At 40.5% G+C, this 288358-nt stretch overlaps 3 protein-coding genes and 1 non-coding gene across 10 annotated transcripts; 3 read left to right on the top strand and 1 right to left on the bottom strand.

Annotated features, from left to right (window-relative positions):
• Positions 1–93670: 93670 nt before the first annotated feature.
• On the top strand, positions 93671–196956 carry RAB3GAP2 (RAB3 GTPase activating non-catalytic protein subunit 2). 4 transcript variants are annotated; one of them, XM_060396324.1, is made up of 36 exons: positions 93671–93887; positions 96746–96801; positions 115788–115849; positions 134710–134833; positions 135684–135765; positions 137822–137869; positions 137958–138033; positions 138354–138455; positions 142745–142844; positions 145325–145423; positions 150616–150764; positions 151890–151969; positions 152090–152179; positions 153800–153939; positions 155681–155897; positions 156437–156580; positions 157006–157088; positions 157444–157508; positions 161333–161423; positions 163655–163782; positions 165630–165843; positions 166165–166262; positions 174899–175004; positions 175606–175766; positions 176790–177018; positions 178332–178505; positions 178606–178712; positions 181160–181226; positions 184780–184850; positions 187351–187386; positions 188577–188651; positions 188958–189176; positions 192504–192593; positions 192790–193011; positions 193629–193787; positions 193983–196956. In XM_060396324.1, exons 4-36 carry the CDS (start codon positions 134794–134796, stop codon positions 194136–194138), a joined length of 3918 nt encoding a protein of 1305 aa, XP_060252307.1. In that variant the 5' UTR covers positions 93671–93887; positions 96746–96801; positions 115788–115849; positions 134710–134793; the 3' UTR covers positions 194139–196956. The 4 variants fall into 4 exon arrangements, with proteins under 4 accessions (XP_060252307.1, XP_042113022.1, XP_027832079.1 ...); XM_042257088.1 differs by lacking the exon at positions 96746–96801 and having other exon boundaries at positions 178332–178445; XM_027976278.2 differs by lacking the exon at positions 96746–96801.
• LOC114117367 (small nucleolar RNA SNORA36 family) lies at positions 147834–147965 on the top strand. The gene has a single exon (XR_003591070.1). It is a non-coding gene; the product is annotated as a small nucleolar RNA SNORA36 family (small nucleolar RNA).
• Positions 196957–197184: 228 nt separating the features above from the next.
• IARS2 (isoleucyl-tRNA synthetase 2, mitochondrial) lies at positions 197185–245394 on the bottom strand. Its single transcript, XM_027976279.3, has 23 exons — positions 244999–245394; positions 243145–243267; positions 238436–238595; positions 237352–237500; positions 237218–237267; positions 237027–237136; positions 236618–236708; positions 236156–236271; positions 231697–231866; positions 230661–230751; positions 229070–229221; positions 226559–226719; positions 216119–216221; positions 215388–215481; positions 209756–209864; positions 208683–208785; positions 206932–207057; positions 206189–206320; positions 205263–205369; positions 203990–204135; positions 202673–202863; positions 198851–198995; positions 197185–197694 (listed from the first exon to the last, which is right to left on the bottom strand). Exons 1-23 carry the CDS (start codon positions 245263–245265, stop codon positions 197552–197554), a joined length of 3039 nt encoding a protein of 1012 aa, XP_027832080.1. The 5' UTR covers positions 245266–245394; the 3' UTR covers positions 197185–197551.
• A 3218-nt stretch (positions 245395–248612) lies between these two features.
• Positions 248613–273204, top strand: BPNT1 (3'(2'), 5'-bisphosphate nucleotidase 1). 4 transcript variants are annotated; one of them, XM_042257089.2, is made up of 11 exons: positions 248613–248753; positions 251212–251339; positions 254608–254735; positions 258287–258391; positions 259094–259201; positions 260603–260651; positions 263401–263492; positions 264501–264545; positions 267792–267989; positions 270695–270800; positions 272563–273204. In XM_042257089.2, exons 3-11 carry the CDS (start codon positions 254616–254618, stop codon positions 272709–272711), a joined length of 972 nt encoding a protein of 323 aa, XP_042113023.1. In that variant the 5' UTR covers positions 248613–248753; positions 251212–251339; positions 254608–254615; the 3' UTR covers positions 272712–273204. The 4 variants fall into 4 exon arrangements, with proteins under 4 accessions (XP_042113023.1, XP_012042446.1, XP_060252309.1 ...); XM_012187056.4 differs by lacking the exon at positions 251212–251339; XM_060396326.1 differs by lacking the exon at positions 264501–264545.
• Positions 273205–288358: the final 15154 nt, after the last annotated feature.

The raw sequence follows: 288358 nt of genomic DNA, 5'->3' as shown, positions 1-288358 counted from the left end.
TGCATTGCCGTGGACGTCTGACGGCCAGAGCTTGACCGCTGTGATCTAAGGACTGGCAGGACTCGAGGAGGCATGTTTTGGCTCACGTTTTGCAATGTTGTGCTGTGTGTCTCAGTTCCCATTTATATTTTACTCTATGAGACAGATTTAAGCTAGAAGAGCGACTGACCCAAAGCCTTCTAGATTTGGACCACTGCTTTTTGGGATGCCCTCTGTATCTTTGAACACATTTCCTTGAAAGAACTAAACCTAGATCTCCGTGGTCTTTCCAAAAGGAGAAAGATTTCTTTACTTTCAAATCATGAGGGATCAATGCTTTGCTCAGGGAAAGCAAAGGAAAATATGTAACATTAAATCGAGTGGTATAGGGTGCTTGGGCAAGATTTCTGCCGTATATCCCTGGCCTCTGTCTTGAACTGCCACAATAGACACCATTACTGCCCTTAATTATAACATGCGTAAATTAATGAATCCTGCAAACATGAAGCATTGAGCCTTCTCACTTCCCTGCCTGAACAAAATGTGAATTTCTTCATGAAATTATCAAGATATCACTTAAGATCAGTGTTAATTATAATTAATTTGCTATGAAGTAATTTGGTAGACAAAATTATCCCTTCTTCCTACAACTTTTATTAAAATAAAATTCTATAAATGCATTGCAACCTGTCAGTAGAAAGATGTCACTTGTTTTATATTGGGATTGCTCAGATGGTCAGTCATGTCTGACTCTTTGTGACCCCATGGACAGTAGCCTGTTAGGCTCCCCTGTCATGGGATTTCCCAGGCAAGAACACTGGAGTGGGTTGCCATTTCCTTCTCCAGGGGATCTTCCCATCCCAGGAATCAAACCTGCATCTCTTACATCTCTTGCATTGGCAGGCAGATTCTTTACCACTGGGAAGCGCCACTAGGAGCCCTACATTGGAATTCAGTTCAGTTCAGTTGCTCAGTCGTGTCCGACTCTGTGACCCCATGAACCGCAGCACGCTAGGCCTCCCTGTCCATCACCAGCTCCCAGAGTCCACCCAAACTCATGTCCATTGAGTCGGTGATGCCATCCAACCATTTCATACTCTGTCGTCCCCTTCTTCTCCTGCCCTCAATCTTTTCAAGCATCAGGATCTTTTCAAATGAGTCACTTCTTTGCATCAGGTGGCCAAAGTATTGGAGTTTCAGCTTCAACATCAGTCCTTCCAATGAACACCCAGGACTGATCTTTAGGATGGACTGGCTGGATCTCCTTGCAGTCCAAGGGACTCTCAAGAGTCTTCTCCAACACCACAGTTCAAAAGCATCAATTCTTCGGTGCTCAGCTTTCTTTATAGTCCAACTCTCATGTCCATACATGACCACTGAAAAACCATAGCCTTGACTAGATGGACATTGGGATTATCAATTTCCAAATGATTGGAATAAAATAGAATGTGTACAAAAATCTGCTGAGTATAATTTGGCCTTTCTAATTATGGAAAAGATACTTAAGTGTTATCATAAAAATTCCTTGAAATGAGGGTGGGGTTAAAGGGATATTTGGAAAGTGCCCTTGATTTCAGGTTGTTTTAATGCTGTAGGTAAAGAATAAAGGTTAAATATCTAGAAATAAAATACATCAACCTCTTTATGAAGGCAACTATATGACAGCTCCAAGACATTCTCTCTCAAATACCTCTGAGATGCCTAATGATCAAAAAAAAAAAAAAAGATAATGACCATCGCCACCTAGAACTAGTACTACTCAATAACTATGCAACATCTTTGTATGGTGACATATTGTAACGAGACTTCTGGTGGTGATCCGTTGAAATATACAGAAATATTGAATCGCTATCTTGTGGAACAGGAACTAGCATAGTGTAGTAGGTCAATTATACTTCAAAACAAACTCAAATAAAAAGAGATCAGATTTGTGGTTATCTGCAGGAGGTAGGGAACTTGGATGAAGGTGATCAAAAGATAAATACTAGGGATGTAATATATCAATACAACCTGATAAACATAATTAACACTGCCATATATTATATATGAAAGTTAAGAGAGTAAATCTTGAGAATTCTCATCACAAGAAAAAAATTTTTAATAATTTGATCTATATGAGATGATAAACATTGTAATAATCACTTCATGATGTGTGTAAATCAGATCATTATGCTACCTACACAGATATCTATTACTCAATAAAACTAAAAGAAATATATTTTTAAAATAAAAATAGGACTCACAATCATGCTACCGCACCTCGGAGATATTTCTGTTAATCATAAAGCTGGTGAAATTCAATTTACAAAAGCAATCAGTGGTCCATGTTTACTTTGCTGCTAAAAGCCTAGCAAACATGTTGATCTGAATGAAGACGGTGAAAGTGAAATTTGTGTCTGCCTCTTTGCAACTCCACGGACTGTATAGTCCATGGAATTCTCCAGGCAACAATAATGGAGTGGGTTGCCATTCCCTTCTCCAGGGGATCTTCTCATCCAGGGATCAAATCCAAGTCTCTCATATTGCAGGCAGATTCTTTACCATCTAAGCCACCAGGGAAGCCCAAAAGAAAATAGGAAGATACTTTATGATTTTTCTGAGTGCTGCCTCCAAGTTTGAAATGGCAAAGTTGGGGCTAATCAGAAAATCAGGCAGAAAAATCTAGGGGTAGACTGGGATGGTGGGACATGGTTAGTGAAGTCCTGGGGCAGTTTATCAGGACAGTAGCCCATTTTATACAGTCTACACTGTAGCTCCCTTATGGTTTTTACACATGTAGTAAAGATCTATTAGAATCCTCAAGACTTCTAGATTGTGGGCACCCGAGGACAAGAATTTTGTTCCTGGTTCACTGCAACATCTCCAGAATCTAGTGAAGTTATCAGGCACACAGATATACTCCAAAAGTTATTACATGGAAGCAAGAGAAGGAAGAAAGGGAGGGAGGGAGAATAGAAAGCTGCTTACATCCAACAGCAAGATTCCAACACCTCTTGGGAAGACACTTGGTCTACAATGCTTTCTCATAATTAGAAAGAAGTACAAACCTTTTTCCGGGGAAACAGTTTTGAAACAAACCTCTTCTATTATATCTACACTGTGGTATATCTAACAAGTGGTGTGGTGCTAGTTACATACCCCACTACCTGTTATAAACTTGTCTATATTTGAAAACTATGCTTATGTAGTCTTCTTTTAGAATTTTAAAATCACCCTCCCCTGTACTTATCCTGCGGTAATCATAAGTTTGTTTTCTATATCTGTGAATTTGTCTTCTATGTCTGATTTTCTGTTTTGTAAATAAGTTCATTTGTATCTTTTTTTATACCTACATTCTTTTGATGACCCCTGTCCTATGCCATATTATCCTCCTGGGATTCTTAGATCTAATTAAAATATATTTAGTAGGGAAGGACATTCCAACCTGATCCCTGATCCCCTTTGGGGATATTCTTTCAGGAATAAACTGAAACCTCCCAGGCTTCTTGCCACGCACCCCCTCAACTCCATCTGCAACCTAGTTTCAAGGAAAGAAATCCAAGAACCCAATCAAGCATTGTGCCATTCATCTCAGAGACCAAATAAAGACCTTTGCAGTAAATATGTGTGCAACCAGCTCTTTGTGACTCCATGGGCTATAGCCCATCAGGTTCCTCTGTCCATGGGTTTTCCCAGGCAAGAATACTGGAGTGGGTTGCCATTTCCTTCTCCAGGGGATCTTCCCAACCCAGGAACTGAACCCGCTTCTCCTCTATCTTCTGCACTGGCAGACAGCTTCTTTACCACTGTGCCACCTGCGAAGCCTCCTGGGAAGCAGTGAATGTAAAGATCTCTATAATGAAAATGAGGTAAATGAACCTATACAGTAATACTGCCAGGGCTACTATTTCAAAAGAAGTAGGGTAAAAATTGTGTTCAAGGTCAATGAAAAAGTAAAACTAGTTCTCTCCATGGTTGGGTATGATTGCTTTTGGGTTATTTAAGATGAATTAGCCATGCGGATTCACTGGGGATTCCCAGGTGGCGCAGTAGTAAACAATCTGCCTGCCAATGCAAGAGATGCAAGAGACACAGGTTTAATCCCTGGGTCAGAAAGACCCCCTGGAGTAGGAAATGGCAACCTGTTCTAGTATTCCTGCCTGGGAAAATCCCATGGACAGAGGAGCCTGGCGGGCTACAGCCCATGGGGTTGCAAAGAGTCAGACATGACTGAGCATGCCACATAGCCATGGTTATTACCACTGGAAAGAAACTGGGGTGGTGTCAGCTCACAAATGAGCCAGCCTGGTGTATAGGCTAAGCGGCTGCAGTCTCGTCCCACTCTTTGCAACCCCACGGACTGTAACCCACCAGGCTCCTCTGTCCATGGGATTCTCCAGGCAAGAATAGTGGATGGGTTGCCAAGGCCTCCTCCAGGGAATCTTCCTGACCCAGGGATTGAACCTGAGTCTCTTATGTCTCCGGCACTGGCAGGCGGGTTCTTTACCACTAGCACCACCTAAAAAGCCCAGAGCCAGACTGGAGCCCCCACCTACTTCTCTATCCAAGTTGAGCTGAGATGAAGGTTGAGTTCAGCAACCCCCACCCCCTGCCTTCAGAGCAAGCAGAAGCCGACAGGGAAGATTTCACTGACTCTGACTAGAGCCCCAGGTGGCTGAGTGAGTGTAAGACAAGAAGGATTGGGGCTGGACCTCCCTGAATCTGTGAGGAAGTATAGCATCCCCACAAGAAGAAAAGGGCCTTAAAGAGAATATTCCTCATGTGGGAAGAACACAGGGATAATTAGAGAGGAAATGAAAGACCGCTCAGTGAGGCTCAGCACTGTCCTCAGCTCACCCTGTCTCATCCAACCCTATATGTGTATAGAGGAGGCAGTTAGCCAAGGAAACCCACACCTTCTGACCCTACACCCCTTAAAATATTGAGGCAGTGGTTCAATGCTTCGTTCACAATTCACCATGTGAGTTTGGTTTGGGGAGGATGAAAAGGATAATGCTGAGGGCTTCTATTTGACCATCCCCTGAAGATTGCAAACCCCTACTTGCCTTAACATCTCTCAGGTGGAGAGTTAGTTGATTGGTGAGTCTGCTTAAAGGTCAGGCAGGGTTCACGGGTAAGCTTTCTCCAGGGAAGAAAGGAAGAGGCACTCCCTGCAAGACAGAAAGGAAACATGCCCAGAAACTCTTTTCGACAAACTCTCTTGCTATGCACTTTACAAACAAGGAATGGACAAGACAGGATAACTAACCCTCCTTGCATCTTAGGACTTAGCTCCTTAACTCTTAGTGTTCAAGGAAAGAAGTTTGGATGGGCACATGGGATAGATTCAAAATAGCCACAAGGGCTTTCAATTTCTCACATCAGAAGACAGAGGATTTTCCCATTCTTTACATCTGGACTGGACTTGAGACCAGCTTGACCTATAGAAAGTGGGAAAAATGATATTCTGCCAGTTTGAGCCAAGGCCTCCAGAGACCTCAGCTTCAAATCATCCTCTCCCCAATTAGATACCATGTGAACAAGCCCACAGTAACCTCCTTGAAGGTGAGAACCATGCGGAAAGAGGGGTCTTGGGCATGCTCACACCACATGGAGCAGAGAAGAGTCACCTGGTTTGAAAGCATGTCTGGAAATTCTTAGATATGAGTGTGGCAGAGTTTAATTGCCTTCCCCCTTGAAAATGGGTTGGCCTTTTAATGACTCACTTTTAATGATTATGATGCAGTGAAAGTAACTCTGAATGACTTCTGAGATTAGGTTAGAAAAAACAATACAACATCCATGGGCCTCTCTCTCTTGCGAAACACATCATGGGAGCCCTGAACTGACGAGTGAGAAGTTTGACTACCTGGAAGCCACCACATGAAGAAAACACACGGTGGGGTCACGTAGAAACAAAGCAAGATGCTCCAGGAGCTGCCACTGTTTGAGTCTGATCAGCATCAATCAGCAGACATGTGAACCCCCAGACTTCCAGCCACTCCAGGTTGGTGCCAGGTAGAGCAGAAATGAGCTGGTCCTGCCATGCTCTACTGAAATTGCAGATTTATAAGCAGAATAAAGGTTTCTCCAATGGCTCAGCAGGTAAGAATCCACCAGTAATGCAGGAGATGTGAGTTTGATCCCTGGGTTGGGAAGATCCCTTAGAGAAGGAAATGGCACCCCACTCCAGGATTCTTGCCTGGGAAATCCCATGGACAGAGGAGCCTGGAGGGCTGCAGTCTTTGGGGTCACAAAGAGTCAGATATGACTGAGTGACTAAGTGCATGCATGGAAGCAGAATAAATGTTAATTTAAACTACTAAGTTTGGGGCTGAATTGTTAGGTAACAGTATACAACAGATAGACTATTGCATCTTCTTATTCTGACCTGTCATAATTTAGTGAGTTCTGGTGAGCAGGTATGCTTAAGCTTTAGCAGCATGGATCAATGAGGAGGAAGCAACTGAAAACAAGAAACTAGAATGAAGAGGGATGAAGGCTGGATATACCTACTTCAGCTGCAGAGGCAGCTGAGGAGTCCAACATGTGATGCTTAAAAGCCAGGGGAACTCAAGTGAAGCAGCGAGGAGAGAGGACAATCCAGCCTGTGTGAGTCCATATTTTCAGGCAGGTGGGCAGAGCCCACATACATGGTAGCCATCCACTCCTGGGGCCTTAAGAGGGCTAAAGACATTGGGAAAGTAATTCTCCATCCCAGAGGAAGACCTTTCCTTTCTATCTCATGACCCAGTTGAAGAGATCAAGTGTGGACAAAAAACTGTTGCCTGCCATTGCTTACCAACAAAGAATGCTGCTTAATATTCCTGTTAACAAGGAACGTTACCCACCATTAAGCCATTAGCCACCACAGCCACTCTTGACAGCGTGTCCTGAGCGGAAGCTGGGATGGAAAAAAAAGAAGATACAGGCTCTCAATAGTTAAGATGCGTATTAAAGGAATCATTTCAATAAGCCCAGACTCCTGCATCTTCCCAAGTAGAGAAAAGCACAAAAAATCATCAACTTAAATGTCTGGTTTTTTTGTGTGATTAACAGTAATCTTTTGTTGTTTGACTACATGGCTTTTGGTTTTGTGGTTTTTTTTTTTTTTTTTTCTTCCAACAAAAGTTCCTATGTATTCTGGCTCCTCCTTTACCTCTTTGGGACAGTTCCTCAGAACTACCTGAGAGGCTGCCTTCTCGGGCTATCATCCCCAGTAAGGTCCCCAAATAAAACGTAACTAGCAAATTGCAGGTTTTCTTTTTTTCTTTTTCTTTTTTTTAGTCAACAAAAGTAACACACATGAAACCCTGAGAGGGATAATTAAGTGCTCGATTACTCGGACTACGTGTTCAGAGAACAGAAAGTTCCAGTGTGTTGAAAATGAAAATTACCTTCATACAACACTATTCATATTAATTCACCTCCACCTTAGGTACAAAGAGCTGCATTGAAGATGGGTCATAAATGCATTCTCTGGCTAGAAAATAATTCGTTTCTGTTTCCTAGAAATGAATGAAAAGGATTTGTGAAAATAAACCACCACTCTTGAGAAAGGGAAAGGCAAGACTCTGTAGCAGTTTGAAAATGTGACATTGAAATTTCCCAAGCAGCCCCAAATCATCATCTCCCTCCCAGTAGTGGTTCTTGGAAATCCATTGTAGAACTCATTTTCCTCCATGGAGTATTCACTTGAGCATCAGCATCATATTTTGAGTGTAAGTTACATTGAACCTCAAGCCCTGAGCGAATCCTGTGCTCTGATTTGAGGCAGGAGGTAAATGGGTTCCAGGCTAGACATTTGCAGCTAGATTTCTGTTCATATTTCTAGAGGCAGAGGATAGATGGGCCCCAGGTTAGACACTGATGTCCAGCCTCCTATTTATCCTTCAAGATAGAAATAACAACAGCAACAAGGTGAGTAGCTGGATTTTGTCTCCTGTGGCCGCTTTAAAACAATAGTAATGGCAGGCGCAGAGACGGGCTAAGCCCTGCTGGCGTAAAGGATCAGGAGGTCACAACTTCCCTCTCCTTGGGGCCAGGAAGATTTCAACTGCACATGCGCAGAAAGGCTCCTCGGGGGTCAAAGGGAGGGGATGCCAGGCCATAATAAGTTGTGCTAACTCCACCAGTGGCCTTTGCCCTGAAATTCACCTTGGATAAAGGATGCACACCGGAGAAGGCAATGGCACCCCACTCCAGTACTCTTGCCTGGGAAATCCCATGGACGGAGGAGCCTGGTAGGCTGCAGTCCATGGGGCTGCTAAGAGTCGCACACGACTGAGCGACTTCACTTTCACTTTTCACTTTCACGAGTTGGAGAAGGAAATGGCAACCCACTCCAGTGTTCTTGCCTGGAGAATCCCAGGGACAGAGGAGCCTGGTGGGCTGCCGTCTATGGGGCCGCACAGAGCCGCACAGGACTGAAACGACTTAGCAGCAGCAGCACCAGAGGATACACACTCGCATGAGGGAGAACTCTGGGGCAGATCAGCCCTGGGATCAGAGCAAGGCGATTGGCCAGAGGAAAACAAAGACCTGGAATACTTTAGCCCTTACTCCCTCTCTGAGCTCAAGCACATGTCTATCCACATGTACTCCGCTTTTCTAATAAACCCCTTGCTTTCCTCTCTGCCTTCCATCTCCCTGTCGGAATATTTTTTTCAAGGTAGACAGGGTCTGGGGCCCAGACTCTAGCCACTGGCCCTCATGGTCTGGTGGTTAGGACTTGTCACTCTTGCTGCTGTGACTGGTGTTTGATCACAAGTCAGGGTACTAAGATCTCACTTCAAACTGCTGTTCACTGCAAGCTATCACTCTTACTGCCTGTCCGAAATCATGCTCAGCATGAATGGAAAAGAATCAATGGAACTGAAGCCATAGATGCTGAACACTGGTTAGGAGGTGAAGGGTAGTTTTATCTTGTGTCTATGACTGTCTGAAATAATCTTATATTCTATTCTCACTGTGGGATGTTACTACAGATTTTCTACCCATTTGCCAAGAAGAGTACAGAGAAAGAGAGGAGTGTCAGAGAGCTGTATTCAAAATAATTATCTGTTACTCTTGGTAACTTAGACTTGCAGTAAATTAAATTAGAGGAAACTATGGTCCTTTTTGATTTTCAGATGGTTGAATCTTTTAAAAAGTGGACTTAGTTTATTTTTGGATTTTATGGTTCAAATATTTCTCTGAAGGTCAGTAGGCCTTGGGAAGGTTTATATCCCATATTTAGATTTCTAAAGCTATGTTTTAAATAAGAATAGTTGGGATTTATCCAGAATTTGAACTAAAAATAAGAATTGTGAGAAAAGTAGGATTTTAACAGCCAACCCAATCATTTGCATGTCCCCATTCAAGGCCATCCTTAGAGATCCTCTTACTTCATGGCCACATGTCATAGACCCTTCGAGCATCCTCTTACCATTTGCTTGTTTTTTTCTTCAAAGTCTTCACCCTATGCTTGCCCTTTGGACTTGACAAAAGAATTTGGCTGACCGAATGTATACACTGGGATTTTTGCAGTTCCAAGTAATAGAATATTCAACTCAAATTGGCCTAATTCAAAAGAGAAACGTATTGTCTCATGCAATTAGAAATTTCAGAATTTCAGGTACACCATGGTGCAGGGGCTCAAGTGATATCTCCAGGACCCATTTTTTTTCTCTGTGCCATGACTCAACTAACTCTACTTTGATTCCATTCTCAGGAAGGCGCTCCCTGTATGAACCCCCAAGTGGCTACTACATGTTCTGGGAATAAGTTCCTTCAAGGTCCAAATCTGGTAGAAAAGAGTGGGGAATATTTGACTCAGAATTCTCTAGAAAAGTCCAGAGAAACACACTGACTAGATTAGGCTTGGTATTATGCCAAGAAAATATGTTACAGCCATTGGCTGAGACTTCAATCCCCAGAGCAAGGGCCTACTCTAGGCCACAGGAATGAAAGGGAGCAAGAGTGGACCTCAAAATAAAAATAGGGGCCATTGATGGCAGCAAAAGGACTGGATACCAGGGAGGCAAACAGCAAATGTCCATCCACCCAGCTTGGGGCATTAACTCTTTCTAGGTTCCATATATACACAATCTGCGGTACCAAGTCACTTCAGTCATATCTGACTCTTTGCAATCCCGTGGAGCTATAGCCTGCCAGGCTCCTCTGTTCATGGAAGTCTCCAGGCAAGAATACTGGAGTGGGTTGCCATGCCCTCCTCAAGGGGATCTTCCCAACCCAGGAATGAAATGCAGGTCTCCTGCACTGCAGGTGGATTCTTTACCATTTGAACCATCAGGGAAACCCAGGAATACTGGAGTGGGTAGCTTATCCCTTCTCCAGGGGATTTTCCCAACATGGGAATTGAACTGGGGTCTCCTGTATTGCAGGTGGTTTCTTTACCAGCTGAGCTAATACTCCTGCCATATTGAGCTCTCCATACTCAATTGGCCATGCTCTTTCCACTTTGTGTCATCCCATATGCTGGGATATGTGATAAGAAGTCGAGTCTATTGTCTGCCTGCCATGAAAGAGTGTAAGTGAACTTACTCCAGGTACGTGATTGAGGGCTTTGGACCCTGTCCAGTGAAACACCCTAACAATACCAGGATTGCTACAGACCCGCTGAAATGAGCATTGCTGGTTCCAATGCATATTGATCATATAAACTCAAGAACTTCTAATTTTAAAACTTATCCTGCTGTAGGAAGAATGATGATACAACGTCTGTAGCAGGAGATGGGAAGTTCTCTGAGGCACTTAACATGGTGGCCAATAACACTTGGGAGTGCTTTTTCTCTACTGTCTTAAAAACATATCTCAAAGTTTATCCTCCAACTAAGTAATCCTTTTGAAATTACTTGGCACCTGACAAGGTCTATTCAACCTAGAGAAAAATACGTATTCAAATTACAGATAAAGTCGTCACCTACCATAGCAATAAACCAAGGATGTTACAGCCAACAAATCGTCAGCCACTGCAGCCTCCTCTAAAGGTGCACCCTGAGGGGATTCGGGGTGGAGAAAAGCAGGATACTGTCTAAGACAGTTAAGGTGCACATCAAAGGAATGAATTTAGTGAGCCTAGACATGGGGCTTCACAGGTGGCCCTAGTGGTAAAGAATCTGCCTGCCAATGCAGGAGACGTGGGTTCGATCCCTGGGTTGGAAAGATCCCCTGGAGGAGGAAATAGCACCTGACTCCGGTGTTCTTGCCTGAAGAATTCCATGAACAGAGGAGTCTGAGTGGATACAGTCCATGGGGTCACAAAGGGTCAAGATATGACTGAGCACACACACACAGACTCTTCCATCTTCCCAGACACAGAAAAGCATGCTAGATTCATTAACTTGAGATGTCTGGCTGGCTGTGAGTAACAGTAATCTTTTGATGTTCCAGTCACCTAGTTGCAAAAACTCCTATAGATCCTGGCTCCTCCCTTATCTCTTCAGAGCAGTCCCTCAGAGCTATCTAAGAGGCTGTCTTTCAGGCTAAAGTCCTCAGTTTTGTCCACAAATAAAGCTCAACATTCAGAAAATGAAGATCATGGCATCCGGTCCCATCACTCCATGGGAAATAGATGAGGAAACAGTGGAAACAGTGTCAGACTTTTATTTTGGGGGCTCCAAAATCACTGCAGATGGTGACTGCAGCCATGAAATTAAAAGATGCTTACTCCTTGGAAGAAAAGTTATGACCAACCTAGATAGCATATTCAAAAGCAGAGACATTACTTTGCCGACTAAGGTCCGTCTAGTCAAGGCTATGGTTTTTCCTGTGGTCATGTATGGATGTGAGAGTTGGACTGTGAAGAAGGCTGAGCACAGAAGAATTGATGCTTTTGAACTGTGGTGTTGGAGAAGACTCTTGAGAGTCCCTTGGACAGCAAGGAGATCCAACCAATCCATTCTGAAGGAGATCAGCCCTGGGATTTCTTTGGAAGGAATGATGCTAAAGCTGAAACTCCAGTACTTTGGCCACCTCATGCGAAGAGTTGACTCATTGGAAAAGACTCTGATGCTGGGAGGGACTGGGGACAGGAGGAGAAGGGGACGACAGAGGATGAGATGACTGGATGGCATCACTGACTTGATGGACGTGAGTCTGAGTGAACTCCAGGAGTTGGTGATGGGAGGCCTGGTGTGCTGCGATTCATGGGGTTGCAAAGAGTCGGACACGACTGAGCGACTGAACTGAACTGAACTGAAGATATAATTCTTAACTTTTAGGTTGTGCATTTTTTCCCAGTCAACAAAATTATCTGAAGAACTGTGAGTTAAGTAATAAAGAAATAGGCTTATTTTGTTAATTTTTTTTTAGCATATAAACAGAGCTAAAAGGAGAATTTCAAACAGGGCATATTTTATTCAACATATATTTAGCAAGAGGCTGGGAAGTGCCCAGCTGGGTATACACCATTGAAATGATAGAGGTAAGATCCTTGCCCCCAAGGCACAAATAATCTAGTGAAAAACAGTCTTGTGAACAGTATACACATTTAACACTCACATTAACACACACATTACTAGATGCCCCCAAGCGTGCCAGGAACCCTGACTGAGAACCACTGCACCCTCCTCTTGGCTCTGCCAACATTCCCACCTGGAAAAGAGGTGATCAGCGTTAGACTGTATAGCATCCCTGGGCCTGCTTGGCATCTTCCAGCAGATGACTCTTCCTTATTTCTTCACCTCCCCTTAAATCCTGCTGCATCAAGACCATCCTGGCAGTTTCTCTTGCTTTCCTTATTGTTGGGAAAGGCCAGTGAACTGGAGAGAGGCTCACTGGAATAATTTAAAGGCAACTCCTCACTTCCAGAAGCAATACTCCAGTTACATAAGATAGCATCAGGCCACCCAGCCTTCAGCTTGTGCCTGAGGCGGGTATAGGCTAGTGATGGTTTCGGCTAAAATAGCCACTGAAGCAGTAGTGGCCATAACCACCCCAAAATTGTTGTGAATTATGGGCTTCATTCTAAATTGAGGGATGAGGCTGTGTGTGGGAGAGGAACTGGTTAGATCAGTTGGTCAGCAGCAGGAAAACTGGTAAAAAGTAACACTTATTTGATCTGTAATAAAAATATCATGATTATTTACATTTTTTTGAAGTCAAGTATGGAGATTTTATCTACTTTCTCCACCTGCCTCCAGCCTCTCAGTTATTTCTTAAAAAAAAAAAAAAAAATTATTGGAGTGTAGTTGATCGGTGGCTCAGCAGTAAAGAATCTGCCAGCCAATGCAGGAGACGTGGGTTTGATCCCTGGCTTGGAAAGAAATGGTAACCCACTACAGTATTTTAACCTGGAGGATTTCATGGATAGAGGAGCCTGGCTGGCTACAGGACCAGGAGGTTGAAGAGTTCGACACAACTTAGGGACTAGACAACAACATAGTTGATTTACAATGTTGTGTTAATTTCAGATACAGTAAAGTGAATCTGTTACACATATACATGCATTCATTCTTTTTAAAATTCTTCTCCTATGTAGGTCATTACAGAATATTGAACCTCAGTCTTTTCAATAAGCACCTTCACCATGGAATTCAGAGAAACACAAATCAGTAATACATTTGAGTCCTAAAAATGAAATAAGCAGAAGTGAGACTTCTGTGGAAAGAAACAGCATGCAGTAAGATCTAGAACTCCCAAACAAGCTTTGTTCATTCAAATCCCCAAAGAAATTGTGTTCAAAATTAAGATCATACTTGCCAGATTTCTAGGTGTGACTATTGAAATATCCTGATTTAGCCAGGGCTAAAGATTGAATAGAAGCTAAAGCTGGAAAAAGAATAGAAACAAATCCAAGAAACAGCGTCCTTTTTATATCCGCCCTGTGAAAGTTGCTTTTATTAGTTTAATTAAGCTCCTGGATTAATTCAGGTAAGCCCTTCCTGATCCACCCCTTGCTCAGGCAGGAAATCCAGCACGAGCCTAAGCTGAGTTCATTCCAGGACTCAGGCAAGTTGAGGCGTGTTACAAGGACTGGCAGGGGTGAGGGGTTGGATCTACCTAAATGAGGTGTGGAGGGACCTTCTGGGAAATGACTCCTTTTCAGGAAAGAGACTTTTAAGGCAAACAAATTTGATACCGGCTTCCCTGATGGCTCAGACAGTAAAGAATCTGCCTGCAATGTGGGAGACCCGAGTTTGATCCCTAGGTCAGGAAGATCCCCTGGAGAAGGGAATGGCAACCCAGTCCAGTATTCTTGCCTGGAGAATCCCATGAACAGAGGAGCCTGGTGGGCTACAGTCCATGGAGTCTGCAAAGAGTCGGACATGACTAAACGACTAACACTCACTTTCAGAGGTACAGAATGGAAGCGGTAAATGAACAAAAGGGGTGAGGTGGGGGATCTCGTTGAGGCTGAGGGAGCCCCAAACTCTTTCGGTGTTTGAGGCATCTGAACTATTACAACATTAATTAATACCAATACTGGGTTATAAAGAACAGTCACATTTTACTAGTTTACATATAACATGTACATGTCAGATATTAATGTTGTTAACACCAAAATAAAAACACATTGCAGATATTCGCAAGGTAATTACAGGATTTCTAAGTCAAGCATTTCTAATTCGTCATTCAGTACAGGTGGACTGACCCAGATAGACACACAGGAGAAAGGCTTGTGGCGAGTGCTCCTGTTTCTCTTCCGGGGATGCCTCTCTGAGGTGGCATGAAAGACCTATGGCTTCATCCCCGTGACTGTCCTGCGGGTGGCTCTATCCATCCCTCAGTCTGTGCTCCTGATCAGTCCTCACTGCCGCGGCAGAATTGTATGCCTGGGGGCGGTGGGTGGGGGCAGGGGGTGGGGATGGTTGCAGGAAAAGGACAGTCGAAACCACAAGAGCTCTTTATCCGTAAGCTCTGAGAGACGCTGAGTTTGCAAACCTGCTGGTGCCAACACTTCTTCAGCAACTTTGGCTTCTTTGGCAACCACTGGAGCTGGCTCAGACTTTATCGCCTGGACTGGACGTCAGCGGATTTGGCTTGGGTGTTCCTAGGGCATCACAGCAGTGGAAGTGCCTTCACCTGACACCAGCAGTGGCCGCATCTTCTGGGCATATTGACCACTAAGCTGTCAGTTTCAGCCCTGGTTACAAGAGAGCTCACCAATGGCAAGAAAATTGCAGAAGCCATGGGATAACGAGAAGCGTCATATTTCATCGATTAATCCATCCCTGGAGAAGGCGATGGCACCCCACTCCAGCACTCTTGCCTGGAAAATCCCGTGGACGGAGGAGCCTGGTAGGCTGCAGTCCATGGGGTCGCTAAGAGTCAGACACAACTGAGCGACTTCACTTTCACTTTCACGCATTGGGGAAGGCAATGACAACCCACTCCAGTGTTCTTGCCTGGAGAATCCCAGGGACTGGGGAGCCTGGTGGGCTGCCGTCTATGGGGTCGCACAGAGTCGGACACGACTGAAGCGACTTAGCAGCAGTCCTTTCATTTGGGGGCCAGTCTTACCTCAGAGAGCATACTTTCTATTTCTCTGTGGTGAATTTCATAGGACAGTCTTCATAGGAAGTCTCTCCCTGTAACTGGGTGGGTAAATCTATTTAATCCTCAGGTTTGGTATCTAGAGGGCTTCCTTAGTAGCTCAGATGGTAAAGTATCTGCCTGCAATGCAGGAGATCCAGGTTCAATCCCTGGGTTGGGAAGGTCCCCTGGAGGAGGCAACCCACTTCAATATTCTTGCCTGGAGAATTCCATGGACAGAGAAGCCTGTCTGGTTACAGTCCATGGTGTTGTAAAGAGTTGGACACAACTAAGCAACTAACGCACACACTTAGTATCTAGAAGCCCACTTGTCCACAGACAGAAGGTTCAGTCTCCACTATAAGCTTAATTGGGATTTTTTTTTAAGTTATAACTTTGACTGTAAATGCTGGCTCTTTTGTCTTATTTCTGGATTGGCTCAGAATTCTGGAAAGAGAAATGCTATTTGTTGAGCTTCTTAAATACTCACAGGAACCATCATCACCAACATCATCATCACACTATGTTCTCAGGGCTTATATATTATTTGCCCCTAATAGACATATAAATGTACATATGACGAATGAATGCATGAGAAAATATGTGTAACACTCACCCTGCAAGAACAGCAGAAATATCTGACCGGAATTGAAAGGGTGCATAATGGGAAGAAGGCGCATCTAGAGAAAAACTGTTTGGTTGTTACCGTGACTCCATTTTTTTCCCTAAGGCTGGTATACCCCAGCAAGCAAAGTTTGCTCATTTACTGATTTGTACTTTCAAGAAACACATTTTGAGCATTTAACATGTACCAGGCACTCAGGAAAAGAATCCCCACCTTTTAGGCAGTCATACGCTAGTTGGGTAGACAGACCTGGGTGTGAGTAACTGGAATTTAATATGTAAATGAGTTACTAACAACAGAAACCAATTACTATAGAGCATTAAGGTGGTGACGATGAGTTCCGATTGTCAAGAAAGTTAGGAAAGTTTCAAAAGACAAAGGACCAAAGGATATCAGCTAAAGTTTATGGATTCACAGTCTGGAAAAGACAGGTAGGTTTGAAACATGGAACAAACCATCAGTGACCTCGCAGTTCTTCTGGAAGCTAGCAGATGGAAAAGACTCCACTCCAATGAATGACAATTCGTTCATTCAGAGCATTAGCTGAGGGACTACTATATGTAAAGAACTGGCCCTGGGCCTGTGCAGACCCAAGCATGGCGGAAAAGAGTTATATGTGAAGGGGAATCATAGAACTTCTCTGGTTTCAGCACCAAGCTCTCACTCCCAGACTCTGTGCTTGGCAGAAGCTTCCTTCCAACAGAGTCCTGTTTCATAATAACTATGAAAGTGAAAGTGTTAGTCAGTCAGGCATGTCCAACTCTTTGAGGCCCCATGGACTGTAGCCTGCCAGGATTCTCTGTCCATGGAATTCTCCATGCAAGAATACTGCAGTGGGTAGCCATTCGGACTATAACCTTTAAAAATTATGAATCACTATATCATACCCCTGTAACTTATATAATATTACTGTACATCAACTATACCTTAATTTAAAAAATAAACGAATAAAGCGACTGTATTTCTGAGGAGAGGAGCCACTTTCTGTGAGCTGGGGGTTGCCTATTTTTCTAAGGGGAATGGAAGTTTCCAAAATCTGGCATATGGAAATGGGAAGATCCAGGGCCAGAAAGAAAAGACTCAGAAGGCAGAGAATCGTTTACCTTTGATGGATTTGGGGACCATGAAGCAATGGCTCAGCAGAGGGGGAGATGCCTGAGGTCTTTCCTCCAACACGGGAAGGAGAAAGTTGGCGTCCACCATGACAAGTGAGGTCAAAGACTGTGCAGGCTTTGGCCAGTGCCTCTGAGAAGAGGCATATCTATCAGTGATACTAGTTTCACATTTCTCTGCATTGCATTTTCCTTCTGTGATGTTCAGGCCCTCAGTAAAGTTGTGTTGTTACAGTCTGGCCTTGGGTTGTCTAAAACCTAAGGTAAGGATCTGTGTAAAGTTGTTTTGAGGGAATAGACTTTTCTTATCCTTAGTTCAGCTTCATCAGAGCAGCAGCATTGATTGAAGGAATGTAGAAAGTTCTAGAAATTCAGAAAGTGACCAGCAGGAAAGCGAATGGTGGTCCAAGGCAGAATGGAGTTCACCAGTCTGGAGTCCTGCAAAGCAGAGGCATAGGTGTGGCATGACCGAGTGGGAAACCACATGAGACCTTTCCCACCCACCTCCTTCTGAGCACACGAAAGGGGAAGGAACCATGCGGCTGGGAAGGGCTAGATGCTCACTGATACTGTTGCCACCTCCTGAACACACAGACTGCATCTCCTAGGTCCCTTGAAGTGGTCAAAGTGGCATGATTGGAACAAACATGGGGGCACAAACAGGGAAAGGGCAGGGTATAGGGGCACCGACAGGGAAAGGGCAGGGTGAGATGAACTGGGAGATTGGGATTAACATACATACAATATCGATACTATGTATAAAATAGGTAACTAATGAGAACATACTGTATAGCACAGGGAACTCTACTCAGGGCTCTATGGTGACCTAAATGGGAAGGGAATCCAAAAAAGAGGGGATACATGTGTACATGTGACTGATTCACTTTGCTGTACAGCAGAAAATAACACAACATTGTAAAGCAACTATATGCCAAAAAAAAAAAAAGAGCATAGGCCACTTTCAGGCCTGGACCCTAAAAGTCTCCATGATACCCTCTCTTGGTCTTTCCTTGCTTGCTGGTCAGCTCTGCTCAGATACTATACAGAGGACTCCAAGAGGGCTATGCGTGTGTGCCTGCTAAGCCAACTCAGTCATGCCCAACTCTATGTGACCCTATGGCCTGTATCCCTCCAGGCTCAACTCTCCATGGGATTGTCCAGGCAAAAATACTGCAGTGGGTTGCCATGCCTTCTTCCAGGGGATCTTCCCAACCCAGGGATCGAACCCACGTCTCTTACGTCTTCTACATTGGCAGGCGGGTTCTTTACCACTAGCATCACCTGGGAAGCCCCCATAGAGGGCCATAGAGGGCAGCAAACTCAAAAGACAGAGGAGCCTGAATGCCTGAGTCATCACTTGGAGGAGAGCTGCCAGACTTGCTTTGGGAGTTGTGATGTGAGCAAAGGATAAACATTTACTGCGTAAACCACTGAGATTTTGAGCTTCTTTTGCTACTGCAGCTAACATTAATTACTCTAATACAAAATAAAGGGATGTCTGAAGTCCTATTGTTAAACAGATGAGGGCCTTTGAACCGTCTGAGGTCTGGGTTACAAGAATACAAAATCAGACATAGATCTTTCTCCCAAAGCACTAGCAATTCACTAAGAAGCTTAGAGAAAAAGTGACAATAGAAAGATAAACAGGAACCTAATAAATGACTGCATTTTCCTGTTGTAGACATTCGCGATGAGGCACTGAGCCAGGAGGAAATGTTTAAGCGACGATTCTATAGTATTGTTCCTCTGTCAGTATTGCCAAGGGTTGAGTCCTTGTTTCACAAGCGGTGAAGTCATTGCAACCCTACCCATTTTTTTATCTGAGTCTCTCACCGGTTTTTGTTTATAACTTTTATTTCTACACTTGATCTTAGCCAAAAGGCCAAGAAGCAATGTTTATAACCTTTATTTCTGCATTACCATGGTTTTATTTTTTACTTCCCCGTGGCTATTGGAAAAGAAAACAAATTAAACTAAGTCAGTTCTTATTGAGCCAAAACTTTGCTAACACAATGTTCTTTAAGTATATATAACTTCAAACCAAAATATGACTAAAACTTCCCCCCAAAAAAGTTTATTTGGCACCCCTGGAGGAATAGCTATTCACCTGGGACGTATAGACTTTCTTTGTTTCTTTTAATCCTCTTTTCCCATTTCCTTGGAACTGGATAAAGCATCAAATCAGAGGTTCGCAATGGCTATTCTTTCTCTTTTGGACAACAAGCAAATCGGAGTGGAAGGAAATATCCAGCTAGGTGAAATGGGTCTGTGACTTTCCCTCTCAATTTTTTAAAATTCAAAAGTAACTTAAAATATACGCTGCACCATGGATAAACCTTAAAAACATTAAACTATGTGAAAGAAGCAAGACACAGAAGACCACATATTGGGTAATTCCATTTATATGAAATAACCAGGCAAATCCATAGAGACAGTAAGCAGATTAGTGGTTGCCTAGGGACTGGTGTGAGATGGGGGTAGGGGAATGAGTGCCACTTAATGGGTACAGGGTTGCCTTTTGGGATGATGAAAAAGTTCTGGAACTAGATTATAGTGGTGGTTGTACAACATCGTGAATGCATGAAATACTACTGATCATACACTTTAAAATGGTTAAAAGGATGTTAAGTGAATTTGACTCAATTTTTAAAATATTCTGACTTTCAAAGGTAACTTACTATTATCTGTTGCCTTTCTTGCCACACATATTCTTGTTCTGTCTCCTACTCATCCTTCCTAAAGCTATAGCATTAATAACGGCAGAAATTAAATGCAGCTCACTGCAACCAGACTGGCAAAAACACAAAACTCAGCTTTAGGACAATTGACTGTCTGCTGAATCAATGGAAAATCTGAAAGGGGAAATCGTATGATCTTCAGTCAAGCCTCAGGGGAGTCTGTGCTTTCACTTGGAGCAGACATAGAACTGTAAGTCCCTGGATGGGAGATTAAAGACTAAAGAAATGCATCTGGATCTTTTCAACTCACCTCCCCTAAATGCATATTGGTGTTATATACAGGTCGGACCATTTAAAAAAAAAAAATCTTACCTCCCAGAACTGGGATAAGCCACTTGGATAGTGAAGAAGGATAATGACTGGAGGGCAGAAAAGGAGCTGGGGTTGGATTGAGGTTGTCACATTGATCCATAAAAAGCCACCCAGTCACTGTCATTGACTTTGTGCCAAGCAGGTAGGTAGAAAGACATGAGGCTTGAAAACAATGGACTGAAAGTCACTTGCTTTAAATTCCTGCCCTCTCTTTCTGCCTTGGCCACGCTTTCAGCTGGGATGCCTTTCTGGGAGAAAAAGGGCAAGGCTGTCACTTCATAAAAAAGTACATACCCTCATCTCAGGCTCCAGTCTGTTCTTTGAGATGGTTTCCAGGCATCTCAGGATATAAAGTTAGCAAGATGTCAGTAGACACTCCCTGGTCCAGCACGACGGAAAGCAAACACCATTTGGCGTTTTGATTACTGACTCCTACATACTAGCCCTGCTTTAGAGAAGATTTGAAGAGAATCAAGAGAGGTGACTGCCAGCCCCTAAGGCAGAGGTGTAAGGCTGGAGCTGGCTTGGCTTATAAGAGTTATATGCTAAATTTTCAAGAATTTTTCAAGCCAGTCCTTAAATGAAACCATTATTTTTTAAAAATTATATTACAAATGTTATTAGAGCTGAAAGAGATGTCAGTTTAATGGTTATAATTTGTATAAAGGTGATAAATACTACATCAACAGTAGACTGCATAACAGATGTTATGATGATAGATTTCTTGGGTAAGGATTTAGCAAATTGGGCTACAGCACTGTTCATCACGTCATGACTGAACTGCAATCATAAGTTGACTATGGATGTATGATTTCGACAAAATCAGCAAAAGCCTTTAGTAAGGGTTAGTGACTATGTGGAATTTACGATAAAGCATGCTGTATATTTTATTATTATCTGTAAATTGTACCCCACACTCCTTTTATATTGATAAAATTCATAATAAACTCATAAACTACTTTTTTTTGGCAGCCTGTCATTAAATATTACCAGCACACCTCTTCTTAAGGTCAATAACCACAGGAGACGTGTAGCAAGCTATTTTCCCACCTGTGAAAAAAAAGAAAGGAAAGGAAGGAAGAAAGAAAGAATGGAGGCTGGGAGACAGGGATGGTTCTAGGCTAGCCTATCTCTCACATTTTAAATTTAAAATAGTGAAGAAAAATCTACATAAGAAAAAAAAAAAAAAAAGCCCATACAGGGCTCTCTCCTTATACATGTAGAGCAGGATGCCTCTGACCTTGTACAATCTGAGAAGTACTCCAAGGCTTAGAGCCCAGAAAAATTGACTCCTTTGGCTTTCCAGAGTCTGAGTCTTGAAACTCACAGGATTTGAGGATCCTTCCTTTGGGTAAGCCTGTCTCCTGGAGCTTTCTTTTGCCTCCAATCTCACTCATTAGCACTTTAGCCCATGTGTGTGTATAAATAACTAGATATGACCTTGAAAAGCACTGTACTTCTTCGCAGGGAAATGAGACAAAATTAAAAACTCAGATGTGGGAAGAGAGTTGGGAAACACCAAGACTTTGGACCTGCCTTGACAGTATCGGCCATGAAGCGAGGATATCAGGCAGCGTCTGGCAAGGGTGCCAACGGCCCTGTGGGTGAGCTCAGGGCGTCTCAGAGGATGGAAATGCTCCAGGGATCACGTCACGTGTGGACCAGCCTCATGCAGATCATGGGACTGAGCCTGCACATCAGACCCCTCAAAAAATAAAGAGGCTAGAATGAACCCTAATGCAAACTGTGGACTCTGGGTGATAATGGCGTGTCAATATCAGATCCCCCATTGAAACAAATGGACCACTCTGGTGGGGAATGTTGAGGGTGAGGAGACTGTATATGTAGAGGGGAGCAGAAGGAATATGGGAATCCTGTGTATTTTCTGTTCAATTTTGCTGAAAAATCAAATATACTTAAAAAGAGAGTTTTACTTGGTAGTTCTGGTTCTCAAGTGTGTACCCAGATATCTTCTTTCACTGCCACTCACAGTCTTCCAGGGCCTCATACTGTGATCGTAACATACAATCCTTGGAAAGATTTAACTACAGGTGGTGCTGGTGGTTTAGTCACTAAGTCGTGTCCGACTGTTTTGCAACCCCATGGACTGTAGTCTGCCAGGCTCCACTGTTGATGGGATTCTCCAGGCAAGAATACTAGAGTCAGTTGCCATTTCCTTCTTGAGGGGATCTTCCCAACCCGGGGATGGAATTCACATCTCCAGCATTGCAGGTGGATTCTTTACTTCTGAGCCAACCTGGAAGTCCAACTTAACAAATAAACAGGTATAAACGTGTGGATTTATAAAGTGGTGGCATGGTGAGAGAAAGCATCTCTCCCTCCAACCAAATTCAGAACTAATAAACACTCATGTTTTGCTCTTTCAAGGCCATTTCTCTTTCGCCCTTCAGACAAAACATTGCGACAAACAAATATTGTGGTTTTCAAATCTGTATCACAATCTCTTTTCAGATATATATTTTATTTTGTTTATAGAGACCACCCTGGTTTTCAAAATATTTCTCTGAATGTCTTCAAAGGTTTATTTGATTTTACTTCCTATCCCTCCCCCTCTTTTCAAAGTGTATACTCGAATTGCTCTTCAATACTATCATCAGACCTTTGAAGTTTGTTTACTGGCAGTCCAAGGGGCTCCCTTCCTTGTATGTTTCTGGAAAGGTCAGAGAATCAGAAGACACTGAGTTGTACTCAGGTGTGAAACAGACCCTAAAACTGATGTGATAGCAGCCTAGCTGCTCTTCCCTCCCTCCATCTCTCCCTGCATGCAGATGTTTTAGTAAACGGAAAAGTTGCATATTTTTAAAAGGGGTGAGGAATGACTCACCATGTACACATAGGGCAGGGTTGGCTCCTGGTGGTGACTATAAACGTCAGATCTGTGCCATATCATAGCTGGTCCAGTTGATTCACACCTGCCCTACCCTGGGTCTCACTCACCTCCTGTTCTGCCAGCCACAAGAAGAGGAACTAAAAAGCCTCTTGATGAAAGTAAAAGAGGAGAGTGAAAAAGTTGGCTTAAAGCTCAACATTCAGAAAACGAAGATCATGGCATCCTGTCCCATCACTCCATGGGAAATAGATGGAGAAACAGTGGAAACAGTGTCAGACTCTATTTTGGGGGGCTCTAAAATCACTGCAGATGGTGACTGCAGCCATGAAATTAAAAGATGCTTACTCCTTGGGAGAAAGGTTATGACCAACCTAGATAGCATATTCAAAAGCAGAGACATTACTTTGCCGACTAAGGTCTGTCTAGTCGAGGCTATGGTTTTTCCTGTGGTCATATATGGATGTGAGAGTTGGACTGTGAAGAAGGCTGAGTGCCGAAGAATTGATGCTTTTGAACTGTGGTGTTGGAGAAGATTCTTGAGAGTCCCTTGGACTGCAAGCAGATCCAACCAGTTCATTCTGAAGGAGATCAACCCTGGGATTTCTTTGGAGGGAATGATGCTAAAGCTGAAACTCCAGTACTTTGGCCACCTCATGTGAAGAGTTGACTCATTGGAAAAGACCCTGATGCTGGGAGGGATTGGGGACAGGAGGAGAAGGGGATGACAGAGGATGAGATGGCTGGATGGCATCACGGACTCGATGGACGTCTGAGTGAACTCCAGGAGTTGGTGATGGACAGGGAGGCTTGGCGTGCTGCGATTCATGGGGTCACAAAGAGTCGGACACGACTGAGCGACTGAACTGAATTGAACTGAACTGAACTGATAGGTCCTGCTTCATTCAAAGCTCTGGGCCAGCTTCTGGCAGTCCAAATGATCCTTCTCCACCAGGACCCCAGTCATCAGCTGTCTCTTCACTTGCCTTGTTTGGGCTTTCCCAACCAACAATGCTGCCAAGTGGTCTAAGAAAAACATATTTTTGACTTGTTTTTCTTATGAAGTCTGAAAGTTCTTAGGAAGACAAGTTAAACCTCATTTCCATATTTTATGAACAGCTTTTACTGTAAGGAATCACAATTGACCAAACTGGGACTGTTAAGGAATTCGGAATGGGCAGCCACCATGCCAGGATCTTCTCTCACAAAGGCCATTGGTCCTCCAGCCAACATCCAGGGACACTTTCACTTTGTGATCAGAGATGGAAACAGAGGAAATCATTCATTGGCTTCCCAGATTGGCAGTACTTTTGCAAGTTGTCACCTTTGAGAAGTTACTGCTCTGGGGAATTCCCTGGTAGTCTAGTGGTTAGGACTCCAAGCTCTCACTGTCAAGAGCCTGGGTTGGATCCCTGGTCTGGTAGCTATGATCCCCCAAGCCACGTGGCTTGGCTGAAAAAAAGAGAGAGAAAGAGAAGTTACTGCTCCAGATTTCAGTCTAAGTATGAGTCTTGGAGGGTTTTTTTCTTTTACGTCCCCAACTCTAAGACAGACCCAGTGGATGACTCTGTCCTTCCTGGAGTCCACTCTCAAATGGATGATTTGTTTCATCCACTATAAAGTTGTTTCACCAACACTGTAAAGGAACCAATCTGGTATAAACAGAGCACCTGGACTCTGAGTTAAATTTTTTATCTGAGCCAAAGCTGACTATATTTTATAGGACAGCAGAGCAGATAGTGACTTGTGTGAACTATTCATAACTAGTAAGTAGAGGCCAAAAACATGATAAAATGATGATTTACCAGTGCATCTTCTGCTGTTTGACATGGCCAGCTGTCTCTGGGGGCCTTCCTGGGAATATCATCGCTATGGTTGCCAAAGAGAAGAACTGCATCAAGGAGATGACCAGCTCCTTGGCTCAGCTCCTCGGCTCAGCTCCTCTGGATCTGAAGACAGACTGACAAGATCCGGGAAGGAATGGTGTGTTCTGTAGGCTTGGGCTTGACATTGGATGTGTTGAAGCCATTTCTCAGCATAAGATCTCCTTTACTTAGCAGCTTGGAAAAACTGATTTATGGCTGTCAGGCAGAATTCACAGAAGTCACAAACCTAAGATGCATTTCCTTATGGCTAAACTCACCCTCAGCAAGTGGGTAAGAGGGCTGGGTGTGCTCCACAGCGATCCCTGATGAGTCATGGCTTCTGGGCTGTGGGGAGAGCCCGGCAGCAGAAGCTAAACCACAAGAGAGGAAACACCGAGGCTGGAGACTACACAGTCCGATTAGTGCCTGTGATGTGTGTTCTTTCCTGAGTACTGCCCTCCCAGTAACGCCTCCAGATGGCTAAAAAATAAAAGTAGCAGCTGCCAATTAATCCTACCTCCTATTCCCCTACTTTTGGAGAAGGAAATGGCAACCCACTCCAGCGTTCTTGCCTGGAGAATCCCAGGGACGGGGGAGCCTGGTGGGCTGCCGTCTACGGGGTCGCACAGAGTCGGACACGACTGAAGCGACTTAGCAGCAGCAGCATTCACCTACTTGGTGTCCATCCATTTGTTCTCTATGTCTGTGTTTCAATTTCTGCTTCACAGATAGGTTCATCTGTACCATTTTTCTAGATCCATATACAAGCCTTAATATGTGATATTTGTTTCTCTCTTTCTGACTTACTCCACTCTGTATGACAGACTCTAGTTTCATCCACAGCTCTGAAAATGACACATTTTTGTTTCTTTTTATGGCTGAGTAATAGTCCATGGATGAATTGGGCGTTTGGGACTGGCATATACACACTGCTGTGTATAAAATAGATAATTAATGAGAACTGACTGCATAGCACAGGGAACTCTACTCAGTGCTCTGTGTGACCTAAATGGAAAGGAAATCCAAAAAAGAGGAGATATATGTGTGTGTTTGTGTGTGTGTGTGTATATATATATATATCTGATTCACTTTGCTGTAAAACAGGAAAATAACATGACATTGTAAAGCAACTATAATCCAATGATTTTTTTTTTTTTTAAGTAGCAGCTCCTTGTTCTTCTCTGTAGTTTTCCTCTCTCTTCACTCAGAAAGGGCTGCAATTAGCTTGGAGCCCTTCCCTCATGGGAAGATTTGGCCATGGCCACCCCAGACCACCAACCGTCCTCCCGCCTGGAGAAAGTCGCTGGTGAAGAAGGGTCAGGAAGGAATATCTGCTTAGTCTCTTTGCAAGGCTGCTTGTCTTTGACCTTGTTTTCCAAACCAAAGCTCAGGACGTGTGGTCTGAAAAAAGGATCTTTGTGCTGTTCCCAGGGGCATGAGTCAGTCAGGAGAAGCACAGTTTAGAATACAGATGCTGGAGTCTCTGGCACACTTTGAGAATAGCGAGGGAGAATAGTAGTTTAGGAGTCAAATGGAAATGATTAAAAATTGTATCTGCTTGAAAACTGTGCGGTCTTAGACATATTATTGAGTTGGCCAAAAAGCTCATACCATCTTATGGAAAAACCAGAACAAACTTTTTGGCCAGCCAGTATTTTGCTAGGAAACAGCTTCCTCCTCCATAAAAGAGAATCATAATTCCTATCTCAGAGAGCTGTTCTGAATACAGAGATAATATATATGTAAGGGAGAAAGGGAAAAGCATCACTATAGATGTCACAATTGCTTTTCAGAAAACCAGGATTCTTTTGTTCTGGGCATCTTCATGGGTCGGCAGGCCTTTCTTAGTGAAAAAACAAGAATTTGGACTTGCTGGAAATAGGCCAGGAGGGATCCCCTGAGGAATGGGATGGAACCAGGGAAAGAAAATAGGATCTGGTAAGCTGGTGTGAGGCTAGAGGAGGAGGTTCTAAACTTAGGGGCTTGTAGGCTGGATAAATGAAGGTTCAAATCCTACCACTGTCACTAACTAACTTGGAACTTTGGGTCAGTTCTTTGCCTTATTTAGTTCAGTTTCCTGGGGAATTGGGATCAGCATATTGAGGTAAGAGAGAGTGAGCATCTGGGCTGGACACCTGGTATTTGTCAAGTGGAGTAAAATTGAATCTTTGTACCCACCCAGACACTCCAAGATCAAAGCTAGTGGCAGAAGCTGAGCTCTGCTGAAGCAAAGAGATAAAGTGCCCCCTCCTGAGGTCAAGGAAAACATCCCTGCCTGCATATATGCTGGAAGGCTACTTGAGGGTCAAAAAGGGAGGGGTCCCCACCCATATTAAGTCTGGACATGCACCCATAGGTCTCTGCGGTAGGATCCATCCTAGAAAAAAGCTGAGTTTGCATCCTGTGAAGGGTCCAGGGACCAGTCAGGTATGAAGAAACAAACAAGGTCATTGGCCAAGATACACAAAGACTCAGAAGGATTGTTCTATGTACGTGATTTGCACCACCGCTTCCCTGCTCTCCTCCTCACGCAGGACACTTGCATTCCTCCTGCACTCCAGGCTTGTCTGCCTAGCTTTTGACCTACTGTGCTCCTCACTCAAGGGGTCCACACTCCTTTTCAGGTGTGCGCCTCTGCCTTGCTTCTGTCTGAAATAAACAACCTGCTTCACTGTGCGTTCTCGCATACATTGTGCTGTGTCTCTTCATATTAGACTTTGGACCTGTTTTTACAGTTTTTGCTTCCTTGAAACATTCTTGCTTTTAAATGGGGAAAAGAGCCAGGGCCACTTGGCTTCTAACCCCTAGCCCTGGTGGTCTGGTGGCTAGGGTTCCTGGTTTGAATCTAGGCTCAGTTCAGTTCAGTTCAGTTCACTCACTCAGTTGTGTCCGACTCTTTGTGACCCCATGAACTGCAGCACGCCAGGCCTCCCTGTCCATCACCAACTCCTGGAGTTCACTCAGACTCACGTCCATCGAGTCAGCGATGCCATCCAGCCATCTGATCCTCTGTCGTCCCCTTCTCCTCCTGCCCCCAATCCCTCCCAGCATCAGAGTCTTTTCCAATGAGTCAACTCTTTACATGAGGTGGCCAAAGTACTGGAGTTTCAGCTTTAGCATCATTCCTTCCAAAGAAATCTTAGGGCAGATCTCCTTCAGAATGGACTGGTTGGATCTCCTTGCAGGAGAATCTAGGCTACCCACCTTCAATTTCTGGGCAGGGAACTAAGATCTCTCTTTAGGACTGCTCACTGCTCTCCCTCCGAGATCAATACATCCCTCCCAAAGCTAGACTGAGCATGAAATGAGATAATTATTTTGAAATATCTAGTACACAGTACCTACCATTGCTATGGATGTGAATGACATTGAGAATTTATGGTCTAGTTTCTACAGCGAGCAACCCTATGGCAAAAGCACATCTCCTGCCTGTTCAACTAAGAGTGGACATGGTCTTGGCCCAACCTTTCCAAAGTCCAATGTCAGATGGGAGAGAGTTGAGAGAGTTTAGGCTACGTCCCTGGGTTCCAGCAGCAGGTACCACAGTCTGCGCCCCAGCTGAAGACCAGGAATCACTTCCCCATCATGCTCTCTTTTTAATGTATTTTTAAAATTGGGGTCTAGTTGCTTTACCATGCTGTGTTGGTTTCTGTAGTACAACGAAGTGAATCAGCTATATGTATACAAATGGGTCCCTTAATGTATTTTTAGTTAATTAATGTTTATATTTATTTATTTCTTGACCACGCTGGGTCTTCATTGCTGTGCATAGGCTTTCTCTAGTTGCAGAGAGAGGGGGTTACTCTTTAGTTGCAGTGTGCGGGTTCCGTGGCTTCTCTCGTTGGGTAGCACAGGCTTTAGTTGCGGCTTGTGGGCTCCAGAGAGCAGGCTCAGTTGTTGTGGTGCATGGGCTTAGTTGTCCCATGGCATGTGGGATCTTCCTGGACCAGGGATTGAACTGGTGTCCCCTGCACTGCAAGGCAGATTCTTAACCACTGGGCCACCAGGGAAGCCCTGCCTCTTAATGTAGTTTTGATTCAGAAGAGCAGCATTTGCTTTCTTTGACTGGGATGACAAATGTAAACGGTTTTTCTTGCTACATTTATTGTTTTATTTATTATATTTATTTTACTTACAGTATGTATGTAAAATAAATTAATGTACATAAAAGAGTTTTGTAAACAAATAAGTTTGTCATGCAAAACTAAGCCATCAGGATTATTATTACCAGAAGAAAAGGGTTTAAAGCCTACAAGGCTAGATATTCCTTTTCTATATCAAGTAGTTTTCTTCAGATACATCATCTAAGCACTAAGCACTTTTAAAAATCCTCTGGAGTTCCACCAAGCTTCTCCAGGGCCACTGAAAATGAGTATCCCTTTTGCATGTGATGCGGATCTAGGGCAAAGGTCAAGTGGACCAGCCCTCTGCGTCCTAGATGGGATGGTACCTCCATCCCCGTGGCAGTGAGTGGATGGGGCTGGCACAGGGAGAAGAAGACAGGCAGTTCTCTGCTGCAAAGGTGCTTACTATGGAAAACATTTTGAGTAAAGTCCACAATATCCAGTCAGTTCCTTTTTGGTAACAAGTAATACAAAGTAAAGCTTACAAAAGTGTTCAGATAGAGACCTGACCTCATCTGAGAGTTAAGGCAAAGGCTTTTCTGAAGAAGTGATACTGCAGCACTTGATTAGGGTGTTCGTGTGCACGTGAGAGAGCCCAGTCCCACCAGGAAGAGGGAGAGCATGTGCAAAGGTACTGAGGCAGAAAGGAGCGTGGTGGTTGAGGGTCCAAAAGAGGGTCAGGATGTCTCAAGTCTAGTAAGAGGATGGGGAAAGTAGCCTGGGATCGAGGGGCAACTAAGAATGAATCTTCCAGGTTGTTTACATGGGTGAATGGTATAGATAAATCTTTCCTCTCACAATCAGGGGAACAACCATCTGTAATATATGAGAGAGAGGGACAGCAGACGTGAATATATGAACACCTTCATTAAGGGTGTGGATGGTTTATCAGCTACCTAAAACACTGTGCCTAAGTTAAGGACCAATGGACTGTTTGAGCTGGCTGATCTTGCCCTGTGACGGCCAGCTTGCAGACAGGTGGCAAGAGAGAGGCTGAGGCAGTGTGTGGTTCTGTGCAAATTCATTCCCACTAGTAGGAACAGGCTCAGAGTGAACCCTACTGATGATCTCACATAGAGGAGAGAACACATTATAGTCTAGACACCAACCAAACACGTATCGTAAGTGTTCCGTGCATCAGTGCACCTAGCACAGAACCCAACCTGCTTCTTGGGTAACTCCTCTGCTTCCAGAGGAGCGCCCATGTGTAGACTCTCTGGAGGAGGTGTTTCTACTTCTCAAAACCTGCTTATTTGTCCTGACCCCTTGGAGGAATGAAAGCATCAAGGTATTCGGAGCTGGCCACAGGCAGCCTGCCTCTAACACGAGAGCTCAAGAACGGAGTGGGGTCCTCCTGCTGAGCTGTCCTGGGGCTTGTGACCCATTCACCCTGGGATGGTACTTTCTGGCACATCTATACCCAGACATTCACTGTCCCTCCAAGATGGGACACCTCCGTAACAGTGCCAAATGAAAGTCCTCTCATTCAGGTAAAGAGAAGCAAGAGAAACTGTTACCAGTTCAAAACTCTTGGTGGTATTAGTAGCTCAGTCATGTCCAGCCCTTTGCGATCCCATGGACTATAGCCCACTAGGCTCCTCTACCCATAGGATCCTCCAGGTAAGAATACTGGAATAGGTAGCCATTCCATTCTCCAGGGGAATCTTCCTGACCCAGGGATCAAACCCTGGTCTCCTGCATTGTAGGCAGATTCTTTACTGTCTGAGCCGCCAGGGAAGCCCAATAAAAATTGATGAGTCCAGACAAGAAATGCAGGCCAGGCTTTATTGGGACTTGTGCTGAAGCTTAGGGAGCAAAAAGGAGTACAAAGTGTCCCTGCCCCCTCCCTGAAAGAGAAGGAGCTGGTTCCTTAGGTGGGGTGAGTGGTGAGGCAGAGTCATGGGTCAGGCAGAGGGGTGGCTTGGATGGTCTGCCTACCCATTTCCTTGGAGGGCACGTGTCCAGGGGGCACATGCAGTCCCCCATTTTTGCTCCCCACACCTCAAAAATGGCAGCTGGGGTTTTGGTCTTTTTGTGTCTGGTTGTTCATAATTTGCCTCAACTGCCCATGCATGCAATTATTTGTTGTTGTTCAGTTGCTAAGTTGTGTCCAACTCTTTGTGACCCCACGAACTGCAGCATGCCAGGCTTCCCTGTCCATCACTATCTCCCAGAATTTGCTCAAACTCATTTCCATTGAGTCAATGATGCCATCGAACCATCTCATCCTTGGTCTCCCTCTTTTCCTCTTGCCCTCAATCTTTCTCTGCATCAGGGTCTTTTCCAACGAGCTGGCTCTTCCTATCAGGTGGCCAAAGTATTAGAACTTCAGCATCAGTCCTTCAATGAATAATCAAGGTCAATTTCCTTTAGGATTGACTGGTTTGATCTCCTTGCTGTCCAAGGGACTCTCAAGAGTCTTTTCCAGCACCACAGTTCAAAAGCATCACTCCCTCAGGGGCACTATTTTTAGTCCCTTGTAGTTTGTGTTCTGCTGCTTGAGGAGACGTTTGTCCAGGTGCAAACACTGCTGCAAAGGGTCCCACATCCCAGGTTCCAGCCTGGCTCAAAATCAGTTTCTCCTCTTTCAGGTTCACATCGGAAACATTTGTTCTTAGCACTTGTCTGCTAAGAAACATCAGGAGCCTTCCAACTATCCTTCCCACCACCCCTACCACCTGTCTCCTCCTCCTCTTCACCTCATCCACCTCCTTCTCTTCTTTTTTCTCTTTCTTCTTCTTAACACTTCCCTATACCATTCCAATATTTCTCTAATGAATATACCATGTTATAGTAAACAGGGAAAAATAAAAGGGAAGAACTGAAAGGAAACTCGATCCTCAAATCACTAAGAAAGGTTGACCGGAGGGGTGAGTATCCTGGGCTCTGGCCCTGGACTTTTCACTCATAATCTCTACAGCCTTCAGCTCTCTCTAAGAGGGAATGCTTAAATCATTTCTAAATTCTATTTAAGCTTTAAGCTAATGGAACATGTGAATAAGTTGATTTTTTTAAAGGCAAAACAATCCTCAGGGACCAAAGGCATTCTCCAGTAACTTCATCATGGGCCAATAAAACAAGAAACTAGCCTTGAGCAAGGTTATTGGATTCAACCCCTGATTCCAGTTAGCTATGCTAAAAGGACTTAGCCCTTAGACCTCAATGCAATCTTGCCTTTGGGGCAGTGAACACACACACACACACACACACACACACACACACACACACGCACACACACACAGAGGAAATATAACACTGGAGAGATCCTTAAAAGAAGAATTTCTATTATCATTGATTTGCTAAAATGTTGTCAAAATTAAAGTCTCAAATTTGTTTATCCTCAGCTTTAGAAATGAATAGGATGATGGTGTCACCAAGCAGTTCCCTTGAGCTAGACTATTACTGGTTAATACTTTCTCCACTTCTGAGAATTCATGCATATTCTGCCCCCACTACAATGTCTTCTCATGAAAGTCTCTCAGTCATGTCTGGCTCTTTGTGACCCCATGGACTATACAGTCCATGGAATTCTCTAGGCCAGAATAGTGGAGTGGGTAGCCTTTCTCTTCTCTAGGGGATCTTCCCAAACCCAGAGATCGAACCTAGGTCTCCCGCCTCGCAGGCAGATTCTTTACCAGCTAAGCCACAAGGGAAGCCCAAGAATACCAGAATGGGTAGCCTGTCCCTTCTCCAGCAGATCTTCTCGACCCAGGAATCGAACCGGGGTCTCCTGCATTGCAGGCAGATTCTTTACTAACTGAGCTATCAGGGAATCAGGGAGAGCTCTGATGAATGTGTGTATGTGTGTGTGTGTTAGTCGCCGAGTTTCATGCCCAACTCTTTGGGACCCCATGGACTGTAGCCTGCTGGGCCCCTCTGTCCATGGGATTCTCCAGGCAAGAATACTTTAGTGGGTTGCCATGCCCTCCTCCAGGGGATCTTTCCAACCCAGGGATTGAACCCTGGTCTCCAGTATTGTGAGTAGATTCTTTACCATCTGAGCTACGTGGGAAGCCTGCTCTGATGAATGGATAGCATCAAACGCCCATATTTTTAGGAACAGATAATATTTAGGGGGCTCCCTTGACAAAAAATGCCTTCTTGTTTATCAGAGAGCCTAATGCTGGAGACCTGCTGGTAGGATCAAAATCAAATTTCACCTGAGTTTCTATGGGAGTTTTAACCTATGAGAAGAGGAATGAGGTTTCCTCCCATCTCTCCCTGTCTGTGGGTTGTCTGGGAGAGAGAATTTTCCCTCTAGCCTTCTTGAGTTCTTGCAGCTGAACTAATAATAAGTTCAACACAACACAGGACTTCCCTGGTGGCTCAGACAGTAAAGCGTCCAGCTACAATGTGGGAGACCTGGGTTTGATCCCTGGGTCAGGAAGATCCTCTGGAGAAGGAAATGGCAACCCACTCTAATACTCTTGCCTGGAAAATCCCATGGAGAGAGGAGCCTGGTAGGCTACAGTTCATGGGGTCGCAAAGAGTCAGTACACCACTGAGTAAACTTTCTTTTCTTTCAACACAACACAGATTGATGGAAGAAAATGAAACAATTTTTAAAAGATACTTATTTATTCATTTGGCTGCACCAGGTCTTAGCCGTGGCATGCGGGATCTTTAGTTGCTCGTGGTATGCACTCTTAGTTGGGGCACATGGGATCTAGTTTCCTGACCAGGGAGCAAACCTGGGCCCCCTGCATTGAGAGGGCAGAGTCTTAGCCACTAGACCATCAGGGAAGTCCTAGGAAACAAGTTTTAATTCATGTGCACAAAGGTCTCATAGAAATGCGACCGAAGTAGCTAAAGCTGGCGGTATTGATGCTCTTTAGACAATAAATTTGTGAGAATTGACAGGAGTAAGAAACTTGGGTTTGGGTCCTCAGTTAGTGAAGAATCTAAATGGAGTTTGGGCTTGGGATAGCAAATTAGGTAACAAAGGTTGCCTATAAGGGCTTCTGGGCTCAAATCTCCCGCCTCTGGTGATAAGTGTCCTACTTCCAGATGTAGACGGTGCACCTCTCACACGAGAGTTTTTCTTTCCTGTTTTCAGAGAGACAGGGAGAAGGGTCACAGTGTCTCTCTTGCATTGGTCATTTCAAAACTTTCTCATGATGGGTAGTTAACAAGAGAAGCAGAAGAGTACTGCTGAGAAATGAATAGCAGGAAAAAGTGAGGAACTGCAGGAACCGAAAGGCACTTACCTTCATTGCTGAGATCATCAGAGCTGCCAGATGACTCAGATTACTGAGGTTCAAGAACTGCTCCTGAGCTGCCACGGGGTCTTCCTGGGGAGGAGTTGAGCCCTGGCTGTAATCAGGGATGCTCTTCCTTGTCTGCTTGTACTTCATCATAGTACCTTCTCCCACCCCATGTTAACATGTCTCTCTGATCCTTAAAAACTGTACTTTCATTTATTCAACAAACGCTAGAGTCCAGGTTGAAAAAAAATAATCAGCATATCATTGAGGCACATTTTGGGGTGGCTTGCCCTGGACCTCAGCGGAATCCTGGTCGACCTTACCACCACTGCCTGTACATCTCCATCACTCATGGGGATTTGCTTTGCCTTGAGAAGCATGATCTATGGCTGCCTCGAGGGGGCTTGAATCCTAAATCACAAAAGTCGATGCCAAAAACTGACAAGTTGCAACCCAGTTGAGAAAGCCATTTGCATATTTGGGACATATGGTTCAATTATGTCATTTAAGCTCCATAGTAGTAGACTGCTGCTTATTAGCGCTCTCATTTTGGAGATCAGGAAACAAAGGCTGGTCCATGAGTTATATTAGGTCTGCATTGAATATTAATAGATCCCTTTAATGTCAGACTTAAAATAACTGGGAATAAGAGATCAAATAAAAATCAAAAGGCTAAAAAGAGAAAACAAGTCTGTCATGAGTCAGGAGAGTCTCAGCAGATTTCACAGTTCCCTGAAAGCCCTCGAACTTCACTGTCTAATCTGATCATGATGACCCACATGTGGCATTTAAATTTTAATTGTAATGATGTCCTCAGTCACATGAAGCGCAGTTCAAGTGTTTAATGGCCACACATAGCTAGTGGCTACCTTACAGATTTATATAGCATTTCCATTATCACAGAAGATTCCATTAAATAATACGACTCTAGAATGTATCCTCATGAATGAAGGGGTCTATTCTTAGAAGATGATGGTTTTTTAAAGGCTATTATCTGAGCAGTGCTAGTATGGAGTTCCAGGAGGACAGACGTAATCTGCTTTCTCCTGCTGATGGAACAAGATGCAGCAGACATCCTTTGTCTTTGAAGACAAAGCAGAGAGTCTTTTAAGAACCCACTCAGTTGCCCAGGAGGCAGAGATGCTTCAGCGGCCAACGGGTGAGGTCTTTGAGGGCCCAGGAGGCACAGACTCATCCTCTGAGCTCTCTCTTCCTCTACAGGAGGCTTGACGGACTAGAGGACTCAGGAGGCCCTGTCAAGCTGCTCACCTCAACATGCTTCTGTGATGATGGGACTTCCCTGGTGATCCAGTGGTTAAGACTTTATGCTTTCAATGTAAGGGTTTACCTCTGATCAGGGAACTAAGATCCTACATGCCACCTGTTGTGGCCAAAATATAAATAAATTCATAAAGTAAAATGTCTCTTCCCAAAAAACCCAATCCTTCCGTGATACAACTAGCCAGAGGTAGGTAAGATTCTAAAGCTTAGTTTTATGGGGAAGAGAGAGAAAATGCAGGATCAGAAATCTCACTTATGCCTCAAGCCTAAGTCAGATATCCCCCTATCGCCGCCAGAGCTGCACTGAGTGTTACTGCCTTTGGTTTGGTCCCTAATAAAAATTGCAATTTGATTTTTATTTGATATTCTTGTATATACTAATTCTTTGGGAAACCTGAAAGAAAGAGACTAGCAGGTAGGGCTGGGACGAGGTGACTGTGGGAGGCTAAACATTAACTACAATTAAAACCTCATCTCCCAATCAATAACACTTTATCCAGTTCTTTTCTTTAGCACATGCTGCCCATCCCCTTCTTTCTGAAAGTCTCCTTCCTTTGTTTCCATGACAGTATTCTGAGTTTCCTATTTCTTTGACTGTTCATTAAAAATACCTTTAATTTAGTCTTCTTTTTCAACTGTCCTAAATGCTCCTACACAATCACACCTCTATTTATGGTTTTGCCCACTTGCCATATATGAATACTCTGGATGTTCTACTTGCATCTCACATCTATTGAGCTCCACACACAGATACTGGTGACCTGCCAGATGTCACCATTCAGACGTCCACAGGCAACCCAAAGTTATTTCATCTTACACAGAACTCATCATTTCTCTTCCCGTTGCTAAACCTTTTTTCACCCAGTTTCAGCCAAGGCTAGCCATTGCTAGTGCTCTAATGCTACTCAACTTTACTGGTCAGCTTTAAACCAGGATTATGGTTCTGTTGGCCCTAGGCTCCCTCCAACAACCTGAGACACAGAACTTCGTGAAAACGATCTATAAGATATCAAAGGCTGTTTTTTTGTTTGGCTTTTGTTGGTTTTGTTTTGTTGTGGCTGCACCACACAGCTTTCAGAATCTTAGTTCCCTGACCAGGGACTGAACATAGGCTCTGGTAGCGAAAGCACAGAGTCCTAACCACTGAACTGCCAGGGAATTCCCTGCAAAGGTTTTTAAGGTAACGTTCAGTGCTAGTGGGAAAATAACGTGAGTCCGTTACATGCTTTTATGATGGGAGCATAAATTTATACATTCCTGAATAGCAATTCAGTAGTATATGTTGTTACTAATATCAAAACACCCCTTCAGAACACACTTGGGTTCCTGAAATAATATAGCGAGACCGAGACCTATCTGACCTGAAGAATCTTTGGCGTCTATACTTGCGTCACGGCACTTTCATCCATCATTCCTGATGGCTACTCCCTTGGGCTTCCCTGGTAGTTCCGGGGTTAAAGCGTCCGCCCACAATGCGGGAGACCCAGGTTCGATCCCTGGGTTGGGAAGATGCCCTGGAGAAGGAAATGGCAACCCACTCCAGTATTCTTGCCTAGAGAGTTCCATGGACGGAGGAGCCTGGTGGACTACAGTCCACGGGGTCACAAAGAGTCAGACACGACTGAGCGACTTCATTTCACTTCATGCCTTGAAACCAGCTTGTCGGAGTAATTTTTCATAAAAGTTTAAATGTCTTGAGCTCATCTTCTAACAATATCATCCATTATTCCCTCCAGAACCATTTGTCTTTGATAACAACTCACAGTTTATTATATCAGATTATCAGAGGTGATGACAGAAGGCAGCCTGCAAATACAGACATTCCCTCCAAGTTTGGAGGTGTTGGTGCTCAAGAATCTCATCTACTGCTAGTTTCTTCTCCTCGCAGGTACTCAGAGGCTAGATACAAGGCCTCAGCCAATCAGAGCTTGATGGAGCCTTCCAGACCCTCGCAATGAGATATATATATCCTAGGTAGAAAACAGAAACAGCAAAGAATTCCAACTCTGTCACAGCACATTCCCGCACAAAATCAACTGTAAAATTTTATAAATACCACCAGAAATGTACTTTCCAATGGACAGAAAGCTCTATTCAAGGAAATCAAAGAAATGTAAAGCAAATTAGTGAGTGAATTGAAGGCATAATGTGGTACGTTATTCCCCAGAGCTGAGTGTCTGAAGAAATGCAACATCTTTCCAACACGTGTTGAGAGTTTCCAAAAATTTATTCTCAATCCTTCTCAAATGAATGTGTACTAAATGCGTAAGTAGAGACAAGGGTAAAGATTTGTGGTCTAGGATGTTCAATGCAATATTATTCATAAAAAATAAATATAGTGGAAACTATAAATGCACTATAATTTATTTGTTGTGTATTATATTAGTTGACTAGTCATGTCTGACCCTCTCTGTGACCCCATGGACTGTAGCCTGCCACTCTCCTCTGTCCATGGAATTCTCCAGGCAACAATACTGGAGTGGGTTGCATTCCCTTCTCCAGGGGATCTTCCCAACCCAGGGATCAAACCTGGGTCTTCTGCATTGCAGGCAGATTCTTTACCATCTGAGCCACCATGGAAGCCCTGTTTATTATATGTGGGTAATAAATAAATTATAGTACTATGAATACTATGCCACCACTAAAATTATATTTTGAAATAATTTTAATATCATAGTAAAATGCTCATGATACAATACTGAATTTTTAAAAAGTACATGTGTGTACAAGTATAGCTCAATTTTAAATGTCTAAATATATATACATATGTGCATGGTAAAACAAGAGTTAAAACACACTAAGTGACAGAATTAGAGATTTTCCTACAATGTGTAGCTGTTCTCTTTAGAATAAGAAAAATATTAGGTAAGCAATCAGGCTGTCTTCACAGTATTATTTAATTCCTGGTGACAGATAAAAGAAATACATTTTATTTACAAGTTCTTTCCTCCATTTAGATTTGAGTACCTTGAAAGAACTTCCCTGGCAGTCCAATGGTTAAAGCTTCACACTCCCAAAGCAGAGGGCACAGGTTTGATCCCTGGTCAGGGAACCAAGACCCCATATGCCACATAGCATGGCAAAAAAAAAAAAAAACTTGGTTAGATTTACATCCCTTCAAAGTAAAGACTTGTCTACTATTTTTTTTGCTCCCTTTTATTTAATAGTACAGAGTTTTATGCACAGGAAGGCAGTCAGCCAGTAAGTTTAAGGAGAAATAGCTAATATGATCAGTTCAATGATCACTTCTAAACAGGGCCCATGGTCAATCTGTCAATAAAAAGACCAATAAGTTACAAGGTGAAATTCAACATCAGTGAAGATGTCAAAATTTCCACTGTAGAGGAATACCAAAAAAAATTAGGGTCAAGCATATCTGAGTTCCAACCCAAATTTCATCACTTAATAGCTGAGTAAATTTGGCTCAGTTACCTACATCTTTGAGCCCCAACTGGTCACCAATAATAATACAATTCCTCAAGGTAGTTATAAGAATTAAAGGAGGTTCAGTACCTGGCAAATTGTTGGTATTTTGTTTGCCCCCTCTTGAAGCATGCATCATTTCACCAAGAAATGAAAGTTATGAATAATTAAAATTGTCATCAGCATCCTCACCTCATTAAGTATCTTCTTTTGAAGAACTCAAAGGATTTAACATTAAATTTTAAATGGTATCTGTGTGGACTGAATCCACCCACATTTAGAAAACTAGAGGTTGAATCTTTTGTTCTTGCTGCCAGCAGCTACATTTTTCAGTATTTCCCTGAAATCCTTTTGTTGTTTCATCAAATCTGAGTGGGATGGGACACTCGTTTCCCCAGGGTCTGGGGTTGAGCATTATATATGAAAGTCACACCAAGATCGGGAGGAATGAATACTTTGTCTCAGGCCGTTTATTTTCAAATGCTTTTTGAGGCAGGAGAAGAAGTGGATGGGAGGAACTTTGAAAGAGCAACCAGCTTTATGAGACCAAAGGATGTCATTTTCATAATTTAATACTAGGAAGCAGAATCATCTTTGATGAAATAGTTATTTTGGCACTGGAGTATCTGCTATTTCCTTTGTGTTTGCCTCTCACCGTATAGGGACATTAACTACAGTGACTGTAATAGGGCCATGTGAAATTTTATTTTTCATGCAGTACCACTTCTCCTTGTGCTTTGACTAGTTGGTTAAGCAATAAATTTCAAAACATTTTTTCTTAGTCATCTACTTAAAAAGATATTCTTTCAAAAGACTTATCAAAACAATTCTATATTCTTCTATTTTGGTCTGTGAACCATAGGACTTTTATATTGCGCTTACTTTGAAGGAGGTGGCAATAATTATTAATAGCTGGGGCTATACGTGCATTAAGCAAACTAGTCATTTCAGTAAAGAGAACTGGATAGTAATAATGATGTGATGTGCTTGATTCAATCTTATTTAAGCTAAGGCTGTGTACAGCTGAGTGGTGTTTCTGCTTTGGCCCAGCTGCTTCATCCTTTCTGGAGCTCTTAGGAATTGTCCTCCGTTCTTCCCCATAGCACATCTGACACTTTCTGACCTGGGGGACTCATCTTCCGGTGTCGTATCTTTTTGTCTTTTCATACTATGAATAGAGTTCTCTGATCCTGGGAAAGATTGAGGGCAGGAAGAGAAGAGGGCAACAGAGGATGAGACGGTTGGATGGCATCACTGACACAATGGACTTGAGTTGAGCAAACTTTGGAAGATGGTGAAGGACAGAGAAGACTGATGTGCTGTAGTCCATGGGATTGCAAAGAGTCAGACACAACTTAGCAACTGAACAACAACAGATGGGGTTCTCCAAGGCAAGAAAAGTGGAGCGGTTTGCCATTCCCTCCCCCAATGGACCGCGTCTTAACAGAACTCTACACTATGACCCGTCCATCTTGGGTGGCCCTGCATGGCAAGTCTCTTAACTTTGTTGAAGTTATACAAGCCCCTTCGCCATGAGAAGGCTATGATCCAGGAAGGGGACCATTAAATGTGGTGGGATCCCATTCCACACCACGCTTTGGGAAATTTTTTGGTCATTATCATATAACTTGCCTTCCAGAATCCTTGCCTTATACTACAAAATTCTTATGGTGTGGTTTTTGTTCTCATGGACTCAAGATGGTGCCTCTATGTCCTCTAGACACTACACGATCATTCCAGGCAAGACGAAGAGATAAGGACAACACTGTAAGTCTGCCAGCTGGAAAACAATATATTTCCTAGAATTTCCACCCAGTAGAATGCAGCTTGCATGTCATTGGTCAGAATTATGTGACATGTTCATTATTAACTGCAAAGAAAGCCTAAGAAGTCATCCTCATGAAATGTTTTTCTTCTGCAAATGTATCAGATATCCCACCAGATTCATTCTTACCCCCCAGAGACATCTTCCTGGTGCCTCTTGCCCTCCTCCAATCTGACCTGTATCTGCTCTAATCTTAATACTCAGCCAGGAACCCGGGACACCTCCGTTTTCATCGTCCTAGGAACTTTCTTCCTCCTGCTCCTGAGTTAGATTCTATTGTTCTTGTAGGCTTAGTTCCTGCTTAAAAGTGAAAAGTGAAAGTGAAGTCTTTCAGTCGTGTCTGACTCTTTGCGACCCCGTGGACTATAGCCCACCAGGCTCCGCAGACCATGGGATTCTCCAGGCAAGAATGCTGGAGTGGGTTGCCATTTCCTTCTCCAGGGGATCTTCCCGACCCAGGAATCAAACCCACGTCTCCCGCATTGCAGGCAGACACTTTAACCTCTGAGCCACCAGGGAAGCCTTCCTGCTTATTCCTTTGTTTTAGCGGTGCACATCCTTCAGTAGTTTTTTGAAAAGGATCAAAAATATTTGAGATCTATTTACTTTGCCAACAAAGGTCCATCTAGTCAAGGCTATGGTTTTCCCAGTGGTCATGTATGGATGTGAGAGTTGGACTGTGAAGAAGGCTGAGCACCGAAGAATTGATGCTTTTGAACTGTGGTGTTGGAGAAGACTCTTGAGAGTCCCTTGGACTGCAAGGAGATCCAACCAGTCCATTCTAAAGGAGATCAGTCCTGTGGTGTTCTTTGGAAGGACTGATGCTGAAGCTGAAACTCCAGTACTTTGGCCACCTCATGCGAAGAGTTAACTCATTGGAAAAGACTCTGATGCTGGGAGGGACTGGGGGCATGAGGAAAAGGGGACGACAGAGGATGAGATGGCTGGATGTCATCACCGGCTTGATGGACGTGAGTTTGAGTGAACTCCAGGAGTTGGTGATGGTCAGGGAGGCCTGGTGTGCTGCAATTCATGGGGTCACAAAGAGTCAGACATGACTGAGTGACTGAACTGAACTGAACTGAACTGAAGATATTTGAAAATATATTTTCTCTCGTGTCACACTTGAATGCTAGCTTGGCTGAGTAGAAGCCTAGATTATCAATCAGATTTGGGGGCTGCTAGTTTCTTTTTTTCTTTCAATATTTTGGAGATGTCATTCAGCTGTCCTCTGTTGAGTTCTTAGATGTCTGCGCAGCACTGTGAAATCTCAGAATCTTCAGTCAGCTTCCTGGAGTCTCTCCAGCCATGTGTGCAGCTTCGTGTTTGGCTAAGAATCCAGGACGCTTTGCTGGTATCCGGGTCTCCTTCTCTGTACAGTTGCCTTCTCCCAAGTGCCTGACTCAAAAATGTCAACTGTCTTGTTGTCTGGGAGTCCCAGTTTCTGTCTTATCTCCTCTCTGACTTCATTTCTGTATGCCATCTTTACAGAAGGCCCCATGGAGAAAACCAAGGTGAGTGTGCTGGTTACATAATATGTTTACCTTTTCTTAAGAACCTTATCCCTGCAGCGTTCAATGCTGAATAACTGAAAAGTTGCTTCATATATTTTGCCCAGTTTTACGGTTGTTTGCTGTAGGAAGGTACATCTGTATCGGCTACTTCATTAAAGCTAGAACTAAAATCTGATTGACAGAATTTTTTATTTTTTAATTTTTGGCCATGCTGTAAGACTTGCGGGATCTTATTTCCCCACCCAGGGATCAAATCCAGGTCCTTGTCAATGAAAGCTCAGAGTCCTAACCACTGAATGGCTATGGAATGCCCTAAATTTTTTCACTTTTAACTTTTTTCTGTTTTTAGTGCACATACAACAGAATTTAATTCAACATCTTAAAAGGGACAATTTTTTATGGTGATACTGGTTCTGCCCCCCCACCAAGTATTTAGTGATCAGTATAGAAAAAAGTGGGGTGCTTCACTGGGAAACTGTATGGCATCTGTAAAAACTTAACAGTCTAAATGCTACTAAGGTTGATTTCTCACTATGAGATAAGGTGTGAGTGAAAGAAGATGTTTTTGCTCTGGATTGATCCGGGGAAGATTTGGATTTCTATTTTGACAGGCTGCTCAAAGTCTTCAAATATTAGCTTCAGAAAAATGAGCTCCCCATTCTTAGGAATGGAGAGAAGATTCTGCCAGAATAGATTCACATAGAGGAATTTCCTATTATAATTCCAATACATAGCTAAGTTAAACAATTCATTGGACCGGAAAAATTCAACAGATGATGCAAAACTGTGTTTAAGATAAAAGCAATTTAGGGACTTCCCTGGTAATTCAGAGGTTAAGACTCCTCACTCCAACGCAGGGGGCCCAGGTTCAATCCCTGGTCAGGGAACTAAGATCTGACATGTCGCAATTATGAGCCTGTATGCTGCAGCTGAAGAACCTGCATTTGCAACTAAAAAAAAAAAAAAGAAGAAGAAGAAGAAAAAAGATAGACCCCCATGCTGCAATGAAGAACTAGAGCAGGCAAATAAATTTTTAAAAAAGGAAAATAAAAGTGATTTATTCAAACTCTGGGCTTACCAGATGGCACTAGTGTAAAGAATCTGTCTGCCAATGCAGGAGATGTAAGAGACACGGGTAAAATCCCTGGGTCAGGAAGATCCCCTGGAGGAGTGCACAGCAACCCACTCCAGTGTTCCTGCCTGGAGCATCCCATGGACAGAGGAGCCTGGCGGGCTATGATTCATAGGGTCACAAAGAGTCAGACACAACTGAAGCGACGTAGCATGCACGCATGTATTCAAACTCCAGTATGTACTGTGGACAAAGACAGAAGCTGGGCTCCTCTTCACACAAGGCTTCATGACTCTTACATCTCTGATCTGGAAGGTTGTCAGCATATTCCTCATATCCCTACAGGTTCTGCTTTTGCCTTTCTCAGATGTTGAGAATTGAGCATCGATGGTCTCTCAACATGGGAATGTGGATTTTGGGGTCAGACTCACTAGTTCAGATTCAAGCTGCCTCTTACAAGTTGTGTGATCTTCAGGATGTTACCGTCTTTGAGGCTCAGTTTCTGGAATACAGCAGAAAGCACTGCTTCCTGAGACATTATCTGCCTCTGCCCTGCCAAGCTGTTGGCACTAAAGCCAACTTCCTAGGGCAAGTGCCTGGACCAAGAAAAGGGGTATGTTAAAGACTCCTTCCAGACTTCGCTGGTGGCTCAGGGGATAAAGAATCTGCATGCCAACACAGAAGACATGGCTTTGATCTCTGGGCCTAAAAGATCCCACATGCTGTACAGCAACTAAGATCGAGTGCAACAGCTATTGAGCCTGTGCTCCAGAGCCTGGGAACTGCAACTACTGAGCCCTCGAACTATATCTACTGAAGCCTGTGAGCCCTAGAGCTCGTGCTCTGCAGCAAGAAAAGCCACTGCAATGAGAAGCCTGCTCACTACAATTAGAGAGTAGTTCCCGCTCACCAAAACTAGAGAAAAGCCTGTGCAGCAATGAAGACCCAGCACACCCAAAAAATATATTAAATCAACAAATATATATACATATATATATTTTAAAGACACCTTCCTCTTAGGAAGAAGAGATAGGAACAAGCACGCGTTGCCCACCCCACCTGTGGAAGCAGCAAACCGCTGCACACCCTGTGAGTGTTGGCCACAGACAGCTCCTCGACCACTGTTTTTGTTCCTCAAGTGTGCCTTGCCTTTTCTTGCCCCCAGGGTTACACACAGCTCTTTTCTTCAATAGCAGTGTTCTTCCTTATCAAATCCTCACTGTGAGTCCCATCCCAAACTCATGTTTCCTGGTTAACTCTTACTCTTTTTATAAATCTCAAGCTAAACATCTCTTCCTCAGGGGAACCTTCCCTTCCCTAGACCAGGTTCACCTCGCCCTGCACTGGGTTCTCTGAAAATTCGTACTTCTCCTTACATAGGGGTCCCCAGTCAGATCAGTGGTGGCATTCGATTCCAAATAAAGTGCATGATAAATGTAATGCACTTGAATCATCCCAAAACCACCCCACTACCACCCCAGGTCTGTGGAAAAACTGTCTTCCACGAAATTGACATGTGCTATGTTATGTCCGACTCTTTGTGGCCCTGTGGACTGTAGTCTCCTCTGTCCATGGAATTTTCCAGGCAAGATTACTGGAGTGGGTTGCCACTTCCTCCTCCAGGGGATCTTCCTGACCCAGGGATCAAACCTGCGTTTTTTGCATCTCCTGCACTGGCAGGTGAGTTCTTTAGCACTAACACCACCTGGAAAGCCCTATAAAATTGATCCCTGGTGCCAAAAACATTGGAGACTGCTGCTCAATACATCGCAAATACAATAACAGGTGCCACAGATACAATTATTTATTTAATATCTGTTTCTCAGATAGATCATAAACTCCATGAGGGCAGGGATTATGTCAGGAATCTCTAGGACCTCACCTCAATCCATAGCCAGAGGCTCTATAAGATATTGTTGACTTGAGTTAGCATTAGTGGTGATGCACACACATATATCTGAAGTATGTTGGTGCTGGAGAAGTGGGAAGACTGGTTAGAAGCCCAGGATGGGGTCCAGCAGCAAGATATTTTGAAAACACACCTCTTTTCTATTAAAAATCCCACACATAGAGGGAGTTAGGTAACAGAGACAAGAATTCAGAGCTGAGTGGATAGGCAAGCACTCTGTCTATGAAGTTCTTTATGGAAACTTTGTTGAATAGAGAACAGAACAGAAATCAGTGTCACTGAGCAACCTAAGTTCACCTGCTTGGTACAAAAAGGTAGAAATGGAAAATGTTTGAATTCTGGCCATTGTCCAGTTTGGGGTGGACTCCGGGAGTTGGTGATGGACAGGGAGGCCTGGCGTGCTGCGGTTCATGGGGTCGCAAAGAGTCGGACACGACTGAGCAACTGAACTGAGTTGAGAAGTCATTTTATGGCTCAGTACTTTCCTTTCTTCTCTGGTGAAACACAAGAAAGAGATATAACCATTATATTGTCCTCTTTTTATACTGAGAGGGGTGGAAGTATATAGTTTAAGTGTGAAGGAACCAAACACAAGAACAAACTCCTTCTCAACAGGATCAAGAAGGGGACGATCAGTAACATTTGACTTGAAAATTTTAAATAATTTACCATTGTTGTTCTGAAAATTAGATGTAGGGGCTTTCTTGGCTCTCCAGTGGTTAAGACTCCATGCTTCCAATGCAGGGGGCACAGGTTTGATCCCTGGTGGTGGAAGTAAGGTCCCAAAGGTCATGTGGCATGGCCAGAAAAAAAAAAATTTAGATGTACATGATAGATAGAAAGATACAAATTTTGCTTTATTTCTCTCTTTAGGGTGTGTGTGTATGTGTGAAAAAGAGAAAAATAAAACATATAGAAAAATAATAACTGGCAAATCTATGTGAATGCTATATATGTGTATTTCTTTTGGCAATCTCACTTTTCTGCATATTTGAAATTTTTCAATTAAAAATATCATCATGATTAATAAAGCTTTGTATTTTCAAAATATTATACTTGGTCCATCCAGGGAGTTTGTAGAAGCTTCATTTCCCAACCCCCTGCACTTCCATCCCTAAGATTCTCTCTCCCTGTCCACTCAGAATGCATAAGAATCTTTGCTGTTGGGACCTGGCCAAACCCTCCCCTCACCACTGCTCCCAGACGCTTACTCCTTGGAAGAAAGGTTATGAGCAACCTAGACAGTATATTCAAAAGCAAAGACATTACTTTGCCGACTAAAGTCCATCTAGTCAAGGCTATGGTTTTTCCTGTGGTCATATATGGATGTGAGAGTTGGACTGTGAAGAAGGCTGAGTGCCAAAGAATTGATGCTTTTGAACTGTGGTGTTGGAGAAGACTCTTGAGAGTCCCCTGGACTGCAAGGAGATTCAACCATTCCATTCTGAAGATCAGCCCTGGGATTTCTTTGGAAGGAATGATGCTAAAGCTGAAACTCCAGTACTTTGGCCACCTCATGTGAAGAGTTGACTCATTGGAAAAGACTTTGATGCTGGGAGGGATTGGGGGCAGGAGAAGAAAGGGACGACCGAGGATGAGATGGCTGGATGGCATCACTGACTCGATGGACGTGAGTCTGAGTGGACTCTGGGAGTTGGTGATGGACAGGGAGGCCTGGCGTGCTGTGATTCATGGGGTTGCAAAGAATCCGACACAACTGAACGACTGAACTGAACTGAACTAAGAGCTACTGTTCTCGGGTTAGGGACCCTGGAGGCACAGACTAAAGCAGCTTATGTACCATCATTCTTCTCAAGAGTTTTGCACACTTGAAGTTTTAGATATAATTCTCTAATAGCTCAGTTGGTAAAGAATCTGCCTGCGGTGCAGGAGACCCTGGTTCGATTCCTGGGTAGGGAAGATCCCCTGGAGAAGGGATAGGCTACCCACTCCATTATTCTTTGGCTTCCCTTATGGCTCAGCTGGTAAAGAATCTGCCTGCAATGTGGGAGACCTGGATTTGATCCCTGGGTTGGGAAGATCCCCTGGAGAAGGGAAAGGCTACCCACTCATTCTGGCCTGGAGAATTCTGTGGACTACAGTCAATGGGGTCGCTACTGAGCCACTTTCACTTTCACTTCCTAAAAGTAGACGGTTGAACCAGGTAAGCCTCCCAAGGTCCTTTCAATTGTAAATGTGCTTGAATGTGAACCAGTAAGGGTGTAGAGTCTCCTGAGTAAGTTTTACAATGCTGTTTCTTTTCCCTTGTGATCTGACTACTCAGATTTTTGAAGCTGGCACACACTTTTGCTTTGCTTTCTTTTCTGTCTCCCGAAAGAGCTAAGATCCAGTGTCTGCCAGGCAAAGTTGCTAGAGGTGCATTCCTGGAAGCTCCCACCCCCAGGTGATGTCAGACCTCACGTGACCCAACCACCATGCAATGGGATGCATGACGTCATTTCAGGATGTGAGTCCTAATGCAGAGCTTGCTGCTGCTGCCACTGCTATGAATAACAAGCCATCACCGTAGGCAGAGTCAACTTTGCACAGGTCAGCGGTCAAGGCTGAGTAGACAATAGACTCATCTGAAGGTCACATTGCCCCCACCCTAATGAAGGGACCTTGGTGGCAGGTCACACAACATATTAAACATTCATGAAGCATTCAGTAATTGCACATCTGAAATGAAAGCAAGGTGGGTTTTCCCTGCCAAGATGTGGTATCTTGTGGTTCACATTTTGTTGAGTCAGGCACTTCAGTCGGTCAGGCTGGGGTTATGTGGGCAGATGTTGGGGTGAATCGTCACTATCCACTGGTGGAAAGAGACTGACTCTGAATATAAAACTCATGAGTAAACAGTATCAGGACAAGAAGCCTTTAGATGAGCATTAAAAGAAGACAAGGCATACTTTAAAGACACTTGTAATTCATAATTACCTCAAAATAATTATAGATGCAGAACTTGAAGGTGGAGGGAAAAGATGAATAGCCAATATCCATCTGAAAGATAGTTATAAATAGAACAATAGAAATAATGACAATATGTTTTGTGTGGAGACTTTAGGGGCATCTACCACAGACAGAGAGAAGTGTGTTAGTTGCTCAATCGTGTCGGATTCTTTGTGACCCCATGGACCGTAGCCCACCAGGCTCCTCTGTTCATGGGATCCTCCAGGCAAGAATACTGGAGTGGGTAGACATTCCCTTCTCTAGGGGATTTTCCCAACCCAGGGATCAAACCCACATCTCCTACATTGCAGGCAGCTTCTTTACCATCTGAGCCACCAGGGAAGCCCTCTACCAGAGAATATCATGTCAGTTCAAATAGTGAGTTTTATCTCTTCCCTGCAATTAACTCTGTTTCTTAAAACTAAATCTGGAGTCCAGAAAGTATGTGCTTCCCTACTTACTTAACAGTTGTGTTCACCCTCCTTGCTCCCCCAGTGGGCTGAGGCCTCCTTGGTCACTGCCTGCTGCTGCAGCCCTCATCTCCTAGCAACACCCAGCTCCCCACAGCTTGGGAAGTGGGGGATGTCAGAGGGAGCCTGGTGGGGGCAGAGATGAGACTGTGAGGAAGGCTCTTTTCTCCCAGGTCTGGAGTAAAGAATTGCTGCCTCATAATCATTAATATTACAGAAGAAGGGATTTGCTTTCCTTGGCATATTGAGGACTCAGCCCAAGGGTAGTAAATCATGTGCCAAGGAGGGCGGGACTGCATTTTGGTGCCAGAAGCAGAGAGTTCTGTTTGAGAGATGCCTAGTAATTCTTTCTCTACTTGCCCTAAGGACTGATGAAGAAATAGTTTAAATGTATTGTCTTTTTGGTACATAGTTAGACTGTTAGGATGTGCTTCAGTTGTTCTTTGGGAATAATGTCATTTCAGAGTCTGATAATATTTTAGGATCATGCGGCTCAAGTATCTGATCTTCTGTAACCTGGTAAGTTGAGGCCCTGGGAAGTTAGATGACTCACTTGGGCTCTCCCAGTAAGGAAGGGTGAAGTCGGGACTAGAGTACTACCACTCACGGCTCACCCTTATGCTCCTTCCAGAGTCAGTGCAGGGGTGCATCGGGCCATGACGGCTCACATCATGGTCAAGGTCATGGGTCACAAAACAGCTGGCTATTTTCAGGGATACGGCCCCTGTTGTAGACGGAGCAGAACTAACTGAAACACACGACCTGTGCTCTTGGCCACAGTAGCAACATGTCCTCCTTGGTTGAGCTAATCAGGACAGATACCGGTGAGGAAATAGCGAAAACAACAACGAATCATAACTCACCCACAAGTCTTGCATTGAAAGATGGACTCTGGGCTTATCCCTTTGTTTATGGTCAGAGGGAAGGTGATACCACGCTATGAAATTGTCTCTGTACTCAACAAAAGTTTTTGTTATGACAAAAATCTACCTCAAACTTTTTTTTTTAATTTTTAAAAATGTTTACTTTGATTGGACCATTTTTTAAAGTCTTGTTGAATTTGTTACAATATTGCTTCCATTGTTTATGTCATGGTGTTTTCCGCTTCGAGGCATGTGGGATCTTACCTCCTGGACCAGGGATCAAACCCACATCCCCTGCATTGGAAGGCAAAGTCTTAATTACTGGACCACCCCGAGAATTCCTTCAAGCTATTTCAAAATGACAACAAAAGGAACTGATCTCAGCTCTTGTCAGTTCAGTTCAGTCACACATGTAGCTCATGGAGCTAAGTATAATAATTAGGGTCACTCAAAGAACAAGAGAACCTGAAGAATCAGAATCAGGAATTGGGAGTCAGTCCTCCATTTGGCATTTATCTCTGGATCTGTGGTTAACTTTTGTATCTCTTCCTACAGCAGGTCTTCTCCGTTTAGTTAGAAAGTGGACCACAGTCATCTAACTTTATATCTTTCTGGCACCATAACCCCTGAGTCAAGACAGTTTCTCCAATTTCAAACTTGGGAATCCCAGGAAAGGACTCTGATAGGCTCAGCTGGGGGCTTCCCTGCTAGCTTAGCTGGTTGGGAAGTTCCCCTGGAGAAGGGATAGGCTACCCACTTCAGTATTCTTGGGCTTCCCTGGTGGTTCAGATGATAAAGAATCCACTGACAACACGGGAGACCTAGGTTCGATCCCTGGGTTGGGAAGATCCCCTGGAGGAGGGCATAACAACCCACTCCAATATTCTTGCCTGGAGAATCCCCATGGCTAGAGAAGCTTGGTGGGCTACAGACCATGGGGTCGCAAAGAGTCAGACACAACTGAGCGACTAAGCACAGCACAGGCCCAGCTAATGTCATGTCTTCCCCTGAATCATCACTGAGTTGGGAGAAACAGGAAATTATGATTAGCCAGACCTATGCTACAGGTTCATGTCTCAAAGTGGGGGAGGAAGAGGGAATAAGGAGTAATAGGAAAGCTTGCTTGTATAGCAGAAAGACCACAGCTACACCAGCTCCTTCCATTGCATCTTGATCTCTGTAGGTGCTGTCATTCAGCAAAACTGCCATTACTTCATGCCCCCCCTCCCTCTAGCCCACATGCACAGATATGAACTATTAATAAACTTGGATGATGACATTGGTGGTCCAGGGATATCTTGGCAAGTTAAACAGCCTTGTCAAAATCAATCTATATCAATGAACCCTGCAAGAACCTTCCAAGGACAGGAGGGCAAGAGACAGTGTATAGTAAGGTCCCTACATATGAATGAGTTCCATTCTGAGAGCAAGTTCATAAGTCCAATTTGTTCATAAGTCCAACAAAGTTAGCCTAGGTACCCAACTAACACAATTGGGTATATGGTACTGTACTGTAGTAGGTTTATAATACTTTTCACACAAATAATACATAAAATAGACACAAAAAATAAAGAAGACATTTTTAATCTTACAGTATAGTACTTTGAAAAATCCAGTAATACAGTACAACAGCTGACATACAAGGGCTGGCATCGAGTAAACAGGCAGGAAGAGTTACTGGTTGGAGGAGGGAAAAGAGGTTGAGAAGGTAGAGCTGAAAAATCGTCAGCAATAGGAGATGGAGGGCAAGCTGCAATTTCACTTACGCCTTATGGTGGAATGCACATTCACATCTTTGAAAGTTCACAACGTGAAGTTCATATGCAGGGGACTTACTGTCTAGTGATTAAGAGTGCTAGGAGAGAAAGCAAGTGGTCTGGGTTTTGTCACTAACCAACTCTGGGACCTTAGGCAAGTCCTTTCAACTCTCCGCCTGTTTATAAAATGGGAGAAGCTGGCCCAAGAGATCACCAAGTTTCATTCAGCCCTATGCTTCAGGCGCAACGCAGGTGCTGCTACAGAGCATATGTCACTGCCCCCTCTAGTGGCTAAAGTAGGAAAAGCCCACTTCCAGCTTCAAATGCGGAGACGGCAATGGCATCCCACTCCAGTACTCTTGCCTGGAAAATCCCATGGATGGAGGAGCCTGGTGGGCTGCAGTCCATGGGGTCGCTAAGAGCTGGACACAACTGAGCGACTGCCCTTTCACTTTTCACTTTCATGCATTGGAGAAGGAAATGGCAACCCACTCTAGTGTTCTTGCCTGGAGAATCCCAGGGACAGGGAAGCCTGGAGGGCTGCCGTCTATGGGGTCGCACAGAGTTGGACAAGACTGAAGCGACTTAGCAGCAGCAGTAGCAGCTTCAAATGAAGAGGGGAACAACTTTCTCCACCCAGCCTGACAAGCGCATTCCCTCGGAAGAAGTTTTAAAGGCCTACTTCTGGGAGCAGAAAGACACCATAGCTTTCTCAATAGAAGCCCTGGAGAAGTGCCAAGGGCAGCCTCGTTCCTGCCCAGAAATGTAGCAGAAACCCTGACATTGTGATTCTCCACGTCACTACGTGTGTCCAACCGAGGTGGTAGAAATAAGAAACTGACCACAGAGAAAAAAAAAAAATTGTAGAAGAGTGTAAACACCTCTGCAGACAGTAGAGGATGAGAGGGAGAGAGAAGTTAGTCTCGCGAACGCTATTGATCGAGATTGAAGTGCTTATTGAGCATCTATTGTTGTCCTAGGCACTGACTGATTAATAGCACTGAGGATAAGGGAATTCACAGTTTCAGTCCTCCCAAAGCTTATATTCTAATATAGGACCTACACAGTACATATGGATGGATACAAAAACAGTATCCATAAATATAAGGATAGTAAATGCCGGAAAGTGGAAATCTAAGGTGTTCTCTGAGCTCACAACAGGGGGCCCAGCCCTTGACTTTGGTATCAGAGAAGATCTCTCTAGGGAAGTTATCTTTAAGCTCAGTTTTAAGAGTGCTAACAGGGCTTCCCTGGTGGCTCAGTCGGTTAAGAATTTGCCCGCAATGCGGGAGACCTGGGTTCAATCCCCGGGTTGGGAAGATCCCCTGGAAAAGGGAATGACTACCCACTCTGGTATTCTGGCCTGGAGAATTCCATGAACAGAGGAGCCTGGTGGGCTACAGTCCATGGGGTTGCAAAGAGTTGGACATGACTGAGCAACTTTCACTTTCAACAGTGTGCTATTTTGATATACAAGTGTACATACATCTTATTATACATATATATTTATACATAAATATAGTTACTGTTGTTCAGTTGCTAAGTCGTGTCTGATTCTTTGTGACCTCATGAATTACAGCACGCCAGGCTTCCCTGTCCTTCACCATCTCCCCGAGTTTGCTTAAACTCATGTCCATTTAGTCAATGATGCCACCCAACCATCTCATCCTCAATCGTCCCCTTCTCATCTTTGCCCTCAATCTTTCCCAGCATCAGGGTCTTTTCAAATGAGTCGACGCCTCGCATCAGGTGGCCAAAGTATTAGAGCTTCAGCTTCAGCTGAATGTCCTTCAGCATCAGTCCTTCCTATGAATATTCAAGGTTGATTTCCTTTAGGATTTACTGGTTTCATCTGCTTGCTGTTCAAGGGACTCTCAAGAGTCTTCACCAGCACCACAGTTCAAAAGCATCCATTCTTCAGCACTTAGTCTTCTTTATAGTCCAACTCTCACATCCATGCATGACTGGAAAAAACATGGTTTTGACTATATGGACTTTTGCTGGCAAAGTGATGTCTGCATTTTAATATAATGTCTAGGTTTGTTATCGTTTTTCTTGCAAGGAGCAAGTTTCTCTTTCAACTTCACGGCTGCAGTTACTGTTTGCATTGATTTTGGAGCCCCCAAAAATGAAATCTGACACTGTTTCCACTTTTTCCCCTTCTATTTACCATGAAGTGATGGGACTGGATGCCATGATTTTAGTTTTTTAAATGTTGACTTTTAAGCCAGCTCTTTCACTCTCCTCTTTGACCTTCATCAAGAGGCTCTTTAGTTCCGCTTCACGTTCTACCATTAAAGTGGTATCATCTGCATATCTGAGGTTGTTGATATTTCTCCCAGCAATCCTGATTCCAGATTGAGCTTCATCCAGCCCAGCATTTCATATGATATACTCTGCATATAAGTTAAATAAGCAGGGTGACAACATACAGCCTTGACATACTCCTTTCCCAATTTTGAACCAGTCCATTGTTTCCTGTCCGGTTCTAAGTGTTGCTTCTTGTCCTGCATACAGGTCTCTCAGGAAGCACATAAGGTGGTCTGCTAGTCCCATCTCTTTAAGAATATTCCACAGTTTGTTGTGATCCACACAGTCAAAGGCTTTACTGTAGTCAAAAAAGCAGAAGGAGATGTTTTTTTGAAATTCCCTTGCTTTTTCTGTGATCCAGCCTATGTTGGCAATAAGGGTAGTAAATGCCAGAAAGTGCAAGCAGCCCCTCAGACTCTGCAGCCTCATCTGTTGAATTCATTCAGAATATAGTGTTTCAGACTTCGATATGGAGACAAGGGGCAGGAAGAAAGTTGGTGCTAAGTCAATGCCCTGCATAGAGTAGGTTCTTCTTTTTTTCTTAAGAAAGTCCTGCTTTTAAAAAAATTAATTAATTTATTTGGCTGCACCGGGTCTTAGTTGCAGCTCCCTGGATCTTCAGTCTTCATTGTGGCATGCAAGCCCTTCGTGTTGGCACGTGGGGTATTATTCCCCAACCAGGGATTGAACCCAGGGTCCCTGCTTAGGGAGTGCAGTGTCTTAGCCACTGGACTACCAAGGAAGCCCCCAGAGTAGGTTCTTAATGAGTGTTTAACGAAGGCTTTGTTGAATGGATGTGTGAACAAAGAGCTTAGTCTGCTGGTGTGTCCAACAACTAGGTGATGACAAGGGTGTCATGTCCATCAGAAACCTGAGAGGCTGATAGTGTTTTAAGACTCAAAAGAGGTCTTTAATTGCAAGCACAGTCACCTCCATTTTGTTGCTGTTGGCCATCCTCAATCCTCAGCATCGCAGGCTTCCTGTGTCCCACTGCTGAGACTCTTGGATAAAGTATGATTTTCCGTGATTCTAAAGATGAAGAAAAACCAACCTCAGTTCAGTGATAGGTGGTCTGAGGGCCACTGAACCAGGTGCCAAGATAGGATAGGAACTGAAATCACTTTCTCTCACAACTGAGACTTTATTTCATAGAGTCAACACATTTATCAAGGAGAATATATTGGGAATTAAATCATTTTCAACACACTAAAGGTCTTATTGGAAGGAAGACTAATGAGGGTTCCTTTTTCAAAATTAAGATATCCTAATGGTTTCTGTATGTGGACTTTCCCCACCAGGTTTTCTTAAACTGTGGTTAAACTTTAAGGCAGAAATTTGTGTCGGAAAACAAGTCTCAGTTTCTGAAAATAAAAACTTTTAAGACTCATCATCCTATACCAATAAGGATTCTTTCTTGCAAACAGTCCAAAACAACCCCAATTGCTCTAAAGAAAATGGGCATTGGTGAAAATGAGAGGTATGTTACACAGAATCACAGTAAGGCTGAAGAACCAGTTCGAGGTAATGAATCCAGAAAGAAGCCTGAAATCACGTTACAGAACGGGCTCCCGCAGCTTGACCCGCCACCTCCCACCCCCCGACCCCGCCCCGGCCCCCACACACACACACCGTGCCCCACATTGCAACTTGCAGCACTGAGAGTGCATTGGTGAGATTACCTTCAACACTAACTACCAGAGACCCCCAATTACAAGACTGTAAATAAGAGAAAGACAAGAAAGACCCCTCTTTATTGTTTTAAAGCCTGGAGCCTCAAGGCTGACAGGTAAACTCCGTTCCTTGGAGCCTCTTCTATGTGCATGTTCCCCCGTGCAGTCTCTGTTACTATGGTTACCTCGTGATTTGTGATCGCAGTTCCAGTTCAGCCATCCTGAGCCCCACTCTAGCCAACATAAAGAGGGAAGGGATGAAGTCCCAGCTCTCCTTTATTTTTTATTCGAAATCTTTTGCATTCCTATACACCAACAATGAAAGATCAGAAGGAAACAACGATATAGAGAGCAGTACAGAGGCTCCAGCTGTCCTTTAGAAAGAGGCATCCCGGAAGAAGCCAGAAGGAGCTCCCCTGTACTGTGCACTGGCCAGAACTAGTCAATCCCTGCCTCAGTGGAGCAGGGTGATATGGTCTTTATCCTGAGTGGCATGTGCTCACTTTAAAAAAAAAAGAGGTTTGGGGGAGACACTTACACTGTTGGTGGGAATGCAAACTAGTACAGCCACTATGGAGAACAATGTGGAGATTCCTTAAAAACTGGAAATAGAACTGCCACATGACCCAGCAATCCCACTGCTGGGCACACACACTGACAAAACCAGAAGTGAAAGAGACACGTGTACCCCAATATTCATTGCAGCACTGTTTACAATAGCTAGGACATGGAAGCAACCTAGATGTCCGTTGGCAAACGAATGGATAAGGAAGCTGTGGTACGTATACACAATGGAATGTTACTCAGCTATTTGAAAGAATGCATTTGAGTCAGCTCTGATGATGTGGATGAAAGTGGAGCCTATTATACAGAGTGAAGTAAGCCAGAAAGAGAAACACGAGTACAGTACCTTAGCATATACATATGGAATTTAGAACCAGGGTAACTATGACCCTATATGCAAGACAGCAAAAGAAACACAGTTGTAAAGAACAGACTTTTGGACTCTGTGGGAGAAGACAACAGTGGGACAATATGAGAGAATAGCATTAAAACATGTTTATTACCATATGTAAAATAGATGACCAGTGCAAGTTCGGTGCATGAACCAGGCACTCAAAGCTGGTGCTCTGGGACAACTCAGAGGGATGGGGTGGGGAGGGAGGTGAGAGGGAGTTCAGGATGGTGGGACACATGCCTACCCATGGCTGATTCATGTCGATGCATGGCAAACACCACCACAGTTTTGTAGAGTAATTAGCCTTCAATTATAATAATAAATAAGTTTTAAAAAATAAGAGGTTTGGGGGAGAAATACTGGGTATAAGATAGGCTCAAAGATGTATTGTACAACGTGGGGAATATAGCCAATATGTTATAATAACTATAAATGGAAAGCAAACTTTAAAAACCGTATAAAAATGAAAAAAAAATAGGGGACTTCCCCAGTGGTCCAGTGGTTAAGAATTCATCTTCTGGTGCAGGGGATGTGGGTTCAATTCCTAGTCCAGAAACTAAGATCCCACATGCCTCGGGGCAACTAAGTCCATGGGCCACAAGTAAGACCCAATGCAGACAAATAAATAAATGTAAAAAGCAAGAGATTAAAAAATGAAAAAACACACATGCATATGTTAAAAAAATTAAGAGGTTCTGTTACTAAGGATGAAAGGAAGAACAGAAACCTAGGGCGTCTGGCACACATAGCAGACACTAGACATGAGACACCATCATTTCCTCCACTGCCCCTGTCTGTTAACTGCCAGGAACTCAGGTTTTCTGCAGCCACTGTCACTGCAGGGAACAGCTGTGTCTGACGGGCAGGGCCAGGGTCGTGTGCCCACTCTCCACAATGAGAAGCAGGTCGGGGAATTGCATATCTGACCTAATTGGCCTCCAGAGTTAGGAAAAGACTCCACATTCCACAATATTCATAAAGTATGAGAATTCCCAAAGGAAAATGTTGATTTGAATCTTAGATAAGTTCTTAAACAACTATAATCCCAGACAATACTGATTTTGCTCCTTCTTATCCAGAGTCTCACTGTGAAGCCACATAAAAATATCACTGCTTTTGGCAATGATTTCTTGGACATAATACCAAAAGTATAGGCAACAAAATTTTTAAAATGGAAAAACTGGCTACATCAAAATTAAAAACATCTGTGCATCAGATGACACAGTCAACTGAGAGAAAAGGCAACTACAAAATGGAAGAAAATATTTGTCAATTATATATCTGATAAGGGGTTAATACCCAGAATATATAACTAACTCTTACAACTCAACAAACTGAAACCAAATAATCCAACTTAAAAGTGGCAAAAGAATGTGAAAAGACATGTGTCCAAAGATATACAATTCTCCAACAAGCACATGAAGAAGATACTCAACGTTACTAATCATTAGGGAAATGCAAATCAAAACTTAAACACATTAGGATAGTTACTATTTTTAAAAAGAAGAAGAAAGAAAACTGCAAGTGTTGGTGAGGATGTAGAGAAATTGAAGCCCTAGCACTGTTGGCAGGAAAGTAAAGTAATGCAGCTGCTAAAGAAAACAGTATTGAGGTGCCTTACAAAATTAAAAATAGAATTACCAGATGATGTAGCAATTCTATGTCTGGGTATATATGCAAATAATTGAAAGCAGTGTCTTGAAGAAATATTTGTACAACCAGGTTCATGACATTATTCAACACAACCAAAAGGTGGAAATAACCTGAGTGTCCAGTGACCGGTGAATGAATAAAGATGGTGTGGTATATCCTTTATTCAGCTTTCTAAAGGAAGAAAATTCTGACATGCTGCAACATGGGTAGACCTTGAGGACATTATGCTACGTGAAATAAATCAATCACAAAAGACAAATACTGTATGCTTCCACTTATGTGAGGTATTAACACCTAGTAGTAAATTTCATAGGGACGGAAAGTAGATGGTGGCTGCCAGAGGGTGGGCTTAAGGGAAAAGGGGAGTTTGTGTTTAGTGGGCATAACGTTTCAAGTTTTGCAAGATGAAGCACTGCAGAGACTGGGAGCACAACGATGCGGAGGTACTTAACACTACAGACAGGTGTATTTTAAAATGGTTACGATGGTGTATTTTATGTGTATTTTCAGTTCAGTTCAGTTCAGTCGCTCAGTCGTGTCCGACTCTTTGCCACCCCATGAATCGCAGCACGCCATCTTTTAAAAATGCTATTGTTTTCTTGATGTACACAGCAGTGGCCAAGGTTCTCAACCAGCCTGGCATTCATCTTGCCCAGAATGTGAAAATAGTTAGTAAGAAGAGACACATAATAAAAACTATGACACACAACCCAAATCATAGACGTCTTTGCTCTTGGATGAGAAAAGGAAGGAGCTTTTTTCCTTTAGCTTTAGGAATTTATCTATTCCTGTAGGTATCTATTCCTATTTCTTATAACCTTAAGAATTTAATCTTATTTATTCCCTATACCTGAGATACAGGGAATAAAATTTTCAACATAATTAAATTATAATTAGTATTCTGTGAAGAGTTTAATCTAGCCATTCTCTTTTATTTAGAAAAAGTTCTAGCATTCAAAAAAGGCAGATAAGTGGGTTAAGACGCACAATCCTCGGAAGAATTCAATATAGGGAATAAAAGCAAGTATAATTCAGTAGTCCCATTACTACTTGAAAGTATATAGCAGTAAGTGTAATTTGAATCATGTCTACAGAAACCTGTCATCTACTATATACATTATCTCATTTGAACCTCAAAATAATCCCACAAAAGAATTAAACAAGTATCACTGCTCCTATTTTAAATGTGAAAGCCAAGGCTTTTGGAGGACATATCTAGGGTTAAATAAAGCATTCTATGAAGGACAACAACTCAAACCCAGAAGGCAACAATCCATTTTCTTCAAACACATTATGATGCTTCCCTTAGCACTTAGAAAACAAACTGGTTAATACAGAAAACAGGCCAAAGATTCTATGCCCTTTAAATATATATACTGGCTTTATTTTCATTCCAGCTTTCAAGCTTTGCTCTTTCATGATATTTCTTTTATCACAATGGAAAAAAATGTCTTAAAGCTTTGTTTTGAATAAAAGCCAAATTTAAAGCTCTTAAAAAGAAATAATTTGAGAGTTTCTGTTTCCAGATATAAGGAGGACTAACATATCTGAGACTCTTTAAAGCATTTCAAAATGCTGGGTAAAATATAACAAACATTCTTCTCAGTCATAGCTGAGAGCACAAAAACAAAGGGAAAGCTTCAGGACCTGGAAATTTAAAAAAAAAAAACAAACCCAAAAACTGAAAAACACAGACGTAAGCTTGTAAATTAACGCACAGACTATGCTGGAGCAGTGGGCATTATCAGTGCTGGTAACCAGGGCAACTTTCATGCACATCTGGGAAATGATGATTATGCCTCAGGCTGGTTCAAAACAAGATCTGGAACTGAGAACGTGCTTCATAAAACTAAGATTCAAAAAGATCTGCCCCCTCAATGAAGCAGCAATTTAGACAAGCTTCCACCTTCTACCATAGATAGGAAAGGCACTTGTTTGAGTAGTCTTGGCTCTCTGTGAAAAATTCTTTCTGAGAATTAAACACCACCTCAAGCAGAGGAATTAGCACAAAAAAATGATTCCAACTTCCTGATACCCCACGACATGTGATCAGAGCAAACCGAACTCTGCCCTAGATGAGCATGCCTTCAACCCAAGTTGCTCATATAAGGCTCTGCTAAAGACGAGATATCAGCCCAACATTAAGAGACACACAAAGAATCAATTCTACATGAGAATCAAAACTAGACCCCCAAAACGTGTGATATTAGGATAATCTAAGAAAAAAACATAAAAGTACGTTTGAATTTATTAAAGATATAAAATAAGAAATGAAAACATAATAAAATGCAACTACACTAAAGGCTATGGTTTTTCCTGTGGTCATGTATGGATGTGAAAGTTGGAATGTGAAGAAAGCTGAGTGCCAAAGAATTGATGCTTTTGAACTGTGATGTTGGAGAAGACTCTTGAGAGTCCCTGGGATTGTGAGGAGATCCAACCAGTCTATTCTAAAGGACATCTGTCCTGGGTGTTCTTTGGAAGGACTGATGCTAAAGCTGAAACTCCAATACTTTGGCAACCTCATGCGAACAGTTGACTCATTGGAAAAGACTCTGATGCTGGGAGGGATTGGGGTCAGGAGAAGGGAACGACAGAGGATGAGATGGCTGGATGGCATCACCGACTCAATGCACACGAGTCTGAGTGAACTCTGGGAGTTGGTGATGGACAGGGAGGCCTAAAGTGCTGCAATTCATGGGGTTGCAAAGAGTTGGACACAACTGAGCGACTGAACTGAACTAAACTGAACGCTATTGAAAAAAGGAAAACTTTTAAAAGAAGTGAAATGAATCTCTAAAACTTAAAAACATAGTAATCAAAGTTTAAAATTACAAGAAATAGGTTAAATAATAAGCTGACATATTTAAAGAGAGAATTCAGTTCACACCACGTGTGCTTTTTTATCAGCCATTATTAAGGACGGTAAAATATTTCAAAAGGATGAGATCATGAAATATTATTTTTCTGAAAAATAAAATAACTTTTATACAAACATGAGCATTATCTTCAGAATAGATTCCTTGGAGGCAATGCTTTTTTTCCCCAAGGTGTAGGTATTGCTCTGTATGTTTATATAGTTCCTCTTTTTAAACGTCCTTTAAAAAATTAAAAATCTAGAGAAAAATTATCTTTGGGTATGCTGCCTTATTTTTTAATTTTTAAAACTTTTAATAAACTTTTCTTACTTTTTCCTGCTTTTCTCAGTTCACTTAATACCATCTCTCTTTGTGTCTTACGTGAAACCACTGACCAGTGATCCTGGGGCTGTAGTCTTAAATAAATTTGGCCCACGTATTAATTCAATTTAGTTCAAACTAGCAAACATTTACAAAGCCCACACCATGTTTTAGACCCTGAGCTATAAGCTAGAAAGCAAAGAGGAACTAAACAACCTCTTGATGAAGGTGAAAGAGGAGAGTGAAAAAGCTGGCTTAAAACTCAACATTCAAAAAACAAAGATAATGGAATTTGGTCCCATCACTTCATGGCAAATTGAAGGGGGAAAAGTGGAAACAGCATCAGATTTCATTTTCTTGGGCTCCAAAATCACCAAACAATGACTGCAGCCACAAAATTAAAAGATGCTTGCTCCTTGGAAGTAAAGCTATGATAAACCTAGACAGTGCATTAAAAACGCAGAGACATCATTTTGCCAACAAAGGTCCATCTAGTCAAAGCTATGGTTTTTCCAGTAGTCATGTACAGATGTGAGAGCTGGACCATAAAGAAAGCTGAGCACTGAAGAAATGATGCTTTCGAACTGTGGTGTTGAAGACTGTTGAGAGTCCCTTGGACAGCAAGGAGATCAAACTAGTCAATCCTAAAGGAAATCAACACAGAATATTCATTGGAAGGACTGGTGCTGAAGCTGAAACTCTAATATTTTGGCCACCTGATGTGAAGAGTTGACTCATTTGAAAAGATCCTGATGTTGGGAAAGATTGAGGGCAAGAGAAGAGGGCGACAGAGGATGAGATGGTTGGATGGCCTCACTAACTGAATGGATATGAATTAGAGCAAACTCAGGGAAATAGTGAAGGACAGGGAAGCCTGGTGTGCTGCAGTTCATGAGGTCACAAAGTTGGATACAAGTTAGCAACTGAACAACAGCAATAAGCTAGTTATACAAGAAACAGTCTACTTTCCAAGAGCTCGTTATTTATCAGTGGAAGCAAGGCTATGAACAAATAACTACCACAATGTGGTCAGCACTATAATAGAACTGTGTGCAAAACCAATGTTAGGCAACAATTCACTGTGCATGAGAGCTGACATGGAAAGGGGCAGAATCAGGGGAAGCTTTAGAATTGACACTAATTTGGGTTCTAAAGAAGTAGTGGGAATCCAGGAGGCTGACAGGAGAATGTGGGTGAACTGGAGACCGAAGTAACAACACGGACAAAGAGAAAAGTCTGATAGTGCACAGGACCGAGAAAACCCCAGTATTGATGTGCTTTGGGGAAGCACCGAGATGTAGAGGAAAGGAAGGGGAGGTGGGAGAGTCTGAGAGAGCTCGGGAAGGCTCTTGATTCCATGATCAAAATCTGGGAACTGGGATTTCACTGGTGGTCCAGTGGCTAAGACTCTGCCCTCCCAATGCAGGTGGCCTGGGTTTGATCCCTGGTCAGGAAACTAGATCCCACATGCCACGACTAAGAGTTCGCATGCCACAACTACACATCCTGCATGCCACAACTAAGACTCAGTATAGCCAAAAAAAAAAACAAAAAAGTTTGGAACTGATATTTTTTTGTACCCTACTGTGTGCCAGGCACACAGAAGAGCTTTTCATGTATTCTCTCATCTAAGAAGATTGAACTTCACTCATTGAGTACCAAAGAACATTCAGAAGGAAGGCAGTGACATCATTAAATGAGGAAGGAAAAATGACATAAATTCTTTTATATCTTTATGCTTCCTTTCAATGCTCAAAGTGGTACTAGCTGGGAAAAACTGACTGAATGGTGGAAATGCAAAACAGTGAATGTAGAAATAACCAAAGCTGAGGACTGTCCGAATTTACCCCACGCTTCACATTCTTTGAGGGCTCCCCGAGGAAGCTAACTATCATATACTCCCTTCTTTATTTGGATGAATACAGTAGAAGTTCCTGAAAATTTACAGACTAATTTGGAAATGCTGTAATTGGAGGTGGCTTAATCTGGAACCCAACCCAGAAAACCTTATCCATTAAACACTATAGCACCTCGTTTGACAAAGGGTACACTATCTGAGAATACAGGCCCCCCTGAGGGAAGCGATACTAAAGAATAATAAGAATCTCCATCATCATCACCATTATATCATTACATTAAATGTAGTATAATCTACATATGTACAAAGTATAGCATATAGTGTATAGATGTGTACTGTATACTAGCTATTCATGTCTTGTTTAACAATCTCTACACTGAACTCTAGTTCTAAAATGGGTCCATTATTCTGTCTCCATTTATTCAACTGTAAAAGGAGAGTATTGGGGACTTCTTCGGTGGTCCAGTGGTTAAGAATCCGCTTTCCAATACAGTGGATGAGGGTTTGATCTCTGGTCTGGGAGCTAAGATCTCTCATGCCATGGAGCAAGTAACCTGTGTGGCACAGCTACTGAAACCCACACACTCTAGGGCCTGTGCTCCACAACAAGAGAAGCCCCTGCACTGAGAAGCCCCGTGCACCACAGCTAGAGAGAAGCCAGCTCACCACCATGAAAGATCCTGCATGCTGCAACTAAGACCGGATGCGGCCAAATAAATAAATACTAAAAAAAAAAAAGAGAGAGAGAGAGAGAGAATACTGGACTAAATGGTCTCCAGATTTCCTTCCCGCTCTAAATTTCTATGATTCTACAGGTGTTTTCTCTAGAAAAAGGAATTATATTCAAGTTCTGTATTTTGTGTGAGAAAGTTACAAAGGATTACACTGTATTTATCAACATCACTTGACTTCACTGGTTTAATATCCGTTATTGAGTTACTTTACACTGAGCCATATACATTACACACCTCTTCAGAAGAAACATCTCAGGATATTTGATGAAGTAATTGTTGCTCTTAAAATTTTTGATTATTTACAATTACAGAGATATTAGCAGTTATACTGGGGAATATTAGCATTAACTACTATAATTGAGGCTTATACAACCTTCCTTTAGGCAAACCACTTATATGAAAATAGAATAAACTTGTGGTTAGGTAGTTGCTTTACAAAAATAATCTCATAGGATTTACTTCAAATAATGAAGTCCTCTAAATACAATCTTTGTAGTGGTCCTGTCACAAAAAGCCTATCTATTCATAAAAGACCAGGATGAAATATTCACTATAGATAATGCTTGTGCATGCGGATACATATTTACACACACATATGACAAAGGGCTTGTATCCAGAATAGGTAAGGAACCCTTAAAACTCAACAAGAAAATAACAAGTTGAAAATAGACAAAAGCCTTATGGAGACACTTCACAGAAGAAAATGCATGACAAGCTAGATAGCACATGAAAATATGCCCCAAATCACTAGTTATCAGGAAAAAATAAATCAAAACACAATGAGATACCACGAGAACCATGAAAATAGCTAAAATCAACATAACTGACAATACCAAGTGTTAGTGAGAATGTGGAAAAACCAGAGCTCTTATGCATTGTTCATAAGAGTGTAGATGGCACATTTATTCATAATGGTGATAAAATAGTTATCTTCTGATACAGCAATTCTAGTTCTAGGTATTTACCTGAGACCTAAAGTTAAATATCTATAAGAAGACTGGTGCATAGTTGTTTATAATGGCACCAAACTAGAAACAATCAGAAACAATCCAAAATTCGTGCAAGGTGAATGAATAAACAAATTCTGGTATAATTAAACAAATAACTAGTACTGCTAAACGAAAATAAGCAAATTTCTGATATCCACACAATAGGGACAAATCTCACAGAGATTTGGGTGAGTGAAAGAAGACATAGAGTCTATCTATCTCATTCAATTTATATGAACAGGGAAAATCACCATTTTATGAGAGAGGGGGCAAGGGCTGGGTTAGTGTAATCAGGTCTGACAGCAAAACAGCAGGAAGGAACTGATTCAGTTCAGTTCAGTTCAGTCGCTCAGTCATGTCCGACTCTTTGCGACCCCATGAATCGCAGCACACCAGGCCTCCCTGTTCATCACCATCTCCCAGAGTTCACTCAGACTCACGTCCATCGAGTCAGTGATGCCATCCAGCCATCTTATCCTCTGTCGTCCCCTTCTTCTCCTGCCCCCAATCCCTCCCAGCATCAAAGTCTTTTCCAATGAGTCAACTCTTCACATGAGGTGACCAAAGTACTGGAGTTTCAGCTTTAGCATCAGTCCTTCCAAAGAAATCCCAGGGCTGATCTCCTTCAGAATGGACTGGTCAGATCTCTTTGCAGTCCAAGGGACTCTCAAGAGTCTTCTCCAACACCACAGTTCAAAAGCATCAATTCTTTGGCATTCAGCCTTCTTCACAGTCCAACTCTCACATCCATACATGACCACTGGAAAAACCATAGCCTTGACCAGACGGACCTTAGTTGGCAAAGTAATGTCTCTGCTTTTGAATATGCTATCTAGGTTGGTCATAACTTTTCTTCCAAGGAGTAAGCGTCTTTTAATTTCATGGCTGCACTCACCATTGGCAGTGATTTTGGAGCCCAAAAAAATAAAGTCTGACACTGTTTCCACTGTTTCCCCATCTATTTCCCATGAAGTGATGGGACTGGATGCCATGATCTTCATTTTCTGAATGTTGAGCTTTAAGCCAACTTTTCCACTCTTCTCTTTCACTTTCATCAAGAGGCTTTTTAGTTCCTCTTCACTTTCTGCCATAAGGGTGGTGTCATCTGCATATCTGAGGTGATTGATATTTCTCTCAGCAATCTTGATTCCAGCTTGTGTTTCTTCCAGTCCAGAGTTTCTCATGATGTACTCTGCATAGAAGTTAAATAAGCAGGGTGACAATATACAGCCTTGACGTACTCCTTTTCCTATTTGGAACCAGTCTGTTGTTCCATGTCCAGTTCTAACTGTTGCTTCCTGACCTGCATACAGATTTCTCAACTGATTAAGGTGATAGAAATGTCCTACATATTGACTGGGGTCAAGGAAACATGGGTGTAGATGTTAAAATTCATCAAACTGTACACTTAAATTCTACACAATTTTAAATGTATGTAAGTTATATTTCAATAAAGATGGCTTTACAAGAACAAGAAATGATTTTACAAGAATGATGTTATCGATTACCAACAATTTTCTGTTAAAAGATTTTTGACAGTTTGTTATGTCATGACTCCTAAGTATCAGTTTCTTGTAGAAAACATGTTATTGTAAAACCAGTGGTTCTTTAATCGATAAAGATGTGATACATGTATATAATGGAGTATTACACAGTCATTAAAAACAATGAGGAATTCCATGGTGTTCCGGTGGTTAGGAATCCACACTTCCACTGCAGGAGGGCACAGGTTTGCTCCCTGGTCGGGGAACTAAGATCCCACATTCCATGAAGTGCAGCCAAAAAAGCAAAAAGAATAAAATAATGTCATTTGCAGCAACATAGATGGATCTGGAGCTTATCATACTAAGTGAAGTCAGACAAAGAGAAAGACAAGTATCATATGATATCCCTTGTATGCAGAATCTTTAAAAAATGATGCAAATATTTACAGAACAGAAACAGACATAAACAGAATGAATTTATGGTTACCAGGGGGAAGGTCAGTGCGGAGGGATAGATTGGGAGCTTGAGATTGACATGTACATAGTTATATTTAAAATAGATATCAGCAAGAATCTACTATAAAATAATAATAAATAAAGCCAGTGGTTCTTTTTTTTAAATATAAATTTATTTAATTGGAGGCTAATTACAATATTGTAGTGGTTTTTGCCATACATTGACATGAATCTGCCACAGGTGTACTTGTGTTCCCCATCCTGAACCCCCCTCCCACCTCTTTCCTTCTCCCATCCCTCTGGGTCATCCCAATGCACCAGCCCCGAGCACCCTGTATCATGCATTGAACCTGGACTGGCGATTCATTTCACATGATAATATACATGTTTCAATGCCATTCTCCCAAATCATCCTACCCACGCCTTCTCCCACAGAGTCTAAAAGACTGTTCTATACATCTGTGTCTCTTTTGCTGTCTCGCATACAGGGTTATCATTACCATCTTTCTAGATTCCATATATTATGCATTAGTATACTGTATTGGTGTGGTTTTTTTCTGGCTTACTTCACTCTGTATAATAGGCTTCAGTTTCATCCACCTCATTAAACTGATTCAAATGCATTCTTTTGAATGGCTGAGTAATACTCCATTGTGTATATGTACCACAGCTTTCTTATCCATTCATCTGCCGATGGACATCTAGGTTGCTTCCATGTCTTGGTTATTATAAACAGTGCTGAGATGAACATTGGGGTACACATGTCTCTTTCAATTCTGAACCAGTGGTTCTTGACAGAGGGTGACTGTATCCCCTCCCAGATGTCTGGCAATGTTTGGAGGTATATTTGGTTGTCACAAGTTGGGCAGTGGGGTGAAGGTAGCTGCTGGTGTCTGGTGTAGAAAGGCCAGGATACCGCTACAATGTATAGGATAGGACTGCCTCTATGCGGAGAATGATCAGGCCCCACATGTCAAAAGCACCCTGCTGTAAAACACTTCCCGAAATTATAGTCTGATGTGCACACAAACATTGGTGAACTTATTAGATTTACTCATTGAATGTGAACATCTATACAGTATCAACATTGTGCAGTATGGTGACCAAGGGGACAGCTTTGCAGTTGATGGTGCTAAAAATTCTTCATCCTACATGATAACGTCAAACCTTGAAGTATGGACTGCTAAAGGATGAAGTAATACAAATAATATTTGACTTTTTAAGAAGTCCATCTGAAGACATTTCAGGGACACAGGTACAACATAAAGAGAAGCTGTAAGTTTAATGAAATAGCAATGAGTCCCTTAATATTTGTGTGAAGAATCACCTTGACAATCTGTTTTAACAGGGAAGAGTTCTAATAAGTACTGAAATCAGACTTAGGGTATGATAAATACATATCTTTTCTTTCAAATGTCTTACACTATTAATGAGCTCATTTATTAAAACATCCTTAAAGTGTTCTTTTCATATTCATTACTAACTTTTGTTAAATACTTTATCTAGAGACCCATGCATGGTCAATAATGCTAAATAGTTAAGCTGTAACATATAAAACATTCAAAGAATTTCACTTACCAAGATATTAACGTGCATTAACCAGGACTCCATCCAGTACTGAAATATTTATTAATATGAGTGAATTATTTATTCCCTTGTTTTATTCATTGCTTAACATCTCAGGCCTTTTGATTTTCAAATTTCATTTCTTTAGGAAAAAAATCTCAGAATGGATCTTGCCATGTTTACAGAGCTTAATGTCGTAGCTTACAAAAAATACTATTCTCTGAAGGATGAGATTTTCAGCAAATGTGATTTAGCTAGAAAGGCTGCATATAGTACAGTGTTGTGCTCATAGACAGCATACAGTCAGTGTCTGAGGATGAGATGATGATGGGGGAAAAGGAGAGGAGGGACAAAATAGACAGATGGAAATAAAATGGGAATGGATATCAAAGGATTAATATTAATAGTATGTAGCTAAGCTAGTCCATAAAATGTAAGATGAGATTATGCTTTATGAAATAATTTAAAAAAATAAAATGTAGACAGCTCAGTGCCACAAATAAAATCTATATTGATTTGTATCATCATCACGGGTAGTAATTTTAAAAATTGACAATTATTATACTTATCAGAGCCAGAGTCTATATTCTGATTAAATGGAGCCCAGTAAACCATTTTCTTATCTCACCAGTAAAAGAGCATTTGTGTGAGACTCCAAGGGTTACACAGAGCATAAATTAAGTAATAAGTATTTCTTGTTTTTATTCCATTTCTATGTAAATCACCATTTAGTAAATATTTTGTGATAATGGCAAAACTATTTTGTAGCTACATTTTAAAAAGTGCTAGCTGCAAAGGAAATGACTGAACAATCTAAAAGTCATAGCATTGATTTTTTTTTGAATTCTGCAACAATAAATGATATTTTATTTTCCTGATTACAAATGATTATCCAACCTTTTGTCTTTTCAAACTCAATGTTTATTCAGTATAGTTTTTGAAATGGATTCAATGCTTCAGTTTGCTTTGACTTTTGACCTTTTAAAAAGCAGTGTTTATTGCCTCCTCACTTTTCTGCCACGTGCATGATGGTGCAATTGCTTAAATCTCTGTTAGTATCGACTAAAAACAGCCATCATAAATTTTCTGCTGACCATTTGTATTTCTAATTTAGTGAGTGTGCAGTATAATATATAATCCTTGGTGCTTGTCTCCCTAAGGATCATAGTTAATTTCAACCCTTTAAATAGCTGGTAGATACATCACAAAAGTGACTCTTTTCCCAATAAAATATAAATCACCTAACTGACTGGAAAGACAATCAAATATTTAGTTCTGTGTTCCTGATTTTCTGTTAGGAACAAAGAATTCTCCAGGGTTATCACAGAAAACTTGGAAATTTTTTTTCTTAACCTTTTAAGTTCAGAAAAGATTTGACAGAAGAGGGAGAACTTGATTATTAAGAAATATAAATAAATCATTAGTAATAAGCACAACTTGTGCCTTTTAATAAACTGACTAGCTTGACTGGGTTTACTAGCTTTACTTTTAATAAACTGACTAGCTTTATTAGGTTAACTACCATTAATAGGTCAGCATAAAGCTACCATCAATAAACTAAGTCATCTAAAATACTTAAGACAATGTCATAGAAAAGTGTGGGGCTATCTGTGTTTTTAAAAAAAGAAAATGTATTCATTGTTCTAAAAGTTGGGCTTTACCAGTGGCTCAGCAGTTAAGAATCTGCCTGCATTGCAGGAGCTGCAGGAGACATGGGTTCCATCCCTGGCTGGGGAAGATTCCCCGGAGGAGGGCATGGCAACCCACTCCAGTATTCTTGCCTGGAGAACCCATGGACAGAAAAGCCTGGTGGGGTCCACAGGGTCACAAAGAGTCAGACACAACTGAAGTGGCCTAGCATGCATGCACATTGAGAGAATTTCTCACTGTCAAATGTTCTAATTGCAGAAAATACTTGAGAATTCACTATCACATATCACTGATTCTAAGATATATTTTCCCACACTATAACAACTCTAAAATAGAACTTGTTGTTGCTGTTTAGTCACTAAATTGTGTTTGACTCTTTTGCAACCCCATGGACTGTAGTCTCAGACTCCTCTGTCCATGGGATTTCCCTGGCAAGAATACTGGAGTGGGTTGCCATTTCCTTCTCCAGGGGATCTTTTCGCACCCAGGGAATGAATCAGTGTCTTCTGCATTGCAGGTGGATTCTTTACCACTGACCCACCAGGGAAGCCAAAATAGAGACACATTTTACAAAAAAAAAAAAAAAAAAAGCTATATTATAGTTTAACTAACAATGCATTTAAATAATGATATATCTTTTAAGCAACAATATCTTAGATTCAATGAAATATAGCAAATGACAGGTAGACTCTGCACTAAATGGATTGCATTAATTAGGTCACATTAATGTACCCATATTACAGGTGATGAAATTGAATCTAGAGAGATTAGAATACTGTGGCTGCTTATAGCATTAAAAACAGTAGTACCTGAACTCAACCTTAAGATTTAGAAAAAGCTCTCACTTTAGCTAGACTACACCATCTTATACATTTGTATGAGGCTTGCAAGAGGAGCGAGAATTAAGAAATGTGCAGAAAAGTATCAGTTTTACATAAAAATAAGTGTCATGTGATTGTGAAAGCCTGTTTGAGATTAAAAAATAAAATAAAATAAAAGCTCTGCATTAAGAAAACACAGTAAGTTAAAAATCTGTATTTTTCAAATTAGCTTGATCACAGTCAATGATGTCCTGGTAACTATTTAACAACTGGTTTGGGAGGGCTTCCCTGCTAGCTCAGACCAGGGAAGAATCTTCCTGCGATGCAAGAGACTTGGGTTTGATCCCTGGGTGGGATTCCCCTGGAGAAGGAAATGGCATTCCACTCTAGTAATCTTGCCTGGAAAATCCCATGGACAGAGGAGCCTGGTGGGCTACAGACCATGGGCTTGCAAAGAGTTGGACACGACTAAGCAACTATCACTTTCGCTTGGGAGTGGTAGGAAAGTAAATCGTGGTAGTGTTTGCTGACTTCTATGGTATAAATAGTCTCACTACTATGGCAGATTTCCAGACACCAAAGTGGAAGCAATTGGTTTACGAATTTCTTAAAAAAAAAGTTAAGCAAGTCTGGCAAAGTAGTAGGAGACAGCTTGAGTATACCACTGCCAGTAAATGTTAACCAATCGTAAAGAAATTGTTACATCTCATGATTATCTTACAAAGTCTCATTTGCAATATTCATTCAAATTATCTTGGAAAGGAAGACTAAAAGCTGATAAAACTATCATAAAGTCATTGCTGCTAAGATGGCAGAGGAATAGGATGGGAGACCACTTTCTCCCCCACAAATTCATCAAAAGAACATTTGAATGCTGAATAAATTCCACAAAACAACTTCTGAATGCTGGCAGAGGACATCAGGCACCCAGAAAAGCAGCCCATTGTCTTCGAAGGAGGTAGGAAAAAAATACAAAAGATAAAAAGAGAGACAAAAGAGGTAGGGATGGAACTCCATCCCTACAAGGGAGTCTTTAAAAAGAGAGGTTTCCAGACACTAGGAAACATTTTCACTGCCCAGTCTGTGGCGAGCCTTGGAACCACAGAGGGCAACGTAACTGGGAGGAAAAATAAATAAATAATTAAACCCACAGATTACGTGCCCAATGGTAACTCCCCCAGCAGAGAAGCAGCACAGATGCCTGCATCCGCCACTAGCAAGTGGGAGCTAGGCAGGGAGGTGCAGGCTTCACTGCTTATAGTAAGGACTGGGCCAGAATGCCCCAAGGGCAATCTGAGGGAACTAACCTGGGCTAGCAAACTAGACTTGGGATAGCTACCACGTGAAAAACCCTAACCTAAGACACCGTCAGGCCCATTCACAGAACAAAGGACTGATTAGAGCTACGTGAAAAGCCCTAAGACACTGCCAGGCCCACGCACAGAACAAAGGACTGAGCAGAGCTAGCCAGCTGCAGACCGGCCCATTCCTCTCTTCAGTGACAGGCAGCCAGAGCCAGAAGGGGGCAGTTGCGGCCCCAGAGAGGCATCATCTACCAAACTGCAAGCAGGCTTCGCTGCTAACCAAGACTTCTTGGGATTCTGGACAGTCGACATCCGCCTGAGAAGGTGCACCAGTTGTACACCCAGAAAACCAAGCGGTAGGGATGGGGGAGGCGATAAGTCACAGTGACTTAAAGACTGGTCACCTGAGCTGCTCAGACATGGGAAGGGCACAAAACGCAGGCCCAACTGAGTCTGCACCTCTGAGGACTACCCGAGTACCTGAACCTGAGAGGCTTAGACCGGGGAGGTGCATGCAGCCCAGGGCTGGCCTCGGACGGTTCTCGGTGGAGCAACCTAGAGCCTGAGAAGTGTGGGCAGGGAGGGTACACGTGCCATGAGCAGGGGCAAAGCCAGTGTGGCCGAGAACCTGCGAGCACATGCCAGTGTTACTTGTTTGCAGCGTCCCTCCCTCCCCACAGCACGACTGAACAAGTGAGCCTAAAAGTGTCCACCACCGCCCCCCTTGTGTCAGGGCAGAAATTAGACACTGAAGAGACCAGCAAACAGAAGAAGCTAAAACAGAGGGAACCTCCTTGGACGTGACAGGTGCAATAGGTTAAAGCCCTGTAGTTAGTACTGACTACATAGGAAGGGGCCTATAGATCTTGAGAAATATAAGCCAGATCAAGGAACTATCTGAAAATGAACTGACCCCACACTGCCTGCAACAACACCAGAGAAAGTCCTAGATATATTTTTACTATCATTTTTTAATTAAATTTTTTGTTGTTGTTGTTTTCTTGTTTTTGTTTTTTTCTTTTTTTTTTTCCTTTTTTGCTTCTTCTTCTTTTCTTTAATATTGTATTTTTGAAAATCCAACCTCTACTCTAGATTTTTAATCTTTGCTTTTTGGTATTTTATATCAATTTTGTACCTTTAAGAACCCAATCTTCAGTACCCATTTTTACTTGGGAGTGAGATTGCTGGTTTGACTGCTCTCTCCCCCTTTGGACTCCCCTTTTTCTCCATCAAGTCACCTCTATCTCCTCCCTCCACCTTCTCTTCTCTATCCAACTCTGTGAATCTCTTTGTGTGTTCCAGACAGTGGAGAACACCTAGGGAACTGATTATTGGCTGGATCTGTCTCCCTCCTTTTGATTCCCCCCTTTATCCTCCTGGCCACCTCTGTCTCCTTCCTCCCTCTTCTCTTCTCTGTATAACTACGTGAACATCTCTGAGCAGTCCAGACTGTGAAGCACACATAAGGAAGTGATTACTAGCTAGCTTGCTCTCTCCTCTTTTGATTCCCCTCATCTCATCCTGGTCACCTCTGTCTCCTTCCTCCCTCGTCTCTTCTCCATGTAATTCTGTGAACCTCTCTGGGTGTCCCTCACTGTGGAGAAACTTTCCATCTTTAACCTAGGTGTTTTATCAACAGTGCTGTATAGATAGAGAAGTCTTGAGGCTACTGTAAAAGTAAGACTGAAAACCAGAAGCAGGAGGCTTAAGTCCAAATCCTGAGAACACCAGAGAACTCCTGACTCCAGGGAACATTAATCGACAGGAGCTCATTAAATGCCTCCATACCTACACTGAAACCAAGCACCACCCAAGGGCCAACAAGTTCCAGAGCAAGATATACCACGCAAATTCTCCAGCAACACAGGAACACAGCCCTAAGCTTCACTATACAGGCTGCCCAAAGTCACTCAAACCCATTGACATCTCATAACTCATTACTGGACACTTCATTGCACTCCAGAGAGAAGAAATCCAGCTCCACCCACCAGAACAGCAACACAAGCTTCCCTAACCAGGAAACCTTGACAAGCCACCCATACAACCCCACCCACAGCGAGGAAACTCTACAATAAAGAGAACTCCACAAACTGCCAGAATACCGAAAGGCCACCCCAAACACAGCAATATAAACAAGATGAAGAGACAGAGGAATACCCAGCAGGTAAAGGAACAGGATAAATGCCTACCAAACCAAACAAAAGATGAAGAGATAGGGAATCTACCTGATAAAGAATTCTGAATAATGATGGTGAAAATGATCCAAAATCTTGAAAACAAAATGGAATCGCAGATAAATAGCCTGAAGACAAGGATTGAGAAGATGCAAGAAAGGTTTAACAAGGACCTAGAAGAAATAAAAAAGAGTCAATATATAATGAACAATGCAATAAATGAGATCAAAAACACTCTGGAGGGAACAAATAGTAGAATAATGGAGGCAGAAGATAGGATTAGTGAGGTAGAAGGTAGAATGGTAGAAATAAATGAATCAGAGAGGAAAAAAAGGAAAATGAATTAAAAGAAATGAGGACAATCTCAGAGACCTCTGGGACAATGTTAAACACCCCAACATTCGAATCATAGGAGTCCCAGAAGAAGAAGACAAAAAGAAGGACCATGAGAAAATCCTTGAGGAGATAATAGTTGAAAATTTCCCTAAAATGGGGAAGGACATAATCACCTAAGTCCAAGAAACCCAGAGAGTCCCAAACAGGATAAACCTAAGGTGAAATACCCCAAGACACATATTAATCAAATTAACAAAGATCAAACACAAAGAACAAATATTAAAAGCAGCAAGGGAAAAACAACAAATAACACACAAGGGGATTCCCATAAGGATAACAGCTGATCTTTCATAGAAACTCTTCAGGCCAGGAGGGAATGGCAGGACATACTTAAAGTGATGAAAGAACCTACAGCCCAGATTACTGTACCCAGCAAGGATCTCATTCAAATATGAAGGAGAAATCAAAAGCTTTACAGACAAGCAAAAGCTGAGAGAATTCAGCACCACCAAACCAGCTCTCCAACAAATGCTAAAGGATCTTCTCTAGACAGGAAATACAAAAAGGGTGTACAAACTTGATCCCAAAACAACAAAGTAAATGGCAACGGGATCATACTTATCAATAATTAACTTACATATAAATGGGTTGAAAGCCCCAACCAAAAGACAAAGACTGGCTGAATGGATACAAAAACAAGACCCCTATATATGTTTTCTACAAGAGACCCACCTCAAAACAAGGGACACATACAGACTGAGAGTGAAGGGCTGGAAAAAGATATTCCATGCAAATAGAGACCAAAAGAAAGCAGGCATAGCAATACGCATATCAGATAAAATAGACTTTAAAACAAAGGCTGTGAAAAGAGACAAAGGACACTACATAATGATTGAAAGATCAATCCAAGAAGTAGATATAACAATTATAAACATATATGCACCCAACATAGGAGCACTGCAATATGTAAGACAAATGCTAACAAGTATGAAAGGGGAAATTAACAATAATACAATAATAGTGGGAGACTTTAATACCCCACTCATATCTATGGATGGATCAACTAAACATAAAATTAACAAGGAAACACGAACTTTAAATGATACAATAGACCAGTTAGACCTAATTGATATCTATAGGACATTTCACCCCAAAACAATGAATTTCACCTTTTTTTCAAGTGCACATAGAATCTTCTCCAGGATAGATCACATCCTGGGCCATAAATCTAGCCTTGGTAAATTCAAAAAAAATTGAAATCATTCCAAGCATCTTTTCTTACCACAATGCAGTAAGATTAGGTCTCAATTACAGGAGAAAAACTATTAAAAATTTCAACCTATGGAGGCTGAACAACACGCTGTTGAATAACCAACAAATCACAGAAGAAATCAAAAGGAAATCAAAATATGCATAGAAATGAATGAAAATGAAAACACAACAACCCAAAACCTGTTCAGTTCAGTTCAGTTCAGTCGCTCAGTTGTGTCCAACTCTTTGCGACCCCATGAATCACAGCACGCCAGGCCTCCCTGTCTATCACCAACTCCCGGAGTTCACTCAGACTCACATTCATCGAGTCAGTGATGCCATCCAGCCATCTCATCCTCTGTCATCCCCTTCTCCTAGGGCCCCCAATCCCTCCCAGCATCAGAGTCTTCTCTAGTGAGTCAACTCTTCGCATGAGGCAGCCAAAGTACTGGAGTTTCAGCTTTAGCATCATTCCTTCCAAAGAAATCCCAGGGCTGATCTCCTGTGGGACACTGTAAAAGCAGTGCTAACGAGAAGATTCATAGCAATACAGGCATACCTCAAGAAACAAGAAAAAAGTCAAATAAGTAACCTAACTCTGCACCTAAAGCAACAGAAAAGGATGAAATGAAGAACCCCAGGGTTAGTAGAAGGAAAGAAATCTTAAAAATTAGGGCAGAAGTAAATGCAAAAAATAATAATAATAAAAGAGACCATAGCAAAAATCAACAAAGCCAAAAACTGGTTCTTTGAGAGGATAAATAAAATTGAAAACCATTAGCCAGACTCATCAATAAACAAAGGAAGAAAAAGCAAATCAATAAATCTGAAATGAAAATGGAGAGATTACAACAGACAACACAGAAATACAAAGCATCATAAGAGACTACTATCAGCAACTATATGCCAATAAAATGGACAACTTGGAAGAAATGGACAAATTCTTAGAAAAGTACAACTCTCCAAAACTGAGCCAGGAATAAGTAGAAAATCTTGACAGACCCATCACAAGCATGGAAATTGAAACTGTAATCAGAAATCTTACAGCAAACAAAAGCCCAGGTCCAGACAGCTTCACAGCCAAATTCTACCAAAAATTTAGAGAAGAGCTAACACCTATCCTACTCAAACTCTTCCAGAAAATTGCAGAGGAAGGTAAACTTCCAAACTCATTCTATGAGGCCACCATCACCCTAATACCAAAACCTGACAAAGATGCCACAAGAAAAGAAAACTACAGGCCAATATCACTGATGAACATAGATGCAAAAATCCTTAACAAAATTCTAGCAATCAGAATCCAACAACACATTAAAAAGATCATACACCATGACCAAGTGGGCTTTATCCCAGGGATGCAAGGATTCTTCAATATCCTCAAATCAATCAATGTAATACACCACATTAACAAATTGAAAAATAAAAGCCATATGATTATCTCAATGCTGCTGCTGCTGCTGCTAAGTCGCTTCAGTCGTGTACAACTCTGTGCGACCTCATAGACAGCAGCCCACCAGGCTCCCCCGGCCCTGGGGTTCTCCAGGCAAGAACACTGGAGTGGGTTGCCATTTCCATCTCCAATGCGTGAAACTGAAAAGTGAAAGTGAAGTCACTCAGTCGTGTCTGACTCTTCGCAACCCCATGGACTGCAGCCTACCAGGCTCCTCTGTCCATGGGATTTTCCAGGCAGGAGTACTGGAGTGGGTTGCCACTGCCTTCACTGATTATCTCAATAGATGCAGAGAAAGCCTTTGACAAAATTCAACATCCATTTATGATAAAAAAAAAAACTCTCCAGAAAGCAGGAATAGAAGGAACATACCTCAACATAATAAAAGCTATATATGACAAACCCACAGCAAACATTACCCTCAATGGTGAAAAATGGAAAGCATTCCCCTGAAAGTCAGGAACAAGACAAGGGTACTCACTTTCACCACTACTATTCAACACAGTTTTCGCCACAGCAATCAGAGCAGAAAAAGAAATAAAAGGAATCCAAATTGGAAAAAAAGAAGTAAAACTCTCACTGTTTGCAGATGACATGATCCTCTACATAGAAAACCCTAAAGACTCCACCAGAAAATTACTAGAGCTAATCAATGAATATAGTAAAGTGGCAGGATATAAAATCAACACACAGAAATCCCTTGCATTCCTATACACTAATAATGAGAAAATAGAAAGAGAAATTAAGGAAACAATTCCATTCAGCATTACAACGAAAAGAATAAAATACTTAGGAATATATCTACCTAAAGAAACAAAAGACCTATATATAGAAAACTATAAAACACTGGTGAAAGAAATCAAAGAGTACATTAGTAGATGGAGAAATATACCATGTTCATGGATCAGAAGTATCAATATAGTAAAAATGAGTATACTATCCAAAGCAATCTATAGATTCAATGCAATCCCTATCAAGCTATCAACAGTATTTTTCACAGAGCTAGAACAAATAATTTCAAGATGTGTATGGAAATACAAAAAACCTCAAATAGCCAAAGCAATCTTGAGAAAGAAGAATGGAACTGGAGGAACCAGGCTGCCTGACTTCACGCTCTACTACAAAGCCACAGTCATCAAGACAGTATGGTACTGGCACAAAGACACAAATATAGATCAATGGAACAAAACAGAAAGCCCAGAGATAAATCCACACACCTATGGACACCTTATCTTTGAAAAAGGAGGCAGAAATATACAATGGAGAAAAGATAATCTCTTTAACAAGTGGTGCTGGGAAAACTGGTCAACCACTTGTAAAAGAATGAAACCAGAACACTTTCTAACACCATACACAAAAATAAACTCAAAATGGATTAAAGATCTAAATGTAAGACCAGAAACTATAAAACTCCTAGAGGAGAACATAAGCAAAACACTCTCTGACATAAATCACAGCAAGATCCTCTATGACCCACCTCCCAGAATATTGGAAATAAAAGCAAAAATAAACAAATGGGACCTAATTAAACTTAAAAGCTTCTGCACAACAAAGGAAACTATAAGCAAGGTGAAAATACAGCCTTCAGAATGGGGGAAAATAATAGCAAATGTAGCAACTGACAAACAACTAATCTCAAAAATATACAAGCAACTCATGCAGCTCAATTCCAGGAAAATAAATGACCCAGTCAAAAAATGGGCCAAAGAACTAAACAGACATTTCTCCAAAGAAGACATATGGATGGCCAACAAACACATGAAAAGATGCTCAACATCACTCATTATCAGAGAAATGCAAATCAAAACCACAATGAGGTACCATTTCATGCCAGTCAGAATGGCTGCAATCCAAAAGTCTACAAGCAATAAATGCTGGAGAGGGTGTGGAGAAATGGGAACCCTCTTACACTGTTGGTGGGAATGCAAACTAGTACAGCCACTATGGAGAACAGTGTGGAGAGTCCTTAAAAAACTACAAATAGAACTGCCTTATGACCCAGCAATCCCACTGCTGGGCATACACACCGAGGAAACCAGAATTGAAAGAGACATGTGTACCCCAATGTTTATCGCAGCACTGTTTATAATAGCCAGGACACGGAAGCAACCTAGATGTCCATCAGCAGATGAAAGGATAAGAAAGCTGTGGTACATATACACAATGGAATATTACTCAGCCATTCAAAAGAATACATTTCAATCAGTTCTAATGAGGTGGATGAAACTGGAGCCTATTATACAGAATGAAGTAAGCCAGAAAGAAAAACACCAATATAGTATACTAATGCATATATATGGAATTTAGAAAGATGGTAATGATAACCCTGTATGCGAGACAGCAAAAGAGACACAGATGTATAGAACAGTCTTTTGGACTCTGTGGGGGACGGGGAGGGTGGAATGATTTGGGATAAGGGCATTGAAACATGTATAATATCATATGTAAAATGAATCGCCAGTCCAGGTTTGATGCAAGATACAGGATGCTCGAGGCTGGTGCACTGGGATGACCCAGAGGGATGGTATGGGGAGGGAGGTTGGAGGGGGCTTCAGGATGGGGAACATGTGTACACCCATGGAGGATTCATGTTGATGTATGGCAAAACCAATACAATATTGTAAAGTAATTAGCCTCCAATTAAAATAAATAAATAAATTTATATTAAAAAATAAACAAAAAAAACCTATCATAAAGCAAGTATAAGAGTATGGCCAGTCTAGTTAAAAGAAGGATGTACAGAGGAATAATAAATCTGCAATAATAAGTCAGGATATTGTCTTCAAGTAAATACTGAACTTCTACAGGGAACCCAGCAGTTTTAAGCCATAGTCTATAAATAATGTGAAATGTGGCAGTCAACTTTCAAAGGTTTCTCTAAGAGAGGGAAAATAAAGCTTCAAAAGGAAAGTTAGAGATTATTCTAAATTTGGGAGTGACACAAACAACAGCAAAGACTGAAAAGAAAGCCAATTTTTTTTTTAAGTTTAACAAAAAAAATAAGGAGAAAATACATTTTAACTTCATAAAATGTGAATCAGTAAATTTTGAGAAAATAATTTAACACAATGAAATTGGAAAGATAAAAATTCAAAGATACCCAACTGTGATATGCAAGCAGCAACAGGAAAATATGTTGACAAGATGATGGGCAAAAATGCCAGAGCCTCTGATAGAAGACTTAGCCAGGATGGTAGAACTCAAATGCTATTACACAGCTTCTATGGAAGTACCCACAGACTTTTGCTGTTCTAGATTTTCTTGGTTAAACATTGTTTGAAATTTGTAGGGTATTGGTTGCTTTTGTAAAGCAGAAAATGATCCTGTTTGAAAAATAAATCTTACTTTAACAAACACTTAACATGGAGCACATTTCCCCACTAAAAAGTGTATTCAAGCAACTGTTGGAATTTGAGTCTCCTGAGCTCTGACCCTATAAATGGGCTTTCCTCGACAGAGTCCCCTGGTCCATGCTCTGAGGCCTTTCAGCACACCTTGGTGCACTTCAGAAAACAGCTCCTAATTAAACAGAAGTTGATAGGAAAAGGAACCAAAACAGGTTTAGAAGGATTACACCTCCTCCTTCATCTTGTCCTCCATGTCCTCAGTTCCATGCAGTAAAACTCAAAATGTCCTTTTTTTTTTCTTCCTAGTTAAAAACTACACTCATCCAACAGATGTATGTCAGGTCTCACCTTCTTGATATAGGTCTCCCAACAGCCTCCTGGCACAGCGACCTCTCCAGACAGAACCATGCTTGCCTGAACCACTTTCTTTCACTATATAATCATATGGGACCTCTTTTGATTTACCTGTTTAGACAGCAATGTCTATCTGTTCAACGGCCCTGCGGGCAGGCAGGATCTGCATTTCATGTCTTTTATCTCCACCCCCTGGCTATTGGACCATTCTTTCTTTTCTTTTTACCTCCCTTCCACAAATATCTATTAGCAAGCTGCCTGTTTGGTCAAGTACTTATCGCTAGACACTGGAGAAAAAACAAATTTGAATAAACTATTGTCTCTGAGTCTGAGTGAGAAACAAATTTGAATGAACCATGAGTCCTTTTTAAGATTTTTCCCCTCCTTACCTCTCCAACCTAACCTCAACAATTTTCTTTTAGCTCTAGACAGACTAAAAGAGTCAATCCTCTAAATACAATATGTCCTCCCATCTCCAGGGTACTGAGTTGTTTCCTGTGTCTAAGAATGCTTTGCCCACTCTTATTCTGTCCTTGCTCCAGTTTGTATCTGAAACAACACTGACTCAATCCTTCTGGTCTCAGACTAAATAGTATTTCTCCAGGAGCCCTCCCTGATTCCCAAAGTGGAGTACCCTTTTTATGGTCTCCCCTGTACTGTTCCCAACATTGCACTTTCAAAAAGGAGTTACGGTTGCCTGTTTATCTGTGCATATCACTGAAATCCGTTATCTATTAGTACAGATATGTGTTGCTGTTGTGTATTAGGTATGAGTCATGTGCATGTTCATGGTATTTTTGGTACCTAGCAGGTATTTTTTACAAGGTACTGAATGAATGAATGTACCAAAGCGGGTTGAAATTCCTGCCCTTGAGAACATCACCATCTAGTGGAAGAGTCTGTATCAGTTGCTCAGACTCTTTGTGACACTATGGACTATATAGCCTGCCAGGCTCCTCTGTCCATGGAATTCTCCAGGCAAGAATACTGCAGTGGATTGTCATTTCCTTCTCCAGAGATCTTCCTGACTCAGGGATTGAACCCAGGTCTCCTGCATTGCAGGCAGATTCTTTACCATCTGAGCCACTGGGGAAGCCACCAGTGGAGCAGACAGACATTCAAATAGATAAACCATATTACAAGCTGTTACATTTTATGACACAGGGGCTTTCCAGATGGCTCAGTGGTAAAGAATCTGCCTGTCAATGCAGGAGACACCCGAGACTCCAGTTCAATCCCTAGGTTGGGAAGATCCTCTGGAGGAGGGAATGGCAACCCACCCGTGTTCTTGTCTGCAAAATCCCATGACAGAGGAGCCTGGCTGGCCCCAGTCCATGGGATCACAGACACGCACACAAGCCCCTTACATACAAACCTTCAAGTTTCAAACTTTCAAAGATGTGAACATGCATTCCATCAGCATCAGGTGTGAGTGAACTTGCAGCTTGTTCTCCATCTCCTATTGCTGACAGTCCTTCAGCTTTACCATCTCCCACCTCCTCTCCCTCCTCGTCAGAACTCTTCTTGCCTGTTCACTCAGTGCCAGCCTCTGTATGCCAGCTGTTGTACTGTACTGTAAGATTTAAATTTTTTTTGTTTTTTATGTATTACTTGTGTGAAAAGTATTATAAACCTATTACAGTACTATAGAGTCAATTGTGTATTAGTTGCACACCTAGGGTTGGACTTATGAACAAATTGGACTTGCGAATGCACTCTTGGAGCTTGTTCCTATGTAGGGGATTTACTGTAAATACATAGACAAACAGGCTATGGGGTTCCAAAGGGATTGATTTTGCCTGTGAAGACAAATTCTTCACTAAGGAGGTGAAATTTGAGCTGAGTTTTGAAGGCTTTCAAGATGTACTAGAAGAGAAGAGGCTCGTAGCAGATGCTGAGTGATTTAACTCCTTTTGAATGTTCCAGCATAGCTCTGTACAGGTCTATATGGTCCTAGATGTTTCAGACCTTCCAGGTGACTTTTAGTGCAAGAAAGAAAAGACCAGAGTTTGACCATAAATGAAAGACCTGACTAATCAGGACAGAGGGAAGGACTGTATTTGGAAAAAGACTCTGTGTGTGTGTGTGTGTGTGTGTGTGTGTGTGTGTGCGCGCGCGCGCACGCATGCGTTTTAGTCGCTCAGTCGTATCCGACTCTTTGTGACCCCATGGACTATAGCCCGCCAGGCTCCTCTGTCCATGGAATTCTCCAGGCAAGAAAACTCAAGCGGGTTGCCATTTCCTTTTCCAGGGGATCTTTCCAATCCAAGGATCGAACCCAGGTCTTCTGCATTGCAGGCAGATTCCTAAATATCTAAGCCACTGGGGAAGCCTAGGGGAAAAAAAAAAAAAAAAGATTCAATAGTATCAAATATAAATCAAATCAGTGACTTCTGGCAAGACTATTAACACTGACTACATCTACTGGAAAGAAACTGTGTCAAGAAGAGTGAAATAGTCGATTGCCTGTGCCATTCAATGTAAGGAAAACAAAAGGCTTGAGAGAAGGGAATTCTTCATTGAACACATAAGGGAAAGTTCCGCAGTTGTGGAATCTTATAACCTGTGAAAGTTTTACCAACGATGAATAGAAAGCCAACATTCAACATGAATCTAGACTCTAGTGGAAATCATCAAGCATGCCATGTGCAGCTGGGCCAGATGAACATGTATGACGCCCAACCTATAAAACCTTCCCTCCACAGCCCTTAGAGTGAAAGCAAGATGTGAAAAGTGGTATCAATAAAGACCAAAGGGAGGCTTTTCTCACTTTTAGGCAAATGAAGAAATATTGATTAGCCCTTAATTTCTGGAGAAATTAGAGTAAGTTTAAAATGACTCAGGCTATCGCTCTGGACTCACCCCTGACCATGATGTCACAATTCACATACCAGAAACAGCTGCTTGTTTGTCTGCACACACAAATCATCACTACGCCAAAGCCTTTTGTGATGTCATTGCATTTACGTGGACTACTTTCTCCTATCTCCCTTCTACCATCATTAACCAGCTAAAATCTATTCTACTTTCAAGACCAAGCTTAAACATTACCTCCAAAAAGCCTTTTCTGAATCCCAAGCCTGTGGTATTTGCCCCCACTCTGTGCCCTTGTAATATTTTTGCCTGTTTTTGTCTTGGTAACCTACCAATTCTACCAGTAGAGGGTCTTACTTATATTTATGTTCATAGGGTCTCTAGCCATTCCTAGGACCAAATGGGCACCCAGAAAATGAATGAACAAATTAAAAGAATATATTACAGTGTTACTGGAAGATTTCTAACATGATTAGAGATGGGGCTTCTCGGATGGCTCAGACAGCAAAGAAAATCTGCCTGCCATGCAGGAGACCATGTTTGATCCCTGGGTTGGAAAGATCCCCTGAAGAACAGAATGGCTACCTACTCCACCACACTTGCCTGGAGATTTCCATGGACAGAGGAGCCTGGCTGGCAACAGTCCATGGGATTGCAAAGAGTTGGATACAACTGAGCGACTAACACTTTCACTTAACTTCTACTTTTTCATGATTAGACCTATGCCTCAGGAGGACAAGTCTGACAGCAATGTGCAGGATGATTAAAGTGTGAAGACATCAGAACCAGAAGCAAGAAGAACTGGGAGCTATAAAAAGAACTCAGGAAAGTGGTTATGTAGATCTAGATTAAGGAGATGGTAATGAGGACGGTAAGGAGGGGATCAATCTGGGAGGCCTTTGGAAGCTAAACCAATGGAGTCTTAACAAGGGAGATAAACCATATTTTTAGTTTTTCTGTTATTAAGTAACCCATCAACAGAAGAATAATACCATTAACAAAAAGAAAGGAGTCTAGAATAAGGGTGACTTTGAAGAAAGGACTAGAGGAGGGGAGAAAGACAGCAAGAAGCTAATAAAATATCCAGACATAAAATGATTAAAGGGGAAGAAAGCGGCCAGGAGGATGCAGCTTCATTGAAGCTAAGGTTTGGGAAAGCTTAAGGAAAGTGCGGTCCAGAGGAAGAATGCTGCAGTGAAGTCAAGAAAGATATCAGGGAATTTCCTGGCAGTTCAGTGGCTAGGACTCCATAATTCCACTGCAAGGGGCATGGGTTCAACCCCTCTAGGGGAACTAAGATCCTGCAAGCTGCATGGTGCAGCCAGAAAAAAAAAGAAGAAGAAGAAAGATGTGCCTCAGTTATCCTAGCTCACAAACCCCAAGGCAATGGCTTTTGGGATTTAGGGTCTCAGATTTAAATACAACGCCTTCCACCAGTTCCCCCTCCTCCTAACCTGCCCTTGATTTTCCATTATGAAAATTGATGGTTGAAACTTACCACTCAGGTACTCAACAACACTAGGAATATTCCTTTATTTCACAGAACCTTTTAAGAATCAGTTGTGCCAAAAGTAACATGAAATATTCAGTCATTTGGAGCATATTTTTATGTACAAATGAAACCAACATATTTAAATAATTAAACATGTCGTGTTAACTAGTTTAATCTCTTCTGAACGGTGCTAAGGAAAAAAAATCAGAGAAATAAAAATGCTTTTATTTCAACAACACAGATGGAAGAGACAAAGCTTCCTCCTTGAAAAAGTTCCTTTTTGTTACTTAGGTCATGCTGTGTTGGGATTAGGTGCAGCTACAGTAACAGAAAACCTAAAATAACAGTAACTAAAACATGGAAAGATTTATTTTCTTCTGTAAAAGAAGTCCCCATGTGGTAGTCCAAGCTTAGATGGCAGCTCCGGGCAGCAAAGAAGCCTGGAGCCTTGCCTCCATGCTCTGCCATAGTTTAAATCACCTCATGGTCTAAAATGGATGCTGCAGCTACAGCCATAACATCAAATTCCATGAAAGAAACAAAAAAAGGGGAAAGAAAGACCAGAGAGTTGTCCTTAGCTGCCTGTTCCTCTTTAACGAAACTTTCTGGAAATCCCTTCCAACAATTCCAACAATTTATGCTCCATCTCATTGGCCAGCACTTAGTTATTTGGATCCACCCAGTCAGTGAAAGTAAAAGTGTTAGTCTCTCAGTCATGTCCAACTCTGTGGGATCCCATAGACTGTAGCCCATCAGGCTCTTCTGTCCATGGGATTTCCTAGGCAAGAATAGTGGAGTGAATTGCCATTCCCTTCTTCAGGGGATCTTCTTGACTCAGGGATTGAACCCAGGTCTCCTGCATTACAGGCAGATTCTTTACCATCTATGCCCCAGAGAGACTGAGGAATGTGATTTGTTTTTAAATCTGAACACATAGCTTGCCCAGTAATATAGGGGTTCTTTTGTTAAGAAAAAGGGGGTACGGATAATAGGTAGCTAGTAATCTCTTCCATGTGTCTTCTCACTGTTTTAAATATTGTGACCTTCTTACCTAACATGTCTTAAATGCAGTAAGGTGAAGAAGAAGGAAACTTACATGTAGAATTAAACAATAGATAAACAAAACCAAAAATGAGCTTGTAGAGAACAGAGTGGTTGTTGCCAGAGGCAGGAGTGGGGGATGGGCAAAAAGCATGAAGGGAGTCAAAAGATAAAACTCCATTCATAAAATAAATCAAGGGGATGTATTGTACAGTATTGATGTAATGTACATCAAGGGGATGTAATGTACAGCATGGTGATTTAATAACACTGTAATAACAGTGTAACAATATTTCTAAGTTGCTGAAAGTAGAGCTTAGACGTTCCCAGTGCAAGAAAAAATTTGTAATTGTGTGTGGTGATGCAGGTTAACTACTTACTGAGATGATCATTTCACAATATATAAATATAGAATCATTATGTTTTACACCTGAAACTAATATAACATTATATATCAATTATATCTCAAAAAAGTTATCAATAACATACACACTCAAACTATGGGGTGTATAGTGCTTAAAAGCACTATAGCACTCAAAATTTTTAGCTATTTTTAATTTACCTTTCTTATGCTATTTAAGTAGATTTTGCCCTCATATAAAAATTGGAAAATATTGAAAACACCTATTTTATATTCAAAAAAACAAAAGTTTTTTTTCATAATTGATAAATGTCAGCAAAACAAACAAAAACATTTCTTTTTCCCTCAATAAAACATTTTCCCTTTATGTTGTTGCTAAGTTGTGTTTGACTCTTTGCAACCCCATGGACTGTAGCCTGCCAGGCTCCCCTGTCCATGGGTTTCTCCAGGCAAGCATACTGGAGTGGGTTTCCATTTCCTCCTCCAATTTTCCCTTTACCCAGAGTTAAAGATTGCCATAGCCAGCTTCTGTGGCTGCTGGAAAAATAACCTACTTCTGAAGAGAGGTTATAAATTTTCTTCCAAGGATAGAGTTTTGTTGATCCATAGGCTGATTACTTGTGACTTCCTATCTACTAAATGCCATCACTTTGTCTCAGCGTTCACTGCCCTTAAATTCTTCATTGAATTCAACATAGTAGATTCAACTGTTCATGAAATTTTCTTTTCCCTTCCTTGGCCTCTCTGACATGGTTCTACTATGCCTGGTCAATTTCTTTGACTCCTTCTTTTCAATCTCCTTTTCGAGAGCTTCTTCCTCCAGGCACTCCTAAAAGAGTAATGCTCTCATTTTCTTTCCAGGACCCAATCCTTCTCATATCCCATATGAAATCCAGTGACACTTTCACTCCCACCCTTCAATATAACGTTGTGTGAATGACCTCTCCAATCCCACATTTCTGTTTATAAAAAATGTGTGTTTTTTTAACCTAGATCTTTAACACTTTGATTTTAAGGAATCCAAGACTAAATTCATCCTATTCATGTTAGCACTCAAATGCATTCCTCTTCTTGCCTTCTTTTGTTTGCTAACATGACATTGCCATTGCCTTCTTGGTTCGCATCTTCGCTCCTCACTATCCATTTGTATCTAATAATTTGTAACGGATAGATACCACTATCCATTGGTATCTAATCACATACCAAAAATCCAGCTCCAAGGCATTCCATTGTCATTCAGTTCAGTTCAGTTCAGTCACTCAGTCTTTGCAACCCCATGAATTGCAGCACGCCAGGCCTCCCTGTCTATCACCAACTCCCGGAGTTCACTCAGACTCACATCCATCGAAGTCAGTGATGCCATCCAGCCATCTAATCCTCTGTCGTCCCCTTCTCCTCCTGCCCCCAATCCCTCCCAGCATCAGAGTCTTTTCCAATGAGTCAACTCTTCGCATGAGGTGGCCAAAGTACTGGAGTTTCAACTTTAGCATCATTCCTTCCAAAGAAATCCCAGGGCTGATCTCCTTCAGAATGGACTGGTTGGATCTCCTTGCAATCCAAGGGACTCTCAAGAGTCTTCTCCAACACCAGAGTTCAAAAGAATCAATTCTTCGGTGCTCAGCCTTCTTCACAGTCATTACTTCTCACTTATTATAGAATAATGTTATGCTGGGACTTCCCTGTTGGTCCAGTGGCTAAGATTCTATTCTCCCAATGCAAGGGGCTCAGGTTCAATCCCTGGTCAGGGAACTAGATCCCACATGCTGCAACTACTGATCCCTCATGCCATGACAGAGATCAAAGATTCCACGTGCCACAACTAAGACCTGGCACAGTCAACTACTTAAATAAAGTTGAAACTTTTAAAAGACAGAATAATGTGCTGTTATCTTGACGTGTTTCTCTGCTGTCAGTCATGCATCATACATACTATTGTCCATCATGTCATACCTCTTCAAAACAGTATCTTCAGTTGGCTATATCTTGCACACAGAATAAAGCTCAGATTCTATTTGGACTTTGCAGTTCTCTAAAATCCAGATCCAATCTGATTATCGCCTTTCATATTTCTTCCCCACTACTCCTTTTCCATAAGACAACCTAGCAATCAAAATGAATCTCCCCTTATTTCTCCCATGGTCCTTTATGACTACCCAAAGTCACCCATGGTACTCATTACACTCTGTTTTTTAGAGCTATCTGTGCTTGTCTGTTTCCCTGCTTAGGTGGTGAATCTCTGGAGGCTTGTTCTTATCACCCCCCTGTGCTCAAAGGAGCATCTTTAGTGGAATAAGATAGATGTTATCTTTTGTGGATGTTTATTGAATAAATATGAGTTGTATATAACCTCCACTTCTGCTCACAGAATTTGAACTTCAATTCAAGGATAACCCTCAGCACAGCTATGAGGTAAGCCTTCAGTGCTTCAAGATATCCCCTTTAAGGGACTTCCCTGGCAGTCCAGTAGTTAAGACTCTGAACTTCCACTGCAGGGAGCATGGGTAAGATCCCTGGTTGGGGATCCTGCATGCCACACGGCATAGCAAAATAAAATAAAATAAACTTGGGAATTCCTTGTTGGTCCAGTGGTTAGGACTCTGCACTTTCACTGCTGAGGATGTGAGTTCAATCCTTGGTCAAGGAACTATGATTCCACAAGCTGTGTCACCAAAATTTTTTTAATTTTTAAAAGGGATTTCCCTGATGGTCCAGTGGTTAAGGCTCCATGCTTCCACTGCAGGGGGCATGGTTTTGATCCCTGGTTGGGGAACTAAGGCTGTGAGGTGCAGCCACAAATTTAAATATATATAGCCTCTTTCTTTTACTTATAGATGCTCAGTGCACTCTCATTCACTTCTGCCTTCCTTAGACCCCTTACTGGGGTGCCCACATAGACCCCTCCTTTTGCGCAAGTTGAATGCCCAGATCTTTTCCTTCCCAGTTCCTTACCAAAACTTACACTTCCCTCAGATGCACTTCAGACTCCAATCTTCTCATTCTGTAAATCAAGAGACTAAGGCCCAGGAAGGCAAGATGAATTGCCCAAGTCCAAGTGACCTACTAGCAGGCCTAGCTGAGATGGAAACTAGTCTCTTGACTCTTAAGTCCATTGCTCGCTCATTCACACTTTGCTGCCCATCCTGTTTCTCAGCCCCTCCAGTCTCTGGCTGCTGTTAAAGATTGGCAAGGATTGGCCTCTGGTGCTCCGTGAGCATCTCTCTCTTTGCAACAGTCACCAGTGTTCTAACTCTCAGGAACAGATCCTGAGGGAGCTTGCATTCGTTCCCCTCTTGGCGATTGTTTGGTCAGTCTCTTCCTAGCTTCTGAACACAGAGACACTGTCTAGGCTGGGATCCAGAAAGCCTGCACATTTTCTGCAAAGTGCTTTCTCATGGCTGTGTGGTTACTGATCCTCACAGCATAACACAAACCTCCCACACTTCACAGAAACCATGGCAGCAGAACTCCAGAGGCATCACCCTGCAGTTTACAACTTCCTGGGGCGGAAGAGCTCCATTCACCAATAAGAGGTAATTTCTGTGAAGGGGATCCAGCATCCTTAAAAGCAGTCATGAATGAGTCTTTTCAGTACTACTTGGAAGGAAGTCAGGGACTTCACAATTGACACTAAGCAGTAATGCCATTCAATAGCAGCCACGCAAGAGATATATGAATGCCTCAGGGCAGAACAAAGACCAGCTGAATCAGCCAAGGGCAGTTATTTCTACAAAATGCATTTACCTGAATAGGATCTTGAAGGGTTTTCAAGGAATGACACTGTATCCTTTCCAAAAGTGTCATGTGTTCTTTGCTCATCTTGTAAAACTAAGAATCGAAATTTAAATTTTATTCTAGTTTGGTCTTGGTGTCATATTTTAGGATTTAATCACGAGGGCTAATCTGAAGAAGCGTTTTTTTTTTTTTCTTCCAGATGTAAGAAGGAAGCACTGAAAGTTTGCCTTTTCTGCAAGTTGATTTTAGAATTGTAGGTCTTTGATGTTGAAGGAACTTTGTAGTACATCTAAAGTAAAAGTGAAAGTCACTCAGTCATGTCTGACTCTTTGCAACCCATGGAATTCTCCAGGCCAGAATACTGGAGTTGGTAGCCTTTCCCTTCTCCAGGGGATCTTCCCAACCCAGGGATCGAACCCAGCTCTCCTGCATTGTGGGTGGATTCTTCACCAGCTGAGCTACAATGAAAGCCCAAGAATACTGGAGTGGGTAGCCTATCCCTTCTCCACCAGATCTTCCTGACCCAGGAATTGAACCAGGGTCTCCTGCATTGCAGGCAGATTCTTTTTTTTTTTTTTAAATTTTCATTTATTTTTATTTTTATTTTCTTTTTTAATTTTAAAATCTTTAATTCTTACATGCGTTCCCAAACATGACCCCCCCTCCCACCTCCCTCCCCACAACATCTCTCTGGGTCATCCCCATGCACCAGCCCCAAGCATGCTGCACCCTACGTCAGACATGGACTGGCGATTCAATTCTTACATGATAGTATACATGTTAGAATTCCCATTCTCCCAAATCATCCCACCCTCTCCCTCTCCCTCTGAGTCCAAAAGTCCATTATACACATCTGTGTCTTTTTTCCTGTCTTGCATACAGGGTCGTCATTGCCATCTTCCTAAATTCCATATATATGTGTTAGTATACTGTATTGGTGTTTTTCTTTCTGGCTTACTTCACTCTGTATAATTGGCTCCAGTTTCATCCTGCAGGCAGATTCTTTACCAACTAAGCTATGAGGGAAGCCTCAGTACATTTAAACCAACTATATATTTTAGACATTAAGAACTGGCCCCTCACCTGATAAAATTATCTACTCTATTTTGTGAAAGTTATTTTACTTTCAAAAGGGCATCTCAGAAAACTCTGAGAACTGTTCCACTAATTAAAAGTCAAACCACCATTATATATGTTTTTTGAGATGGATGGTTAGTTACATCAAATTGTTACGGGAACTACCAACTAAAACTGCCTGCCCTGGCCTGGCACCATAGTAATCACTGGCATGAGTTACCCATACAAAAGGAGGTCCTGGCTAGGAATAAGGATCTAACAAGCTACCATTAACCAGAAGAATTCAGGAAACGTCAAGAGGAGAGAAGAGACTCCAATCCATATGTCCCGCCACCCTCCCAGAAACCTGCTTGCTGGAATCCATCTTGGCTGAGTGACAGGCACACTACCAGGAAGGACCGTGAGTCAGAGTGATTGGCCAAAGACAACCTGAAACCAACCAGATTACCATAAAACCCAAGACTGTGAACCACATGGCAGAAGAGTTCTCCTGGGTTTTCTTACCCTGCAGCTCTCCACCAGGGCACCCCTTCCCAATACAGTCTCTTACTTTGTCAACACCTGTGTTTCCTCAGACAACTCACTTCCATGTGTCAGCCCATTCTCGGGCTCTGGAAGGGGTCCCTTTTCATGTAACAAAATGACGTCTTATTGATAGCTTACACAATCCAGTTCTAAGTGCCATGTGACCCCTTATGAGATCAAAAAGGAATGTCATCTTTTTCAGCTTTTATTTTTTAGAAAAATCATTTAAATGTGCTTAAAGGGTCTTCTCTTTGAGTAGCCATGTACAGATGAGAGTTGGACCATTAAGGCTGAGTGCCAAAGAATTGATGCTTTCCAACTGTGATGCTGGAGAAGACTCCTGAGAGTCCCTTGGACAGCAAGGAGATCAAACCAGTCAATCCTAAAGAAATCATCCCTGAATATTCATTGGAAGGACTGATGCTGAAGCTCCAAAACTTTGGCCACCTGATGCGAAGAGCTAACTCATTAGAAAAGATCTTGATGCTGGGAAAGGGCAGGAGGAGAAGGGGGCAACAGAGGATGAGATGGTTAGATAGCATCAACAACCCAATCGAGCTGAGCTTGAATAATCTCAGGGAGATAGTGAAGGACTGGGAAGCTTGGCAAGCTGTTGCCCATGGGGTTGCAGAGTCTGACACAACTTAGCAACTGCATAACAAAAGGGTCTTCTCAGATACACACACATATATTTCTTCATTTAAAAAAATTGAGATAAGACACATTCAGGATGGCACTGTGACTACCTACCTTGACAGTGTGTGGAAAAATATTTTTAAAAATATAAAGTGCTTTGTAAAAGAAGTGGGTTATTCTATTTACCTTATGAACATATTCCATTTCATTTATTCCTCCAGGAAATATTTATTGAGCACTATGTGCCAAGTCCTGGGAAGAGACACTGAATATAAAGGACACAAAATGACATCCCAACCTTCAGGAATTTACAAGGAAGTCTGTTCCTGAAACTGGCAACACCTCCATCCCAACAAAACAAAACAACAACTTGGTGAGGTTCCCTGTTATGCTATGAACTTACTTCTTTTCTTCCTAGCATCATGATAATTTCAGTAAAATAGTTGAGTAATTAATAGCTTACTATCCATGTCAACCATCAGAATTTTAAGCTCCATGGAACAAGTATTTCACCTCTTTTGGTCTCTGCTTTATACTGAAAGCCTTGCGTGCCTGACACAGAAGAGGAGCAATGTATTTGTTGAATGGACGGAGAAACGAATGAAAAAGCAAACGGATGTCGGAAAACAATAGAGTACAATACAGTATAATACGTACTGTATTAGGCGTGCATAGTGTGACGAGAATTTATATGAGGCGTTTAAAACTAGGCTTGACGGGGCTGACTTCCAGAAGAGAAATGATTTTTTCAAACTCAGATACTTGCATGATACCGTCCCCCACTGGCCTGGCAGTAGCCTAACAGGTATTATTCTCTACCAGGCCATCCAGAAGACCGGTTAAATGGCTCAAAGGCCAGCGTAGACAACGTTCAATGAGGTCACCTCTGGCTAAGAGCCAGAATGAATAAAAGGGTTCATCCCTGGTGCGGATGCAGAACCCGGACTGAAGCCGGATCCCGGCCTCCACCGCGACGTTATACCCCGCGGACGCTGCCGGTCAGGTGACTCGGCCTTCGCCCGCCAGGGCGCCTGGGTTGTCCCGCGCACGCGCAGTGCTCCGGGCGGCGGAACCGAGGGCGCTGACAGCTTCCGGTTTGGTTTCCCCGCCCCCTGCGTGGCTGAAGCTCTCCGGGCTCCGCGGTGGCGGCTGGAGCAGCGGCGGGGTGGCGGGGGGCAGGGCGTGGTGAGGTAAGGTGAATGCCCGAGCGTGGTTGCCGGAGCCATGGCCTGCTCCATTATCCAGTTCTGCTCCTTCCAGGACCTCCAAGCTGCGCGGGACTTCCTCTTCCCTCATCTGCGGGAGGAGACCCCCAGCGGCGCCGTGAGGAGGGACCCCAGTAAGTGCCCCCGCCGCGCCGCTCCCTTCCCCGCCTCCTCCCGTGGGACCTGCGCGGCGGGCTCGGGTCTCCCGCCCGCCCCGGCGCTCTTAGTTCCTCCCTCACCTCCCCTTTCCTCTCCGCGCGGATCCCCTGCCGTGCGTCCTGAAGCCGTGTCCGCCTGCCCCGACTGCGTCGGTGTTGTCTTCCTGTCGCCTAAGCCACTCCGCCCTCTGGCCAAACACTGCGTCTGGCTTGCTCTGCTCTCTGCCTAGCCCACTTCCCCACCCTCCAACTCCTACTTTTCTCTCTGAGTCTCTTCTCCGTCTCCCCCCCCCCCCCCCCCGCGCCCCCCCTCCGGCCGGGGTTCCCGGTTGCACACCACCTGCCCCGTGATCGCATCCTCCTCCCCACTCCTCGCCAGCTGTCAGCGCGCTAGCCTGGTTTCGCCTCAGCCCCCACGCTCCTCCGTGTTTGGGACTGTGTGGCCTTCTGCTGCTCCCCTTTCCGAAAGTGTCTGGCATCGCCCACTCTCTGCCTTCTTCCATCCCCTTTCTTCCCATTCAGGTTTAGAAAATAAGTGATTGACAAGTGAGGGACTCCTAAGGTGGTGAGTTGGAGGCTCCCAAATAAAGGAAAATAACCTGTCAGGGAGTGAGAAGCCACATCAGGAGTTAAAATCACAGCAGCTTGGCCATGAAAAGTTAATGAGATGAGAAGCCTTCTGTCTGTTATTATCATCAAACAGCGTGACTTGCCCACGTAGTGTAAAACCCCAAGTCTGTTTATTAGCTGCCGCAGAATTCCTTAGAATTTCCTACGTTTTACCTTTTAAAGGGGGTATGTATTGAGTGTCAGTTTTTTTATTTCCATTTTACTGCAAAGCCGTATGTCCAAAGTGCTGTTACTTTGTGCTATATTGGAATGGTGATGAAAAGCCCAGTAAATAAGTTTCTCTCCGTTTTTAAAATTTAGAAGGTATCAGATCACACCTATTTATGAATATTAGCTCTGTGCCGGTAGATAGTGCTGCCAATCAAGTGATACTGATGGTCTCTGTCCTCTAGGAGCAGTATAGTTTACTGGGACAAATAAGTTAACCCTTCCTGTACAGTGTGAACCATATATATACATATGGCACTAGGAGATACAGTCTTTAAAGTGGGGGTACTTAAGTCTACCTTTGAAGTGGCCCTTAGATGAATAGGGGAGAGGGAATAGCACCTGTAGAGGAAGGGAGGCCTGAAATGGTATGATATTTAGCTAAGAAAGGCTGAATGACTGAAGAGGACAGTGTGAGGAAAAGAGCCATAAAGGTAATAAGGAGCTTGATCATGAGAAGCCTTGTGAAAGGAGTCAGATGCATCTGAAGACGTTAAGCAAAGAAATGATGTGATAAAATTTGTCCTTAATGGAATCAGCAGAGTTCTTGCATACTTGTTAAGTGTGTTGGCAGCAGTATGGAGGAGAGATAGGAAGCAGGGAACTTCTTTCTGAGGATATTTCAATAACCCATGCAAAAGTGATGCAAGCATGGACTAAAGTAGCTTCAGCAGGACTTGAGATCAGCGGCTAGATAAGGAAGATATTAAGAAAGAATCTGCAGGACCTAGTGAAGATCTGGTGCTGGGGGTTGTAGCTGGTGAGTGAGAGGGAGGTGAGGTTGCCTTTGGCTTTTGACTTGGGCAAGGGTTTCTAATGAAAGGGAAAGAAGGAGATTGGTTTTGGATCTTTTACATCTTAAATGCTTCTAGTTTGTCCAGTTTCAAATGTATGCAGTGTCCAGTCGAACAGGTCTAAAACTTAATAAGGATTCCTGGCCTCGAGGTGTTAACTCAGGAGTTACCAGTAAAAAGTGTCAGTCCGTCTCAAGGGGCATGAATATAGTGAAATGAATGCAGGACTGAAGATGTAACCATAGAGGAGCGCTGAAGTTTAAGTCAAATAGAGGTGAATGGGAAGAAGACTTAACAGAAAGAGGAAGACTAGATGAAAGTAATGCCCCAGAAGTGAGAGAGAATCCGATGAAAGGGGGGAATGGTCAGTAGTTGTGAATGCAGCAGAGCTCAGCTAAGATAAGGATGGAAAAGCATTCATTGGCTTTGGGAGGATGGAGGTGACTAGGACCTTAGGACAGTTTCAGGGGAAGGTCGGGAGAGGAGTTAAAAAATTAATCTGCCTGTTCCGAGGAGCCAGGTTGTGAATGATGGTGGACATAGGACTGCAGATAAAGGATGCAGAGGAAAGACCACATTTCCTCTATCCCATTGCCATCCCCTTGTCCCGGCCACCATCTTTTCTCACGTGCTCAATGGAACTACTGGTCTTTTAACAGATGTCCTGCTTCTCTGGTTGGCTTTGGTCTTTTTCTTAATGTATGATAGTTTGTATCAGCTAATCCCAATCTCCCAATCCTTCCCGCTCCTAACCCCCTCCCCTGTGGCAACCACAAGTCTGTTCTGTGTCCTTAAGTCTGTTTTTCTTTTGTAGATACGTTCATTTGTGTTGTATTTTAGATTTCAAGTGTAAGTGATACATGGTATTTGTCTTTTTCTGACTTACTTTGTTTAGTATGATAATCTCTAGGTCCATCCATGTTGCTGCAAATGGCATATTTCATTCTTATTAATGGGTGAGTAATAGTCCGTTGTGTGTGTATATATACACACACACACCACATTTTCCTTATCAATTCATCTCTTGTGGACATTTAGATTGGTTTCATGTCTTGGCTATTGCGAATAGTGCTGCTGTGAACATAGGGGTGCATGTAGCTTTTTGAATTACAGTTTTGTCTGGGTATATGCTCAGGAGTGGGATTGCTGGTGGGTCGTAAGTCGGGTCTATTTTTAGTTGTTTTGTTTTTTTTTTTTTTTTAGGAACCTCCATACTGTTTTCCGTAGTGACTGAACCAACTTATATTCCCAGTAACAGTGTAAGAAGGTTCTCTTTTCTCCATACCCTCTCTAGACTTGTTAATTTGTAGGCTTGTTAATGGTTTCCTGTAGTTAGTTCCAAAAGCTGTCAAAGTGAACTTTTAAAGACAGTTTAATCGTAACAGTCTGCTCTGTATAACTGTCTGTGATTTCAGTTAAACTTAATATAAAATCCAAAGTTCTCACATGGCTTAAAGGAACTTAACGCCCCACTTCCTGCTGCTTCTTGTACCTCATACTCTTCTCCCCTTATTTCTTATGCTTCAGACACTTTTTTGTTGTTAAAGCTGTGATGTGCTTAGTCGCTTAGTCATGTCCGACTCTTTGTGACCCCTTGGACTGTAGCCTGGACACTTTTTTGTTGTTAAAGCTGTGATGTGCTTAGCCACTTAGTCATGTCCGACTCTTTGTGACCCCTTGGACTGTAGCCTGCCAGGCTCCTCTGTCCATGGGATTCTCCAGGCAAGAGAATCTCCACTACAGTGGGTTGCCATGCCCTCCTCCAGGGATGTTCCCAACCCAGGGATCGAACCCAAGTCTTCCTCATTGCAGGTGGATTCTTTACCGTCTAAGCCTCCAGGGAAATCCACCAAGCTCATTTGTACCTGAGACCATTGCCCTTGCTCTTGTCCCCACCTTGGATGTTCTCTGCAGATCCTTGCACGCCCAGTGCATCTCAGAGAGACCTTTTTGGAGTACGTAATCTAAAACAGCCATCACTGTTTCCTTTTTTCTCGTTTGTTACTTGCATTCCTTTCATCTTGTTTATTTTTATACCAAGTCTGTATTGTCCAGTATGGTCGTTTCTTGCCAGAACTGGCCGTTGAAATGTGGCAGTTGCTGCTGAGGAACAGAATTTTTAATTTTACTTAATTTTAATTAAATTTAAATAGTCAGATATGGCTGGTGGTTACCATGTTGTATGGCACAGTTATGAATGTTGAAATTTAGGCAGCTACAGATTGAATACTTGTGCAGGGTCACACAGTGAAGAGTAGCCATAGGCTATGAATTTGATCCAGGCGTTTGGGAATATAATCATACCCCAGACATCAGATTAATTTATAATATGCCTGTGAGTTTTTAAATATTTAATTTATTACCCTTTTAAATAAAATTCTTTGGTATATGTATGTTGGTATTATTGTGGCTACTAGCAATTCAAGTGGAAAATAAGTGGAGAAAGAACCTCTTAATCAGTGAACCCCTCTGCCAGATCTGTATTTTACAGTTAAAATGGTGCTTTAATTTAGAAACCAAAGTCTGAAAAATAGCTTGTCCTGTTGTAAATAGTTTACTTGGAATTCTTGGAATGACTGGTTTACAGATCTCAGTAATCACTCTGCCCATCTTCTACAAAACATCAGGCTTTGTGAAGAGTTCATCTTTAAGAAAATCTAAACCTTAATTTTTGTGAGGGTGAAAATTTGCATTGTAAAAACGAAGTTATGGTGGTATTTGGTTTTACTTTTCTTCACTTTGTTATTGTTGTAAATGATTATTGGGAAACAGAAATCATGTGATCATTTTATTTAGCTTATATAGTTTTGCTTTTAGAATGTATCTTTAAAAAAATATTTGATTTCGTTGGTTGCTGCATGATGGATCTTCTTTGCATCATGAAGGATCTTTCGTTGCAACACATGGATTCTCTAGATGTGACACTCAGGCTTAGTAGTTGGGGCACATGGGCTCAATTGCTCTGCTACATGTGGGATCTTAGTTCCCCAGTCAGAGATAGAACTTAAGTTTCTTGCTTTACAAGGTGGATTCTTAACCACTGGACCACCAGGGAAGCCTCAGGCTTATATAGCTTAATTTCTTATACCAGCTCATCTCTGGAGGGTATGTAAACACCCCCCTCCCGCAGAAAAAAAGAAAACTGAATTACTTGTCATGATTTGTCCTAGGCAGCTGATAATTTTGAAGGCTTGTCTGTTGGTTTAATGGTTTTGTTTGTTTGTTTCTTTTTTTAATGTGGATGGCTGCTGTTGACAAAGTGAGACCAAGTACTGGGAACCCTGAACTCAAAACTACACCTCTCTGTTTGAATTGTCAGAGAATAAATAACAGTATGACTTTATGTTACTTTGTATCATCAACTATAAAATGAGACTGTCGCCTGTTGCTTTAAAAGAGATCTTGAACCCTATTTCCCAGTCTTTACATAAATTAATACTAATAAATGTTAATAATTGTGCTCTTAGTCGCTCAGTTATGTCCGACTCTTTGCAACCCCATGGACTGTAGCCTGCCAGGCTCCTCTGTCCTTGGAATTCTCCAGGCAAGAGTACTATAGTGGGTTGCCATGCCCTCCTCCAGGGTATCTTCCCAATCCAAGGATCGTACCCAGGTCTCCCTCATTGCAAGCGATTAATAACTGGTTCTACTCAATCAGATGCTGTTTTAGACATAAAATTTGCTCTCATATTTTGAAATTTTGGAGATGGGCAATAGTATAGGTCCCCCCCTGGCCTACAGTGACATAATTTCCGGGGAGATTGGATTTCTGTACCAGAGTTTTCTGATATTTATAATTACTGAATTCGATTCCTGGGTTGGGAGGATCCCCTGGAGAAGGGAACAGCCACCCACTCCAGTATTCTGGGTGAATTCCATGGACAGAGGAACTTGGTGGTCTACAAACCATGGGGTTGCAGAGTCGTACAGGACTGAGTGACTTTCATTTCATTTTTTTAGGCAAAAAAAAAAAAAGGAGAGAAAGAAATACATGTGCAGATAGGGAGAATCAGACTATTTGGAGATAATTTACATGTTATAATATTGTGCATCTGTTAATTTACCTGGGCTTCCCTGGTGGCTCAGTTGGTGAAGAATCTGCCTGCAATGCGGGAGACCTGGGTTTGATCCCTGGGTTGGGAAGATCGTCTGGAGGAGAACATGGCAACCCACTCCAGTATTCTGGCCTGGAGCATCCTCATGGACAGAGGGGCCTGGCAAGCTGTAGTCCATGGGGTTGCAAAGAGTTGGGCACAACTGAGCAACTAAGCACTGCACAGCACATTAATCTACCTAATAGTTAATTTTCTGTTAACATTCTAATGAGGTAGAGCAGCCTCTACTTCCCTTCTTGTTCTTCTATCAGAAAGATAGAAGATAAAGCATAAGGAAATTACCTTGGAGTCATCAATTAAAGTTTGTATTTGTTCATTCACTAAGAAAGTATGCTTTTTAGGATAACCTAAAGTCATGGACTCAAATTGGAATATTATAAATGGTATAAAGTACCCATTTTTTTATGCTGAGTGAAATGCTTTCATTTGTTTGTGATCATAGTAGGGAGAGAAAAGTAATCTGAAAGTAGAATATTTATAAGAATTTCCGAAAATTTTTAGTTACTGCACTTCAGTAGCTGTTTAAGGTTGGAAGAGGGTCTTAGGAGATAAATTTCTGTCGATGACAAAACTAACACATGACTAGTTAATTCCTTTATTCAGCTGGTACTTATTGAGCAGCTACTATGTACAAAGTAGTCCTAAATGTAAATTAAATAGGTCGCTCTCCTCAAGGACCTTTGAGCCAATAAAGGAGATAAATATGTAAAAGAAGTGTTAGAGGTGCTGTGCTGTAATTTGGCATATGATAGTTGGAGAATGAAGCAGTGTTGGCTCATGCTATATAGTAGACTCAGAAAAGTCTTCATGAAGGAAGTGTTTTCACTATGTTTTAATGGTTTCACAGAGGTTCAGGTGGAGAGAAAATGGCCAGGCAAGGGATGTGAAACAGTATGGGGTTCAGAAAGATGCAGATAGTAAATTCTGGTGGAAAAGTGGGATATGGTAGGGTAAAGAGAGAGATTGGCAGAGGAATTTAGATTTTATTCAGTAGAAAGGAAATAAGAATACTTAGGAATTACAAGGAAGTTTGCTCAGGGTTATTAGGGAACAGGTAGTTTTAAATAGATTAGTTTCCAGATGCACCTAAGTAAATGCCTACTTTCCCACCCTACCTTCTGCTTTACTACACAAAGGCTTACTTCTCACACATTTTAAATATTATAGTAAGTTGCTTCCAAAGCATTTAAGCAGAAATTTGTGTTTAAGTCTCTGTTAACTCCACCTCCCATCCATCTCAACAAGAGATTTCCAAATAATATTTGCTATTTATGTTTAATAATTATTTCTCAAAGTTTGTAATAATGTATGTTTTTCAATTATCTGCTTCTAATAATAATTGTAATAAAACAAGTAAGATAACTTAATATTTAGAGCCTTAGATCCCAAGAAAATTTTTTTTGTCAATTCTTAACTCTTTTTGCAGAGAAACTTTTGGACTGATGATACATATCTGTATTACATTAAAATAGCATTCTGTGGAGGAAATAGAATGAAGATAAGAATTCAGTGAAAAAAAAAAGAACTTATAAAATTATTCTTAGAGACACTAATAGTTTTAAAATGGGTATTTGTGGGTATTATTTCCCAAAAGTATTTAGAATCCACTGAATAAATTTAAAAGGATGATATAAATACTATATTAAAATATCCATGTTTAGTATTTCAGAAATTACATTTTTGTCCAGGAGGTACATATTATTGAAAAATTCTTTTGGGGTATATATAATCAGAAAGCGTGAAGACATTCTGTGGAGCTGTTGTTCCCAGTTTTTTTTTTTTTTTTCTTTTTCATTATAACATGCATGAAAAATGAGACCTAGGCCCTGAATAGTGAAAACAATTTTGAAGAAGGAGGAAGAAGTTGGAGGACTTTACTTTTTTATTTTCAAAATGTATACAAAGCTATAGCAATCAAAAATGTGGTACTGGCATAAAGACAGAGTAATGGAATAATGGATTAGAGAGAGCTCAGAAATAAACCCTTGCATATATGATCAGGTGATTTTTGACAAGGGTGTCAAGACCACTCAAGGGGGAAAGGACAGTCTATTCAACAAATGGTGTTGGGAAAACTGCATATCCAAGTACAAAAGAATGAAGTTGGACACTTATCTTATACCACATTCAAAAATTAACAAAAAAAAGATTAAAGACCTAAATGTAAGACTTAACACTATAAAATTCATAGAGGAAAGCATCAGGGGAAAACTCATGACGTTGGATTTGGCAGTGGGTTTTTGGTTATAACACCAAAAATACAGGCAAAAAAGCAAAAATAGGTAAATGGGGCTGTATCAGACCATAAGACTTGTGAATTGAAAGATGCAGTCAACAAAGTGAAAATGCAGCCTACAGAATGGGAGAAAATATTTACAAATCATATATCTGATAAAGGGTTTATATTCAGAATAACTAATTTCTACAGCCTAGTAACAGCAAAATATAACAAGTAAAAACTGAGCAAAGACTTGAATAGATTTTTTACCAAAGATGTTATAGAAATGACCAGAAAGCATATGAAAGATACTCAGTATCACGAATCACGAGAAATGCAAATAAAAACCACAATAAGGCATCACCTCACACTCACTAGCTTGGCTTCTATTTAAAAACTCAAAACAGAATAACAAGTGTTGGCAAGGCTATGGAGAAACTGGAACTCTGTACACTGTTTCTAGGATTGTAAAATTGTGCAACTGCTATGGAAAACCGAATTTAAAAATCAAAAAAAATAGAATTACTGTATGATTGCGCAATCTCACTTAGGGGTGTATATCCAGAAGAACTGAAAATAGTATCTAGAAGAGATACTTGCACACCCATAATCATAGAGGGATAGTTCATAAAAGCCAAGGAGTGGGACCAACTGAAATGTCCATCGATGGTTGAGTGGAGTGAGGTATATATATGTATAAAGTGGAATATTATTTGGCCGTTGAAAAGAAGGAAATCATATCACATGTGACAACATGAATGACCTTGAGAACATTATGCTGTGTGTAGCCAGTCTGAAAAAAATAAATGCATGATGCCATTTATATGAGTTATCTAAAGCAGTTAAAGCCATGCAAACAGGAGGTAGAATGGTAGTTACTAGGAGCTAGGGAGAGGGAAAAAAGGAGTCTTGTTTAATGAGTATTACAGTCTCAAATTTGCAAGATGGAAAAGTTCTGAAGCTCTGTTTCATAACAATGTCAGTAAACACTACTGTGCACGTAAAAATGGTTATGATAGCTTTTATGTTGTGTGTTAACAGTAAAATAGATAAATTAGTATGATAATAAAGAAATAGGTCGTAAAAGGTAAAAGAAAGCTGTTCATGGTGAGAAGTGACCTGCTAGAAGTTTCAGCAGCCCCAGGCCCTACCAAGCTATCCTGAGAGCCGAGAGGATCAATGTCTTGGCTCATCTGTAATCCATTTGCAGTTCTGTGGGCATCTCTGCTATAGGCAGAGGGTAACCACTGATGTAAGGCAAAAGTATAGCATTTCAAGGTTTGATTTGCAGAGAGATGGATTTGGTGGCTCTGAAAAGGGTAGGTTTTGTAGTTCAGAGTTAGAGGTAGGTTTGAATTTGGGACATGGATTTGGAACATTTGGGAGATGTTCATACAGCTCTAGATCAGGGTCTTTAGAAGTAAAGACAGGACTAAGTCAGGAGCAGTGGTGATGGAATCTGAAACTTGAGAAACGTGGCAGTGGCAATCTGGGCAAGAAATTTGAACTGAGAAATAGGACAACCAGGTCAGTATTTGAGAGACAGTTCTTTGTTAGCAAAGAAGAGAATGAGTGGGAACGGTGGGTGAAAGTGGAAATAGAGTGACCAGTTGGGTGGCCTTTGTTCAGTTCAGTTCAGTCGTGTCCGACTCTTTGCGACCCCATGAATCGCAGCACGCCAGGCCTCCCTGTCCATCACCAACTCCCAGAGTTCACTCAGACTCACGTCCATCGAGTCAGTGATGCCATCCAGCCATCTCATCCTCTGTTGTCCCCTTTTCCTCCTGCCCCCAATCCCTCCCAGCATCAGAGTCTTTTCCAATGAGTCAGCTCTGCATGAGGTGGCCAAGTACTGGAGTTTCAGCTTTAGCATCATTCCAGTGTCTATCAAAAAGGGAGGTAATCTTCCTTAGATTGGTATTTTTCAGATGGAATCTAATGGTCTACACAGTGACAGTTCTGGATCTGTACGACAGTAAGTGTTTTTGTGTGACTACTGTGTTAATATCATTTGGGACTATCGAGACCCTAAATGAACTTTCCTGATGACAAAGAATTCTTGAAATTCTTAGGTGTCTGCCATACCATATTACTCCTTTGAAAAAAACAGTTCTTTGAACACAGATCATTGTTCTTTGTATCATGTGAGCCTAAGCCTTACATATAAACTCTTCAGAAGAGAGACTCTCAGGTCAAGAGAGATAATCACGTATTATTACATCGCCTCTATTTTTTTTTAAGTGTATAAAATCAGACATAAAATCTATCTTCTAGCTACTCATATCCCCCCTTCCAGATGTCAAAACTTTAGTCTTAAGCTTTTTAGTATAGTAGCCACTAACTTCATGTGGCTGTTTAAGTATAAATTAATAGAAACTAAGTAAAAATAACAGTCCAGTTTTTCAGTCATACTAATTACATTTCAGTGGCCACATGTACCTACCTGCTGCTAAGTCGCTTCAGTCGTGTCCAACTCTGTGCGACCCCATAGATGGCAGCCCACCAGGCTCCGCCGTCCCTGGGATTCTCCAGGCAAGAAAAAGTAAAAAGTGAAAGTGAAGTCGCTCAGTTGTGTCTGACTCTTCGCGACCCCATGGACTGCAGCCTACCAGACTCCTCTGTCCATGGGATTTTCCAGGCAAGAGTACTGGAGTGGGGTACCATTGCCTTCTCCAATGTACCTACCTAGTGGCTACCTAATGGACAGCACAAATACAGAACACCACCATCACTATGGAAAATTCTGTCATTATATAGTGCTGCCCTAGCGAGAATCTTCCAGACTTTCTGCTTAGACAGTAAACATACATGCTGTTGGGATGTTTTATTTCTCTATTTTGCATTTTATATTACAACCTCATTTTTGTAAAATGTACATTCTGGAACTTTTTTGGTTAATTTTTAATGTCAACTGTTGTGACAGTGTCAAAAAATGTCAATTTCTTTTTCAACCTGTGTATATAAGTGTAGCATTTTTTTTCTCTCATGTCTGTAGAGTTATTTCAGTGAAGACTACCAGGTTTTAAACATTCCCCTATCAATGAACATTTAGATTATTTCCAATATTTTTACTACAAGAAAATGTTCCAGTAAGCATCCTTGTACATGCTTTACCTAATATGTTTCTATTTCTGTATGTAAATTTCTGGGATTGGAATTGCTGGATAATAGAAATTCACATTTTAGTTGTTGAACACAGTCACATAGTTAGTCTAGAAATTGGTCAGCTTTATTCCTGTCCATGGTAAACAGAAATGCTCATTTGTACCCACACTTGTCATCTTCCTCTGTTATCAGTTTCTTTGATTTTTGCTCTTCCAATAAATGAAAAATGGATCTTAGGCGATGCTAATGTTATTATCAGATTTTATCTGTGTGTGTGTGTTTTTTTTTTTTTAAGCAACAAGTAATAGCAAGATTAAGCTGGTATTGGAAGAATTTACCTTAACTGTAAGGAAAGTTTTCTCACAAGGACAATCATATTAGAATTGAATAAGTAAGGAAGATACTGAATTGGCTTTAGAATTTGCAGAAATTAGCTTTGGTGAGCAGTATTTATATACCTTCACCCTCATTTACGTTCCCTGTTCAGTTCAGTCGCTCAGTCATGTCCGACTCTTTGCGACCCCATGCAGCACACCAGGCCTCCCTGTCCATCACCAACTACCAGAGTCTACCCAAACCCATGTCAATTGAGTCAGTGATGCCATCCAACCATCTCATCCTCTGTCGTCCCCTTCTCCTACGTTCCCTGATCTTTTATTATTTTATGCTGCTTTGGATATAATAAATTCGTAACACATGAAGTTGTAGGAAACAACTATAAAGGATATAGAAAGTCTATCTAATATACAAAATATATTGTTGCTCTTAGTAACTGCCTTTAAAAAATAAAATGAGTAGAAGAATAGGGCATATTAAATTTCTTCAAGTCTACAGTTTGTTTTTATTGTTTTTATTAGGATGGGTCTAAAGATTTCTTAGATTTGGAGCAAAAGCAGCATACTTGTGTTTTTTTAACTTTATTTAGAGCAAGAAAAGTGAAAGTGTTAGTTGCTCAGTTGTGTTACTGCTCTTCTCTCCATGGAATTCTCCGGCAAGAATACTGGAGTGCATAGCCATTCAGTTCTCTAGGGGATCTTCTTGACCCCAGAATCAAACCTGGGTCTCCTGCATTGCAGGCAGATTTTTTTTTTTTTTTTACCATCTGAGCCACCAGGGAAGCCCATTAGAGCAAGAGGATACACTCTGTTTCTGCTTAAAGATATTTTCAGTTCTGTCCTTTTTTGAAATGACTGTCAAAACATTCTCCTTGAGTGATAAAGAAGGCCACTTATTTGATAACAAGAGTCCTTAGAAATCTGGAACTGGAAGGGGCCTTACAGACCTAGTCTGATTTAATCATGGTGTTTTGAAAGAAACTCCTGTTTGTTGAAAATGGGATGGCTTCCTCATTTTAGACTGCTACCTATTTTTATGTGCTGAGAGGAATATGCTAATATAAAATTTATATTCCCATTTTCCATTTCTTTAGAAATAGAAAAAGATGAATAATTCTGAGGCACAGGAAATTAAGCAGCTTCTCTATTCTTTAGGCTTTTTTTTTTTTTTTTTTTTCCTTTGTATTGCTATGTGATGCTTTCTGTGGCTTGGCGAAGAAGAGCCAACTAAAATTGTTGAGCTTACGAATTATTTACAAGTTATAGGTTCTGGAGGTTGGTGCTCTTTATAGATACAAGTACATTTTCTTTTTCCTGTTTTAGAAGAATGGAAATGAATTTGCTTCAGTGCTAGTAAGATCTTTTCTTAGATCATAGAGATTAAATTTTCTTTTTCCTAACATTTAATGATTTCAGTTTCCCATTTAGTTTTCGATCTTGACATACTCATATTGAGGAAAGCAAATACTGTCAAATTAATTGCCCACTTATAGAATTCATTTTCCTTTTTAGCTTCAGGTTCTTTTTAAATGTGAAAGTATTACTCAGTTTATGAGGACAGACTGTTCAGAAGCAAATTGGAATAATGTATATTTTAAATTAAATAGAACTGTGAAAAGCAAAAGGTGAATTTCTCATTTAAGCTTTTGTTGGTAAAATAATTCATTCATTGGAAATATACCTTAAAAGACATCTATTATTTTTTGGTGCTTGAATTACAATGTTTTCTCCATAGTTTGAAGGTTTCAGTGACTATAAATGACTGATGATATCAAGTTTTTTTAATACCAGTATAATCTAATCTCTTCAGGGAAAAAATTCTCCCTAGAGGAAGTTGTAGTTACATTTTATGTTTTAAAGTCATTGGTTTTATTCATTTACCTGATAAGGATAAGAACAAGAGTTTATGTTCCCAGTTTTTCTAGACAGTTCAAAATAGTCCTCTTCAGTGATATGTATTAAAAAATGATAGAAAAGTCAAATTACTTGTCAATGAGGAGGTTGTTGCTTTTTATTACTAATACTTATAACTTCATTTTGTTCATGTTTATTTCTTTCTATATCATATAAGTTGATTGGAGATAAGCTTAGGAATTTCGTTTAAATAGAGAGCAAGTATAATTCAAGGTGTGGAATAACATGAATGAGGGGTAATTTTAGCAAATGAGGTAGTAATGACATAGTAGTTATGACTAACATAGTAATCTAAAGTGGCAAACTTCTTTTCATTGTTACTGTTTATTTTTATTTTATAAAATTTGTCTTTGGCGGCACTGGTCTTCCTTGCTGTGCAGGCGTCTCTCTAGCTGTGGTGAGCAGAGGCCACTCTCCAGGTGCAGCGCGCAGGCTCCTCATTGCAGCGGCTTCTCTTGTGGAGCTCGGCCTCTAGAGCACGAGGGCTTCAGTAGTTGCGGCTCCCCCGCTCTCAAACACAGGCTCAATAGTCGTATCTCATGTACTTGAAAGAGCCATTTTTTTCAGTAGGCAGTACTGGAAATGAGGTGGGAAAGCCCAGTTGAAACATGGACATTTGAAATATTTGGCTTAGAGCTGATGCTGCCCTGCTGTGCTATAGTTGTAAAATTACTGCTTTAGGAGCAACATCTGGCAGGTGAGCCATAGCACTAAAGTAACAAACCTAGGGAAGCAGTCTCATGATCTAATTTTAGATGTCTCCAATAGGCAGTATTTGCCATTTCTTAGCTGTTTTGAATATAACCTGTTTTATTCACTGTTGGCAAAAAGAATATTTGCATAATAGAATACAGACACATTTTGAGAATGATGTGGGTGTTCTTTTTTGCCTTCAAAATGATATGGTGTTTATTTGGGAACTCAGTGTTCTTTGTAATTATTTTTTCTAGCCTACCAAAAAGTCAGGTTTAAAGTGAATGCTTAATTGAATGAATGTATTGGTTTTTCTTTACTGATGCAAGATCTTTTTAAAGTAATGATACAAGTGTTGTTTTGAAATGTTGAAATATATGTTGTGTGTGTATGTGTGTATGTGTATCTATCAAATACAAAGATCCATTGATCCATATTAGGCCAACTATATTCAACAATATTTCTAGGGGATCTTTTTACATAGTCAAATTCTGCCATTTAGACTTGAATTAAAACAAAAATACTGTTTCAAAACTAAAGCTAAAGATTGTTAATTATTCTTCCTGACTAAAATGGAATAGAGAATTATCAAAATTTATCAATATATATTTATAATTTTACATAGAAAACTTATTTACAAAAGATAGTTTTGATTTGGAATATAAAGTCTTTGTATATAAGATAAAAATGAAATGTTTTTGTATTTCTGTGGAAATGTAAAATATTTAGAATCAACATCTGATTTGCTTACTATATTTAAATATGTTAATTTAAATCCTGCTCCTTTTATAGGGATATATGGGGAAACCTTTGGGTTAGAAGGTTATTTTCAAAGACTTGATATCCTAAATGGATATAAATATTTAAGTACTTACAGTGTTCTTGAAGATGCATATATTTGTGTGTAAGAGTTGAGCACACACAGTATGTATATTTCTTGTCCTCCAAGGCTTAAATGGTTAGCTGTATTGACATGGTGTACCTTTATGATCAACCGGAGAAGTTAACAATGCAACAAATGACCCAACGCAATTTATAATTCTGAAAGGAAAATATAATCAAATGCTATGGTTTCACAAGAGGGAAAGATCATTGATAGATGCAGTAAAACTTCGTAAATAATTAACCCAAGTCCTGAAGGAGAAGGTGAATTTGGAGAGGTGGAGACAAATGGGAATACTTAAATTAGTTGACAGATACAGAATAGGCAAATGCACAGAGTAAGAATGAAGCAGGAGGGTGCTGTGTTTGGAGAGTAATCATTTTAACAGCCATCAAGGGTGTGTATGTGCCAAGCACTGTTCTTTTAACTCTTAACAAAAATGGATACAGTTATTAACTCCATTTTGCTAAAGAGGAAGCTGAGAGGGAAGAGATTAAATTGCCTAAGGATATATGACTCTTCAGGGGTAAAGCTGGGTATCAAACCCGGGCAGCCTGACACCAGACACCTAACAGTTGTTCTAGAGCTGTGCTGTCTTGTACTGTGCGGTGGAGCACTCGGAATGTGTCTGGTCCCAGCTGAGATGTGCTCTGAGTGTAAAATACGTATTGGATCTTGAAGACTTAGAGAACCAATGTGAAATATCTCATGAACAACTTAATAGTGATTACATATTGAAATGATGTGGGGCTATACATATTAAATAAAACATATTAAAGTTAACTATACCTGTTTCTACTTTTTAAATATGGCTGCTAGTCAGTTTAACAGGGCATGTGTGGCTTGTGTTACATTTTTTTTTGGACAGTGCTGCTAAAGGCTGCCCTCCAGTAAGTGAAGAGGCTAATGAAGTGAAAGAGTAGAAACAAGGAGGCAGGCAGAGGAAAACAGGAGATTTTAGATCAGATTAGATTGGCATTGAAGTTTATCCTTGAAGCTAGTATTCCTCCGAGCATCATCCGTGGACAGCCTGCCTCACATTTTCAGGATGGGATCAACCCTGAAACTTCAGTCATCCCTAATTCATTGTTTTAATCTCTTTGAAGATATTTTAAGGCTCTCTTATCGTGGACATGAGTTTGAGTGAACTCCGGGAGATGGTGATGGACAGGGAGGCCTGGTGTGCTGCGATTCATGGGGTCGCAAAGAGTCGGACACAACTGAGCGACTGAACTGAACTGAACTGAACTGAGAGAGGCCATGCTGCAGAAGAGACTGTAACTCCAGTTTTGTAAAGGCAATGGATGTGGATGCCATTTTCTTAATATTCTGAGCAGTGTTGTTGAATTGAACTTAAGCCAGATAAAGGATACAGGTGGTTGATGACAGTGTCATTTAAAGGATTGCTTTCTGGAGATTAGGTGGTTACTACTTACTTATTTAATAAATGGGGGGGGGGGGAATACATACAGTTACCCCATAATTTATAGCCTAGCCTTTGACTGAAAAGCATGCCACTTGGCTCATTAGGTGAACTGGGTGATTTGGTGATTTGTGTGGTTTTTGGAATTCTACACTGGATCCTGATCACCCTAAAGAAGTTTATGTCTTGAGTGTCCATCCTTGATAGTATATTTTGTTAAACTGACTTTAGTTCAGTTGCTCAGTTGTGTCTGACTCTTTGCATCCCCATGGACTGCTGCACACCAGGCTTCCCTGTCCATCACCAACTCCCGGAGCTTACTCAAACTCATGCCCATAGAGTTGGTGATGACATCTAACCATCTCATCCTCTGTCGTCGCCTTCTCCTCCTGCCTTCAATCTTTCCCAGCATCAGGATCTTTTCAAATGCGTTAACATCAGACTTACATCTTTTCAAATGAGTTTCAGCTGACTTACATCTTAATATATACAAGAGTTAGGACTTTCAAATCACCCTGGCTTATAGAAGGTTTTATCTATTTATTCTAACAGACCATCATTGTTTGATGTCTCATTTCTTCCTGTTATGTAGAAATTTATAGACCTTAAAGTTTTGTAGTAAATGTTCCTTATTGACATTAAATGGCCCAGTTCTCAAATGTTAAACACATTGCTCTTGTTATTCACAACTTTGATCAATAATCTATTAAAATACACTGATAATGACATGGATTGAAGAAGAGCATTGCTCATAGAAAAGTTACCAGAAGGAAAGACCACCTGAATAAAATGTTGTATATGAATGGTATCTTTATTAGACATTCAGCAGCTATTTTTTCAATATAAACTTTTTGAAGATTGTGCTTGACCTGCTTTCATATTTGAGGACATAAGAAATAACCTTGGTGAGGTGCTAAGATTCTGATACTTCAAGAGTAGCTGTCAAATAGCAGCCTGCAAAGCAGTATCACATGAATTTTAAAGTAGGTCAGGAGGCTACAAACTTTACATCACTGACACTGAGTAACAATAGTCAGAAGGTAGTATCTTATTTACTGATGTTTCCATCTTTGATTTTTTTTTTAATGTTCCTCATTTTTAAGTTGACTAAAATTTGGACTGCATTTTCTTACAGTATTATAAATAATACAGAGAATTCTAAACCAACCTTCAAAAATATTTTTAACCTCTCCAAGTAACAGTTCTGTTTTTCACAATCACCTTCCTTTAACCTCTTTGTACCATGACCCCTTGGGGAAATGTATTCTTGTGATAGTGGGAGGTGCCTGATTAATATTTCTTTCCCTCCAGTTAATAGAAATTCCCCAGTCAGAGACATTGAGACGGGTAAACCGTCGTGAGCGCCACTGTTTTGTAAAAAGAAGGTATTTCTCAGAGTTTTTTTTTCCTTCCTGGAATGTTTTGAATTGTGCTTTATGGAGAGAACTGGGTCTCTGCAGGGGCTGATAATCAAAATTTCTGCTGTCTTCTGCTGATTGAATGAGTCATTTGTGAATGGAGCTGGGTACTTTTTTACCAGTATGGAGGAGAAATATCTCATTTTTTATAGTTTTCTTTTGAACAGCATTCAACAGAGGTTATGTGCACAGACTAAGCTCTTTGAAGGCTTGTTTTGCTTTTGTATGTCACTTAGCACAGGGCCCAGCACAGAAGAGATGCTGTATTGTGTTTGTTGAATGCATGAATGAATACATGATTAGCTGACCTTCATGAAGTACTTTAAATTCTGCACGTTTTTCCAGAGAATGTGGTAATTTGATAAATATTTTTATAGCAGTTTTAACATGGAGTTGTGGACCTTAGAGCAATAAGCTTTACTACACATTTTGCTTTCTCATACGAAAGACGTTATCAGTTGGATGGCCTAGTTACCATCAGCCCATAAGAAGACAGTTGCTTTCTATGCAGTAGAAAAATTAGCAGACTAAAGGGATTGCCTAACAAATTTAGATTGCCAAAGAGCAACTGTAGTTTTCCAAGTTACAAAAAAGAAATTTCCAAGTCTCAATATCAGGGGAATATTTCCATGTTAATGTAATGAAATCTTGCTTTTGGTCTTACTTGTAAGCCCCACTGTTTCCTAATCTTACTCTTATTCATAGACCATAGGAGTAAGTATGGGAGAATACTAGGCAGCGTGGGCTCTGGAAGTCAGATAGAACTGAATTCAAACCCCGCCCCTCCATTTAATCCTCTGGATTTTAGGCAAGTGATGTAAACTAGGCAATCTGCTTTTCTCTGTAAAAAAGAGGGAAATAGGGGATCCTTGTCGTGCTTATGTGAATTAATGTCAGTAAAGCACTGAAGTGTATAGAAATGCTGAATACATGTTAGTTGTTATGTAATAACCTCTGTCTGAATGGCTTTTTTTTTTTTTTTTTTTTGGCCTCTTTGCCTTTGAAGTTTCTAGCCACTTTAAAAAAAAAAATCTGTGGACCATTTTTAAAGTCTTTATTGAATTGTTTAAAATGTTTGGCCCCAAGGCACATTGTCATCTTAGCTCCTTGAACAGGAATCATACCTGAAGCCCTGCGTCATAAAGTGAAGTCCTAACCGCTGGATCACCAGCGAAGTCCATCTAGCCACTTTTTATAAGATTTCATTTAAGATGACTCCTCCCTGTAGTTTTTCGTCTCTTTTATGGCCTCGTCTGAGTTTCCATCAGTTCAGTTCAGTTCAGTTCAGTTGCTCAGTCGGGTCCGACTCTTCGCGACCCCATGAATCGCAGCACACCAGGCCTCCCTGTCCATCACCATCTCCCGGAGTTCACTCAGACTCACGTCCATCAAGTCAGTGATGCCATCCAGCCATCTCATCCTGGGTCGTCCCCTTCTCCTCCTGTCCCCTTCTCCTCCTGCCCCCAATCTCTCCCAGCATCAGAGTCTTTAGTAGTCAGTTACAGCCATCACCATGACGATTACTTGTCTCTCTCCTACACTAGATCACAGATTCTTTAAAAAGAAAAGGAGTTCATATGTTTGTATTTTTCTCTGTTTCTACTACAGGATTTGGCACAGGGTATTTAACAGAACAGTTGTTAAATTGTTCAATTGATGTGTCTATGGAAACCTTTTATTGTACAGTGTTAATCAAATGATTAGTACTATGTTAGGACTTAATATATGGCTAGCAGTGTGCTTGGTACATTATAAAGTAGCTATTTGGTGTTTAAGTACCAAAGACGGGGATATTGCCACAGAGCTAATTGAGCAGAGATTTCAAGTACTAGACTGTAACTTTTTTTTTATCGTCTAATATATAGTTGATTTTAGCAGCTTTTGGAACGTTGTAGAGAAGTGAAGTTCTTTTTGCTTCCTTCCTCCCTGTCAGCAGATAACATGTTCAGTCCCATCTTTTAGGCTGCTTTTTCCTCCAGAATTTTGAGGCTGATTGGTTTAAATACAATATTTTATTTATGTTTTGTAGTATTTTAATAGCTAAATCCTGATCACTGGCACTAAGAACTTATTATGTTGGGAGAATGACATTAAAACATGTTTAATATCATATGTGAGACAAATCGCCAGTCCAGGTTCGATGCTTGATATAGGATGCTCAGGGCTGGTGCACTGGGATGACCCAGAGGGATGGGATGGGGAGGGAGGTGGGAGGGGGGTTCAGGATGGGGAACACGTGTACACCCATGGTGGATTCATGTTGATGTATGGCAAAACCAATACAATATTGTAAAGTAGTTAGCCTCCAATTAAAATAAATTTATACTAAAAAAAGAACTTATTATGTGTCAGGCACTGGGGACTTAGCATGCTGATGGCAATCGCACTAACTGTAGGTACTGTGATTTTCCATGGTGTTACAGTAAGAGAGCTAAAGCTTACGAATACGGGATAACTGTTCTGGGTCACAGAGCTGATAAGGGCTGGATCCAGGATGAACCTAGGTAGTCTGATTCTGGGGCTAAACTTATAATTAGACAACTATCTGCTCTTTTCACACTTAGGGAAACTTTTATTTGTTTTTTAATTTGATTTGAAGTAATACATATAGAGTATCTGGTGTTTGGTTCAGAATGTTAATAGTTCCTTTAAAATGATAGTTTTATTCATTCTCTTCTGATATGGTTTAAGATAACAGATAATTATATAAAAATATACTCATTAATTTGGGATTTTTATTTTTTATTTAATTTTTTAAAAAATTTGACTGTGCTGGGTCTTTGTTGAGGCACGTGGGCCTTCTCTAATTGCTGTGCGTGGGCTTAGTTACCCTGTAGCATGTGGGATCTTAGTTCCTTGACCAGGGATCAAACCCTCATCTCCCACGTTGGAAGACAGATTCTTAACCAGTGACTACCAGGGAAGCCCCCAGTTTGGGATTTTCAATTCCCCATTGCAGTGGTGGTTGGACATCTTTATTTTAATACAAGACCATGTTCTCATGTATGAGAAATCCCAGAGTGTCAGGAAAAGGTGGTAAATAGTAGACCAATCTGATTTCAAAATTGTTTTCTTAATCTTTGATACATCTTATTAAAATACTTTTAAAGATCATGGCATCTGGTCCCATCACTTCATGGGAAATAGATGGGGAAACAGTGGAAACAGTGTCAGACTATTTTTGGGGGCTCCAAAATCACTGTAGATGGTGAGTGCAGCCATGAAATGAAAAGACTCTTACTCCTTGGAAGAAAAGTTATGACCAACCTAGATAGCATATTGAAAAGCAGCCAACAAAGGTCCGTCTAGTCAAGGCTATGGTTTTTCCAGTGGTCATATATGGATGTGAGAGTTGGACTGTGAAGAAGGCTGAGCGCCGAAAAATTGATGCTTTTGAACTGTGGTGTTGAGGAAGACTCTTGAGAGTCCCTTGGACTGTGAGGAGATCCAACCAGTCCATTCTAAAGGATATCAGCCCTGGGTGTTCTTTGGAAGGAATGATGCTGAAGCTGAAACTCCAGTACTTTGGCCACCTCATGTGAAGAGTTGACTCATTGGAAAAGACTCTGATGCTGGGAGGGATGGGGGGCAGGAGGAGAAGGGGACGACCCAGGATGAGATGGCTGGATGGCATCACTGACTCGATGGACATGAGTCTGAGTGAACTCTGGGAGTTGGTGATGGACAGGGAGGCCTGGCGTGCTGCGATTCATGGGGTCGCAAAGAGTCGGACATGACTGAGCGACTGAACTGAACTGAGCTGAAAGATATCTATGTGACGTTTTAGGTGTGTTTTTGGCCACTGTGTACATTTAACTTGTCTGGTATATTAAGTAACAGATATTTGTCATTTTAAGATTTTTTTTAAAAGTCACCTTTGCAGTTTGATTTAAATATGGGTAAACTTGATGTCCAATATCCTGAAATCCAGCTAACTCGCACACTTTTACATAGATGTGGAAATTCGGGTCAGATGTTTCCTGAATATTATTACATATAGCAATATCCTGACCTAGTATAGTTTACCATTGTTTCCTTCCTTGATATGAGGTTGGTTCTATTATGTTTAGAGGAAGTGTTTTTAAAATAACTTAAGCTCTATATTTTACGTAGTAAGCGCTTTTCATCTTTTTCAAAACAGGTAAATCAAACTGGGAAGATGATGGTTGGGGAGCATGGGAAGAATCAGAACCCCAAGAACCTGTAAGTCTGCAAAAATATGCATGCTTTTTGATAGTGACAGTTTCCTTTTGTAATGATGGTGACATATTTCAGTGTTAGGTCAACATTTTAAAATCGTTATCAAGAACATTTTTTGCTTACTCAATAGTACTTAAGTAGATGCCTGTTTTTAAGGATTTAATGACTTTTTATAGCTCAGTCAGGGGTTCAGTGGAGAATAATTGTTTTAGGAGTCTTTCTCCTTCATTGGTTATTCTTTCAGACTCTTGAATTTATTCATTCAACATAGATTTGTTAAGTGCCCACCATATTCTAGGTGTTGGGAGTGTAGCATTGAGCAAGTAAACAGAGTCCCACTGTGTGCAGTGTATTTTCACCTATAGATAATAGAAAATCTAACCTGCACTGGCTTAAATAAGAGGGACACTCATTAGCTCACATAAAAGGAAGTCAGAGATACTCTGTATTCCCAGATGGGTTGACGAGGCCATTCAGCTATGTCATCAAAGACTCATGTTCTATTCTACATACACCATGTTGACTTCATCCTAAAGCTTGTTCCTCTCACATGCATGGTGGGGCAACTTGTTTTTTCATTTCTGACCAGAGAGAGAAAAATGCTGGGGATTTTCATAGCTTTCTTCCTTGCCTTTTATCTCCTTGGCTCATTTCTGAACTAGCCACTAGCAAGGTATATGAAATTTTCATCAGTCAGTCATATCACTTCCTGAAGTTGGAGGATAGAGGGTCAGCTTTTCCTGAGGCCCATGGCTGCACAGGGGAGGAGTTGATACCTGAACAAAATCAGGGTTTTGTTATGTTTTGTTTTGTTTTGTTTTTAAGAAAGAGAAATGAACCTGTATATTGGATAGGTTTTATCATCCCTGTGCCCAGCTGGGGAGAGAGGGGAAAAAATTTTTTTTTAAGACACATGAAAAATATCAAATGGTGGTAGTAGAGAATGCAAATGATGATGTAACAACTGTTGATTGGGTGGCCTGGGAAGGTGTTTAGGAGGATGTTATTTTAAGCTGAGGTTTGAAAGATGGCAGGGAATCAGTGAGGTATAGGTCTGGCGAAGAGCATCGCAGGCCAGGGCAACAGCCCATGCAGAGGCCCTGAGGCAGGATGGGCTTGGTATTAGAAGGAAGGTAGAGAAGGCCAGTGGGGCTTGGCAGGACTGAGGTGGCTACAAGAGGGGGTTAGAGAAGCAAACCGGCCTGATTAAAGACTTCATGAATTTGAAGTTTATTCTAAATGCAATAGGAAACCACACTGATCTGATTCTTTATTGTTCATCTTGCTGCTGTTTAGAATAGATCAAAGTAGGGAGCAAAAGTGGAAGCAAGGGAGACCAATTAGGAGGCTTAGTTGAGAAATGATGGTGACTTGCATTAAGATAGAGAAAGAGAAATTGGTAGATTCAGGATGAGTTTGAGAGGTAATGCTAAGATATTCCTATGAATTGGCTGTGAGGTATGAGGGGGGAAGGAAGAACCTAGAATTAATTTCTTTGATCTAGGGCATGGTATATAGTAGATAAAGTATAACAAGATGTTGCTGCTCCCTAAAGCTGAATACTAGGTACCATTTTCTTTATTTTTGTCAATCTTTGAAACTATCCATAATAAAAGGTCTTTGAAAATCCTTCCAGGAACTTCCCTCATGGTCCAGTGGTTAAGAATGGTGGTCCCTTCTTCTACTGCAGGGGCCACTGGTTCGATCCCTGGTCAGGGAACGAAGATTCCACATGCCACATGGTGTGGTTAAAAAAAAAAAAATCCTTCCAGATATTTGGCTTGAGCTACTCAATACATGGTGTATCATTTCCTGTGTTGGGAAAGACAGAATAGATGTGGAGGAGAAATGAGAGAGCATCGTGTTGTAAGCAGCAGAGCATGTTAATGTCATATAGAGTTGTAGCAAAGCTCCAAGGGGAGATACAGAACAGGGGACCATTTCAGAGGACCTCAAGGAGGATTGGGACGTGCTACATAGGATGCAGTGCAGCTCAAGGAACTTAGTTATCCCATCACCTCCGCAAACACCACCTTGTCCCTCTCTGCTCTAGTCCTGTGTCAACAGGGAGACTCAGTTATACTGTCTCTGCATTTGCTAATAAGATTGACTAGTTTCTGCTTACTCATAACTTAGACTCTAGAGTGTCTTCAGTTCTTTCTCCTTTTCATTTCCCCCTCAGAGCTCCTATGAGGATTTTACTGAGTCTGTTCATCAGCATCCAGTGTAGGATATTTGGGTGGGGGGTGATGCGGTGTGTAGATTTATATGAGGTCAGGGACTTCCCTGGTGGTCTAGTGGTTAGGACTTCTTGCTTCTGCTGCAGAGGGTATGGGTTCTATCCCTGATGTGGGAACTAAGATCCCATATGCCACATGGCGTGGCCAAAAATAAAAAAGAGGAAAACTTCAGAAAAATAAGCTGGTGCTGAGTTTTGGTACCTATTTAGAGGCCCAGAGGCCCTCATCTTAAAGAGTCTACTGGTCCATTTGGAATGGACTTTTGCTTGTTAATGACGCAGTTGGGGATTTGTGTGCAAGGCTAGTTCTCCTTATAGAGATCTGCTACATCTTCCCTGATAGCATTACGGGGGTGGGTTCACTGGCTGTGTGTCATACACCTGCTTTTTGGTTTTGCCTTCCTTAAGCTCACAGTTTCTCATGGCGTATAAGCCAACATAGGAGAAAACGGGACTTCCCTGGTGGCTCAGACAGTAAAGAATCCACCTGCAATGTGGGAGACCTGGGTTCGATCCCTGGGCCAAGAAGATCCCCTGGAGAAGGAAATGGCAACCCACTCCAGTATTCTTGCCTGGAGAATTCCATGGACAGAGGAGCCTGGTCTATAGTCCATGAGATCACTACAGGCTGGGGTCAGAGAAGCAGGCAGGCCTGGTGTAAGGCTTTGTGAATTTGAAGTTTATTCTGTGTATGATCAGAAACCACACTGATTTCTGGTTTTTGAAGCTCACCTTGGCTGCTCTGTGTGATAGGTTGCCTCCCAATACTCATAAAGGTCATGGGTGGTTTATTGTTCAGTACTTCATTTTGATGTTGCACCGTCCCAGCTGATCCTGGTGACATGGTCAGTGGCAGCCTAGTTAGACTGTGTAAGTGTTACCAACCTCCTTTCAATCTGACATGTAAGTATGTTGTCTTCTCTTTACTGGGAAGGCGATCCTAAATCTAGGGATGACATATCTTAACTGTTTGAGTTAAAAGCCAAAATATGCTTCTACTCCTTCTGAAAACACATGAAATTACTCACATGTGGAGCATGGCTTGAGTCAGATAATAGTTGAGTATTCACAAGTGACTCTTGGGAACGAGGGTGGCTTTTCCTCTTTGTCTTGATGAATTTGCTCACACTGTGGACTTGAAATGCAGCAAGTAAGGCAGTATTGTTAGGCCTTGTTGACAGCAGTTTGGGGGTACCAGTCATTCCTGTTTGAACCCTTTGCCCTGTCATAGTCTCTCATGTATGGTGAGGGAGAAGGTATTTGGATGACAACAAAAGTGGGCTAGAACACTGAGGCAGTTATTCAGATGTTCAAGTCATCCTTCAGTGTTTAAGAGAGCTTCTCTGAATTTGGATCCAGTCTTCAAAACAAGATAACATGGCACTGTGGCCAGGGAAAAGGATGTGACCTCTGACACAGCAGCATTATCCAGAACTTTCTCTGTGTAGTATCATTATGAAGTTCTGCTGAGAAAAATTTTATAATCAGGACTATTAGTAATTTTACTCAGCTGAAGCAAGAGACTTCTCTTACTTCTGCTACCATCTACAGTGATTAACAACTCCAAAGGCACAGCCAGCTCCAGGGGCCTAGCAAGAATCAAGAGTGCATTTTGTCAAATGCATGAAATGCAGAAGTGGCACGCTGTAGTTAGGGTAGTAGTGTAACCACCTAGTGGGAATGGAGAGGGAGCTTCCTACCCTCTCTTGTCATGTACAGACAGCAAACCCAAAACCTGCCTTCCGTGAGTCCCCTGAAAGTTCTTGTCCACATTAAAGATGAGTGAAGTGAAAGTCACTCAGTCATGGTCTGATTCTTTGTGACTCCATGGACTATACAGTCCATGGAATTCTCCAGGCCAGAATACTGGAGTGGGTAGCTTTTCCCTTCTCCAAGGGATCTTCCCAACCCAGGGATTGAAGCCAGGTGTCCCACATTGCAGGTGGATTCTTTACCAGCTGAGCTACAAGGAAGCCCAGGAATACTGGAGTGGGTAGCCTATCCCTTCTCCAGGGGATGTTCCCGACCCAGGAATCAACCCGGGGTTTCCTGCATTGCAGGCAGATTCTTTATCAACTGAGCTATCAGGGAAGCCCTGAAGATGAGAGAGACCACTTCCAGTCCTTAAAGATGAGAGAGAACAGGATTGGAAGAAGTGGAGCAGCTTTAAGTCAGGATGCTATCACTATCAAAACAATGAGAGGCTTTTCCACCAATTGCCATTGGCAGTTACTGTGACTAACAGAGGAAAGTAGGCTTTCATTCTTGTTTAGTCTGACATTAAGAGACGACTAGTGTTCTGGTCTTTAGGAGGCTGCAGTGGTGTGTCAGTGAACCACAGAGAAGGGTGCCTAAGAGTAAAGTGTGGCAGCCTCTGCCACTGACTGCCGACCTGAAGGCCAGCTCACTGCTGCTGAGTCCAGCAGAAGAGCTATAAAAAGTCAGAGTGCTTTTTATCTCCAGGAGACTGTCAACTCTTTGATAGTGGTTTCTTATTTTTATGGCAGAAGGGAGTAAAAAGCTTTTGTAATCAGAGAGATTTAGTACCAGGGGTCTGGATAAGGCTTTGCTAAGGAAGGAGAAAGCCTCTTTAATTTTGCTTCTGGAGTGTCAAGTAGAATGAGGACTCAGTGAAGAAAGCATAATCTAGTATCTGTTATCATCAATAGCCAGCTGCGTCCAAGAAGGCATTCATCTGTATGGCAGGCTTTGGAACTTTAAGCATGACTTCCATTATAGAAAAGGACAAATGTCCTTCTCCTGTAGATATTTCATGCCTGTGTTAGTCTCTTGGGCTGCCATAACAGAATACCACAGACTGGGTGGCTTAAACAACAGAAATTCATTTTCTCACAGTCCCGGAGGCTGGAATCCCAAGGGTAGCGTGCCATCTGGGTTGGTTTCTGATGAGACTCTTCTTCCTGGCTTGCGTCCTTACCTGGCCTTTCCTCTGTGTGTGAAGACAGAGAGTGGGTTCTGGTGTTTCTTCCTCTTATAAGGATACCAATCTAACAGGTTGGGGCTGTGCCCTTAAGACTTTATTTCACCCTGATTGCCTCATTAAAGGCCCATCTTCAGATACAGTCACATTGGGAGTTAGAGCTTATGAATTTGGGGGTGGGATACAAATCAGTCCTAACAGTGCCCCAAATAACAGATCTGTATCAGGTGTAACTTTTATGTCTAGAAGTGCAGTGGATAAGGTTAAGAAATTCCTCCTCGCCCGTGAGTAAATACACTAAAGGATTGAAAGACAAGCAGAATAGTTTTTCAGGATGGAAGAAAAGGCAAAACAAAGATCTTTCCCCGAATTGAATTCTAAGCTGGCATCATGACAGATTGTACCTGACTAGGGGAAGTGGGGCAAGAAGATATTGTACGATAACACCTATCACTTCATGATGTATGACAGATAGTAAATTGTATTTTTTACAGTGTTGTAATGGGCTTCCCTGGTGGCTCAGATGGTAAAGAATCCACCTGCAATGTGGGAGACTTGGATTCCATCCCTCGGTTGGGAAGATCCCCTGGAGGATGGCAACCCACTCCAGTATTCTTGCCTGGAGAATCCCCATGGACACAAGAGCCCGGTGGGTAACAGTCCATGGGGTTGCAGAGTTGGACACGACTGAGCAACTGTGTACAGCACAGCACAAGGGCTTTTAGTTGGGGTATAGTTTTTCACTTTGGGAAGGAGGTGATACTTTGCTGAGCCTCACGCTGTAATGGGAATTGAGCTTCCCAGCTGGTGCTAGTGGTAAAGAACCCGCCTGCCAGTGCAGGAGACACAAGAGACACAAGTTCAGTCCCTGGGTCAAGAAGATCCCCTGGAGAAGAAAATGGTAACCCACTTCAGTATTCTTGCCTGGAAAATCCTATGGACAGAGAAGCCTGGCGAGCTACAGTCCATGGGGTCACACAGAGTCAGATATGACTGAAGTTACATAGCATGCATGCAGGGGCTTTTAGTTGGGGTATAATTTTTTGCTTTGGGAGTAAGGTGCTATTTTGCTTAGCCTCATGCTATAATGAGAGTTGAGGCAGTGGGAAGAAACTTGCCAGGCTAATTTAATTTTAACTAGTAAGGCAGATTGAATGAGCTTTCTTTCATTAAAACCAAAGGGTTGAAAGTACAGAATCAAGGATTAGCTTGACAGCAGTTTGTGGAACAGGAACACAAAAGGTCTTAGGTTAAGGTCCTCAGTTAAGGTAGGCAGCATGGGAAATTTTCATTAAAAAAGACACTCTAGGACTGTGTTCCATCTGTTTTACAGAAGGTGATAGCATGCCGTTTACAGAGGCACTACTGATTTTACACTTTAATGGGAATATAAGCATGCTTGCCAGATAGAGGCCCCAGAAAAATGTTCATTTACAGGCTGAGAGATAGGAGACAGTGCGACCTGATTAGAGATTCTTAGAGCATTAGTGAAAATGTTAGTTGCTCAGTCCTGCCCAACTCTTTGTGACTCCATGGATTGTAGCCTGCCAGACTCTTCTGTCCATGGGATTCTCCAGACAAGAATACTGGAGTGGGCTGCCATTCCCTTCTCTAGGAAATCTTTCCCAACCCAGACCTCCCACATGGGAGGCAGATTCTTTACCATCTCAGGCAATAATCTGGAGTAATGCTGGAAAATATCTTGCCTTATTTTAGTGCCAGTGGACTCTGGTGCCATCTGCCACAGAAGAGATGTAAGCATGGGCTCAGCCAGAGGCAGGAGAGCACCCACAGGATGCTGCGAGCATGCCCCAGGCTCTCCTGTGAGGGGTGTGGTCGCAGAGGGTCTCTTTCCTAAGGTGGGCCTCATCAGGACTTTGGACTTGTAGAAACACTTTTGTTTCCCAATGACCTTCCTCTCCACCTTAACACGAAGCGGGGTTTAGCCTAGTGCTTCTCAATCGGGGGTGATTTTGCCACTGAGGGGACATTTGGCAATGTCTCGAGACACTTTTGCTTGTCATAGCTTGCGGGGAGGTGCTGAGTGGAGGGATGCTGCGAGGTATCTTACAGTGCACAGGGCATCCTCCAAAACAGGATTGGCCACCCAAAATGTTAGTCATGCTAGAATTCAGAAATCGAAATCGTGGAAAGCCCATGGTTTCTTGTGTAACTCTCTGAGCCTTTCTTCCCACCTTTACCTCCTTTTGTTCTCTAAAATTTCTTGGCCTCGTTTGTGGGCCTCTAAGCTTTTGGTCTTGTAAATCAACCATACCTCAATTTAAGAAATAAAGTTATTTAATTTTTTTTTGAAAAGGAGGGGGGAATAAAAACCCTTTTATCTTTATGGCCATGAGTTTGGTTTTAGTAGATTCCTGTGGAGAGGTTTGCTAGGATGAAAAGTGCAGCTAAAGAACTTGTTCACCAGCAAACAGTGTAACCTGTTCCTGGGTCTTTGACCACAGACCAACCAACAGTCCAGGCTCAGTCTTAGTGGCAATATTAATGCCTAAATATTTAAGAGCAACCTATTTTTAGCCTCCATATTTAGTCTCCATATTTTAGTCACCACTTTTCCTTGCTCTCGACAGTTGTCCATTTTAGTTCAAGTCTGGACTCCGCAGGCATTCCTGCAGGATAGGTTCAGGGAGTTGGTTTTGCATAGTGATGGCCCTCTGGTCTTCTGGCAGGGAGAGAGGGACAGCGACTAAATGAGGAGTCAGGGAGGGGATCTAGGGACCTGCCTCTGCCTAAGCACTTTTTCAACCAAGCCTTCTGACTTTAGCCGCTCTTTGCTCTCACTTCCACAGGGAGCTGGCACCAATTCCTAAGCCTGCTGGCAATTTTGCAGTGCAACTGGAGTTGCTTCTCAGCTTTCCCCGGCATCACTTTAGTGGGAGTCAGTTTTCTAAGGACTGTAAAATCAGTTACCTCCTGTCCATCTGCTTTCTAGTTCTCAAATTTTAGTGGTTTTTCTCTTCTTGTTCTTTTTGCCCGTAGTTGAAGCAAACTCTTTTCCTGCTGGTTTTAGTGGGGTTGAGAGTGCTGAGAAAGTGAGAGTAAAATTGATATGTTTAATTCTCTTTATGTCAAGTCCATATAGACTTCATTTTTACATACTGTTCTAAGTCTTGCCTTCTCCATTTAGTGTAATATGGAGGTTTTTCTGTGTCTCCATATATAAATCATCTAGTTCTTTTAAAGTAGTGCTGTTTCATTGTCTAGATGTATTGTGATTGATTCAAGCACACCCCTATTGAGGGACATTGTGTTTTTGTCCTCTTTTCTGTCACAGGCAATGCTGTAATCATTTTTACATCTACTGTGCGCCTTTGGTTACACGTGTGTGCAGTATGATGAATGCAAGTCAGACTGCCAGAATTTCTATCCTATCTTTGCCGCTCAGTGACTGTAGAACCTTGGACAAGTTCTATAACTTCTCTCAGTCCAGTTACCTCATTCCTAAAGTGGGACTAATAGGATTATTAGTCATAGGATTAAAATTATAGGATTATTGAAAGCGAAAGCAAAGTCGCTCAGTCGTGTCTGACTCTTTGCAACCCCATGGACTGTAGCCCACCAGGCATCTCTGTCCATGGGATTCTCCAGGCAAGAATACTGGAGTGGGTTGTCATTTCCCTCTCCAGGGGATCTTCTCGACCCAGGGATTGGACCCAGGTTTCCTACATTGCAGGCAGACGCTTTACCCTCTGAGGGAAGATGAAATAAGATGTGCTTAAAATAGTACCTGGAACATACATAGTATGTGCCATGGTAAATGTTAGCCATTCTTATTTTTCCTTTAGAATAAATTCCTAAAAGGTATACATGTTGTTGTTGTTTTAGTTATTACTAAGTCATGTCTGACTCTTTTGCGATCCCATGGTCTGTAGCTCGCCAGTTTCCATCCATGGGATTTCCCAGGTAAGAATACGGGAGTGGGTTTCCATTTCCTTCTCTAGTTGACCTTTCTGACCCAGAGGTGGAACCCATGTCTCCTAGATTGGCAGGCAGATGCTTTACCACTGAGCCACCAAGGAAGCCCGAAAAGGTATACATGTATGTTTCAAATTTTAATAGAAATTGCCGAATGGTGCTTCCAAAAGCCTGCCGCATTGTATATTTCAAACATAGTGAGACTGTCTTCCTTCACTCTCTGTGTCACAGAAATGAAAACATCTCTGAGCTAATTGCTTTCCATCATTGTCTGCTATTTATTTTGTAAAAAATGAAATATTTCTCTGTATGCCTATTTTTATCAATCCTGGGAAACTCAAGACTATGAGAGATGGATGTGTTTTCTTACCGTGGTACTTTTTGAAATCATTGGCCCCTAGTAGATTATCAAACTATATACTTTGCAAAATCAGAATGATGTGAAATGCCATTTCAGTTTTTAATTTGTATTTTTAAATTTATGAGTGACATTGGTTATCTTTGCATTGGTCATCTTTTCGCTCAGGTATTGTTGGGAGAATGTGTACTCTGTGTGTGTGTGTGTGTGTGTGTGTGTGTGTGTGTGTGTGTGTGTGTGTGTGAACACTAATAGCAGTTTAAGGTCCATAGCATAGTTTAGCTGTCAGATCTGTTCTTACTTATGTTGGATGCTGATTATTTCTTTTTTATTGAGTCTTATTTGTCCAACTAGATAGTAAAGATTTTGAGTAATAATTGTTTAGTATTTGCTTATATCCCAGGAAGCACATAGATTTTAGTATTAAGTGTTGTCTCTAAAATAAAGAAGTTTGATTTTTATGTTTGGTGTTTTGTTGTAATTATTTGTGAAGTGAATTTTTTGTGAGTAATGAATTTCTTTTGTAAAACTGAAGTTTACAGAAAATTCAGGTAGGGAAAAAATATAAAGAATACAATACTCAACTTTCTAGCATCTAAGAATAGTCATCATTACTAAGTTTAAGAAGTAATTCTGGGCACATCTGGCTGAGTGGTTGGATGAATGGGCACACAGATAATTCTCTAAAAATGGGATCATATATATACAATTTAAAATAATAGCATAATTAATCCTGTTCGAATTGACAGTTGAAATAAAACTGGAAGGGTTACTGAATTATCGTAAAGTTACTCTAAGGGTAGAAAGAAAAGTAACTTTAAAAACTGAAAGGTTGAAGTCAGAGGTTTTTGTGACTTCAGAGGTGTTTGTAAATTTTTCTCCTTTGGGTTATCTGTAATGAAATTTGTAACCAACTTTATAGCTCTTGCCTTGCCTCATTTTAATTTTGACAAGACCTTAACTTAAGATGTTTGATTTGAGAATTTTAGTCTGTGATCTGGAAAAAGGCCAAGACCAATACTTTTCATGATGTGTTAGAGAAAGCTCTAAGGTTCTACAGAGATGCTTCCTCATTTCTGCTTTTATCTATTTCATATATTAAAATACTGTATAAAATTTTGTTTGGGAATAAGAAAGTCCTGCAACCTAAAAAATAGTTTGAGAAGCATTGGGAAGTACATATGCTAATAGGAAACTAGGAAAAAAAAAAAAAAAGACAACTTATATAGCATTGTTATTTACTTCTTTGTGTTTCAGAATTGCCAAGCACTTACATCTCTTGGTTTAGAAAGTGTAGTTCAGTTCAGTTCAGTCGCTCATTCATGTCCGACTCTTTGCGACCCCATGAACCGCAGCATGCCAGGCTTCCCTGTCCATTACCAACTCCCAGAGTTTACCCAGACTCATGTCCGTTGAGTCGGTGATGCCATCCAACCATCTCATCCTCTGTTGTCCCCTTCTCCTCTTGCCCTCAATCTTTCCCAACATCAGGGTCTTTTCAAATGAGTCAGCTCTTCATATCAGGTGGCCAAAATATTGGAGTTTTAGCTTTAACATCAATCAGAAAGTGTAGATGGCTAGTTTATTCCCATGAATTAGGAAGTGAAATACTGAGAATTTACACTGAATATGCTGACAGTCCCTTATTTGTAATGGATTCTGTTGGCACCACTGTTATATGTATGTGTCTGTGACAGCACAATGACAGTGACAGTGAGAACTGCAAGTGATGGACTTATTAACTAAAGCTGAAAGCTTTGAAAAATTACTCTGGGCTGCTGCAGGGGCTCTCTAGTCATCACAGTGGTTGATACACTACAAAACATTTGCGACTCTTCACAGAGTGATATTTACCAGCTATAATGAAAGGTCGGTTAAATTACTGCATTTTCCATCTGCTTCCTTGTGAAAGACTAATCGTTTGATGAATTTGTGGGATTAACATCAAAAGAAATAAAATTTTTAAATACGTATTTGTTACAGTCCTCGTGTTTAGAATGGATTCCCTTTCATAATCCATGTTGATGGCTTCCATATTTGTGCAGATTAAGAAAATATTTTACTACTCTCAAGGCAGAGAAAAAACTTTGAAGTTTAGGATATGCTAAAAGAAAATTATACATTCTCTTTTCTCACCCCTAAGCAGGAGCTGTGTTTTATAGCTAATGGATGAATTTAATGTTAAGTTTAGTGTCTGAGTCAGAGAAGGCAATGGTACCCCACTCCAGTACTCTGGCCTGGAAAATCCCATGGACGGAGGAGCCTGGTAGGCTACAGTCTACAGGGTCGCTGAGAGTTGGACACAACTTAGTGACTTCACTTTCACTTTTCACTTTCATGCATTGGAGGAGGAAATGGCAACCCACTCTAGTGTTCTTGCCTGGAGAATCCCAGGGACGGTGGAGCCTGGTGGGCTGCCGTCTATGGGGTCGCACAGAGTCGGACACGACTGAAGTGACTTAGCAGCAGCAGCAGCAGTATGTTGAGTGCATGCTGATTTTTGTGGCAAGCCAAGGTAGTCCTTGATGGTGCTGTTTTTGTTTTTTTAAATATCATGCCTCACTAGGGAAATTAAGTACTTTATTACATGATCGCATTATTGTAGAATCATTACCTTCAAGGGAGCATTTTTCGTGGCCATGGGCCCCATATTCGTTTGGGGAGGTTTTCAGAAAAATCTTAATTGGTAGCAGATAGCCTTATGGTACCAAACAGTGATGAGCTTGCATCTTACCATCCAGCAAATGTGTGTAGGCACATTCTTATGAGACCTTGACAGCCCACTTTCCTCCCTTTACTGTTTTTAATCATCGAGGGACGCTCGTCTTTCAGTCTAGAAGCAGACTGGAGCTCCTTGTCACCCCCTTCATTCTGAATGCAGAGCAGAGCGGGGTTGAAGGGGCTGTGACAGTTTTGCTTCTAGGGCGCAGCTTCTCAGGGCAGTGCAGCTTGGAAACAGCACAGGGGGTTGTCCCGGCGGTTGCACCCCAGGGCCTGAATTCAAATGCCTGCGTCCAAGTCCCCACTCCCTCTGTGTGATGTAGGGAAGGAGAGGAGTAATGGAGCCTTCTTGGAGAGCAACAGTAAAAATTAAGTACGATTTATATGTAAAGCATTTAACACAGCATCTGGCACTTAGTGGGTATTTGGCAGATGTTCCTGTGTACATCATCCAGCTCACTGATGTCAGCCCTGTGTCATTCCTGTTGAGTTAGGTGGCCAAACCCAAACACACATCTGGGGCAAACACTTCTCAATGAAATCACTGTCCTCTGCTTAGGGTGGCGCCAAAGGATTCCTTTATCGTGAGAGGAGATTTCACATGACTGGCCTCTTTCCTGCCACGTTGCTCGGGTGTAAGTAGCAGGCATTCTAGGACAGTGAACAGTGTAGGACGTCTACTTCCCCACACTGTTGTTCTCTGCTTGCCTTTGTGTACAGCATATTCATTGTTGATTCAGATGTACCAAGGGATTTCTTTTTCTTTTTGAGGACTTACTGAAAGACATTTGATTTATAGGAGTTCTTTGCCCACCTCCACTCCCAGTTGTTTTCAATTCTTCCATTTGCTTTATCATTTTCTGTTAAAAATTCACACTGCATGGGGCAAAATAGCTAAGCCCGTGGAGAAATAACACATTTTAGCTCTGTTTATAATTTTAAAGATAATAACTTGTTTTTAGTTGTGTCCTTAAAAGGCTTTTTATTTTATCATATCTGATACATTGAATATTGTACCTTTCTGAATTAAATGTGACCAGGAACTTGTGGTTGCTCCTTCCCCGCCCCAGTGTGGCTGTGGATCAAAAGAGCTATCGAGCTTGTATTAAGAGCACACACTATTGCATTTCATGACAAGCTAGCATCATTCCCAAGCAGCAAGACTAAAGCTTTAAATCTAGAATTTTATAACATGTCAAATCCTAATGATGATATGATATCTTAATATAATGTAACCTAATATACTGTAAGTCCTAGGGAAGGAAATGGCAGTGTATTCCAGTATTCTTGCCTGGGAAGTCCCATGACAGAGGAGCCTGGAAGGCTATAGTCTGTGAAGTTGCAAAAGAGTTGGAGGTGACTTAACCATAACAAGAAGGAATAGCATACCTTATTTCATTGTGCTTTGCAGATATAGTGGTTTGTTTGTTTGTTTGTTTGTTTTTAAACAAATTGGTTGATGCCACTTTCCAACAACATTTGTTCACTTCCTGTTTCTTTGTCACATTTTTCTAATTCTTGAAATATTTCAAATCGTCTACAGGTAAAATGATTATGATTCACTGAAGGCTAAGATGATGGTTAGCATTTTTTATCAATAAATATTTTTAAATTACAGAGTGTACATTTTTTAGACATAATGCTGTTATGCACTTAATAGACCACAGGATAGTATAAACATAACTTTTATATGCACTGGGAAATCAAAAAATTCATGTGACTCATTTGTTGTGCTGTTTGCTTTATTGTGGAGGTCTGTAGCTGAATCCACAGTATCTCTGACCTCTGCCTGTATAATATAGTCATGTGAGTGTTCTATAGCTTAATTTTGGTATATGGAACTCCCGCTTGTACTCATTCAGCTTTGCCATGATAGACTAGGAGGATCTGCTTTTAGTCCCACAGTCACAGGAAAGATGGAGAGTTGGAGAGTGAAGAGTGTTGGAAGGTATGGGTTTTTGCCATCTTCTCACCCCTCCCCTACCAGCCCAAATGATCAATAGATGAAATTGGAATGCTGATCCATGTGATTTCATATTACTAAAAATGTACATGAATGAGATGGCTCAGCAAGGGTAGGGATGTAACCAACCAGTCATTGTGGAGTAGTTTCTCTGAATTTGCTTCTCAGTGATATCTACTTCTGTGCGTTCATCTTGGTTAATTCTTACAGGGCAAAACTCATGTTTGTGCTGAAATGCCTTATAGACCACTTGCTGGACATGGTGGAAGACAAAGCTTGATTATGATTTGACACTGAGTTCTAGACCCAATAGAGAGAGTAGTACTTTGTGTGTTTCCTTGTACCTACATGGATACGTCAGCCATAATCTTAAAATGTTAAATCATAAAATTACTTAATGAAAAATATTACTAAAGATACTATTATTCCTTATGGGTACATTACTTAGCATACTAGCCTTGAATCAATTGCTCATTGTCATATAGTTTCATGTGTAAGAATAAATACTAGGTTATGCAAGTATCTTTGTGAATATAAATAAGGAGGAATTAGAAAGCTGTTATTCACTCATGTTTGCAGTTGTGCAGTGAGCAGAGTAGAGGAGTCATAGAAAGTATGGAAGGCATCTAGTCGAGGGTTGGAGAAATGCAGTCACAGAAGAAACATCAGAGAATAGTAAGACTTTTCATGGCAATAAATTCGGAAGATGGTAAAGTCAGAAGAGAATGGGATTGCAACAGGAACTGGCACGTGAGGTAGACAGGCAGAAAGAGAGGAGAGAGTCTTTCTAAAGGAAGAACTCAGAGCAGTGCCTCAAGAATGTGCTGACTCCCACGTTCACATACGGTTCCTCACAGCTCTAAATCAGTTTGCAGAACCATGGGAACAGTAGCCTGGTATATTGTTGTGTCGTTGCTAAGTTGTATCCAGACTGTGGCCCCGTGGACTGTAGCCAGCCAGTCTCCTCTGTTCCTGGGTTTCCCAGGCTAGAATTCTGGAGCAGGTTGCCATTCTTCTCTGAGGGACCTTTCCAACCCAGGAGTCAAACCTGCCTCTCCTGCATTGGCAGGCAGATTCTTTACCTCTTAGCCACCAGGGAAGCCCTGTCTGCTATATAGCGATAAGTAATAGGGCAGTTCTTTCAGAGAAAACACTTCTCATTGACTGAGACTGGAGTCAGATCCTGCTGCTGCTGAGAGGTTGCTTCAGTTGTGTCCAACTCTGTGCGACCCCATAGACGGCAGCCCACCAGGCTCCACCGTCCCTGGGATTCTCCAGCAAGAACACTGGAGTGGGTTGCCATTTCCTTCTCCAGTGCATAAAAGTGAAAGTGAAGTCACTCAGTCGTGTCCGACTCTTCCCAACCCCATGGACTGCAGCCCACCAGGCTCCTCCATCCATGGGATTTTCCAGGCAAGAGTACTGGAGTGGTGTGCCATGGCCTTCTCCGGGAGTCAAATCCTAAGGCTTCTTAAAGATCTGTTGCAGTCACCCACCAAGATGAGAGTGGTCCTCTTCTGGCCTCAGACACTGATTGTGTGGCAGAGAGTACATATTTTTAACCGTCTCAAGACTCTACTATTATTGTAGAATGAGGTATGGGTCAGTTAGTCTTTAAATGCCTTCCATCTTTGAATTTCTTAAACTCTGTCTTTTGGGCACATGTAAACACAGCTCTCATCCTTACTAGTGACATTATTTTGAAAACAGGATAAAAACAGAGGAATAATACTCTTTGTTGAAAAGTAATTTTTCTAGACTTTTTGGAGTTTACTGTTTGAACAAAGTTTTGGAAGTATGATAAAAGGAAGGAACCCATGTTTATAGATGTTCAGTTATTTAAAAAAAATTTTTTAAATAGAGCTTGCCAAAAGTAGAGCTGTATTATCCCTGTTCTGGAACATTGTTTGGATTTCTTGTCTATTGCAATGAAATGGAAATTTTATAGAGCAGTCAAAGAGTTTAGATACTCTTAATTTCTTATCAAACAGAACACTTAAAAAATAACCCTGGATGACTTTCCCTGCTTTGATTCTTCTTCCTGAAGGGTGTTTTCCCTTGAAAACCCCTGAACCTCAGAGTTAGTGTAATTGGATCTCAGTGAAGTGGAGGAAACCATAGGGTGCTGATGCCCTCAGTGGCCAAGGTGCTGTGAGGAGTCCTGGGCGAGTGCTGGCCAGACAGAGACTGTGCACTCGGGCGGAGACTGTGGGCCAAGGGAGAAGTGAATTACAACTCACTTTGACCTTATAACTTTCACTTTTTAGGGAATAATCTTCTCCCTGGCTTATATGTAGAAAAATACACATTAAAAACAACAGACTGGATAACAAAAGTCCTAAAAATTGGAGCTTTACTAAAATAAGGGATCATGCCAGTATGACTCTTCTCCCTGTCTTTTGGGAGTGAGTGCAGCCTCTTTGGGGTCACAAAGTTGGACATGACTGAAGTGACTTAGCAGCAGCAGCAGCAGCAACCTCTTTAGTGTACCATGTAAAAGAAAGAATAATATGGTTCCTTCCACTGAGAAAGAAAACTAATTACATGACTATTCCAAAGGTTTCAGACTTACCTGGAGATTTTCCTAATGATGTCTTATAATCTGTATTTTATTCTGTTTCAGACATTTCTTTGATAGTATGTTTATCTTTCCTAGAAATATTTATCTTTCCTAGAAATTCTGCCATAATATTTCTATTAAAATGATTTTCTGTTTTTAAAATCCTTTAAGTTTCATTGTACTAGTAATATATTCTTATTGTTTGTGTTAGTCACGCAGTCATGTCTGACTTTTTGTGACCCCATGGATTATAGCCCACCACGCTCCTCTATCCACAGAATTCTCCAGGCAAGGATACTGGAGTGGCTTGCCATTCCCTTCTCCAGGAGATCTTCCCATACCAGGGATCGAACTGACGTCTCCCACATTGCAGGGGGATTCTTTACCATCTGAGCTACGAGGGAAGCCCTAAAAGCTTTAAAAAACATAATTTTTTTTTTTTTAATGACAGCCACCTGCATCTCTTCTCCCTCTTTTCCCTCCCATCTTGGTTAATTCAATCCAAAAGCTGTCGGGTAGGGTTGAGTAAGGTAGAAGATCAAATGACATAAAACCTAGAAGCTATAAGAGAGTAAATATAAATAGATCAATAATTTTAATACATAAAATTTAAAAATTCTGCATGAAGAAAACTAAGCTATGACATGAACTGAGGAAAACTTTTGTTCAAAGGGCCAATTTTCTTTGTCTGTAAAAATGCTAAGAAAACGAAAGAAGGGAAAGGTATGTAGAGGTTTTGATGTAGCATTTTTTAAATAATGTCAAAACATGCCCCCAAATAACAGAATAGTTAAGCAGTTTCTAAGGAAAAGAACCTTCTATAGCCATTAAGATGATAGTATGAAAATTCAGTGGTGTCCCAATTGTGGGTGATTTTCCCTTTCTATTTTCTGTGTTTTGAATAAAACAAAATGAATCTCCAAAAAGCAATACAGTGTTATCAGGAAAAATAAATGCTTTATGTAAAAAAAAAAAAAAATACAAATCAATTAGAGAAAGATCAGCAACCCAACAGAGGGTCTGCAAAGGAATGGAACATACTGTTCATAGAAAAGTCTCTTAAGCATATGAAAAAATACCCATTCTCACTCATAAGAGCAATGCTGTAGACTAAGATACTACTTTTTATGTGCTAGTTGGACAAAGATCAGAGTTAAAGCACTTTTGAAGAGTCCCTGAGGAAGCAAGCACTTTCAAAACTTGCTGGATCAGATTATAAGTTAACACAACTTTTGCAGAGCACAGTTTGGGCATAGCTAGCAAATTTACTAACACACACTTCCTTTGACTAGGAACTTATCCTACTGCCATCCTGCCACATAAACTGATAAATGTATAAAATTATTCATTGTAGCATCATTTGTAGCAGCAAAAGAGTGTGAACAACACAAATGTCAGTCAGTGGGGACTGGGGTGTTTCTACAATGGAATGCTCTACAGCCATCAAGAAATTAAGGAGCTTTAGGTAAAGTGAAATCTAAGGTATATGTTAAGAGAAAAAACATAAAATATAGAAGTATGTATGTAGCATGCTACCATTTGTGTCAGGAAAGGGGAAAGGGATAGTTAATCATATTTGCCTATGCATGGTGTCTCTGGAAATACACATGAGATACAGTCGCACTGCTGTCTCCAGAGTGAACAGCAGGGTGGCTGAAATACAGGAATTGTCAGGCTTTGCAAAGACCTTTTTGGATCTGTGAATTTTTAACCATAGGAATTTACCTATATAGTAAGTACATTCAATTGAAAAAAAGAAAACACCTTTCAGACCACATAAAAAGAAATGTCATAATTATCATACTTTACAGGCCGTAAGTGTCAGGTAATATTTTCTTTGCTGTCTAGCTGTAGATGCCCTAGCTATCTGTCTCAAGTAGGATTAGTTACCAGATTTCCTAACTAAATCATTCTTTTAATGTCTTGCTGTCTGTTTTATTTAAAATTTTTACATTAATTTTCAAAACTCAGATCTGCTTGTGGTATTTTTTTTATTGGTCATCTTTGACATGTTTTGATAACAAATATTATTGAGACTATGAAAGAACTGGGAAGGTTTCTTTTCCCTTGCTTCTCAAGGTGGACGTGGTGAGTTGAACTGTTCTTGATATTTTTCCATGGAAGTAATTGTAGTTTTACTCACAGGAAGAAGAAGGAAATACTTGCAAACCACAAAAAACTTGCTGGCTTCAAGATTGTATTTTATCATTATCTCCAACCAATGATCTTATGGTTATAGCTCGGGAACAAAAAGCTGTATTTCTAGTGCGTAAGTACTCTGTAATTTTAATTTATTTTAATGCATAGAATAGAAAATGAATTAGGTAGGAAGAAAAAGTGTTACTTCTCCATTTTATGGTAGCATTTGGTAGTTTGATGTGTTGCACAGCACTTTTGATTCTGTTTTCTTTCTTTCTCTTCCCCTTTCTTTTCTGTTTCTTTTCCTTTCTTTTCTGTTTCTTTTCTCTCTGTTTTTCATTCTTGGCTGCAGATACTCTGGCACTTTAGAAGCAGTTTTGAGCATTGCCCAATTCTCACAAGGGGCAGTTAGAGCTAAAAAGGCCACTGACCCCTTCTTAGCAATAATGTGAATTGGGTGACTTTCACCTCTAATTTGAAAGCTCACAATACTGTTGTTTCCTATTTGGGGTATAAGCTTACCTTACAATTTTTGTTGAAGATTAAATTTATTGGCTATATATAGAAGGTGGAAAACCTCACTAATCAAAATAAATAAGGTCTTGTATTAAATGGGTACAGAGTGGCACTACTAAGCAGATTTACTCTCCAGTAACATAAATCTATTAGAAAATTTTTCTTTGCCAATTGAAGATAAAAGTTTTATAAGTAAAAATGATGGGGTAATACATAAGAATTAATAACTATTATATGGATTGAATTGGAAGAAACAGACTAAAGAGAGAGTGTTATAACAATCTTAGAAATATTTTTAAACATTATATTTACTTATAGAAAGACCCACATAAATTAATATAGAACTATTAAATTCTGCACTCATCATTCTAAAGGAAAAGAATGAAATTAATAAATTTTCTGTTTTAGTATACTGTAATTAAAGTTATTTTGTGTGGTGATGTTTGTTTTTTGTTTTTTTTCAGCAAAATGGAAACATAGTGATAAAGGGAAGGAAGAAATGCAGTTTGCTGTTGGTTGGAGTGGTTCTTTAAGTGTTGAAGAAGGGTAGGGACCAATTAGCTCTTTTTGTCTCTCCATATGTTAAATGTATATATGAAATTGATTGACTTGTATATCAATCTGCTAAGATGTTTCGTCATTTGGAATGTTGATTAAAAGTATATTCATTGCAGCTTTAGAGATTGTAGAGCATGATTTGGGCAGTAAATTTTAATTTTATTAACCATGTAATTATTAATCAAAGAACCAAAAAAAAACAAAAAAACAAAAAAACCCCTTGTGTTTGGAGAGGATTTACAGGAGAGTTCAGAGAGAATTCTGTAATATCCTGTCTAGATTTTGTCTTTTCCTTCAGTTCAGTCACTCAGTCATGTCAGATTCTTTGCGACCCCATGACAACATGTGGTCCCCTGGAGAAGGGAATGGCAAACGACTCCAGTATTCTTGCCTTGAGAGCCCCACGAACAGTCTTTTCCTTAGCTCTTTATTATTATTATCTTTTTTTTTTTTTTAGTATACCACAGGGCATATGAGATCTTAGTTGCCCAACCAAGGATCAAACCCATGTCTCCTGCAGTGGAAGTGTGCACTTTTAACTTGTGGACCACCAGGGAAATCCCTTGTTGTTAATTTTTATTCAGCCAAAACGTCAAGGGCTGCCATGGTCCTCTCTGCTTTGCTAGCACTGGGCTTATACTTAGAGGTGACAGTGCTACATTAATTCTGAAAACTCAGAAATACTTAAGAAAGGCAAGTTAGTAAATTCAAGTTTCCTACTGACCCAGTTAGAGTTTTAAAACCAGATCTCTAGCATGGTTCTGTGATGGAGCTGCTAGCCTGGAACCTGCAGCCAAAAATTGGAATGAATAAGGTTCTTTAGACTTTAAATTCAGATAAAAGACAATCAAGTAGAAATCCATAGTACATGCCTGACACTCTGTAGAGACTCAGTGAAATGCAGTTTCTCCTTGAGTCATTTAGTCTAAGCATTTTGAAGACCTTTAATTTCTGTTGGAAATACACATGCAAGGTTCAGTTACTTTAGGGCCTCCCAGATGGCTCAGCGGGTAAAGAATCCACCTTCAATGCAGGAGACACAGATGTGGGTTCAGTCCCTGGGTTGGGAAGATCCCCTGGAGAAGGGAATGGTAACCCACTCCAGTATTCTTGCCTGGAAAACCCCATGAACAGAGGAGCCTGGCAGGCTACAGTCCAAAGGGTCACAAAGCGTCAGACACGACTAAGCACGCAGGCATGACAGGAGGGCCCGAGGCTGTCAAGAGCCTCACCCACTTATGCTAGTGTGTTACTTTAATATGTTTTCAGTTACCTTAGAGACAACAAACAACCAAAAAGATTCATTTCATTTGGTGTCTAGTTTGATATATGGGGAAGAGGATTTATACTTTGTTGAATAAACTGGTGATGATCCTGAGTTTTTACAATTTAAGGAAGAAGTCAGTAGGAATTATTTTAATTTTGAGGCTTGTCTCTGGGCGTGGGACAAATTTTTCTCAAATCTGCATGTCAGAAAAAAAAAAATCTTTTAGGGACCATCCAGCACAGCAGGTGCTTAGAAATAGATTATCAGCAGCAATTTCTGCAAAGTATAAAAAAAGAAGCCAGCCAGTTGAAATATGGCAAGTCTCTAGAATCATGTTCTCAAGAGAAATGCAGTTTGCCTGTTATGTGATTGCCAGTTCCTCCCAGCTTCTGCTCAAGTTCTTCACTGATGTGGAGGAGAGGGGAACAGTGGGAACTGACTGCTTGGTGATCCCTTGATGTTTTCTTACTTTTGTGTATAATCCGTTGTATACGGTAAAGGTTTGCTTTTTTTACTTTTATGCTTTTCATGACAATACAGAATGAAAAATACTGTTTTTTATTAACCTTAAGTGAATGTGACATTAGCTTTTATGTGAATGGGTTTTATTACCCACCTAATGGTGAAGTTTTGCTCATTTTTTAAATTTATGTATTGGATACAGCTGGTCTGCAGAGCTCATCTTCTACTTAATTGTCCTTTAACATCCAAACATAGAGATAGAAAAGTCAATGATAAATTGATTGGGTAAACATATGATTTTGTCTTTGTTTTTAGGGAATGTGTAACCAGTGCTCTGTGCATCCCACTAGCAAGCCAGAAGAGGTAAGGATAAGAGAGTAAGTGAGGCTTTTTTTTTTTTTTTTTGGTTTGATGTATGAACTCTTAAGATCATTGATTTTGTTTGTAACAGGAGTTCCACTGGACGTCCAGACTGGACCTGCATCGTGGTGGGCTTTACTTCGGGTTATGTACGCTTCTACACAGAGGTGAGTTGAGCGTTACGCAGTTAAAAGGCACCATTTGACTGGAAAACCTGGTTCCGCATTCCCTTACTCTCCTTGGTGACTCACTCCCTGCCACTTGAATGTGAAGTTATTACTTATGGGGGTGAAGGCTGGAACGGGGGAGCTGTGGTGGTGGAAGGTTCTGCTGTAAACTATAGAGAAGAGAAGCCATGTTCTTGTGCAGACAGACCACCTGGCATCCATGGAAGACTTGTGGGGGAAACGCCGCTCTCTGCCCAGCCACACATGTTCAGGTATGTTGGTAAGAAAACAAGCAGGCTCGTCTCTGTGCTTCCTCCTAGAACGGCGTCCTCCTGCTCGCACAGCTCCTGAACGAGGACTCAGTGCTTCAGCTCAAGTGCAGGACCTACGAAATCCCACGACATCCTGGCGTGACTGAGCAGGTAGTGTAAGAGATTGTGTCCAGAGGGACAGTGGCTTTACTCTGAAGTAGTTTCTTCCTTCTTGTTGGGTGGAAACTTTTAAGGTATCTTCCCGTGGCACAGTTAGCCCTGCTGTCAGACTTTAGAAATAGAAGCTATTCATAGCTGAGTAAGGAACACCAATATTGCTTTTACTTACTTACTGAAATTTCGTACGCTTTGTTCTACAGTGAAATAAAACACTTGAGTTAGAAACCAAAAGGTTTTCTCATTTTTAGAACTTAATAGTGACTTAAGGTAAAAAATGGTTTTATATAACCTTATATCTTTTTTATTTGGACAAAGGTGGTAAAAGTATGTAGAGTAAAAGAAAAAAGATTTAGCTGTGTTGTTAATAGTGCTACTATATTGCACTAACCTATTTCTCAGAAAAGGGGTTATTCAGTTTTTATTTACTGTGGAAAATATTTTATATTCATTGAAAATTTTGATAGAGAAAATACTGTTGAGTGTCTAAGCACTCCACAGTTCTCTCTTCTTCCCAGGTGCTGTGTGAGATTTTGGTTGTCTCACGGTCAAAAATTTTGATTGTGTCTACAGTAATTGTAGAGCCACATGAACTAATATGCTCTTGTTCAGCACATCTTGTGTGGTACATCATCAAAACTGTATAATATGCCTTCTTTCTTTGTGCTGTCCAGCTTCCAAGAGGTTTGAAATAAGCAGATGTATATATATTGTGTTCCTTTGTGGACGTAAATTGTGTGATAGAGGGACTGGAGTGAAATTTAACCAGTAAGAAAGCCTAGACTAATATCTGTTAATACTAGTGAATGAGTTAATCAGTAGTATTAAGCATTACCTTATGAGTTGCTAATTTACATGAACAGAATAACTTCTGTGCTATTTTAGACGAGGGAGCTCAATTAGGACTAGGGTGATAAAGGAAAATTTCATTGAGGAGGTAGAGTTTGACTTTAGCCTTGAAAATGGGAATAGAACTTAGAAAAGAAGGGAAAATATTTTAGGTAGTTAGGAAAAAAAATCAGGGAAGATTCAAACATGGAACTGTGAGACAGCAAAGAAACTGTGTTAGAAACTGAGAAACTGTCAGATAGTCTGAGTGACCAGATTGTTTATAAATTTGAAAGCCAAGTGAAGATCAGAATTGCTTCAGAAGATTTAGAAGCTACTAGAGATATGAGAAGGAAGTAGTATCGTCAAAGGGATCTTGAAGGACCTTGTTCTGGATGAATTGGACTTGTGAGAATCTGGAATCAGGGAGGCTAGTTATCCTGTTTTTTCAGTTATCAGTAATAGAGTGCAGTGCTACGAGCCAGGACTGGAATGGCTGTGGGAAAAGGGAGGAACATTTGACAGGACTGGGTTACTGTATCGAGATGCTGAATTTTTCTTTTTTTGGCTGTATCTGGTGTTAGTAGTGGCATGTGCAGTCTTTTGCTGTGGCACACAGACTCTCTAGTTGTGGTGCTCAGGCTCAGGGGTTACAGCGTCTGGGCTTAGTTGTTCCACTGCATGTGGGATCTTAGTTCCCCTACCAGGGGTTGAACCTGCATCCCCTGCATTGCAAGGCAGATTCTTTAACCACTGGACCACCAAGAAAGTCCCAAGGTGTCAAATTTAAAGAGAAAAATGAGTTGGCTCTAAGATCTCCTGCATTGAGGCATGCCATTGACAAAGTTGGAAGAAGGGGCTGCCTTGGTAGTATACAAAGATTATTAAATTTGACTTTGTACATGTTTGAGGTGATAGTAGGAAATAAAGTGAAAATACCATCATGCCTGTAGTGATTTAGAACTACCCGAGAGGCACAAAGACTAGATTGAAGATGATTGAAGTCACAGATGTTGAATGAACTCTTCCCAGGACCCATTATAGGAAAATGAAACTGAAGGCTGAAGACTTAAGTTACAATGCTGGTCGTAAGGAGCTGGGAGAAAATGAAACTATTGCAGGAAACAAACAAGGAACTGTTGGAAATCCAAGACGGTGATCTGTTTATTGAAGCTGCCTCTCAAGAGCCATTTCCCTTTAAAAAAAAAAAAAAAAAAAATTCCCTGGAAGATGAAGGTTCTTTAAATACTTTAAACTTGACTGTGTTTGTAATAATCTGTTTTTAGAGCTGGTGGAAAAATATAACTCACATTTAAATGCTTGCTATTTGCTTTTGTGAGTCAAAATCTTTTCACTGAAAAATATCTATTAAAGACTCGGAGAGACGTCTTTGTTGTTACTCTGTATTTTACATAAGCATCTTTCGGTCCAATATACATCAGTTTGTATATCAGAAATATCTATTTGCTGCATCTTTAATGCACTCCCACATCTATTAAAGATCACAAGAGCAGATTTCCTTGTAATTCAGTTCTGGGGGCAGTGAGTGTAGTAGGTGGGATGACTAATCATTGCAGGAGAAGATTCCAAAGGGAGATGTTTTTCTGGAATGCCAAAGAAACCTCTTCTGTGGTTTCTGCACAGAGATCCCTATCATTTAGCACAATTTCTGTAGCTTTTGAACATTGGTGTTTGTAAGAGTATCTTTTTCAAGAAAACAGTCTTGTTTTGGAGATACTTAGCTGGTGGTTAGCTCCTCCCTGTCAAGGACCTCTGCCCCTCTGCCATGTCAGTGGACTGCGTAAGCTAGGCATTATCAAATTGTTGTGTGAACCCCGACATCAGTTCCCACCCCTTGTGGCCCACAAAAATGTTGTTTAAAAATGGAAACACCCCAACAGTCCAGTAGAAAAAAAGGACTAGACAGTTCTCCAAAGAAGAAATATAACTGGTTGACAGCATATGATAAACTTTTGAATGTTACTGATAATCTCAGAACTATGAGCAGCTACATTTGGATAATTTTTCACCTTTCAGATTGGCAAAGATGAAGATTAACAAAACTTGGTGACAGAGGAAGAATCAGGCACTGTCATGTATTGTTGATGGAATTATAAACTGATAGGTACTTTCTTGAGATAGTTTAATAATATGAATGAAAATGAAAATTGTGAATGCTCTGTGACCCAACAGACCTCCTTGAAGGAATTTAGATCAAAGTGATGTGAAAAGATATTTACAAAAGAATGTTTACTGCAGTGATGTTTATAATAATGAAAATATTTCATTCATTCATAAACATTTATGTACTGCCCGTTATGTGCCCAGCCCAGTTGTAATCACTGAGAATCCATTTTTGAAACAGACATGCAAGGTTTCTGCTTTTGTGGAGCCTATAGTTTGGAGGTGATGGAGGATAACCAATGATGAACAGCTTGAGATTTTCCAGAATGTTTCCAGCCTCTGATAGGTGCCGTGAGGGAAGTAATCATGTTGATGAGATTGAAATAAGACAAGGAAATGGAATTGATGTTTGAGACAGACTCAGGAGTAGCCTTTCAGAGCAACTACATTTGAGCCAAGACCTGAGTGATCTAAAGAAAGTCAGGCAGCTACTTGGGAGGTGAAGGTGCAGTGACCTTTGTGATTAGGGTGCAAGGGATGAGGTGTGAGATGATGTTGGAGAGAGAGCCCCCATCTTGAAGCTTCAGTAGAGTTCAGGTTTTATTCTAACTCCAGAAGGGAGCCAGTGGAGAGATTTGATCAAGGCAGTAGTTTGTTCTGCCGTGTCTCAAGAAGATCACTCCGGCTGTGGAGTGTGGATGGTAGAGAGGGAGATTGGAACCAGCAGGCCAAACTAAATGTCCATCAGTAATAACTGAAATTTTGGTACATACCATGCAAAACAGCATCGCCACAACAAAAATTGATTTGCTCACTTACTGAAATGGAAGAATATCATAGATATATTACTGAATAAAGAAAAACCTGTTACAGAATACTGGATATGGTATAGTCTTGTACAAAAGTGTGTAACTGTGTATGACCCTATATACTGAAATATGTCTGGGATTTCAGGTGAGTTTCTTTTCTTTCCTTTTTACTTTTATGTGTTGTTTGCATCCATATAGTGACTAAATTTCACTTTTTATAAAACTTGTACTTTTTGGGTTACTCCCTTTGTCTATCCTGAAAATATTCACCATGTACAAAGGCTCATATTTGAAAAGAACTTAAAGTCCTTGACCAAAAGGCGTTAAAAAAAAAAAAAATCTATTTGTTTTTTACTATTCCTCTGCCTGCCTGCTGTTGTCTTGTGTGTTGGGTGTTTGATGGTTGTTTAGTTATAGTATTCCTTTATTTTACATTAATCGTGATATTCAGTATAACAGAAACATAGATATGCTTATTTGGCAATAATGGAAATATTTTCTTCTTCCTTATTCCTTTAACAGAATGAAGAGTTGAGTATATTATATCCAGCTGCCATTGTGACTATTGATGGATTTAGCCTTTTTCAGTCTCTTCGTGCTTGTCGAAATCAGGTAGCAAAAGGTAATTTGGGGCAAGAAATAGCTAACTTGTGGTGATATTTCTCTTATTTAATTTAATCTACTTGGAAAAATATGTTTTCTAAATTAAAAAGGTCTTCTGAACTAGTTCTAAACAGAAAAAAAAACCAAAAACCCACTACTATAGAAATGGGAGTGTAGTAGATTGCTTCCCTGGTGGCTCAGATGGTAAAGAATCCACCTGCAGTGTGGGAGACCTGGGTTCGATCCCTGGGTTGGGAAGACGCCCTGGAGGAGAGCAAGGCAACCCACTCCAGTATTCTTTCCTGGAGAATCCCCATAGACAGAGGAGCCTGGCGGGCTATAGTCCATGAGGTTGCAGAGAGTTGAATACGACTGAGCAACTAAGCACAGTAGATTGCTTAATTAGGAAGATAACGGTGAGGACTAGACCTTCAGCTCTCATGTTGCCAGGCTTTTTTCACTAATTCAGCAGAATGTCTTGGCCAGTTAAGAGAGAAGTTCAGCACTGGGATAGAGAATTCAGTTGTGTCTCAGTGAGGAACCAGATTTCTCATTAGATGAGTGCTACTTGGGCCAGCATACTAAAATCTTGTGATTCTGCCTTGCTTCCACTCTCTGGGGGTGAAGAAAGCAGAGTGTGTGCAGGGGGTGTTTTCCTCACACTAGGCCGGATTCAACAGGCAGGCAGCATCAGCTGCTTTTAGCTAGCTTGAAACACTTCTGAACAGAGAAAACTTAAGAGCCCTAAATATAATCTATGTAGGCAACTATGTCAGTTCCAGACTTTGGCATGAAACGTGCACTGTAACCTTCCCTACCCATAGTTTAAACTCTGAGGCTATTTAGTCTTTAGAAGAGGATATTGTGTTTTATCAAAAATCAAGATGCAACTATTATTTTCTGTTCCACTAAGAAGCAAAAGTGCTGCCAGTAAGAGTCACGCCATCAGTTTTAAGATTCCAGTTTTAGAGATATTAAAATAAAAGTATAAAAAGCCCCAAGTCAGTGCAGATACCAGTGTTGGTGCTGACTTACTCCATTTTCTTCTGGTTTGGAATAAAGGAGTCTTCATGGCCCTAAAAAGAGCAAAGTTTAGTGTGTAAATGATTTAACTCCCTGAAAGTAGAGTTTAATTAAGATGTGCTATCCAGTTCATAAAGATTGTTCATAAATCCAGAACTAAACTGTAAGACACAGAAGAAGCAATTTCTTCCAGGGAGAGAATGCAGCATCTCACATTGCAATAGAAGTTTTCACTGTTTTTTTACCAGGTTGATGTATATGATCAGTATCTTCTTGGTTATGTGGTTCTTTAGTAGTACATGCTTTTCTGTAAAGTCAGAATTTGTTTGAATATTTATACCTATTTTCATAATCTTTTAAATTATTTAAATTTAGTCCACGTAAAGTTTCAATGTCTGTTATTTTGGAGAAATTTCAAATAATCGCCATTAATGTCATTTTCTATAGAAATTTCTATAAGAATTTTCTATAGGTTTAAGAATTTCGTAGTTTTATATGCATAAGAATTCTACAGTAAAATAAACTAGAAATAGACAGTTATGCTTTAACTGGTATCATTAGCCATTTCATTTTTACTATTTTTGAATTGCCATTTATTTTATTATGTATGAGATCATAAAGCCATTTTATCTCCTCGCAAGTAAGTAAGCCACTTACTGCTCTCTTACCGTAAGTTGCTCTAAATATCTGATTACTTAGCTACAGATTGTTGTGACTTTTATTTCACAGTATAGGAAAACTCTCTCTACTTGGCCTTACTGTCAAATCTGAAGTGCTTAGAGGATTACTGTTTTCCTTTGTCAGAGTACTTTTCTTCACCTTCCTGAATAAATGACGAGAATCCAGCTGTGTTCTAATGCATAGCCTGAGAATGTACTGACAAGTGGGGTCTTGTGTGTGAACCTGTGGCCCAAGGTGTAACTGCTGCTTTTCTTTTCATTCCTCACTCCGTGGTGGAAATGCCATGGTCAGTGATCAGCATTTCCTTCATTTTCCTGGCAGTGCTGTCGCTGTTAGCATATCTTCCTGTCAAGCCTGGTCTCAGTTATTTGCCTTTGAGATCTTTCTGTTTTGTTATGTGTGCTTCTGCTGGGGTACCGTCAGGTTTCACTAAGACACTGGTTGCTGCTTCAAGGATTTTATTCACTGTCTTTCTCAAGAGGAGAAATTGCATACTTGGCTTCAACTACAGTTTGAATTCACCTTGATTTTTGATGGTAGTCTAGAGTTTTTAGTAGTGTTTTCTGATTCCTTAAGTGTTTCAGAATCTCTTATATCAGCCAAGTTAGTCTTTTAATATATGCATTTTATGCATATTGTCTTGGTGTAAGTCTCACTGTATGCATGGCTGATATTACTTTATTTTTAATTAATTTAGAATAATAAATCAAGTTATTATATTTTAATGATTTTTGGTAAAACTTCATTTTCTCCATTTTATTTAAGCTTGGTTTGTCTAATTTTTATCTTTGACAGCTGCAGCATCAGGCAATGAGAACATCCAGCCACCGCCATTAGCGTATAAGAAATGGGGTCTACAAGATATTGACACAATTATTGATCATGCTAGTATTGGTAAGCCATTACTAGTTCCAGTTATTCTGGAACCTACTTCTTATACTTTTTGATAGAAGTATCTCATTTATTGGAAGTGTAGATTTATTCTCAGGGCTTCCCTGATGTCTCAGTGGTTAAAAATCTGCCTGCCAATGCAGGAGACATGGGTTTGATCCCTGGATACTGGAAGATCCCCTAGAAAAGGAATGGCAACCCACTCTAGTATTCTTGCCTGGGACATCCCATGGACAGAGGAGTGTGGTGGGCTGCAGTCTGTGGGGTTGCAAAGAGTTGGTCACAACTTAGCAACTGAACAATAACAATAACATTTATTCTCATGTGAAAAGAAAATCTTTAGTGAGACATTTGGAGGGTAGTTTAGACTTACAGATGATCATAAGTTAATGTCTTTAAGGAATGGTAGTGGTTTTAGTAATTATGCCCTTAGCATAAGCAGTACTGTACAGTTTTTTCCTTGTTGTTTTGTTTTTATAAGATTGTTTTTTAATATGAGCCATTTTAAAAATCTGTTTTGAATTTGTTGCAGTATTGCTTCTGCTTTATGTTTTGGTTTATTGGCCATGAGGCATGTTGGATCTTAGCTCCCTTGACCAGGGCTCCAACTGCACCCCCTGCACTGGAAGGCAAAGTCTTAACCACTGGACCATCAGGGGGTCCCTCCTGTACAGTCTTGGGTCACCCACTGTTTGACTTAAGTTCTGTACAGATGAGTTTCATTGATAGAATTGCCAGATCGGTCTTCTAAAAATGTAACCTTTAGATCAACAAAGTATAGAGTAAAGCGTATGTCTTCTTGTGACCCGTATTTGAAGGCTTACTGTGTTAGGTGTGAGGAATGCAGAGATGGAAAGACTTGTTTCTGCTGTCAGGACGCCTGTGGCTGGCTGGGAGAAACATGTGAAAACAGTCACGGTATCACAGCATGTGACAGTTGTCAGAATCGCAAGTGGACCTCCTCCTCCAGGGTGGGTAGAGGAGAAGCCCGAGGGAATCAGGGAACTGGAGGTTGACCTCAATCTGAGACTGAAAGAATGAGTGGGACTTGACCAAGAGGACAAGCGTCAGGGAGGCACTTTAGCGAACAGGTATCACATGGGGGTGGAAATGTGTTGTGTGCAGGAAAAACAATGAGAACTAGCCCGAGTGAGGCCAGCCTGTGAGGAGCAGCCAGATTGTGAAGGCCTAGGATACTGTGCACGGGAACTGTTATTTTTCTCATCACCATGTTGAGAGTCCTGAAAAGATTCTGAACAAGAAAATGGTACTGTCACTTAGCCTGTTGGGAAAATCATTTGAATGGGTCAAGACGAGAAACTAAGTGCAGTAAGGAAGCTATGATGATCTCATTAAGAAGTGATGGGCTTCTGAACTAAGAGTAGAAATGGCGGTAGAGAAGAAGGAAATGTTATTTTAAAATATACTCCCATTTTTTTCTGTTTAATAATATATGCTTGTTAGATTTTTGAAATAGCACATAAAATATAAAGAAAAAAATAACTGGATGAGGTTTTTGCTGAGAAACTACTTATGCAGTTGTAGTGTAGGAGAACCACACGGGATAGTCCAGTGTCTCAGGGCTCATTAGCAGTGCGACTGTTAGCTGCTCCTAGGCCTCAATTCTACTCATTTGAGATAATGAGTAGAATCAGCACCTTGAGAGCAGGGTGGTTTTTGGCCAATGGTCCCAAGGAAATACGTATCCTGACTTCATTTTCTTTTCTGTCTTTGACCTCCTGGTGGGGCTTCCCATTGTCTGAATCCAGCTCAAAATCTGGGTTCATAACATGCACACACCAGGAGGGAGAGAAGGAAGGAGTGTGAATCCAGAGGGGCGAACTGGAGATACCTGACACAGAGCGTCTTTGTTTATTGTTGCATTTCTTGTATGGAACACAGACAGACCTTGTGTTATTGCACTTTGCTTTATTGCACTTCGAAGATACTACATTTTTCACAGATTATACATTTGTGGCAACCCTTTGTCAAGCAAATCTTTGGGGGCTATTTTTCCAAAAGCATTTGCTCACTTCATGTCTCTGTGTCATATTTTGGTAATTCTTGAAATATTTCAACTCTTCTACCAGCGACAACATTAGGAGTCACTGAAGGCTGAGGTGATGGTTAGCAATTTTTAGCAATGAAGTATTTTTAAGTTAAGGTATGTTCATTGTTTTTTAAGACACCATACTGTTTCTTAACAGGCTACAGTATAGTATAAACATATTTTTATTTGCACTGGGAAACCAAAATATTCGTTGATTCACTTTGCTGCGATACTTTCTTTTGATAGTCTGGAATTGAACCTACGATGTTTCCGAGGTCTGCCTATAATCTGTAATAAGCAACTTGTTGGTAGACATTCCATATAATTATCTTTACTTTTTGTGAACACAGAAATGTTGCAAAACTCCAAAGTGTTGAGTTCAGTTCAGGGTGACTTCCTTGTTCTGTTAATTAAACTTTGGAACATTGAAACAGGCTAGGAGAAATGATTGGATAGAAAATTTTATTCTATTCATTTATCTCCCAGCCTACAAAATGGAAAAATAAAAAAGAGGGGGCATGCCCTGAGCTTTATTCCATGTACATCTTTATGTAAAGGTCTGATTAACTCATTCAACAAAGAAATGAATGAATACCTGTTGTGTCCCAGGCACTAGTTTTGGTGCTAGAAATACAAGGCAGACAGGACCCCTGCCCTGATGAAGCTTAGGTTCTGGTGATGGGGAGACAAAAAAGAAACAAACCAAATGAATAAATAGGGTAATAGCAAAGTGTTAGTGAGCATCATGAAAATAAGCAGAGGGTTATGACAGAAGTAAAGGAACGAGGGGACTAGGTCTAACACAGGTGAGCAGAGGCCTCTCCTGAGACACGAAGGATGGGAAGCAGCCACTGTGTGAACGTAGGATAAGCATTCTGGAAGAGAAAGCAGCAGAGACAGAGGCCTGGTCTAGAGGGGAGAGGGGATGGCGTGCAGTCAAAACCTGAAGGGTTAAAGAAACGGAAAGGAGGTAGATGTGCCTTGATTGTAAAGTGAGGAAGAGGGACCAGATAAGGTGGGAGACAAGGACCAAGGTCAGATCACATAGGTGTGAGGAGTTCGGGTTTTATTCTGAGCACAGTGGATGCCATTGATGGATTCTAAGTATGGGATATTTAAAAATATCCCTCTGACTCCTCTTCAGGGAGAGGCTTGTGGAATAAAAAATGAATGCTAGAAGACCAGCAAAGAGTTATTGGAACAAGAGAGAATGAGGATTTTGTTTCAGGAGGAGGCAGTGATGCTAGAGAGTAGACAGATTGGAGATGTAGTTGGCACTTGCCAAGGGATGGATAGTAGAAAAGAGAGAAAGGAAAGAGTCAGAGATTTCTTAGTTTTTAAGTGTGAGCAACTGGGTGAATGTTCGGGCTGTGGCTGAAAAGAGGATAGGAGAAGGAGGCGGTAGGGGTGAACGAGTGGAGAGTTGTGGTTTTTACAGGTTAACTTCTGATGCAGACTTCCAAATGGAGATGCCAGGTAGGCAGACACATGAGTCTAAAGGTCAGGCAAGAGGTCGAGATTATCAGTATAAATTTGGGACGGAATGGTTAACTGGAATGTGTCACAGAATTCAAGAGAGGAGATTTAATAACGTTCATTGAGTCTTAGAAGTTTAAGTGGGATGGTGAGAATGAAAGCTGCATCGGAGTACATTTAAGAATAAATATTCCCACCCCCTACTTTCAAAACTCAGAAACACAAGAACAAGAAATCATCTCACAGCATCTCCATTTTGACTCCAGTCCTGACTTCACTAAACTTCTTACTCATTTTCCAGCTCCTGGTGAGCACTTCCCCCTGGGTATCTAAACTTAACATATCCCAAACCGAATTCTTGACTTCTCCCATCAAGCTTGGTCCTCCTCTGTCCTTCTCTCTCGTCGTCTCCTCTTGCTTGCACCAAAAGCTTTTGAGTCATCCTTAATTCTCTTTTTTTTCTCACCAGTCCGCCTTTGACTCAGCTACCCTCACAGGAAATCCAGAATCTGACCACGTCTCCTCTCCATCATTGTCAGCATAGTAGTCCACACCACTGTTGTCTCTTGCCTGAACTACTGAGGAAGTGAAAATCCTAACTGGTCTTTCTGCTGCCTTTCTTCTTTTCCTATAATGTCTTTACCCAGTAGCAGCTAACATGATCCTGGTAGAATATAAGTCATATTTTTGCCACTTCTCTGCTCACAACCTTTTAGTGGCTTCCCATCCTATTCCTCATAAAACCCAAAGGCCTTGTATCTCCTGCAGAACTGCCCCTTCCTCACCCCTGTGTTCCCCCACGCTGATCTACTTACGCTCCTCCGCTACACCAAGTGTCCTCCCACTTTGGAGCCTTTGTAGTTGTCCCTTCTGGACTACAAAGCAGATGTTTGGAAAGGGTTCTCACTGTGCGGGAGAGGATATGGCAGCTACCGCCTTTCTGGTGCGGGTGTGAGGCAGCACTGCCTCTGTGGAATGCTGCGTCACAGTACTTAATAAAATTGTTTACAAATGTAGATCGCCTTTTGAGCCTGCACTTCTGTTGATGAGGATTTGCCATACAGCTGAACTTATATAGGTGTGCAAAGACCTATCAAGGTCATATATCGCAGCATTATTTGTAGTGGTAAAAGGTGAGAACCAACTCAGATGTCCATCAGAAGGTCAGATCAATTATGGCATGACCACACAGTGGAATACTCTGAGTGACTGCCAAGAATGAGGCATGTCTCCTTGATATTTTATTAAATTTAAAAAACAAGGCACATATCAGTTGATTTGGTGTGCTGTCATTTGTGTACCTACAACATTTCTGAAAAGCAACATAAGAAAATATTTTAGTTGTTACCTCAAAAAAGTAAACTTATAGCTGGAAATATTGGTAGACTCTATATTTCTTGTACCATTTGAAGTTTTTATCTGTTTAAAAAACTAATATTTAAATTGTTTTGTATATTTTATAGCTTAGAGGAATTGTAGATGGCAGTTTTAATATCTTATGGATGTTCTATGGCATTGATCTTGTAGCTTTTAAAAATGACTTTTATCTATTAAATGAAACTCAACAGTTAGCATTTTAGAATGGAGTTGAAATAAAAATCTAGTAATCTAAAATGACAGTGTCATTTCAGTGCATTAAAATCACATATTGTTGTTGTTTTGTCATTAGGTATTATGACTCTGTCCCCTTTTGATCAAATGAAGACTGCCTCAAATATAGGTGGATATAATGCAGCAATTAAAAACAGCCCACCAGCCATGTCTCAGTATATCACTGTAGGGTCCAGTCCATTTACAGGCTTCTTCTATGCTTTAGAGGTAAGTGTTTCATCACTGATCTTGATTTTCAACATATATACAAATTGGATATGGTAACAGCCTTTAAAAGATTAAGCAGTTTACATTTTTAAGTTTCAGTATAAGCTGAAATTAGTCTCAACTCACTTTCTTCTAAATTCTTTAGATTAACTGAAAATGTACTAAAGTCAATGTAAAATAAGCAGCCTTCTTTGTTTCTGATGCCCCAAATTCTTAGTTGAGTTGTCTTAAAATATTGGTGCAGTAGTCAGAAGCTTAGAGTTGTTAGTGATGTCAGCCCACGAGGGAGTTGAGTAAATGAGGAATTGTAAAGATAGAATGAGCTGCCAACTATAGCTGATGAAGTGGTGAAAACTGCTCCCTAAAACTGGGGAGATTTAGGTATTAGACTTGGCAGGTCTGATTTCTCACAGAAAAAGCACCCTTCTCAGAATTGTCCAAACCGTCTTTTTACTTTAACAAAAATATATTCTTAAAAAAGAGATGGGGGGAAATAAATTAGGAGCTTGAGATGCATAGATATACACTCCAATATATAAAATAGGTAAGCAACAATGAAGACTGCCTCAAATATAGGTGGATATAATGCAGCAATTAAAAACAGCCTACCAGCCGTGTCTCAGTATATCATTGTAGGGTCCAGTCCATTACTGGATAGCACAGGGAGCTATATTCAGTATCTTGTAATAATCAGTAATGGAAAAGAATCTGAAATATGTGTGTGTATATAAAACCAAATCACTTTGCTATATACCTGAAACTAACACAACATTGTAAACCAGCTATACTTAAATTTAAAATGTATTTTGTGCAATATGAAGTATTTCTAAATAAAAACTAACTGAAAAAAATATTTTGAAAAGAGGGAGAAGAGCTAGTTCTGTATGGATGAGAAATCAGTAACCCTGCTAGAGTAAGGCCATTTTAATGTCCTAGTTTAGATTTTCTAATTGACTATAACATAAAGAGGGAAATCATGAAGATTATAAACTGTTAGTGATTTTGCTTTTAAACTGTAGAGTTAAAACTTCTGATTATATTTCTGCCCCCTACCTTTTTAAAGTGCGTCTCATTTAAAAAGTGTATTTTGTTTATTTGTCATCTTTCAAATGTTCTGTTTTTCAGGGAAGCACGCAACCACTATTATCTCACGTTGCACTTGCAGTGGCAAGTAAACTCACTTCCGCTTTATTTAATGCTGCCAGGTAATGACATCAGCTTAAATAATCTAATTTTCATCTCACTTAGTTTTAACATGTATTTGGATGGTCTGCACGTTAAAACACTGGAATCCGTGGTTTTAGTCTAAATGCTGTTTCTTTCAGTGGTTGGCTTGGTTGGAAGAGCAAGCATGAAGAAGAAGCTGTCCAGAAGCAAAAACCCAAGGTGGAACCAGCTACCCCATTAGCTGTAAGGCAAGTCTGTCGTGCTCCTCTTGCATTTTAATATTTTTAGAAATGGACTGTTAAATGTATGGTCTTTCCATGTGCTTAGCTAATTTATTGATTTCTTGAGTCTTTGGAGCTCCTATAAGTCATTAATGTGGGACTAAGGTTTTCTACCAGAATGTGAACTTCATAAGGAGAGTGGTTCCTATCTGTTTTAATGACACGTGTCTCCCCATCATGTAGTAGAGGCTCAGTGTGTGTGTGTGTGTGTGTGTGTGTGTGTGTGTGTGTGTTGGGTGTGTGCTTACAAACACTGTACACTTAGACGTACAGTAGAAACATTGGGTTTTTGATAGCTATTGAACTTCTTTCTGTAAAAAGTTTAGCTTATTGGTAAGCTATAGAACCTTAAAAAGGACATAGTGATTTCTTTAAAAAAAAAAAAAGTAAAAACGGGATCACATATATTCAAGCTCTTTATGCTTGAATAATGCTGGCTTATGCTTCCTTCTTGTTCCAGCAGTACTGAGGGATATTTAGTGGAATTGTCAGGTTTTGTGGGGAGAGGGCATGAGTTTTGCTCGATTCTGTTTTTAAATCCTTTTTTATTACTCAGTATAAAGTACCACCATGAAGGGAAATAAAAACATCTCCCCTTTTTTAGATGTTCTTCAACTGAAGAGATACAACTAATCATCTGTTAGGGCTTCCCTGGTGGCTCAGAGGTTAAAGTGACTGCCCGCAATGCGGGAGACCTGGGTTCAGTCCCTGGGTCGGGAAGATCCTCTGGAGAAGGAAATGGCAATCCACTCCAGTATTCTTGCCTGGAGAATCCCATGGATGGAGGAGCCTGGTGGGCTACAGTCCACCGGGTCGCAAAGAGTCGGACACAACTGAGCGACTTCACTTCACTTCAAAATGTATTGAAGATTATTTTTAGAGTTTTTTTCCATCTAACTATCACATCCCCAGTCACCCAAGAATGAAGAAATAAGCTAAATGGCCCTATGCATTGCATGGATGTAACAAAGTTTCTGAGTACGTGGTCTCAGGGAGTTTTTTCAAAATGAGCTATTCTGGTTCTTTCTCAGTACTTCCTTACTTTTATTTTACCCACAGTTCTAATAGGATTGATTATAGACCAAGAACAGTGTACAGATAACTATTTAGAAGAAGGAAAGTTCTTGCTTCAGGCAGTTACACTGATATCAGCAGGATATGCTATCTAGAGAAGACAGAGGAAAGATTAGAAATAAGAAAAAATAGACAAAGATGCGAGTGTAGGAGCAAAGTATTCTAAAATTTAGTTGGTTGTCAGGGTAGTTTCATATGACATATTGCTTAGTCAAGGAAAGATATAGTTGTACTTGATACTCTGAAAAAATAAGGTTGTGGTTATTCTGTATCAAATATTTCTGAGATAAGACTTAGGTATTATTATATAATAGAAGAAAGTTCCTTATGTATTTTGTAGTACAAAATGTCTGTTGTGATTAGTTAATAAATTTAACTGTTAATCCATAGAAAGTTCATATTTCTCTATATTAATGTAAAATCAGATTTAGTCTGTTTTGTTATTTCATTATTCTTTTATTTATTTCTAGATTGGACTTTGATTTCTGCTTTCTTTTTTCTTTTAAATATCAGATTTGGGCTTCCAGATTCTAGACGCCACGGTGAAAGTATATGTCTATCTCCATGTAACACACTGGCAGCAGTAACAGATGATTTTGGCAGAGTTATTTTGTTGGATGTAGCTAGAGGAATTGCAATACGCATGTGGAAAGGTACTTTCTTACAAAAATCCAGGACAAAAGTTAGTTAGCTTTTTTACCCCAGTAGCTGAACAGTGCTATCCTTCTTCAGCTTCTTGTTGATAACAGTGTTTAATTCTTTATGCTTTCTTTTTTTCTTTCTTTTCTTAATCATGAACTCAGGTCATATCAACAACATTTGACCTGTGGTCCAACTGACACATCCTTTAAGTTTGACCAACTTATAGGTACTTAAAAACTCTTCCTTATGTACTTCTTTTCAGTTCTCGCTGACATTGTCAGTTCCTGAATTCAGTTTCTTGCCCCTGCAAGGTTCATTCCAGTTTGCAGGGCCATGCTTGAATCAAATCTTTCGAAAACTAGAATGCCAGATTTTTCAGATTCAAGATGGCAAAACCTAGCAAGATTCATTTTTTAAAAATTTGAGTTCCATATCCATATGCCTGGGTCAGTTCATTTAAGTGTGTTGGTAACATTGTCTGTTAGAAGTTACATTTAGTGTCAAGCACAGAGCTATGTATAGGATCAGTATGATATCACGTGACATCCTCAGGAACTCAGTCATTCCATGTAGCTTCCCCATGAAGGTTATATCATGGTCCATATGGCTGCTGAAGCTCCAGCCATCTTACATGCATCCCAGGAAGGAAGAAGGAGACAGAAAGACTACCGCCTTAGTCTACTTTGAAGATACTTTGAGAAGTCTTGCCGAGCTTTTTCTGCAATACATTATTCAGGACTTAGTCGCATGGCAAACCTAACTATAAGGGAGACTTAAAAATACATTGGCACATTTTCAACCTGAATAAAATAAATCCGCTTGACTAAGGAGGAAAGGAGAATTCATTGTTTGTAATCATCTTTAATATTAACATGTCAGCAGAAACTGTTAGTTAGAAACCACAATTTTGATGCAGTCTGGTCTGTTCTTAGCATTGTGAGGAATAATGGATTTGAGGGCATTAAATTTAAACTCTGGACCTGACTGAGGCCACTGTTACCTTCTTGCCAAAGAATCCCTGCAGTGTTTACTTGCCACATGTCTAAGTGTCTTTAGAAATAGGTTTCAAGGTAGCAGATACATCATTTCTCCGTGACATGGTGCTTGTCTTTGAAATAACTTCAAGGGTATGTTCTCAGCAAGACTTTTCCAGAATATATACCGATTGGTCCAGATCCACTATGGTGATGCTATGGCTGCCACTGTGGCCTGTCCTTCTGCAGTGGTGCACACTGTCCTTTTCCTCCCCGTTACTAAGAAGAGAGGGATTAGGAAGGCATGTCAGCTGTGTGTTTCTTCTCACAGGCCAGCGCTGCTTCCCATTGCTCTGCAGCCCATGTCCTCCCTCTGTCTGTGTGCCACCAGGGGACTGGAATTGCAGGAAACCAGTTTGATCTTCTGTTTTAATTGGATTTTTATTTGAAATCTGAACCTTAAAATCTCTCCAGAATTTTTTAAAGAGAGGGAGGAAGGGACGGAAATCAGGAAACCTTCCATGATAACTGATTTCTTCTTAAAAAAGAAAGTGTGGTCAGAACCACCTGTAGCAAACTGACATTTTAATGAGTCTTGGCGATTTAGGACTTGTCATAATTACAATTTTTTTTGTTTAATATATTTCATAATGAGAGAGAATACACGTTTATTACTTTTCTTGAGCCCCCCTGACTAAAACATCCCGGAGTGCTTCAGAAGGCTCTGCTAAACCTAGATTCCATATCTTAGTGGCTTTCCTTTTCCTCTGTCTCTAAGGGTATCGAGATGCACAGACTGGTTGGATCCAGATTGTAGAGGACCTCCACGAAAGAGTGCCAGAAAAGGGAGACTTTTCCCCTTTTGGAAGTCCTCAGGGTCCAAGTCGAGTGGCTCAGTTCCTTGTGATCTATGCACCACGGAGGGGCATTTTAGAAGTGTGGAGCACACAGCAGGGCCCTCGAGTTGGTGCTTTCAACGTGGGAAAGCACTGCAGGTAAGCTGCAAACCCTAGCCTTTTCCTGGCTGCAGAAAGAAATGCTTTTGTTCAAGTAAAGCTTCTGTTTAAAGCTACTTAATTAGATTGCAAGTTGGTTGAGAATTAAAATGTCCTTTATTGTGGTTTTTCCCCATGAATGCCTGCTATGTAATTATGGATTAAGTGTTTAATAACAAAGGAATCTGACTGAGGAGGCCATGATACACTACTGAATTAAGGTCAGCTTTGGTGCCCCACTTGTCCCCATCCCTCCTTATACTGTGGAGGCTGGAAAGGAAAGATTCCTTCCGATTCCCCTGGTCATGTGAGTGCTTTGTTTGCCACTGCGACATCAGCCTGGTTGTGTTTATGTGATTTCTAGCACATTTTTACAAGGTAGAACCCTGGCAGTTAGGTTCTATTTTACTGTTTAAAAAATATTTATTTGGCTGCCTTGGGTCTTCGTTGTGGCACCCTGGATCTTCGTTGCATCACGTGGATCTTCTGTTGCGGCATATAAACTCCATGGCTTACCATATTGCTTTGTGATTCCTCAGGCTTCTGTATCCTGGCTATAAAATAATGGGCTTAAATAACATTACTAGTCAGAGTTGGCAGCCCCAGACTTACCAGATCTGCCTGGTTGATCCAGTGTCTGGAAGTGTGAAAACAGTCAATGTTCCTTTCCACTTAGCATTGAGGTAAGTTGTATCACGTGCCAGCTTATTAATGTCCCTCTACTGACTTTTCCCAGTCCTTTTTTTTAAATATTAAACATTTAATTTTGTACTGTAGTATAGCCAGTTAACACTGTTGTGATAGTTTCAGGTAGACAGCAAAGGGACTCAGCCATACCTATACATGTATCCATTCTTCCCCAAATTCCCCTCCCATCCAGACTGCCACACAACACTGAACAGAGTTCCCTATGCTATACAGTAGGTTCTTGTTGGTTATTCATTTTAAATATAGCTTTGTTTTATAGCTATTGTTTTATTTCTCTCTAGACTGATCCCTTTAAAGTTAAATAGGAAGCATAGAAAAGAAAAAGAAATTTGTATGTATCAGAATTAGAAGGAAAACAGCTTCACTTTCTTTAAGAATTTGTTGTATTTTTTTGTTTCAGCGATAAGAAGAGTGAACGAGCCAAGGACATGCACTTAGTGAAGAAACTGGGAACCTTACTGAAAGCAAAATGTCCCAATCTTGGTAGGTATCCTTTAATAAAAATGAAGGATACTGTCATGGCATTTTTAAAGTTAATAGAATATTCTAAATGGAGCAAGCAAAACACTTTAGTGCATTTATGAGCTGTTGCAACTCCTTTGTGGAATGAGATGAGGTACAAGTAATCGTGTATAGCTTTTATTGGAATTATTCTGAAGGATGAAGCACACCATCGAGGGAGTATTAAAATTTGTAACAATAAAACAGTAATTTCCAAGAGGACTCAGAAATCCTTCAGACTGACTGATAGTGCAAACACATGTGTTTTTCTTTCAGAATAAAGTTTACCTGTCGTAAAAGTAAACCAAAATTTTATTTTGGTTAATTTTCTTTCTAGATTTGATTGAAACAGAAATAAAGGAATTAATTCTTGATATTAAATACCCTGCAACCAAAAAACAAGTAAGTGTATATAATAAAAGATCTTTCCTGCCAAGTAACTGTTACATTCCCTTCTTAATAAAATCTTTATTTTTCCTATTTCCTTCCAAAAACATGACAAGCCAAAATCCTCTTTCTGTATTTTCATGCATGTTCATCCTTTTTTCACATTCCCATGCAAAAGTTTCTTTTGTCTGTTTTGTCTTCTTTTTTGATTAAGTAATACTACCATACATGGAAGTGTGTGTGTTTTATATGCACACGAAAACCCATACATAACATATATTCAAATTAAGTAATAATGATAAGACAGAGCTGTGTATGACCACCCACCTTAGGAAACAGGATGTTACCAGGAACTCTGAAGAGCCCTCCCTGCGTGTCCCTCCTCCTCCCATCCCTTCTCCCATTCCTAAGGTAACCCGTGTTTAGAATTTTGTGTTCCTCTTTTGCTTTTCTTTGTAGTTACAGCATTTCTGTGTGACTCCTTTAAAACATAGTGATGCATTTTGCACTTTTTTGGACTTGAAGTGAATCGAGTCCTACTCTGTCTTCTTTGTGACCTACTCCATTCTCTTATCGTTGTGTTTCTGGAAGTTCTCTGCATTGCTGCCTGCAGCTAACTCGTGTAATGTATGAATTCCACTCTGTGACTGTCATTTATTTATTCACTGTGTCTGTGGACATTTACTCTGTTCTCAGTTTTTTGCTGTTGCCAACAATGAGAGTGTGATTATCCTTGTACAATGTTTCCTGGCGCACAAATGTAAGAGTTTCTCTTGAGTTTATACCTTAGAATGGAATCTCTAGGGTATGAGCTTCTGGCTGGTTGATGATAAATTACTTCTCAAAATACTTGTACTAATTTACATTCTCATTGATACTATAGAAGAGGCCCTGTTGCTTCTTAGCCTCTCATGGAATAATCAAGACTTGTTACCTTTTCCAGGCTCCTGGTTGCAATATGGTAACTCATACTGCCACTCCTCTTACCCAAATCCCTGCTGTTGCTGCTTGGGTTCTGACATGGCGCGCCGGTCCTCAGGGATGCCTCTGAGCTCTGCTTTTAATCAGAACAGACAGCTAATGACTGCAGTCTCACTCAGTTTCCTCAGGGGCGTTGATTCTAGGACCCCCTGTGAATACCTAAATCTAAAGGTGCTCAAGTCCCTTTACAAAATTGTGTGAGGTGACAGTTGCTCAGTCATGTCCGACTCTTTATGACCCCATGGACTATACAGTCTGTGGAATTCTCCAGGCCAGAATACAGGAGTAGGTAGCCTTTCCCTTCTCCAGGGGATCTTCCCAACCCAGGAATTGAACTGGGGTCTCTTGCATTGCAGGCGGATTTTTTACCAACTGAGCTATCAAGGAAGCCCCATAGAATTGTGTAGTATTTTTATATAACCTGCACACATCCTCTTGTATGCTTGAAATCCTCTCTAGATTACTTGTAATGCCTAACACAGTGTAAGTGCTAAGTGTAATGCTAACACAGTGTAAACAGTTGTAAATACAGTGTAAGTGCTGTGTAAATAGTTGCAAGTATGGGGCAAATTCACAGTTGCTTTTAGGAACTTTGTGGAATTTTTTCTTTCCAAGTGTTTTCAGTCCATGGTTGGTTGAATCTGTAAATGAGGAACCCATGGATACAGAAGGCTGATTACATTTGTTTTCTGACTATTTCATGTGTATTAGTCCTAGCTCCCCAGCTTTTTCCTCTTTACCTCTTTTAAGCTCCTTCAAATAGGACCTTACCAAATACGTCATTTTCATAACACAGCATCTGAAATAGTAGGATGATTTAGTGAATACTGGTTTCTTTCTATCCCTCTTATTCTATTATGGCACTCATTTTCTAAAAACACTGTCGTTTTGTAAAACTGACAGGCCTCTGACTTTTAATTGTGTTTTCCACTCCACTGACAGTACTAATTGGTTCTCATTTTCCTTGGGGCAAAGTCTCCATTATTAAAGGTGATTCTTTTGACAGAGTGGGCATGTGGAGAGCAGTTGAGGGCTTCAGTCCTGGAAAGGGAGGGTCAGAACCCCCATAATTCTTCTCATTTTAATACCATCTTTTTTATATCATAGAACAATAAAATCAGGAAACTTTAGAACTGTTTCCTTAATTTTTTTAATACTACGGAATTTCATAATGAAGCCATGAATTTTATAAAAAATACTAAACAACCTAATAGTGAAATTTGTGTATTGTTTTACAACAGTTAAGGGAGGAAAGAAACCAGTTTAGACTTTGAAGACTGAATAATATTAGTAAGGCAGTGAGCTGCTAACTTGTGTCATAGTAGACACAACAGAGGCAGATGACGTTTTCCTAGGTATTTGCCTTTTTTGATCACTTTCTGTCTTTTTCTTTTTATTTAATATTTTATTCATTTATTTGGCTACTTTGGGTCTTAGTTGCAGCACGTAGGATGTTCGTTTCAGCATTTGGGATCTTTTGTTGTGGTGCACGGGCTCTCTAGTTGTCGCACACAGGCTCTGTGCTCAGACTTGGTTGCCTTGCAGCCATTCTTTGTAAGTAAGTAAGTGAAGTCGCTCAGCCATGTCCGACTCTTTGCGACCCCATGGACTGTAGCCCACCAGACTTCTCTGTCCATGGGGTTCTCCAGGCAAGAATACTGGAGTGGGTTGCCATTCCCTTCTCCAGGGGATCTTCCCAACCCAGGGATCGAACCTGGGTCTCCCACATTGCAGGCAGCCGTTCTTTGACTAGGGATCAAACCTGTGTTCCCTGCATTGAAAGGCGGATTCCTAACCAATGGATCACCAGGGAAGTGCCTGGGTTACTTTCTTTATATCCTCCATGCATTTGCCTCATGCTAGGCCAGACCAACCTCCAGAGCTGCCCTCTGCACCTATTTCTCCCCCACAGACACACAGAGTTGTTGTTGGATGAAGTCTGTTATTTGTTATTTGTCTCATGCCACATTCATAGCCTACCTTTTATACTGTTTAATCTCATAATGCAAAATTCAGTTTAACATGCTGATATGAAAGGACAAAGAACTTTTAAGTGCTGTGTGTAACCCACTAGTGACTCTGATGGTTGCTTTTTTAGGCGTGAAGTAATGATGAAGATTCTTAAATATCTACTACTGGGCATGAAGAGAGTAGGCGCAGAGAGGTGGGAAATATATTCATCTAGACTGGCCTGTGGATACAGCCAGCCATGCTCAAGCACAGTAACATAGCAGTAATTAAGTTGTTGTCAGCTTTTATTACTGGCATGACAGTGGCAATGTCTGCTTTTCATTTATGCATACGTACTACAAACTCACTCAGACTCTTACTGGTGAATAACTTTACCTCTGTCTCTGCAATCCTGTTGCACTTCAGTTGCTTTCCAAGTCGTTTCATTCTCAGTCTGGAGTTTTTGTCATGGTACCATATTTGGCATGACATGAAATTGATTACATATTACTTATGATGCAACTTTAGCTCTCAGATGATTAATGCAACATCTTAAAATGGAATTTCCCTTTGAAACTTGGGGCAGTGAAACTGTGGGCATAAATGTAAAATTTAAAAACCAAGATCTTTGCCTTGTAATTACGAAAATTGTTCATCTTTCTTCTCGGCAGCTTCCCTGGTGGCTTAGATGGTAAAAGCGTCTGCCTGTAATGTGGGAGACCTGGGTTCAATCCCTGGGTTGGGAAGATCCTCTGGAGAAGGAAACGGCAACCCACTCCAGTACTCTTGCCTGGAAAATCCCATGGACGAAGGAGCCTGGTAGGCTACAGTCCATGGGGTCTCAAAGAGTCGGACACGACTGAGCGACTTCACTTTCTTTCTTTCTTTTTTTTTTCTTTTTCTTCTAGGCTTTGGAAAGCATCTTGGCAAGTGAACGTTTACCATTTTCCTGCCTTAAAAACATCACTCAGACATTAATGGACACTTTAAAAAATCAAGGTAATAGGGTTTGTTTATGGTCTCAGCTCAAATTTTGTAACTCTGACCATAGGAAATATTAACTGTTTATGATGCCATCCTGTTACCTTGATATGGCAATATGTATAAGAAACAATGTATAAGAAAGAAGAAAACTTATTTCATACCTTTATCATTGGGGACTTTTAAAATTGCCTGTTCAGTGTATGCTACTGATCTTTCTCGGAGTATGTTGACTCTGTTTCTTACTGTAAATATTTTTCATTTGAATCCATCTATCATGAGGAAAGATAGAATGATGGGAAGTGACTATTGTGATACTAGTTGTAAAGCGTTTTGAAAGCCGTTGGCATGTGGGGACAAGATAGCTGGTGGTAAGCAAAAAAACAACCAGACTGTCTTGCTGCCATTGTATTTTAACTCTCAGTAATGTTGTTTTGACCATGATAATGATTTTTTTCCCCAAAAGTCTATGCTTTGATTAATGTTTTGTCAGTGTACGGAATCCATATTTTTTCATCTACTTCCCTCATGAACGGAACTAGGGCTTCCAGAATCACAGACTATGATTACATGACGAGTTCTGATTGTTTTTTACTGTTCAGAATGTATTTGTCTGGAAAAGAATTACATCTGTAACTGTGGGGTTGTAACTCCATATTCTTTCTAGCTGAGCTAGAAAAATTTACTCTGAATTCCTAACATCAGTTAAAAAAGTAGTATGTGGTGTACAGACTTCATCTAGTTGTGACTTTTTGCTTGCTTATTGTGTGAATTATATGAAGCCTACTCTTTTTTTTTTGTGGACTGATTTGAAAGTCTTTATTGAATTTGTTACAGTACTGTTTCTGTGTTATGTTTTGGGTTGTTTTGGCCACAAGGCACGTGGGATCTTAGCTCCTTGACCAAAAATCACACCCTCAACGCCTGCGTTGGAAGGCAGAGTCCCAACCCCTGAACTGCCAGGAGGCTTCATATTTAAGCCAGCCTAGAGTGGCTTCGGAGAGGGCAATGGCAACCCACTCCAGTACTCTTGCCTGGAGAATCCCAGGGACAGAGGAGCCTAGTGGGCTGCCGTCTATGGGGTCGCACAGAGTCAGACACGACTGAATCGACTTAGCAGCAGCAGCAGAGTGACTTAATAGATAAAGCGTAGTATGCTGTTCCAGGGGACTTCCCTGGTGGTCCAGTGGTTCCGACTGTACTTCCACTGCAGGGGGCACTGGTTCAGTTCGCTGGTGGAGGAACTGAGATGCCACATGCTGCATGGTATGACCAAAAAATAAATAAATAATATGCTGTTGCAGGACAGTAAGCATCTTAATTTTGAAATTTTTTCTTAACACATGTAAAGTTGACTTTTGGCAAATAGAAAACTCCCTTAGTGCATACAACATGTTAGAAATACCTCTTTTAAAAAGTATAGTACACTTCTAAAATCTCCCTATTCCCCTAAGGATTTTTTTTAAAATGTCAAAAACTTTATTAAAATCTTTCTTGCACTGGGCTGGAAGTAAACCAAACACCAGTGTTGGAGTTCTGTAACATCACTAGCTTCAAGTTCTACCCACAAATGAGAGTCCTAAAAATGACAAATATTGAGAACGCTAAATTTTATTATGGCTGTAAGAACATAGACAATCTTCCATGTTATTGTATCTTATAACAGAGTCTTGCAGTTTTCAATGTCTGCCTTTATCATACAGGAATGTATTGTATTATGCAGAGAGTGGGTACTTTTCCAGCGTTAACCTCAACAAGAAACCTGACTGATGCAGGTGGAATTCTACTTTTGGTCTCTTTCTCAGCCTCTCTTGAGGATGCATGTGTTACAGTCCAGTTTCTGGTTGAATTATAGTATCTTTGACCACCGTGATAAGAAGAGCCAGGCAGCTTTCCAATTGTCTTTTCTCAGGGTATAAGAATAATAGACAACATTTGAGTTAGGGAGTGAGGGGAGGATATTTTCAAACCTGTTGCCAAAATATTTGTTTAAATTTGAGTGCTAGACTAAAATATCTCTTCTGTTTTCTTTCTTTCTTTTTCTCCTCCTCTCCCACTATTAGAGCACCTTCATTTAAAAATTTAGACTCTTTGCATGATAGAAAAATTATTTTTGCCTTCTTAATTTGTTATGTTGAAAATATAGCTATATTATAAAATGGAACATCAAGGAATTATGTAAAATTAAGGTATTTTTATCAGTCCGTTAAATATATCTCTTTAATGTATTTCTTCTTTCTACCTTGTAGAGCTTGAGTCTGTTGATGAAGGACTGCTACAATTTTGTGCCAATAAATTGAAATTACTGCATCTTTATGAGTCTGTTAGTCAATTAAATTCCACTGATTTTCATTCAGATACACCATTCTCTGATAATGTGAGTAATCCCATTATTCATTATACAAAATCATCTCTTTGCTTATTTGTTATTTTTTAATTGGTAGTAAAGAAGTACAGATATTAAGGGTTTGGTTTTTTTTTTAATGTGTAAAGCTTTATGTTCTTTACAAGATCCCTGCTGGCTTTCTGTGCCTTGCTCCTAAATTTATGCTATTTAGGTTTGAATATTGAGCTTGTTATTAATCCATGTCAGTACCTAGAATCATTTGGTTTTCCTTAAGTTCTTTTATAAAATTGCTTACTACAACTTCTTTTCGACAGGGTTTGCTAATCAAAAATGTGCAATGAATGGAAGTAGCAAATTTTCTATTTCTTTTAAAGAAAATGATTCTAACAAGCAGAAGAGACCAGCTTTTCTGTGTTGTTTACTACATAATAGAATACGTTTTTAAGCTAGTCCACCTTACATCAGAGTGTTTAAAGTAATTGTAGAAAATGTTCTATGGTTTTATTCTTCACAATGTGAAAAAAGTGATAGGACCTTGTAATCCTTGTTAGAGTGCAAGTGCAGTATTGCTCGTTTCTGGGAGAGTGTACAAAATTCCTACTTTCTCTGCAGAGACTAGAATCTCTCTTGATAGAGAGCAGAGAGAAACAGTGTCCTCTCTTCCCTCAAGTACTGTATGACCGTGGGCAGGTTGGTGGCTTCAGGGTCTCATGTCTTTTACTTATCTAAAGGAAAATCGTTAAAGTGACTTTAATGATTTGTCAAGGCACTGGTAATGCTTTTAAAAAACATATTTGGTACATCTGAAAGCTCATTGAGTTTTAAAACAGTTGTCTATTATTGTAAACACATGTATAGGAATAAATTTTAAATAAAAATGAGAGGTGGCAAATACTGAAAATATTTCCTCTCAGTATTGAAAATAACCTACACATTCTAACTTTTTTTTTTCATCTTTGGTATTATAGATGAATTTTATAAAGTATTTTAACAATCTCTTCATAATACTATTCTGTGAATGCCATGATAAATGACAAGGCCATTTTGCAGCAGATTTTGTTCTGCCATTACTTCTCCAATAGTGAAAAATACTTTCAAGCAGCAGAGAAGTTCAGGTTGATTAAGTTATACCTATAGGGTGCCTGGAGTGGGAAGATCCCCTGGAAAAGGGAACGGCTACCCACTCCAGTATTCTTGCCTGGAGAATTCCATGGACAGAGGAACCTGTTGGGCAGCAGTCCATGAGGTCTCAAAGAGGCGGACACGACTGAGCAGCTAAACTGCCACCACCACCGGGAGTAGTATCAGGAGATGTTTCTGCACATCTGATGTGAAAACAGTTTGAAAGGCTGGCAGGTTGTATCTGTTACTTTTTAATCTCTACAACCCTGAGAGCCATAAAGAGGATTTATATGTAGACACAGTGAGGACCGTTGCCCATTGCTTTCATTTTATAGTGTGTGTGCTGCTTACTAAAACAAGTATTAAATATCAAATAGTTCTTTAGTTTCCTCAGAATCACAAGAGTTGGCAATTAACAACCACTTACTTTTTTTTCTGATTAAGCAATAATATATGTTTATTAAAATTCAGACATTTTAGAAGGGTATTGAATAATCTCAAGAAACTTTCTAAGAATGATACTTTCAGTAATATGTAGTGTTTCAAGATTATTTTATTTAAATAACATCCTACTTACCAATTGAGAGTAAAATTTTCAGCAGAGCACACCATAGCTGTCGCATTAATTAAGAAGTCATTTTTTGCTTATAGTCTTGGATGTTGTTTCAGGTGATAATGACAGATGATTGACACATAATGGCAGTCATAGAAAGAGAAATGGTCTATTGATAACTTCCTTCCTCCCTAAATTTAAGGACTTGGCCGTGTTACTAAGGCTGGATGAAAAAGAACTCCTTAAGCTCCAGGCCTTGTTAGAGACGTATAAGCAAGGGAACAGCAGGACTGCTGTCCGATTTTCTGATGAGAAGGATGGTGTGTTGCCTGTGAAAACATTCCTGGAATATTTAGAATATGAGAAAGATGTGGTCAACATAAAGAAGACAAGTGAAGAGGAATATGTGGCTTTAGGTAGGTAGAATGATAAACTACTTTCTGAATCCTCCCTCTTTTTAAAATAATTAACCAAAGAATTGAACGTATGTTTTACAGTCAATGGAAGACTCTCTGGATAGGTAGGCACTGTCTTTAAAAAGTTGTACTGAATTAAAAAGAATACTTAGGAGACAGTGTGAGACATGTAATGATTTGCCTTCTGCCTAAGCTGAGCCATTGATTTCCCTTCTCTGCTGTTGTTTTGCTCCTCTAGGGATCTAGATTGCAATTCAGGAAGATTTTGAGTTTGGTAAGCAGGCATTCATCGGTTGACGTGTTTTGTTTTTGTTTTACCAGGCAGTTTCTTTTTTTGGAAGTGTTTATGTGGAGAAAGCTCCACTGAGGAAATGTGTCACACTTTGGAGTCGGCTGGACTCAGCCCCCAGCTGTTGCTGGTAAGGTTTCTTGTTGCTGGATGCTGTTTCTCCTCGTTACTGTCATCTGGAAGTGGCTGTCTCTTTTTTTTCACTCTTGTCTGAAGTGTATTATAGAACATACAGAAAACTTTCTAAAAACAATCAAGGAAATGTATAGTCATGTATTTAATTGAATAATAATATCTGATTTTTCTCATTCTCTGTAAATTATAACCAGCATATTCCAAGTTTGGCCTAAAATAAATTTAGAGTCTGTTGTGTATGCATGCATTTACAGTGGACTGGGATCATCAGAAAAAAGTGTTCATATTAGCCTTAAAAGATCTTATCTAGAGAACAAAACTGTTTCCTTAAAGCGTTATTGAATTATCAGACATTCCCAGACCTTGAATACATGTTACGATTTAATCTGTCTGCCATAACAAATATAAATAAAGGAATCATCCACTGGGAAAACTACAACACTAAATTTTCACCCTTTCTGAAAAGGGCAAGGGAGTTGGCCCACATCACTTGTTCTGCTCTTGACTGCCCCCCACATGTACAGAGATACACACGTGCACACCCTTTACCACATGCCCACTCACATCTCAAGTTTTGGCCAGGATTTGGGCCTTCCACCTCTATGAACTTGTTGACAATGCCAACATTAGTTTTTATTTGTTTGTGTATTTTTAACTGTGCTGGGTCTTTGCTGCTGCTCACAGGCTCTCTCTAGTTCTGGTGAGCAGGGCCTGTTCTCTAGTTGCGGTGCACAGGCTTCTCATTCTGATGGCTTGTTGTGGAGCACAGTCTCTAGGGTGCAGGCTTAGTTGCCCCGAGGTATGTGGGATCCTCCTGGACCAGGGATCTAACCCGTGTTCCCTGCATTGGCACGTGAATTCTTTATGTAACTGGACCACGATACTGTTTTAATTGAACATGTAAGTCCTTTAAAAATGGATTTTGCTCTATCTCCCTTTGCAGTATAGATGTCAGGAAGTACAGTTAAAGGGGCACATTGCTTGCACATGGTTGTTCATAAGAGGCTTCGTTCATAATAGCCAGAGACTGAAACCTGCTCTGTGCCCTTTAGGGGATAAACGGATAAACAGACTATGGCACATTCTTACCATGGAATACCCCTCAGCAATAAAAAGGAATAAACCATTAGTTGAAGCAGTAGCTTGGATGAATAATGGAAATATGGAAAATATGCTTGCTTGGAAAATATGCAAATAGAAAAAAATTTTTCAAAAAAGATACATATGCATGATTCTGTTTTCATAACATTTCATAAAATAACACAGTCATAAAGACGGAGAATAGATTAGTGGTTGCCAAGGGTTAGTGGTGAACATCAGGGAGAAGGCTGTGGCTATAAAGTGTTAACAGGATCTTGTGCCTTGGTAGAGTGTCTGGATGGTGGCGATTATGCAGTGCTACGCATGATAAAATTGCATGCTGCAAAATGGGTGCCTGTATCACTGGTGAAATTTGCACAAGCTTTATGGATTTTACCAATGGAAGTTTCTTGGTTTTGTGTAAGATATTAACATGAGGGAAGACTGCAGGAAGGGCCCATGGACCTCCCTGTGCTCCTTTCCGCCACCAGTGAATCTATAATTATTGCAAATTAATAAGTTTTTAAAAAGGAGATAACTATCACCTATCATTCAAAATTGAGATGCTGAAATAGATGAACATGGTCTACTACTTTTTTTCTATTGTGCTTCATCAGTTTCATTTAAATTTTGTTTACATTAAAACTGAGGTCATTGTTGTTCAGCTGCTAAGTCATGTCCAACTCTTTGTGACCTATGAACTGCAGCACACCAGATTCCTGTCCTTCACTATCTCCTGGAGCTTGCTCAAACTCATGTTCACTGAATCAATGATGTCATCCAACCATCTCATCCTCTGTTGCCCCTTTCCCTTCTTGCCCTCAGTCTTTGCCAGCATCAGGGTCTTTTCCAGTGATCTAGCTGTTCACATCAGGTGGCTAAAGTATTAGAGCTTCAGCTTCAGCACCAGTCCTTCCAATGGATATTCAGGGTTGATATCCTTTAGGATTGACTGGTTTGAAGGGACTTTCAAGGGTCTTTTCTAGTACCACAGTTCAAAAGCATCAATTCTTCAGCACTCAGCCTTCTTTGTGGTCTAGCTCTCACATCCATACCTAACTATTGGAAAAACCATAGTTTTGACTATATGGACCTTTGTCATCAAAGTGATGTCTCTGCTTTTTAATACATTGTCTAGGTTTGTTATAGCTTTTCTTTCATAGCTGCAGTGACCGTCTGCAGTGATTTTGGAGCCCAAGAAAATGAAATCTGACACTGTTTCCACCTTTTCCCCTTCTGTTTGTGATGAAGTGTTGGCACCAGATGCCAGTATCTTTGTTTTTTGAATGTTGAATTTTAAGCCAGCTTTTTCACTCTCCTCTTTTACCTTCATCAAGAAGCTCTTTTGTTCCTCTTTACTTTCTGCCATTAAAGTGGTACCATCTGCATATTCGAGGTTGTTGATATTTCTCCCAGCAATCTTGATTCCAGCTTGTGAGTCATCCAGCCCAACATTTCATATGATGTGCTTCATATATAAGTTAAGTAAGCAGGATGGCAATATATACCCTTAATGTATTCCTTTCCCAATGTTGAACCAATCCATTGTCCATGTCCAGTTCTAACTCTTGCTTCTTATCCTGCATACAAGTTTCTCAGGAGGCAGAAAAGTGATCTGGTATTCCCATCTCTTTCAGAATTTTCCACAGTTTGTTAATGATCCATACAGTCAAAGGCTTTGGCGAAGTAAATAAAGCAGAAGTAGATGTTTTCCTGGAACTCTCTTGCTTTTTCTGTAATCCAGTGGATGTTGGCAATTTGATCTCTGGCAATTTGATCCAAGGCTGGAAGAAACAAACCTCACACCTATACTTCAAGTCATATATTAAAAAGATTAAGTCCAGTGGAACATAAATATCAATATGAGATAAAACTACAAAATCTATAGAAGAAAACATCAGAGAAAGCTTGGTTTAGACAAAGGTTTCTTAAGGTAGAAAAAGCATGAACTGTAAAAGAAAAATACTGAAAAGTTACTCTTCATGAAATTTCAAAACTTTTGTTTTTTAAAAGACTTAAGAAATTGAAAAGGCAAGTCTCTTTTACACAACATAGATCTGATAAATGCATTGTGTCCAGGAAATTTGTACAAAAGAATTTGTACAACTCAATAATGAGACAATACAGTTTAAAAAAATGAGCAAAGGATTTGAACAGATACGTCACCAAAACATACATACAAATTGCAAATAATTACCTGAATGATGTTCAGAAATTAGCCATTCAGTTCAATTCAGTCGCTCAGTCATGTCCAACTCTTTGCCACCCCGTGAATTGAAACACGCCAGGCCTCCCTGTCCATCACCATCTCCCGAAGTTCACTCAAACTCACGTCCATCGAGTCGGTGATGCCATTCAGCCATCTCATCCTCTGTTGTCCCTTCTCCTCCTGCTCCTAATCCCTCCCAGCATCAGGGTCTTCTCCAATGAGTCAACTCTTCACATGAGGTGGCCAAAGTATTGGAGTTTCAGCTTTAGCATGTTTCCTTCCAAGGAAATGCAGAAATACAACCATGATGGTCTCTGTTCCAGAGAATGACTAAAACTTAAAAAGATTGACATATCCAGTGTTGATGAGGATGTAAGCAATCAGAATACTCAACACAGATGATGGAAATGCGACTTAATACAACCACTGTAGAAAACAGTTTGAAAGTTTCTTATCAAGTTGAACATAGATTTACTGTAAAATCCAGCAGTCTTGCTCCTAGGTACTTAGTCAAGAGCAATGAAAATGTATTTTGCGTAGACTTGGAGTAAACTATTTACAGCAGCTTTATTCCTAATAACCCAGACTGGAAACAACCCAAATATCCAGTAATTGATAAATGGATGAAGTATGGTGTAACCATACAATGAAATGAACCACTGATACACAGAATGACATAAATGAATCTCCAAAGCATTAGGCCAAGTGAAAAGATCCAGAAACAAAAGAGTACCTACCAATGATTTCAGTTGATTTTATATGAAATACTAGAATAAGCAAAAATAGAGTAAGAAAGGAGATGAATGTGTGCTAGAGGTTGAGAGTGGGAGTTGGAGATAAACTCTGAGAGGCACAGGGAACTTTGGATGGAGATGTACTTTATCACATTTATGGTATTATTTACCCAACTTAAAATTAGTGAACTTTACTGTAGATATATATATAAGTGTATGTGTGTGTGTGTTTTATAATGTGATAGAGTGATGTGTATTATATGGGAAATTTCTGTCCTTTAAACCCATCAGGCTGTGACCTGTATTATTGTGCTACTAAATTTCTAAAATTGGCCAAAATTTAAACACTTTTTAAGAAATCATCTCTTATGAGACTATTTCACACATTCCAAATGGCTGAATTATTTTTCCTAGAGAAATGTTTTATGGCTAGGTTTTATTTTTAAAGTATTTTTGTTTAAAACGTAATAGAAGATACTGTATTTTTAAAGTATTTTAAAAACAATCAGTCTACTCAATTTAGTTTACTTAATTTGTATGTTAGTCACTCAGTCATGTCCAACTCTTTTTGACCCCATGGACTGTAGCCTGCCAGGGTCTTCTGTCCATGGCATTCTTCAGGGAGGAATATTGGAGAGGGTTGCCACTTCCTCTTCCAGTGGCTCTTCCTGAACCAGGGATCGAACCCTGGTCTCCTGCATTGCAGACAGATTCTTTACTGTCTGAGCCTCCAGGGATGCCCTTAATTAATTTATAATTAAGTAATTTTTTAAAACCCTGTGAATGCAGAGTAAAAAGGAGAAAAAGATAAGACATTTTCACTTAAAGGCTATAATGAATGGGAAGGGAAGAGGAAGCTTCTCTTGGGGAAAAAAAAGCCCAAGAATTAAAGTAAGAAACTGAGTGTACAGTAAGACTAGCTTTTAAAAGAGCCTGCTTGGTCATTGTGGTGACATTGATTAGACAAGATAGCAGCCCACACACTCTCACTGTTACTCAACCATCTGGCTGTGGGAAGATAAAGTGCAGGGGTTTGTACACCAGGCAATAGGTATGTGTTCTGCTTATATCTTGCTCTTTCCCAAAGCAGTTAACACCAGTGCCACAGTATAGACTAGTGACATTTTTCTGGAGTTATTAAAATTCAAGTCTTTTTTTTAAAGAGAATATAGATTAATGTCTGTTATTTAATGTTAAAAGAGTAACAAACTTTCAGGAATATAGACATATAACAGTCATGAATAAAAAGTGATAGGTCTTTCAGCGAAATTTATTACTAGTGTTTTCAAGGCACATTATTTGAAATGCTAGCTCTTTCTATTCTTTCCTGATCAATTATTCTCTGAATTCTTTTTTCTTCTGAAATATTTGAAAAAATAGTTTTATTGGAATTATGTACATGAAAAAACTTGGTACTTATAATCTGGGTTGTATACAGATGATGTCATTCACAGCGTTTAAAACTATCCTCAATGGAACTGTGTAAAGTTTCAGATTCTGTAACCTAAAACAAACCCTAGTTTTCAGGAAAGACTAGGAAATAAGGCTCATCCAAAAGACTGACAAGATAGATTTCTTTGAAGTATAGGCAGGCAAGGCTGACAGATGGCTTCCTACACTAGGAAGCATTTCCTACACTACACTAGCATTTCCGTTGAGTGAAGGACTAAAACATTAAGGATGTAAATGATACAGGAGGATATTTTGCAAAAGGTAAAATCTCAGTGGGCTTTAGAAGCATCCACCAAAGATCCCTGGAAGTTTCTGTTTCTTTCTTAGGTAGAAGTTCTAACAAGTCTTAGATACTCCTTGGTTAGAAGAATTTAGTAAATTTCTGTTCAAGGATTCTATTATTCAGTCTTTTGTTCAAATATCATCTGGTAAGATGTCAGTTTGTGACATTTATATGTGAATTAACAATTATGAAACAACATGATTCACACTTACAGTGTGTGAATCTCTAATACAGATGTTTACATTATGAATAATACATAATCTAACATTCTTTGCTTCGATGTTTTAAAAATATATCTTATTTTGTATTCACTAGTTGTGGAGATAGTTACCTTCCAGGTACCGTCTTTTCCTGTTGTGTATGTCTGTACATGTATTCTGCGAGGTATCTACCTCATATCTCTACGAGGTATCTCTATTCTCTATACTTGGCTTATTTTTCTCCTTTCCCCTTAATTTTTCCTGAAGTTTAAAAAATGTTTCTGTCCCTTACATAAGTGATTCTAAAATTGTCTCATCCTGTTCTGAAGATTCCCACAGCATCCTCTGTTTACACTGACTTTCTACACATAAACAAAAGCATAACTGGTTTGGAATTTTTTAAGTTTAAAAAAACAAGAACAGTCTTTAGCTCATAAGCAGAGTTTACCTTGGGCAAGAGATAGAGCAGATCTCAGACATGAAGAGGAGAGTTAAGCAGAAGAACAAGGTTTTTTGTTTGTTTCAGGACTTGCTAAATGTAGTGATGGATGAGGAAGTGGTTAATTGAAGAAAAAATTAGAAGAGTGCAGTGGGAAGAGAAAGCGAAGGCATGACATTTAATTTGTCTAAACATAATATAGTTTAAAACAGCCCTTTGGATTGGCAGTCTTTGTGAGCACTTTGAAACCCTTACTGTTGGGGACGTGAAATCAGACTTTGAGAAACAGTGCATTAGAAACCTGGTGTACTCTTAACATAACCCCTGCACGTACGTTTTGCCTCCAGAATTAATCAGGGTGAGTCAAATGGCAACCTGGCCATGAACCTAGTAGATAAATTCTGCCACTTCCCCTCATTTCCTTTTGATTTGCTTCACAGCGTGTATGCGCAAGACACTGAGACGAAGTCATTTTCACATGATTCTGAATGTCTTTGTTGTCCATGCAGGCAATTCATTTTTTTTAGCCTGCCTTGTGGTTATAAGCAGCGGTGCTGTATGAGGTTAAGAAGTTTAAAACAGAGGGAGTAACGTTGATAAATGGCTAGCGTCAGTCAAAATTTTGTGGATGACGGAGGATATTATGTAGCAGGTGGAATGATCATGGAATGATACGACCCCATTTTTGTGAGAGTGAACCCCCATCCTGTCCTCCCTTCATAATGCTTTCTGTGTATCTTAACTTACGAAGGCAGTTAGTAGCTTCGCTCATAATAAGCTCTAAATAACTATTAGCATTGATTGTTAATACTGTCATTGTCTTATGATATGAGGGGAAATATGAAAGGACATGCTGCTGCTGCTAAGTCGCTTCAGTCGTGTCCGACTCTGTGTTACCCCATAGACGGCAGCTCACCAGGCTCCACCGTCCCTGGGAGTCTCCAGGCAAGAACACTGGAGTGGGTTGCCATTTCCTTCTCATGAAAGTGAAAAGTGAAAGTGAAGTTGCTCAGTCGTGTCTGACTCTTAGCGACCCCATGGACTGCAGCCTACCAGGCTCCTCCTCCGTCCATGGGACTTTCCAGGCAAGAGTACTGGAGTGGGGTGCCATTGCCTTCTCCGATGAAAGGACATACCCAGTTTTAAAAAAATGAAAAGTATGGATAGGATGAAGTATAAAGGAGGCTAATGAAGGGAGAGATGTGAAAAGGTTAAAAAAGAGCCAAGTTAAACCAAAAAGGGGAGAAAAAGTGTGTTGTACATTTTTATATTAATACAATCAGGCAAATCTAGGTTCAAACTTTAGTTCTAAGTTAGTAACTAAGTTATTTTTCCTTCTTATCGTTTGTAAAACCCCAATAGTCAGCCCTGCCCCAAGAGGTGGTTGTTATCGAATGGGAAGATGCGCTTGTTGGGTACTTATCTGCCTTGGGTTATTCTCCTGAGTTAATTTCCTTCACACACTTCTCCTTCAGCTTCCTGCTCTTCTTAATTTTGAAAATTGTATGTACTAATGTGTTTAAACTGATAGTCAAGCTTTCATTTCATTAGAGCTTTTTTTTTAACATAAAGACATTGCAGAATTATAGGCAATCAAAACCTTTCACACACACCAGCACTTAACAGATGTGACACTATGCCTTTTACGTTTTCATTACCCCGGAATTATCTGTGTACAAATTTTATGAGCCCAGATTTTAAAAATTTTAAGTAGATACGCTTATTTTTAAAAATCATTCTGTTGATTTAAATGCTTTTAAAATCTGTTTCTCATGACTCGGTGACTTGAAGATTAGAGTTTGATAGTATTATGTACTCACCAACCACTGCCAAGTCCCCAGTTTCTTTGCATGACCAAGGCCAGGGCTAGAGCCATAGCTCCAGGCCCTCGTGTCATAACCTGCGGCCAGCCTTCTGTAATCCATGCTCACTGGCAGTACCCTCTCTGCCGATTTGCTCTTTAATAGAAGCTTGCACTGAAGGGTAGTACTGAACCTAAAGAAGTGGTGGAAATGGGGAGATTTTGATCCCCAACAAATAAGGAATCTCTTAAGGTAGACAAGCTACCTTGTCTCCTTGTTCTCCTTCTCACACTACGTCATGTAACAAGCAAGCACTTACCTCCCGACCAGAAAGGCTGAACCACTCATGAATACACATATGGTCTAAAATTGTACAAGATTTTGTTTATGGTAAATATTTTTTTTACAATAAAGATTTAAATCTGATTTCAGTCTCTGCTTCTGAGCGTTTGGCTTTCTAAGGAAAAAGATATTTTGGACAAACCGCAGTCTGTCTGCTGTCTCCATATGATGCTGTACCTCCTGAGCAAGATGAAAGGTGAGCACTGTGGATGCTGAGGTTTGGCTCCTCGGGAATGTGGTCTCCACTCCCAGAAATAATGTTCAGTGTTGAAATTCCACAAAAACGAGGAGAGAGAATACTTCCTCATAACAAAAGGAGACTAGAAGGTACAAAACATTTCACTAGAGAGAATCTTTTATGTAGTCATAGAAAACTCTTAATACATTCAAAGTGTGCTTTATGAAATTTAATTAACATTTTGCATCAACATGAGAAATGATAGTGAACAGTATGTTTTCTGAGTTCATTGAGGTGAATTGAATGGTCTGTGGTGGAGGTAATATTTTTCTTACTGTTTTTGGCATGATGAGAGCAATAATCTGTTATATTAAAACATTCAGTAGTAGTTTTCATCAGTGATGAAAGAGATTTACAATCGATTCAGAGCAAGATGCCTAAGAGCATAAATAAGTGAAATATAAGTCTTCTGAATAAAATAAAGACTTCTTTTCCAGTTCATTAAAAAATACACACACGCATCAATGGGAAACTTGGTTCTAACATTATATTTAACATCAAAGATTAAAAGAAAAAAATTGCCAAGCTAAGAGTTTCTTTTTTTGCCATTTGCCTGTAGTGGCCATCGAAGAGACCTGGGATTCCCAGTCAGTGTCCCCTTGGTGGCAGCAGATGCGCACGGTCTGTATTCAGTCCGAGAACAACGGGGCTGCGCTGCTATCCGCACACGTTGGGCATGCTGTCGCTGCCCAGATATCCAACAGCTTGACTGAGAAGAAAGTGAGTGGGCAGGGGGGCGGTTCTAGGGGGGCTCCCCTCCAGCGGGCTCCCCGACCGCTTTCCCCTTCTGGGCTGCATTGTCTTCAGTGTGTGGAACATCTAGGATTTGAGATATGTGTCCAGCAGAATCTTGTCGACGTCTCTTGAAGATGAGGGGTTCTTCTTTAGCTGTTTATTCAGATAACTTGAACCTAGTCTCCACACAGCATAAGGGGCGAAGCACTGGAGTCAGGGCAGAGACCTGGTGTTCGCAGCTGGTGGTCTGTGGTGAGTGCCTGTAGAAGGCAGGTCCTCATTCAGAAGGCTCAGGGTTAGACAGCATTGTTTCTCCGATTTCTTTCGGCTCTTAGTTTCTACAGTTGTATTTATATCCTTCTTTTAGAAACAAGAGTGGTTTTGGCACGTGGTGTTGAATGACTCAGATGAAAGCTTCCAGTAGACCTTTTACTTTGTGGCTTTTCCCCATCTCTTGAAGACTAAAATTTATTTAAGACAAGACTAGTGCCCCTTGTATCTCATGGTGAATCAAATAATTTTTTCTAGGGGGATGTTGCATTAAATTGGATAGGATACTTAAATAGGTCTGTAGAGATTCACTCAACATTGTCAGTCCCAGTAGTTTGGGGCTAAATTCATTATGACTGGTTTATGATGTTTCTAATAATAGAGAGAGAAATTTAAGATACATTTTTTATGTTGGCTAGTACATTCTGAAGAACTGTCAGTATCCGGGAACGCTGCAGGGATGGGCCTGAAACCTTTGCAGTGCATGTCAGTTGAATTATGGGCCTCACTACAGGTCTCTTCATAAATGTCTGGACTCTATCAGCATTGCTCCTAAGTCTCCAGTCTACTCCTCACCTTCATGTTCCATCCAGCCAAGTAGTAATGTTTGTGTACCAGCATCTATATATCGCTTTGTGATGTATCCTGATGATCAATCCGCTTTCACGTTAAAAGTTCATTCAAGTTAATGTTGATCCAGACTCTTAGCCAGAGTATCAATTGGGCGTTTTCTGTTAGTTTTCCCAAACAGTTTCAGGAACTGACTCGGAAGCCCTCACTGATTCCTGGGAGGCCCTTTCTCTTGATACGGAGTACTGGAAACTCCTCCTGAAACAGCTGGAGGACTGTCTCCTGCTTCAGACTCTGCTTCACAGCAAAACGAACACCCGGACCTCCAAAGTGTCTTCACTGCAGGCTGAGCCGCTCCCGAAGCTTTCTGTGAAAAAGCTGTTAGAAGGAGGAAAAGGTAACCTGAAGTTACTTGAGCATTTGTAGCCATAGATCTATATTTTTATGGTATGAGCTTTCTGGGGCCTTTTTTTTTTTAATAGAAACGACTGAAAGAATAAGGAAAGAAAAATACACTCAGATTTTAAAAGTAAATGAATAACCCACCATCTACCTCTTCTCAACTTCCAAGGCCCATCTCAAATGCTGCCTCCTCCAGGAATCCTCTCATGACCCACTAAGTGCGAATTTTCTCTTCTTCCTCCTAATATCCATGGAACTTTATACCTCGTTTTCAATGCATCACTTTCTACTATTCCAAAGTCATTGGATTCCTGTGCTTAAACATCTTGTAGGACCACAAGTATCTTAAAATATTGGATTTATCATGACATACTTCCTCTCCTTATTACCAGCATTTCTGTCAGACATTTGATACTGGAATGACTATTTCTGGGTTTAAATACTGGCATTTATGGTTTTAATTTAGTTAACTTGTCTTCTCATTCTGTTTAAGATTTGTGATGATTTCCAAATTGTAAACTCAAACCATCCTCTGTTCTGCCACCTGGTGAAAATGTAGGAACACCATTTTAATATTACCTTGAGCAATAGGATCAGAACTTGATCCTGGAATGGGAATTATCAAATGATTTAGAAGCCAAGCATAAGAAATTAGATCACCTGGCACACTGCTCTCATTTATTTCTACTGATAATCATGATTTTGTGTTCGTGTTGTCAAAAAGGTTTACATTTGAAGCAAAATAGGAAGAAAGACTGAGAGGGAAATTTTAACAGAAGCTTGCATTTATTTTAGGTAGTAGGTAGGACTCTTTATCGTGAATGCTTTGTATGATGCCAGTAATTAATTGTGGCTAAATTTTGCCCTCAAATATTCCAGAGGTGAGTTCTTGACTATTAAAAATAGTATTTTGCCCTAAGAAGCCTTGACACAAGTATCATGCGAATGAGTTTGTTTTCACTTGTGTTTAAATGAAAGCATTTTAAAGATGTATTCATGCCTTCATCTGTGCCTGGTAAAATGCAGTTTGAATTTGTGGACATTGAAGGTATTGTGTATAGACATTAATATTTAGCTAATATTTTACAAGAATGTAAAGATACCCTTAGAGATCCAGTATCCCACTTGCCTTCACATGGTGAGTGGTACGTGGCAACACTGCTGTAAATCTCATGGCTTTGGGGTCACTTCAGGCTTAACCCAATGTGGCACTTAGGTCTTCGTGGGGACATTGAGATCCTGCACTCTATGGGCTCCTTTTGGCAAAAGCTGCCAGTGTTCATTTTCTTTCTTGTCTCCAAACTGTAGGTGGCATTGCAGACAGTGTAGCCAAGTGGATATTTAAACAGGACTTCAGCCCCGAGGTGTTAAAACTGGCTAATAAAGGAAGAGATGCAGAAAACCCAGATGAACCCAGAGAAGGTATTAACCGAGGTTTATTTGAGGTGTCAGAGGTAGAGATGGACTTGGGAGCCATTCCAGGTAAGACATAAACACGGGTAAACAGGAAATCCAGCGTGAAGAAGGCAGCCAGAGCTCTCCCTCAGGCAGGAGTAATACAGTGCTGTCTCCTAACTTTCAGACCTGCTGCACTTGGCCTACAAGCAGTTCCCTTGCAGCCTTGAGCTGGATGTGCTGCACGCACACTGCTGCTGGGAGTACGTCGTGCAGTGGAATAAAGACCCGGAGGTACGACTCTCGTCACCTCTTCATGGGACTGTTCCCTTTGCTTATAGCACTTGACTTCTTCCCCTTTGGAATGTCTCCATGCTAGGAGCTATACAAGGCCTTTTTCATATATAATCCTCACGGTAAACCTATGAAGTGTGGGTGTCATCATTATTCCCACTCTAGAGAAGAGAAGACAGCCTCAGAGAAGTCAGATTCCTTGCCCAGCTTGTAAGTACACTGCTAATCAGTGGCCAGGCCAGGATTCAAGCCTAGTAGTTTTCTCTGTGTCCAACACCAGTGTGTTCTGTCCTATTCTTAATAAGTTGCAATGAGCATCTTTTATTTCCTTTTGAATTTTTACGTGAGATAGCATCAACCTATACCCAGTTCTTCACACTGTAGTCATCATGATCAAATCCAGAGTAAAGATCCTGATGCCAGCCTGACTGTCTGCTTGGGTATCACTTTCTGCCCCTTCCAGCAGCCTTCTTCCCTCCCAGACATTCTCAATCCGGAAACAGCATGAAGAGAGGCCGTCCAGGCCTGGAGACTGGAGACGTGGACTTGAGGGCTCCGCACAGGTGTCTGGGTTTGGGCCAGTCACTGAATCTCTTGAATCTGGTTTTTCTCCTCCCACCCTTTTTTAATGATGGTACCACTCTTCAGGATTGGCACCTGGATAAAATAAGATGTGAAAATGCCTGCTGTATATTTCTCTTGGCTGTACAGTTCTCAGAGCATAGGCCTCCGTAGTTCTTTGGTAAATTAACCTCAATCAAAATTCTTTCCTTTATCATCCTTGTATCAGGTTTCACTACTGAAGAAAAATCTCACTGATTAGCTAATTCACACTAAAATACTAATGATAGGAGCTTCCCAGGTGGCGCTAGTGGTAAAGAATCCGCCTGCCAAGGCAGGAGACATGAGATGCATTCGATCTCTTGGTGGGGAAGATCCCCTCGAGGAGATCGTGGCACCCTACTCCAGTATTCTTGCTTGGATAATCCCATGGGCAGAGGAGCCTGGTGGGCTACAGTCCGTGAAGTCACAGAGACATGACTGAAGCAGCTCAACACATAAGCATGCGTACTAATGATAATGATGTTTTTCCTTGCTCTAAATAAAACAATGTTGTCTTGAACATGTAATCACTTTCATATTAAAGGAAGACATTTTAAAAATAAATGCTTTAAACAAACTAATGTTCTTTGATCAATTAAACTTTGACCAAAAACTGCCCCTCCCATCACTCTTCAGTTGACCTCCCACAGCCTAAAGGGAGAGCAAGTTTAGTCTCCTCTTTAAATGAGACACTTTTGTCATATAAGAACCTTAGGACTAGAACAAAGGCACAATAATTTCTAAAATCTGAGTGAATTAGGTCCAGATTCAGGCTTTTAAGTTAAAAATCTTTGTTCTACAGCGGTCATTTCTAAACCAAAGGCAGTTTGCATAATAGACTCTGTTCAGCCCCGTGGCTCCTGGATATGTGACATTTGGGAATGTTTCTGAGCCTTTTGTTCTCAGTTTTCTCCTAAGTAGACGAGGACCATGACAGTAGCATCTCAAAGAGTTGTAGCAACTTAACAAAGAAAATACACACATGGTGCCTGACATTTTGATTTGTGTTGCCTTTGTCATTTATTATAATTATTTACATTTAAAATCAGCAGTCATTTTTCTTGTTTGTTTTTTTCTGTTGAATATTTATCTCCTTGCCCCATCCAATAACCCCTATCCCAATTTCATCATCTTACACACATAGCTTTACTAGGCTCAAAACAATCGAAATTACCTTTGGGGAACTTTTGACACACATTAGCAAAGGTGCTATGTTAAATAATGTGCAGGCCACAGTTTTAAACTGCCTTGATTAAAAAGAGTTGAATGTTCAGCATTCCCTCTTACATTTCCTATTTCCCTTCACTGCTTTAATGTTTTCTCCTTGGCACTTAGCACTGACATCCTTTATAAACATCCTCTATAATTTACTTACCGTATTTATCGTCTGGTTCTGTCACTAGACCATAACCTCAGTGAGGGCAAGGATTTGGGTCTGTTTTGTTCATTACAGTATGTCTGGTGCCTTTAGCAACCTGGTGCATAATAGTTGCTCAATAAATAGTTGTTGAAGAATTAATTAATGATATTTACAAAGAAAATAAACCTATTGTTTTTACATTTGTGTGAAATTCAACTATTTATTGGAGAGAACATTGCTGTAGTGTAGAAACCACAGTAAATTTTGAATCCAGATGTCCATGAATCAGTCATTATATAGATACTGTAAATTTAAGGGAGACCATTAACATTATCTTAGGCAGAATTTCTTATATAATTATTCCATGTTCTTGTAACATTCTTGGGTTACTTTATGTAGAAATGTATGTAAGAAGTCTCCATTTATATTTGAAGCACCTATTGAATAATACCTCTTCTTTCTCTCTTCTTTTCCTCTATGCAAGGAAGCACGTTTTTTTGTTAGGTCAATAGAACACTTGAAGCATATTCTTAATGCCCATGTTCAGAATGGTAAGTAAACAGGTGTTAAAAATGTAACTGTTTCTTTCAAAAGCCAAATCTCTCTTTTTTTTTTTTTAATATTTTTTATTTTGTATTCGGGTATAGCCAGTTAACAAACAGTGTTGTGATAGTTTTAGGTGAACCAGGAAGGGACTCAGACATACATATACATGTATCCCTTCTCCCCCAAATTCCTCTCCCATCCAGACTGCCACATAACATTGAGCAGAATTCCCTGTGCTGTACAGTAGGTCCTTGTTGGTTATCCATTTTAAATATAGCAGTGTGTACATGTCCATCCCAAACTCCCTAACTATCCCATCCCCTTCCTCACAGAGCCAAGTCTCTTTTTTTTAATATAAATTTATTTATTTTAATTGGAGGTTAAATTCTTTACAGTATTGTATTGGTTTTACCATACATCAACATGAATCCACCACAGGTATACATGTGTTCCCCATCCTGAACCCCCCTCCCTCCCCGTACCATTCCTCTGGGTCGTCCCAGTGCACCAGCCCCAAGCATCCAGTATCATACCAAGTCTCTTTAAATTCACATCCTGGTAAATTTTTATTTGATAAAAACAAAGTAGGTCCTAGTATCTAACATGTTACTGTGTGTTGCTGCATACACAGTACCAGCTGTTTTAATTGCTTGAAAAATGCTGTCCAGAAAGGAGATGGGGGCTGGCAGTAATTATCACCATCTCTCCCTACCCATCAATTTCCCTTCCTGATGACTGTTCCTAGGTGTAGTGAAGAGAATATTATGCATGAATTATTAATTCCCCTTCTAATTCACAGGTAGATAAGAAGAATGGGCTGCTCATAAGTCCTGATGAAAAAGTTAGAGTAGCCAAAGCCTAATAATACTATATCCTAGAAATTACTTTGTGCTGCTTCTTTTTCCGTTTGTTTACAAAATAAATGCATCAATATTGTCTTTTCAAAAAACGTTTTATCGAGGTAAAGTTGATTTACCATACTGTTAGTTTCTGCTCTGCAGCAAAGTGATTCAGTTATACACACACATACACATGTATATATGTGTTCTTTTTCATATTCTTTTCCCTTTGGTTTGTTATAGGATATTAAATATAGTTTCCTATGCTATGCAGTAGGACCTCGTTTACCTATTTTATGTGTAGTAGTTTGTGTCTGCCAAATCCCAAACTCCAAATTTATCCCTCCCATCTTGTGCTTCTTTTAATAAACATGAGTATTCTCCATTGGCTTCTTTACCACGGGGATTGCTGTTGTCTTCTTGAAAAAAATGTTACAAATTATTTTAGAAAAATGGTCAGCAGATTGCTGGCTCCATTTAACAGAAGAGTTTCCCTGTAAGAATTAATCAAAGAACTCAGTAATGGACTAGTGAGATACTAAGATAGTAAGTTAGGAAGTTCAGTTCAGTTCAGTTCAGTTGCTCAGTCGTGTCCGACTCTTTGTAACCCAATGAATCGCAGCACGCCAGGCCTCCCTGTCCATCACCAACTCCCAGAGTTCACTCAGACTCACATCCATCGAGTCCGTGATGCCATCCAGCCATCTCATCCTCTGTCGTCCCCTTGTTCTCCTGCCTCCAATCCCTCCCAGCATCAGAGTCTTTTCCAATGAGTCAACTCTTTGCATGAGGTGGCCAAAGTACTGGAGTTTCAGCCTTAGCATCATTCCTTCCAAAAGAAATCCCAGGGCTGATCTCCTTCAGAATGGACTGGTTGGATCTCCTTGCAGTCCAAGGGACTCTCAAGAGTCTTCTCCAACACCACAGTTCAAAAGCACCAATTCTTCGGCTCTCAGCTTTCTTCACAGTCCAACTCTCACATCCATACATGACCACTGGAGAAACCATAGCCCTACCATTAAGGCTCCACTGTTGTATCAACCACACAGTCATCTGTTTAAGCGGCTCCTGTTTTTAATTGTGACACATCTCAAGCAAGATGCTCTAAGAGCACAGTGAATAAAAATATTCAACAATTATGACCAGGATAGTGAGGGTGACTTGATTCTTCCATTCCATCATGATTCAGGTAGAAGTGGCTAAAGCTGGCACCTCAAGAACAGCGTGGTGGAACATTAGTTAGGAAGTTAGTAAGACACTAAGTGGTGAGACTGGGTTTGGGTCCAGATAAGAGGAGATAATCACCTTTTTGTTTCTGTGATACATTATAGAGAAGCTGCTTATTCTCCTGTAACACCTTCTTGCAGGTGATATGGGGTCAAATTGCAGAAATTCTAAAATTCTTGTTTTGCTTGATAAGCACTTATAATTTATTTTGTATATTCATCTCTTTACTCTTAACTTTCTTCCAAGGGGGGAGAAAGGATTTAAAGTGGCTCATTTGGAAAATACGGTCTCTAGAGGATTTATCCTTACTGATAAACTTAAGTTATCATTGATCACAGGCTAGTATTCAAGTTAGAATTTTACCCAATTTGTCATGGGAGGAATAAATTAGGAGTTTGGGATTAACATACTACCACACTACTACATATAAAATAGATAACCAACAAGGACCTACTGTATAGCACAAGGAACTATACTCAATATTTTGTAACATCCTGTAAGGGAAAAGAATCTGGAAAAGAATATATAGACGTAAATATGAGTGGGGTGTGTGTTTGTATATATACACATAGATTGTGTGTGTGTATCTGAATCACTGTTGTACACTTGAAACTAACACAGCAGTATAAATTAACTTTACTTCAATTAAAAAAGAAAAACACACTTTACCCAATTTGTACATTGAGTAAGTTTCCTGGCTTCTGCATAACCTCACTCCTAGTTACAGAAGCAGCTTTGTGGGTAATAAGGCTGTATGTGAAATGTCATGTTTATGCTGCCTAACTGACAGCTATTGCAGAAATTCTAGTATCAGTGCCACAGTTGATGGACATGTAAAGCCCAGATTTTTTTGTTTGTTTGAGTTCTTTTTAAATATTTTTTTTGTATTTTGTTTTGCTTTTTAATACTTTTTTTGTATACTGCTTCACTTAGTGGCCACATATAAGAAAAATCCTTTAGGGTTGTTTCCATCGTTTGGCTGTCGACTCTCTTGTGCATATTTTTGTGATTGTTTCTGCAGAGGACTTGCTGGGTCACACGGCAGGCACACGTAGCTTAGCTAGACATGCGCCAGGCAGTTTTCCAGGGGGTTTTCCCAGGTGATGATCCCACCAGCAGTGTGTGAGCTCCCCACTGCTGCCGCATCTTCATCCACACTTGGTGTTGTCATATTAAAAAATTTTAGCCTTTCTGTTGGTCGTGTAATGATATCTTTGTGTAGTTCTAATCTCTTTTTCTCTCATAACTAGTGACACCATCTTTTCTTAAGCTTATTGGCCATTTAGATATACTTTTACAAAGCCCAGTTCTGATTTTTATAGATGATAAAGGTTTTTATTTATTTTATAAATATTACATAAGAGACAAGAATTACTTATCTAAATAACACAGGTAGTTTTATAAACTTAATGAAGAAAACAGTTTGCTATATATGGTGAAAGAGAAGATACATAAGCATTCTGCTTACTGCCTTACTTCACTTGCTATCCAGGCATTGCGCTGATGATGTGGAACACATTCTTAGTCAAAAGGTTTTCTGCCGCTACGTACTTGATGGATAAGGTACGGTCATTTTAAATTTGAAATTTCCTATACTGACTTCTTGTTTATTTGGCTCCGTTAATAATTGACTGATATAAGAAAGATTATTTACACTGGGCCTTATTAGACTATTTTTTTAATGTGCTAATTGAGTTTTATTTATGCTCAGTTGTCCTAGCATTTTGGTGACTTGAAGAGCCCAGATCCTTGAAAGAGAGCAATATCCTGTAAAAGCCTCTTAACCCGGGTGATTAGGACCAGTGGTGAATTCAAGCAAGGATTTGCATTTTATTTTAAATTAAAACATATAAATGCGCGATTTCTCATTGATCATGGGATGTAGGGCCAAGATATTTTCTCTAAATAGAGTCGATTACAGTTTTACTGAGGTTTTTCTACATTAACCTCACCCATGATATATTGCCTGTGATTTCTAAATCCTGTCTCTTTAAAACAATGATGCCATGAGTATAAAATCTTAGGATTTTTGTAATTATCCCCTACTCTTTATAGTTGTTTCTCTGTATCTAATCCAGTAGACCTTGGAGTGAGCTACTGTCCTCCATAAATCTTTTAAAAGCAGTCTACACAGTATTCATGTAAAGAACTCCCTTGTTTTCCTCATTCATATTTTATTAGTTATTTAATTAAATTACAGACTTAGAATATGTACAACCAGCATAGGTAGATTTGGGAACAGATGTAAAAGGTAAGCCTGTAACTCAGCCAGTGGGAGCAGAAACAGCTGGTGTGCTAGAGTGAGGCCTCTGGGCCTCAAGCTGAGTGGCAGCGTGCCTCACAGGCCAGTGGAGAATGTAGGTTACCCCGGCAGCAGCTAAGTGGATGTTGGGAGAGCTACCACCATAATGACAGCATGTGCTTTTAAATGTACAGTGACAGACATTCCTAAACCATAAAGAGCACTACAGCTCAGACCCACTATAGGCCACAACTTCTGTAGAAAACGCTTTGACATCACTGGTAACTTTTTTTTTTTTTTTTTAGTTAAATCTAACTGTTCTTCCCTGTGCGTGCATCTTCCTTGGCCATTTACCTGCTTATTCCTTGAAACTCACTCCTTTTGGCCTGTGTACTGTTGCTCTGTTTCACCTCTGACCACCGTCTTGAGAGACTGATAATGCAGAGCCTTTTCCATGTGTTAAGCTGTGCAGATGTTCAACATTCTACCACAGTTGTCCCTTCTGACCCTCACAACTTGAGTTGGATTTAGCAGTCCTAAACCAGGAAGCAGAGAGTTTATAATCATTCATTCAATAGATATTTATTATGAGTATCTCTTATGTGCCAAGGACGGTGCCAGGTTCTGTGGTTGCAGAGAATAAAGTCACAGCCCCACCCTCAACCCACCATCGGAAAGATGGTAAGCAGACAATAGGGTGCTTTTAGAACTCAGAAGAGGAATGTGAATGACAAGGGAAGGCTTCTGGGCTGATTTTGGAGGATGAGTATATGTATGAATCAGTAAAAAAGAGGGTGAGAATAAAATGTTTCCACAAAAAGCCCTGGCGGTGGGAGACAGCATCTAGGATTCGGAGAGCTGCAAGTAGCTTTGGTTGGTTGAAGGTTAAGCTAGATACAGGAGTAGGAAGTGGACCATGGAGAACCTCCTCTGTGGACTATGGATCTGGGGTTTTCTAGTGTATGTCAGCTATTTAGCAGAGGGCCTGGCACAGTCGGTGAGGGCACAGTGAACGGTAGCTATTATTTTTATCTTGGAGACTTGGAACAGTTTTAAGCAGAAGAATGATATGTTCAGATTTGCATCTTAAAAGATGATTCTGGCAGCAGGGTAAAGTATTTTGCAATTGGGGTGGGCTGAACGTGGTTGTTTTGAAGGCCGTTGAAGTAATCACAGTGAGAGGTAATGAGGTGAAGAGGCCTTTGTCCTTTCATTTTCACTGTTTCCTGTAAATTTTCTTATCACATAATATTCTTGAAGGGCAGAACTTTATCTTCCACTTATTACCCCGTATAAAGTGTACAGTAGGATCTTAGGAATTACTTACGGAATAAGAACATCAGCTAATTTTTCTGAGCCAGGAATGTAGCTTCTTATTCCTTCTTTCTGAAGGAAGCTGGTTATTCCTTCTTTCTGACCTTTTAAAAGTACTGTGTATCATTATGAACAAGCAGAATTTTTAGCTGCTCCTTATTCGTAGCCTTCAGTTTGGTTCTAAATAGGTTTTAAGGCAACACAGTTTGATTATGGAAATTGGGAACCTGATCTTTGGGGTTTTTCTTATTTAATAGTTCAAAAATAAGTATTTTTGAAAAGAATGATTTGTGAGCCCAGTGTAATATATTTTCATAATATATATATATTTTTAAGTTTCACCACAAAATTAATTGTTTTATGCTACAAATTAGTACAACCAACATTTAATTGATGACACTAGTACTGCATTTATTTATAGCTGGATGTATATTTCTATACCATAGTTTAATGCCTTTTGATTTAAATTACTAATTAAATGCAGCATTTTGTGTCCTCTTGTCTTAGGTTGGAAAAGCACCAAAAGACAGATTATGCCGAAGGGTGAGTGAATCTCCCTTGACTAGATGAATAGTTGTTAATTCTGCACTTTATATAGTACCTTATTAACTGTGGGGGTGGACTTTGCCTTTTACCATTTTGATGATGTAGTGAGAGATAAGAAAAATGGAAAGAGAACACTATATTAATAAGGAAACTGGTTATGACCTGTGGTCAATTTTAATTTACCTTTCCACATCATCAAATAGTATGTTTAAACTAAGTTTGCCAAGATGTCTTCAACTTTGGACTGTGGACAGGAGGTCCACAAAAAGAAAAATTGCTGTCTTTCAAATTAGGAATGTATAACTGAAGTGGATTCGTATGAGTAGTGAACTTGATCTACCTTTATGCAGTAGCTATTGTACAGTCTTAAATGATGTTTCAATCCATGGATACAGGGGTTTATATGTGAGGTCAGTGATTAGTAATGCTAGCATTGCTCAAAACTTTGAAATATTATTACAAATATCTTAAGAAATACTAGGACACAGGAATCCAGCCTTTATAGGCCCTTAGTCCTGAAAAATCTCCATTGTTGAAGAATTTGTCTGTATGCTCTTGAGTGTGGCTTTGGGACTACTGTTAATATGTGTGTAAATTAAGGATGAATTACTTAGGGATGTCAGGGATTTGTGGCCATTGGTTTTAAGAAGGCCTCATGTGAGCACAGTGGCCCCTTGGACAGGCCCCTTCAGGAAAGACCCATTGCCCACAGCATCAGTCTCGTGTTTAGTTCTCCAGCTAGGGGATCTTCCTTTGGCTCGGAGGGTTCAGTCCAGTCCCTGAAAGATGCTCTGAAACCAGACCAGGCTGTAGTCTTGGAACTTTCCAGGTTGCCCTGTCTTGTGTGACTCTTACTGCACACACACCATGAATGTTTGGCCAGCAGATGCCTAAGCAAGCCAGACACAACCCATCTGTGGCTGACTGATGACACCGCCTCTTTCCAATACAGAAAGATACTCAGTTTTTAAAAATTGAGAGTAGAACCATGTTTTTTAAAAGCCCGATTTTAGGATCTGCTCAATCTACAGACAGATTAAAATGTGCGAGTGCCTTGACTTTCACTTCTTACCTGTCTGTTCAAGCGGGGAAAGGCAGTTAACTAGATGCATATGTTCTATTTATTTTTCTGATTAAAACCTACCAGTTTTCCTGCTAGAGCTAATGACGTCCCTTCTTACAAACAGGATGTGGGGATGAGCGACACAGCAATGACTTCCTTCCTCGGCTGCTGCTGGGATCTTCTTCAGACTTTAATGGAGGTAGAAGGGTGGTATTTTTATGCTGAACTGTCTCTAAGATGTCAAATATTTTGAAAGTCGCTGGACTTCAGAAAGAACTATATAAAAAGAGCTTGTTTTTCATTTATTCCCTTCGAAGTTTTGACTTAAGCCTAAAAAATAGTGATGTTTCTTATTAGTATTAGTTGTTTTTTTTTTTAATTATAACTTGAGGGCTGGGGAAAAATACGAGTTTCTATTTTGCTGCTGGTAAGAAGCTCATTAAGATATTGGCAAACTGTTATTTCTCCAATTCTGAGCATAGCTCTCCCCTCTCAAAACACCCAGGCAGATGTCAGCCGGGATGAAATGCAGGTGCCTGTCTTGGACACAGAGGACGCCTGGCTGACCGTGGAAGGCCCGGTCTCCATCGTGGAGCTGGCTCTGGATCAGAAGCACATCCACTACCCGCTGGTGGAACACCATTCCATCCTGGGCGCCATCCTCTACGCCATCATGAGGTTCTCTCTCAAGACCGTGAAGCCGCTGTCTCTTTTTGACAGTAAGGTAATTCTCAGAGCAATTGGGATCCTCTCGGAGCTGAGGGTCTAGCAGGACTGTCTTATCAGAGAGAAGTCACTCGGTCTTTTGTGTCTTGTATAGGATTATTTATTGTTGGGGTCTTGGTCCTCTATTCCTTGTCAGGCTCCCTGTTCTGATTTACCTGAAATATTGGTGTCCCGGGGTTCGGCTCTCTCAGCCATCTCCACCCATCATTCAAAAAAAGTTCCTTTTCTCCCTCTTGTGTGTCTTCAGGCCTGACCTGTCCCCAGGGTTTGGGGCATGTGTTTCTCCTGAATGCCTCTCTCGGCCTGTGTGGTGGGCTGCCTCCTTCCTGAAATGTCTATCCCTGCCCCTACCCACCCTTGACCTACACTTGCTGTTCCCCCAAGTTCACTGGCTTGGTCAGCTGGTGAGTGATGCCACCATCTGTGATGTGGCAGAAACTAGTAGCCTGGGAAACATCTAGCTCAGTCCACTTCCTCAGGTCCCAGAGCCACCGTGAGCTCGTCCCTGTTGATTCTTCCTCACATCCCCTCTCGCCCATCCTTCTCTGTCACTGTGGCCCAGGCTCAGGCCTCATTGTCTCCCCTGGGCTGGTCCAGCAGCCTCCAGCTTCCCTCTATGCAGTCCCTGCTGCCAGACCTTCCTTCCCAAACTCAGATTCAGTCATACTAGGTTCATGCCGGGACATAAGACACAGCCTTGCCTGGTTTCTCCACCCGGGCTTGTGTCCATAGTGGTGGTCTCACTCTGTGCAGCCAGACCACTGCTGGAGACCACTCGGGCTCCTGGTGCTGGGAGCAGAGGACAGGAGCCCCTACAGGAGGACTGCCCCCCGCAAGAAGGGGGAAAGCAGGGTGCTGCCCGAGCTCAGTTCCTCCTCCCAAAGGTACCGTCCGTGTGGGGAGCAGTGAGTCCAGGGGGAGAGCAGAGACCTGCTGTTACTGTTACAACTACTGTTACTAACCATGTTATTACTATTTCCTGCCACGTGGAAACATGGAGCTGAGAAGGTGGCTTCCCCGCCCCTTGACTTACCTCTCCTCCCCCTTGGCCATTCCTGATACACCATGCTCTAGCCACTGCTCACCACTTCCACCCCTAGGAGAAGGCAGGCATTTTTCTCACCTCTTGTCTTGCTGTATTGTTCCATTTTCACAGCCAGCTGTTCCGTATGGTCAGTTCCTGTTTGTTACTCACTTATCACTTAAGTGTCACCTCCCCTTCAGAGTCTTTGTCTACATTTCCTGAACTGACCACCTCTTGGCCATGTCCCCATGTCTGTGTGCCATGCCAGGTACATAATAGGAACCCAATAAATGTTTGGTACATTCATAATTAAGGAGATAATAAAGAGAAGTTACGTGGCAGAGGTCTGCAAAAGGGACGGGGGGGAGGTGATGAGTAGAGAAGCCAGTGGAAATCAAGGAAATCAAGCCTCTTGGAGAAGCCAGTGGGAATCAGGAGTTGGTGACCATGTGGCCTGGGAAGAAATAATAAAGATCATGGAGGGGTTTTGAGGAATCAGCCACCTCATGACAGACTAGTGCAGAGTGAAGGAGAGGGGATGAAAATTCAATCCAATTTCAAGTTTGGGGGACTGGACATGCCATTTAAAGGAAGCCCATTTAGAAGAGTTCTGGACATGTTGCGTTTGAGAGTAAATATAAGCAGAAATAGTGTATTTTAAGAAATTCATTTCTAACAAGTACTTTAAAATTTGATTTAAAAAAAACAACAACAAAATAAAGTGTCTAGCTCAGTATTCCCCTCAAAAAGGGACTTTTCAAAACGAGATCACATCCAGCAGCATTGAACAGGCACGGTGGTGATGCTAGTCTCAGCCCAGATTGTGCTTGAGTGGCCTGGGCCAGCCGTGTGACTCACGTGCAAATACCAAAGCAGTGTGCTGTGGCAGGTGACACAGACTCCCTCCCACCTTTGCATTTACTGGTAGAGTTGTTTCAGTTTTCCTAGCCTGAGAGTCATGACTCCTGGTTGTCCTGAGGGTTAAATGACATACTCAACACCAAGTGCTCAGCAGTGTCTGGAAGATAGTAAATAGTAGATGCACACATACTCCCCATCCCGGAGGCCCTTCTGTAGAGCAGACCCCAATATCTAAGACCTCCAGGTAGAAACTGCAGAGTAGTGACTGTGCGTGAGTGCATGGGGAAAACTCTCGAAAGGTGATGTTCAGAGGGAGCAGGTTGCCCACAGAAGTCTGGCATGTTTCATCACCAAAGGATGAATGGCTTCTTGGCAGTCCCTCCAGATAACCTGTAATCACAGGTTAGGTCTAGAAAGTACCTTAGGTGATATCTGGCATGACCTGAAAAAATAGCAAAAATAGCAGCCTAGAATGGTGGGATCCTTTGTTCAGGATGACCTGGTGCAAGGAGTGGGCTTGGAGCCCAGATCTTACAACTCACTGGCTAGTGCTCTTGCTCTGCGTTGCATTTCCTTCCTGAGAACTTCTGAAACCGTATTTTCTGATATTCCTTTTTGGCTCTATTCTCTTAAACAGGTGCTTTTAAACAGTTCAACAAGTGTCTTTAAGAGGATTCAAAGTACCTACTATGTTATCAATTATTACTTAACAGGCAGATTCTTTACCATCTGAGCCACCAGGGAAGCCCCATTACATACAAATGATCCCCAAACTCAGTGGCTGAAAGCAGCAAATGTGTCATTTTTGTGAGTCCCGATCTGTGTTCCCCTAGTGCAGGCGGCTTTGGCTCAAGGTCTCTCGTGTGTCTGCAGTTGGTGTGTCAGCCAGGACTCCACCAGAGCAGGGATCAAAATCCACTCACAGGCTTACATGAGGATTGGCAGGACTCAGTTCTCCTCTCATGGGTGACTGCACAGGGCAGCTCCCAGGTGGCTGCCCTCAGAGCAAGTGAGAGTGAACAGGAGCTTCTAGGGCAGAAGCCACAGTCCTGTGTCACCTGATCTTGAAAGTGTCAGGCTGTCCTCTCTGCCACCCCTGCTCACCAGCCCCAACTCAGAGGAGTGGAATTACACAGGGCATGGCTACCAGCAGGAGGGCACCCCTGGGGTTCACCCTTAAGGCTGCTTTCACCATAATGCTTATGAAAATCAAAAGAACAGAATTCTGAAGTGTTAGTGTTCAAAGACAAAACCAAATCATGAGTTTTTGGGTTTTTTTTTAATTTTTTAAATTGGAGGATAATTACTTTACAGTATTGTGATGGTTTTGCTATACATCAACCTGAATTGGCCATGGGTATATGAGTTATTCTTTATACCATCCCCCACCCCATAACAGTCTATACTCATCAATTTTCTTGGTCTCTTCTTTTTCTTTAGGGGAAAAATGCATTTTTCAAAGACTTAACTTCAATTCAGTTATTACCTAGTGGGGAAATGGATCCAAATTTTATTTCTGTACGACAACAGGTAAATTACAGCTATTGGGATGACCAGCTCTAAGGTATTTTTGAGAACTAGTTTCTCTTTCAATTATGTGTCATTTTTTGATAACTAATTATAATGGAAAAACTAAATGACAGAAAAGCCAAGTTACTTGGAATTGCATATTTTTTAAATGAAAATACTAACAGGATGTTGCTATATCTGTTTCTCCACCTTCAAGTTCTTACTGAAAGTCGTCAGTGCAGCTGTCCAGGCTCGACACATGGTCGCAAAAGACAGAGACTCCACGGAAGAGGCAGCAACCGCCCCTTTTGGTAAAGACCAGGACTGGCCAGTGCTGGCCGTGGACTTGGCCCATCACCTTCAAGTCAGTGAAGATGTTGTCAGGAGGCATTACGTGGGGGAACTCTACAACTACGGAGCTGACCACCTAGGAGAGGAGGTAACAGCCTATGAGTGTCGTCTGGGCTCAAGTTGTAAAACTGATAGCTGGGATAAAGAATCAGTAAAGTTGCCAGTAAAGCTTATTTTTCCTTCCTTTGTTACAACTCCTAGGCACAATAGTAGAACAGGATTAAAATAAGTAACTAGGGAATTCCCTGGCAGTCCAGTGTAACCACCCTGCACTTTTGCTGACGGCCTAGATTCCATCCCTGGTGAAGGAACTAAGATCCCGGATGCCCCACAGGGCTTGGCCAAAAAAAAATTAATAGAAACTAATCAAAATCCTATTTGTGGCCAGTGTTTAGTATAACTCATGCAGTGTGTCAGACCTGTTTTATACAGAGGGACAGGGCAGTAAACAGACAGGTGCCTTCCTCCAAATGAAGTCTACTTATGGGAGCTGAGAAGCACGCTCAATTCTGGATTGAGTGGTAAATGCTGTGAAGAAAATCACTAAGATCATGTGAATAAGCAGAAGTAGAATAGGATGATCGGGGGTGACTTCTGAGCTGAGCCCCAAGGACAGGAAGGAGCCAGCCACTCAGAAAACTGGGAACCTTGCCAGAGGCAGAAGTAACACAAAGTCCGAACGTTTGTCCATGCTCCTCCCTGCAGGCCATCCTCCAGGTTCAGGACAGAGAGGTCCTGGCCTCGCAGCTGCTGGTGGTGATCGGGCAGCGGCTGGCGCACGCCGTGCTCCGCACGCAGACGAGGGAGGGGCTGGAGCTGCTCGCCAGGCTGCCCCCCACGCTGTGCACCTGGCTGAAGGCCATGGTGAGTGCCGGGTGTGAGGGCGGCAGACGGCCACGGGAGCTTTTCTCTCACGCATTTTTAATAGTGGAGGAAAATGGGATTTTCTTAATTCTGAACAAAAGCATTTTTATTGGGAAATTACTCTCCTGCTAATTCTTAAGTAGCAATTACTTAGTTGTACATAACTGATGGGTTATTTTTGTGTCCCATTTGCAGAACCCCCAGGATCTTCAGAACACAGAAGTGCCCATTGCAACAACAGCTAAACTAGTAAATAAAGTCATTGAGCTTTTACCAGAAAACCATGGGCAATATAGTTTAGCCTTACACCTCACTGAAGCTGTGGAAGCCATATCTCTTCCTCCTTTATGACACTTATCTCCTGCAAACAGTCTCAAATTGTGTGACTCTAATATGAACTAGTGCATGGTTATTTTACACAATAAGATGTGGAATTTTACAGAGGAAGTATGTTTTTTTTCTTTTGTAAAGTAAATAAAAATACACATTACTTTTAAAAAGTGCAGTCTTGGCTAAATTCCACCTTTGGTTAATACTGACAATAAAATATAAACAGGTATCAGTTATACTATCAATTTCTCTTGAAAGCTGTTTTCCTGTTTTTGATTTAAGCACTTAAGTAGCTTTATTGTCCAAATTTGCTATTTAAAACTGGTTATAATTTACAGATTATGTTCTTGTAAGATTCTATATTTCGTACTCAAAATGTTATTGTAGTTAAATTTAAATGTGTTCATGTGTAGTCCTCATCAGTAAAATGAGAGAACTCACTGTTTTAATAAATGTTGGGAAAATGCTTTTGTTATCATGCTTAATCCCATCCTGGGGGACTGCCCCCTGGAGTTCTGGATGCTGACAGGCTTCTTTCCCAGAGGAGGTTATGCTGGTGCCATCAAAGGAGGAATAATGGGTTCAAGACCATCATATTCATCAGAATGGACACTAAGTAGAACCCTTAACCTGTTGCACTTGCCAAAACAGAATCTGAGATGCAGTCTAACCCAGCAAAATTAATTATAATGCAAGTTAAGATTTGCTTTTTGCCAAGATTCAAAATTGTATCCACATCAGGTAACTGTAAAAATGTATTATCTTGTAAAACTTATGTTTAAAAAAAGGGCAAAGATGCTAAAAATTTAAATCCAACTTTATTTTTCCTACAGGTGTTTAGAAATGTCTGTTTCTGGGATCTGGTCATGTTACCTGTTCTTAGGAACAGTATAGAAAATGCTTAGTGATGATACTACAGCTTAGCAAACCTACCTCACTGCTGGCTTGAGAGGATAAATACAACTAATTTTGTACCCTACAGTGCCTAGAGCAGTCCAAGTGCTGAATAATCATTTGTTGATTAAAACCAAATTAACCAAAACTCTGTAAAAAAAAAAATTAAAAATACTTTGAGCTGTACAAATACCAAGTATTTATCAAGATAAATCTTTGGAATGTAGCCATACAGCACAATTGTTGACATGTCCTGGGTTCACAGTTGTTACACGTGGCAACTCATTGTGATACAGAAGTTTGTTTCTTCACTTCCTCAGGAAGCCAGCTCTTGCAATTGTGCAAATTTGAGGCGTTGTTTTCAGGAATATAAAGGAAAAGTCTGATGTCTGAGAATATCCCAGTGTAAATTCTTTTCAACAGAGAGATCACATTCAAATAAGAACTGTCTTAAACCTGGTAATTACTGTTTCATTTTAAATCGTGAGAGATTAATTTTTCAGGTGCCTTGAGTGTTTGGGGTGAAGGCCCATGTGTCTGACCGAGGCATACGCTCTGCAGCAGTTAACACTAAAAAAGGCCTCCAGCCGGTCCAGCCCCTCAGCCTGTGCTGGGATCGCTGGTGCCTCATCCAGACACATTCACGTGATTTCTGAATATCAGGCGTTCTGTAGTCACTTGTTACATGCACTCTAAAACATGAGTTCTTTCAGTGACTTGTCTAGATATTCTGAAAGTAGTTATGAACTTTGGAGGCTGGTCAAAGAAACTTGGAATTACAGGCATTTTTAAAGAGTAAATTACTCACTCTGATTCCATTATCACTTTGGGGGGTATCTAACAAGCATTTTAGATAATAAAACTGGTTGAACTTACTCTGATAGGACACCTAATCAAATTTTGGGATTGTTGAGAATATATTAATAAGCTGAAATAGGGCTCCTAGGACCATAACAAATCACTGAGTCTCTAGTTCAATTTATAATCCTAAAATTTGCCATTGAGAGAATTTTAAAATTGAATTCTCAGTTGCATGGTTAAGAAAAGCAGTTAAATATTTTACTGTTTCGTTAAGGGCTTTTAAAATAAATCTAGTAGAGGAAAGGAAAACAAATACCTGTGTATACAGTCTGTAACCACGAAGAGCCACAAAGAACGGAATTAGGTTTCATACAGAACAGGCAGTTTCTGAAACAGGTACATTGCACTTACTGTAGTTATTGGTGCAAAGCCAATTTACCAGTGAGTAGCTTTTTCTTAGATATACTCCCATCGCATATACGTTTCCTTCTTATCATTAAGTAAGCATTCTGTACCTTGTTCAATTCTGTTGTAAATGCAAAGGAAATCAAAAGGGTTCAAATAATCATAACTTCTGCATAACAAGTTGTGTTTAGATGTAGAACTAGAATATACAGGATAAATGCAGATGGGGAGAAATAATAGTACCAGGCTTCTAAATACGTCCTACTTTTGTAAAAAGAAAAATGAGGTATGGAGAAGAGTTTCACCTTTGTTATAAAAATTCAACTAGGGTCAAAGTAAACAGTTAAATTTAAATAGCTTTCTTAAAAAAAATGATTGCAATTTAAAATCACAGAAAACTCATTTAATAATATTAAGCATACATGGAATCAGTTCTCTTAGTAGTTACTGTGGTTCATTTCACTTAGGCAGATATTTTTAAAAGTACTCTATAGCAACAGTGAAAGCGCTCCCTCACCCTGATAGGAATGGATTTGTTATATTTCTGCTAAACAGAATTAACCATCCCTGGAAAGATTTTAATCCTATATGGAATTGTTTATAAAATGCCCTATTATCTATTGTAATGTATTGTAAGTAGTCAGATTCTGTATATACTGCTATTTTCTGTGTCTGTTCATTGTTGTGAACTTATGTATATTAGTGAAATAAATTTTCAGCTTTCATGTTGTTTCCTTAACATTTATATAGTATTAATGTGTTTTTCCCCTCTTACATGAGACATATTTGGTGACTTTTTCTGATGTGCAGCCCAAAGAACTAGCTGTTTTGAAAAGGTTGATGTTTGCTGTTAAGGCAGAATGAAATTACTGTCTTCATCTCTTAAGTGACAGACTGCTGCACTGTTCCTGTTCAGAACACATTTTTTTTACTTGCTGTTCACAACTTTTGTACCACCACCAGTCAGTAATTTTCCAGGTGCCTTTATTTTTAGACGTTACAGAACTTAAATACTGAGTGAAGAAGATTTATAAAATATAAAACATTTTCCGTTCAGCACACCTGTAGGCAAGCATTTTCAGTGTTATGCTCTGAGTTAAGTCCATTATGGACGCACCTGCATATGTATATGTTTCCGTATGTATATATACACATCACTGTTTATCTAGTTACAGAAAAACACTTGTAGCTCTGACCTTGACTCTCATCCTCAACCATCTACTCCTTACCTAAATCTTGGATTTCTCTCCAGTACTGTAAACAATCCATCTAGACCCCTACTGAGCCCTGTCAGGAGGTTCTTGCTCAGAAAGCTGTCAACACACACTGAGGTCCTACTTCGCTTTCACAACTTCTGCGCATCGGGGACACAGTGTGTCTGATGACTCAGCTGTGTACTTCCAACAGCGAGGGCATTTTTCCTTGGTAGTTGGCATGACAATTACTTTGTATGAAGACTCTTCACGAATATCACCACCTGCGGAAGAAAAACACGTGGAGAGTATTCCTCACAGGCCACTGGACTTGTGCATCTCTGTATTTCTCCAGGTGCCCCCTTTTCAGAGCTTCCTCCCTGCCTTGGGAAATACTGCTTCCCTTGCACATTTGTACATAAACAGCCAAGATGGTAGGCTCATACAATCTGATGACGGAGAGAGGAGGAATCTAAGAGGCTGGTTTTTCCACAGGTCATGGGAGTTCTGTATCTACTCAGGCAGAGCATGCCTGTTTGCTCTTTATCTGTGTCCAGTTCTGCTAATTACACTGCCTCTCCTCTCCAGCTACATTCTTAATTAAGAATTTTAAAAGAGGCAAATTCGAGGGACAATGAGCAGTGCCCCCACATTAAACTTCTTGGGTTTGGACAAAAGGAAACAAAAATTTGTCCATAATGAATAGACCTCAGACAGAAAATAAATCATTTTCTAGTCATTGCAGAGAATATAAATTAACATTCCAGAAAGCAGATTAATACGAGTCTACTACATGATCAGTGCTGCCAGGCCTCAAATTTAAACTGATGGCTATAAATTAGTCTCCCACCTCTTGCTGGTGCCTAAAAGCTGCTATGAAATACATAGAATCACTGTTCCTAAGATATACTCATGTTGTGTTAACGTTACTCAGCTTTCATTTCCATCAATGAGAATGAAGTAAGGTGACAAAAATCCCCAAATCAAACAAATGCCTACAAAAGCTTTGCTTTTAAGATAACCACTGTGGGAATGAGTTCAATAAAACTTCCTTGACTCATTAGTGGCTACAATACTGTAATGTGGGGTGAGCATAATAAATTGTAGATTGAACACGAGAGGGATGGTAGGGTTGGTCAAAGGACAAGGACACAAAAGCCAACTGAGGTAAGGCAGACTGACTTCACATACGGTGACAATGACGTTTTCCCTCCTCTCCCTACCCCTGTGTTCCCAAGATCACCAGGTAGGGCACTTGGGAGAGCTGGTTCAGAAACCTGGCCACTGTTTACTACACTTTCTACAGAAAGACGCACTCACCAAGTGTGTATCTGCCTTTAGGATACAGGTTATCCACTGGAAAACTGGAGATGACCTGTAATTATTGTTCAGTTGTCCACATACCATTGTTATCTGGTAGAATCATTCTCATCTTCTTACCTTCTAAATTGATTAGAAATGTCCCTTTAAGCTCAGTTACATCCTCACTTATTCCTCGAGGTTCCTGAGAAAGCAAAGTTGTCTGGGACGCCATCATTAATTCATTCAACTGAGAGGTACTGGAAGTCTCCTCCGCTTGTAGCATCTGGGCGTAAGTATTTGAAAGTTACTATCTAAATTAATTGTTACCACAAAGGTTATAAAAAGACACTGCAAGTTCTTATGTTTGGTGAGGAACTCCTTTGCGACCACCACCTCCTGAGCTAATACTATTATATAAATCAAATCTTACTAGTATGAAAGCTTTTAACTAAAAACTCCTAATCAATAGTATCCATTGAGAATACAACTCTATGCCAGGCACTTCACTTTGCTAGATGCTAAATGTCCACCCATTATCTGTAACTGTCACAAAACAGCAACAGCATTTTTTAATCCCCATTTTACAAATGAGGAAACTTGCTCAGGGAGGTTCCCAACCAGTAAGTGGTGCGCTGCAATTCCAGCCCAGGCTGTCAGCCTCAAAGCCCGCACATTACCCCTGTATCCAATGCTTCCTACAGGAGAGGGGTTAAGATACTATCTCAACAAGGATCTGCTTTTAGCGGTGTAGACCAATGGTGGCAGCCTGAATAATGCTCAGAACTCTTCTGAAGCACACTGAATTGGGATATCTGATAAGCACTTTTGTACATTTTTCATTTTAATTCTGATCTTCAAAGTTGGCGTGTGAGCTAAGTAATACAAAATCCCTTAGGAAAAAAAAAACCAACTCATGAGAAAATAGGAGCTTTAAAGAGATTGCATTTACACCATTAATAACTGATAGATCCAGGACTCCATCAGACAGCTAGTGGAAAACACATTCAATGTTTTTTTAAATCCTGAATTATTTTTTTCAAGAATCAATGATCCAATCAAGGGGTACTGTTTTCAGCTTACTACTGAGAACTAATGAAGTCCAAGGAAACATGATATGCAGTAGGAAAGCTCAGTACCAGGCTGGGCAGCCTCAGCCAAGCCACAGCTTCAACAGGCCGCAGCTTCCTGGCTCAAAAAATGGCAATCATGAGCTTCCCAACTTGTAAATTTTAAAATGTCAACATCTTATCAAACTTCTGTTACCTGAGCAACTATCTTATACCTACTAGCTATTTCAAGCCTTGAATCGTAATCAACCTAATTACATTATTAAAAATTTAGACTGAACTTCCAACCAGTTGAGATGGTCCTTTTTCAGTAGACTATGATACCAGTCAAATGTCAAAACATAAGTCACAAAACTAAGTTTTCTTCTCAAACTTTAAAACTAAAAAAAAATCTTGAGTCAGTATGTTAGGCTCTAAATCAATCTGGTCAATCAACCCCTAAGATCTCAAGGGGAAACTTTTGATGGCCCTTTTGAAAATAAAAAATAAGATGAATGCTTTGAGATCACATGGTAAATTTGCTGGTACAAATGAATTTTCTTCAGAACTCATGAGTAAAAGATGAAAAAAATGTTTTTTGCTTTGAATCTTGTCCAGATGGATAAAATTCTCAGAAAACCAGACCCATAACACAAAACTCCAAATTTTTGTGTATTCAGATATTACTGCCAGGTGCTGCCTGTTGTCTAACCAGCCCGGAGGGCTCATGTTTCAAATAGAACTTTATTACACCTTCCTGTCCCAACCTATAAAATATAAGTAGCAACAGAGTGTATGTTTTATGAGAAGAAAAAGGAAACATACAGAGGTTGGAAACAAAGAATCAGTGATTAATATTAGGATTAGAAGACAGAAATCCTAATTTATAATTTTTTTATATGTACTATCAAGAACATCCCTATGGAAAAGAAATGCAAAAAAGCAAAATGGCTGTCTAAGGAGGCCTTACAAATAGCTGTGAAAAGAAGAGAAGCGAAAAGCAAAGGAGAAAAGGAAAGATAAAAGCATCTGAATGCAGAGTTCCAAAGAATAGCAAGGAGAGATAAGAAAGCCTTCCTCAGTGATCAATGCAAGGAAATAGAGGAAAACAACAGAATGGGAAAGACTAGAGATCTCTTCAAGAAAGAGATACCAAGGGAACATTTCATGCAAAGATGGGCTCGATAAAGGACAGAAATGGTATGGACCTAACAGAAGCAGAAGATATTAAGAAGAGGTGGCAAGAATACACAGAAGAACTGTGCAAAAAAGATCTTCACGACCCAGATAATCACAATGGTGAGATCACTCACCTAGAGCCAGACATCCTGGAATGTGAAGTCAAGTGGGCCTTAGAAAGCATCACTACAAACAAAGCTAGTGGAGGTGATGGAATTCCAGTTGAGCTATTTCAAATCCGGAAAGATGATGCTATCAAAGTGCTGCACTCAATATGCCAGCAAATGTGGAAAACTCAGCAGTGGCCACAGGACTGGAAAAGGTCAGTTTTCATTCCAATAAAAAGAAAGGCAATGCAAAAGAATGCTCAAACTACCACACAATTGCACTCATCTCACATGCTAGTAAAGTAATGCTCAAAGTTCTCCAAGCCAGGTTTCAGCAATACGTGAACCGTGAACCTCCAGATGTTCGAGCTGGTTTAGAAAAGGCAGAGGAACCAGAGATCAAATTGCCAACATCTGCTGGATCATGGAAAAAGCAAGAGAGTTCCAGAAAAACATCTATTTCTGCTTTATTGACTATGCCAAAGCCTTTGACTGTCTGGATCACAATAAACTGTGGAAAATTCTGAAAGAGATAGGAATACCAGACCACCTGACCTGCCTCTTGAGAAACCTATATGCAGGTCAGGAAGCAACAGTTAGAACTGGACATATAACTACAGACTGGTTCCAAATAGGAAAAGGAGTACATCAAGGCTGTATATTGTCACCCTGCTTATTTAACTTATATCCAGAGTACATCATGAGAAACGCTGGGCTAGAAAAAGCACAAGCTGGAATCAAGATTGCCAGGAGAAATATCAATAACCTCAGTTATGCAGATGACACCACCCTTATGGCAGAAAGTGAAGAGGAGCTAAAAAGCCTCTTGATGAAAGTGAAAGTAGAGAGTGAAAAAGTTGGCTTAAAGCTCAACATTCACAAAACTAAGATCATGGTATCTGGTCCCATCACTTCACGGCAAACAGATGGGGAAACACTGGAAAAAGTGTCAGACTTTATTTTCTTGAGCTCCAAAATCACTGCAGATGGTGACTGCTGCCATGAAATAAAAGACACTTATTCCTGGGAAGGAAAGTTATGACCATCCTAGATAGCGTATTAAAAAGCAGAGACATTACTTTGCCAACAAAGGTCCGTCTAGTCAAGGCTATGGTTTTTCCAGTGGTCACGTATGGATGTGAGAGTTGGACTGTGAAGAAAGCTGAGCACCGAAGAATTAATGCTTTTGAGCTGTGGTGTTGGAGAAGACTCTTGAGAGTCCCTTAGACTGCAAGGAGATCCAACCAGTCCATTCTAAAGGAGATCAGTCCTGGGTGTTCTTTGGAAGGAATGATGCTGAAGCTGAGACTTCAATACTTCATACGAAGAGCTGACTCATTGGAAAAGACTCTGATGCTGGGAGGGATTGGGGGCAGGAGGAGAAGGGGACGACAGAGGATGAGATGGCTGGATGGCATTGCCAACTCTATGGACATGAGTTTGCGTAAACTCCAAGAGTTGGTGATGGACAGGGAGGCCTGGCGTGCTGTGATTCATTGGGTCGCAAAGAGTCAGACACGACTGAGTGAGTGAACTGAACTGATTTACATCGACATCTTCTGAAACCAGATTTTACGTGGAGCACTTTGATATGAACACCATTTCAAAAGGAACAAACTGCGACTCACTTCCATGATCTCAAAAAGCAGCCCAGGCTCGATCACAACGATCACCTCATACTCAGCTGCATTTTTGCCAGGAATGCTTCCAAGAAATGAATCTCTCATTGCACACGCACTTTCTATGGCTTCTTCCAGTCCAGGTTTCTTCCAGATAGAACTGGTTTTAATCCACCCAGTACGAAAAACACTCTTGGGTTCTTAAAGAAAAAAAAGTTAAACCAATTTATATATATATTTAAACTGTATATAAAACTCAAACCACCACACATTTACTATCCATGGGAAATAGGGGTTGTTATTTGTGGTTAATATTTAGGATGCTTGTTGTTCAGTTGCTACACCATGTCTTACTCTTTGCGCCCTCATAGACGGCATCGTGCCAGGCTTCCCTGTCCTTCACCAACTCCTGGAGCTTGCTCAAACTCATGTCCACTGAGTCGGTGATGCCATCCAACCATCTTATCCTCTGTCGTCCCCTTCCCTACTGCCTTCCATCTTTCCCAGCATCAGGGTGTTTTCCGATGAGTCAGTTCTTTACATCGGGCAGCCAAAATATTGGAGTTTCAGCTTCAGCATCAGTCCTTCCAATGAATAGTCAGGGCTGATTGCCTTTAGGATTGATTGGTTTGATCTCCTTGCAGCCCAAGGGACTCTCAACAGTCTTCTCTAACACCACAGTTCAAAACCATCAATTCTTCAGCGCTCAGCCTTCTTTATGGTCCAGGTCTCACATCCATACATGACTACTGGAAAGACCATAGCTTTGACTATATGACCTTTGTTGGCATCCTAAATGCTTTCCAAATAGTCACACCAACATTTGGAAATGTAAAAAAAGGCAAGATTTACAGTAAGGTCTCAAAAGATGCCTAGAAGAAACTAAAATAGAAATATCCCAATATTACAGTAGACGTCTCTCGGTTACATGTAACATCATGAGTGATATCCTCACTGTAAAATTTCTAATTTTCTGTAAGTTTAATGTAATCAGACAGAAAAAAAATTAGAAAAATATTCACTAGCAGGCACTATACTTTTAGTAAAACCTAAAATATATTTCTGACATTTATAAAGGTATGTAAGAAAAAGTGATTTCTCAGTATAGTCAAGCTGCTAATATATTTCAGCAAGCATTTTAAAGTGGCTTGAAAGACATGCTGAAATTCATCCTACTTCTCTACACACAGAAGAGATGCAGAAACTACAGTTAATAATTACTGTATTAATAGATGAGTATGTGCCTCTTACTTGAAGCAGATGAAAGGAGAAGCTGCACCCTCAGCCAGGGTCTTTCTCACTCAGAGAAAAATCAGTATTTCTTACCTTTAATATAGGGTATGTGCTGGAATACCTCTTCAGCCAAGTGAGGAAGAATGGGAGCAAAAGAGCGAACCATTACATCCAAAATTTCAGCTAGTGCAGTCTGACAAGAGCGTCGTTTGGGATCATCTGCGTTTTCACAGTACAGCCTGAACAAGAACAACTTACTGAGCGGTTGACAACATGCAATACACAATCACTGCCAAGGTGGGACCAGCCTCAGGCTGAGCTTATTCTGTGCCTAAGCCTATGGCTCTAACTGTCTTCTAATTAAAGGATAAAATATGCCATCATTCAGCTCTTCTGACAAAATCCTCTATTCCACTTGATTCCTTCCAGGTGTGCTCGCCTCCTCAAAAACTCAAAGCTATGCTATGTCCGATTCTGTTTTATAGATCGGTAATACCTAGAATCTAGACAACTTAGTGAATGGAAATGAGTAAGTCAGTTGATGGTATTTAAGATTTGAGTCCTGAGTCCTGCAGGCTTCCCTGGTGGCTCAGGTGGTAAAAGAATCTGCCTGCAATGCAGGAGACCCAGGTTTGATCCCTGGGTTGAGACGATCCTCTGGAGGAGGGCATGGCAACCCATTCCAGTATTCTTGCCTGGAGGGTCCCCACGGACAGAGGAACCTGGTGGGCTACAGTCCATGGGGTCACAAAGGATAGGACACGACTGAGCGACTTAGCAGGCATGCAGGCACCCCACCCTTATGACCCTATCAGTACGTCAAGGGAAGGACTGGGATTTGTAATCCCAGTAGAAGGTCCCTGAAGTGCTGATGAGTAGGGCTGGCACTTCACACTGGCTGAGTTACTACAGGAGCAAAACATGAAGACAGCATGCAGCCTGCCTCTAAAAGGGCATCACTGATGTTATATGATGTTATGATATTAATAATTACCGGAATATTTCTCTCACCTGAAGGCCAGCTTATGCCCTCACAGTCACAGCTACTACTTACTGAGGATTTGCTTTGTCAAACACAGCACTGAGTGTGCTATTTATATGGTATCTTTTCATTTCCACTTTCTGAGACAGGTATTATCATCACCATTTTATGAATAAAGAAACTGAGATTATAGGATAAGTTGCCTCAGCTCATCAAACTAGCAAGTAGCAGGATGAAACTGCCCAATCAGACTTGACTTAAGAATCCAACTTCTTAATAATGGCCCAGGTCCCCCACTGCTGGCCTCTGCTTTCCAACATTTGCCAAGCAGAGTAGATAGTCAAGCACTGTTTGTTAAGCATGTGAATGTTCAGTCATACATACCTGTCTTTGATTATGCTGAAATAAAAATTGGAGAGTTCCCTGGTATAAAATGCTTGTAACAGCCGAACAACCTTTCCAAAGTCATACTGCTTATATGAATCATTAATCTAGGGAACAAAACCAAAATAAATTTGGAAGCTGGGGTAAGCAAATAAAAATGCAAGTCGTCATGAGCAGAATATGTTCCTTTTCAAAAACACATTTCAAAGGCAGACAAATACAAAACAGGAAAAATGCAAGAGCATTTAAGGATCTTTGAAATGTCATTTCTGGATATGAAAGGCTACTATCCTCAGAAAAAAAAAAACAGAATAATTTACTCTCGACTCTACAAAAGAACAGGCATCAAATGAAAAGATCAAGTTTTAAGTCATGAAACGGCACTATTCTAAAACAGCAAAGGGTAAAAATTACCAATGTTCCCTCATTGGTGCAAAAAAATAAATAAAACTGGGCAAAAGTCTATATGTACGACTCTGACTTAAGTGGAAGCAATTCCAATTTTGGAGAAAATACAAATTACTTGTGTTTATATATGAGAGAGTATTTTACAAGACACATAAGAACTGTCATTTCAGTTACTGCTGTACTTTTGAGATGGGTATTTCTATACATCTACAGACAAATAAAAGTACATCTCAACTTTATTCCTGCTTATACATGGAGCTGATTTTCAGAGGAAAATGTGGTCTGAGGAGAAGCCTGGCCTACTTTTGCCACAAGGCACTACTCTCGTCTTTTTTGAGAAACCAGAAGAATTCTAAGACTTCATACCTAGTCAACCTAGCAACATGTGGGACTGATCAAGTATAACTTTCCTCAGTGCTTTAGTTACTGTTTCTAACAAAGTTGGTTCCGCTCAACATGCAACCCAGATTTCAACACACAACTATGTTACCTCCAAAAGCGTCATAATGCTCACTCACCTTGTTTGCCAAATCCTGCAGTAAGTGCAGCATGTACTGGTCTATGACATACATGCTGTTGACAGGGATGGAATCTGTTTCTGGGTTGAAACCAGCCACATTTCCCAAAAGAAAGCGGAGTGTATTCCTAAGCTATAAACAGTGAGAAAAGAAATATGCAGTCAAAAAATATGAGTCCTTCAATTGTTACTGAAATTGTTTTATTTTTCTGTAATTTTTATCCAACTCATGTTACCTTCCTAATGGAATACTTTATTTTTATATTATCCCCTTTAAATAAGACTATTTAAGTGCAAAAAAAACCATCTCATTTCAAAAGCCCAGTTATAGAAACAACCATTGTAATATATTTAAAAAAACCTGAGTTTTCTTTATATTTCTTTAAAATTTTAGGGCAAATCACCTGTCAGTGGCCCAGCTCATCAGTGTAGATGAGAACGTTGTATAGGTAAAAATAAATGGAATAAATGTGAATGGTCATTGAGCACACAAAAGCATATTAAAATTAGTGTAATTACATATCATAATATTAAAAAGGCAGTATATAAAAATGTTAACATTACCACTTATATTTCTAAACAAATAAATTAACATACGTTATTTTTTAAAGCTCACAACATGTGCAGAACTCATTTTCATCCAGCTGTGCAAATGCCAACAAAATGCGCCTCATTATTTTAACAAGGCCTCAGTAGACCTTTCATTCAGGAATAGTAAGGAACAGAAAGAGGAGTGATCCTGACCTTGCTAATGTCATCTCTGGCAGCATTCAGTAAAGATGGACTAATTGTGACTTCAGTGAAGACGTTGGACTCGGCAACCCACCAGCGAAGCACATCAGCACCATAGGGGGGCTCTTTGCTGTGATCCTTTTCATTGAGGGGAAAAAAAAACATACCAATAAATAAATAGCTTTTGATGACAATCTGGTGAACAGATGTTTTAGGTAAGACTCTTATTCTGAAATGCTTGAATACAACATGATCATAAAATGTACCTGAACTGTAATGAAATAAGCTAACAATTTCAGAGATCAGGCTGCATCTAAAAACACAACGGAAGTGGAAAAAGGGGGAGTATGGCCTGCAGCCTGGGTCAATGTCTTCCCTGAGATATCAGTAAACAGCTACCACGGCAGGTGGGCAGTAAGAGTGCTGCCCTGGATGCCCCTGTGATGGGGCAGCGGCCGGGGGTGGAGGACGAGGGGTGCTTTTTCCAGTAAGCCTAAGGTACTCTGACTAAGAGATGTGATTACTGCACTCTAGGAGGGCAGTTAAAAGCCAACAGGGTTAAAGAACAGATAAGCAGTATCTTTTCTGAAAGCAACTCCAAAATAAACCAAATTACCAGCAGCCCCAGATTTGATATTCTTTAATGACTTGCTTTAAAGTGTATAATTTCCAAGAATGAAAGTTGCTGTCTCATTTTTTTCTTATACTGTTTCTCAGTTCAGTCGCTCAGTCATGTCCGACTCTGCAACCACATGAATTGCAGCACGCCAGGCCTCCCTGTCCATCACCAACTCTCAGAGTTCACTCAGACTCACGTCCATCAAGTTGGTGATGCCATCCAGCCATCTCATCCTCTGTCGTCCCCTTCTCCTCCTGCCCTCAATCCCTCCCAGCATCAGAGTCTTTTCCAATGAGTCAACTCCTCGCATGAGGTGGCCAAAGTATTGGAGTTTCAGCTTTAGCATCATTCCTTCCAAAGAAATCCCAGGGTTGATCTCCATCAGAATGGACTGGTTGGATCTCCTTGCAGTCCAAGGGACTCTCAAGAGTCTTCTCCAACATCACAATTCAAAAGCATCAATTCTTCAGCACTCAGCTTTCTTCACAGTCCAACTCTCACATCCATACATGACTACTGGAAAAACCATAGCCTTGACTAGACAGACCTTTGTTGGCAAAGTAATGTCTCTGCTTTTGAATATGCTATCTAGGATGGTCATAACTTTCCTTCCAAGGAGTAAGCGTCTTTTAATTTCATGGCTGCAGTCACCATCTGCAGTGATTTTGGAGCCCCGAAAAACAGTCTGACACTGTTTCCCCATCTATTTGCCATGAAGTGATGGGACCAGATGCCATGATCTTAGTTTTCTGAATGTTGAGCTTTAAGCCAACTGTTTCACTCTCCTCTTTCACTTTCATCAAGAGGCTTTTAGTTCCTCTTCACTTTTCTATTAACTGTAAAACCATAGTTTATAAAGTTTTAAAGTTCAGACAATTAAAAAAGGGATAGTGTGAACCTAACTGGAGATTCAGACCTGAAATAAGTAAAAAAAGCCACAACAATCCCAATCCTTCACATTTTCAAAAAAGTCACACAAAACTTAAAGAGTCTAGATCTAGAACACGGTAAGGCATTTGCTACGAGTGTAAAAATCAGTTTTGTGAGGTTTCTTTTTTACACTGAAGTAACTATATTAAGGGTCTTACTGCCAAATTAAGAGCCTAAAAACAAAAATAAAATGAGTTTTTAGGGAACCACTTACTTGTCCTCCATTGATGACAACATCAGGATCAATAACATTCCCAAGAGACTTGGACATCTTTTCTCCCTTTTCTCCAAGGGTAAATCCATGAACAACCACTGTCCTAAGAAGACAAATGAGCTACTATACTAATAAACACAATTATGATGGACATTTTGAAGATGACTTAGAGCTTAAAAAGAGTATCTTAGTTTGACACAAAAATAAAAAACTCTTCTTGACAGATTATGTATGAAAATTTTTCTTCAAAGTATAATTCTAAGCTGCTTATTTATCCTGATTATTAAATACTAAGCTCTCTATACACAGAAAGTATTTTTATGTTTACATTCACTAAAAAATTATCTCCTGATCTAAATGTACTGATTTTGATCATTAAAACAAACCAAGAAAAAGTATGTCTTAAAAAAAATTATCACTACAGAATTATCTTTGTTCAAAAAGGCAATTTGAGAAATATACCTACTGTTCCATCGACTTTTAAAAGCATGTTATACTAGAAACATGAACATGCCAGCTACTCTGAGAAGAGTTTTCATTGTGAGATGGCAAAAATCTTAAGCCATTTAAGAATCCTTCTGGGTAGAATCCACATATGTGAATAAGGAAAAGCTATTATCTGTAACTAAGTAAGAACCCCAAATTTAATAAAATTCACTGAACAAATGTTCCAGTTCATTAGCCACTTGTGGAAATTGCAAATATAAGGGTATCTGGTCAAGACTGTCCTTAGTCAAACTAGAATATCCTCTCTACATCTATCCGTGTCTACCACATTTAAAGGTCAAGCTCTCCATGGGTTTCTCTACTACGCCAGTCAGTGCCGGTTTTACTTCTGGGACTTATGATCTGTATCAGAGTGAAAGAACTTTTCTGTATTACTGTCTCCTTTGTGTATTTCTTTTTCTTATTATTTCAAACTTATTTCTCTCATGAGACTGAAGCCTGTAAACTAATTAAGGGCAGTGGTTTATCACATACATATTACTCAGCACATATTATTTCACACTGGCAAGTACTCAGCAGAAATACTCAAGGTATGCTCGCTTGTTTAGCTCAGGTGCAATACTTACTTAAAAGGTGACTTATTTCTTGCTGCCACACTTGTTAATAAAGAAGACTGAAACCAACCCCCAAGCTGGTCTTTTCCTTCCAAGTACAAATCTGCTCTTTGGTCAGTACCTCCAAAATAAATATGAAAACAAACAAAAACCAGAAATCTAAGTCAATTAAAGTTAAAAAATGGAAATGAATACTTAAATATTAAAAGTAATCATGTCACCTATTGCTTGTGTCATCCTCCACCCAGTGGCCACACTACGCTCACCTCGGCTGTTACCTTCACTGTCAATTTATTAACCAAGATAAAGGAAATAAACTTCACAGTATGATCTTCCAAAAACAGACAGCTAAAATATTATCTAAATTAGGAACTAATTCATAATGACTGTCAATTATCAGTATTACCAGTTAAATCTTTAGTGAAAATAAACTACTATTTTTATTAATTCAACAGTTATTTACTGAGTATCTAATAACTTTACTGTTGTCATTTAATTCTCAGAGTAACTCTAGAAGGGAGTTTTTATAATCAACATTATTGTATCAAGGCTGAAGCAGCTAATGAACTTTGAAAAATACTTCAAAAGCACTATTTCATATATGGCATATGCTATTTTGAAATGCAGGATGTTACCCCAAACACAGTAGAAGGTAACTCTTTTTCCTGTTTATAACACTACTTAACCTACCTACCAACCTTATGGAGTGTTATCTGCTTACATTTTCAATATAATTTAGGAAAACAAAGTGCCTAAACTGGCAATATTTTCTCTTGAGTACAATATTAGAAACTATTTAATACTGTTGCTATTAAACATTACTACAACTGAACATTACTAAATAAAAATCATATTATATATTAACTTATATTTTATTATGAATTTTTATGTACATTTAGCTATAAAACAGAGTGAACATGAATTTATGCATATTTTACTTCTCAAATTTCCTAGGCGGAAAGAAAGGCCCAAATAGCGGAACACATTTACCTGCTAGGAATCACACTCATGTCCTGTCAATAATGAGGCCCACTACCAGAAGGGTACCCCAAGTAAAACCTGACTACGATCCTGCTCAGTCCCTTCAACAATGGTGAGCGGCCCACGCAAGGCATTTTTCCACATTCCTTTGCTCCAGAAAGGAAACCGCCTCATCCCTGTGACCTCCCGGGACCTGTCTGTAAGCTCTCAGTGAGGACACTTTACCTCTCACCTTTCACTTAGTATCCTTGACGGCATCTGCTCACACCTAAACGCACCCTTTGTGTGCCGGCCACTATTCCCTTCTGATCCCTGCCTAATCTCTCCTTCCTCTTTATCCACGGAGTCAAAAGTTCACCCCAACCATGGGCAAGTAGAAACTAGTCAGTTGTCTGTGGAGAGAGGGGAGAAGCTGTGAGAAGGTAACGGAGTACTGAAGAATAAGTCCGGAAAAGCAGGGTGCCCGAGTTCTACTCTGACACTAACCTGTGTGACCACAATTCAATCTCATGTCCTCTTCTGAAAAATGAGATCGGGTCAGGCTATTTCAGAGATTTCCATGCTTGGTTCTACAAACTCAGTACCTTGGGGCTGCCAAGGAGGTCAAAGAGAATAAGCTGACTGGGAGGAAGAAGAAAATTCCCACCTTTATTTATCTTATGTATTGTGGTTCTATATAAAATTTCATAGAAGACACTGGGTTCAATGGTTTCCAGTGGCTGTTTCAGGTTTAAAATTATACTATAGTAGGAGATGCACTAAGCGCAGGCAGCGGTGGCGGCAAGCCGGCACACTAAGCGCGGCCGAGAGGAGCTACCCCACGGCCAAGGTCAGGGGCAGCGGCCTAGAGTGCCAGGCTGCAATGGCACACGAACAGTGGAGAGCAGACACACCACGTCCGAGGTCAAGGGCGGCGGCCGAGAGGAGCTACCCCACGTCCGAGGTCAGTGGCGGCCAGGAGGAGACACCCCGGGTCCGAGGTCAGGGCAGCGGCCGGGAGGAGCTACCCCGCATCTGAGGTCAGAGGTGCCTGGGAGAAGCCACCTCGCGCCCGAGGCCAGGGGCAGTGACCCTGAGGAGCCACCCCGAGCCCGAGGCCAGGGCCGGCGGCCGGGAGGAGCAACCCGAGGAGCGGTGGCTGCGCAGGCACAGGAGGGCCTAGAGGAGCTATCCCACGCTGAAGGTCAGGAATGGCGGCGGTAAGGAGACACCCCTCGTCCAAGGTAAGGAGCAGCGGCTGTGCTTTGCTGGAGCAGCCATGAAGAGATACCCCACGCCAAGGTAAGAGAAACCCAAGTAAGATGGTAGGTGTTGCAAGAGGGCATCAGAGGGCAGACACACTGAAACCATACTCACAGAAAACTAGTCAATCTAATCACACTAGGACCACAGCCTTGTCTAACTCAATGAAACCAAGCCATGCCTGCGGGGCAACCCAAGACGGACGGGTCATGGTGGAGAGGTCTGACAGAACGTGGTCCACTGGAGAAGGGAATGGCAAGCCACTTCAGTATTCTTGCCTTGAGAACCCCATGAACAATGTGAAAAGGCAAAATGATAGGATACCAAAAGAGGAACTCCCTAGGTCAGTAGGTGCCCAATATGCTACTGGAGATCAGTGGAGAAATAACTCCAGAAAGAATGAAGGGATGGAGCCAAAGCAAAACAATACCCAGTTGTGGGTGTGACTGGTGATAGAAGCAAGATCCGATGCTGTAAAGAGCAATATTGCATAGGAACCTGGAATGTCAGGTCCATGAATTAAGGCAAATTGGAAGTGGTCAAATGAGATGGCAAGGGTGAATGTCGATATTCTAGGAATCAGCAAACTAAAATGGATTGGAATGGGTGAATTTAACTCAGATGACCATTATATCTACTACTGCGGGCAGGCATCCCTCAGAAGAAGTGGAGTAGCCATCATGGTCAACAAGAGTCCGAAATGCAGTACTTGGATGCAATCTCAAGAACGACAGAATGATCTCTGTTCGTCTCAAGGCAAACCATTCAATATTACAGTTATCCAAGTCTATGCCCCAACCAGTAACACTGAAGAAACTGAAGTTGAACGGTTTTACGAAGACCTACAAGACCTTTTAGAACTAACACCGCAAAAAGATGTGCTTTTCATTATAGGGGACTGGAATGCAAAAGTAGGAAGTCAAGAAACACCTGGAGTAACAGGCAAATTTGGCCTTGGAATGTGGAATGAAGCAGGGCAAAGACTAATAGAGTTTTGCCAAGAAAATGCACTGGTCATAGCAAACACCCTCTTCCAACAACACAAAAGAAGACTGTAATGGACATGACCAGATGGTCAGCACCGAAATCAGATAGATTATATTCTTTGCAGCCAAAGATGGAGAAGCTCTATACAGTCAACAAAAACAAGACCAGGAGCTGACTATAGCTCAGATCATGAACTCCTTATTACCAAATTCAGACTCAAATTGAAGAAAGTAGGGAAAACCGCTAGACCATTGAGGTATGACCTAAATCAAATCCCTTATGATCATACAGTGGAAGTGAGAAATAGATTTAAGGGCCTAGATCTGATAGATAGAGTGCCTGATGAACTATGGAATGAGGTTCATGACATTGTACAGGAGACAGGGATCAAGACCATCCCCATGGAAATGAAATGCAAAAAAGCAAAATGGCTGTCAGGGGAGGCCTTACAAATAGCTGTGAAAAGAAGAGGCGAAAAGCAAAGGAGAAAAGGAAAGATAAAAGCATCTGAATGCAGAGTTCCAAAGAACAGCAAGAAGAGAGAAGAAAGCCTTCTTCAGCGATCAATGCAAAGAAATAGAGGAAAACAACATAATGGGAAAGACTAGAGATCTCTTCAAGAAAATTAGAGATACCAGGGGAACATTTCATGCAAAGATTGACTCCATAAAGGACAGAAATGGTATGGACCTAACAGAAGCAGAAGATATTAAGAAGAGGCGGCAAGAATACACAGAACTGTACAAAAAAGATCTTCACGACCCAGATAATCATGATGATGTGATCACTAATCTAGAGCCAGACATCTTGGAATGTGAAGTCAAGTGGGCCTTAGAAAGCATCACTACAAACAAAGCTAGTGGAGGTGATGGAATTCCAGTTGAGCTGTTTCAAATCCGGAAAGATGATGCTGTGAAAGTGCTCCACTCAATACGCCAGCAAATTTGGAAAACTCAGCAGTGGCCACAGGACTGGAAAAGGTCAGTTTTCATTCCAATCCCAAAGAAAGGCAATGCAAAAGAATGCTCAAACTACCGCACAACTGTACTCATCTCACATGCTAGTAAAGTAATGCTCAAAATTCTCCAAGCCAGGCTTCAGCAACACGTGAACCGTGAATTCCCTGATGTTCAAGCTGGTTTTAGAAAAGGCAGAGGAACCAGAGATCAAATTGCCAACATCTGCTGGATCATGGAAAAAGCAAGAGAGTTCCAGAAAAACATCTATTTCTGCTTTATTGACTATGCCAAAGCCTTTGACTGTGTGGATCACAATAAACTGGAAAATTCTGAAAGAGATGGGAATACCAAACCACCTGACCTGCCTCTTGAGAAATCTGTATGCAGGTCAGGAAGCAACAGTTAGAACTGGACATGGAACAACAGACTGGTTCCAAATAGGAAAAGGAGTACGCCAAGGCTGTATATTGTCACCCTGCTTACTTAACTTATATGCAGAGTACATCATGAGAAACGCTGGACGAAACACAAGCTGGAATCAAGACTGCCGGGAGAAACATCAATAACCTCAGATATGCAGATGACACCACCCTTATGGCAGAAAGTGAAGAGGAGCTAAAAAGCCTCTTGATGAAAGTGAAAGAGGAGAGCGAAAAAGTTGGCTTAAAGCTCAACATTCAGAAAACAAAGATCATGGCATCCGGTCCTATCACTTCATGGGAAATAGATGGGGAAACAGTGAAAACAGTGTCAGACTTAATTTTGGGGGGCTCCAAAATCACTGCAGATGGTGATTGCAGCCATGAAATTAAAAGACACTTACTCCTTGTAAGAAAAGTTATGACCAACCTAGATAGTATATTCAAAAGCAGAAACATTACTTTGCCGACTAAGATCCGTCTAGTCAAGGCTATGGTTTTTCCTGTGGTCAGGTATGGATGTGAGAGTTGGACTGTGAAGAAAGCTGAGCGCCGAAGAATTGATGCTTTTGAACTGTGATGTTGGAGAAGACTTCTGAGGGTCCCTTGGACTGCAAGGAAATCCAACCAGTCCATTCTGAAGGAGATCAACCCTGGGATTTCTTTGGAAGGAATGATGCTAAAGCTGAAGCTCCAGTACTTTGGCCACCTCATGCGAAGAGCTGACTCATTGGAAAAGACTCTGATGCTGGGAGGGATTAGAGGCAGGAGGAGAAGGGGACGACAGAGGTAGAGATGGCTGGATGGCATCACCGACTCAATGGACGTGAGTCTGAGTGAACTCCAGGAGATGGTGATGGACAGGGAGGCCTGGTGTGCTGCGATTCATGGGATCGCAAAGAGTCGGACACGACTGAGCAACTGAACTAACTAAGGAGATATACTTCCAAAAAAAGCAAAAAAAAAAAAAAAAAAAAATCTTGATTAGAGATTTCTTCTGATAGCATTAATTTTCAGAACTGCCTGACAGGCAATAGACCTCTTGTTTTAGATTACCTGGAAGAACATTAGACCATGAAGTTCCACTATCAAACCAGATGTCCAAAATATCCTGACCTGGCACGTACTCCAAAGCATCAGGACCACCAACCTAATAAGATAACGTAAAAACATTTTAATTACACAAAAATCATGATACTTACAATTAATATCCAAAAAAAAGTCTTAAGAAAATGAAATACAACCATTAAATTCACATTTTACACTGACATTTCTTAAATATTTTGCCATTAAGGACAACTACTTCACCACTTCATCTACATGTACAAGTAACTGTGGCCACCTACCCATATATTAATACCCATGTATTAATGTAAATGTAAACTGTGTTCATTTTCTTGCAATTACCTTCCAGTTTGGATTTCTCCATGTGCGATGCCATCAGGCAACTTGAACTCATGTCCTATGAAGTCCCTGATGCACCAGTGTTAGCCACTGTTCTCCCACAGTCACACGCGTCTCTACTCAGCCAGCAGAGCAGCTGCAGTCAATCCTGGCCCTCAGGGAGACAGCAAACCCCCTCAGCGTCTGCTGCTCCACAAACACCCAGCTTCTCCCGTGAATTCAAAATGTCTACTCTCAAACTGCTCTGGCTCCTAGTTTATGATGACTAAACTCATGAACTGGACATGTTGGTATCACTACCTTTTAACTCCCAGGAACCTCCCGTGTTGTCATTAAATCATGCAATACACACAAAGGCTGTTTAAGTACAAATGAAAAGGCACCTGAGATAAGACTTCTTTTGGAAGAAGTTGCTCCGGGGGAAGAGTCCACCAGATATCACTGCCATGTTCTTCCACTAGTTTAATAATATGCTCGACGGTTTGGCTGTTTTCAGGGGGACAAAGCAAAACCGTTCAATTAATTACTGTGGTTAATACCAAACATTTAAAAAATTAAAAAGGAGTGATTTTTTTTTTCCTATCTGCAGGGTATTTTTCCCAATATGTAGGCCATTTTCTCCTATCTTTCCCCCAAACTTTAGTGATATTATCTTCAATTATTTGATTACTTTGTTCCTACTGTCATCTTAAATTCAATATAAATGAAATCACGTTGACATTGATCGTAAGTAGCCCTTAAAAGAAAAAGGAAAAAAAAGTTTGTTTGTTTTTAAATAGGGATATCTCCTGATCCCTCTTTTTTGGTTACTAATTGCCCTGTTTCTATTTTCTATCCAAGTACCTGTATTGAAAACCTCCTAATTATCTACCTCCTCCAACTTCTGCTCAAATTAAGCCAATACATTCTGTCAGTTCCACCTTAAAATGGTACTCAAATTTGTTCTTTGTTCAGATACTATATTAGTCCAACCCCTCTGCCTCCTACCAGACTGGTGCAATGGTCTGACTTTTCCCCTATTCTCATTCCTTTACATGACACATCTAATTTAATTTACAGGATACATCTCTGCATTCCTAAAATTGCTTTTATCACACCAACCCTGTCTCAGAAACTTCCAGTGCCCCCTCACTGCTTACAGGACGGAATCCAAATTCATCTGCATAAGAGGCCATGCTGTACCAGAGCATGGGTTTTGGTAACAGATATCCAGGCTTATCTCCCAACTGCTACTTTTTATATACATGACACACACAAGTAATAAAACTTCTCTAAGTTTTGACTGTCCCTTCTGTTAAGACTAATAGTACAATTTTTATTCAAAAACGTTTACTGAGTACTGCAACATCTTGGTCACTGTTCAAGGCACTAGAGTTACAGCAGTTATTAACAAGGCGGATAAGATTCCCATCTAGTGGAACTTGCATTTTAGTGACCCTGGATACTTTTGTCAGGACGACTGCAAACTAGAAGAGATGGTCCAGTAAAACTTAGCGCATGCCTAATACACAAAGCCAATAAATGCGCATCGAATGCATACGGAGACTGATCATATCTTTGGGAAGATAAAGATACACAGTTATAAGTCATCTGAAAATTAAACTCAGGGAAAATTTTACACTAAATTTTCTCACAGGAATAATATACTTTTAATTTATTATCACAGCTTTATGGACATTACAACTTCCCCAGCTGCTTTCCACCAAGTCAGAATACAGTCGTCAAGAAAACGGAGCATGTGTGGGGAAAATGGAACCCTCCTACACTGTTGGTAGTAATGTAAACTGGTGAAGCCACTATGGAAACAGTGCGAAGAGGCCTCAAAAAACTAAAAACAGAGCTGCCATATAATCCTGCAATCCCACTCCTGGGTACATAGCCAGAGAAAAGACACAGGTACCCTTATGTTCACAGAGCAATATCTACAGCGGCCAAGACATGAAAGCAACCAAAATATCCATCAACAGAAGAACAGAGAGAGAAAATGTGGTGTGTGTACACACACACACACACACACGGAATGTTACTCAGCCATTAAAAACAGCAAAATAATGCCATTCTGCTTCAACATGGATGAACCTAGAAGTTATCACAGTAAGTGAAGTAAGTCAAACAGAGAAAGACAGATACTATATGGTTCTACTAATACAAGGAATCTAAAATATGACACAGATGAAGTTATCCGTGAAACAGAAAGAGACTCACAGACACAGAGCATAGACCTGCGGTTGCCAAAGAGGGGAGTGTGGCTAGACTGGGAGCTTGGGGTCAGTAGACGCAAACTATTATACATAGAAACGGTAAATGACAAGGGCCTACTGTATAGCACAGGGAACCATATTCAGTGTCCTGTGAAAACTATAATGGAAAAGAATATGAAATAGAATGTGTGTGTACACATATACATACACACACACAACTGAGTCACTTTGCTATATAGTAGAAATTAACACAACACTGTCAATCAACTATACTTTAATAAAATAAATTTTAAAAAAAGAACATGGACCCCAGAGCCAGAGAACTTTAATTCCTGACCCTATCACTTACTAGCTATGCGACTCTGGGCAAAGCACTCGATATTCTGTACCTTAGTTTTCAAAAATGCAAATAATAAAGTATCATTAAGAGAGCTACTATGGATATTAATTGCGCTTATATGCAAAATGCCTAGAACAGTGTCTGGCACATATTAATGGGCATTATGTAAGCACTACCTATTATTTAAACTGATTCTTTGAAGTCAGGAAACTTTAGACAGTTAATTTTGTTAACCAATTATTAAAACATATATCACACACATAGATATTAATATTTAAAGGTTAAAGTATGTATACTAAAGCCAACTTTTGAATTATCCTCCCTTCTACCACACTCCATTAACACAAGTAACAAAGAATGCAGGTCCACAAGAGTTGGTAGAAATGGAAGGAGTAGACAGAAAAAACCTCTATGCTCTTGACCTGGATCTACTTGTTATTAACCATGACCATGTATTATGAATCACTAAATCTCTCTAGGTGTGATAATTCAGATAAAATGAAGTGTTTATGAAAAACTGCTATGGGAGGCAAAAACCAAATGGGTGTTATAAGTTAAATATGCTCTACAAATTGAAAACCAAAATAGTTAAGTTGGTTATATGTCAAAGAATAGACTGAAAAAGTATGATGCTACATTTATTTTGAAGAAATTATAAATCATAAGAATGTGTAAATGGGCACAAGTCCATATTACTAATACAGTCACACACTTCCTATGGACTTTAACAGTAAAGATAAACTTTTTGTGCCATGAGACCATAAAACTTTGTGCAATAACTACCTAGTTATATGACAATATTTAGTTACATATTACTGTTTTATATCGTTTACACAGAACACTGTATCAGTTAAGAAAATTGAATATACTATAATAGAAAATCTGAATAAACCTAATGCTATTACTCTTACAACAAAAAAGAGATACTATCAAAGGATTCTACAGGCAAGAATACTGGAGTGGGTTCCCATGATGTTAGGATTTTATTACTCAAAATAGTTTTTGTGTGTATACAAGTTTTATATATGTGTGTGTATGTGTATACCTTTATTAATAAAAGGACTTTATAAGACCTCTCTAATTGGATTCATTAAAAAATGGCTAAAGTGACAGATAAACTGTTTTGTGCCTTGGGGTTCCTTAAATCCTGGGCCTTATAAGCAAGTAACACAATTAAAAGCAAGGCCTTGAAACTGTGTCTCCCAAATCATGGCTCAATTCTGCTTTACTTCTCCTTTCAGCCTTTCTGGGCTTCCCTAGTGGCTCAAAGGGTAAAGAATCTGCCTGCAATGAGGGAAAGCTAGATTCAGCCCCTGGGTTGGGAAGATCCCCTAGAGAAGGAACAGCTTACCCACTTCAGTATTCTGGCCTGGAGAATTCCATGGACAGAAGAGCCTGGTGGGCTACAGTCCATGGGGTCGCAAAGAGTCGGACACAACTGAGTGACTTTCACTTTCAGCCTTTCTAACTCTTTTATGAAGACAAACACTGCATCTCTGAACTCATACTCCCCTTCTCTGCGGTTTGCTGAGCAAAGGCAAAAAGACCCTCAGTACCCATGCAGGATGAAGGCGTGAACCAGACATAGTCAGGAGCAGGAAGTCTCCAGAGACAAGTGCGCTGACAGAGCAAGCACCAAGTCCAAAGACCAGAGTCTACCTGCAACTTACTAGATACTGACAGGAATACACCATGTTATTCTTCCGAGCTTCAGTTTCTATGGATATTGGGAAATGCTGGGAGAAAGAAAACTATCTATTTTTTGTTTTCTTTTGAACTTTTTATTTTGTATTGGGGTACAGCCGATTAACAATGCTGTGACAGTTTCAGGTAAACAGAGAAGGGACTCAGCCACATATATACGTGTATCCATTCTCCCCCAAACTCCCCTCCCAGCCAGGCTGCCACATTACCTTGAGCAGAGTTCCATGTGCTACACGGCAGGTCCGTGTTGGTTACCCATTTTAAATACAGCAGTGTGTACATGTCCATCTCAAACTCCCTAACTACCCCTTCCTGCTGGCGACCATAAGCTCATTTTCTGTGAGTCTCTTTCTGTTTTGTAAGTTCATCTGTATCATTTCTTTTCAGTTTCCGCATATAAGGGATGCCATGTGATATTTCTCCTTCTCTGTCTGACTTACTTCACTCAGGATAATTTCTAGGTCCATCCATGTTGCTATAAAAGGCACTATTTCATTCTTTCTAAACGGCTGAATAATATTCCACTGCATGTATGCACCACATCTCCTGTATCCATTCCTCAGTCAGTGGACACAGCTGCTTCCACATCTTGGCTAGAAAATTTTTATTCTTAAAAAAGAAAAAAGTCCTAATATTTTAGTCTCCTTACAACTGTAGATGATACTTACATATCCATTTCAGAATGCCTAATCCAACTATAATGAAATTGTTTTTTATATTGCTAAATCACAGATAAATTCAATGAAGTTTCAGAATTATATTTTAATTATTACTTAACTATATTCAAGTATTTTAGACAGTCTGTAATGAAAAATACCCAACAGCAAAGAAAGATTTCAATTTTGCAACTGACATGTTATTAACTATTATTATAGAATCCCATCAAGGTTAGTTAACCACTTCTAGCCTAACCAAAGTTGAAATTTTAATTGCTACATTTTCTTATAAAGATATAGGTAGTTTACTTACATATACAAAATAATGGTCGAATGTAAGAAGTTTAGTATTGTATTATGTAAACCTTATTTGCAAATATACTTTTTAAATTATGAAAGTCCTTTATTTCAGTGATGAGCAGTTTGGTTTTGTTTCTCTTTTAGTTTACCTAATAATACTAAAATCGGCATAACCGCACAATGTTATCTACACCAATGAAAAGAATCCTGTAGCAGCTTTAAAAAACCTAATTTCAAAAAGGCTGTCATAAATCAAATACATACTACTAAGAAAATGACTTGTGTTCTTCCCAATATACACAAGATGAGCAAAAAAAAATGTTTTTTCCAGTGTATTGAAAACAAATGCAAAGCATTTTAAAGAGGGGAGAGAAGCTCTGCCATATTAATAGACCAAGTCTTACTAATATTTAGAGCAAGACTCGGAGAAGGCGATGGCAACCCACTCCAGTACTCTTGCCTGGAAAATCCCATGGATGGAGGAGCCTGGTGGGCTGCAGTCCATGGGGTCGCTAAGAGTCGGACACGACTGAGCGACTTCACTTTCACTTTTCACTTTCATGCATTGGAGAAGGAAATGGCAACCCACTCCAGTGTTCTTGCCTGGAGAATCTCAGGGACGGGGGAGCCTGGTGGGTTGCCATCTATGGGGTCGCACAGAGTCGGACACAACTGAAGCGACGCAGCAGCAGCAGCAGCAGCAGCAGCAGCAGCAGCAGCAGCAGCAGCAGCAGCAGCAGCAGCAGCAGCAGCAGCAGCAGAGCAAGACTTGCTTCCTTCCTTTTTATCATGAAATATAAAAATATGATGTACTAAATGTACCTTAACAGGCATTTTCTTCTGCAACTTAGCTCTATTTTGAGATCTTAGACAACTATATTACATATGTTTTTAAGGGAAAATAAAGACAACTCTGAATTAGAATATAAAAGCTGAATAAAATTTATAACAAATAAGAAAGCAGATTTCAAAGATAAAAGCATTCTCATAACACAAACAAATCAAAATTTAAGTGCATGGAACTGGTATAACAAAGTGAGAACTTTCTCCTGACCTATATACTCTGGTGGTCTGAATGTCCCAAAAAGTTGTGGCAGTTTTAAAAATAAAATTTGCAATAAAAATAAACAAGCACATACAACTTTCACACTTGAGATGACTACAGTGGACTGCAAAATAAGCATAAATTTAATATTCAAACAAAATCTGAAAAGATAATTTGGGTAAGAAATACAAGTAAATGCTGCATAAGCGCTCAGAAAGGACTCATTATAGCACTGTAATAAAAACTCAGAAACAGCCAAATGTTGGGATGGGCTACATTTATTTGATTTTCATACAGAGGGAGTCAGGCAACCATTAAGAGCTAAGCTACTTAGGGTGCTTGGATTAAAGTCTGTGACAGATGATTCTCATTTTTAACTCCCCCTGCTGATAAGCTCAGATTTTAATAATTATTTAGGGGCTCCCTAAGGAATGTAAGGAGGATAAAATTCTGATTTGAAAACTGAAATTAAATGAGGATAATTTCATGAGGAATTTGGGGTAACCCTACAAATATGAGAATATAATATGATGTTCTAGGCTTTTTTTCTTGTAGCTATTTTATTAAACAATCTATCAAAACTGTAAAATAAAAAAAAGAGAGAGCTACCATTTTTAATGGCTACCTATTAATTCTTCCAAAACTGACTTTATTTCTTCTTTTTCATATCATGTTTCTTCATAAACAATTTTATTAGACATCCCTACATTTATCTACCATATATATACACACACACAAGAGATGTTAGTGTACAAGAGATGTTAGTCCTTTTGCTTCCTTAGGATAAATACTTAGAAGTGTAACTTTTTATTACAAAATCGAGATTGTGCTTTAAAGTTTTAAAACAGTTTCTAGTGATATTATTCTTCTGGAAAATAGAACATAAGAAGTAGTCAAAATTTGTCTTTTGAAATATAAGAAATCCCCCCTTTGTTAATAAAATGTTATACTTAACACAAACACACAGTTAACTTATAACCTAAAGATCAGTATAAATTACTGTTAATAAAAGTGGGTGAAACCACTTATCACTACATAATCTCTATGCTTCCATCTTAATGCTGCATTTCATAAAGCAATAAGTCCATCATAAAACTTTGCACTTTACGCAATGGCCTTATCTAAATACACATATTATGTGTCCTTCCTGGGTTTCAACCTGTGAAAATGTACTAGGTAGAACCAGCCACTGTAACATCAACCAATCATTCTGAATTTCGATATCAACTGGGCTGAAGTTTATTTAGCGTGTTACTAGAAATCAAACAGCATTAAGATTATAAGGTAATGAAGAAACTGTTGCTGTCATTTCAGTTCCCTGCGTTTGGTCTTTATAAAAGCAAAAATGCTAAGGACTATAATAGTTTTTTCTTCTGGAAGTCACTGGAATTAAGAATGAGGTAAGAGGCTAAATGTTTCATATTTATTTACTACATTTAATTCTAGAAATTGGGGGTGGTGTCTGTTTTTAATTTAATCCTATATTTTGAAGATGACAGGAAACAATTTTGGAGAAATTTTTATTTGATGAATACTATCGAACTTTTTCACAAATAAGTCATTATTATTAACATGAGCAAAATTTGAGGTAGCTAAATCTAACACTCAAATTTTAAATTCCTTGCATGTTTCTAATGAAATTTCTCATATTTCTGTAAATCAGGGGCTAAGTTTCCTAAATGCATGTTAACTATTGCATTAACACTTAAATGTTCTGAAATGAAAGAAATTCAATAACTTCTTTTCCTTCCTAGTTTCTATATTTTATCTTTATTATGCTAAAGAGTAACTATCTTTATTAGTAATAGATTTCCATCTAAATTATAAAGATGTTATATCACAGATTAAGATAAATGATCAATGATACTAAAGTCAAAAGTGGAATTATTTCTTGAGAAAATACAAATATGTATATAAAGTACAAATGAGAACATTAACTCAAAATAAAAATTAAACATCAAAGTTTCATATCTACCAGTCTCTCAACTTCTGTAGAAAAGAATAAATCAAGATTTTCTTCTGCGAAACTACGAAAGAGATAATTTATACTTTCATCCTGCAAAGTGGAGGGAACCTCCTGATGTTCTTAATGGCATCATCGATTGTAACAGCAACTCCATGTGGACTGTGCGTCAACTTCCAGTGGAGATGCTGTTACTTTTGATGGCTGCCAACTCACTGCAATGTAAAGGCATATTCGAGGAAGACGAAAAAAATCATGGTCACCTGATTCTCACTTGATTCAGGAAAAAAACACAGACATCCTTTCATGCAGTCTTTAAAAACTGACAAATAATTAAGAATTAACATCCATTAAAAAAAAATCAACTGTTATGTCCCTTAAAGGACCAAAAATAGAAGAGGATTAGAGTTATTATTCAGAAATGGTGTACAGGAAAATGACCTATGAATTGACAGACAATGGGACTAAGTCTGTCTGTCATTTCTGTAGGCCAATATTCTGTATATCTCTGCGACTTCAAAATCAGAAATCAACTATGCCACGCAAACAACACAAAGGTCAATGCAGAGAAAAGAATCTGTTACTCACTGTGTAAACATATCGACTGTAAATAAAACACAAATTATACCTAAAGAAAATCTGCTTGTTTTTTCTGACAAAGCTCACATTTATTTCACCTACGTCACTGATCAATTGGCCTATGTACCATTTTGTTGTAGTGATTAAATAATGATCAAATAAACCAGCTTGCTCTACTTACTAATATGTACAATTGGTACACTTCAATCACTTCAAGGAAACTCCTTAAAAATCTCGCTCTCTAAATGCGGAAAAGAATGAGGAACAATCCCAGTGTTTTCGTAAACATTTCCTTGAAGGAAAACTCCCTGGCAAGGAATTTAAGCAATACTTGTGTAAATTTATCTCAACTTTAATTCTCAGTAGGGGAAATAAGATACTAGTTTTTATGTGATCAAGCTCTAAATTTTAAAAATATAAGCAACAATATTTAGGTCAAAGAGTCTTAGCTCCGAACTGTAATAGTATTGCAATAACCTTACAATCACTTCCTGATCTCTAACTCCTAGCTTCTTTTTCTAAAACACACTCTTACTCCTCACTCCTACTTAAAAGTTTAAACTCCTCAGCCTGGTCTTCAAGACTCCCTTCAGTTTTCCCCAGTCAAGCTTTCTTAGGTGTTTATCTTTCTGTTTCCCTCACCCGCACCCTGCAGCCCCATTACAGTTCCTATACATGCTATGTTTTCGTCACTCTGGGTCCTCAGCTTCTAATACCACTACTTGTTAAGTACTTTCCCCCATTTCCTGCCCAGTTCTCAAGGCCTTTCTCAAATGCCATATCCTCTACAAAGGAAGCAAACAATATTTTGGGTTCAAACCAAATCCTTTAGTTCTCTCTGAGCCATGTTGCCAGAAGGTGTCAGATTATCCATGAAGTAGTGATACAAGAATGTTTCAAAGTGAAAAGGAACCTTTACACCAAGGATACTCAGAGCTACCTACCATGCAGTGAAAGGTCATTTAAAACAAAACACTGGGATCGACAATAAAAAACTAAAATATATATATTCATAAAAATACCACGTACAGCATACTAATAACGCAGACAATGAAAAGCACACCCTTTTTACAAAACTGATGTTGACGCCCAGGGCAGGGCACATTCCCTCCTGCTGTCTCCTGAATTCTCCACTACTTGCTGCCTCCATGCCCTCAAAATCCTCACTGGATCCTCAACTGATGAAATGTGAAAATACTTCCCAAAATGTAGTCAAACTCTTTGTTCACATTACAGAATGACTTAGTAAAAAAAATCTGAAACAAAATTACTCCCCCAAAAATGAAAATTCAGGATATACTCCCCAAAGAAATGATTAATATTCCCCTTTCCACATCTCTTAATAACAGTAACAATCCTGAAAGCCACCCTAATTTACCAGAAGATAAACTAGCTAGATTATTACCACAATAAGAGCAGGGACCATGTCAGTCTTGTTTATTGCCTCAAAAAAGGGTCTAGTGTACGACTAGCAAAAAAAGAAAAAGAAAAACTTCTTTTTTTCGTACAAGCTTTTCTACTCCGAATTGTTTGCTAGGTTCATGTAATATCTTTCCAAATTAAAAAAAATAATAATAAGCAAAAAAAAGAAATAACTAGTGCAGTCAACTATATTATAGTTTCTTAGATTTTAAGTTATCTGTACAATTACCTAACACCATTTCTACTGAGAGAGAAAGCAGACTCAGGATGAATCAAAGTTACACACTGGGCCACTCAATCTGCTCACTTTGGCTTCCTGACACCTTACTCCAACACAGTGCTAGGCACACCATCAGGAACAATGAATTCTAAAGAAAAAAAGTCAATGACTTTACTTCTGAGTTATCAATACTGAAAATAATCCAGTGTTTGTTCAAACTTCACCCATCTGAAAGGATCTTTTTGAAATTTATATTTTACTTCCCTAAAAGACAGTTATTTTAGACTATTTTATTTAACATATATCAAGAGTTTTCCATAGTCCACTATTTTTCCATTTTTGAAGAAAATACAACTCACTTTAAAATGCTGAAAAATTTTGAAAGAGTTCTACCTGTTGATCAAGACTTCATCTTTTGTCTTATGGTGAAACACAGGAATTGGAACACCCCAAGCTCTTTGCCTTGATATGCACCAGTATGGCCGCCTATCCATCATTTCAACCATGGCATTCAATGCCGATCCAGGAATAAATTTCACTTTTTTCAACAATTCCTGCAATTGATTCACAAATTAAGTTCAGTGAGAGAAAGCAGAACAAATTTTCTACAACTCCCATTCTTTATCCTGATACAGTTCCTTATTTTGGAAGTTTATAGGCATTTACTTGCCCCCTCTCCCTGCCAAAGAGAAACTAATCAAAAAAACCCACAGATTTCAGAGCAAACAAGGCGATATTAAAACAGGGCCACAAAGGATCTAATAAATAACATCTAGAGCAGACTTCACCTTTGAAGTAAGTGACAAGCGATTTTATACTAGTTTCCAAACACTCCTAGATCAAAATTGGTAATAACAGGTTTAATAGAAGTACTACACATTATTAAACTTCAGTGAAACTCAATTCAAACTTGATTTCCAGGTTTCTTTTTTAAATGTTTAAGAAATAAGCTCCTATCTTAGGTTGACAAACAAGGATATTGAAATACGACCTAATTTTATGTAGTATGGTTTACAACATAGAAAACACTTTCTCAAAATAAGTTACTTATTTACTTACTGTCTCAAGAACTCTCCTTCCCTCCACCTTCCCCCAAAAAAGCTGTACACTACTGGCATTTGATTTCATTTATCAGTTACCAAGAAAAGAATTGTATAGCAAAATGTTAAAAATATCCGTAAGTGAAAACATGATAAACTTCATTTCAAAAAGTCTCAACAAAGAAGTCTTTCATTAAAAAAAAAAATTTTTATATTTTCAGAGCCTGATTAAACAAAACAGCTTCCTTGCTTATCTGACCAGAAATCCCCTCCCCAAAGCCTTTGTAGCACCACCTACAGGTAGAATGGCAATATTTGCAATTTATTTTGATTAAAATTTGAAGAAATGTGGATACTGACTGGATATTTGATTTAGTTCCGGCTCGAAGGACTTCATACGATCTTTTCTGGGCTTCCCTGGTGGCTCAGAGGTTAAAGCATCTGCCTGCAATGCGGGAGACCTGGGTTCGATCCCAGGGTCGGGAAGTTCCCCTGGAGAAGGAAATGGCAACCCACTCCAGTATTCTTGCCTAGAGAATCCCATGGGCAGAGGAACCTGGTGGGCTACAGTTCACGGGGTCACAAAGAGTCGGACATGACTGAGAGACTTCACTTTCACTTTCAAGGAATAACTATTATTTTTTAAGGTGATAATAATAACATGAAAATTATATTTTGATTTTAAATGTCAGATATACATGATGAAATATTTATGGAAAACATAATCCCTAAAAGTTGCTTTAAAATAATCCAATGGGTAGGAAGTAGACAATGAGTAGGGATGTAGGTAAAAATAAAATTGGCCAAAAGTTGATTATTATTGAAGTTGGGTGATGGAAACACGGCAGTATATTATTTTCTCTATTTCTGCAAAGAGTAACTAAAATTTTTCCATAAAGAAGTTAAGAAAACAAACTTTTAGCATATTGTATCAGTATCAGACTCAGATGTTCTGCAACAAAAATCTGTGCAGAGCTGAAAGTCACAAACTACATTTACAGGTAAGAAAAACAGGCTTTATAGAGATACGTAAAAAAACAGAACAAAACAAAGAAACAGTCCATAGCACAGCTCCCCAGTCTACATGAATGTATAAAGTATAAACTGCCTCCAGGCTTTGGCAAGGGCCCCAAATTGCTAGGCCAACAAATGAACCAACTAATAATAGTAATGCTATATGCAAGCTGTAAAGCAAAATATCTGTATACTCAGCATGGTCAACAAATATGTATTTGAAAAACAAAAGCAAAATATGTTATTTGAGCTCTTTCATTTAATAGAATCAAGTTATTCATGAGATACATACACACACACACAGATACATCCATGTATTGAAGAAAGACCTCAAATATACATTAATATTTAAAATGCCAGCTATAAAGTATTTGTTAGCTCAAAGAAATAGCTTTTCAAATGAATTGTGATTTCAATTTTAAGGAAGCAAAGGGTTTTAAAAGAATTTTGGTGAATGCCTATTACGTTCCAGACACTATTCTGGGAACTCTTATTCACTTATCTCATGAGGTAGGCGTTATTATCACCTTTATACAGATGAGAAAAGTGAGGTTCTGAGAGTTTAAACAATTTGCTGAACTCAAGTCCTAATTCTATGCTACTTTCACTACATGGGCAGGAAATCAGAGCAAACTAATTAACCTCTTTAAGCATGAGTTTCCACATATGTGTCATGAAGGAACGGAGAAATCCAAGGTCCTTCCAGATCTAAAATTCTACAATTTTATGAAACCAATTAATAATAGCCTTAATTCCATCTACCCTCAAAACCCTACCCTAACCTCACAGATACACCTTTCATCCTGAGGGAATGGTAAACCCAGCCCTTATAGCAGGATGCCCTTTATACCTTAGCTGTAGTCTTAATATCCGTGATATTTACAAACCACTGCTTGCTGGCACGAATAACTACTGGTTTCTTAGTTCTCCAGTCATAGGGATAGCTGTGCACCAATTCTTCTTCTTTCAACAAATTCTTTGCAGCCTGAAGCATCATTATAACTTAAAAAACAAAAAACAATTTACATTAGACACAATGAAAAAGAACTATGAAAACCCTAATAACTCTAAACCTCCAGGGAGTACGAAATCTGAGCCAACAGGTGACAGTAACAGTCACTGTCTACCAGGGAGCAAAGGCATAAGCTGGGAATCTCCAGACAAAAAAAGCAGAAACTGTAAAACCTTCATCAGACACCAAAGTATGCCATTCCCAGGGGCTCTTCTCAAAGACGAGAGAACACACCTAGAACTCTACATCTCAAATCCAGAGTCACAGTCTCTCATACTATGAATCTTAAAATGGTCTCCAGGTAATCCAAAGAAACCAGGTTTACTGGCTTGAATTTTGCCCCCTAAGTCCTTGCCCCTACGACCTGTGACTGTGACCTTGTTTGGAAATAGGGCCTTTGTAGATGCAGTCTGCAACTAAGATGGGGTCACACTGGACCTCCCTGATAGCTCAGTGGGTAAAGAATCTGCCTGTGATACAGGAGACACAGGAGATGTGAGTTCAATCCCTGGGTCAGGAAGATCCCCTGGAGAAGGAAACGGCAACCCACTCCAGCATTCTTGCCTGGAAAACCCCATGGACAGAAGAGCCTGGCGAGCTACAGTCCATGGGGTCACAAAGAGTCTGACACGGCTAAGTGACTAAACCACCCACACTGGATTAGAGTGGGCCCTAATTCCAACGCCTGTCCTTGAAAGAAGAAGAAAGAATACACAGAGAAGAGACACACAGAGCAAGTGACAGGGGACAGTGGAGGCAGATTGGAGTGATACAGCTGTAAACCAAGGAAAGCCCAGGATTACCGGAGCCAACAGAAGCTAGGCAGAGGCAAAGAAGGACTTTTTCACAGAGCTTTCAGAGGGAGCAGAGCCTGGCTGACACCTTGACTTCAGACTTCTAGCCTCCAGAACTGCGAGAGAGTAAGTTTCTCTTGTTCTAGCCACCAAATTTATAGTAGTTTGTGACAAGAGCCTAGGAGAATTAATATACCAGATCCAATTGGCCTTAGTCGTGGTGCGGGCAAAGAAAGGTGTTCATAGTGTAGGTCAGTGATATAAGAGTTACAAGAGGAGTGAGAGTGTTTGATTCAGTCAACATCTAGCCCAAAGGTTGACTTCATCCTTCCACAAAACTAATACTTCTGATGACTATCTCTACTGTTCTAAAACAACACCACTCCCTGCTGACTGCCCTGATTTGGTTAAACAAGTAGGACAATTCAAAGTGAAAGATGAAAAAGTGCCAAATTCCATTTTAAAACATGGCAAAATAAAATATAATTTCAGCTTTTTGCTTCTGTTCAAAGTGCAAGATGAGAGAACTGTTAGCAAAGATTAATGCTGGTTGCTTCTCAGAAAATGCGTATTTACAATACCAACATAAAAAAAAAAGAAAAAAAAAATACAATATTAACATATACAGGACTCACCTGCATCTGTTCCCTCTTTAAGAACAGCTTTGTTTTGAAGTTCAGGACCCGCAGCATCTGTGAAAACTCCATCTTCATTCACCAAACAATCCTACAAAGAGTCGTTCTGAACAATTAAAATAAAGCATCAAGACTTTCTATCTTATGACAATATCTGGCAAAACAATATATAATGTATAAAACATCTCATTATAGTCTAGTCTTTCACTGTACTGAAAATTTAGGTACCACTTCTTAGTCAATCAGAATTTGTGAATTTAAACACTTAAATCACCAAAAAGGCAAACTGTATTACTAAAGCACATACCTAAAATTTAATAATAAAAAGTAACAAGATATACTAAAAACTTCTGTTAACTTACAGATCTGTGGCAGTGTATATACACTGTGATGACTTTGAAACTTGTCCTTAACTAAATGGAAAAACTTGCTAAGTAACTCATGTGTAAAATAAATTTTGAGAGGATGGTTTAGTCTGAAAAAAATGGCTCTTTTGAACTATCTAGTATCCCAGGTGGCTCGGTGGTAAAGCATCCACCTGCAAATGCAAGAGACACAGGAGATGCGGGTTTGATCCCTGGGTCAGGGAAGATCCCCTGGAGCAGGAAATGGCAACCCACTCCAGTATTCTTGCCTTCGAAATCCCATGGACAGAGGAGCCTGGGGTGCTACAGTCCCCAGGGTTGCAAAGAGTTGAACATGACTGAGCGACTTAAGCACGCATGCACATAAGCAAAACCCACTTGCCATTTTTCAGTGCTTGAAAGTAATCTGTCTACGTGACTTAATACTTGGGAAAAAAAAATGCCCCCATTTACTATGTATTCTTCGATTTCAACTCTGTGCCAATTCTGTGCTGATTCTAAGAAATGATTCTTAATTAGTATGAGCTAACGAGGTTTATTGCACAAAAGCATTTCACAACTTAACTATGAAGACAAAAATTATCACTTATTATCAAAAAGTAAAGATGTTAGGGTTTATCACTTCAATTCTACACAAGCAATGATTAAAAAGGAAAAAAGCGGAGCAGTACCGTGGACAAGTTGTGCTGAGAAGCTACACTGTAATCTTCCATGCCATGAGCCGGGGCTGTGTGAACCAGCCCTGTCCCTTTGGTCATGGTCACATGATTGGCAGGCAAAAGAGGAGACTCCCTCTCGGAAATTAAAGGATGAGCACAAGTACCATTTCCCAAGTCCACACCTGTGGGGAAAGAAAACCACAACCGAGAGTTATTTTATATGGCAATTCTTCCACCTCTTGAAGGAAAGCTACAGACATCAGGCTGAGAACAGCAAAATCTGAGACAAGGCTGGGCTCGAATTCTGGCTTTCCCTTTTACTTCTTCTGTGACTTTCAGGAATCTAAAAATGTAAGTGATTACAGTTTGTATCTCACAGGTCTGCTGTGAGGATACACTGGTTGATGCATGTTAAGCATTTTGGGTAACATATCACAATACTTGCTGCACTGTAAATGCTTTATTGGTAATTATTAAAATTAAATAGATAATCAAATGAACCTGAGAACATTTCTCTAATTTATGTACAGTTATGTGCCTTTTAGAACAGAGGACAAAAAAATTTTCAATCAATGGGTCAACGACCAGCAGGTCCTAATACTATCTCTGTGGGAACTCATTGTGGCTTTTCATGTTACCCTGAAAAGGTAAGATCTGATAAATAATACCTGACAGTTACTGGGTACCCACTGGATACTGGACTCAACATAAACTCTTACCTCACCTCATAATAGTTCAAAACAGCCAACATTATCTCCAATTTACAAATCAGAAAACAAGAAAACACAGGCACTTTATCTGAGGTAATATGGCTAACAAATGACTGAATTCAAGTTCCAAGGCAAGTCTGACTCTAATATTCTATATAACTCCAGCTCCCTTTAATAATACACCATAGCCATCATCTCTGAAGTTTTCTGTCACTGTTGTTATCATGTAATCACTAAGTCATGTCTGGCTCTTTATAAACCCATGGACTATAGCCTTCCAGGCTCCTCTGTCCACAGGATTTCCCAGGCAAGAATACTGGAGTGGTTGCCACTTCCTCCTCCAGGGGACCTTCCTGATCCAGGGATCAAACCTGCATCTCCTGCACTGCAGGCGGATTCTTTATTACTGAGGCACCAGGGACGGAGAAGGCATGGCACCCCACTCCAGTACTCTTGCCTGGAAAATCCCACGGATGGAGGAGCCTGGTGGGCTGCAGTTCACGGGGTGGCTAAGAGTTGGACACGACTGAGCGACTTCACTTTCACTTTTCACTTTCATGCACTGGAGAAGGAAATGGCAACCCACTCCAGCGTTCTTGCCTGGAGAATCCCAGGGATGGGGGAGCCTGGTGGGCTGCCGTCTATGGGGTCGCACAGAACCGGACATGACTGAAGTAACTTAGCAGCAGCAGCAGCAGAAGCACCAGGGAAGCCCTCTACACCATTACTGTTTCCCAACTTTACTGCCTCTTGAGTTGAGCTCCACAAACTAATCTTTCTTTCACACACTCTAAAAACAGTTTCAAGCTTTAAAATGATTCACTGGTTCTACCCATCCACTTACCCAACATACTAAATAGGTCTGTTTATTCTATCTAGTCTTTAGCACTAATAACTGAAGAATGGTTAACGGCCCCCTTATGCCTCAGATATTCCCCACAAATCATTCTTCATCTTTCCAAGCTAAATGATATTTAACCTAAAAAAAACCTGCCTTTATAAATTTCTCCACTTCTATGATCCTTTTTTCTAGCCACAGAGCAATAAAAACTGCACCGCCTAGTCATACCACCGGAACACAAGTCTTTTAACTTTGGACATTTCATAGAAAAGACAGCTCTTTTGCTGATTTCATTTTGCTTAAAACAGCACTATGGTAACAGGTGTGAGAAAAACTGACATTTCCTTATAAAATCCTGACAAAATTCCCTTTTCTGAAGAAAATCACAAGCCTTTCTTGCTGTCTCACTTGGATGACTTGGCATTTATAACCAGGAAATACCTGAATTACTAGGAAAATTACTTTAGGATGCATTCTTTTCCATGCAAATTTTAATGCTGTTAAAAGAGACAATGGTCAGCACTGATTTTTACAGAAATCAACTCTTTAGTTTGTGTTTTGATTTCTTTTCTCGAAATCAGATTGACAAGTAACACCAGTCTCTACAAACTTGTGCTGTACTCTTTACACATTTTTAGTATGGAAACCACAGCTTTGGAGCAAAGTAAATTTCATCTATGAACTTTCCTTTAACCCCAATACTTAGTGCTTATAATACTTAATACTCTTCCTCACCTCCCAACAAAGATCCCCAGATAATTAGTAAGAAGCAATTTACATTTCTTTCTGGAAAGAAAATCTATCCCAAAGAAAATGTTCCATTTTAGCTGTTCAACATTCCTACTACTTTAGTAAATAGAAAGCCACCTATTCCTAGATTATTCAGCCAGAAATGAAAAGTATACAAATTGCTCTGAAACATGGTGGCTCAAAATGGCAATCCATCAACTCTCCACAAAGTGATAATTTGAAACAGTTAAGCAGTCTAGAAAAAGGATCTTTAAATTTAACCTTATACTTTCACAAACCTTTTGAGCATGCCATTCAACTTCTGTAACAATATCTAAAATGTCAATGAAGTCTGTTACTATCTTCTGCACTTAAAAAAGAGGTGGGCTGTGATTAATAATACTATATTGTATATTTTAAAGCTACTTAGAGAACAGAGCCTCTTAAAAAGCCTCTTGATGAAAGTGAAAGAGGAGAGTGAAAAAGGTGGCTTAAAACTCAACATTCAGAAAACTAAGATCATGGCACCTGGTCCCATCACTTCATGGCAAACAGATGGAGAAAAATGGAAACAGTGACGGACTTTATTTTGGGGGGCTCCAAAATCACTGCAGGTGGTGACTGCAGCCGTGAAATTAAAAGGTGCTTGCTCCTTGGAAGAAAAGTTATGACCAACCTAGACAACATATTAAAAAGCAAGAAATTACTTTGCTAACAAGGCCCAGCTAGTCAAAGCTATAGTTTTTCCAGTAGCCATGTATGGATACGAGAGAAGGACTATAAAGAAAACTGAACACCAAAGAATTGATGCTTTTGAACTGTGGTGTTGGAGAAGACTCTTGAGAGTCCCTTGGACTGCAAGGAGATCCAACCAGTCCATCCTAAAGGACATCAGTCCTGAATATTCATTGGAAGGGCTGATGCTGAAGCTGAAACTCCAATACTTAGGCCACCTGATGTGAAGAACTGATTCATTTGAAAAGACCCTGATGCTGGGAAAGATTAAAGGCAGGAGAAGGGGACGACAGAGGATGAGATGTTGGATGGCATCACCAACTCAATGGACATGAGTTTGAGTAAGCTCTGGGAGTTAGTGATGGACAGGGAAGCCTGGCATGCTGTAGTCCATGGGGTCGCAAAGAGTCACGACTGAGTGACTGAACTGAAGAGAAGAGACCTTAAAAGTTCTCATCACAAGGAAAAAAACTTTGTAACTGTGTGATGATGATGTTAACTAGATTTATTATGATGATCATCTCACAATGCATATAAATATTAAATCATTATACCAAACGCCTAAAACTAATACAATGCTATATATCAATTTTTTTAAAAAAAGAGGTGAGTGAAGGGTATGGACTAAAGAATATATCAGATCCTCTAACTTACCTCTAACTTACCGAATGCAGTAAGATACAAATGGTATTAAATACTAAACATTCTGCAGCTTCAGCTTCTTTTATGCCTTTGACATTAAAAACTTATCGATTTTTGTTTAGATTGTTTAAACCTCTAACTGGCTTATATCTGAACTGATACATTTTGAGGTCTTCTCTATTTAGCTGGACAATCTTTCCATTTTTGAGTATCTCTAACTTGTGATCTTTTTTCTTTCATAAGAAACTCAAAGATATACCTAAAGATCAAAGGTAATTTTAAACTTCCCTAGGTTTCCACAGTTTTATTTCAAAATCAGCCACTACTTTCGGAGTCCCAAATCATAGCTTACTAAGGATTCTTTTGATAGAAATGCTATCTTGGAAATAACTTTTAGAATTTATTCAATTTCCTTATTAAAATCATATACCCCAAAATAAAAAGATTTATTTCCTTCCTTGCTCTTTCGATCAAATCAGATAAAAATAATTTTCAGTAATTTACTTTTGAATAAAAATTTAAAGGAAAATTTGTACATTTTATACTGCATAGAGGACATTTTTCTAATTTTCCACTGGATATTTGTCAAAAATATTTTTTTCAACTATTGTGACTTTGTCAAGGTTCATATTTTCTATGCTCCTATCATGTTTAATGTATATTCTCCTTCAGTTTGATCAATATAAAATACATTCTAGAAAGGAAGAAGCCATATTCGTTTTATTTACAACGAGCAATGTTCAGCAAGGTACTGAACTCAGATCAACCCAGTATTTTGACGACTTTGACTGTCAGAATATCTGCAAATCCTCACCTGAAAATGTTGAAATAACTTCAAATGTTGTTCCCAAAGTAGAAGCAACAGATGTTACTTTATCTGCACCGAGAATGTACAAGTCTCCGGATGAGGAACACTTCACAACAGCATACCTAAAATAAAATTGAGAAGTAAGCTACTAACAATGAAAAAGGAAAAACCAGAGATAACATTTTAAACGTTCTATATCACTTTAGAAAAACTAACTTTAAGATAAAAAAAGTACTATTTTCAAAGGACTTCATTCCTTACATTTCTGTTTTCTTTTCCAAAGAAGCTGGAAAATAAGGTCTTAAGTAGAATTCTCTAAAGCTTAATAAAATCTATATGAACATAAAAACTAAGTGATAAGTCACTAATTTTAAGAGGATAATGAGGATGCAATAAGATCAAAATAATGCTAAAAAATGGAACTGATCCTATTTCTGGATAAAACAAAAATTGCTGCAATATACCTACTTTGATTCCGGCATGTAACAAACAGCTTGATTGGCTGGAATTGTCCAAGGCTGTGTGGTCCACACTAAAAAACTAACAGGAGATGAACCATCTGTGAAAACAAAATTTCAAATATGCTAGCAAACCAAATGTTTTAATTCCTTAAATTTAATAAACTTAAACAACGGATCGGAGAAGGCAATGGCAACCATGGGGTCACGAAGAGTCGGAGACGACTGAGCAACTTCACTTTCACTTCTCACTTTCATGCATTGGAGAAGGAACTGGCACCCCACTCCAGTGTTCTTGCCTGGAGAATCCCAGGGACGGGGGAGCCTGGTGGGCTGCCATCCATGGGGTCGTACAGTCGGACACGACTGAAGCGACTTAGTAGTAGTAATAGTAGTAGTAAACAACGGATAAATCTTACCTAGAAGAGATGCCAACTTAGGAGAAGGTTTCAGGAGAGGGAATTTTACATATACTGAGCGACTGACGTGCTCTGGATTATATTCAAGTTCTGCTTCAGCCAATGCAGTCCTAAGGTTTAAAAACATTAAACATAAACATTTGGAAGTCCCACAAAATTCTCCACTTTAGCTACCCAAAACACATAAATACCTTGATGAAGGAGACCAAAACACAGGTTTGTAAGATCGATAAATCAAGCCCTATAAAAGACAAATATATATGAAAACTGGAATTCTGTAACATGTAATTCAACGTACTCAAAGGAAAAAAAAAAACTTTATTACCTTATCATACATTTGGTAGAAAATTCTCAACTGCCTAGCCTCGTATCTTCCATCAAAAGTATAGTAGCAATTATTCCAATCTGCCATTATTCCCCATCGAATAAATGCCAATTTCTGTTTCTCAATTGCTGCTTTGGCGAATGATCTAGCTAAAATCAGTAAACAAAAAGCATTTTGAAAATGAGTTAAAATTCTTGAACACGGTTTAGCATGTATCTCTCTAAATGCAAATATCACACACAATTTGAAAATGAGTTAAAATTCTTGAACACAGCTTAGCATGCACCTCTCTAAATGCAGGTATTATACCAAATTTAGACTATAAAAATGTTTAAAAGTAAAGTTATCCTAAAGGTCAAAGTATTCAGCAGATACCTACAACAAATTCTAAAGTTAACTAAAATTTCAAAAGTTAAAATTTTGTTACCTTCTCTTCCATTATTCAGAGATCATAAAATGATCTTACATTTAAAAAAAACAGACTGGAAAAGCTACTCTTACTTGATAATTTAAGAAAAGGTCAGAGAATAATTATTTCACTATATACACACACACACACACAAAATTAATTAGTGTAACCAATCATACTGTTCCACAAGGAAGTATGAGATCTTCAAAATCATATCCAATTATACAATAATTTAACAGATAAGAACAGACGAGTCCTCTTTGACTCATTCTACTGAAGGAAAGGACCGAAAAAGAGACTTCTAAAAAAATTTTAATTTAAAATTTACTTTTGGTTTAGGACCTAAAATAGGTCAACAGGTTCTAGCCAAGAAAGTAAATAAAAACCATAACCAAAATAATAATTTCAACAAAACGTGAGGACCAAAGAATTGAAACATGTACTTGGACGTTGCTCACAAAACTTTCCTTCATTTGTGAACATAAGTTCTCACAAAAGTAAATTACACAAAATCTGAATTTTCTGTGACACAGTCGTTTCCAACTGATCTCATTATAAGCGAAAAAATAATAGCAAAAAACAAAAAAGCAACAGGTATCTTTGATAAAGTCCTGACTTTCCCAAGGAACTATGGTTTACAAATAACATTTTAAAACAGAAATAGAGATTACTTACCTTTCTCTCTAATTTCCATAGCTGAAAGATTCTGAGCTTTTCCACCAAGTTCTGATAATACTTTCATTTCAATGGGTAACCCGTGACAATCCCAGCCTGGCACAAAATGTATTTTGGAACCTCTCATCATATGGTATCGATTGGCTATGTCTTTCAAAATCTGCAAAGATGAAATGATAATCATCATTCATACGAAAAGCATGTGGCCTACAACTTATGTTCTCTTAGTATCACTTTAAAACACTAATAAAATCCAACTCTAAAGGATTTATACAGGATTACCTATTAAACCTACCAACTTATGTTCTACAGAAATACAAGCATAACAAGTATCTGATTTTTAAAATGTCATTAACTCCCCCAGGAAGAAATCAAATTACAAAAGATTTCAAAGCAAAAAACATTATATCCAAGATTACTAATTTTTTTTTAAGTTGGAGAATGCAAATAAGCAATCCACACTACCATTTTAAGAAATAATCTGAACTTCCTAAAAATCTGAGTAAAAAATTACATTTTGCTTTACTCTCATGGAGAAAAATTATTTATGTAAATAATCCAATATTATATATAATATTATGTATATTTAGCTTATAAATATTAAAGAATCATGGCAGAATTTATAATGCCCTTAGAGTATGAAATATTATGCTTACCTCTGTTACTACTAAAACCCTAAATAAAACAGTAGATCTCTTAGTAAAGTTCTGTAACTGTTTCCTAGCTCATCTTAAGATACTAGTGGGCAGCAAATTAAAAAATATATATATACCCACTAAAAAATGGAGGCTCAAAGCCAAAGGACAGATCTGGCTCCAGGCTCAATTCCTTCTTCCCAAAATTAAATAATGCAATAGTCCAGAAAAATATATCTTCCCTTCCATGTCTCTCAAAAGTAGAAAAGATAATACACATTCCTCTCACACCTTCTATGTAAAACTCCTTCAGACTTCTTACCAAAGGGCAGGGGGCCTTGCGATCTGGAGGTAGTCGTGCAACAAAAACATTCATCTACTGATACATACTTAAGATTTGTACACTCTATGTTATGTATATTACACCAATCAATATAAATAACATCCTTCCTATTTATCCCTATTTGATGTTGTTTTATTTATTTATCTGTCCCTTCCTGGAAAATATAAACTCTTTGAAATCAGAGATCCCATCTGTCTTCATCTGTAAACTCCCAGCATTTAGAACGGTGACTGCCACTATTCATAGCTCAGTCGGTAAAGAATCCGCCTGCAATGTAGGAGACCTGGGTTCGATTCCTGGGTCAGGAAGATCCCCTGGAGAAGGAAGTGGCAACCCACTCCAGTATTCTTGCCTGGAGAATCTCATGGACAGAAGAGTCTGGCGGGCTACAGTCTACAGGGTCACAAGAATCGAACACGACTGAGCGACTAAGCATACACACCCTATTCTACAAGTACTTACCTGAATAAAGGAAAGCAGGCACATATGCTCCAGACTGTGATGTCTTATACAGTGCTTACTAGCCACCAGCAGTAATAAGCATCAAAACTGGCTAGTCCAAACTGAGATATAAATATACAATATATACCACTGAGTGAAAAAAGTTAATCCCCCAAAACTGTTGATTACATTTATACAGAATTCTTAAAATGACAAAAATACAGATGTAGAGAACAGTTAAGGAGATGCTGGGAAAAGAGGGAAATAAATATAGCTATGAAAGAGCAGCATGAGGGATTCTTGATGGAAATGTTTGGTATCTTGAATGTATCAATGTAACATTCTGGTTATGATACAGTACTGCAGTTTTGCAGGATTTTACCACTGGGAAAATTGGGTAAAATGTATATGAATCCTCTCTATTTTTTTCTTAACGAATGCACCTGAATCTATAATTACTTCAAATATAAACTCTAACTAAAATTTGAAAGAAATTGCTTTGAAATAGTGTATACTTAAAAAAAAAAAAGCACTTCAGTTCTGTCCATGAAAAGAAATAAATGCTTTTTTCACCATCTGATGTAATATGCCTAATAATTTGAAAATGACCTATCAAGCAGCATGATTTGGCCTCTGTGGAAGCAAGCAGACTTCACACCAAGGAATGTGCAATATGTGTAACATCTCAAAAGTTTTAGACGTTTTCAATACAATTAAATGGTCTAATACAATGAAAGAAAGTAAATGTAAAAGAAAGTGATGGTTGTTCAGTCATGTCTGACTCTCAGGGACCCCGTGGACTGTAGCCCACCAGGCTCCTCTGTCCATGGGGATTCTCCAGGCAAGAATACTGGAGTGGGTTGCCATGCCCTCCTCCAGGGGATCCTCCCAACCCAGGGATCGAACCCAGGTCTCCTGCATTGCAGGCAGACTTTTTACTCTCTGAGCCGCCATGGAAGGTCTAATACAATATGTAATACATATTATAATAGAATTCTGCTCTAAGAGCAATACTGACTTGTTCAGTAACCAGATTTCTGGTGGTGAAAATACAGACAGATGTCCAAGGTCATGCCCTCTCCAAACTTTCCATTAAAGTAGACATAAAAATAAAGGGCTGAAAAAAATAGTAAATAAATTGTGGTACACTCTCTAAATGGAATGCTTCTCTACAATTATTAACAACTAAAACGGAATCAACTATTGACATCATAACAGCATGTATGAATATCAAACACTGCACAAGTAAAAGAAGCCAGACATAGAAGAATTTGTTATGATTCAACCTCTCTGAAATTTTGCAATTGGCAAAAAAAATTTTAGCAATAGAAACCAAAATAGTGATGAGGGCAGGAAGCCTTCATTCTGGAAGGCCAGCATCACCCTGATACCAAAACCTCAGTTTATCCTCCTCAAACACACCAAGAAAATTCACCTCAAGTCTTTGTATGTGGCACTGTGTGTGTGTGTATGCTCAGTACACACACAAATGGAGTGTGTTGTCATTTCTTACTCCAGGGGATCTTCCCAACCCAGGGGTCTAACCTGTGTCTGCTGTGTCTCCTGAATTGGCAGGCAGATTTCTTACCACTTGAACCACATGGGAAGCACTTAGCTATTGCTGTTGTTTAGTCATGAAGTTGTGTCTGACTCTTTGCAACCCCACAGACTGAAGCATGCCAGGCTTCCTTGTCTTTCACTATCTCATGGAGTCTGCTCAATCTGAGTTAGTGATGCCATCCAACCATCTCATCTGTTGCCCCTTCTCTTCCTACCCTTAATCTTTCCCAGCATCAGTGTCTTTTCCAATGAGTCGGCTTGTCACACCATGGCCAAAGTATTGAAGTTTCAGCTTCAGCACCTGTCCTTCAATTAATATTCAGCATTGATTTCCTTTAGGATTAAATGGTTTGATCTCCTTGCTGTCCAAGGGTCTCTCAAGAGTTTTCTCCAGCAACACAGTTCTAAAGCATTAATTCTTCGGTGCTCACATCTGCACACGACTACTGGAAAAACTATACCTTTGACTATATGGGCCTTTGTCAGCAAATTGATGTCTCTGATTTTTAATATGCTGTCTATGCTGATCACAGCTTTTCTTCCAAGGAGCAAGCATCTTTTGATTTCATGGCTGCAGTCACCATCCACAGTGATTCTGGAGCCCAAGATAATAAAGTCTGCCACTATTTCCATTTTTTCCCCTTCTATTTGCCATGAAGTGATGGGACCTGATGCCACGATCTTAGTTTTTTTGAACGCTGAGTTTTAAGCCAGCTTTTTCACTCTCCTCTTTCACTTAGCTATACTTACCCCAAATACTCCACAGCTTACCCCCCCTGCTTCCTTGAGGACCTTACAGGAATGTCATCTTTTCAGTGAAGGGGGCATCCCAGATCAATTTAATAAAACTGCACTTTGCCCAACTGACCTGCCCTATTAGTTTTCCATTTCTTTTATTTCTTCTAAAGCACTTATTACTATCTTTTAGTCAATTTGGGTTGAGAAGAATTTCTATGTGTGTGTATATGTCTGTCTGTATGTGTGTGTGTAATTGTGTGTGTGGTATGGGGGGTGGTTCCCACACATACAACCAAGCAATTCTTGGACATCAGCAGAGTGTCTGAGAATTAGCATAAATGGGGTGGCATAAATAGGAGAAATGTCTTTCTCACTATTCTACAGGTTGTGGAGTCCAAGATCAAGGGGCTGGCAAATTCAGTATCTGGTAAGGGCCGCTTTCTGGTTCACACACCCCCATTTTCCCCACTGTAACCTCACATAGCATAAGGGGACAAGGGAGCTCTCTGACCTAATCATCCCTCAAAGGCCCCATCTCCACACACCATTAGAGATTAGGTTTCAACATATGATTTGCAGGGGGAGGGAGACAAATATTCAGTCTCTAGCAACTATCAACCATATTAAACATTTTACTTATCCTTCTGTGCTTTCCTCCTGTTTAGATCACAAGCTCCATGAAGACAGGACTTATCCTTATTTTGTTCACTGCTATCCCCAGAGTCTAGACAATATCTGGCACATAACAGATACTCATTAATTATTTATTGAATAATATGATACTTATTAACATAAAATAAGTTCAAAGCAAATACCAGTGATGTTATTTTTCACACAGTACTAAAACTGTTCATTGCTGCTTTCTAGTAAGACATTTTAGTTTATGTCAATGCAAATTTATGTAACTGCCATAACCTTGGAATATACTCTTTTCCAAAGTGTATTTAAATAAAGATTTTCCCTCACATCTTATAACCAAAATTATAAATTACCTTATTTAAAGCATGTCCAACATGAGGGTCACCATTTGCATAAGGAGGTCCATCATGAAGACAAAATTCAGTCTTCGCTTTTCTTTCTCTTTGCCATGAATAAAGTTCTGAAAATCCACATTTCTGTTTAAAAAGAACAATAATGTCTACACATCACATAAACACATACACTTTAATCTTGCCATAAATAACACTCAGCACCAGTTTATTTCCTATCACATTCCAATATATTCAACTCTAAAACACAAGGTGAGTTTTCTAAAATGCACATCTTCCAATTAAAAAATAAGTTTGTTGCTGCTGCTACTGCTAAGTCAAGAACATTTTATTAAAAAAAAAAACTTCACTCCTTCTAATAACATAAAAAATAAATAAAATACACATCTGAGTACCTATCTCTTAAAACTTTCCAACAGTTACCCCTGCAGACTTCAGTTTAAAGTCTAAGCTCTTCATGAAGGTGTACAGGACCCTACAGAGGTTTGTGCTTAGTCTCTCAGTCATGTCGGACTCTTTGCATAGGGTGTAGCCTGCCAGGCTCCTCTGTCCATGGGACTGTCTAGCCAAGAATCAGTGGGTTGCCATGCCCTCCTCCAGGGGATCTTCCCAATCCAGGGATTGAACGTGTGTCTCCTGCACTGGCAAGAAATTCTTCACCTCTGCTCCACCTGGGAAGCCCTACAAAGGTTTAGTATCACACAAACTCCATCCCCCTCCACTCCATGTTGAAGAACTCATAGATCCCCCACCACAAACACACACACACACACACACACACACACACACACACACACACACACACACTTTCTCTCATATCTTATTCCTGCTATGCTCTGGCCTCAACACTTGCTACTCTCAGTCTGGAAAAACACTGATTGCAATCCCACTCCCCTTCCCTCATCTTCTGTGTGACGCTGGCCAAGTCACTTTGCCTTTGTAGGCCTATTCTCTCCTTTGAAAAAAAAAAAAAGTTAATAATATTCAACCCACCAAGCTGGTGTGAAGATTATACAAGAAAATATCTGAAAGTGTCACAATTCCGGAAATACAGAAGGTACTGGATGGAACACTTAAAAAACTAGATGGCCAAAAAGGGCTTGTGAGTCTAGAACTCTGAGAGCTGGCATAAGAATATTTAAGCTAAGCATATTTACTTAACTAATATATCCAAAATATCACGGAGTTTTAAAGACCCTAGAATTACACAAACTAACAAGTGAATTTCTGGCCTTATAAAGTTCAGTTTAATACAGGAGACAGAAGCACAGGTGAGGAAGAGGACTCAGATGAAGTAACCATGGCTGCCTGACCCTTCAAACAAGCCACCTTCCAACTAAGGCCCTACTGATACCACAAAAGTGAGCTTCATCTTCTTCTCATGATCGCATCTTTATTTATATGTGTACATGTTAATTTACTGTAAACAAAATCACTGGAAAAGAGCCCAAATTCGACTAGTTTTTTATAAGCTATAACTGGCATTTATATTCCATCCATGCTATCTGAACATAGCTGTTTCACCGTTGGACTTCCCTGGTGGCTCAGACGGTAAGTGGCTCTGCCAACAACGCGGGAGACCCGGGTTAGCATTCAGATCTGGAACCCGCCATCTCTAGTGGACTTGTCTAGAGGTTTCTGCACCTGTTTTCACCCAGTACAACCTGTGGGAAGTGCATGATTCCCACTGGTCTGATCGCAACATCTCTGGCCCAAAAGGGCCTGGAGCCTGCGGCCGGGCCTGCCCTGCCCTGCCCTGCCCGGGATGTGGGTAGCCCAGGCGTGGCTCCAGGGAGGGCCCGTGACCCCTCCCGGGGCCCCGCTCGCGGCCCGCGCGGAGAGCAGGCCCGCCCGTACCTGCTGGATCTCCAGCTCCGTGTCGGGCTGCTGGCGGCCCAGCAGCTTCATGGGGAAGCTGGTCTGCGGCAGCAACACCGTGTCCCGATAGCTGCCATTACTCGAGTTCTGCGGCTGGTTACTGGCTCCGGTGACTGACCGCACCAAAAGGTTCCCGGTTGTCCCTCGCCAGCGCGGTCGACAAGGAAGGCGGGGTGGCACCCACAAATTCCAGGCCGCGGCCACGGCCGCTGCCCCCGGACCGCGGGGGCACAGCCCCCAACGCATGGCGGGCCAGGCCAACCCCTGCGTCCGGGAGGGCGCCGGGGCCTCGCCTCCGGCCGGGCTTTGTGGGAACAGGGAGCCCAGAACACGGAGCCCAGAACACGGAGCCCAGAACACGGGAGCGAGCCTTACGGGAGTGCGCACGCGCGCGGGGCAGGGAAGGGGCGGGGAAGGGGCGGGGAGCGCGGCGCGGGGCGGGGCGGGGAAGGGGCGGGGAGCGCGGCGCGGGCCTGGGAAGACTGGGGACTGATCCGCATTCGGATCTTGGCGGCAGCTTCCCCTGGAGCGGCGCTGACTACGAGGGCGGGAAGAGGTGTGGCCCGCGCCACAAGCTCACGTTTCAATCACGGCGCGTTCCTTTTAAAGTTTATTTTATTTAATCCAGTATAACCAACATTACCACTTCAACATGTAATTAACATAAAATTATAAATGTAATATTTCACATTCTTTTTCTTCATTCCAGGTCTTCGAAAATTGCTATGTAATTTACACGTATAGCGTATCTCCAATCCATTTGGACTGCAATTTTCCAATTCAGTTCAGTAGCTCAGTCACATCAGACTCTGCGGTTCCATGGAAACTGCAGCACGTCAGGCTTCCCTGTCCATCACCAACTCCCAGAAATTGCTCAAACTCATGTCCATCCAGTCGGTGATGCCATCCAACTGTCTCAGCCTCTTGTCATCCCTTCTTCTCCCGCCTTCAATGTTAACAGGGTCTTTTCCAATGAGTCAGTTCTTCGTATCAGGTGGCCAAAGGATTGGAGCTTCAGCTTCAGCATCAGCCCTTCCAATGAATATTCAGGACTGATTTCCTTTAGGGTTGACTGTTTGATCTCCTTGCAGTCCAAGGGACTCTCAAGAGTCTTCTCCAACACCACAGATTGTGGAGGAGCTGGAAGGCTTTAAGCAAATACTGAAAATGTATTTGCTCCACTCATGAAGGTTGGAAGCTAGAACGAGCATAACAAAGGGTTATGAACGTTCACCGAGTGCCCAAGGCTGGGAACGGATGACGGAGGGCCATACTCCCGGCCTTGAGGTGTTCAAAGGCTTCCTTCTGACCCCCTGTTTCTGGGAGCAAGGACTGTTGTTTCATGATAAGACTCCCTTTAGAGTGTCACAAAAGCTATGTTATGTCTTGGACGGTGGGAACTGTATTTTATGCTTGAATGCTTTGATGTTTTATCGAGAAAGGCTACGTGCCAGTCTGCTTTATGCTCTGCTCCCTGAGACCATATATCTGCGAAGCTGGATAATAAAATTTGTCAGTCCACTAGAGGCTGTCCCTGAATGTCCTTTCAGGGCACGGTTCTCAGAGCCTTACAACAGATCAAAAGCATCAAGTCTTCCCTCCTCAGCTTTCTTTATGGTCGAACTCTCACATCCATACGTGACTACTGGAAAAACCATAGCTTTGACTAGACCGACCTTTGTTGTCAAAGTAATGTCTCTGCTTTATAATATGCTGTCTAGGTTGGTCATAGCTTTTCTTCCAAGCAAGCATCTTTTAATTTCATGGCTGCAGTCACCATCTGCAGTGGTTTTGGAGACCAAGAAAATAAAATCTGTCACTGTTTCCCCATCTATTTGCCATGAAGTGATGGAACCGGATGCCATGATCCTGGTTTTTTTAATGTTGAGTTTTAAAAAGCGAGCTTTTTCAGTCTCCTCTTTCACTTTCTTCAAGAGGCTCTTCAAAAAAAAAAAAAAAAAGAGGCTCTTCAGTTCCTCTTCAGTTTCTGCCATAAGGATGGTGTCATCTACATATCGAGATTATTGATATTTCTCCTGCCACACAATGGAATATTACTCAGCCTTAAAAAAGAATGACATTTTGTGATTTGAGCAACAAGGATGAACTTGGGGGTCATTATACTAAGTGAAATGTCAGAGAAAGACAAATATTGTGTGATATCATTTATATATAGAATCTAAAATATACAACAAACTAGTCAATAAAACAGAAAAGAAGCAGACATAAATATAGAAAGACTAGTGATGGGGCAATATAGCAGTAGAGAGAAAAATGTTATTATGGGATTATATGAAACTATGCATGAAATTTTTGAAAATTGTAAAGCACTATAGAATTTAATGAATCTTCCTTCAATTTAAAAAACTGAAAAGAAAATAAAGCATATGAAACTAGGGGGTAAAAAGCAAAGGCCTGAGCAGATGGCTGTGGAGTCTTTCAGTTTTTTTCTGTTTGAGCAATGAGACTATGGTCATGGGTTATTTATTTAATTTAAAAATGTTTAAAAATAAAGTATCTTTATTAATATGAAGGATACTTTTAACAATGCAAACTCCTTGTTCCCTTTGATAATTTTTCTTAGCCTGAATTCTACTCTGATAAAACAGTGGGTTTGGCTTTCTAATGAATCAGAGAATTTGTCTTTAAATGGATGAGTTTAAACATTTTACCTTTATTATTGCAACTGATACGTTTGCTATTAACTCTGCCATATTATTTTATGCTGTCATATTCTAATCACGGTGCCATGCTTTTGAATACTGGGGAAAAAAAATAAAAAACATTGCTGTTTTCACCACAGGTCAGCTCTCCCGTGCACCAGAAATACAGCCTAAAAAAATACAGACAATATTTGTTTTGGCTTGTTTTAACTTTTGGCAGTGCAATAAAAATCGTGATAGGGTTGGGTTGTTTTTTTTCCCCGATGCCTCAAAAACAAAACAAAACAAAACAAAAAAACTAATATGGTACATTCTACCAGGAAGACAGAAAACCTTCCAGGACTTACCATCAGGCAAATGAAAGTCACAGGCACTTTTATGAATTTGGTAAGTGCTTTAAAAAAAAAAAAAAAGTAAGCGCTAGTAACACACTTCTTTTTTTTTAACATTGTTTTTTTTTTTAATTTATAATTTTTTTTTTTTACTTTACAATACTGTATTGGTTTTGCCATACATTGACGTGAATCCTCCACGGGTGTACTTGAGTTCCCAACCCTGAACCCCCCTCCCATCACCCTCCTCAGTAACACACTTCTGCATAAAATTTTCTTTAGGAGAGCAAAGGTGGGGTGTCCAGGACGCCCAAGGTTTGAAGGTTAAGCAGCTGGCCCACCGCCGCAGGGCGGTATCAATAATCCGACGAATATGTTAAGGATGAACTGTGCACACAAAGTGGATTGGAGGACACCTGAAGCCAGAATGATTCCTGAATAGTTAATACACCTTTCGTTTTGACTTCAGGAGACTGGCACCTACGTAGAGCTTGAAGAAAACCCGGAAAGTGGAGTGCAGAGTCCGAGCAAGTGGGGAGTCAGAGCCGGCGACGGGCAAGCAGCTGTTCTGAGCCTGCGCGGAATTAGCCGCATGCTCAGTAGCCGGGGTAGGGTTGCTCCGCATCTGCTGTTGACCTAGCCCAGGAGGGTGAACGCTGCTCGGGACCTGGTGCCTGGTATCGCTCTTCTGGTTACCCCTGAAGGGTGTTTCGTCTGACTTGGTCCCAGTCTTGTCACCGTAAGTAATTTTCTCCCCTTTGGGTCAGCGCAAGGGCCTTAGGCAGATCTGAGTAGTTTACTCGTCCCATTAACTCCATCCCTCTGCACAGATACGAAGAGTTTCAAGGGGGTTATGTAAAAAATAGTAATAATACTAGTAAAAATTACGTCAGTCAGGGTGCCTCTCCAGATACTTCAACTTTGGACCGAGATTCTTGAGGGTCAGTATTTTGATTGTTTATCCATGCTATTATTTTCATGCCCCTGCGTCTTTTTATGGCTCTATATTGTTGAAATAACAAGGCAAACCTGGATGGAGTTTAATACACTCAAATGTAGAGACTGCCTTACGCCTAAAATTAAATTTCGTAAAATTAGCAGACGTTTTTCCTACTGTCTTTTCTGGTTAGTTCACTTGCTTGATATGTTTGGATCTCCTGAAAATGTAGTTGTTAGTTTAAGAGGTGTGTATATTTTACTGCTCATAAGATTTTCAAAAAAGAGGTTTGGCCGCTTTATATCCTTGGTAATAATGATCAGGAGGATTTTCCCTCACTCTAGAGCCAACATTGGCCGAATTTTCTTACCTATGCCTGTCTTACAAATGAACAATCATTTCTCATTGGTTTAGGTTGCCTTTCTTTCATAATTAGTGAAGTTGAGGGTTCCCTGGTGGCTCAGATGGTAAAGAATCTGCCTGCAGTGCAAGAGACTTGGGTTTGATCCCTGAGTGGGGAAGATCCCCTGGAGAAAGAAATGGCAACCCACTCCAGTATTCTTGCCTGGAAATCCTGTGGATAGAGGAGACTGGGGGGATTACAGCCCATGGGGTCACAAAGAGTTGAACATGACTGAGTGACTAACACTTGAACATGTCATGATTTAATGGCTTTTACTTTTATTTTTCTAAGACTTGCCTATTGTTGGTGTCATTTACCCAGTTTTATTGGATTATTCATCTTTTGCATATTGACATATGTAAGTCCTTTAACAAAAATTAGCTCATTTGTCTAGTACGTAATACAAAATTTTTTCTCTGTCACTCATCCATTTGCTTACGGTATTTTGATTATATAAATGTTTTAATTTTTATGCAGTCAGATATATCAATTTATTATATAATGGATTCTTGGTTTTAGTCATGTTTAAAAGTCATTTTCCAAATTTATAAAACATTTCAGTCATGTTTTATTCTTATGCTTTTATGTTTTCATTGTTCAGTCTTAAAATCATGCTTTGGTCTGGAATTTACATTGCTATAAAGAGTGCAAAAAGATTCCAACATTTTTTTTTTAGAAAATTAGCAATTAACAGTGTTTTGCACAATTAACTTTCCTCCATGATTTAAGTTACAACCTTTAGTGGATTTGGATATAACTCTGGAATTTGATGTCATTAATTTGTCTCAAATTCTGTCCAGGACTACACTTTTAATTACTATAATTTTATATCATATCCTATTTTGATAACTGGTGAGGAGAGTATCTCTGCCCATTGTTTTTTTTTTTTTGCTTTGCCTTTTTTTTTTTTTTTTTTTAGAATTTGCTCTGTTACAGTCAGGTTCCAAAAGAGAAATAATCTTAGTATTTTGATAGGGAATTCATCATGTATTTTAAGTTCCTAATCTCCATATGTTCACCACATTATATTGAGTTCAAGAAGCCACTCCCAGGCTCTGGGAAGAAATGGATCATTTGATTTCTATTATTTCTGTCCTTCTGAACGAACTCTGTTAGCAATTATAAAGATTTCTTAAGTGATAGGATGTTAGGTTGACTGCCTTAAATGTCATACAGTTTTTTTTTCCTGCTCTAAGCCCAGAATGTTGTGAAAAAGACCCTGAACTGTGTGTGATTCAAGGTCATACTGGTTATCACTTTATATCCTCAGTCAAAATAACGTCGCAGAAGCTATAGGGATTTTTTGCCCTTAACGCTGTCCTAATGTCCCTGAACTGAATGTCCCTGCAGGATAGTCAGTAATGAGAACAATCATCGTAATAATGGTTAGCCAGCATTACTTAGTGTTTACTTTGTGCCAGGACTGATTTAACATTTATAAGGACTCTATGTTACAATATTATTGTTAGCTCCATATTACCGCTTGAGGCACAGAGAATTTTAAGTGGCTTTCCCAAGGTCACAAAGCTAATGTGTGCCAGAGCGGGGAATTGAACACAGGAGGTAGTCTCCAGTGCCTGTGTCTTTAACCCCTGTTGTGTGGTTCAGTCCCTCAGTCATGTCTGACTCTTTGTGACCCCATGGACCGCAGCATGCCAGGCTTCCCTATCCATCACCAACTCCTGGAGCTTGTTCAGACTCACGTCTGTTGCGTCCGTGATGCCATCCAGCCATCTCATCCTCTGTCGGCCCCTTCTCCTCCTGCTCTCAATCTTTCCCAGTATCAGAGTCTCTAATCCCTGTACTGTTTTTGAGTGAGCTTTCAGAGAGACATGCTCACAAAAGATAGTGTTTTAGGACCCAGAAGGTGTAAAATTGACAGAGAAGGAGGTACAGCGGATGTAATCTGAACTGCTGTAAGGAAGTGACAAACTTGCCGAAGGAGCTTTTTGGCCTTGCTTTGCCTTCACCTTTGCCATCAACAGGTAATTCTCATTTTGGGTGTGGGAGGGGACTTATCCTGTCTATAATAGGAAGGTCTTTTACAGGTTTTGCAATAATATGACTAGCTATATTTTCTTTACACAAAGAGCCAAAACTCTGTTCATTTATTTTAAAAATACTTAAGAAAATTACTAGGGCTTGGGGATAGCCTAATATCTTATCAGTAGTTCAGTATGGATCAAAAGAAGTACTTCAGAGGAAATAATAGAAATATTCTCTCCTTTGCTAACTAAAAGTGATTTGCAAGATCTCTTTATAAATCATTGTGCTTTACATCAAACCTGATTTTTTGCATTCTTATAAAACTGGTGTTTGTTTTAAAGGGTGATTCATAAGTATGGTACACATTCACTTTCTGAAGAATGTAGTAAGAAGACAAAGCCTAAAGCTGTTCTTTAGAAAGAAAATACTGTGGTCTTGGCAAGCAGAAAAGGAAGTGGCTTTAGTCATATATAAAGCTTGCCAAGGCTGGGACGGTTACTGAACTGGTTCAAAGGTAAATGATATCTGTGAAAAGTTAGAACATTATGCAGTGTGAGAAAATGATCTGCCTTTCACAGATGGCATTGTATAAAACATGGGGACTGAAAGAGCTCACGAGCACGTTAAAATATCCTCAGTGGTTAAGACACCTGGGGAGTAGAGATCAGCTACCTGAAGACTACTTTTTCCAGCACAGAAAAAAATCAGTTCCATGGCTGATCATGGATATAAGGGAGTAGAGATAGGTCAACAAAGTGTTTGCTAAGTCCTTCTCCTGTGTTCTGAGTTATTGCTGAAGTATTAATAGTAATCATTGTAAAGAGTTTTCCACATTAGTGCTCAGTATGCCAAGAAAACGAATCTAACCTGATTATAATGTAATAAGATAAACAGGATTCAGATACAAAGAACCCATTTTGTTTTTATCTTAGTTGCAGACAATTTCTGCGTGTTCACATACATAGAAACCCATTTTATTTTTATCTTAGTTCAATACTGGTCCCAGTATGATATTCATTACATCAGTTTCAGTTGTCTTCCTTCTGAGGGGTTTCACATGTTTATTTCACATGTTTATTGTCTCAATTATGTTCATAACCCCCGTGAACAGAATGTGAATGATAGAAAAAAAGGTGTCAAGAGGTTAAAAAGTGCATCAGATTAAATATGCAGTCAGAAATTGGTGGGAAAATGATGGCTATTGCTGAATTAAGGTTAATAATGTCTTTTCTTTCTGTGTTGTGTTCCCTTATTGCATTGAAATCATGGTGACTTGATTTGGTCAGAAGTGAGAGAGTTTTTGTCCCAGATTGGTTCCCCCTAGGCCCAAAATACAAGACAAAGTACAAGGACTGAGCACAAGAGGGTCATAAGGGAGTGTTCTCAGGATTCCTCATGGGAAGTGTGAAGGAACTAGGAATGAGCCAGCGGGCAGTGGGGGTGGGAAGCTGGGCCGTGGTGCAGCCCCAGCTAAGGCTCAGCTCACCCAGTGGGCATCTGGAAGCTAGGATGGCCCATTGGAATTGGGGCAGCAGCCCAGTGGAAGTGAGCAGTGGCCTTTTTGTCTGCCTGTTGACCTGTTTTGGGTGAAATGACCCTTCTCAGATAAATTCCCAAAGAAAAGTGGCAGCCAAAGGCCATCTGTGGATGGCCCTTTCAGCAAATGGGGAAGTAAGCGATTCAGCCTCAGAGGGGACATGAGTAGTGTATTTCAGCATCAGCATCAAAATCACCAATAAGAATATACAGAAGAATGTATATGTATAACTGAATCACTTCGCTCTACAGCAGAAATTGATACAACTTTGTCAGTCAACTATGCTTTAATTTTTAAAAGTCAGTGAGATTGCAAGATTTGAATCTGTATTTTCAAAGAGGAATGTGTTTGATCCTGGTGGTGGTGGTGTAGTCGCTAAGTTGTGTCCGACTCTTGTCACCCCATGGACCATAGCCCACCAGGCTCCTCTGTCCATGGGATTCTCCAGGCAAGAATACTGGAATGAGTTGCCATTTCCTTCTCCAGAGGATCTTCCCGACCCAGGGATCGAACCCTGATCTCCTGCATTGCAGGCAGGCAGACTCTTTACCAACTGAGCTACAAGGGAAGTCCCATACTTGATCCTAAAGACTGTTTTTCGATATTTTTTGTTGGGCCAGGGGCTACATGACACTCCTCACTTTCCCGAATGATTGGTCTTCACTCCTGTGACCATGCTATCTGTTCTATTTGTCTGCTGCTGAAGTGTTAGTTGCTCAGTCGTGTCTGACTCTTTTCGATCCCATGGACTGTAGCCCCTGAAGTTCCTCTGTCCATGGAATTTTCCAGGCACGGATACTGGAGTGGATTGCCATTCCCTTCTCCAGGGGATTTTCCCTACCCAGGGATTGAACCTGAGTCTCCTGCACTGCAGGCAGATTCTTTACCATTCTAGTCACCAGGGAAGCCCCTGGTTAAATAACTAGCGGATGAAATTTTATCTAATGTCTAAAGGAATATTCATTGGGTTTCAGAAACTAAATGTAATTACATGCAACCCCTCCCCTTTTAAACTATTAATACGTCCCACATAAGGGCTTCCCAGGTGACACAGTGGTAAAGAATCCACCTGTCATTGTAGGAGATGCAGGAGACTTGAGTTCTGTTCCTGGGTTGAGAAGATTCCTGGTAGGAAATGGCAATCCACCCCAGTATTCTTGCATGGAAAATTTCATGAACAGAGAAGCCTGACGGGCAACAGTCCAGGGGGTCGCAGAGATGGATACGACTAAACACACACACACACATACACACATACTTCCCACGTATACACACATCACTTATGCTATTCATCCCTCTCTTGGCATTACCTGTTTTATAGACATTAGGTTATAGCATCTCACCCGCAGCCCAACAAAATATTAGCTCTCATTAGGGCACATAGTATATTTTTAGCCCCTGAACCACCTTTTAATGCACAGGATTTGCACATTACACACATCATACATCAAACATTTCACATGCTCATAGGCCTAAACCAGTTACCTCTATGCCTCAAAGTGTCCCACCTGCTGAGAAAAAGAATACTGCTGAATTTATTGGGAGAGCTGATGCTGAAATGGAGCCTTTTCCCAAGTCTCTTTCAGTAGATGTTTATTAGAGAATCCACACAGTTAATTGAAGCAGTCCCAAGGAAGAGCTCAATATCTATGTGTTGAACTGAATTCAGGTAAATGAAACCAGCAGCTGGTTTTGAAAGTAACAGAATATTTCTCTTGATTTCCCTTTAGGGCCCATCATGGCATCCAGTCCCACTGTGTTGATGCGGTTGGTGGCTTCGGCATATTCTATTGCTCAAAAGGCAGGAACGATAGTCAGGCGTGTTATCGCTGAAGGAGACCTGGGTATCATTGAGAAGGTACTGAAAGTCTAATCTCATTTCATACTACCTCCATTATTGTTCCTTGAGGTTTAGGTAAAAGGATGTACTAATCTAGACACACTCAATAGTTGAAATAGTCAGTGGCTTCCTTGTGGAGACTGCAAGACCCTTAGTTCAAATGGGTTCCACTTCTGCTCTGAAAAGGACTCCAGACTTCCTACATCCAAAGCTTTCATTTGTATGACCGGATCTTCTGACCACTGTCCAGCTCCAGAGCACTGGGACCAAGCTTCATATCCTGAAATAATCTACTTCAGATAGAGTCGTGCTGTCCTTAGTGAACTTGACATATTTGGTCAAGTCTGGTATTTAAATAAATATCCCTTATATTCAAAGCTTTTGATGTTTTCTTTTTTTTCTTCATGGAGAAGACACCTAAAGCAAAGTTTTTCTTTCCAGTATGATAACTAAAAACTTGAGTAAATTATCGGAAAGATAGTTTAGAATGGTAGTTGATTCTTAAAAGAAGTCTCACCCTGTATGTGTTCTAGTTTAAAACATAATTTCTACCACAGGATTTGTTATTTCACATTACAAATTTGACTTCTCATCATAATCTTTAAGAAAGATTGTATTGTAGTTTTACAAAAGTGGGAAAATTTTAGGATATCATAAACATTTTAATGGTTTGAAATAGAGATGTAGTTAAAACACTACTTTATGATAAGTCAAGCATCTACTTAAGGCTACTTATATAAAAAAATAAGGACCTTATATACAAGTGAAAAAAAAAAACAACTTAGAAATAAGTTCCTGTGAACTAATTATAAGATTTTTAGCATAACTTCTTTTAAAAATTAAGACTAAAAATCACAAGAACAAGTAAAATAAATCTCATTTCTTTTTTTGATAGATTCATGGCCTTAATAGTATAGGAAAGAGATATATAGGGTATTTTGATCTTGAAGTCAAAATTGATTTTGAACCAACCTTTTAAAAAAATATTATAGTACCTCATTTTCCATTTTCAGAAAGTACTCATTTTATATAATATATAAATGACATCTTCCATCCCTTATCCTGAACCTTGGTTGATGTACTCATAAACTCTGAACATTGTCAGTGTTACCCCCCAAGTTTTTTTCGTTATTCAGTTTCACCCTGGAAAAGGGTCATTGGTGACAGATCAGAGGATTCTGCTCTCTTTAGCCATTAACTTAAATACAGTATAAAAACTTTATTGAATGCATATTTCCCAAAGTGTTGTTGAAGAGGAGGCTGAAAAAAAGGATGCTGATCAAATTTGTCAATAAAAATGAAGCTGGGAGGGCTAGTTAATGTATTGAATCACAGAATAAGTATTCGAAATAGTTGCCAACTCTGAGAAAGATGGGCCAAATTCAACAATATATTACAATAGGAATAATTATAGAATCCCATATTCTGTGTTCAAGTACTTAGGAGTGAGTCTGATTCAAATTTGTTTGAAAAAGAGGTTTTAGTTGATCACATACATGCTCAGTGACAGATTAACAGTGTAAAACAGCTACTTTAGAAGGCTACTGATCTTGCTATCTTTTCTTTCTTATCATTTTCTCTATTATGAAACATAGGAAGTGGAAAAAATTATTAAAAAGTACAAAATCATCTATCAGGCCACCACTGCCAATATTTTGGATCATATCTTTGCATATTTTCCCCTTAGCATCACTTTGTTTAAATTGATTTTCTGTTGTGATTATATTAGATGGGCCACTTTGTAGTGTATAGCTAAAGAGTAATAGAAATACAGTGTTCAAGTTAGAAAAAGAGATAATAGGGACTTCCTTGGTGACACAGCAGCCAGGACTCTGCACTTCCAATGCAGGGGACACAGGTTTGATCCTTGGTTGAGGAACTAGATCCCATACGCTGCAGCTGAAGGTTAGCTTGCCATAGCTAGAAGGATTTACATGCTGCAACAAAGATCAAAGATCCTGCATGCTGCGGCTAAGACCTGGCACAGCTGAATAAATAAATACATATTTTTTTAAAAAAGAAAGGAAAGAAAAACAATAATAACTTCACTGTCCTCTCTACTGGTCAGATACTCTTGGTACTTTATATCCACTTGTTTACACCTCATTTTAAAAGAGACAGGACAAAATCAGATTTGTCACACAAAATATCCAGAATGGTGAGGTCTGGCACTGTGTCAGTAGAAAGAGCAGAAAATGTCTTTCCTAGTGAGTATTTGGGATAGCTTTCCTCATAGAGTTGAATGACTGTCATTGCTTCTTTCCCTCTGAAGCAGTGGTCCTTAAACTTGACTGCTACGTGAGTAATCTTCAATTTCAACAAACCTTTATAGTAGTTTCATTCCACAGTTATTTTCAGAGCACCTACTATGTGCCAGGCACAGTACTTTAGGAAATAGAACAAAGTTCTCTGCCTTTGCAGCACTGCATTCTAGCACAATTGTTCTTTGCATTGAGATAAGCAGCAAACTTCAGTGTTGCAGAAAAAAATTTGATTTTCACAATCATTCCTTATCTCATTACAAAGTATTACCAAAGTTCTTCCTGTTGAAGATAATCTGTTCAGTTCAGTTTAGTCGCTCAGTCGTGTCCAACTCTTTGTGACCCCATGAATCGCAGCACGCCAGGCCTCCCTGTCCATCACCAACTCCCGGAGTTCACTCAGACTCACGTCCATCGAGTCCGTGATGCCATCCAGCCATCTCATCCTCTGTCGTCCCCTTCTCCTCCTGCCCCCAATCCCTCCCAGCGTCAGGGTCTTTTCCAATGAGTCAACTCTTCACATGAGGTGGCCAAAGTACTGGAGTTTCAGCTTTAGCATCATTCCTTCCAAAGAAATCCAGGGCTGATCTCCTTCAGAATGGACTGGTCGGATCTCCTTGCAGTCCAAGGGACTCTCAAGAGTCTTCTCCAACACCACAGTTCAAAAGCATCAATTCTTCGGCGCTCAGCTTTCTTCACAGTCCAACTCTCAATCTGTAAATCCACCTAAACAGGCATGTATAAATTGCGACATATCCTAACTGGTTGAAAACAAGATGACAAAGCGGTCACTGTGTTTCACAAGTGTGATTTTACGACATGTGGATTGAGTTGAATGCCATAGGTGAGTTAGGTAGTAAATATTACTGCTGTTCACTTTCATATTTTTTATAGTTTTAAAATAAGAATTTTGAAATAAATAATCATTCTGAGGACCTCTTGAATTATTAGAATTAGGATTAGTGAGTGAAATTTATAGAAGAATCCATATCAGAATACTGTTAACTGCCTTGAAAAATGTATAAATTTCCTGTCAACCTGCTTGAGCCAAAGATGAATGTAGAGATCTGATAAAAGAAATTTGTGAGCTGGGGCAGAAAATGTTCTAAATAATTTAAAAGTTCGTTTCCAAACTTTAGCCACTAGAGGTCCCATGAGGAAAACCAAGCCAAGAAACTAGCTGACTCATATGATGTTAAGCTCCATCAGTCTTAAAACAGACTGTAATTTAAATGGATATAGATAGTCACATGAGACATCAAAGAACAACTTTATTAGTTCTGCTAAAATGTACTTTCTTTGTTGCAGACCTGTGCAACAGACCTGCAGACCAAGGCTGACCGATTAGTTCAAGTGAGCATATGTTCTTCACTGGCACGGAAGTTCCCCAAACTAACAATTATAGGGGAAGAGGTGAGACTTGTCAGGGGTACCATGGTTTTTTTTTTTAATCCCTGTTCACCATATGGATTTGTAATTGTCACTTTTTATACACTACTTTTATGATTGCAAGCATTATATGTTTGTGTTTTAACATAAACATAACTGTGATGTTCCTTGGACTTTCAGGAAAATGTCTGCTTTTAATATTTTGGTCTATTTCTAGACCAGATGTCTCAGTTCTTGACCATAGACAATGTGGTTATGCTTGTGACATTCAGCATACAAAGTATAAGATGAGCAGAATTATCCAACTTTGAAATAAAATGAGTTTTGTTCCTGTTTTTTTGGTGTTTTTTTTTTTTCAATTAACACTTACTTGCCTATTTATTCAAAGACTAACACTGTGAAGGTGAAGGAACTGACATCTCATATATTTGAGAGTAAGACATAGCTGATATCAGAGCCACTTGTGTAGATAAGTGTATAATACTTGAACATTCTTTTGTTTTTAATCCTTGTTCAGGATAATGAAGTTAGGACCCTCTGTAATCAACTTTGATGAGCCATATGTGATTTGTTTCTGCAGTTTTTATCCATTAGCTTTAAAAGCTCCAAATAGAAATGGTAAACAGAACTAGCGAAACCTATGATGCTGTGTTACTTGTTACTGAGACAGAGGGTATTCTGTAAACAGGAAATAGCTTCAGTCATCACCAGTATTCCCTGCTTTAGGATCTGCCCCCTGAAGACGTGGATCAAGAGCTGATTGAAGATGGTCAGTGGGAGGAGATACTGAAGCAGCCGTGCCCATCACAGTACAGTGCTATCAAGGAGGAAGATGTATGACCCATACTATTACTTACCTCTCTATTAATCTTCTGTTTTTGTTGTAGTAAAGGAAATAAAATCTGCCATTATAATAAAAAGTCGGTAGTTATTAAAAACAGGGCAACCAGGAACCTGAAATCTTTTAGAGCCAACATAGAAGTGTCTGGCGACCATATGGGATATCTCACCTATTAATTTTAAGTTCATTTTCTTATTCTATTGATTTCCTCTTCACTCTAAAACTGTTACTAAAAATACATTTGGGGGAATTCCCTGGTGATCCAGTGGATAGGGGCTCTGTGCTTTCATTGCTGGGGCCCAGGTTCAATCCCTAGTCAGGGAACTAAGATACCACAAGCTGCATGGTATGGCCAATAATAATAATGATGATAATGATAATACTTTTAGGGAGAAAATCTAATATGTTATTTAGTAGATTTGATAGTAAAACTTTTCATGGGTAATTGGAAAGTGATAAAATGGATCACTGCCTTATATTTTTGGAAGGCCGTAAAAATTACCCCTCTTGCTTTTTATAGTTACTTAAATCTGTGACTTCAGATAGCTATCATACTTCTTTAATGTTGGCGTTTTAGTTTATGTAACACACATTCGCTGAGCACATACTATGAATAAGGTGCTTTGTTCTGTAATATGGAGTATAGAAAGAAAAGACATGATGTCTTCCATCAGAAATATGCCCTCATAAATTCACATCAAGTGTTGTAATTCTAGTGGTTCATGACTGTGTATCCTGAATCATTAGAAGTCCTAAGAAGAGACGATTTTTTATCTATTCTATTTCAGTCTTATAAATGATTCATTTTTCTTGGCCATATATACACTGTGTCCTTAAGAGAGTCAAACTGTCATTATTTTTTCTAAATCAGCATTTATATATTAAAATGAGTAGTATCCGCACAACACATTTTTGGTGCCACTTTAAAGGTTTCCTTGCATCACAATCTGGAGCTCAGGATGTTCATGGCAATGTGTTGTAGTTGTTTAGGTGACAGTAAATTTTTACCAGTTCAGCATTTATATATTGTAAAAAGTTTTGTTGAAGTACAGTTGATTTATAGTGTTGTGTATCTTTGATTACAAAATACTTTTTTACTATTTTTCTTTCATTATTACAAAACTGATGACATTGGCTTAAGTCTCCCGTAATTTCGGAAATGAAAAAGATAGTTTTTAGTTTATCTATTTAAATCCTTTTTTTTTTTTTTTTTTTTAATTTCTGGGGGTTTTTTTTTGACTGTCCTGTGAGGCTAGCAGGATCTTAGTTCCCCAATCAGCAATCAAACCTAGACCCATGGCATTGGAAGTGAGGAGTCTTAACCACTGGACAATCAGGCTATTTCCACTTTTTAAAATTTTATATGCTTAATTTGGACACGTCCTCTTTTTCAGCTTGTGGTCTGGGTTGATCCTCTGGATGGTACCAAGGAATATACCGAAGGTTAGTATCTCTTTTGTATTTGTCGTTTATATCTGTATTTGGCAGCAATAGGACTAGTATATGACGGCCAGTTCAAATACCAATCCCCCCAGTACTCCACCAGTCCCACCCAGAGGTCCCATACACAAGGATAACTGACATTGAGCCAGTGTAACCGAAGAGACTGTACTGAACCCCCAACTTTATTAGGTAGAAAAACAAGAGCGTTGCTGCACTGCCTTGCTCTGCCAGCATCCCGTGGTGCCTGTGCCTCCCTCCCGTCCTCTGAGAACTGCTGGCTCACTTCACAGCATCACCTCTAAAGATGGGTTTTGAAACATAGTGCGATATTTCTCCCTCCTGAAGTGATCTAAGATGAGCGGACTTAGAAAGCAGCGAATTAAAGTTGGCAGCATTGAAGGGAAATGGACCAGGCTCGGAGCCAGAGTGGTAGATTTTAGGAGCGCAGCATAAGCTTAGACTCTTATTTTTGAAAGGAAGATTAGCGTAGGTTTTCTTGTATTGGTTCTCAGCTTCATGGCTTAAAAAAAGAAAATGTCTCATAATCCCTAGAAAAAACTTTCTCTGTCCTTGGACGAGACACATCTACAAGTGAATTCCATAGTGTGTATGTGTATTTGTCCAGAAAACGTCTCTATAATCCATTGAGAAATAGGAGAGCTCTAGACAGTTTCAGTGAGTATAAGAGCAGCTAAACAACTGGTTCACATCTCAGCCCCCACATCCAGAAAGGTTGATTAACTAGCTCTGCAGAGGAGCCTAAGAATCTGTGTTGAAAAAACGGAGCCAGTTCATTCTAATGCCATCTTCCCTGGTGGCTCAGATGGTAGAGAATCTGGCTGCAATGTGGGAGACCTGGGTTTGATCCCTGAGTCAGGAAGATCCCCTGGAGAAGGGAATGGCAACCCACTCCAGTATTCTTGCCTGGAGAACCCCATGGACAGAAGAGCCTGGAGGGAAACAGTCCATGGGGTCACAGAGTTGGACACAACTGAGTGACTAGCACTTTGTTTCACTTTCATTCTGATGCTGCTTGTTAGTTCATCGTCCCCACTGTGAGACATCTTAATTTAGAGACTTGAAATACAAATCTAGATGGGAATCCTCAATCAAGAGTGATCTAGTAGGCAGAAGTGAGTCAGATGGTGATAGAGAGGGACACAGAGGAAGTGGAGTTATGGCTGATGTACTTAATTGGTTTACAGGTTATTACTAATGAGACCGTGTGTATCAATCAATTCAATTAAGTGGCCATAGTTCCTACTCCTATCCCTGGTCAGCACTCTCTTATAATTTGTGTATTTTGGCAGAAGTAGGTTTAATCAAGGATGCTGCTGCTGCTGTCGCTTCAGTCGTGTCCGACTCTGTGCGACCCCATTGACAGCAGCCCACCGGGTTCCACCGTCTCTGGGATTCTCCAGGCAAGAGTACTGGAGTGGGTTGCCATTGCCTTCTCTGTAATCAAGGATCAGTCACTTCAGTTCAGTTCAGTTGCTCAGTCATGTCCGACTCTTTGCTACCCAATGAATTGCCGCACGCCAGGTCTCCCTGTCCATCACCAGCTCCAGGAGATCACCCAAACTCATGTCCATTGAGTCGGTGATGCCATCCAGCCATCTCATCCTCCGCTGTCTCCTTCTCTTCCTGCCCTCAATCCCTCCCAGCATCAGAGTCTCTTCCAATGAGTCAGCTGTTCGCATGAGGTTGCCGAAGTATTGGAGTTTCAGGTTTAGCATCAATCCTTCCAAAGAATACCCAGGACTGATCTCCTTTAGAATAGACTGGTTGAATCTCCTTGCAGTCCAAGGGACTCTCATGTGTCTTCTCCAACACCACAGTTCAAAAGCATTAATTCTTTGGCGCTCAGCTTTCTTCACAGTCCAACTCTCACATCCATACATGACCACTGGAAAACCATAGCCTTGACTAGACGGACCTTAGTCAGCAAAGTAATATCTCTGCTTTTGAATATGCTGTCTAGATTGGTCATAACTTTCCTTCCAAGGAGTAAGCGTCTTTTAATTTCATGGCTGCACTCACCATCTGCAGTGATTTTGGAGCCCCCCAAAATAAAGTCTGACACTGTTTCCACTGTTTCCCCATCTATTTGCCATGAAGTGATGGGACCAGATGCTATGATCTTAGTTTTCCGAATGTTGAGCTTTAAGCCAACTTTTTCACTCTCCACTTTCACTTTCATCAAGAGGCTTTTAGTTCCTCTTCACTTTCTGCCATAAGGGTGGTGTCATCTGCATATCTGAGGTTATTGATATTTCTCCCGGCAATCTTAATTCCAGCTTGTGCTTCTTCCAGTCCAGAGTTTCTCATGATGTACTCTGCATAGAAGTTAAATAAGCAGGGTGACAATATACAGCCTTGACGTACTCCTTTTCCTATTTGGAACCAGTCTGTTGTTCCATGTCCAGTTCTAACTGTTGCTTCCTGACCTGCATACAGATTTCTCAAGAGGCAGGTCAGGTGATCTGTATTCCCATCTCTTTCAGAATTTTCCACAGTTTATTCTGATCCAGACAGTCAAAGGCTTTGGCATAGTCAATAAAGCAGAAATAGATGTTTTTCGGGAACTCCTTGCTTTTTCCATGACCCAGCAGATGTTGGCAGTTTGATCTCTGGTTGAATCACCGTAAAATCCTTACCTTTATTGCAAAAATAACTCGGGAGCCATTGATGTGCTGCTGCTGAGTCATGACGTGAGTTATGTAATTGATATGAATTTTCTTCTTTTTAGGTCTTCTTGACAATGTAACAGTTCTTATTGGAATTGCTTATGAAGGAAAAGCCATAGCAGGAGTTATTAACCAGCCATATTACAACTACCAGGTATTACTCTTAAATGATACCAAAATATTTTTTCAGATAAATAATTATGGTGTTCTAAGATTCTTAATGCTATCGAATCTAGTGGTTGCTAGCTTGGTTGCACCTGCAGTCAGGGGGAACTTTTCAAAGTAAGGATTCCCAGGTCACACCCCAGATGTACTGAGTCAGACCTCTGGGGGGTGATGATACCAGGAATGTGTATGTATTTATGGGACTATACACAGACACACTGTATGTGTTGTATATGTTTTTTCTTTTTACATATGCCTTATGATTCAAATCATAAGCAAAATTTTGGGAATTACTGCTATGGTTCTTGATTAGCTTGGTCATTAAGGCACCTGATTTACAGGTGGTGCTTGAAGCACGTTGAAGAAATGAACCATTTCAACCAAGAAAAGAGGCTAGCTGTGTTGTTTTGCAGGTAATTGCACATAATGCCTAAATTATGGTCAGCGTTAAATAGATGTGCTCTTGCACTGTTTCCTCTTATTTTGTCTCTCTAATCTGCTTTGACTTTCTACTGTACTCTCAAGAAATTGTCTTCTGTAGAACAAGAGGCTAATGTACTTCCAAATCAGGAATATTACCATTAGATCACACAAAATGTTAAAGGAAATTGTTGAAATAAGAGATTTACATTAGTAAATCTTCAGAGAAAAAAGATTTAGTAGATCTTTAGAGAAAAAAGTAACCAGAGTGGGGACTATTACTTCTGAATCTCTAAATTGAGTTAAGAGCAGGATTTCTACTTCTCAGATAACTTTGGGTTTTTCCTACCATGTATATGATTATAACTTTTTTAGTTACAATCATGTGTTTCTTAAGAGTGTCATGTAAACTTTAAGGTAAGCTAATACTGTTACTTAAAAGAGAGGCATTTAATTCATAGATAATATTGCAATGCATGGCACCTTTTTTCAAAAAAAAGGTTTAAGTGCTTTGGAATTACTAAAAATTTCCATCATTTCTTTCTGAAGTTAGAATACTTGTATTCACTTTCCACAGAACGATGAAAATCAGAAGTTAAGGGAATCCAGGAATGACGCAAAGGTGAGAAAAATAGCTAGGCTTTTGGCTCCACTGGTAGGTAGAAAGAAGTAGGCAGTTTGTGATACCCCAGGCAGCCAGTGTCTATGCCATTTCCCAGCTCATTTTCCCCTGTTCTGCTTCTTTCCTTTGTTACTGTCCCTTTACCGCCTTTCCTTCTGTATACTCTCTTTCTCTTTGTCTCGTCCTTCTCTCTTGCTTATGCCTTAAAATTTGTTGCAACAAGGAGAAAAGTCACACAGCTTTGTTGGTAGTTTTCAAGGCTGAATGTTCAACTTAAAATCTTCATCATTTATCAAGAGCTTCCTGTGTACTGCCAGACTCAAGGATCTACATGCATTATCTCGTTCTGATACACACCATCATTCTTTAAGGACACCTTCATCCCCATTCAAAAGATGAAGACACTGAGACAAATAACTTGCCCTGGTTGGTCACTAGCAGATCTGGAATCTAAACCACAGTCCACACGCTATACCACTCTCTTAGTCACATAAAGGACTTCTCACAATTCAGACTGTATTATTGCTTCTAACAGATACTGAAGCTGGGAAGTACTCAAATTGAAAGAGCATGGCAGAACCTACTGTACAGCACAGGGTACTCTACTCGGTGCTCTGTGATGACCTAAATGGGAAGGAAATCCAAAAGAGAGGGCATATATGTGTATGTAGAGCTGATTCACTTTGCTGTATAGCAGAAACTAACACAAGATTGTAAAGCAGCTATCCTCTGATAAAAACTTTTAAAAGAAGAATTCTGAACAGGATTAAATTAAAAAAAAAAAAAAGAGCATGGCATAGTGCAAAGAAACCCAGTCTGTCTGAACATCAGAGCTAGCTCCTTAACCATTATGAATCTTACTTATCTCATCAGTAAGATGAAAGTGTTAGCCTTTATTACACCCAGACTCTGGGCACTCTGAATGAGAGAGACAGTGAGAGAGGCTGAGAGATCAGGAGCTCAGAGGGAGGCTAGCCGGCTGCCTCGTGGGGTTTGCATTTACCTTGCCAGGACGCCAAGAGTCCATGGTCTCATCCTCTTTGCCTTCATGTTCATTTACACAGGGCATGTGAGCTTTCTATGGCCCAGAATACTCATGTCCCCTATTAAGTATGCTTTCTTTTGTTTTTCAGAATGATTGGAGAGCTGAATTAATAAGTAGGGGTTTTTAAAAAATGTTTTTATTTACTAATTTTTTTAATATTTTTAATTTTTTGGCCACACAACACGTGGGATCTTAGTTCCCCAACCAGGGATCTAACCCACGCCCCCTACATTGGAAGCATGGATCTTGACCACTGGACCGCCGGGGAGGTCCCCATGAATAGGTTTCTTAAGAGTATGAAGTTGGTCTTGGCAATTGAGCTGAAGTGTAATGAGCACCAGAGCCCATCAGTACGCTGAAAAGTCCAGCCTCTCCTACGGTGTAGACACGAGAGCAAACAGGAGAAGCAGGCGAGCATGCACTGAGCCCCAGTGCCTGTTCTTTGGTTCCTCTGTTTCCCCATTTGCAGAGTGCTCTCAGCACTTTGGAGGCCAGCCTCCTCCTCGCCTGTAAAGAACCACCTTGCCAGTGACATGCCCCTCCCCCAGGCAGTCAGTCCCTTTCCAGGTGACTGATGATTGGACAGGTGTAAAGGCCTGGCATTTCATCCCAGTTTGCAATATGTTCTCCCCAGTTTGGTACAACCCTGAGGAGCCATTCGGGCTCCAGAGCTCCCCCTGGGGTCGGCTGAAGCTGTGGTCGGGTCTGCATCATAGCTCAGTTTCTCCCTCTGCCCACTCACACCACCTCCCCTCCTTTGCACAGTGTGGGTCCCAAGGGCACTCCTTCACAAACACCCTTCTTAACTCAGAGCCTGCTTCCCAGGGAATCCAACCCTGCAACACAACCATCTTTCACTGTAACAGCACCCAGAATACTGCTCTAGGGTAAACAAGATGATATGTGTGAAAACATTTTGGCAAGTGCACAGAGGTAGATAGTCTAGTTCAGTGATGACAGATACTGGCTTTGAACACAGACGAGCCTCAGTTTGATTATGATCTCCCTAGAGTCCTTGGAGAAGGAAACGGCAACCCACTCCAGTATCCTCGCCTGGAAAATTCCATGGACAGAGGAGCCTGGTAGGCTGCAGTCCATGGGGTCGCAAAGAGTCGGACATGACTGAGCAACTTCACTGTACTATATACTATAGAGTCCTTGGTCAGGTTACTGAAAGATTCCGAAATTCATGCTCCTCATCTGTAAAATAAGGATGATAATACCTATTACATGGGACTGTTCTGAGGATTAAATGAGATAATACATGTAAAGCTCTTAGTACTAAACATGCCTGGTACATGTTTAGTGTTCAGTAAAAATACATGTCTGTATATCTACTCTATTGCTATAGCGATATTTCGATGACTTTGTGTTAACCATTTTAGGCATCAGGTTTAGTTTCCTTGAAATACAGGTTATGTTTTTCTGTGCAAAGCCTATCGTTATAATAATGTGGTTGAAAATTCTTTGAGCTCTGCAAAGGAAAATACAGATTCTGGGATTGCATTGTCATTGTCATTTTACCACCATAATTGTCAGTGAGATTTTTTAACCCTGACCCCATTATCCATGGCCACTTTTCAGCATTAGCTTCTTGAGTCCCTTTGTCTCTATAGCAGCCAAATATGTTATTACCATTTCCTGTTCCCGTAGTAATGTGATCCCTGTTGTTCCTTGGACAATCAAAAGTAATCAATACATGGTATTTCATTTCCTGGGAATTTATGTACCTTTTGCAAAACAGCTCTTTGCAAATACAATAATGAGGCCGTTGGATTATCCTAAGAGGACCAGGAATCAGTATGTGATATTGCCTTTCCTGAAGACTCCAGGCAATAACCAGAAGTTTCTTTCCATACTTTTGAAGTCCAATTATCATTATTATTATCATTTTGGCTGTGGTGCATGTCTTGCAAGATCTCAGTTCCACAACCAGGTATAGAAACTGGACCATTGCAATGAAACCCAGATCCTAGCCACTAAGCCACGAGGGAACTCCCAATTATTAACCAAAACAACAATGAGAATAATCAGTTGATCCTCTCAGGAAAATTTCTTTGTCGATGATACTGTTTTGTACTTTATAACATTACCATTTTTTTTTAAAATCATGCTGCTGATATAACTAAATGCTGTATTTATAATGAACCTTTTTCTCTACGTGATGACAAGCTTTGCTGTTGTTTCATCTGTTTACACAGGCAGGACCAGATGCTGTGCTGGGGAGAACTATCTGGGGAGTTTTGGGTTTAGGTGCCTTCGGGTTTCAGCTGAAAGAAGTGCCCGCCGGCAAACACATCATCACAACTACCCGGTCTCATAACAGCCAGTTGGTTACAGACTGCATCACAGCTATGAACCCTGATGATGTGCTGAGAGTGGGGGGAGCAGGAAATAAGGTATGCAGATCTGTCCATCATCTCCTCTGAAATGCAACTGAATCACTGAAAGAAATAACTGAGCTTTTACAAAATGTGAAATCAGTTTGGGAGAAGAGAAGAAGGATCGTTATTTGCCATTAAAGACACATTTCAGTAACATTTGATTTTTTTTTTTAACCTAAGAGAGTTCAGTGATAATATAAGTCATTTGCATAAAGCCCCCTGCCTGTTGCCAGTCCTTATTTTCTCAAGGACCCTCTTGGATTACTTCCTGGATCTTCTACAGACTCTGAGGATGGGCCTGCCTGCCCCTCCCTGGATGCCTCCCCCCTTCATTCATTTAGGCCCACATCCTGAGAACATGGTGAAATGAAACACAGTTTGATCTCCATCCCTGATCTCCTCTCATCTGATTGCCCCTTGGTTATCATCATGATGACATCCTTCAGGCGTCTCAAATTCAGCATCCCCAGCTGGAGCGCATCCTCTCTCTACCAGATGTGTTCCACTCGCTACTTCCTATCTGCTTAATGGCATCGCCATTTTCCTACCTCTTCTAGCCAGACACCTGAAAGTCATCCTCCTTCCTTCCTCACATCCTATCAATCTGATCCTACTTCCAGATCTTTTTAATTCTCCTCTAAAGTCTCGTCCATCTCAACTGCCAGTGCCCTAGTTGAAACCTATCAATTGTCCTGCATCCAGACTTTACAGCAGCTTCCAAAGTGGTTCCCCATTCAAGGCCATGTCCTCACAGTGCTGCTAGAGTGATGAGAACACACAGCCTATCATGGCACTCCCCTGCACCACATCCCTGGGTGATTCCACCTCACAGCAGTTGAGAATGGGATGTAAATTCCTCTATATCCTGACAGCCAAATGCCCCTAAGCATGTGTTTTTCCCACTTGTGTGTCAGGGGCAACAGATGATAAATATTTATTGAACTGAATGGAATTCATTTCTCCTCCCTTATCCTTTGGAAGTGGGCTTCCCTGGTGGCTCAGATGGTAAAGAATCTGCCTGCAGTGCGGGAGACCTGGGTTCAGTCCCTGGGTTGGAAAGATCCCCTGGAGGATGGCATGGCAACCCCCTCCAGTATTCTTGCCTGGAGAATCCCCAGGGACCGAGGAGCCTGGCAGACTACAGTCCACAGGGTCGCAAAGAGTTGGTCACGACATGAGCGACTTTGTAAGCAACTAAGCACACACACCCTTTGGAAGCAATAATCAGCTATTTCTAGATTTTTCAAAAGCATTTGCTTATAAGAGGGTGAAAATTGGAAGTAACAGTATTTTGAAAAAAAAATTTTTTAAACATCTCAAAGTAAAAATATATTCTTGAAAAAAAAATATATATATATTCTTGGTATTCCCTGAAATATGATTTCTCTTTACTCCTACTTTTGTAACTACAAAACCCATTACCTCTTTTATTCCCAAGGGGTACCACTCCCCATTGGAACAAAGTCCCTATCCTGCACAACCTCCCACCTCTTTTTCTTCTATGAAAAGACTTTGTTGGGCAGTTCTTAACTTTTTTGCGTCAAGGACTTCTTTGAAAATCTAACAAAAGTTACAGCTAGCCCCTCTTCTCTCAGAAAGTATTCCTGGCACAGTTCTTGGCACATAATAAAGACTTGACGCAGATTTCCTCAAAGAAAGAGAAAGCTCTTACTCAGAAGTCTACAGCAAGGTTTAATGGTTTGAAGGTGTTCTTGAATATAGTAATCCTAAAAAGAATAGCAGGTTACCTTGTGTTCACTGACATTCTTTCTCCTCATTCTCCTGGGCTGGTCTTTTCATCTCAGTATTTGCAGTCTGAATTTTATAGTACTAATTATTTCACAGTGTAACCAAAAAATAAGCCAAGTGGCAAGTTTATGTCTAGAGTCACACAGTTTCTATTGGCAACCTTATTTTTATATGAATATTACAGGTATTAGTAACATGCAAAATTCACACTTTGGTAGCAGAAATAGTAACAAGTATGATTCTAAAACGTGGCTTCCCAGGAGGCTCAGTGGTAAATAATCCACCTGCACTTCAGGAGATGCAGGAAGTGCAGGTCTGATTCTTGGGTTGGGAAGATCCCCTGGAAAAAGAAATGGCAACCCACTCCAGTATTCTTGCCTGGAAAATTTCATGTTCAGAGGAGCCCAGTGGGCTGCAGTCCATGGAGTGAAAAAGAGTCAGACTTGACTGAGCATACACACACGCATGATTCCTAAACAAAGACTTATGAAACTGCTTGTTGGATTAGTCAGCATCACACATCTATTAGAACTTATCACAACCTATACACTACTGTGCTGGCTGATATTTCTGTCTTCTTTACATAGTAATGGTCAAATTTTTACAAGACTAAAAAACTTTACTTTTTCTACAACAAAATATATACAGTTTTCACAATAAAAAGAAAAACAACATAAAAAAGGGAAAACTTTATTTTCCTAACTTGGAATATGAAGAGGCTTCAGATAGCCTCCTTATAGCTTATTTGACTACTTCCCCCCCACTCAGATCACTGTATAATTACGCATGTACTCTGTATGTTTCTTCATAATACGCGTGTCATTTATACCTGCTGAAGGCTTTAACCTAAGTTGAGCCTGATTGAGGAATCGAAATGCTTGAGAAAAAAAAAAAAAAAAACTAGCAGTTTCTCTTTATTGGTACCTCAGTCATTTCATAGTCAAGGGGTTATTACTCTCTTAACCTTACAGATAATTCAGCTGATTGAAGGCAAAGCCTCTGCTTATGTATTTGCAAGTCCTGGATGCAAGAAGTGGGACACCTGTGCTCCAGAAGTCATTTTACATGCTGTCGGAGGTTAGTCCATTTTATTTGGGGGAATTACAGGTTTTATACAGTTTTCATATTATGCTGGGACATAATATTTCAGTAGTATTATTTTACCTAGACTCTTAAAATGTAAATAATAGAAGGAAAGTTAGAGATTATACGGTCTAACCCCTGCATTTTATAGGTAAGAAAATAGATTTCCAGTAAACTCATTCTTTAGTTAGTTTCTCCTTTGGACCTTGATCTGCACGTAGTTAACTTAATGAAATCCTTATTAATGTATGGCTTTAATGCTTTTAGGGGTTTTTTCTCTTGAAAAGCAGAATATTTATTGTGATTATCCTCACCTCAGTTAGTTTCTTCTACGCCAGTATTGATAAATGTCTCAGGGCTAGTGCTGAAGATCATAGACTTGGAATTTTTTTTCTGACTCCAAAAATACTACAAATATATACATAGCAAGATGATTTTTCACATTCAGATAGACATCAGATCACATCTGTATTGTGGCAGGGGGTACCACAACGTGTGGCTCATGGGATGTTAGTTCCCCAGCCAGGAACTGAATCCGGCCACAGGCTTCCCTTGTGGCTCAGCTGGTAAAGAATCCACCTGCAATGAGGGAGATCTGGGTTCGATCCCTGGGTCAGGAAGATCTACTAGAGAAAGGAAAGGCTACTGACTCCAGGATTCTGGCCTGGAGAATTCCATGGACTGTATAGTCCATGGAGTCGCAAAGAGTTGGACACAAATGAGCAACTCTCACTTTCACAGCAGTGAAAGCACAGGGTCCTAACCACTGGATTGCCAGGGAACTCCTGTGATCACTCTCATTTCTCCTGGTACATTATTGCATCAGTGCCTTGTTAGCACATTACATGACAGGGAAGTTAAATGCATCACAATCCGTTCTCATTTTCATTAGGGCTTCTCCGGTGGTCCAGTGGCTCTGCACTGCCAATACAGGGAATGCAAGTTCAGTCCCTGGTTGGAAAACTCAGATCACACATCCTGCACCTGAGCCTGCCCATTGCAGTTACTGAGCCCATGCCTGACAACTGTAGAAGCCCGTGAGCTGCAGCAAAGACCCAGTGCAGCTAAAAATACACTTTAAAGGGGGAGAGGGGCTGGCGGGAGAAAATGCAGAAAACAAACAAAAATATTAAATGAAACTGTAATATGACAGTTATATTTTATGAACATACTTCAACTCTTACCAAATGAAGTGTTACTGATAAATGGTAAAATGAAGGAAATACTTTAGAAAGGAACTGTGGGTGATGGAATAGAATCAATAGGAAAATAATCACTCTAGAAAAAGAGAAGTTAATTGATACCAAGAAATATAAATTGAAAAATTCCTGTTTTGTAAACCAGATTTCTGTAGGGTACAGAACCAGTTGTTACCTGAATTTCATTCTTGTCTTTCAGAGGAAAGTAAAAAGTTTCCCTACTCCCACTGGACATCCCTGATGGTCCTGTGGTTAAAATCTTGCGCTTCCAGTGCAGGGGTATGGGTTCAATCCCTGGTTGGGGAAATAAGATCCCACATGCTGCACAGTAAGGCAAAAAAACAAAAAAAAAACTAAATTATTTTAATCAAGGAGGAGAAAATAATGACAGCCTTTAGTTAGTCTTAAACTGCAACAGAAATTAACACTTAACCTTTGCGGTCCCTCCTCATCTTCCTTATTTTATCCAACATTCATTGTATATTATTACATAGGGAAGCAAGAAACGCTTAGATGATCTGATCAGTCATTGACATTGTATTGATGTTTTTCCACAGGCAAGTTAACCGATATCCATGGAAATGCCCTTCAGTATAACAAGGAGGTGAAGCACATGAACTCGGCCGGAGTCCTGGCCACACTGAGGAATTATGACTATTATGCAAGTCGAGTTCCCCAGTCTGTTAAAAATGCACTTGTTCCTTGAAGGGAAATCTCGTCAACTCAGCCAGGAGAAGGACTTGGTTCTCAAAAATAATACATTTTAAAACTAATTGAGTGGAATTTGAGCTCTACTTTTACTTCATTGTTGATCACCAGTTTACATTTGATTACTTAGGAGGAGGAAGTAGAATTTTTAAATGTCTTGATAAATCAATCACCCAGACCAATTTTGACATCTGGAAAATTTGCAAAGTCACTCTGTGTCACATTTCTTTTCTTCCTTTTATTTGGTGCAGTGAAAGAAAAGTTTATTTCCAATTTGCTGTCCTGATCCATTGTTGAATCAACATTCCTATTTTGTAAACCAGATTTCTCTAGGGCATAAAACCAGTTGTTAACCTGAATCTCATTCTTGTCTTTCAGTGTAATGTAAAAAGTTTCCCTACTCCCATCCTGAATACATTAAAATGTCATTGTATATGTTGAAGAAACAGATTTTGGAGAAATGTTTCTTTATAATAAATTATTTACTTTTAGCTCTTTCTCTTATTCACCAGCTTTTTTTGTCTCAAGTTATTTGAAAATGATATATTTTCTACTGTGGGCATTACTTTAATCTTACAGTATCATAATGCAACCTAACTCTGGAAAGTTGGGTAATTGACCCTAATCCTTCCAAAGGGAGATTATAATACATGCTATCAAAATTATTTGAACATTCTGCCTACATTTTTATATTTTAAGTCTCTGCCCCATGCTTTTAAATAATTTTTCTGTTATTGGACTAAGCAATTGGTTTAAATTAATCATCCCCTAACCCACTCCAGTGTTCTTGCCTGGAGAATCCCAGGGACAGGGAGCCTGGTGGGCTGCCGTCTATGGGGTCGCACAGAGTCAGACACAACTGAAGCGACTTAGCAGCAGCAGCAGCAGCAACCCACTACATGTCAAAATTACCTGGGAAGCTTTTCAGAAAATATGAATTCACAGCCCAGTGATATTGATTCTTTGTTTCATCCTGCATAATACTTTAAAATGAGTGAAAATTTTACACTCTATATTTCCAAAATAAGATCATTAACACATTTGAACAGGGTATGTCCATATGATGATAATGATATTTGGCTTACCCTTATAGTTTTAACTGCATATTTCCAATATTTCTTACAGAAACTAAATTTTGATTCACTGTTTTTTCATTTTATATTTTACTGGAGTATAGTTGATTTACAACATTGTCTTAATTTCAGGTGTACCACAAACCCATTCAACTATACATATACACACACTGGGTTTCTCTGGTGTCTCAGACGGTAAAATATCTGCCTGCAATGCAGGAGACCTCGATCTGTGGGTTGGGAAGATCCCCTGGAGAAGGGAATGGCAACCCACACCAGTATTCTTGCCTAGAGAATTCCATGGACAGAGGAGCTCGGCAAGCTACAGTCCTTGGGGTCCCAGAGTCAGACAAGACTGAGAGACTAACACCCACACACACATATACATACATAGATTCTTTCCCCATATAGGTTATTACAGAGTATAGAGTAGAGTTCCCTGTGCTATAGAGTAGGTCCTTGTTGGTTATCTATCTTATATATAGTAGTGTGTGTATATTAATTATAAGATCCTAATTTGTAACATCTCTCCCATCCCATGTTTCCCCTTGGGTAATCATGTTCAGTTCAGTTCAGTCAAACTGAACTGAATGTCTATCGAGTTGGTGATGCTATCCAACCATCTCATCCTCTGTCGCCCCCTTCTCCTGGCTTCAATCTTTCCCAGCGTCAGGATCTTTTCCAGTGAGTCAGTTCTTTACATCAAGTGGCCAAAGTATTGGAGCTTAAGCTTCAGCATTAGTCTTGCCAATGAATATTCAGGACTGATGTCCTTTAGGATTGATTGGTTTGATCTCCTGGCAGTCCAAGTGACTTTCAAGAGTCTTCTCCAACACCACAGTTCAAACGCATCAATTCTTCAGCACTTAGCTTTCTTTACAGTCCTGCTCACATCATACATGACTACTGGAAAAACCATAGCTTTCACTAGACAGAACTTTGTTGGCAAAGTCTCTGCTTTTTAATATGCTATCTAGGTTGGTCATAACTTTTCTTCCAAGAAGCAAGTGTCTTTTAATTTCATGGCTGCAGTCACCATCTGCAGTGATTTTGGAGACCAAGAAAATAAAGTCTCTCGCTGTTTCCCCATCTATTTGCCATGAAGTAATGGGACCAGATGCCATGATCTTAGTTTTTTTGAATGTTGAATTTTAAGCCAGCTTTTTCACTCTCCTCTTTCACTTTCGTCAAGAGACTCTTTAGTTCCTCTTTACTTTCTGCCATAAGAGTGGTGTCATCTGCATATCTGAGGGTGATTGATATTTCTCCCAGCAATCTCGATTCCAACTTGTGGTTTATCCAGCCTGGCATTTCTCATGGTATACTCTGCATTCTAAAGGAGATCAGTCCTGGGTGTTCTTTGGAAGGAATGATGCTAAAGCTGAAACTCCAGTACTTTGGCCACCTCATGCATAGAGCTGACTCATTGGAAAAGACTCTGATGCTGGGAGGGATTGGGGGCAGGAGGAGAAGGGGATGACAGAGGATGAGATGGCTGGATGGCATCACCGACTGATGGACGTGAGTTTGAGTGAACTCTGGGAGTTGGTGATGGACAGGGAGGCCTGGCATGCTGCAGTTCATGGGGTCGCAAAGAGTCGGACACAACTGAGCGACTGAACGGAACTGAACTGAAGCAGGGTGACAATATATAGCCTTGATGTACTCCTTTCCCGATTTGGAACCAGTCTGTTGTTCCATGTCCAGTTCTAACTGTTGCTTCTTGACCTGCATAAAGGTTTTGCAGGAGTCAGGTAAGGTGGTCTGGTATTCCCATCTCTAAGAATTTTCCACTGTTTGTTGTGATCCACACAGTCAAAAGCTTTAGTGTAGTTAATGAAGCAGAAGTAGACGTTCTTCTGGAATGAGTTTGTGATTCTGTGTATTTTAAGATGGGGACTCAGCAGTAACTTGAAGATAGCGCTCACTAGAGAAGATGATGGAGTGCTGTTTCCCAGGACACCCACCGTCCAGCAGGAAGTCTTAGTGGCTTTGACACCATTGGCCCCTGCCCCTTATAACGAACTCTTCGCACTGTCCTGCTTTTCCTCTTCTCCCTACTGGCCACTCCTACTCAGTCTCCTTTCTTGGTTTCTCTTTGTCTCCCTTTCCATGATTGTCAGTATTCACCATGATTCTGTCCTAGGTTCTCGCTAGGTGGTCTAATCCACAAATAATGACTTCATTGATGGGTCTTTTACCTAGAATTCCAATATCTGTGTCTAGTTTAGAATAATCAAACTCTAGATTTCTACACCCAAAATCCTACTTTGATGTTTCACAGGTGTCTCTGAATTTTCATGTGTAAAAACTCTTAATTCTTGCTGGTGTGTACTGCTGCTGCTGCTAAGTCGCATCAGTCATGACTGACTCTTTGCGACCCCATAGACAGCAGCCCACCAGGCTCCCCCGTCCCTGGGATTCTCCAGGCAAGAGTATTGGAGTCGGTTGCCATGCCTCTCTCCAGGGGATCTTCCCAACCCAGGGATCGAACTCAGGTCTCCTGCACTACAGGCAGATTCTTGCCTACTCCTCTTTATTTTACAAATGCCCAAGTCGATCCTGATAACTGGCCATGTTTGGCAATTACCTCTTTCTAAGAATAGAGTTCTCTATCTAAAAACAGTGAACTAAACCTAATTTTTAAAAAAAATCTAAATGCAATGTGAGAATAACTCTGAAGGGATTTTCTGTAGGCTCCTATATAAAAACTTGAGTTATCCAGGTGGCATATTTGGAAGTCTGCATCCTCTCTTCACTCCCATTGCTTCTATATTAACTCACACACTCATACCCCTTTATTTCTTCCTTGAATCACTTCAGTGTCTTCCTGACTAGTCTTCTTTCTACACTTATTCCTCTCCAACCCATCTATCGCTGGCCCCATGTTGACTTTAAAAAATAAAGTAAAATCCATTAATATCACTCACTTCCTCAGAAATCTTGTATTGCTTGCTATTGCCTTTAGGATAAAATGCAAGTGAAGTATAATGACATGAATCCCTCTTTTTTGGCATGCAGCGTGTGGGATTTTAGTTTTCTGACCAGGGATCAAACCAGGCACCTGCTGCATTGGAAGCATGAAGTCTTAACCATGGGGCCACCAGGGAAATCCTGACATATGAGCCTCTTGATGTGACAGCTTCTTCCTTCTCTGGGTTCACCTCTGATTACCAGCTTAACACTGCAGCCAGGCTCAACCATTTAAAGTTCCCCCATGTTTTCTCTCACCTTGGCCTCTATTCCATCATTCATTTAGTCGACAAATATTTTTTGAGGGACTTCCCTGGTGGTCCAGTGGTTAAGACTCTGCTCTTCCAAATGCAGGCAGCAGATTTGATCACCTGCTGTATGTTAGGCATAGCTCTCGGTATTGAACACTTCAACAGCGGATGTAAGTCTGTTTGTTGAGTCATGGTCTTGTAAAGCAATGACAGAGAGAATATTATACATAATATGATACAGATAAGAAGGAAATGAAATTATTTTAGATTGTGGAAAATGGCTAAACAGGAAACCAAGGAGGAAGAAGAGCTGGGAAGCAGCTGGGGCCAGGAAGGGGGGCCAGGAAGAAGATACCCTCTAGATAGAGTGGGGATGTCTTCTCTGAGGTGTGATGTCTGAGGTGTGATGTCTTTGTTATACTAAAGAGGTTAACAATATCAAGAGCTGGGTTTACTAATGCAAATAATTGTCTCTGAGAAGAGAAAGAAAAAAACAAAAACGTAAAGAAAGCCAGAGTAGGCTGAAGTAAGGTGAACGAAAGGAAGAGTGTTAACAGTGAGGTTGGTGAGGTGGGCGGGGGCCATGTCATTAAAAGCAAAAAAAAAAAAAAAAAGGTTTTTTTTGCGGGGGGAGGTGGGCATGTGGGAATTCCCTGGCAGTTCAGTTGGTTCGGACCCCAGTTAGTTACAATACTGTGGAGGGCCTGGATTCAGTCCCCGGTTAGGAAACTAAAATTCTGCAAGCCAAATGGCACTGCCAAAAAACAAATAAAAGCTCTTTTTTTAAAAAAAAATTGTAAGGGTTGAAGTGAAATGAGAGTGATTACTAGAAGGTACAGATATTTCAAGTTTAGAAGATAATAGTATTGAAATACTCCTTTACCTTATCTTAAAGATTTCGTCCAAAGGGAATTTTAATGGGGAAAAAAGTAGATTTCTCATGTGTGTGGAGAGAGATTGAGGGACATTCTACTTCAGCTATTAAATTCTCAGTGATGACTATGATATTGGAAAGGGAAATGAAGCAAAGAGAACCCATCATATCTAGCAATCAATTTACTGGAACCACTTTGTGAACTTTTCCCAAAAGTACGACAGCCTAACAGCATCTAAAGAGAAGAAGCATCTGCCAAAGAACATGATGCTGTTGGTTTTATTAATGCTCGATAAAGAGAAGGGTGATCACAATAGCAACTTTCATAAATTGGTAATGATGCTGGAACACTTTCCATGCCAATGGTAGCTGCAGCCTTTACGTCCTTCTCAGTCACCTCCAGATAGAACTCGTACAGGATTTTAGATACCATGGTGCCTGAGGAGTTGGTGTCCTACTGACTGAAGGGGTCCACCATCCCCAAGTCTCCCAAAAAGGCCTTGAGGCCCCAGTTCTTTTCCAGTTTCAACTGAGGTTAAGTACAAATCCAGATCACTCTTTTCCATATTCTGTGAGCTTGGCCCAGGCTATTACTTTCTCAGTGGTGAGTTTATCCTCAAGCTTCTGCAGACAATTTACTCCATTTGGCAGCAGCAAAGTCACTCTTGGCTCAGCACGATCAATGAAGCTTGGATCAGCAAAATGATGCTTGCTTTGTATGGTATTTCCGGGATCTTGGCTTGCACATCGTTTAAGAAGGTGAAATTAAAGGACTTGCTTTGTTTTATCCTCTGCATGGATTTGCTCACATCCTTGTTCAGCTAAGATTCTCCCCCTTCTGTGTTTTCTTTATCAAGGTCCTGGTTGTGCTGCCCTTTAAAATAGACTATGTCCCACCAGAGCCAGGTTGGCAGAGTGAAGCCTTAGAAAATGATATTTTTTCATTTGTTTGTTTTCCACCCAGGAATTAATCTTATTACTTTCTTCTACAGTATTTGCAACAGCAGATTCCATGCTGACTAGGTAAAATTTCTTAACAGTATCCAAGTACTCCTGAAGAAATTGACACATCATTTCTCTATAGAGCCTGTTGGTGATGTTCAGTTCAACATGAACTGGGTTTCTTTAATTTGTGGGTTTCTTTAATTGAGTCAGAGGCTTTTGGAAAACGGAGATGCACATTTCCTGGCTTTTTGGCATGATCTATTGTAGCTCTAAGTCTTGTGTTCATTAAAGTACTTCATTTTGGATGCAGTGTTTTCTGAAGCCTCTACACAGAGCTGGCCTCAGGCTGATGAAATACTGATGATGAAAAGAAAGCATTGCCCTCTTTTGACTTTTTGAATTTATGAAACAGATCAAATGCAAATTGGGCATTTGCTTCACTGAGTCATGTGCTATCATTTTCAAACTGAAGACCTATTATACTTGTAATTTTTTAATCTATATTTTCTTCATCTCAAGTCTTCTTTCCCATGAATTATTGAACTGCAGAATTTTTACCTATAAGTATTTTAAAATAAAATATTCCTTTTAAACTTGAAAACAATATGTATTCACTAAGGATATTTTCGCAGTCTACATAAGCTTTCTAGTAGCACTTTCACAGCAGTTGTGAAGAAAAACAAGTTATCCATAATCACCATTTTCTTTTTTAGTATCTGCTAAATCTGGTACATATAAATGACAACTTTTGTAGACAACTTTTATAATTATGGTTTTCTCTGCACTGCCTTCTATAAGAGGCACAGCTAGAGGAGAGGACTGCTATTGATGCCAAAAATCTTGACTCTCTGTGCACCAACGCTGAAAAGAAATATGGAGACAGAATTTTGGAGAAATGAGAAAAATGGATTCTATCTTTGCCTGGCAGGGGGGAATACACAGCAGGCAAGTGCCTCAAGAACTGTGCCCCCTTCTCTGGGGAATAGGGGGATGTTTTATATGTCAATGAAAGTCTTGCTTTTTTTTTTTTTTCTTTTGCAAAGTTTCAAAATGGCCACAGCAGGCATCAGTCAAGTCAGTAATTGGATCTGGTGTCACGAAGTTATCAGACCTGACCATCTTTCTGAAATTGCAGAATGCTCCCAGAGAGTATAGGGGGAGAAGAAAACCAGGTGCAGAGTACAATTCATATGGAGTCGGAAAGTAATCAGCTTTGTTTAGCCTTGTGAAGAGTGAATCCAGCCACAAGTGTTTGTCAGTAGCAACAGCTAAAGAATAGCCAGGATTACTTAACTCTTTCAGGCCTGTTTATTTTGTTTCCCCAGCCTGTTCATTGTTTCCTTACTTTCTTTGTGTATCAGAAAATCAAAGTCTCATTTTCCTTGAAGAAAAGTTTCACCTTTATTTTTGCTGCAATACTCTGCAACACAATCAGGTGCATGATTTTAAAAATCTGTATACAGTAAGACGGTGAAGAATTTTAAAACTTTTGTTGACTTAAAAAAATGTACAGTGTGAGAGTTGCTAGTGAAGTTTTATCTGGGGCAAAATGAAGACTGCAGCTCAGAAGACAGCGCCACGGATAGCTCCGAGAAACTGCTCCAAAGAGGCAGGAGGGAAGGTCAGTATACACGTGATTTTGGTGAAGGAACAGTACATGTAGTCGAGCACACATCTTTTGTAGAAGGTTACTGCTAGTTACAAGGAACAGTCATCACCAGGACGGATATTAGTGCTTTTCTAGAAATGAGATACAAGAATTGGGTTCATAGAATCGGCTTCTGAAAATATCTAACTATCTGAAGACCTGTCCTGCACGCTTTTCCCAGAGCACAAAATGCCTCGTTTCTGCACTCCACCCTGAACTCCTACCAGGGGGTGTTGAAGGTCAGCAGCTGCACATAATTTAATCCCTGTAGAGGTAGATGGCAAGTGCCCACGGCAAGTACCAATTTGTAGTTTACACTTCGTAACAGCTAGTCTGCAAAGATTGCCCATTTATTAATTTCCGAGAACTGCTGTCAGACATGACCACACACCAGGTGGCTTAAAGCAACTGAAATTTATTCTCTCACAGTTCTGGAGGTCATTAGTCAAAAATCAAGGTGTTGGCAGAGTTGGTTTCTTTTGAAAGTTCTGAAGGAGACCATCCCATACCTCTCTTTCACTCCTGGACATTTCAGTAATCCTTGGCATCCCTTAGCTTGCAGCTGCATCACTCTGCTGTTTGTATCTGTCTTTCCCCCCATGAGTCATCTCCTTCTCCTTTCTAGGATGATGTCCTCATGAGATTCTTAACTTTATCACACACGAAAAGGCTCTATTTTCCAACAGTCACATTTACAGGTACTGGAAACTTGGACATATCCTTTCCAGGGAGCACAAGTCCACCCACTACAGTCCCCTGTGAACCACACCTCCTGGCAGTCATGCTTTTTGTATAGTCAGCCCCCTCTTTGGCATCTGTGAGGGCCCTGTGACTCGTTGGTCACCAGTCTAGTGCCACAGAAGTGATGCTGTGTGACTCCCGAAGAAGACTTGCAGTCTTCACCTTGGTCATTAAAAAAATATATATTTATTCTTATGTTTGGCTGTGCTGGGTCTCCATTGCTGAAAGTCTTTTCTCTAGTTGGGTAAGCATGGGCTTCTCACTGGGGTGAGTTCTCTTATTGCAGCATGGGCTCTAGGGCACATGCGCTTCAGTAGTTCTGGCTCCCAGGCTCTAGAGCACAGGCTGAATAGTTGTGGCACGCGGGCTTAGTTGTGGAATCTTCCCGGATCAGGGAGCAAACCCGTGTCCCCTGCATTGGCAGGTGGATTCTTTTCCATTGAGCTAACAAAAAGGTCCCATCTTGGTCTTTTTGAACCTCTACTCCTGGGGCAGCTAGCCACTACTTATAAAGTCTTTTCTGCCCTGCCTGAGGTATAGCATGGAAAGGATCTGAGAAAATGTGGTGAGTAAGCAGAGCTTAGGCTTCCAGACTTCCCATTCCAAGTACCAAGTAAGAGTTTATATTGTAATTTCACAGATGGCGCTAGGGGTAAAGAACCTGTCTGCCAATGCAGGAGACCTAAGAGACATGGGTTCCATCCCTGGGTCAGAAAGATCCCCTGCAGGATCCCACTCCAGTATTTTTGCCTGGAGAATCCCATGTACAGAGGGACAGGACACAGTCCATAGGGTTGCAGAGTCAGACACGACTGAAGCAACTTAGTGCATCTGCCAACAATCTCCAGTTAAATAGCACCAAATGACCCTACCCAAATTCCTAACCCACAACAATAGGCGATATAATAAAACAGCGGTATTGCTTTAAGCCACTAAATATTATGGTGGTTTGTTAATAGCAAGAGATAAACAGAAAAACGTACTTTGAATTTCTCTTTTTTTTCTATTGAAAATAAATAAATCACATATTAAAATAAGGAGATCAATAAGTTACATAAATTTAATTATAAAGAACCGGCTTCTAAATAAAGCATCAAGAATCCTGTTAGGTTAGGAACTAGTTTAAATTATTCCTCTTCCAGTTCTTACAAAACCATATATGCAGTTTACATTTAACTCATGTTTTTAGTTTGCAGGTCTTCATGTCTGTTATTAGGTGGGTTACTGAGCAAGCATGGTGTATTATAGATTGCTTTACACACATTCATCCACTCATTCATTCATTTCAAACTTAAAAAAGTGTTAAATAAACAATGTATCAGTTTCTATAGTATGTGTTGAAACATTTTATGGTCCCCTCTCTATAAGACAGTTTGAGAATGTCTCTGTATTTAATTCTGGTCTATTAGCACAGCTGTGGCACCCCATTTCGGTACTCTTGCCTGGAAAATTCCAGGACGAAGGAGCCTGGAAGGCTGCAGTCCATGGGGTCGCTGAAGGTCGGACACGACTGAGCAACTTCACTTTCACTTTTCACTTTCATGCATTGGAGAAGGAAATGGCAACCCCACTCCAGTGTTCTTCCCTGGAGAATCCCAGGGATGGGGGAGCCTAGTGGGCTGCCGTCTATGGGGTCGCACAGAGTTGGACACAACTGAAGTGACGCAGCAGCACCAGTAGCAGCACAGCTATGTTTTCTTCATCATACAGTAAATATTTTTCCTCTTGGCTTTGATTCTAACTTTTTAGATCATCCCAGGTGGTACCAGTGCTAAAGAACCCCCCTGCCAATGCAGGCCGCATAAGAGGCTCAGGTTCGATCCCTGGGTTTGGGAAGGCCCCCCTGGAGGAGAGCAAGGCAACCGACTCTGGTATTCTTTCCTGGAAAATTCCTTGCACTGAGGAGCCCGATGGGATACAGTCCATGGGGCTGCAGTCAGACATGACTTAGCAACTGAATACACACGTAGCTTCTCTCTTGGTGTCACCTTTTACATTCTTATTGTCTGTTTTCCTCAATTAAAATGATGTTTTTATCCTGTTTCTCAATGAGCAATTGAAGGATTTACTCCTCAGAACAAGATGAGGCAATTAAGTAAATAGTTCAGTTCAGTTCAGTTCATTTCAGTCGCTCAGTCGTGTCTGACTCTTTGCGACCCCAAGAGTTGCAGCACGCCAGTCCTGGTGGGCTGCCATCTATGGGGTCACACAGAGTCAGACATGACTGAAGTGACTTAGCAGCAGCAGCAGCAGCAGCAGCAGGCCTCCGTGTTAATCACCAATTCTCGGAGTTCACTCAAACTCACGTCCATCGAGTCAGTGATGCCATCCAGCCATCTCATCCTCTGTTGTCCCCTTCTCCTGCCCCCAATCCCTCCCAGCATCAGGGTCTTTTCCAATGAGTCAGCTGTTTGCATGAAGTGGCCAGAGTACTGGTGTTTCAGCTTTAGCATCATTCCTTCCAAAGAACATCCAGGACTGATCTCCTTTAGAATGGACTGGTTGGATCTCCTTGGAGGCCAAGGGACTCTCAAGAGTCTTCTCCAACACCACAGTTCAAAAGCATCAATTCTTCAGTGCTCAGCTTTCTTCACAGTCCAACTCTCACATCCATACATGACCACTGGAAAAACCATAGCCTTGTCTAGACAGACATTTGTTGGCAAAGTAATGTCTCTGCTTTTGAATATGCTATCTAGGTTGGTCATAACTTTCCTTCCAAGGAGTAAGCATCTTTTAATTTCATGGCTGCACTCACCATCTGCAGTGATTTTGGAGCCCCAAAAAAATAAAGTCTGACACTGTTTCCCCATCTATTTGCCATGAAGTGATGGGACCAGATGCCATGATCTTCGTTTTCTAAATGTTGAGCTTTAAGCCAACTTTTTCACTCTCCACTTTCACTTTCATCAAGAGGCTTTTTAGTTCCTCTTCACTTTCTGCCATAAGGGTGGTGTCATCTGCATATCTGAGGTGATTGATATTTCTCCCAGCAATCTTGATTCCAGCTTGTGCTTCTTCCAGCCCAGTGTTTCTCATGATGTACTCTGCATATAAGTTCAATAAGCAGGGTGACAATATACAGCCTTGACGTACTCCTTTTCCTATTTGGAATCAGTCTGTTGTTCCATGTCCAGTTCTAACTGTTGCTTCCTGACCTGCATATAGGTTTCTCAAGAGACAGGTCAGGTGGTCTGTTATTCCCATCTCTTTCAGAATTTTCCAGTTTATTGTGATCCAGACAGTCAAAGGCTTTGGCATAGTCAATAAAGCAGAAATAGATGTTTTTTTCTGGAACTCTCTTGCTTTTTCGATGATCCAGCGGATGTTGGCAATTTGATCTCTGGTTCCTCTGTCTTTTCTAAAACCAGCTTGAACATCTGGAAGTTCACGGTTCACATATTGCTAAAGCCTGGCTTGGGGAATTTTGAGCATTACTTTAAATAAGTATGCTTTAAACTTGGTTGAGATCCCAGGTGACCTTGTTTTCCATTTTGCAGGTCTCTCATAGATCTAGTTTCCTGATAGCACTCAAACTAGTTGGTCATGAAGCAAGCTCACATTTCTGTACTTGCCCCCAAATGGAATAAATAAAACCAATTCTAGTTTGTTGGTGAATTTTAATAGGCAAACATATGCAAGGTTTTGTTCTTAAGTCCTTTCTAGGCAGTGCTTTCCACAAGGACAGCTCTTTAGCTCCAGGCCCAGAGCTCTTGCCTCATCCTCTTTGCTCAGCAAAAGCCAAACAGTAAAAAGAAACATTCAATATTTAATATATTCTTTGTTCTAAGAAGAAGAATTAACACATAGTTGCAAGAATACCTAAATTTTGTAAGATAACAGATGCAAATTTATTTTCCTTGTTTCCCAATTCGTAATTGTATTTTTCCAAGTAAATTCTGTATCACTCCCACTCCCTGGGCAATCAATGATTTTGCATCCTCTTTCCCATACCAATTATGATAGAGTGGGAGGGACCCCCAGTATGTGCCAGGCACTGTGGGGAATCCAAGGATGTCTAAGATAAGGTTTCAGCAAACAAGAACATAGAGAGCTAGAATTGTGCCGCAAAGAAATCAATTCAACAAAGAGAGGCAGAAAGGCAGAGTGTGGTATGCATATAATCACCTGGAGAACTTGATAAAATGAGATTAGGGATCTCATCCTCAGAGAGTCTAATAGGAAGGTAGGGTGAGGGAAACGGTCCTATTCTGATGCAGGTGTCTTAGCTTCTGGAGGCTGGCCACAAGTAAGATGTAGCCATCTGGTGATGGGTTGGGACAGGCACAGATGACGCCTTACTATATAGCTTACTATATAGCTATAGTAAGCACTCGAGGCTCATATTTAATGTAAGCAGCACTCCTTAGTGAAAACAGAGATGTCTTTAGGAGGCTGAGATGTATTTTTGTAATCAGTTCTTGGCCCCTTGAGCTATAATACCAGCCCCTGGAGTATGCTTGCAGGGCACTTGCCAGCACACACGTCACGAAGTTTAAGAGGACAGATGACCTCTGAAAAGCATGCTTGCACAGCCCAGGCAAATAGAGCCAAGACAAATCGGGGCAATGCCTTTAAACAATGCCTTTTTATAAATAAATCCTTCATTTTTCAAGTTCGAAGGTAATTCTTGAAAATACACTCTTCTTTTGAAAACACTGAGGAAACATCATAAAAACCCTCCCCCATCTCCCATGTAACCATGGCTGTTGGTGTACATGCTTCCAGGACTTTTTTGGTGTCTATATACAGTGCCCCGGACAGTATGATCTCAGGTGGCCTCGGCTGCAGCGGCCTGAAGCAGAGTTTCTGGTTCCCAGCTAGAGACCGAGGTTGGGTCGTGCAGTGAGAGCTGCCAAATCCTAGCCACTAGACCAGTGGTCAGGCCCTGGCCCTTCAGCTCTGCAGAAATGAATTCCCACAAAGACAGAAAGTAGGGAAATAAAGTGTTTATTAGGAGGTAAAGAGAACAGTACATATGGAGAGACACACAGGTGGACTCAGACAGTTGCACCCTCGTGGCAGTTTAAATCACTTTTGTGGGGCATTTCTTCCAGGCTTCCTTTGGCCAATCATCTTGCTTTACCTGGTTCTGAGTCTATTTGGTTTATCTTGGGATCCTCCCATCTGTGCATGTGTATCTCTCAGCCAAAATTGATCTCTCAATCTCTTCCAGCAAAGAGGCCTATGGGTAGCTTGACATCACTCCCATTTTGACCTCCAAGCTTCCCAGTCAGGAGTCTCCTTGACTTCAAGAATAAGAAATGTATAGTCTCTTATCTTTTATCTGAGCAGGGCCCAGCCTCCTCTCTTGACTGAACTGCTATGGATATTTTGGAGTTTCTGTCCATAGGGAACGAACTCCAACTGTTCACCCTGGTGGGGGGCCCATCACTCTCCTGCCTCAAATCCTCCCTGAGAGATGTACACCCCAAGAAAACTTTATTGGGAAGATGAAGGGCGAAGGTCTGTCTTCTGTAGCTTCTTCAGGCTGGCAAGGGGCTTGTAGACCCTACCTAGCTGGGGTCACACAGCTCTTACCCTATCTCATTAAAGGGGCCTCAAGGTGGCTTCTGTTGTGATTGTGGCAGGATCTGCCTTGGGAAGTGGCTGGAGTCCCTGCATCACCATTGTCCTGTGATGCCCTAGAGAAAACAAACTAAGTAATTAGCGAAGTAGGGGCTAATGATCAGTAAGACTGTTAAAATCAGAGGCTCAAGCACGGTTAGGAATAAGGTCAGCATATGGGCCACACTGATTTATATTTTTCCTAGTGCCCTGTTGTCTTCTCTACTGTTGCAAATCTGCAACTAAGACGTTTCAGTCCAAGAAGCAGGCCTGGGACCAACAGGTTGAGGCCTTCCTTCTTGAGAATAGAGAAATACTAAACGTTTAACATAAATCAGTATGGCTGAAACCATGAAGAAGGTTATAAGAAAATGGAAACATCCAATCAGAAAGTTTTTCATACCTTGCGGGATCCAGGAGAACAAGTTAGAGAACCAGCTTTCAAATTCCCCACCCATACTGAATAGTGAGGATTGGTGGTCAACTGTCTGTTGAAGCCAGGTGGCCTGCTGTTGCGTTTTCTTAATGTCGGTCTATACCTGGGAAGAGGTGTTCATGTATGTGCAACAAGAAATGTTGGCAACTGTCATACCCCTCCTTGTTTTGCCAACAGATAAACCAGGGCCAGACGGTTGTCAAATACCACGTTGGCCAGTGAATCTAGAGACTTCTGTAAATTAGTAACAGAGTTAGTGGTATTTTTAGCTATGGTGGTTAAGAGTAAAAGATAAGTTTTGAAGAACATGTTGATGGCCGGCTACCCCCCACCATGGTAACAAGGTGTACGCAAAGAAATAGGCATCTCCATCTAGGATGCCACCAGGTAAACCTAGAGTTAATCAGGTAAACGGGTTTAGTAAACTTAAATTCATTTAAAGAGTGAATTGAGAAAGGAGTAACCAAAGTTGCCAGCATATACTGTGTGGACATGGAGTTACTGTGCAGGCAATTAGTGGCCCATGGTTTCTTATCTACCTGGCATACCAAAACGTATCCTGGTGGGGTACAATAGACTAACAAGTTTAAGGGTTTAAGAGCTAGCCATCCAAATCTATTGTTACAGAAATGTTCTGCAACCATATACCCAACGCCTTCCATCCATGTTTGTCCTGGTATCTGTTCCCTTAATGCGGATCCTTTTTCCTTCCAACTTTTCTCTTATTAGGACAAGCAGCTTCAGGCCTAAGGTGAATTCTTACAGGCTGGGCATGTATGGCCATTCTAGGGATTTCTTTGTCCCCACACTGCTGGACCCACTTTCTGTACAATATCGCTGGGAATAGGACCTTGCTCTTCTGCCTGGTCTGTCTTAGTCAGTCAAGGGAAAGTATTGCAGCCTCCTTACTGGAGTATGGCCCTGATAGAGCTCAGAAGATCTCTTTCCAGTAGTGGGGTGGGACACTCAGGCACAACTAAAGAGGCACATGAAATCAACTGCTGCTCACATTGACAAGTGAGAGGCCCAGTAAAATAATGGCTGTGAGGCTTTCTATTGACACCAGTTACAGTACAGCTTTTGGAAAAGGGAGGTCCAGTGTGAGAAATTAAGACAGAGTAAGTGGCTCCCATGTC

The sequence above is a fragment of the Ovis aries genome, chromosome 12 (assembly GCF_016772045.2).
Source record: "Ovis aries strain OAR_USU_Benz2616 breed Rambouillet chromosome 12, ARS-UI_Ramb_v3.0, whole genome shotgun sequence".
Classification (NCBI taxonomy): Eukaryota; Metazoa; Chordata; class Mammalia; order Artiodactyla; family Bovidae; genus Ovis; species Ovis aries.
Note: the sequence above shows the minus strand (reverse complement) of the source record. Positions and strands in the feature narration are given on the sequence as shown.

Bases quoted from the DNA above. Each gene is read 5' to 3' on its own strand.
- RAB3GAP2 (XM_027976278.2), top strand. From the start codon at position 93,773: ATGGCCTGCTCCATTATCCAGTTCTGCTCCTTCCAGGACCTCCAAGCT. The intron at 184,851-187,350 runs GTACGGTCATTT...CTCTTGTCTTAG, and splicing joins CTACGTACTTGATGGATAAG to GTTGGAAAAGCACCAAAAGA. The intron at 193,788-193,982 runs GTGAGTGCCGGG...TCCCATTTGCAG, and splicing joins GCACCTGGCTGAAGGCCATG to AACCCCCAGGATCTTCAGAA.
- IARS2 (XM_027976279.3), bottom strand. From the start codon at position 245,265: ATGCGTTGGGGGCTGTGCCCCCGCGGTCCGGGGGCAGCGGCCGTGGCC. The intron at 243,268-244,998 runs GTACGGGCGGGC...CTTTTTAAACAG, and splicing joins CGGAGCTGGAGATCCAGCAG to AAATGTGGATTTTCAGAACT. The intron at 238,596-243,144 runs GTAATTTATAAT...TCATCTTTGCAG, and splicing joins TTGGACATGCTTTAAATAAG to ATTTTGAAAGACATAGCCAA.
- BPNT1 (XM_012187056.4), top strand. From the start codon at position 254,616: ATGGCATCCAGTCCCACTGTGTTGATGCGGTTGGTGGCTTCGGCATAT. The intron at 254,736-258,286 runs GTACTGAAAGTC...TCTTTGTTGCAG, and splicing joins ACCTGGGTATCATTGAGAAG to ACCTGTGCAACAGACCTGCA. The intron at 267,990-270,694 runs GTATGCAGATCT...TTAACCTTACAG, and splicing joins TGGGGGGAGCAGGAAATAAG to ATAATTCAGCTGATTGAAGG.